At 43.0% G+C, this 288,358-nt stretch overlaps 4 protein-coding genes and 1 long non-coding RNA gene across 9 annotated transcripts; 2 read left to right on the top strand and 3 right to left on the bottom strand.

The window, feature by feature from the left end:
* Positions 1 to 22,472: 22,472 nt before the first annotated feature.
* fam110c (family with sequence similarity 110 member C) lies at positions 22,473 to 25,385 on the bottom strand. The gene is given in 3 exon segments (XM_055635236.1): positions 22,473 to 23,725; positions 23,837 to 24,230; positions 24,232 to 25,385. Coding segments are annotated over 3 exon segments (1,320 nt in total). The 5' UTR covers positions 24,523 to 25,385; the 3' UTR covers positions 22,473 to 23,090.
* A 26,597-nt stretch (positions 25,386 to 51,982) lies between these two features.
* On the top strand, positions 51,983 to 138,805 carry LOC129697044 (uncharacterized). The gene is made up of 2 exons (XR_008723440.1): positions 51,983 to 53,592; positions 136,364 to 138,805. It is a non-coding gene; the product is annotated as an uncharacterized LOC129697044 (long non-coding RNA).
* sh3yl1 (SH3 and SYLF domain containing 1) lies at positions 93,167 to 140,338 on the bottom strand. 2 transcript variants are annotated; one of them, XM_055635237.1, is made up of 10 exons: positions 140,185 to 140,338; positions 132,646 to 132,753; positions 131,636 to 131,749; positions 129,942 to 130,006; positions 123,772 to 123,884; positions 120,545 to 120,673; positions 116,895 to 117,057; positions 109,607 to 109,676; positions 105,824 to 105,877; positions 93,167 to 94,001 (listed from the first exon to the last, which is right to left on the bottom strand). In XM_055635237.1, coding segments are annotated over exons 1-10 (1,011 nt in total). In that variant the 5' UTR covers positions 140,186 to 140,338; the 3' UTR covers positions 93,167 to 93,807. The 2 variants fall into 2 exon arrangements, with proteins under 2 accessions (XP_055491212.1, XP_055491213.1); XM_055635238.1 differs by lacking the exon at positions 93,167 to 94,001 and adding an exon at positions 94,008 to 101,118.
* A 66-nt stretch (positions 140,339 to 140,404) lies between these two features.
* On the top strand, positions 140,405 to 169,104 carry acp1 (acid phosphatase 1). 4 transcript variants are annotated; one of them, XM_055635239.1, is made up of 6 exons: positions 140,405 to 140,553; positions 157,512 to 157,585; positions 158,680 to 158,817; positions 162,483 to 162,544; positions 168,506 to 168,611; positions 168,762 to 169,104. In XM_055635239.1, exons 1-6 carry the CDS (start codon positions 140,514 to 140,516, stop codon positions 168,837 to 168,839), a joined length of 498 nt encoding a protein of 165 aa, XP_055491214.1. In that variant the 5' UTR covers positions 140,405 to 140,513; the 3' UTR covers positions 168,840 to 169,104. The 4 variants fall into 4 exon arrangements, with proteins under 4 accessions (XP_055491214.1, XP_055491216.1, XP_055491215.1 ...); XM_055635241.1 differs by having other exon boundaries at positions 140,408 to 140,553; positions 158,704 to 158,817; XM_055635240.1 differs by lacking the exon at positions 158,680 to 158,817 and adding an exon at positions 158,877 to 158,990 and having other exon boundaries at positions 140,412 to 140,553.
* Positions 169,105 to 180,565: 11,461 nt separating this feature from the next.
* Positions 180,566 to 194,174, bottom strand: alkal2b (ALK and LTK ligand 2b). The gene is made up of 6 exons (XM_055635244.1): positions 193,312 to 194,174; positions 192,606 to 192,924; positions 190,929 to 190,985; positions 190,765 to 190,845; positions 189,447 to 189,523; positions 180,566 to 184,186 (listed from the first exon to the last, which is right to left on the bottom strand). The coding sequence occupies exons 2-5, from the start codon at positions 192,880 to 192,882 to the stop codon at positions 189,459 to 189,461; spliced, it is 480 nt and encodes a 159-aa protein (XP_055491219.1). The 5' UTR covers positions 192,883 to 192,924; positions 193,312 to 194,174; the 3' UTR covers positions 180,566 to 184,186; positions 189,447 to 189,458.
* Positions 194,175 to 288,358: the final 94,184 nt, after the last annotated feature.

The raw sequence follows: 288,358 nt of genomic DNA on the forward strand, positions 1-288,358 counted from the left end.
GCCCAGCCCAGCCCAGCCCAGCCCGGCACAGCCCAGCCCAGCCCAGCCCAGCCCGACCCGGCACAGCCCAAGCCCGACAAGCCCTGGCACAGCACAGCCTCCCCTTTACCTCCCCCCTCGCCCGTATCCCGGGGCGATGCCAGCAAACAGAACGCTCGCGCCTCAACCGTTCACCAACGGTCGGTGGGTTGATCGGCGCGCGCGCGCGCCCCAGCCCTTCAGTGGCGAGCAAAGATGCTATAGGATCTTTGGTGGCGAGAGCGCGGCCGCCATCGCGCCCGGCCCGGCCCGCCCCTCCCACTATAAACCAATGGAGAGTTAGCACCGCCTCCTTACACCAGTGCATCTCCGGGTGTATCTCTTGCTCCGTCCTAAGATCTTTGGTCCTAACCTCCTCTAGTATCTTTGGTCTTAACATCATAGAGTGATACAGTGTAGAAACAGGCCCTTCGGCCCAACTTCCCCAAACCGGGAAACATGTCCCAGCTACACACTAGTGTTTGGTCCACATCCCCCCAAACCTGGCCTCTCCATGTACCTTAGACACAAAAAGCTGGAGTAACTCAGCGAGACTGGAAGCATCTCTGGAGAGAAGGATTAAGAGGTTTCAGGTCGAGACCCTGGAGATAAGGGGAATGAGAGATATAGACGATGATGGAGAGAGATAACGAAAAATGAATGAAAGATATGCAAAAAAAGGTATGATAAAGGAAACAGGTCATTGTTAGCTGTTGGGTGAAAACAAGAATCTGGTGCGACAAGAGAGAGAAAGAGAGAGAGAGAGAGAATGCTACCTAAAGTTAGAAAAATCAATATTCATACCACTGTACCTGTCTGACTGTTTATATATCTCTACATCATAGTCCATTTCTCTTGTTTTCCTTTCTCGTGACTTTCAGTCTGAAGAAGAGTCTCGACCCAAAACATCACCCATTCCTTCTCTCCAGAGATGCTGATCGGGACTGAGAGCGTTGAGGGGGAGATGTCCGGGATAAAGAGGTGAGGGCAGATGCTGGCAACCAACGGGTAAAACCTGGCGAGGAGAGGCATGGTGGGCAGATGAAGCCTGTTGGTGGAAGGGGTGCAAATAGACAGAGGCTGGTGGGTGATTGCTGGAGACCAAAAATGTTGGCAGATGGATTCAGGCGGGTGTGATGAAAGGGATAGTAGAGACACAGGCTGGAGGATAAGTGTCAATGGCTGGAAGATAAGTGTCAATGACCCTGTGAAGATAGTATATAGTCCTTGCTGATGAAGTCTGTGACAGCAGTGACATATTCATCTATGCTAGCAACAGAGTTCTTGAATATGGACCAGTCCACAGACTCAAAAGCAGTCGCGAAGGATCTCATCCGTTTCCTCAATCCTGCATTGCATGACTTCAGTTTTTGCTTGTAAGCCGAGAGTAGAAGCACAACCAAATGATCAGGTTTTCCAAAGAGCGGTCAGCGAATGGAGCATTTTTGCTGATTGTGTAGCAGTGGTCAAGTGTGTTTGGAACTCTGGTTGGACAGGAGACATACATGGTACGGTATTTTTACAGCATCCTCTTGTCAGCCTGTTTGAAACCCCAGCTATTACGAACAAGGCCTCCGAGTACTTTATTTCACGGCTATTGATTACAGTGTGTAGTTCCTCAAGTGCAAACTTAGCATCATCCTGGGTTGGGATGTAGACTGCTGTCAGGATAGCCGAAATGAAGTATTCCAGTTCTGGAGAGCAGGAGCTCACCAGGATCGCACGTCTGAGCACCACACAGAGTAAATTGAAAAGCAGAACCCTTCACCCTTTACTTTGCCTGAGGACGTGCAGTTCTTGTCGTCCCAAAACAGGAAGGATGTGGAGGCTTTGGAAATTGTGCAGAGGATGTTTATCAGAATGTTAACTGGATTAGGGGGTGTTAGCTAGAAAGAGAGGTTGGACAGTTTTCTTTGGAGTGCCGGAGATTGAGGGGAGACCTGACCTGATATAAGGAGGTGTGGGGCAAATGTTTTATACAGGGTGGTGGGTGCCCAGAATGGCTGCCAGGCATGATGGTGGAGTCAGATACAATAGTGGCGTCTAAGAGGCTTTTAGATCGGGACAAGCCAATACAGAGAATGGAGGGACATGGATCTTGTGTAGGCAGATATGAGTTGGTCTTGGCATCATCTTTCAGCACAGACATTGTGGGCAAAGGCCCTATTTTTGTGCTGTACTGTTCAACGTACTATGTCCCATCTTCTATACTCAATGTTCTATGTTCTAATAATTTGATTAGTTTAAATGAAAAATGCCAGCGAGCCTAACATCTGTGGTGGGCATATTACTGGAGAGGATTTTGAGCGATAGGATAAATATGCTTTAGATGGATAGGAGCTGATTAGAGATAGTCAGCATGGTTTTGTACGAGGGAGATTGTGTCTTACAATCTGATTGAGTTTTTGAAGAAGTAATTAAAAAGAATAACAAAGGCAAAGCCATAGGTGTTGGCTGAATGGACTTCACAAGGCATTTGATAAGGTTCCGCATGGTGGGCTGCTCAGGAAGGTTAAACCACATTGGATTCAGGGAGAGCTAGTTGATTCGATAGATAATTTTCTTTGTGGAAGGAAGCAGAGGGTGATAATTGGAAGACTTGAGGCCTGCAATTAGTGATGTACCTCAAGGATCAGTGCTGAGCTCATTGCTGTTTTTGGTTTTTATCAATGCTTTGGATGTCAATATACAAGACATGATTAGTAAGTTTGCAGATGATGCTAAAGTTGGTAGTATAGTAGATAGCAAATATAGTTATCAAGCATTATGGCAGGACTGGATTTTCTTACCTTCATAAAATTTCTATCACAGATTGCACATCAACATTGCAATGCATGGTTGAATTTCTAGGTCAGTGTATTTTGTTTGTCTGACTCTGTTTCTAGTTCATGCATTTGCCAGGTTTTCTACTGTTTGGTAAATATGCTTCGATGTTACTGTAAATAGATGTTTAACCATTTAGCATCATTAACTTACAAGGCTGTTATTTTGATAGAATGCACTCTTTTACTGGACTTTTTATGATATGTTGTTCCACAGGTGTTCTTTAATTGTTCCTATCACAGATCTGTTAAAAATACGCATCTTTAACTCAAATGTCAAACAGGTGATGCTATATGGATCAGAGACATGGAAAACAATAAAACACACTACAAACAGGCTGCAAACATACATTAACACCTTCCTTAGGAGAATATTCTAAGATGGCACCTACATTTTGCCAGCGGCACAACAGGAAATCTTCAAATATAGTATTTCTGAGCTCACCTGTATTAAAGGATCTGCAGAAACCAGCAATGTAAGTCGCGAGCTGCTAACGCATTTAAATGCATTAGCGCTACTGAGATCTCCTGACTGTGAGGGCATTCCTGATGGGAGGAGAATCCCTGACCTCGCGGAGGCGCGCACCTCTGTACCTGTAAACACCTGGGAGGCCTTCATGGAGTCCGGAATCGAGGCTGTCAGGCAGGATCTCTCAGCACCAACGGAGCTGGAGATGCTTACTGTAAGGGAATCCCTAATCTCAAATAATGTACCTGTAAACATCGAGGAGGTCTTCATGGAGTACGGAAACGTCGGGTAGGACTACAAGTAAAACTGAAGAGCAGGGGACTTTGTGGTGCTCAGACGTGGCAGTCCTATCTGTCACCTGGCAGTGCCGCCCCATCTACCTACCGAGGGAATTCACCGGAGCTGGAGGGCTTACTGGGAGGGGGGGGCAGAGGAACAACTCCAGGACTGCTTGGAGTCTGTAGACTGGGCAATGTTCAGGGACTCGGCAAAGGACCTGAATGAATACGCCACAGTTGTTATGGATTTCATAAAGAAATGTGTGGAGGACTGCACACAAAACCTTCCGAGTGTTTCCTAACCAGAAGCCTAGGATGAACCATGAAATCCGCATTCTTCTGAAGACCAGATCCCGGGCATTCAGGTCTGGAGATAGAGAGGTCTACAAGAAGTCCAGACACGACCTTGGTAAGGCCATCAAAAAGGCCAAAAGGGACTTCTGCTCCAAGCTCGATGATGAGATGGATGTTCGGCAACTGTGGCGGGGCCTGAATGGCATCACCTCCTACAAGGTGAAATCAGGAGGTAGCTCAAATGTCAGCGAAGCATCACTCCCTGACGACCTCAATGCATTCTACGCACGCTTTGATAGGGAGAAGACAGATGTGCCTTCCAAAGTCCCTATTCGCTGTGATGGTATTTCAGTCACCGTCAAAAGATCCTACATCCTAAGAAAGCGCCTGGACCTGATAGTATACCCGGGCGTGTTCTAAAAACGTGTGCGGACCAACTGGCTGGCGTATTTACGGACATTTTCAACCTCTCACATCTGAGTTCTGAGGTTCCCACATGCTTTAAAAGGGCATCAATAATACCGGTGCCCAAGAAGAGCAAGGTGACGTGCCTCAATGACTATCGACCTGTGGCACTAATGCCTGTGGTGATGAAGTGCTTCGAGAGGTTGATTATGGCGCATATCAACTCCTACCTCGACAAGAATTTGACCCACTACAGTTCGCTTACTGCCACAACAGGTCAACGGTGGATGCGATCTCACTGGCTCTCCACTCCGCTCTGGACCACTTGGACAACAAAAACTCATATGTCAGGCTGTTATTCATAGACCACAGCTTGGCGTTTAATATCATCATCCCCTCCAAGCTGGATACCAAGCTCTCAGATCTGGGTCTCTGCGCATTCCTCTGCAATTGGATCCTCGACTTCCTCATCCACAGACCACAGTCTGTCCATATTGGTGGAAATGTGTCATCCTCATTAACAATCAGCATGGGAGCACCTCAAGGCTGCGTGCTCAGCCCCCTGCTATACTCACTCTATACTCATGGCTGTGTAGCTGGACATAGTGCGAACTCAATCATCAAGTTTGCCGACGACACCACTGTTGTAGGGACGAATCATTGATGGTGATGAGTCAGAGTATAGAAGTGAGATCGACCGGTTGACTAAATAGTGCCAGCAGAACAACCTGGCTCTCAACACCAGCAAAACAAAGGAACTGATTGTGGACTTTGGAAGATATAGGATAGGGACCCACAATCCCGTTTATATCAACGGTGGAAAGGGTCAAGAACTTCAAATTCCTGGGCGTGCATATTTCTGAAGATATTTCCTGGTCCCAGCACACTGATGCAATCAGAAAGAAAGTGCCTCTACTTCCTGAGAAGATTACGGAGAGTCGGTATGTCAAGGAGGAGTCTCTTGAACTTCTACAGGTGCACAGTAGAGAGCATACTGACTGGTTGCATCGTGGCTTGGTTCGGTAACTTGAACGTCCAGGAGCGGAGAAGATTGCAGAAATTTGTGACCCAGTCCATCATCGACTCTGACCTCCCCACCATCGAAGGGATCTATCGCAGGTGCTGCCTCAAAAAGGCTGCCAACATCATCAAAGACCCACACCATCCTGGCCACACACATATCTCTCCGTTGCCATTGGGAAGAAGGTACAGGAGCTTGAAATCTGAAACATCCAGTTTCAGGAACAGCTTCTTCCTCACAGCCATCAGGCTATTAAACTCGCCATCAAACAAACTCTGAATAATAACAACCTATTTCACTTTATCTATTTATTTATTGTGTATATATATATATGTTCTTTGGTATATAGACCCATTGAAATGTTATCTTCTGTTCTGTATTATGTTTACATAAATTTCACTGTCCTATCTGGGCCACATGACAATAAAACTCTCTTGACTTGACTCTAGACTTACTTAACATCTGGTGGAGAGACAAAGTAAAGCAATGTATAATGTGGATAAATGTGAGGTTATCCATTTTGGTGGCAAAAACAGGAAAGCAGACTATTATCTAAATGGTGGTCGACTAGGAAAAGGGGAGATGCAGCGAGACCTGGGTGTCATGGTACACCAGTCATTGAAAGTAGACATGCAGGTGCAGCAGGCAGTGAAGAAAGCGAATGGTATGTTAGCTTTCATAGCAAAAGGATTTGAGTATAGGAGCAGGGAGGTTCTACTGCAGTTGTACAGGGTCTTGGTGAGAGACCACACCTGGAGTATTGCGTACAGTTTTGGTCTCCAAATCTGAGGAAGGACATTATTGCCATAGAGGGAGTGCAGAGAAGGTTCACCAGACTGATTCCTGGGATGTCAGGACTGTCTTATGAAGAAAGACTGGATAGACTTGGTTTATACTCTCTAGAATTTAGGAGATTGAGAGGGGATCTTATAGAAACTTACAAAATTCTTAAGGGGTTGGACAGGCTAGATGCAGGAAGATTGCTCCCGATGTTGGGGAAGTCCAGGACAAGGGGTCACAGCTTAAGGATAAGGGGGAAATCCTTTAAAACCGAGATGAGAAGAACTTTTTTCACACAGAGAGTGGTGAATCTCTGGAACTCTCTGCCGCAGAGGGTAGTCGAGGCCAGTTCATTGGCTATATTTAAGAGGGAGTTAGATGTGGCCCTTGTGGCTAGGGGGATCAGAGGGTATGGAGAGAAGGCAGGTACGGGATACTGAGTTGGATGATCAGCCATGATCATATTGAATGGCGGTGCAGGCTCGAAGGGCCGAATGGCCTACTCCTGCACCTAATTTCTATGTTTCTATGTAATGTGGACCTGTGGAAAAGAACAAGCCAGGAGCCTATTGATTTACAAATTCGAAGGAGAAAGTGGATTGGACACACCCTCAAGAAACCTGCCAGAAACATCACTCGGCAAGCCCTGAAATGGAACCCCCAAGGAAAAAGGAAAAGAGGTTGCCCCAGGAACAGCTGGAGAAGAGTTTTCCAGACAGAAATGTCTGAGAGTGGGCTCACCTGGGGAGATCTCGAAAGAACTGCCAACAACGGAGTGAGGTGGAGGACATTTGTCAATGGCCTATGCTCACTAGAGAAGCAAAGGGCTTAAGAAGAAGAAGAAGATCACGGATCAGTGTTTTAAACTGAACCGTGAAGGAGTTGTAAATAATCTATTGTTCAATTTAATTGTAAGACACAATCTTTGTTGTACAATTTAATTATTTGTTTTGATGGTTATTATATATTATCCATATGTATGTTGTTGCAGGCATATTATGCTGCTGCAGGTAACAATGTTGTTCTATTGCTGGTGCATATGACAATTAAACACTCTTGATTCAAAGTGACACAGAATTCTTCATTTTCACTATCATAAGCCAATTCAAGCCAACTAGTCAGTTCCAGCTGTTATGATCAAATTAGTCTTCTCACATTCCCTTGTGATATGTTTGTGTTTCTTAGAGTAAACGAGGCCGAGATGATAAAAGTATTAAAATGATCAGTGTCATAGATAGGATAGGTAGTAGGAGATAGAGCAAAAATATCTAAAACTAAACAACATTTAAAACTGAAGGACTAAAAGCCATGATCACATTGAATGGCGGTGCTGGCTCGAAGGGCCGAATGGCCTACTCCTGCACCTATTGTCTATTGGTTTAGGATATGGGGAGAAAGGTATTTCAATATGATTAGGACACATGTTAAAGTAACGGTGTTCAAGGTCGGGTTTCAGAGAAAGCAACAATTCAATGAAGTGCCTGATGATAATATTTTGAACTTGCAATGTCAATATTGTCGGCACTGTCAGTCACCACAAGGGGGAGGCAAAACATACTTTTTTTTGTTTTATAACTTTTTAGAGTTTGTGGGTATATATTTACATGTTCTTTAATACCATAATGTGTTGAATATGTGATGCTCACAGGTAACGTCCATGGCACAAAATAGACCTGTTAGCAAGCCAAATTCATGCCAAGGAATTATGTGGAAATTTGTTTTTGTTTAATCTCTGATCAATCAATGTACGTTACAAATTCTACCTGCACCAGTTATTGCCAGTAAACTGTGGTTTCTGGCCTTCCTATTATCCTTCCTATTTATCTCATATTGTTGACTTATGTTCTACCCTGTGCCTGCTTTTGATCACATGTTGTGAACAAGAATGTTATCTGCTCGAGCTGGGGGTGGCACAGCTGGTAGAGCTGAGATCCAGGTTCGATCCCGACCTTGGGATCTGTGGAGTTTACTCATTTTCCCTGTCATTGCATGGGTTTCCTCTAGGTGCTCCAGTTTCCTTTCACATCCCGAAGATGTACGGGTTTCAAGTTCAAGTTCGTTTATTGTCATGTGTCCCTGATAGGACAATGAAATTTTTACTTTGCTTCAGCACAACAAAACATAGTAGGCAATGACTACAAAACAGATCAGTGTGTCCATATTACAGATTACAGATTAATTTGCCTCTGTTAATTGCCCCAAGTGTGTAAGGTGTGGATGAGAAAGGGGGATAACATAGGACCAGTGTGAATGGGTGATCGATGGTCGGCGTGGACTTGCTGGGTCAAAGGTCCTCTTTCCATGCTGTATCTTTAAAACGAAACTGCACTTAGAAACATAGAAACATAGAAATTAGGTGCAGGAGTAGGCCATTCGGCCCTTCGAGCCTGCACCGCCACTTAATATGATCATGGCTGATCATCCAACTCAGTATCCCGTACCTGCTTTCTCTCCATACCCTCTGATCCCCTTGGCCACAAGGGCCACATCTAACTCCCTCTTAAATATAGCCAATGAACTGGCCTCAACTACCCTCTGTGGCAGAGAGTTCCAGAGATTCACCACTCTCTGTGTGAAAAAAGTTCTCCTCATCTCGGTTTTAAAGGATTTCCCCCTTATCCTTAAGCTGTGACCCCTTGTCCTGGACTTCCCCAACATCGGGAACATGAATGTCAAGGCATAGTAGATTACTGGTAGTGTGAAAATAATGGCGAACTACTGATAAAAAGTATTAGTGTAGCTAGGTACTTTACAGTCAGAAAGCTCCTCTTTCTCTGCTGTATAACTCTGCGAATACAGGTTGCACAGGTGATACAGGTGATACAGGTTCTGTCACAAGTTGCTCTGAGTATGTTAGAATTCCGTCGGTCCTCCATAATGAATTTTCTTTGCCTGGGTTCTGAGGGCAACACATCGGACGGTGGGACCAGTAACTCGCCCTGAGACTCGTCAGCTGGAGACATCGTGCGCTACGAGTCGCTACGATTCGGCTGGTATGAGGCTAATGCTTCCAGCGCCTTCAAGGTCAGCTGCATGAAGCACCCCTGGAACACAAAGATGGCAGACGAGGAGAGGAGAGGAGAGGGATGTGTACGAAGGAACTGCAGATGCTGGTTTAAACCGAAGATAGACACAAAAAGCTGGAGTAACTCAGCGGGACAGACAGCATCTCTGTGAACGAATGGGTGGACGTTTCGGGTTGAGACTCTTCTTGAGTCTTCTTCAGAGGAGAGGGATGTCAGTTTGCAGGAACTGCTCCAGTACATCGGCCGACCGGGCTTTGGACTTTGAATAATAGTGCATGCACGTGTGATATATGCAAAAAGAATTTTGCTGTGCAGTTGTATATGTGACGAATAAAGCATCATTAAACCAATTCCTTTGGTGTGCGGTTCTATGTAACCACCATCTTCACGAAAACAAAATCCTCAGATCCCCTCTACCTCACTGCATGAATCTTCTGGTTTTAGGTCTCTCCATAATGGGGTAGGATTCTCCCTGTCCACATTACCAACAACCATCATAATTTTGCATAGTTCTTTCAACTCCTCTGCTCAGCTTTCTCTGCACTCAGTAAAACAAACTCATCCAGTCTTCATTACTTCGATTGATTCCATTCCAGGCAACACCAGGCAAAAATGCATTTGCACCCTCTCCAGTGGTAACCACCCTGCACACAATACTCCAGATGTGGCCTAACCGATATTTCATAAAGCCTTCCCAGTCCCTATACATTCTATATACTCTATCCCTGGATAATGAAGGCCAAATTCCATGTCTTCTTCACCACTTTATTTACCTGCCATCTTTAGGGATTTGAATACTTTTACACCAAAATTGGTTCCTCAGTACTCCCTACAGCCTTGCAGCCTCCCTTCCTCAGTACTCCCTTCAGCCTTGCAGCCTGCCTACAGTCAATCAATGTTATACAGTAACAGCAAATGACCTGATCATGAGCACATTGCAGTGTAGGAGCTTATGTATAAATGTTTCCTCGATCACCACAATGACCACACATCAGGAATAGTATATTTCTTGACAAGTACTGTCTAAATACAAGCCTTTTTTTCTTTTGAAAGTAAAAAAACTATTGACCTGGTTACTTTGATTTCAACATACAAATCTTAAATATGATTATCTTTTGAAGCTTTCATGATAACTGTTTCACATTCAATCTGCCTATAAGCCCATTATCAGAAATGGCAGGGTACTAATTGTGGCTAATTGCATTCTTCCACCTTCCATCATTATCAGGCTTATCATTTAGAACTGGTCAGCGAAATTTGAAAGATGTTTTAAAGCTCGGCTTACATCAACAGCATAAAAGAGATTACACTGTACACAGATGATAGTGATTTCATTGATAGCAGTACTTGGAACAGCAGCTGCCCTTCAGTCAATTAATTATGATATGTTTATAAGTAAATGTTAGATCATTAATCTGATCAACCAATTAAAACAAAAAAACAGCACTGCTCTTAATTGCTCTTTTTATTCTACATTTACCTCTTAATTGGAGGATGATTTAAACTCTGGAACAAATCAACCATATCCACCAAGAACTGTAACATAACACAGTAACATAATAACTGCTGTGGGTATAAAAATATTGTATGGAGGCCTATTTTGGACTTTCAAACAATTGTGCAGTTACATGGAAGTATTTCTCCTGACTTGTTTAGACGAATAAGCAGGCGTCTGCAGTTAAGATTGAGACCAGCCATTGTCCAGTTGTGAGAAAGATCCAGGATATGAATGGCGTTCTGCTAATCGTTTGCTTCATGAAGCTTCTTCTGAAAGTCCCATTGCCACTAGAGGAGCAATCTGATAGAATCACATTATTCCAGTTTGTTACTCCAGTAGTTATAATTCTAGCTCATTAATATATATATATATATGAAGATGTCATCTGCATACAAATTGGATGCAACATCCACTATTGGTATTTTTAGTTTCTTTCTACAGCACATTTGAAAGAGTAGATGTGCTAAATTTTTGGTCCCGAGTGGAAGTTCTTATATTTTACTGCATTGCTAGAATTAATTTTGTGCAGGTATTCTATTTATGAAATTATTCCTACAATAATCAAACAGCAGTGATGTCACTTAATCTTCTGCTAATTACTCGTGTTAATATAATCCATTTATTGAATTGCATCAAACGGTGACATTTTAAATGGTATCAGTTACCTTATTAAAGCATATGAGGGGGGGGGATGGGACTTTAAATACCTGCAAAATGAAGGACCTCTATCAACCTGGCCTCACAACTTAACTCTGTCTTGCAACCATGAAGTACACAGCGAAATACAGGAAAAATAAGATGTTTTCTCATATCTCTGGACCTATTTTTGAATGAGGGCAGGCATAACATTTATGAATTTAGTTTAGAGATACAGGATGGAACCAGGCTCTTCAGCCCACCGCATCCACACCGACCACCTGTACATTAATTCTATGTTATACCATTTTTGATTCTTACACATCGGGCAATTTACAGAACCTACAAACCCAATATCGTTGAGATGTGGGAGGAAACTGGAGCACCCCGAGGAAACTCACGTGGTTACAGGGAGAACGTACAAACTCTGTACAGACAGCAACCAGAATCGACCCCGGATGCACTGAGAATTTGCTAATGTTTCTAGAATACAACTGGATCAATGGAAAGATGCTATTTGCTTTTCTCTACAGTCACTATTTCACTATTGCACAAAAGTTCACGAGCATTGCCACTTTCATTTCACTGCACATCTCGTATGTGACAAATAAACTTGACTTGACGACTTGACTTGACTAATGCTCATTATTTATGTGTGATCTGCTATGAACCAATATATCTACATATTAAAAAATGCACAGAATTTTCCCAAGTTGCTATGGAAAATCAAGGTTAATTTTATGGATATATGCAGTCAGTCCTCTGCAGCACAAGCTAAATAAACATTACTGTATTTGTTTTGATATATATAACATCACACATATTGACCTTGATACATCTATCATGGAGAGGAACTGTACAGCAACAGATCCTTTGACCCACTTAGAATGTACTTGACCTTTCCTCTAAAACTAAAAGGGCAGGGATGAAGTTAAGTGGTTAGATTTTAATCTAACAGCATATATGAGTTTTATTAGTTTTGACGTTAGGCGCTGAACAGGGATATTATTGAAAGAACAACAGAGTGAAAAGAGCTGAATTACATGTTTTCCATTTGTCTTAATAGGTGCACTTCCTGGAGCTCTTAAGACAGTGGAATTGATTGTAGACTTTAGGAGAGCTCCCCCTTCCCCTCTCCCCACTCACCATCAACAACACCACAGTCACATCTGTGGAGTCATTTAAGTTCTTTGGAACCATCATCTCCAGGGACCTTAATTGGGAAGCCACCATCAACTCCACCGTCAAAAAGGCGTAACCGAGGATGTACTTTCCGTAGCAGCTGAGAAAACACAATCTGCCACAGGCAATTATCCAGTTTTATACTGCCATCATAGAGTCTGTCCTCACCTTCTCCACCATGGTCTTTTTGGCTCGGCCACCAAGCATGACATCCGGAGGCTGCAGTGCATCGTTTGATCAGCCGAGAAGGTTGTTGGCTGCAACCTTCCCCCCATCGACGAACTCTACACTGCAAGGGCCAGGAAGCGAGTGGGTAAGATCATTTCTGACCTCTCTCACCGTGGCCATAAACTCTTTGAAGCACTTCCCTCTGGAAGGCAGCTCCGCTCTGTCAAAGACGCAACAGCCAGACATAAAAACAGCTTTTTTTCCCCACGAGCAGTAGCTCTACTCAACAGCCAAAAGTCTGTACCCTCCTTTTGCTCTAGGGTTTTATTTCATTCTTCACATGTTTAAACTATAATGTTTTATTTTTAATTGCCTACTGTATATCGTGTTGTTACTTACAAGCAAAGCACCAAGGAAACTTCCTTGTGTGTATACATACTTGGCGAATAAAATTTATCAATTCAATTCTTCCACAATGTCTCTGCATCACCATGCTATGTTCACATGATGGTCAGCACAGCTTTCTCTAATGTCTGCACGTGTTAACCCTGAGGACAGTTCCTAATGTAGGCAGATCATGGAAAGATGTTATAGTAAGTGACTTCAATTTCCCTGATATTGAACTGTGCCAGAGGCTCAGATGGTGACAAAATGCTAATGAGCTGAAAGGCTTCTTGACCAACATATATCTACATGTAATGTCACTTTCAAGGAACTAAGTACATGCATTCCTAGATTAGTCTGCTCTACAACACTCTCCAGAATCCAGTATGCACTGTGAAGGTCCTGTCCTGGTTAGACCGCCCAAAATGCAAAACCTCACATTTATCTGCATTAAACTCCATTAATCATTCCTCAGCCCATTTTCCCAACTGATCAATATTCTGCTGTGAACTTTGATAACCATTTTCACTATCTACAATACCAGCCAATTCCAATTTACCAATACCAGCCATCTTCTAATTTACTAATCATGCCTGTACGTTCTCATCCAAAACGTGAATATAAACCACAGATGGCAATGGGCCCAGCACCAATCCTTAAGGCACACCACTAGTCACAGGCCTCCTGTTCGAAAAACCTTCCACCATCACCCTCTGCTTCCTTCCATGAAGCAGATCCAGTCTACTAGTTCTCCCTGGATCCCATGTGATCTAATATTCCAGATCAGCCTGCCATGTGGAACTGTGACAAATACCTTGCCTAAACCCATATAGACAATGTCTACAGCTCTGCCCCCATCAACCTTTTTCGTTACATCATCAAAAATGTAAATCAGATTTGTGAGACATGATCTCACATACAAAACCGTGCTATCCCTGATCAGCCCTAGTTTATCAATGCATTATATCTTATCCCTCAGAATATTCTCTAATAACTTTCTGACCACAGATGTTAGACTCACTGGCCAATGGTTCCCAGGCTTTTCCTTGCAGCCCTTCTTAAATAGGCACAACATTTGGCACCCTCCAGTCTTCTGACACCTCACCAGTCTCTCCACTCTTTGATTCCTGAGGGTTGATTCTCAGGTTAGTCTTCTCCCCTTAATGCACATAAAATCACTTTGGTTTATCCTTAATAATATATGCCAGAGCTATCCCCTGCCCCCTTTTTGCCCTCCTGATTTCCTTCTTTAATGTGCTCCTCAATTCCAGAAGCTCCTGCAGGGATACACTTGATTCCAGCTACTTATACCACTCCCATGGCTCCTTCTTATCCGTAACCAGAGCCTCAATTTCACTCATCATCCAAGCTTCCTTACGCCCACCTGCCTTGCCCTTTACTCTAACAGGAACATGCATGTCCCGAACTCTTGTCAGCATACTTTTAAAAACATCCTACTTTCTGGTAGTTCCTTTACCTGCAAAAAATCTGCTCCAATCAACTTGAGCAAATTCCTGTCTAACAAAATGGCATACTACAGAAGTACAAAGGCACTCACCAGCTCATATTTAGAGTATAAAGACCAAAATGACACTTTATATAAATTTTCATTTATTGATGAATATAATACTGTACAAGCATATCATTAAATTATTACCAAAAGCAGCTTTTCATGTCTGGTATATGTTGTTATAACCTTAAATACTGATTAAGTATCTCAATGTACAGTTGTTTAGTTTATATGTAGGAAGGAATTGCAGATGCTGGTTTAAACTGAAGATAGACACAAAAAGCTGAATTAACTCAGCGGAACAGGCAGCATCTCTGGAGAGAAGGAATGGGTGATACTTCGGGTCGAGACCCTTCTTCGAAACGTCACCCATTCCTTCTCTCCAGCTTTGCTGCCTATCCCACTGAGTTACTCCAGCTTTTTGTGTCCATCTGTAGTTTAGTTTATGTTTAGCTTTGAGATACAGTGGAAACGGGCTCACTGAGTCCTTGCTGAACAACGATCACCCATACACTAGTTCTATCCAACCTACAAAGGACAATTTACAGAAGCCAATTAGCCTACAAACCTGTAGAATGTAGGAAGAAACCGGAGCGCTTGGAGAAAATCCACGTGGTCACAGGGAGATTGTACAAATTTTGTACAGACAGCGCCCATAGTCAGGATCGAACCCGGGTCTTTGGCGCTGTAAGGCAGCAACTCTACTGGTGCTCCACTGTGCCATCCTAAGTAGGTTAGAAATTTCCTCTACATTCACTAATACTTATATTTTCATTTAAAAATATCCAGTCACCCAATATGTATAAATAATAGTTTGAATAAATCTGGTGACAAATTATTTAAATTCATCATTCCCAGCCAGAATTATTTGTTTCAAAAAAACATATTGAAGGTGAAATGGGGAAGAATGAAATAAATAGAAACTTTATGTTGAAAATGGATGAGCAGCTTTTCTGTGACCACCTTCTTGGAGAACCAACCAAATCAGCTTTCTACTGATGTGCCTGAAGCAGGAAATGTGAACATATGATCACAAGATCGGCAAGTTAATTTGTACCCTTCTATTTACATATTCCATGATTTAATGATTGCAAGCATACTCTGATGGAAACACCCCAATTTATTTTCTGGGCAAGGGAATTGCAATTGATAATAGATCCTCACTCAGGCTGAAAGCAATTCAAGATTAGCTGAGATGTGAATTAATTGACAATGTGTATTTAACAAAATGTATAGACTTGCAGTTCTCATAGTTCAAAATGTAATTTAAAATGGCTATGTTGAGGACAAATTAAAAAACTGCAAATGATGAATAAACTTGACATTAGTTGTCCCCACAAACATTCATTGATGCAATTAATTCTGATGTGAATTTATAATAGTATGCTTTGTAGGTGGTTCTTTTTTATTTTTAAAAGTGTAATCTATTAACATAAATAAATGGCTTTCGATCTGTTGGCCAAAATCCTTTCACAATGTCGCTATTTATAAACTATCAAAGAAAGATTACAATGCACAGCAAACAAGCTTCTGAAGAGTTTAATGAATCTCTAGAGCTGATAGAAATGTATCTAGCAAAAGTCTAGACAGGAATAACAACAGAAATAATGACAGTTTGCAGATATTTTCAGCAGAATTGTAAATCTTCCATAGGAGATGAAAAAAAAATCTCATATCTCGCGTTACCAAAGCAACTTCAGTGAGTGTTTATAAAACACAATGAGTATGCCCTCAATACACAGCCACAAGGTAACTCGACATACAGGCATCAATTAGCATGTAGAATGGAAGGTGACAACTCCAGCAGTCACGGTTGTGGATTGCATATCTTGTTTTTGTAAACTCTTAGCTATTTACAAATGATTTTAGTCATGTCAAAGATTTCCACGGCATGATTTGTCCTGACATTTTCTTCTCATTTAATTTTCCATTCCAAGACAGACCGGGTTGGATGGAGTGCCACAGAGAGAAGTCAGCCATTGCTCAGTCTCCTTTAGCCAAGTGAAAACTTCCCATGCACTGAGTCATACACAACAATGACACGTTGGGAATGATTCTGTGTCTGGTTGTACTAAGCAGCTAATAGTATAAGGCAATTTGACATATTGAATTCAATTCTAAAGATAATACCCTGGAAATAATATGCTGGAAATACTCAGTAGGTCAGGCCACATCTGTGGGAAGAGAAACAGATGTCACTCCAAAGATGTATAGGTTTGTAGCTAATTGGCATGGTAAATGTAATTTGTCCCTTGCATGTAGGATAGTGTAGGTGTGCGGGGGTCGCAGGTCAGCGCAGACTCAGTGGGCCAAAGAGCCTGTTTTCGCGTTGTATCTCTAAGGTAAACTAAACTCTAAAAAAAAGGACACAAAGGGTCTCTGAAGCATTGACTATGTTTCTCTTTCCACAGATTCTGACTCAGTGTTGATAGTATTTTCTGTTTTAGTTTACAATTTCCAGCGTATGCAGTTTTTATTTATTTTAATTTCCGATGAGAAACATTTATCAGACTTTGTACAATCAGAATATAAATAAAGGAGAACTTAATTTCTGCAGAGAATGGAAACCATTTTATATTGACTGTCATCGTCCATTAAAGGCATATTGTTCTCCTATCTGGCTAACTACATTTTTCACAATAAAGCCGTCAAATATTTGAGAATTAAAAACACTAAAGCTCCAAGATCCCTCTGCACATCAATGCAATAAAGGATCTTGCCATTAATGGTCTATTTTCACCCTACATTCAACCTACCAAAGTGCAGCACTTTGCACTTGCTTGGATTAAACTCCAGCTGCCATTGCTCCATCTATTTCTGCAGTTTATCTTCATCCCATTGTATCTTCTGACAACATTACTCATTATCTGTTACTCCTCCAATTTTGGTGTTGTCAGCAAACTTACTCATCAACATTTATGTCTAGGTCATTTATATATATACCACAAACAGCAGTGGTCCCAGCACATATACCTGCAGAAGTCTACTGGTCACAGACCTCTAGCCAGAATATCTACTTTCCACCACAACCCTCCGTCTTCTGTGAAAATTAAATTAACATTCACATCAAACGATGTAAGCAGTTCAATCTTGGGCTGCAAATTAACAATACGTGTCTTTAAAGGGTGCCAGTCTTGAATTTCCAGTCACTACTCGGGTTATTGCAGTATACCTGAATGATTAGATTCAAGTGCTTTGAATACAGCAGATTTGCCTGCCTCGGGAGTTTACTGTGGTTATCATTATGGCCATATACATCCCACCACAGGATAATGCTAACCTAGCGCTAGCACAGCTGCACCTGGCTATCAGTAAGCAGCAGGATGCTCACCCCAACGGTGCCTTCATTGTTGCAGGGGACTTTAATCAGGTTGACCTATGAGCCGCACTTCGTAAATTCCACCAGCATGTGCAGTGCCCTACCAGGGGCTCAAACACGCTGGATAAAGTGTACACCAACATCAAGGACGCCTACAGAGCTCTCCCCTGCCCACCCCTGGGACAATCCGATCACCTCTCACTGTTTCTACTGCCTGCATACAAACCCCTCATCCGCAAGACCAAACCTGCAATAAGGATGGTCAAAATATGGCCCGAGGACGCCACCCTACAACTCTAGGACGGCTTTGATCGCACCGACTGGGACCTGTTTGCACATCAGGTGACCAGTGGTGCAGAGGTAGACTTGGAAGAGTACACATCCACTGTGCTCTCCTACATCAACTGCTGTGTGGAGACTGTCACAGTGGACAAGCAAATAAAGATGTTCCCAAACCGGAAACCCAGGATGAACAAGGAGGTTCAGGATCTGCTAAGGGCACGCAACAATGCCTTTAAATCCAGGGACACTTCTGCCTACAGGGCGGCCAGGTCGAACCTGAACAAAGGCATAAAAAAGGCCAAAGACATCCACAGGCAAAGGGTGGAAAACCACTTCAATACCGCGGACACCAGAAGCATGTGGCAGGGTGTCAGGGACATCACTGACTACAAGAGCAGCCCCGCCTGCCCCCATGGTGATATCACACTGGCCAACGAACTAAACACCTTCTTTGCCCGCTTCGAAACTGGCAACACCACCAGGAGTGGAATAACCCCGGCCATGGCGGAGGGACAGGCCTTAACACTGAGCACTCAGGAGGTACAGTGCGCTCTGCATAGGATCAATCCACGCAAGACTGCAGGCCCGGATGTAGTCCAGGGAAGGGTACTAAAGGACTGTGCTGTACAGCTGGCGGAAGTATTCACGAGAATCTTCAATCTGTCTCTATCTCTGGCAATGGTCCCCAAATGCCTGAAAACAGCCACCATAGTCCCGGTGCCGAAAAAGTCTAAAGTCACCAATCTGAACGACTACCGCCCGGTTGCCCTAACTCCAATCCCAATGAAGTGCTTCGAAAGGCTGGTCCTCTCCCACATCAAATCCAGCATCCCTGCCTCACTGGACTCTCATCAATTTGCATACAGGGCAATTAGATCCAGAAGATGCCATCTCTCTGGCTCTTCACACTGGCCTGACTCACCTGGACAGACAGGGCACATACGTGAGGATGCTCTTCATTGACTATAGCTCTGCATTCAATACGGTCATCCCCACCAAGCTCACCACCAAACTCCACCAGCTAGGCCTCAGCTCGCCGATGTGCGATTGGATCCTGAACTTTCTGACGGAGCGACCGCAGGCAGTGAGACTGGGCCCACACCTGTCCTTCACTATCATCCTGAGCACCGGCACACCACAGGGCTGTGTACTAAACCCCATGCTCTACTCCCTCTTCACTCACGACTATGTTCCTGCATTCGACACCAACACCATCGTGAAGTTTGCAGATGACACAACAGTGATTGGGCTGATCACCAACGGTGATGAAACAAAATACAGAGCGGAGGTGCAGAACCTGGCGGACTGGTGCACACGTAACAACTTGTCACTAAACACCTCCAAGACCAAGGAGCTGATTATTGACTTCAGGAGGTCCCATAATGGAGAATAAGCCCCAATCTCCATTTACGGGGAAAGTGTGGAGAGAGTGTCCAGCTATAAGTTTCTGGGCACTCACATTTCAGAGGACCTCACATGGTCCACCAACACCACTGCGCTGGTCAAGAAGGCACAGCAACGACTGTTCTTCCTGAGGACATTAAAAAAGACTGGTCTGCCCCAACAGCTGCTGACAACCTTCTACCACTGCACCACAGAGAGCATATTAACATATGGCATCTCTGTGTGGTATCTCAGCTGCACGGAGGCGGAGAGGAGAGCTCTTCAGCGCGTCGTCCACAGAGCGCAGAGGATTATTGGGACACAGCTACCAGCCTTGGAGGGCATCTACCACACACGGTGCCTCAGGAAGGCCGTCAGCATCCATAAAGACTCCTCACACTAATGGACTGTTCGAACTACTTCCCTCCGGCAGACGTTACAAGGCCTTCTACGCCCGAACCTCCAGACTCAGAAACAGCTTTATTCCCAGAGCTATAGCGGCTCTGAACCGGCCCTGCTGAGTGCCCCCACACCCCCCCTGGACTGTCTCCCTCGGATGGTCACGTCACACAGCTTATTTATTTATTTTACTTTTCTTTTACATCGGTTGGAGCTGCATACTAAATTTTGTTGCACTGACGTGCAATGACAATAATAGATATTATTATTATTAATACTTGACTCTCCAGTAACACCTGTAATCAATATTTGGGGAGGTGTTGGTGTTGGTGAACATTGAAGTAAACTCACACGAATCACTAATTTCAACTGTTAATGCCATTTGTCTGACAGATCGTCTATAAAAGAGGTAATCCATCATGTGGACAATCAATCCCTTGTGACTATTAAGGGTCTTGCCATAAATTGTCAACTCTCTACTTGCATTCAACCTCCCAAACTGCAACACCTCACACTTGCTTGGATTAAACTCCAGCTGCCATGCCCTGTCCATTTCTGCAGTTTGTCTATAGCCCACTGTATCTTGCGAGTTGTGACAGCCTTGCTCATTGTTTGTAATTCCTCCAATTTTGGAGTCGTCAACTGTGATCAAAATTCTTCTGAGAGAGACCTTAGGTAGACATATAAACAATGTCTGGTCACCTCTTCTTCTCAGTTTAAGCAAAGCTTTCTCTCAATGGGAATGTGAATGGAGTTTGATCTTTTTGAGAAACTGGCAGGAACAAAATCTGAGATCAACCTTAAACTATCTAGACATTAAAAATTCAACATATCAATGGTGTACCAAAATGATGTCAACAACGCAGCCCTGCATTAGCAATGTAAAAAACTTACAAAGTAACCTGCTTGGGATTATCTACCATCAGACTATGTCACATGATAGTGAGGTGTGTGCCTATGATTCCAGTCAAACTGAATAGATCTCCCACCACTGGCCACATCTTCCCATCTCCACCCCTTTCTGCTTTCCGCAGAGACCGTTCCCTCCGCAACTCCCTGGTCAACTCGTCCCTTCCCACCCAAACCACCCCCTCCCCAGGTACTTTCCCCTGCAACTGCAGAAGATGCAACACCTGTCCCCCCTCAACTCCATCCAAGGACCCCGACAGTCTTTCCAGGTGAGGCAGAGGTTAACTCGCACTTCCTCCAACCTCATCTACTGTATCCGCTGCTCCAGGTGTCAACTCCTGTACATCGGTGAGACCAAGCGCAGGCTCGGCCATTGTTTCACTGAACACTTCCGCTCAATCTACCTTAACCGACCTGATCTCCCGGTTGCTCAGCACTTTAGCTCCCCCTGCATTCCCAATCGGACCTTTCTGTCCTGGGCCTCCTCCATTGTCAGAGTGAGGCCCAGCGCAAATTGGAGGAACAGCACCTCATATTTCACTTGGGTAGCTTACACCCCAGCGGAATAAACATTGACTTCGCTAACTTCAAATTGCCCTTGCTTTCCCTCTCTCTCCACCCCCTCCCACTTCCCAGTTCTCCCACCAGTCTTACTGTCTCCAACTACATTCTATCTCTGTTCTGCCCACTCCCCTGACATCAGTCTGAATAAGGGTCTCAACCTGAAACTTCACCCATTCCTTCTCTCCAGTTATGCTGCCTGTCCTGCTGAGACGCTCCAGCATTTTGTGTCTACCTTTGAATAATTAAGGTCGGCTTTGTCTTGGGAAGAAGTGTCAGTTGCAAACATTATGAATAAATTACTAAATTATTTCAATCCTCTCCAATGCTTAGTTCCAGAGGAATAATAAGTAACTAGAAAATATCTCCAGCCTGTTGAAGCGGCTGGAAAATAGGACATGGAGCTGGACTGAAGAAGGATCCCATCCTGAAATGTTGCCTATCCATGTCCTCCAGAGGTGCTGCTTGACCTGCTTAGTCACACCAGCACTTTTATGTTTTACTCCAGGTTCCAGCATCTGTAGATCCTTCTGACTCCACTTAAATTAGTAAACAATTTTCAGTCAGATAATGTGTATGACATAGAGACCATTCAGCCCATCAATCGAAACTGGGATGAGTACATTACTGTGATCTTGTAATTCCCAATTCCTTGCTCTTCCCCCACAGCCCCGAATATGTTTTTTAAATATATATTTGATGTGAAAACATTCCAGCTTTTGTGATCTGTGATTTGTATGTGAATACTTGGCCAATAAACTTACTTACTTACATGCTCCATGTCACTCAACATTTCAAAGAAATGAGCTGTACTATTGTAATATATTTCTACTATAGTTTTAAATATATATTTCAAATAACAAAGGATTAGTAGATTAAATCAATCCAAGCAGAAAACTTTTGTGGATGGCACCATCCATTAAAATGTAAACTCTTTTTAAAGATAAAATAGAATTAATCTCTGCAATATATTATATTGCAGAGATTAATATATAAGTATTATATATATATATAATGTAACTCCCTCCAGGTAACATCTTGAAAAGAATATTCCAAACTTTAACATTGTCTTGAAAGAAAGTGAAGTTGGAAACCATTTTGCTGTAACTGAACCAGTTCAAGCAGGTAATAGCCTGTGAATTTTATTCTTCCGGTCACAGTGCACATGACAATCAAACTTGACTCTTGAATTACACCGCAGTGGTATTTGCCAACAGGCGTGAGAGCTTTGCCAGTTTATTTTTCTTGGAGAAAGTGAAACTTGACAAGTGACAACGCCGACAAGTTAATTTAATATTCACACTCAACTCTCTGCTTAGTTTCTTGAGAAGACTGATTAACAAAATGAAATAACAACATAATGTCACCCGAATCTTTACTCCGTAAGACCCGAAATTCACCCCAGCAGAGTATATGTCAAAAAGTGTTTAGGGCATTTCTTTCAAATAATTTCCCAATTGCGTAGCGGAGACTACGCTTTAACAGTCTTTATCACTTGCAATGAGAGGGGTGGTTGGGGGCGTGAAACACTAACCACAATCACCGGTTTCCCCCCAAATCCGCGCCGTGGCCTCCACAGTTCTTGTTGCTTTCGCTACAGGACCCCAACAACAAGTTTTCTGGGCACCCTCTTCTCTACTTAGCACGAAGGCACCTTCCGATCTTACAATGCATAGATGGATCGAGGAGAAAGTCCTTATCCCGAATCAGCCGATTTTGTCGCCGAGTGAGTCCGATGCGCCCATTCTACACCAGGACAGAGGGAGCCTTGCCTTTGGGCTCCTTGGCCCTCTTGCAGCCGTACAGCCACTGGATGACCCTGGCGTTGCGCTCGATGACCGAGAGGGCAGAGGACGGGGGCTTGTTCTTGCCCCGGAGCGGCTCGTTGCCGCTATCGCTGCTGCTGTGCCGGGACTGCTCGCTCTCCGAGTCTGGGCAGCTCACGCTGCGGAACTTGAGGGCAAGGCTTTCGAAGGCGGCGACGGCGGCAAACTTCTCCCTGGCCAGGTTCTCGATCACCTCGGGCTCGAGTCCGCAGTGCTCGAAGAAACTGTCCAAGCCCGAGCAGGCTCGGGAGAAGCGGCAGCTGAGGTCGGAGTGCGAGCGCCGTAATCCGCCTTCACCAACCCGCCGCTTGAGCGGCTCCTTGGGGCGACCTGTTGCTGCTTCTCGGGGCGCTGCTGGCGTCGTTACCTGTGTACCCTGCGATGCTGTTGGCGTGGCTGCTGCTGCTGCTTCCTGGGGCGCTGCTGGGGTGGTTACCGATGCACCCTTGGGTGCTGCTGGTGTGGATACTTGTGCACCCCGGGGTGCTGCTGGCGAGGCTGCTGTTTGTCTCTGGAGTGCTGCTGGTGTGGATACGTGTGCACCCCGGGGTGCTGCTGGTGTGGATACGTGTGCACCCCGGGGTGCTGCTGGCGAGGCTGCTGGTGTGGATACGTGTGCACCCCGGGGTGCTGCTGGTGTGGATACGTGTGCACCCCGGGGTGCACCCCGGGGTGTTGCTGGTGTGGATACGTGTGCACCCCGGGGTGCTGCTGGCGAGGCTGCTGTTTGTCTCTGGAGTGCTGCTGGTGTGGATACTTGTGTACCGTGGGGTGCTGCAGCCTCTGTACCCTCTGCCAATTCTCCCTCTTCCGATGTTGCTGCTCCCGTTGCCGGCCCCTGCTGCTTGTCGCCCCGGCCGCTAGAGCCGGGCAGCAATCGCCGGACTAGGCTGCTATTGCCCTTGAAACTGCGGGCGCTGTTGGTGGCCGCCGCTCCCCGCACGAACTCGCACTTCTGCCGGTACATGACCAGCGAGTCGGGCCTGAGCAGCCTCTTGGAGCTGGTGCGACGCACAATGTCAGGTGGGAGCCCCAGCTGCCCGCTTTGCTGTGGGCTGCCCGGCGGCCAGGTAAGTCTTCGTGTTGCTGCTGGCCCCGCTGCCGCTGCTGCTGCCTTCCTCGGAGGCAGAGCTGCCCAAACCATTGGGCTCCACTTTGCACCCCGTCGCCGTCTGGCTCTTCACGTACTTGGACTTGTCGGCGGCCAGTCTCTCCACAGCGCTCTGCCGTCCCCGCCTGTCTCCCTCCATTTGACTGCGGAGGTAGCCAGGACCTTTGGTCAGGAGCCTGAGCGGCAGAGAGACACTCGCCTCGGGCGGCATGCTTGCAGTGGGCGCGATCTCACTCGGCATCTTACTCTAGAGGATCCAGCCAACACGTTTTCACATCCGCGAATAAAGCAAAGACAGGCAGGCACACTTTCTCCACAATGTTCGCCTCTCTTGCTCTTGCGGCCTTCTGTTTATTTTCTTTGGTTGTTTGCTTGTTGTTAACTTCCTAAGCCTCGAGTTCACAGTCCAGGGCAGTGACACACCGCAGGTGGTGCTGTCACTAGCTATCGACTCCTGCTAAAGCCGGCGCTCCCTTTCACAAGATACACCTTGCCGAGGGGCCGTCTCCCTTGCAAAGAAACACAGCAAATCAGGGCTCAGCTCCGGGGTTCAATGACATCATCTGGGAGCAAGCAAATTGTGTAATGCAACAGGGATGGGACGAGACTTGATGTTACCTAAACAAGGAGAGAATAATTAACATTTACGTGGATTATTTTCCATCTGCCTCTCCACTTCTCAGCAAGCAAATCGCACGCCGATAGCAAATACGCAAATACGTAAAGCTCGTTATTTTGTTTGTAAACTGACAAAGAAAGTTGACTTTAATTTAAAACTACGAGACATGTGTCGGTTCGGCTAATGTTTGTTAATAGAATCCTTCCAGGTTAGCACTTAAGTTAAAGTAGGGAATAAATTACTTCCCACTTTTGCCACCGTTATCATTTTGTTACTGCTTTTCATACCAAGTGAGAAATGCCAATTCTACATTTGATAAGGTTCTGATAAAGTTCAGAGAGGCTTCAGTGATCAATATTACTTTACTTGGATCAATACTCAAGTGATTTAGGATAACTTGCAAAGTTACTATAAAGTTGATTGCAAACATCAAATTAAATTTAAAATATGTGATCGAAGCCACAGCGCAAGACTTCATGATTCAAGCTGAGTGGCCATTCTGCACTCTTGTAAACTGATCTTGCTGAGTGTGACTTGAGGCAGCAACGCGATCTCTTGCTGGAAAATACATGTGTGAACAGGCATAGAAAGGGATGGCAATTTCCATTGTTAGTTATCTGTACTGAAGTATGGATTTCCCTAACATACACCGGGGAAAATCTCCAGCTAGGGGACTTATTGTAGGATTACCTGCGATTAGTCTACTTCCGTTTACGGTCTCATATGGAGAACTGTTTAAACAAGATAACGTATCAGTTGAACCACAGCCAATAATAATTCAATGTCTTTTATTTTAATGTGAGTTGCAGGATCTGGGGGGCAGCAGTATTAGATCCAGCAGCAGTATTAGATGCCCACCGTGATAATACCAAGGTGAAAAGCTTTTTTAGTTGTAGATGTTGATAGTCCAAAGTTCTCCAATGAGGTAGATGGTCGGTCTATCTCATTAATTCCCTGATACAGCGATGTCCCTAAATCCCAAGATGGATGTTTATGCACCACCCGGCGTGGCTTTAAATTATCGCCAGCCGGGGGCTGTGTCTTGGGTCTATTTGTTTGTAGTGTATTTTTTTGGCTGCAGAAACATCATTTCGTTTGTACCTCAAGGGGTCCAAATGACAAATAAATTGAAACTTGAATCTTGATATGAGACTGGCTATTGATTATGCTGGTGGCCTTGCCAAGACTGCCTGGTGTAGATGGAGTCAATGGAAAGATGGAGCTGTTCCCAAATCAAGCTGTGATGCTGCAGCCCGATAAAATATTTTCTACAGCATTGTAGAAGTTGGTGAGAGTTGTCCAGGACATGCTGAACCTCCTAAGCCTTTGAAGGAAGTAGAGGCGTTGGTGTGCTTTCTTAGCCGTTGCATTGATGTGGCTGGTCCAGGACAAATTGCTGGTGATATTTACTCCTAAGGACTTGAAACTTTCGACCATCTCTACTTCGGCGCCATCAATGTGTACCAGGGTGTGTGTACTTTTTCACTTCATGAAGTAAATCACGATCACCTTTGTCTTGCTGACATTGAGGATTTTTTTGCTGTTTTGGCACCAGGTTATGAGGTTCTTAATCTCCTTCATGTACTCCCTCTCATCATTTGAAACCTGACCCGCTATGGTGATGTGGTCTGTGAACTTGTAAATTGAGTTGGCTTGGTATTTGGCTGCACAGTCATGAGTGTATAAGGAGTATAGTACAGGGATGAGTACATATCCTTGTGGGGAACCAGTGTTGAAAATTATCATGGAGGATCATTTATCACCTATCCTCACTGATTGTGGTCTGTTGGTAAGGAAGTCGAGGATCCAGTTGCAGAAGGTGTGGTGACTCTAAGTTCCACAAGTTTGGAGATGAGCTTGGATGGGATAATGGTATTGATAGCAGAGGTGTAGTCTATGGTCTGACCTCTCAGAGTTGGGAGGTCAGACCACAATGAGTTCTGTGCCTGTTTTCATGGTCACTGTTGCAGAGGTAAGACCAGCCTTCCTGAGTGTGAACCTGCGGAAAGCAACAGGCCTGGATGGGGTCCATGGCCGCATCCTTTTAAGCCCCTGTCCCACTTAGGAAACCTGACCAGAAACCTCTGGTGACCTTGCGCCCCACCCAAGGTTTCCATGAGTCGCCAGAGGTTTTGGTCACTCGCCTGGAAAGCCTCGACTGAAGCGTGAGCTGCATCTACTGACCAAAGATCCTACAGGGTCTTTGCTACCGACCGCACACACACGCACACACACGCACACACATCGTGAAGGTGGGGGCCAGGGACAGGGGAGGAGCATTGTCTGCGCGATGAAGAGGAAGGTAAACGGCTGCCACAGAGCACGGTAAGTCCTTTAGAGAGTGCGGGAGGGAGGGAGGGAGAGAAGGGGAAAGAAGGGGAGAGAAGGACAGAGAAGGGGAGAGGGAAGGGGAGAGAAGGGGAGAGAAGGAGAGAGAAGGGGGAGAGAAGGGGGGGGAGAATGGGAGAGAAGAGGGGAGGGGGGGGGGGGAGAAGGAGTGGAGACATTTTTAAGAAGCGGGCATTTTACCTTCCGGTGGATCTTCTAGGTCCTGAAAAACAAAGATCCTATGTGCAGCCAAATAGCAATCCAGATATAGTAGGAAACACAGACAAAACTGCATGTGGAAATTAATAATTGATTACCAAATTGGCAGATCCTATAGGATCCTCCAATGAGCCAATCAAAATGGCCGGTCAGCGAAGGAGATGGCCTTCGACTGCCTGTAAGTAAATAGCAACCCCACTCCTCTGGCTTCGACCAAACGGCAACCTATTTTTAGTTGAGGACGGTTTTGATTTTGTTGAAATAATCGCAGGAACACAGAAGATGCCTCGACTACACGGAAACCACTTTCGACCATTAGGGAGAGTGACCAAAACCTCCGGGAACATCACGGAAACCTTGGGTGGGGCGCAAGGTCACCAGAGGTTTCCGTTCAGGTTTTCTAAGTGGGACAGGGGCATTAGGACCTGCACAGATTAGTGGGTGTTCCCGGACATCTTTAACCTCTCCTTACTCCCCACCTGCTTCATGAAGACCACTATCATCTCGGTGCCAAAGAAAAGTAAGATCTCATGCCTTAATGCCGACCATCCAGGGATCTTGATATCCACCATCATGAACTGCTTTGAATGCCTGGTTACGACACACATTATCTCAAGACTACCAAGCAGCCTTGATCCATTGCAGTTTACCTCTCACCACAACAGGTCTACCACTGATGCATCTCCCTGGCCCTACACTCATCCTTGGAACACCTGGATAAGAAGGTCACCTCCATCAGACCCCTATTTATCGGCTATAGCTCTGCTTTCAATACTATTAGCCCACCTAAGCTCAACTCCAAATTCGTGGAACTTGAATCCTCTGCAACTGGATCTTTGACCCACAGACCACAATCAGTGAGGATAAATGACAAATTATCCTCTACGATAATTCATAAAAACTGGTGCCCCACAAGGATGCATTCACAGCCCACTACTATACTCTGTTTACACTCACGACTGTGCAGCCAAGTAGCAATCCAGACACAGACAAAACTGCATGTGGAAATTAATAATTGATTACCAAATTGGCAGATTGTAGCCGTGCTGCAGCATACTGTCAGTGACTGAAATATATATCACAGAGTGACAATGGCTTTGGTGTCTGCCTTAAAAGTGGCCACAGATGCAAAGTACCCACATGCCCTTTTGAGACTGTAAAATGATAGTCGTCGATCTGTACAGCAGAGAAATGAGCCCTTGGTCTGACTCACTACCAAACATACAATCTAGCATTTGGAAACTGGTGAGATGGATGAGGATAGATTTGCCACCTGCTGTGAAGCTGCGTGCATCCGCAGCCAGGTGGGAATGGGGAATCTCCACACGCGTTTCTCCCCACCTTAGCTGCAACAATTGTGGGCTAGGCCAAACTGAGCAGGCTGGGATCAACAACCAGACTCACTCACTCACTCACTCACTGTCAGAGGTCGGATGCTGGCCCTTCTCTCCGGACCTGCTTTCTCTCCCAACACAACTGTTTCTTTTCTTTTCCGAGTTACGAGCAGTTCTGGTCGCCACCACGGCAGGAAGGATGAGCAGTATTAGAGAGAGCGCAGAAGAGATTCACCAGGATGTTGCAAGAAATGGAGTCGGTAGTTAAAAGGAGAGATTGAATAGGCTAGGATAGACACAAAATGCTGGAATAGCTCAGCGGAGCGGATCAAGCAGCATCGCTGGAGAAAAATAATGGATGACGTTTTTGGTTGAAACCCATCTTCAGACCTTCTTCAGGTCTGAAGAAGGTTTTTGACCCAAAACGTCATTTATTCCTTTTTTCCAGTGATGCTGCCTGACCCGCTGAGTTACTCCAGCATTTTATGTCGATCTTCGGTGTAAACCAGCATCTACTGTTCCTTCCTACACATCGAATAGGCTAGGTTTGTTCTCACTGGAGTCTAGGATGTACAGGGGTGACCTTATAGAAGTCTATACAATTATAAGGGGTCTCGATAGGATGGACAGCCACAGTATTTTTCTTTGCATAGTGAACCTTACTAGTTGTTGGATTTCAACCCATTTCTCAGAGCCGAGAACTAAAAACTGGTAATTAAAAACAGAAAAGGAAAGGTAATTTACCCCAAAAATTAACTCCTTCTCAGTACAGATACAGCTGCACCTGCTGAGTATTTTCAGCATTACCTCATTATATTTCAAATTTCAGTCTTTTGCAGTTATTTTGTTTTTAATAAAAAATGTGGCCTGCAATTTTTTTCTTCAGTGATTTTGAGTTATTATTTTATTAACCTATTCATATTTATTTGTTTTACAACCTGGGCCCATGCAGGTTATAAACCTTATGCCAACCTGCAGAACAATCATAGAAAATAGAAACATAGAAAATAGATGCAGGAGTAGGCCATTCGGCCCTTCGAGTCTGCACCACATTCTCCTGTAATCTATGCTCTCCCATTCCCATTTACGATTCCCTGATTCTCCTACCATACAGGTGCTCGAGGAGTAGCAGATAGTTGCTGATTTGCATACCAGTTGTTGCACAGATTCAGATTCAACTTTATTGTCATTGTGCAGTGTACAGTACAGAGACAACGAAATACAGTTAGCATTTCCCTAGAATAGCGACATAGAATTTGAGCAATAAATAAATCTATTTACGTGCATCCAGTTATAGTTTTTTTTTCCTGGTGGGAGGAGTGTCCGAGGGGGGGGGGTGATTGGCAGTCACCGAGGTACAGTGTTGAGTAGTGTAACAGCCGCAGGGAAGAAGCTGTTCCTGGACCTGCTGGTCCGGCAACGGAGAGACCTGTAGCGCCTCCCGGATGGTAGGAGGGTAAACAGTCTGTGGTTGGGGTGAGAACAGTCCTTGGCGATGCTGAGCGCCCTTCGCATACAACGCTTGCTTTGGACAGACTCAATGGAGGGGAGTGAGGAACCGGTGATGCGTTGGGGAATTTTCACCACCCTCTGCAGTGCTTTCCGGTCGGAGACAGAGCAGTTGCCATACCATACTGTGATACAGTTGGTAAGGATGCTGTCGATGGTGCAGCGGTAGAAGTTCACCAGAATCTGAGGAGACAGATGGACCTTCTTTAGTCTCCTCAGGAAGAAGAGACGCTGGTGAGCCTTCTTGACCAGAGTTGAGGTATTGTGGGTCCAAGAGAGGTCATCGGAGATGTTGACCCCCAGGAACCTGAAGCTAGAAACACGTTCCACCTCCGTCCCGTTAATGTGGATGGGGGGGTGCGTGCCACACTGGAATTACAGGAAATTGGTGCTTCGGGGGAAATTAAAACCACAGGGAAAAACACGCAAACCTCCACACTGGTTACGAAAAAGTGCTGGTTCTGTCCATAAATTCTAAACCAAACAAGCACAAATGTAATGGGAATCTGACAGGATCATCTTCAACTGAAAAAAAACTAAACTAGTAGAATTTAGCATGTGATTGCATGTCATGCTAAACCACCTTGATCTGATGATGACATATTGGTGATTAATTATCTGGTCAAGCTAAAATTGAAGTTCTTGAATTGTAGTTGAAGTTCTTGAATGTTATTTTGATGAAAGAATGAAAATCAATGACTGATATGTTAATAAAAATAAAACATCTTGCTTATGCCGATAAATGTGAAAGACATTTGAGTGCCTATTCAGAAATATTTCTTCCAGATATTTCAATACCATTTCAGTTGATCATTTTCATGTAAGGACTAATTTGTACAAAGATTAAACAGAACATATCACATTGAAACTGAAAATTGTTTATAATTTAAAAAGTGCTGTGCTGAAAGCATATAAATGGGTGGTTTTTGCTTTTGTCTTTTTATGCTATAATTGTTAACAATACACATTGAACCAAGGATAAAAACCTTAACTCCCAATAATGATAGCTTGGGAAAAGTTTTATGCTTTGAACACCATTAAATCTTTGTCAGTGAAGGTGGATTAGAGATAAGTACGTGATTATAGGATTATAATGTAGGAAATACTGGAATTATTATTTGATAGCATTTTCAAGGCTGGGACAGTTATTTTCAGTGTCGCGAGTGGCGTCAGGTTACATTAACGTTCAACAAAGCACATTAATGATGAACGGAGCTTTCTGCTACAAGCTTATAAACACAAATGCATGAACAAAGCTGCATTCTGACAGTGCCAATTAGAACAATTAGGATAACACCTTTGAATGCATTTAGGAATATGAAACACTGATATTAACATGGCCCTGGATAGCCCTGTCAGAGAATAGACTCATCGCATCATTTCAGGGTCACTGTTCATGTTCTAAATGAACACAAGTTTTTCTTTCATACTGCTTCTCCTAAAAAAATGGGAGCAAGGAACAGAATCTGTTTCATGAGGAATGTTAAAAATAAAAAAAGGGGCAAATAATAGACTCTCACCACGTCTGGACACAATTTGAGGAATTTGCTATTTGCTCTTACAATCGGAGACATGGAATAAATCTAAACCAGTTCCAATTTAGTGAATAAAAATAGTAAGATTAAACGAGAACTTACCAGTTTGAAGTTTGATCGTTATTTTATGAGGAGTAACGTTGAGGGAATACGTGAAGAACCCCGCCAGGACGCATGCGTGTCATTCTTCAAAGCAGCGGTGTGAAATCACAGATAACTGTAATGACTAAACATAGTAAGATTAGAGAAGAGATACCAGTTGAGTATATGATCAAGGGTGTGAGCGGAGGGCACGTATTCCCTCAACGTTACTCCTCATAAAATAACGATCAAACTTCAAACTGGTAAGTTCTTGTTTAATCTTACTATTTTACTTCGGAGTCACGTGAGTGACTACGTGAAGATTTTAAAACTCTGTGATTTCATGCCGTGGAAAACGAGTCCATGCATCACATCTGCCTTGATTATGGGGAGAATAGTGTTAACATCATTAGACATCAATACGATATTGAAAACAACGATAAATTTATTAACACCAAATCATAGCCCCTATTTGTGGGGTAAAATCATATTACAGAACTTAAAATTGTTTCTGCAAATGTTCCAGGTTCAATGACTGGTTTATTATAAAATTGTTGGAAAGTTCTCTCCGTTGACTATCCTGCTGTCTTGAGGATTTGGTCCATTGGAACATCCAACTTCATAGCTGCCGATGTAGCTGCAGCCCTGGTGGAGTAAGATTTTAAAATGTTAGTGTCTACTCCAGCCTTTATTAGGACCTGTCATAGCCATCTCGAGATGGTCTGGACTGTCACTTTTTTGTGTGGCTGTTTGTAGCTGATTAAAAGCGCCATTTCTTTGCCTCTGATGATCTTTGTATACTTCATATATAATAGTAAGTGTGTTACAATACAGAGACGACCATCTGTCCAGTAGGCCCTGAATTCTGTTTTTAGGCCTGCTGACCCCTGTCTGTTCTGTTTGACTATTTCATAGATGTGAAAAGTCAAATTCACAGATGAAATAGTCATGTTGTCCAGCCTTAGTTTCTGTAGCGACTGGATCCTTTGTGCCGTGACCAAGGCCATCAGCATGACTGTTTTCATTGTCAGTTTCTGTAGGGACAGAGCTGTAGGTGGAGACCAGTTTCTTAACATGGTCAGTACAATGCTCACATCCCATATTTGGGTGTACCTGGTTCTTGGGGGATTAGCATTAAAAATGCTGCTCTGTTCCTTGCCACAGGTATGTTGACAGAGCACTTCTGGCGCAGTTGATGGCACTATAACTGAGCCCCTCATCATAATGGAGGCTTGCCAGGAATTCCAGAACAGACGGGATGTTGATTGATCTGTGGATGAGGTTATTGTTGTGACAGTACTTTTCCCATTTCTTGATGTACACCAAGTACTGTTTTTTGGTGGACTGTCTGTGGGCCGATGCAATCATATCCACTGTTCGGTCCGTCAGTCCCAGGTGTAGTAGAGGTGCTTTCAAACTCTACAAATTAATAGGTTTGTATAATTATGACATGGGTGACTTTCCCTTGTTACGGGATGAACCAGTAAATTAGGTCTATGATGGATGGTGATGCATGGTTCTAATACCATGTCTAGTATCACCGGGAACCATGGTTGAGTAGGCCAATCGGGTACTATCAAAATACCAGACGCAGAGTCTTGCTGTATTTTCCTTAATACCCGACTGATGAGGCAGAAAGGAGGGAATGCATAAATAAACAATTTCCCCCAATGCAGCGAAAATGCATCCGTTGCCGCTGCCCCAGGGTCGTGTTCCCATGAAACATAATTCGATAACTGGTGATTGAGCCTGGATGCGAAAAGATCGATATCTGGTGTTCCATACCATGCTGTAATTTCAGCAAATACATTTTTATCCAACATCCACAATACCTTTTTCCACAACTGTGGTTGATCTTTTAAGTACTTCTTGGCAAACTGTAACCTGGTCAACCTTATTTTACGGCTAACCAGTGATTTGCATCTTGCAGTGTAGCCTCTGTATTTCTGTTCATGGAGTCTTCTGCAGACAAGGGTCATTGACAAATCGACACTTGACTCCTGAAGTGTTTTTTCTGATCTGGGGTGTTTGGGGATTTTTCTTAATCATATACTCCTCAAGCACCTCATTTACTCCATGCTGCCTATAATTATTGTAGATCTCCCTCTTTTTCCGAACCAAGTGTCCAATTTCCCTAGAAAACCATGGCTCTTTACAATTTTTCTGAACCATGTATTAATTTGCCCACCACTGACGTCAAACTAACAGGTCTATAATTGCTAGGTTTACTCTTAGACCCCTTTTTAAACAATGGAACAACATGCGCAGTACGCCAATCCTCCGGCACTATTCCCGTTTCTAATGACATTTGAAATATTTCTGCCATAGCCCCTGCTATTTCTACACTAACTTCCCTCAATGTCCTAGGGAATATCCTGTCCGGACCTGGAGACTTATCCACTTTTATATTTCTCAAAAGTGTCAGTACTTCCTCTTCTTTGATCCTCATAGTTTCCATAGCTACTCTACTTGTTTCCCTTACCTCACATAATTTAATATCCTTCTCCTTGGTGAATACCGAAGAAAAGAAACTGTTCAATATCTCCCCCATCTCTTTTGGCTCTGCAGATAGTTGTCCACTCTGACTCTCTAATGGACCAATTTTATCCCTCGTTATCCTTTTGCTATTAATATAGCGGTAGAAACCCTTCGGATTTACTTTTACCTTACTTGCCAAAGCAACCTCATATCTTCTTTTAGCTTTTCTAATTTATTTCTTAAGATTCTTTTTACATTCTTTATACTCCTCAAGCACCTCATTTACTTCATGCTGCCTATAATTATTGTAAATCTCTCTCTTTTTCTGAACGAAGTGTCCAATTTCCCTAGAAAACCATGGCTCTTTACAATTTTTCTGAACCATGTATTAATTTGCCCACCACTGACGTCAAACTAACAGGTCTATAATTGCTAGGTTTACTCTTAGACCCCTTTTTAAACAATGGAACAACATGCGCAGTACGCCAATCCTCCGGCACTATTCCCGTTTCTAATGACATTTGAAATATTTCTGCCATAGCCCCTGCTATTTCTACACTAACTTCCCTCAATGTCCTAGGGAATATCCTGTCCGGACCTGGAGACTTATCCACTTTTATATTTCTCAAAAGTGTCAGTACTTCCTCTTCTTTGATCCTCATAGTTTCCATAGCTACTCTACTTGTTTCCCTTACCTCACATAATTCAATATCCTTCTCCTTGGTGAATACCGAAGAAAAGAAACTGTTCAATATCTTCCCCATCTCTTTTGGCTCTGCAGATAGTTGTCCACTCTGACTCTCTAATGGACCAATTTTATCCCTCGTTATCCTTTTGCTATTAATATAGCGGTAGAAACCCTTCGGATTTACTTTTACCTTACTTGCCAAAGCAACCTCATATCTTCTTTTAGCTTTTCTAATTTATTTCTTAAGATTCTTTTTACATTCTTTATACTCCTCAAGCACCTCATTTACTCCATGCTGCCTATAATTATTGTAGATCTCCCTCTTTTTCCGAACCAAGTGTCCAATTTCCCTTGAAAACCATGGCTCTTTACAATTTTTACGATTTCCTTTCAACCGAACAGGGACATAAAGATTCTGTACCCTTAAAATTTCACCTTTAAATGTACTCCATTTCTCTTCCACATCTTTCCCATAAAACAAACTGTCCCAATTTACTCCTTTTAAATCCTTTCGCATCTCCTCAAAGTTAGCCTTTCTCCAATCAAAAATCTCAACCCTAGGTCCAGTTTTGTCCCTCTCCATAATTATATTGAAACTAATGGTATTGTGATCACTGGACCCGAACTGTTCCCCAACGCATACCTCTGCCACCTGACCCATCTCATTTCCTAACAGGAGGTCCAGTACCGCCCCATCTCTAGTAGGTACTTCTATGTATTGCTGCAAAAAACTATCCTGCACGCATTTTACAAACTCCAACCCATCCAGCCCATTTACAGAATGTGTTTCCCAGTCTATGTGTGGAAAATTGAAATCTCCCACAATCACTACCTTGTGCTTACTACTAATATCTGCAATCTCCTTACATATTTGCTCTTCCAATTCTCGCTCCCCATTTGGCGGTCTATAATACACCCCTATAAGTGTTGCTACCCCTTTCCCATTTCTCAGTTCCTAGCCTCCCTAGACGAGCCCTCTAATCTATCCTGCCAAAGCACTGCTGTAATATCTTCCCTGATAAGCAATGCAACACCTCCACCTCTTGCCCCTCCAATTCTATCACACCTGAAGCAACGAAATCCTGGAATATTTAGTTTCCAATCACAGCCCTCCTGCAACCATGTTTCACTGATCGCCACAACATCATACTTCCAGGTGTCAATCCAGGCTCTAAGTTCATCCACTTTTCTTACAATGCTCCTAGCATTAAAATATACACATTCCAGTTTATTCTGTATCCTGAGAAAGATCCAAAATCCTCAATTAGGTTTAATGTTTGATATGCTAATTTGGGGTTTTGTGATGTACAATAGTACATTGTCTGCATATAAAGATATTTTATTATTTGAATATTTTGTATTATATCCGTGGATGTTCGGATGTGTTCTGAATATTTCAGCTAAAGGTTCAATTACAAGAGCAAACAGCGGTGATAGTGAGCATCCTTGTCTATTGCCCCTTGATAATTGGAATTTCGTAGATAATATATTATTAGTTAATATTCTAGCCATAGGTTTATTATATAATAATTTTATCCATAAAATGAAATTCTCTCCCATTTGAAATTTTTGCAATACTTTAACCAGGTTGTCCCATTCCACTTGATCGAATGCTTTTTCTGCGTCCAATTAAATAATTGATAAGTCTTGTTCTTCAGTTTTATGTGAGTGCATTATATTGAGCAGACGTCTCAGATTATTAGATGATTGTCTCTTAAGTATGAACCCCGTTTGATCCGCATTTATTAATTTACTAACGTATTTACTTAGTCTTCTAGCTAGTGTTTTCGCTAGTATTTTTTGATCTGTATTTAACAATGCAATAGCTCTGTATGATCCGGGTTCTTCTATATCTTTATCTTTTTTAAGTATTAATGTAATTGTTGATTCTGCTAGTGTTTTAGGTAAGATTTGTTCCTTAAAAGCATATGTATACATTTTCTGTAAACGTGGTGTAATTATGTTGTAAAAACTTGCTGTTCCCGGCTTTTAAATTCTGCCGCTAAGGGGAACGTTGTTCCCCCTGCTGTGACTCGTTGCAATGCGTGTAGCGATATGACACGCATGCATCCTGGCGGGGTTCTTCACGTAGTCACTCACGATACTCCGAAGTAAAATGGCAGTCCCGAGCCATAAACTAAGTTTCGTATTCTGACAAATATTGTATTCCAAGCAATTATTGCCAATTGCTTCGTTATGCCACTGACATCAAGAATATCTGTGATGATAATTTCTAGATTCAGAACATAGAACATACAAGTGCCCTCCATAATGTTTGGAACAAAGACCTATCATTTATTTATTTGCTTCTGTACTCCATAATTTGAGATTTGTAATAGAAAAAATCACTTTGTCAGATTTTAATAAAGGTCATTTTTATACATTTTGGTTTCACCATGTAGAAATTACAGCAGTGTTTAAATATAGTCCCCCCTTTTCAGGGCATCATAATGTTTGGGACACAGCAATGTCATGTAAATGATAGTAGTTATGTTTAGTATTTTGTTGCATATCCTTTGCATGCAATGACTGCTTGAAGTCTGCGATTAATGGACATTACCAGTTGCTGGGTGTCTTCTCTGGTGATGCTCTGCCAGGCCTGTAGTGCAGCCATCTTTAGCTTATGCTTGTTTTGGGGGCTAGTCCCCTTCAGGTTTCTCTTCAGAATATAAAAGGCATGCTCAATTGGGTTCAGATCGGTTGAATGTCTTGGCCACTCAAGAATTGACCATTTTTTAGCTTTGCAAAACTCCTTTGTTGCTTTAGCAATATGTTTGGAATCATTGTCTTGCTGTAGAATGAACTGCATTTGTTTGAACTTGAGCGGATAGGATGTGTCTATACACTTCAGAATTCATTATGCTACTACCATCGGCAGTTGTATCATCAATGACGATAAGGGAGCCAGAACCTTCAGCAGCCATACATGCCCAGGCCATAGCATCCCCACACCGTGTTTCACATATGAGGTGCTATGCTTTGGATATTGAGCAGTTTCTTCTCTCCTCCATACTTTGCTCTTGCCATCACTCTGATATAAGTTAATCTTCATCTCATCTGTCCACAATACCTTTTTCCACAACTGTGGTTGATCTTTTAAGTACTTCTTGGCAAACTGTAACCTGGTCAACCTTATTTTACGGCTAACCAGTGATTTGCATCTTGCAGTGCAGCCTCTGTATTTCTGTTCATGGAGTCTTCTGCAGACAAGGGTCATTGACAAATCGACACTTGACTCCTGGAGTGTTTTTCTGATCTGGGGTGTTTGGGGATTTTTCTTAATCATAGAAAGAATTCTTCTGTCATCAGCTGTGGAGGTCTTCCTTGGCTTGCCAGTCCCTTTGTGATTAGTAAGCTCACCAGTGCTCTCTTTCTTCTAAATGATGTTCCAAACAGTTGATGTTGTTAAGCCTAAGGTCTGGCTGATGTCTCTAACAGTTTCATTCTTGTTTCTCTGTCTCATAATTGCTTCTTTGACTTTCATCGGCACAACTTTGGTCCTCATGTTGATGAACAGCAATAAAAGTTTCCAAAAGTGATGGAATGACTGGAGGAAAGACTAGGCACTGAGGGCTCTCTTATACCTGTATTAAGGAGGCATTCAAACACACCTGAGCATTTGCAAACACCTGTGAAACCATGTGTCCCAAACATTATGGTGCCCTGAAATGGGGTCTATGTATAAACACAGCTGTAATTTCTACACGGTGAAACCATAATAATGTATAAAAATACCTTTTAATAAAATCTGACAATGTGCACTTTAACAACACGTGATATTTTTTATTACAATTTCAAATTGTGGAGTACAGAGGCAAATAAATAAACGATAGGTCTTTGTCCCAAACATTGTGGATGGCAATGTACAGCGCTGGAACGGGCCCTTCAGCCCATGATGTTTGATATGGTGTCTAGCTGAACTGATCTTAATTTCCTGCACATGATCCATATTCCTCTATTCCCTGCACTTCTATGTGCCTATCTATAAGCCTCTTAAACACCAGTGTCGATCTGCCTCCACCACTACACCAGGCAATGTGTTCCAGGCCCCCACCACTCTCTGTGAAAACATTTGCCCCACACATCTCCATTAAACGTTCCCATTCTCATCTTATAGCTATGCGCTTGATGAAATTATTTCAAGGTCACTGTTCATATTCTGAATGAACACAAGTTTGATTTCATATTGCTTCTTCTAAAAATATTGCAGAAGTAGCAGCTATGTTTCACGAGGATTAAGTTGAAATATCCTTGAGTTGATCCTGATGAATTGCAGGAAACACATTAAATTGCACAATGAGAATTTGCTTCCATTGAAACCTGAATAGAGTCGTGGAGTCATATAACATGGAAACAGATCACTTAGCCCATACCGAGACCAAAAGAGTCCCATTTTCCTGCATTTGGTCCAAATGCCTCTAAACCTTTCCTTTTGGTGTACCTATCCAAATACCTTATAAATTGTGTTAGGATACCTCCTTTGGCAGCTCGTTCCATATACCCACCCCGCTCAGTGAAAAAAATGCCCCTCAGTTATTAAATCAAGCCCTTCTCACCTTAAATCTATGTGCTCTGGTTCTTGATTCCCCCAAATCAAAGACTCTGTCCATTCACCCTATTCCCCTCATAATTTTATACATCTCTAAAAGATCACCCCTCAACTAGAATTCCAGCCTGCCCACCCTTTCTCTATATCTCACAGTATTAAGTCCCTGTGGATCCAACGTATCCAAATCTTGTTGGTCAGCCTGCTATGAGAGACTTTCTCAAATGCCTTCCTAAAATCCACATAGGCAACATCCACTGCCGTACCATGTGAAGTTGAATGGAAAACCTGTACGCGCAATTTTGTTTTTTAGCAAATTTAATTATCCAGTAATATTCACAGAGCACTTCACTTGAAGTAAATATGCTATTTAGGTTTGAGTAGCCTCATTTTTATTTAACAGAAATACTGGACAGCGATATTCACAAACTGGAGACACAAGAGACTGCAGATGCTGGAATCTCGAATGACAAGAAATCTGCTGGAGGAACTCAATGGGTCAGCTGGCATATGTGGAGTGAAATGGACAGTTGTCATCTCGGGTCAGGACCGCTCCTCACCTGGATCCAATCATCCCTTCCAGGTCTTATCTCGCCCCTTCTCCTCACATTTTTATACCGGCTATCTCCTCTCAAATCTTTCAGTCCAGATTAAGGGACCCGACCCAAAGCATATATTGTCCATTTCCCTTCACAAATGCTGCCTGACCAACTGAGTTCCTCCAGCTTGCTTGATATTCACAAACTGGTTTCTTCTAGAGATCTGCTTATTAATCAAATTGGACAAGATGACAATATGGTTTCAATGAACATGAAAACTGGCTTTATTGATACCTGGCAGCTAATTCCTAGTGGCCATTCCATGCCAAGTCACTGTTAAATATCCATACATTGTTGGTTTTGTAGACAAGCTCAGTCTTATCTATTTATGAGTTTTTACTTGATTCTGCATTATATACTGTTTTTATCCTTTTTGGAACAAAAGTAAGAACGAATGTGATATGGACATCAGTCCTTTCAACTGAAATAAGCAATGTCCCACAAAGTTAATTAAACTGTACTGCTGAGCCACAGTGCCTTTGAACCAAAAGTGTCTGGCAGTAAGATTGTATTTCTGAGATCCATTAGAGAGAGCATTCTATATGCTGTGGGTGCCACTCCTTATGCCTGGCTGGTGCGTCAGCGACACACCTCATAACACACACCAGAAGAACTTGCCTGCAGGCACCCAACTGAAGTATTTGCAGTTGTTGTGTGATAAAAGTAGTATTAGTTCTTCAGTGTTTCATATGCTCTTGTCTAATAAGAGCAAACCACAGCTAAATTTGTCTGAATGCAGAAAATACTTTTAATTAACTCAAACTACTGAATAAGAATCAATTACTTGTGCAGATTGTGTCTCAAAAAAAAGATCTATTAATGATCTTCAGCTGTTGTGTAAAATTGCTTCTGTTATCTTCAATAATTAGATTATGCTGAATGAAATGGTGGATGGCGAGAGAGGGGCATTGATGTCTTCTTATGCGTGTACGGATATGGAGGAGGAGGGGCATGGTGCTCGTGTGTTTACAAAACATTAAGCTTGATCTGTTCATGTTTCCCAGGGTGGAAATGTCCAACACTAGAGGGCATATTAATAAGGTGAGAGGGGGAAAGTTTTATGGAGATATGCGGGGCAAGTTTTTACACACAGAATGGTGGGGGCCTGGATCAGATTGCCAGGTGTAGTGGTGGAGGCAGATACAATAGGCTTTTAGATAGGAACACGGAAGTGCAGAGAATAGAGGGATATGGATTGTGCAGGCAGATGAGAACGGTTTTATCTAGCATCAAGTTCAGCACAAACATTGTGGGTCTTAGCTCCTTTGCAGTGCTGTTCTATGTTCTATATTCCATGTCTCACAAATTTGATAGAATTTTTTGACAAAGAGGGCAGGATGGTGGACTTTGTCTACATGGACATTAGCAAAGCTTTTAACAAGGTCACACATTGTAGGTTGGTTCAGAAGGTTAGAACACGTGAGATCTAGTGTGAGCTAGCAATTGGATACAAGATTAGCTTGATGATAGGAGGCAGAGTGATATTGGAAAGTTGTTTTTAGATTTGAGGCCTCTGACCAGTGATGTGCTGTGGGAATTGGTGATGTTTGTTGTTTGTTGTTTGTCAGCCTGTTGTTTGTCATACATATTAATGATTTGGATGAGAATATAAATAGCATGGTTAGCAAGTTTGCAGACTACACTAAATTTGATAGCACAGTGGACAGTGAAGAAAGTTGCCTCAGGTTACATGCAGGCCATTTATCAACTGGGAAAGTGGGCGAATGAATGGAATTGAAGTCAGACAAGAGTAAAGTGATGCACATAATTCAGGACAGAACATAAACAGAGACTGTTGGGTCCCTGAGGAGCATTGTTGAACACAATAACCAAAGGATACAAGTACATGTGTAGGAAAGAACAGCAGATGCTGGTTTAAATCAAAGGTAGACTCAAAATGCCGGAGTAACAGCGGGACTGGCAGCATCTCTGGAGAGAAAGAATGGGTGACATTTCGGGTCGAGACCCTTCTTCAGTCTGAGTTCCCACTGAGTTAAGGGCCTGTCCCACTTGCCGATTTTCATTGACTGATGTATCAGGCCACCGAAAAAATTTGCGGCGTGACGTGGCGGTAACGCGGCGTGACGCGGCATGATGACGTATGACGAGCGGTGTTTTTTCAAGTTTTCATTTTTTTTGTCGCCGCTGGATTTTGAAATGTTCAAAATCTTTTGGCGACACTGATATAATCTGGCAGTCGCCGAAAAAATCGCCAAGTGGGACAGGCCCTTTACTCCAGCATTTTGTGTCTGCATAAAGTACATACTGTAGTTCCTTGAAAGTAGGAATACAGATAGACAGAGTTGTGAGAAAAGTATTAAGGCACACTTCATCGGCCATGGCATTTAGTCCAAGAGTTGGGACATCATATTACAGTTGCACAAAAGGCTCCTCAGGCTGGACTTGGTGTATTGTGTGCACGCTGATGAAAGAATGTGGTTAAACTGTAGAATGGGATTAAGCTGTAGAGCAGAAAAGATTCACGTTGATGTTGCCAGGGATTGAGTTATAGAGATTGTATAGGTTGGGACCTTTTACCGTGGTGTCGGAGACAGAGGGATAAACTTACAGAGTTTCAAACAAATATGGGGAACACAGATGGGGCGCATACTCACAATTTTTCCCAGGATAGGGGAGTTTAAAACTAAATGGCATAGGTTTAAGGTGCGAGGCGGAAAATATTTAAATGTTGCTCTTGTGAGTCTGCACTGACATTGTGGTTGACTCTTGACTACCCTCTTGTAAGCCAATCAGTTCATAACTCTCTCACGAGAAATCAGAAGGGAAATACGTAGTGGTCTAGCCAGTGATATACCCATGCTGTAAGTGAACAAAATACATTTCAGTTGTCCAAAAAACATTCGCTGCTTCTCCAAATTTTCCTTGCCGCCCATGGGTGGTTAAAATGAATTGTGCACCTGCTGTGCCTTGTCCTGAATGTCATCTTTGTTTTGTTGGTTGGTAAGCAGCCTTGAGACAGATTCTATTGCAAACTTCCTTTGCCATAAGTGATGCAGAGCACACCAGCCTCCTGCTTTGCACCAGCAGCCTCCAAGATTGAGCAATCAGGCATTCCTTTGCTGTCATAGCCACCCAAATACGTAAGGGCCCTGCCAAGATTGCTATTTTCAACCAGTTTGGACAATGTTTCCTGTGCCTCGGAGGAATGGAAAATAACCGACAAATCAGATTTAAAAACACAAACAATGTTAACCTACTTGAGTATGTATTGCAGCCATGTCTTGTTCAAGCTTGAAAGCAAGATGCATGTCAAAACATGAAAATACTGCTGGGTCTGTTCAGCAAAATGCACACACACACACATACGTTTTCCAAACATTAGAACGTTCTCTCTTTGAACTTTATTTAGACAGACTTGGCCCAGTACACCTTCTATCTCCCGATCCCACCCACAACTTTAGATGGACAAAGAGGGTACTGTTGTTTTGATTCCAGTATCTGTCACTTCACCCAGATGCATTCCTCTAAATGTATTCTGCTAAGGCAATGTGCAGCCAGGACATTGTACAACACTTGGAAGTGTCATACCTATCCCAGTTGTTCATCCATACTTCCCAAATTGATTCACTGGACCCAGATTACCCTTCTTGTTTTATTTCATCTTCTCATCTCAACTAATGTGGATATTTGTACATTTCAAAAGCAAGCTAGATTTTGAAAACCGAGTAAGGGTATCAACAGGTATTTGAAACAAAGAGTAAATAATACATGAGCAGAGAGGTGGAGATGAAGTATGGCATCCCCTTAAATGTACATAATTAGTTTAGTTTAGTTTAGAGACACAGCATGGAAACAGGCCCGAATCCTTTCACCTGGCTGGTATCAGACTAGAGTTCGGGTAGAATCTGAATTCACTCCTGCCATTCAACAGGATAGCCTGGAATTAGTTGTGGCTGGACACACATAATAAGAAAGCTCACTTCGTTTTTCATATGTGATATTAACAGATCAAAGAAATGGCAGGATGTTTGATGCAAAACAACCTAGGGGTGATAATCCATGCCTCCCCTGAATGGAGTAACACAGATGGATAGAATGGTAAAGGAAGGATGTGGAGGCCATGGAGAGTGTGTTGAAGTGATTCACTAGGATGTTGCCTGGATTGGAGAGTATTAGCTACAAAGAGAAGATTGAACAAATTAGCTTGTTTTCTCTGGTGTACAAGAGGCTGAAGGGTGACCTTATGGAAGTTAATACAATTATATGAGGCTTAGTTAGAATTGATAGTCAGTCTATTTTCCATGAATGCAAATGTCAAATACTAGAAGGTATAGAGTCATGCCTTCATTGAATCATAGTCATAGTTTCCATGCAGCTCAGTCCTAAACGTCCACGACGACCATTACTACCATATATGCTAGTTGCATTTGCCCACGTTTGGACCATATCTCTCTAAATCTTTTTAGTAGAATCTTTCTAGTGGAATGGAAGGGTAAGCCCATCACACAGGTGATAGCCCATCATCTCACACATGTTTGTAGCATAGAAATTAGGTGAGGACATGATGCACCGCCTAGTTCAACATCCAACTCAGTATCCCATATGCACCCCCTGTACATCTGATCCATATAGCCAATGAAGTGGCCTCTATTCCCTGTGCACTTCACCATGTGTCTATCTCATAAAACTTTATCCTTAAGCTATTGTCCTGGGACTTCCCCTACATCAACAATCTTCCTGCATCTGGAATTTTGTGTTCCAGATCCCCCACTAAATAGACTGTGTAAAAAATCCAGTCCTGCACATCCTCATCCCAGGAATCACCTTCCGTCTCTGCTCACCTTATAGCAATATGTCCTTCACCCAGACAAAACTGTCCACCCTGTGGAAAACAGTCCTGATCCTATCTATTACCTTATTTATGCTCATTATTGTCTCATAATTTGTTCTATACTGTGTAAAAGTCTCCACTCAATCTCTGACGTTCCAGAGAAAACAATCCAAGTCTATCCGCCCTCTCCCTCTAGCTAAAATCCTTTAATTTAGGCAGCATTTAGGTAAATCTCCTCTGCACCCTATCCAAACCCTCCACATTCTTCCTGTAAAGGGACGAACAGAACTACTGCAATACTCCAAATACAGCCTAACCTAATGTGCATCACCTCATACTTACACAGAACCCTTCATCTGGCATTTCTCCGCCCATTTCTGCAGCTGATCTATATCCTGCTGTATCTTCTGACAGCTTTCCTCACTATCTGCAACTCTTGGTGTCATCACCAACCTACTCACCAGCCCATCTACATTTATATCCAGATCATTTATATATATATCACAAACACAGCACAGATCCCTGCAGAACTCTATTGGTCTTATACCTGCAGCCAGAATATCACAACCCTCAGTCTTCTATGAATGTCAGTTCTGAATCCATACAAGCAAGTCGTTGTGAATCCCGCACACCTTAATCTTCAGCTTTACATGACAAACCTTATCAAATGTCTCTTAAATGTTGTTATAGTACCTGTCTCAACTACCTCCTCTGACACCCTTGTTCCATACACCCACAACACTCCCCTCAAGTTTCTTACATCCTTCCCACCTCAAGCCCATGTCCTCTGGTTCGTGATTTAGTCTGGGTAAAAAGACTGCATTCACGCTATCTATTCCCCTCATGATTTTATACACCTGTATAAGTTTCCCCCTCAGCCTCCTGTGCTTCCAGGAACAAAGTCATAGCCTGCCCAATCTCTCCTTTTAGCTCAGGCCCTCAAGTACTGACACCATCCGTTCTAAATATTTTCTGCAGTTTACAACGTAAGGTGAGATTTAAGGTGGGAGGGGGATATCTTAGAGGAAATGTTCTGGGCGGTATTTTTAGCACGGAATTGTATGTGCCCAGAACACTCTGCCAGGGGAGGCGTGGAAACAGATATGATAGCAATATTTAAGAGACATTTAGACAGACGTATGAACAATAGGCACACGAAAATGTCAATTCACCTAATCCCATCTGCCATGTCTAGTCAGAACACATTCTTTGTTGGTAGCAGTGACAGGTTTGTGACAGGGATATTTATTGTTTCCCATTTAACTGCTTGCAATGGTCACCTGGGAATACAAGATAGGTCCAGGAACATGGGCTTCAGTAATTCAGGTCAGGGAGGAGCTGTGGTGGGGTTAGTGTGAGGTTGTGGGTTTGGGGAAGTCCGATGTTCAGCTGTGTCAGGGGTATGAGGTCCTGCTTAACTTACTGACCATCAGTCAAATTAAGTTGTAGGAAGGAACTGCACCGAAGAGACACTAAATGCTGGAGTAACTCAGTGGGACAGGCTGCATCTCTGACAGAAGGAATGGGGGATGTTTTGGGGTGAGAACCAGGGGATTTGGCCTGAAACTTCACCCATTCCTTCTGTCCTGTTTAGTCAAATGAAGTTACCTGGACCCAAGCCTGGTGACTGAGGATGGTTGAGGTTTGGAGGAGGCAGTAAGATTGATGGTGCCTGGAAGAACATGAAGTTGGTTTCAGCTAGTACCTACCAAAAGAGGACATTTCCATGAGTGAAGGCTACTTTGAGCATGACTTTTTAAAATGTATTAATGGGATTTGTTAACTGGCAATGATGGAATTTATAGTCCATCTGTAACAGAAGAGACATCAACGAGTCAATTGTGTTCTGGAATCACAGCCTGGTCATACTGGACGAGGATAGTAGTTTTCCTCTGACCCCTAACTTAGCCACTATGCCAAAGCATCAGCCTACTTTGCAATTCCTCAGAACCAGGTGTTGGTTCTGCACTAGCCTGATGACACCATGTGGTGCCTGGGAGGAGCACGCCTGCTCCTCGGTTCATAAGCATTCACATAGAGGTTGTGCTGTCAATCATACCTGGCCACCTTTGTGCCATCTGCAGCCTCCTCCCTTAGTGCCACCAGCGGTGAGGTGCAACCCAGCACTCACCCTCCATGGAGTAAAAGCAAACAAAGGCAAAAATAAATGTGACAAGTAAATATACAATTTTTCCGTGACTGTCTCCTCCCAGACCTGAGTCACCATGGTAAACATTATAGGTGACTCACTGAATCTCAATTTGAAGGACTTTAACCCCTAGTCTTTTGCAAGTTCACAAGTTAAAGGAGCAGAATTAGGCCATTTGGCCCATCAAGTCCACTCCGCCATTCAATCATGGCTGATCTCTGCCTCCTAATCCCATGTTCCTGCCTGCTCCCCCTAACTTTTTCCTGCTGAGAGCAATGATGGGATTGAGATTCGGCCACTTGGGGCTGTGATGCATCGCTCCTCAGTATAAACAGTCATTGTGTTTTTCGATTGGACTATGACCCCGTGTTTTTAGCAGAGACAACATGTAGGAATTCACTGACAGTTGAACCAAAATATCTGCTTCTCCGAGTGAAAAATCCTCAGGTATATCTTTATTGAAATTGTCAGGTCCAAACACCCAACTAGCAGAAAGAAAATGAGAGCAAAGAAAATGGCTAAATATTTGTGTCCAAACATTTTTAGCAATGCCTTTCGCAAGCTTTAACGATGTTTACAAATACACAGGACAAGATGTTAAAAGTCCAAAGTGCCAAATATCAATTTACTCCCAATGGTGATGGGAGCCTTCTGCACTCACCTATGCTTATCCGATGCTGAGAAAGGCTAGGCAGACACGTTATTGGGCTTATCAAGTGGGCACCTACTTTCATCGACATTTCACTGATTGAACCCACCGATGTCACAAGACCTTAGTGCCCTAAAATTGGCAACACACGGCACAGCATCATATAGTCATATAGCACAGAAATAATCCCTTTGTCCCAATCCGTTCAATGTTATTATTGTACCTGCCGCAACTACTTCCTCTGGCAGCTCATTCCAAATACCCACCGCCCTCTGTCAACGGCTCTGCCCTCGTCAACCTTCTTGCATTACCACTTCAAAAAACTCAATTAGGTTCGTGAGATGCGACTTATACAGGTACTGTAACATCTTTCTTTACCATGTATCTTTACACAGGTAGTAAAGATTTAGAGGTGTATGGGATAAACGCAGGCAAATTGGACTAGCTTAGATGGGGCTACTTGGTCGACACAGAAGAGTTAGACCAAAGGGGCTGTTTCCATGCTATATTACTAGGACTCTGACCTCCCATGGATAAAATCATCCCTAATCAACCCATGTTTTTCCAAATGCTTGTGTATCTTATACCTCCAATACATAGAAACATAGAAATTAGGTGCAGGAGTAGGCCATTCGGCCCTTCGAGCCTGCACCGCCATTCAATATGATCATGGCTGATCATCCAACTCAGTATCCTGTACCTGCCTTCTCTCCATACCCCCTGATCCCCTTAGCCACAAGGGCCACATCTAACTCCCTCTTAAATATATCTATGTTTCTATGTTTCTATGTTTCTACCCCTTACCATACCTCTGTCTCACCTGGAAGGGCAGCTAGGGTTCCTGAATGAAAGTGCAAGAGAAAGGGGGGGACACATGTTATATGTCTTGTTGTGTACATGGGCAGGGGTTAGGTGGAAGGGATGAGTTAACCAAGGTGTTACAGAGAGAGTGATCTTTATGGAAGGCATAAAAGAATGGGGATGGAAAGATGTGACTCCACCCATTATTTATTCCACCCAACTGCCAACCAGCTCTCTGCACATCTGTATCCACATCACTTTGGCCCACCCCCATCTCTCTTTTCCAGTTTTCACTGTCCATCAGCCTGAAGAAGGGTCATGACCCAAATATCGTCTATACATTTCCGCCACAGACGCAGCCTTTCCTACAGAGCTCTTCTAGCACTTTGCTTTTTGGTTAATATTCCAGCTGCTATAGTTTTTGTGTTGTTATTCACCAGTTTTCTGATACACTATGTGTCCAGCAAAGATTTAAATATCTCCTTAATTTTTGGTCCAGTATTTTTTGCCTTTGCCTCCTTTGGCAGTTTGATGTGGATTCTGGATTTATCATAAAATTCTCAGGAAAATTCAGATTATGTTACATGCGCACACGCACAATGACACAGAGGCAGTTTAATCTATTGGATATTTGTAGATGGTGCTTTGGAAATTACAAGACGGTTCGCTTTTCTGTCTTTCAGCCATTAATTAAGGATGTTGCAATGCATTTTACAGCCAAGATAGGATTTTTGATTTCGAGTCAACATTGTAATATTAAAAAAAGCCCATCTAAATCAGATGTGCGCAAAAAATGACCAGAATGTATGGTTTCATGTTAATGGTTCAGGGATAAATATTGACTAGGGTTCAAGGTGTAACACACTCTTCGCTTTAAAATAATGTCAGAGGATATTCCATGCCCACTTTAGAAAGAAGCCAAGGTTTTATTTTAATGTCCAAACTGGGAAACAGCACTTCCAACTTTGCAATATTAGGTCAGAAATTTTGTCTGCGGTCTGGCCCATGGATCCTTCCGGGCAAAAAAAAGGTGCTCGGTACTGTATGATTTTCACCTGCAAAAGTAGGTGGGGCTTTGAATATTGTGTAACAATCTGCTGCCATATGACTTTAGTTTTTCCCCTTATTTAAAGATGTAAACTTTATGGAAGGATGCTGCAACAGCCAGGTGGCTGGAATGTGTGGTGACAGGTTTTATCGATCTAAAGGTATCCAACATGTAACACTGAGAGGAAGAATTGAAAGGGTCTTACAAAATCCAGGTTTTGTTCTGAAGGCACTGAACGTTGAATGCTGTTCCTCCTGTCTCCCAACACAACTCTGGCATACAGTTGACACGATCCAAGCCTGCACCAACATAAGTTCCTTCCGTTCCTTTGTAGTCTCGGCTGGCCAGCGGTCCTTTTCTAAGCACTGTGGAGGAAGGAACTGCAGATGTTGGTTTAAACTGAAGATAGACACAAAATGTTGGAGTAAATCAGCGGGAGATTCAGCATCTCTGGATAGAAGGAATGGGTGACGTTGAAGGGTCTCGACCCGAAACATCACCCATTCCTTCTATCCAGAGATGCTGCCTGCCCCACTGTGTGAGCACAGGTCAGCTTTCCATGTTCCTGCACCAGCCAGTTGCAGCAGGGAACCTGTTCAATGCCTTCTGGTCCCAGCAACACGAAGGTCACCCTCCACAGAAACTGGCCTGACTGGCAGTTCAGATCACTGTCATTGCTCTGATTCTGACCTTGTAACACATTTCTCCCCTTGTGTTCTTTGGGTTCTGCTCCTAGACCTGTACAGGTAGCTCTGCCGTCATGAGAGATTTATGTTTCGAAGAGATCTTATGAAATAAATAAAATGCATTATAAAAATAATTGTGTCAATAAAAGAAGTTTGGGGCAAGAGAATTTCAAACGTGCAACATCCCCACACAACGTTCAACAATAACATTTATTTATGTTACCTTTGGGCAGATATATAGATAGGAAAGGATTAGAGGTACATGGGCCATATGTGGGAAAATGAGATTGCCAGTCTGAAGAATGGGCCTGACCCGAAACATCACCTACTCCGTTTCTCCAGAGATGCTGCCTGAACAACTGTTACTCCAGCATTTTGTGTACAGAAGATGTGTCAGACAGACCCTTAGAAGTTAATAGATCATATAATCATTGAACCATAGAGCATGGAAACAGGCCCCACTTATCCATGCTGACGAAAATGCCCCCGTCTAATCAAGACCCATTTGAATGCATTTGACCCACATCCCTCTAAACCTTCCCTTTCATATACCCACCATCCATTATGTGAAAGAAATCACCACTCATGTTTCAATTAAATCTTCCCCCTGTATGACCTTTAGTTCTTGCTGTAAAAAGAGCCCATGCATTCACCTTATCTATTCACCTCATGACTTCATACACCTCTATAAGATTATCCCTCGGCCTCTCCGATCCTGAATTAATAGAATCCTAGCCTGCCCATCCTCTCCCTGTAGATCTGGTCCAGAGGTCCTGGGACAATTCTTGTAACTATTTCTGTACTCTTTCCAGCTTAATGGCATCCTTCCTATAGCAAGATGACCAAAACTGAACAGAATACTCAAAGTGCAGCCATATCAATATCTTGTACAACTGTAACATAACACCCAACCTTCATACTAATTTCCCTGACTGATGAAGGCCAGCATGCCATCTTCATTCCCCTAGCAAGCCTTCTTCATTATCCAAGCTACCTGCGATACCACTTTCAATAGACAATAGTGCAGGAGCAGGCCATTCGGCCCTTCGAGCCAGCACCGCCATTCAATGTAATCATGGCTGATCATCCCCAATCAGTACCCCATTCCTGCCTTCTCCCCATACCCCCTGACTCCACTATTTCTAAGAGCCCTATCTAGCTCTCTCTTGAAAGCATCCAGAGAACCTGCCTCCACCGCCCTCTGAGGCAGAGAATTCCACACTCACCACTCTCTGTGAGAAAAAGTATTTCCTCGCCTCCGTTCTAAATGGCTTACTCCTTATTCTTAAACTGTGGCCCCTGGTTCTGGATTCCCCCAACATTGGGAACATGTTTCCACACTAGTGTCCAAGCCCTTAACAATCTTATATGTTTCAATGAGAATCCCTCTCATCCTTCTAAACATCAGAGTGTACAAGCCCAGCTGCTCGTGTTTCTAGCTTCTCTCAACACATATGACAGTACCCCGCCATCAGCGTCCGGGGATTAACCTGTCTTAACCTTCTACACTGCACTCATCCTCAATAGCAACATGGTATGGCCTTCCTCAAATTAGGGGATTGCCAAAACTGCACACAATACTCCAGGTGTGGTCTCACATGGACTGTTTACCCTCTATACAACGCAGAAGGACCTCTTTGCTCCTATATTCGATTCCTCTTGTTATAAAGGCCAACATGCCATTCGCTTTCTTCACTGCCTGCTGAACCTGCATGCTTACTTTCATAGACTGATGTACAAGGACCCCCAGATCCCGTTGTACTTCTCCATTTCCCAGCTTGACACCATTTAGATAGTAATCTGCCTTCCTGTTTTTGTTACCAAAGTGGATAACCTCACATTTATCCACTTTAAACTTCATCTGCCATGCATCTGCCCACTCCCCCAACCTGTCCAAGTCGCCCTGCATTCTCTTAACAACCTCCTCACAGTTCACACTGCCACCCAGCTTTGCGTCATCTGCAAATTTGCTAATGTTACTTTGAATCCCTTCATCCAAATCATTGACCCAGCAGATCAAGATCCCGCTGTAATTCTTCAAAAACATCTTCACTATCTAGTTAGTGTCATCTGCTGACTTACTAATAATGCCTTCTACATTCTCATCCAAATCATTGATGTAGATGACACGCAGCAAGTAGCCCAGCACCAATTCCTGAGGCACAGCACTAGTCACAAGCCTCTAGTTCGATAAAACAACCTTCCACTACCTACCATTAAGCCAATTATGTGCATAGTTAACTAGCTATTCTAGATATCATGTGATCTAACCTTCCAGAGCAGCCCAAGATGTAGAACCTTTTCATGGGCCTTGATGAAGTCCATATAGAATACATCAACTTGCTAGATTGTTTCTGCAAAAGACTATGAAATTTTTGAGACGCTGGCAGAAAACACCGTTAACTATTCCTCATCAACCGTTGTATTTCCAAATGCATGTATAACTCTTCCCTCAGATTCCTCTCCAGTAACCTTCCTACCACATATATTAAGCTTATTAGTCAACAGTTCACAAATTTTTCTTTGCCGCCTTTCTTGAATAGAAACAGAATATTAGCTACCATCCAGTCTTTTGTCACCTCACCCATCTGATAATGATTCATATATGTCAAGCAGGACTCCTGCTCTTCCCACAGCAACCTTGAAGATATCTGATTGAGGCTTGGGAGATTTATTTACCTTCATTTGGTTCAGGATTGCCAACACCTCCGTAACTGTAATAAGAACTGTCCCCAAGACATCAACATTAACTTTCTCAAGATCCCTCTTCTTCATGGCTCTCTTCATAGTAAAAACAGAGGAGAACTATTCATTGAGGACCCTAACAACATCCAGCAGCGCCACACATGGATGACCCCCTTGGATTCTGTGTTGCCCTCTGTTCCAGTTATTATTTTCCCTTACTACGCTTGTAATGATATTGTGACGACGTACCATTTTGACCCTGTAGTGCATCGTACATTGCCAAGGAAACACAAATAAAGCAAAAATAAACAGACGGAACACATTCCAGGAACAGCTCTTAGAATGATCAGCATATTCCAGTCCACTAGTAAAAGTAACAAGGGCCTGAAAAAGGCTAAAGAGCTTGCAGTTTCTTAAAATATAACACATATTTTTTGTTTCTAGTTGTATTCTAGGGAAAGTGAAAAGAACATTTTGCAGAGTGCCTTCACCACAGTTCTCTCAAGCCAAAAATCTTCCATTCAGACACAGCGAACAAGCCTTTACTTTTTACGTCTACAGCAAGGTAAGGAGATCTCCAGTGCACCTGCAGCAACCACATAAATAAAGCCATTGTCTAGACATGAAGCAATGACACTGTCACCCAGAATGTGATTACAGGTATCAGTGAATTCCAGGCATGCAAGACATTTTAAGTCCTAATTTAGGAGAACTCTCATGACTGACAATAAAAGTTGTACTGATCATTCGTGAACAAATATATTCCACATAATGGAAGATAGAAATGTGTCAGTGTTGGAAATCACATTTTTTAATGTTAATATTCTTATCGACAGAGTGTACCTTGAAATTAGAGCTGGTTAATTCAGTAATGAGGTGACGAAGCTGAGTTTCACTCAAAACATGGTTAAAATTTGGAATGCCCTTCTTCAAAAAACTGTTGAGATTAGATTAGTGAGGAAAGATAAGATCTTTTCACGGTGAGTGAATTAAATAGAGGTAAGATATAGATCAATCATGAATTGTGGAAGTTGCTGAATGGGCTAATCCTATCCATTGGCTCCTATCAAATTCAAAGAGCCAATGATTTGTATAATAAAACCCAGGTGCCTTACAAGCTAAGCAAAATTACATCTAAAAACATTCATGTCTCTTCATTAATCTCACAAAGCATACAGATATAAATATATAAAATATTTAAAAAACATATATTGCATCTCATTTTCAGCATCGAGAGATTGTATCTTTGTTGAAAGAATTTTCCGTACCAGTAGTATTTATGACATCATCATGTTTCTGAGTTGCTGCCGTACAGCGCTGGATTCGCTCCTGACCATGGGTGCTGTCTGTACAGAGTTTGTACGTTCTCCCTGTGACTGCGTGGGTTTCCCCCTGGTGATCCAGTTTCATCCCACACTGCAAAGACGTGCAGGTTTATAGGTTAAAAAGTATAAATTGTCTCTAGTGGGCAGGAGGGATAGTGTTTGTGTACAGATCGCTGGTCAGAGCGGACTCGGTGGGCTGAAGGGCCTTTTTCCGCACTTTCTTAAAAGTCTAAAGTAAAGTCCAAAGTCTAAATCAATCATTTCCCAGTCAGACACATTCTCTATGGACTGTTTCTCATGGAACTTCATGCCTCATTATCACATGGTGCAATCTTACTATTGCCAGTAAAGGGCTTGTCCCACTTGGCCGTCATTAGCGCGCCATTTACGCAACCTGCTAGCATGTGGGTAGCGTGTGGGTAGCGCGTGGGTAGCGAGTGGGTAGCGCGGGACGGGCGCGTGGAGGAGTGTGGAGTGGCGTGGAGGAGTGTTGGCTTCGTCCTGCACAAAATCTTCACGTGCCACCGGCCTGCCGCGTAACTGACGGCCAAAGTGGGACAGGCCCAAGAACCTCTAATAGCAGCAGAAGCAGGCAAACAATCGCTGAGCTCGGCCTGGGCCTCACGGCCGTTGTGGATCCGGATCTGCCCCCACTCCTACTCCCAGAGCGGGGCCAAGACGATTGAAGATAGACACAAAATGCTGGAGTAACTCAGTGGGACCGGCAACAGAAGGAATGGATGATGTTTTGGGTCGACACTCTACTTCAGTCTGAAGAAGCGACCCGAAACATCACCCATTGCTTCTCTCCAGAGATGCTGCCGGTCCCGCTGAGTTACTCCTGCATTTTGTGTCCATCTTCAAATGACGTCACACGCTCCAGACGGCTGTGCGGGCGCATGATGACGCGCTCGACCGTTGCGCATAAGTAACTACCGGCCTGTCGTGTAAATGACGGCCAAGTGGGACAGACTCTTTGCTCTGCCACCACCCACAACTGCAAACATCAGTCTTGGACTTCTTTGGCCCCAGGATGCACCAGAACAATGACTGCTTTTCTGAAGTGTAGTTGTTGTAATACAGGAAAGAATAATATTATTTTTAAGTCTAGCAATGATTTATATTTATATAAAAACAGACACTCCCCAACTTATGCAAAAGCTGATTTACACGTTGTTCCGAGGTGCTACAATGTGAACCGCAACAACAGCTACATCAATGGACCATGCAGTGGGTGAAGAAGGACTCACTGGTACACCTTGCGAACCAGAAATGACTTTGGAAGACACGGCTGGAAGTGGCCGGGAGGTGGGCGAGCCAGTGGTGGGTCGACATGTCCATCCGCTATCATCGAAGTCCATTATAATTTGGTCCATTAAAATGAGAGTTGACAGTGCTGCAAATGTTGGAAATACTCAGGAGATCAGGGAGCATCTGAGGAAACTTTAACTCTGTCTTTCACACGTTCCCTGATGTGCTGAATGTTTCCAGCATTATCTGCTTTTCATTGTAAATGAGATTAAACAGCTTCCCTTTCACATTTTTGGGTTGGATAGGTTGTGTTCAGTAGAAAATCCTTTTTATAAACATCCTTCCTTAGTTAAGTAGCAACATTGACTTTCAATAGTAAGTCCAATTGTTAATTAATGAACAAAATAGCCTTTGTAAAATAAAGGGTTAAGGATGAACTGCCGTTTTCAAGAGGTTACTGTAGAAGCAGAGTAGTGAAAATTGTCCAGCAATTTAGGAAAATTCTCACCTCAGGGGAATACTAACACAAATTACATTTTCCAATGTTTTTATTAGACTTAAATGATTTCACCACTTCCTGTATCTGTCTTTGCTTCTTTATGTAATAAATGTTTCAACAATCATAAAATATTGAATAACCAACTTATTTAGTTTAATTTAGTTTAGTTTAGTTTAGTTTAGAGATACAGTGCAGAAACAGGCCCTTTGGCCCGCCGAGTCCGCATCGGCCAGCGATACCCGCACACTAACACTCGGGACTATTTACAATTTTACCAAGCCAATTTACCTGCAAATCTTTGGAGCGTGAGAGGAAACCAGAGCACCCGAAGAAAACGGAGAGAATGTACAAACTCCATACAGACAGCACCCACAGTCAGGATCAAACCCGGGTCCCTGGCGCTATAAGGCAGATTTACCGCAGCATCACCATGCCAACCAATAGATCTGTTCAGATCTATTTAATAAACTAATAGATCTCTAAAAAGCTGTTTTGTCTGTGAAGAATGATCTGAGGTTATGATAGACACTAATGATGTGAAAATGTTTTCCCTTTTCACAACCATACTGTCAAAATGTTGATTGCATTTGCCTAACTCCTTGCATATCTTATTTATGTCAGACTACTGAAACAAATTGCTGATCCCATCAGATTCTTATAACACTGCAATTGTGGGACAGGATCGGGACAAGTTTGGATCAACAATGTTTTATTGCTTCACATATGCAGCAACATGCCTTGTGGTAATCTGTCATGGGATTGAATTTAGCTTGCATGATGTTTGAAAAAAAATTGTGAACCAGGTAGATGCAAATTGACTAGCTGTGGCTGAAACCAATGCACTACTGAAGACTGATGTGCTGGACATTAGGTATAAATAATATCATGTTCGTGATAAGCTGCAGATATTAGTGCTAAATAGACCCAGTGCTCAGAAATGAATTGATTGAGTGCTTGTCAAACAATAACTACCTGGACAATGAGACAACATAAAGCATTGTAGTGTAAGAATGAACTGCAGACACTGGTTTACACTGAAGGTAGACACAACATTCTGGAGTAACTCAGCGGGTCAGGCACCATCTCTGGAGAAAAAGAATAGATGAAGTTTTGGGTCGAGACCCTTTAAGTTCAAGTTCAAGTTCACATTTATAGTCACAAATACCAATTAAGGTACTGTGATATTTGAGTTGCCATACAGCCATACAATAAAAAAGAACACAATGCATGATAAATTTAACATAAACATCCACCACATTGGAATCAACATTCCTCACTGTGATGGAAGGTAATGAAGTCCAGCCATCTTCCTCCTTTGTTCACCCATGGTGGTCGGAGCTTTTGAACCCTCAGCAATGCCTCTGCCGACGGCTCGATGTTAAAATCCTCTTGTCGGGATATTGGAATCTCCGGCGCTGGGACGGATTGGAACAGTCCACGGCATGGAGCTCCCGAGTTGGCCTCTTCTTACCGGAGACCATGGCTTCACGGTGTTAAAGTCCACAGGCCCCGCGATCGGAGCACTTCCACAGCGATCTTCGGCAAAGGATCGCCCGCTCCGCGATGGTAAGTCTGCACCGCGCTTGCAGCTTGAAGCTCCGGGCCGGTCTCCAGGAAAAGCCGCACCAATCCAGTTGTTAGGCCGCAGGGGGGTGGGAGAAAGATCACATCTCGGTCGAGGTAAGTAACTGAAAAAGGTTTTACCACTATTCCCTGCACCCCCACCCCCCATATAAAACATACCGAGAAACATTAAAACATACCTTTTAGACATACTAAAAATAACAAAAAAAAGTCGAAATGACACACAGGCTGTTGGCGTGACTGCCATCGTGGGGCCACCCGGTGATCAATCAGCATATCTTTCATTCATTTGTTCTGTATCTCTCTATAATATATCACCGTCTATATCTCTCGTTTCCCTGTCCCCTGTCTGCAGAAGGGTCTTGACCCGAAACGTCACCTATTTCTCTTCTCCAGAGATACTGCCTGACCGGCTGAGTTACACCAGCATTTTGTGTCTATAAAGCAATATCGCACTTGAACAGGCCATTCGACCCATGATGGCCATGCTGACCAGGATGGCAATTTAAACCACACATCTGTCTGCACATTGTCTAAATCCCTCCATTCAATGCGTTTTCATGCGTTTGCCTGACTGCCTCTAAACTTTGCTATCATATTTGCTTCCACCACTTCCCCTGGCAGGGCATTCCCGACATCAACAACTCTCTGTGTAAAAAACTTGCCTGCTAAATTTTCTTTCACCCTCTCGACTTAAAGCTATGCCCTCTGGTACTTGACGTTTCCAGCAAGAAGAGACTCTATCTACTTTGTCCAAGCCTCCCATCTTTTATAAATTTCTATCAGGTCACTTTTTGACTACAACAAAAGCAATGTAAAAAAAGAATGGCACAAAACCTGAGACGGACTATTTGATATACCTATGACATAGGCAAATGAATCCGAGCTCCAGATGGTTATGTGTCAGCCTCAAACAAAACCTCACTTGACCTGAACATATGACATTCCCATAACATAACCGGAACATTAATCTCATGTAACCTTAAGCAGAAGATATTTTCAGAAAATACCCTCACTGCCTCAGGCACCCACTTGCTGACCTCTTTTCCTTTTCCTTATCTGTTCTTTCCATCACAGTGTCTACCAGGCCAAATCCCGACTCAAAACTAATAATATTAGGAATATCAGAACAAAGCCTAAAACTTACAACGCCAAAGAAACTTCCTTGATTATAGTATAATAACTGGGAAAAAATTGATATTAAAATTTTGGAAAGATCCTATAACCCCCACAATTAAAATGTGGATTATGGAGATGTCGGAGACCTTACATTTGGAAAGAACTAGACTTGTCTTAATTGACAAACAAGAATTATTTGCTAGAATATGGTCTCCATTTATTGATTTTTTGAAAGGGTAACCTGGTCCGGCACGGTAGTCTGACTGAAGCTCGAACTCAGGATTAGATAAATAATTATGTTTTATAATCTACGGACATATCTCCAAAGTTGTATTATCGGTAAATTATTCTATTCTTTTTTATCATGTCTTTTTTTTTTCTTTTTCTCACTTCCTATCTATAAAAAAACCCAAATAGAAGCAGTTAATATACATTTGTTAAATGAGGACCACTATTACTTTGATAGTTGGAATCCCATCCATCAACAATATGTATTTGATATACAAAATGTGTTTTGATTATATGTACCTGTTTCTAATAAAAATATTATTTATAAAAAAGCAATGTCTACCAGGTCACTCTCCTGCATCTCCTAACTTCCAAGAGGTTAATGTTGCACAATGCTTTTTTTTTAACCAAAAATAATTTAATCGATTATGAAAAATCGATATTTACAGTACACAATAAAACAAAACAAAACCCACCACCATAATACATCAAACAAATATACTAAATGAACTATTTTATAACTATATTACAATCCCCATCGAGGATGACTTCCACTTCACACGGTGTCCAGCAGAACTGGAAATCCCCCAGGGCACCCGTGGACAATGCGTAGTTCCTTCTCAAGCACCACCCAGGTGCGGACGTAACCCCGGAAAGAGCACACCGCTTTGCAAGGAACTGTGTGACGGTGCATCACACTGTGGGAGGGGCAGTACAAGGGAGTGCTGCACTGTTTTTGTTTCATCTTTTCTTTCCGAAAAATAATTTTAATCAACTATTTATGATAAAATTTACAGTATGAAATAAATCAAAACAAAATCCATCACCATAATACAAGTCAAACAAATATACTAAATAAACTACTATACAACTCCATCACAATCCTTATTGAGGATGCATTCCACCCCCACGGTGCCGAGCGGTTCCGGAAATCCCCCAGGGTGCCCGTGGACAGCGTGTGGGAGTGCTGCACTGGAGGAGGCTAGTGCTGAAGAAGTGTTGCTATGTGGGAGGGGCAGTATCAAGGGAGAACAGCACTGTGGGAGGGGTAGTTCAGTTTAATGTAGACTCGTGGGTGAGTCCACAAGACCAGCGATCCCCGTACACTAGCACTATCCAACACACGAGGGACAATTTACAACTGAAGCCAATTAACCTACAAGCTTGTACGTCTTTGGAGTGTGGGAGGAAACCAGAGCACACAGAGAAAACTCACGCGATCAAAACCCACGCGAACGTACAAACTCAATAAAGACAGCACCCGCAGTCAGGATCAAACCCACGTGCCTGGCACTGTAAGGCAGCAAGTCTACCACTGTGCCACCATGCCGCCCCTTATGATTTTCTACCTGTAGTGCTATGGAAATGCTGAATTGCGGGATGGCAGTGCCAAGACAGCAGAGTGCTATGGAAAGAACTGTACTGACAGAGAGTCACGCCATGGGATGGGCAGTGTCAAGGGAGCTTGACACTGAGGGGAGGAGTGGTACAAAGAAAGCGCCGGGAGGAGTAACACTGAGAGAGAACCTATTGTGGGATAATAACTCATAAGCACCTGTCATTTTGGGAAAGGGAGGCACTGATTGCCCAAAGGGCTGTAGGTACACCCTTCAGACAGCGGATGGGAGAAACGAGATCCAGCCACACCGGATGGAGTGTTGCAGAGGTCTGTATTAAATACCCACCACCAAGGGTTTGAACACGCTAGAGGCAGGAAACATGTTCCCAATGTTGGGGGAGTCCAGAACCAGAGGCCACAGTTTAAGAATAAGGAGTAAGCCATTTAGAACGGAGACGAGGAAACACTTTTTCTCACAGAGAGTGGTGAGTCTGTAGAATTCTCTGCCAGAGGGCAGTGGAGGCAGGTTCTCTGGATGCTTTCAAGAGAGAGCGAGATAGGGCTCTTAAAAATAGTGGAGTCAAGGGATATGGGGAGAAGGCAGGAACGGGGTACTGATTGGGGATGATCAGCCAAGATCACATTGAATGGCGGTGCTGGCTCGAAGGGCCGAATGGCCTTCTCCTGCACCTATTGTCTATTGTCTATTGCCCTAGCGACCTTCCAGCAGTGAGTTTAGTATGCACCTGTATGGGGGCAGATTACAAGGCAGATCACAATGACCAGACTGTCCGAGTTTACTCTATCCCCTTCCTCTGACAGTTCAGTTCATTGACCCACCAGCCTCTTTGTGCATAACCTGCCCATCAAATCTCCTTTAAATCTTTTCCTTCTCATCATGGGCATTTGAAACATAGAAACATAGAAAATAGGTGCAGGAGTAGGCCGTTCGGCCCTTTGAGCCTGCACCGCCATTCAATATGATAATGGCTGATCATCCAACTCAGTATCCTGTACCTGCTTTCTCTCCATACCCCCTGATCCCTTTAGCCACAAGGGCCACATCTAACTCCCTCTTAAATATAGCCAATGAACTGGCATCAACTACATTCTGTGGCAGAGAATTCCAGAGATTCACCACTCTCTGTGTAAAAAATGTTTTTCTCATCTCAGTCCTAAAAGATTTCCCCTTTATCCTGAAACTGTGACCCCTTGTTCTGGACTTCCCAAACATCGGGAACAATCTTCCTGCATCTAGCCTGTCCAACCCCTTAAGAATTTTGTAAGTTTCTATAAGATCCCCCCTCAATCTTCTAAATTCTAGCGAGTACAATCAGAGTCTATCCAGTCTTTCTTCATATGAAAGTCCTGACATCCCAGGAATCAGTCTGGCGAACCTTCTCTGCACTCCCTCTAAGGGAAGAATGCCCTTCCTCAGATTAGGAGACCAAAACTGTACGCAATACTCCACGTGTGGTCTCACCAAGACACTGTACAACTGCAGTAGAACCTCCCTGCTCTTATACTCAAATCCGTTTGCTATGAATGCTAACATACCATTTGCTTTCTTCACTGCCTGCTACACCTGCATGCCTACTTTCAATGACTGGTGTACCATGACACCCAAGTCTCGTTGCATCTCCCCTTTTCCTAATTGGCCACCACTCAGATAATAGTATACTTTCCTGTTTTTGCCACCTCACATTGGCCACCATTCAGGTATCCTAAACCTAGCCTATTCGTGTAACTGTTCAAATATCTTTTAAATATTGTGATAGTGTATTGTGATAGGAGGAGGAATGTTGGAGATGGGAGACAGGTTCATCACTGGGAGGCAGAAGTCTGAAGGGGGATCTCGGCCCAAAACGTCACCTATCCCTGTTCTCCAGAGATGCTGCCTGACCTGATGAGATACTCCAGCACTTTACATCCTCACAATATAATGTTTAAGTGACATGTGCCTGAACAGGAAAGATTTAGAGGGATATGGGTCAAATGCAGGCTAATTGAACAAGCTGAGGGAGGTTGGCATGGAGTAGCGGGGCAGAATTGCCTTCTTTTGTGTTACGTAACTCTGTGATTTTATGATTTTAATGCTTGTTAATAATTAAATACGTCATTGGCCTAGGGTCAGATCGCTAGCTTAAGGCTGCATGCATCACCTGAGTGATAACTGGAAGGGCAGCGTTGCATGGATTTCCTGTGAGTGAGTTAATTATCCACAAAGGATCAGCCTCAGGAGCTATTGTGTGTTCTCTTCAGAGATCAGAATTTCCCTTGTAATATGTAATGAATACAACAGTGGACATGTCTGTTTAGTCATGGGGGTAGTCAGGCAGGATATCTCCCCCACACACTTTGATAACTGTCATCGCCAAGTTAGTTCCACATACTCCACAAAAACTAATCTTCAAATTGTTTTATTATTTTGTCTGTTATTGATTTAAGAGCCACAGGTATGTTACTTATGAAGTATGTAGAAACAAGGAATTGCAGATGTTGGTTTATACCAAAGATAGACATAAAGTGCTGGAGTAACTCAGTGGGTCAGACAGCATCGCTGGAGAAAAAGGATGGGTGACTTTTCGGGTCGGGACCCGTCTTCAGACTCAGGAGTCTTCTTCAGGAGTCTGAAAAGTCTGAAAAGTCACCCATCCTTTAGCTCCAGAAATGCTGCCTGACTTGCTGAGTTACTGCAGCACTTTGTGTCTATCTAATGCCCCTGTCCCACTTAGGAAACCTGAACGGAAACCTCTGGAGACTTTGCGCCCCACCCAAGGTTTCCGTGCGGTTCCCGGAGGTTTTTGTCAGTCTCCCTACCTGCATCCACTACCTGCAACCTCCGGCAACCACCTGCAACCTCCGGGAACCGCTCGGAAACCTTGGGTGGGGCGCAAAGTCTCCAGAGGTTTCCGTTCAGGTTTCCTAAGTGGGACAGGGGCATTACTTACCAGGAATATCGGTAAAATCCTCAAAAAAGGTACAATATTGACTTGTATCCAATGTTCTTCCCAAATACCCGTTGACCCCCACAGCATATTTATGATTCATTCTATACTGTCAGATGGCTGCTTTCAATAGACGTCATTCTCCCTTGGGGCTTCACTAGTTTTGAAACCATTGAGTATTTTACAGAATAATAAGGTTTGTTCATAATTCCTGATTACAGAGTTTAGTTTAGTTTGGAGAAACAGCATGGAAACAAGTCTTTCGGCCCATTGAGTCCACACCAACCATCAATTTCCCATTCACACTAGGTCTATGCCATCCAATATTCTCATCCACTACACATAAGGGGCAATTTTTTTACAGAGACCAATTACCCCACAAACCTGTACATCTTTAGGATGTGGGAGGAAACCGGAGCACCTGGAGGAAGTCCACGCAGTCACAGGGAGAACGTGCATGTACCACACGGAGAGGAATCATTGGGCTGATTAGCAAGTTTGCAGATCATCCTCAAGATCAGTGCTCCAAGAACACATTTGTGGTCAATCCTGCGCCTTTCATATTTCAACACTCAAATTAACAAAATTATTGATTACCTCACAATCTGTTGGTTAGAGCTTGAATCTTCCACTGCCAGTACAGTAATACTCAATGCACAATCCTTTTGCTATTTTGACTGCATCTACCATGCTATGCATACTTTGTGGTTAATAACCTGTTGTTACGATTCAATATATTTTAATTTTCTGTGTAAAGAATAAAGTCCATCTCAAACATTTGTTTACAACCTAAGCTGTATGATTATTTTACATGTGACTAAACAAAGTCCCACATGGAAGGTTGGTCCAAAAAAGTTAGAGCCCATTAGTGGAGGCAGGTTCGATTTTATCATTTAAAAATAAATTGGATAGGTGTATGGACGGGAAAGGAATGGAGGGTTATGGTCTGAGTGCAGGTAGATGGGACTAGGGGAAAATAAGTGTTCGGCACGGACTTGAAGGGCCAAGATGGCCTGTTTTCCGTGTTGTAATTGTTATATGGTTATATGTTATATGGTTATATGGATCGAAAGCAAATTGACAAACAGGATCTAAAATTGGCTTGGAACAATCAGAGATGGCAACGGTTTGCTTTGTGATTGGAAGTCTGCGAGCAATGTGTACCTCGATGTTTGGTTGTACACTCACCACAGGTCCCAATCTCTACTATTTTTTTAATATATTTACAACTTGGATTTTAATGTTGGAAGAATAATTACTAATTTTGCAGATAGTAGAAAAATTACAAGGTTGGGGAGAATAGTCTTTGGTACAGAAAACTACAGATAGCAAATTCGGCAGATGGAAAATAATCCCGATAAGTGATGTATTTAGGGAGATCAAATACATCTAGAATGTACACAATGAATGGTTGGTCCATAGAGACGCACCTAGACAAGATGGAAAAGAAAGTCAGGACATTGAGTACAGGCAAACACAAAGTGTTGGAAGAATTTAATGTAGACAAAAATGCTGGAGAAACTCAGCGGATGAGGCAGCATCTATGGAGCAAAGGAAATAGACGACGTTTCGGGTAGAGACCCATCTTCAGACTGATGTGGGGAAGGGGGGGAACGGGAAGAAGAGAAAAGGGTGGAGATGGTGGGCTGTGGGAGAGCTGGGAAGGGGAGGGGAAAGAGTGAGAAAGCAGGGACTACCTAAAATTGGACAAGTCAATGTTCATTCCACTAGAGTGTAAACTACCCAAGCAAAATATGAGGTGCTGCTCCTCCAATTTATGTAGGGCCTCACTCTGGCCTTGGAGGAGGCCCAGGACAGAAAGTTCGGATTTGGGATGGGAGGGGGAGTTGAAGTGCTGAGCAACCGTGAGATCAGGTTGGTTATTACGAACCGAGCGGAGGTGATGGGAGAAGCGATCGCCAAGCCTACGCTTGGTCTCACCGATGTAGAGCACCTAGAGCAGCGGATGCAATAGATGAGGTTTGGGGATTTGCAGGTGAACCTCTGCCGCACCTGGAAAGACTGCTTCGGTCCTTGGATGGAGTCATGGGGGGAGGTAAAGCGACAAGTGTAGCATTTCCTGTGGTTGCAAGGGAAAGTGCCAGGAGAGGGGGTGGTTTGGGTGGGAAGGGACAAATTGACCAGGGAGTTACAGAGGGAGCGGTCTCTGTGGAAAGCCGAAAGGGGAGGAGATGGGAAGATGTGGCCAGTGGTGGGATCCCATTGGAGGTGGCAAAATGTCGGAGGATTATCTGTTGTATGTGACGGCTGGTCGGGTGGAAGGTGAGGACAAGGGGGACTCTGCCCTTGTTACAAGTGGAGGGATGGGGAGTGAGAGCAGAGTTACGGGGTATAGAAGAGACCCTGGTGAGAGCCTCATCTATAGTAGAAGAGGGGAACCCCCGTTCCCTGAAGAATGAGGACATCTACGATGCCCTGGTTTGGAACACCTCATCCTGGGTGCAGATGCGGTGTAGACGGAGGAATTGGGAGTAGGGGATGGAGTCCTTACAGGAGCAGGGTGGGAAGAAGTGTAGTCCAGATAGCCATGGGAGTCAGAGGGTTTATAGTAGATGTCAGTCAGTAGTCTGTCACCTGCGATGGAGATAGTGAGGTCTAGAAATGGTAGGGTGATGTTGGAAATGGTCCAGGTGTATTTGAGTGCTGGATGGAAGTTAGTGGTGAAATGGATGAAGTCAGTGAGTTGTGTGTGGGTGCAGGAGGTAGCACCAAAGCAGTCGTCAATGTAGCGGAGGTAGAGTTCGGGGATAGGGCCACGGTACGCCACGAACAAAGATTTAATAAATCAGACAGCAACTGAAGGGGAGATGGACATTTTAGGCCGGTCTCTTCTTTCAGACTGATAGGAGAAGGGGGGGGTGGAAAGCTGGAAATAGAAGTGAGGACGATACAAAGCCTAACAAATGAAGGATGGATACAAGTGGGTGGAGTATGTGATAAATGGCTCGATGTAAAGAGGAGGCAAAAGGGCTTCAGATAAGGAGAGGACTGAAATATAAAGCCGGAGAAAAGGATATGGGTGGAAGGAGACAGGGGAGAGGAAAGAGGGGTGATAAGCTGGAAATGGGGGAATCAGGGATTGGGGATGAGCGTACAGAGGGAAAAGGATCACAGGTATCCACACTTCAAAAAATGTACAGGTATGTAGGTAAATGTAAAAATTGTCCCTAGTGTGTGTAGGAGAGTGTTAATATGCGGGGATCGCTGGGAGCTCCGGCTATAGGAAATAGGCCCCAAGAAGGGCCTATTTCTGTGCAATTTCTTTAAACGAAACTAAACTAAAGGTATCACCCGTCTGCCAATTTAGCCCCCACCGCCCCTCATCTGTATTTACCTATCACTTGTCAGGCTTTGCCCCACCCCCCTCTCTTTTCCAGCTTTCTCCTTCCTACTCCAATCAGTGAAGAAGGATCTGGACCCAAGGAGTCCTCTGTCCATCTCCTCCACGGAAGCTGCCTGATCTACCGAGTTCCTTTGTGCTTTGCTCTGGTTCCCAGCATCTGCAGCCTCCTGTGTCTCCGTTGAGTACAGGTTGGCTATCATGTTAAAATGATTAAAACAATCTTTGGTGAGCGTACACTTGGAGAATTGTGCAAATTTCTGATATCCAATGATGCCGTTAAGCTACGGAGATTGCAGAAAATATCACAAGGATGTAGCAGGAAATGGAGGGAATGAGTTATCGGGATAGAGGATGTAAGTATTTTCCCTGTAGTGAAATAAACTGAGGGGTGATCCTGTAGAGGTTTATAAAATCGTGGGGGGCATAGATATGGTAGATGATCACAGTATTTTTCTCATGGTAGGGGAGTCTAGAACTACAGGGCATAGATTTAAGGAGAAAGATTTAACGATTACCCAAAGGGCAACTTTTCCACGCAGACAGTGTGGTTATATGGAAAGAGTCCACAGAGAAAGCAATAGAAGCCAGTACATATACAATGTTTGAAATATATTTAGACAAGCACATGAATGGAAAAAGTATGGAGGAATATGTGCCAAATGAAGGCAAATATTTCTAGTTTATGCCTTGATTGGCATGGAATGAGTTAGGTCAAAAAGCCTGGGTCCAAGTAGATCATGATGGAGTGAGAACATCATGATGGTAAAGTGGACAATTAGGTATTTTAGAAAAATGAGTTCTCGTATATCTTGTTTGCATGGTGAAACTAAATGGAGAGGGTGTACAAAAAATCATGAGAATTATGTACTTAGCTTGGCCAATATAATCATTAATTCATATTCATATGAGAAAAATATAAAAATGTCATATTCACGATAAGTTTCCATTCAGAATAAAATAAATTGTACAGTATGAGGAAATGATCATTATTGTAGAAAACAAATATTTATAGTCACTGGAGGCAATAACAAATTAAAAGTTTTACAGCAACTCCTGTACACATAAGTTGATCTTCACCCTGAAGGGCCTGATCCACTTGGTGATTTTTTTCGGCGATTGCCGGCGTCATTGACTGACGTATCAGGGTTGCCGAAAGATTTTGAACATTTCAAAATCTAGCGGCGACAGAAAAATGTTGCGAAACTTGAGGAAACACCGTGTGTCAATACGTCATCAAGCCGCGTCACGCCGCAATGTTTTCGGTGACCTGATTCGTCAGGTAATGATGCTGGCAGTCCCGAAAAAGAGAACCGTTACAGAAAATGCATTTTACAACCAGAGAAAATGCTCAGCACTTTCAAGTTTTAACACCACGTTCAAGTTGGAAATTCCTTTTATACCCATCAACCAATGAATCATTCACAATTTAAAATTAAAATATTTTGGGATGGTTACTAGAAAGATAAAAACACCATAAATGGTTCAAATGGTACAGAGGAGATTCTGTATAAATTTTATTTTTAGCTTTAGAAATACAGCGTGGAAACAGGCCTTTCGGCCCACCGAGCATATATTTCTCCTTATACATGTTATTTGGTACATATACTAACTTGGAATGCACCTTATAAACTGGATGAATAGATATTCAGTTTCTACTCAAAACACTTACAAGCCTCTGGCAGAATCTCTGGAGAGAAGGAATGGGTGACGTTTCGGGTTGAGACGCTTCATCAGACCTGAAACGTCACCCATTCCTTCTCTCCAGAGTTGCTGCCTGTTCCGTTGAGTTACTACAGCATTTTGTGTCTACCTTTGATTTAAACCAGCATCTGCAGTTCTTTCCTACACACTTACAAGCCTCTTATGGTTGGCAAGTCGTACTGCTAAATAATTCCTCAGGCTATATTTTGAAGACAAGGCCTTTGGTAGTTAGCACCTGTTTTCTCTCCACCTGTTGTTTAGTGACCTTGTTCTTTCATTCTTATGGGAACATTAATTATTAATTTTCTTTGCACACCATGTACTGGACACGTTCCAGTCTTTTGGACAATTATTTTTTTGTGAGGATTTAATGCACAAAACACCTCTGTTTTATTTAAAAGGAAGGATTTAATCCATCTTGGAAGCGGCAAGAAAACTTCAAAATAAAGCACCAAATTGAAAAATGAGTTTGAGTTACAACATATAATACTATCTTGCCTTTAGGTATAATGTTTGGAACTGACAACGCAGAGCGAAAATCACCCTGGATCAGTACTTCGAATTATGATATAACACCCATTACAATACTTGGGTGCATGAACGGCCCAATGTTCAGTTCAAAGTGACTAGGTTTCTATGTTTCAGACAAGATAGAGAAGGGGAGGGGCGGGGGGAATAAGGTGGGGGAGACGCTTTACCAATCAGGGAGAATGTCACGATGGTACTTAGAGAGGACATACTGAAGGGTATGTCTATTGAGCTGTTATGGATGGAGCTAAAAAATAAGAAAGGAGCTATTACACTAATGGGATTATATTATAGGCCACCCAATGGCCAGTGGGAGATAGAGGATCAGGTATGTAGACAGATTATGGTAGGATGCAAGCACCACAGAGTTACTCAGAGCAAGTAGATGTTGGGGAATGGTACTTTCTGCCATTCTAGATGTTGGGGAATGGTACTTAATTGGGGCAAAGCAGATGACAATGTCATTAGGCAGGAGCTAAGGAGGGTAGATTGGGAGCAGTTGTTATTGAATGAATCGACAGATGACATGTGGGAGTAATTTAAAGGCCAGTTGATCAAGGTGAAGGATCAGAATATTTCAGTAAGGGGGAGGGAAAAAGACAGCAAGGTAGGTGAACTGTGGATGAACAGGGAAGTTGTAAACCTGGGTATGACATCCAAGGGACATCCACCGCACCGTCCATCACAGTGACAGACCAGTGTTCAATGGCATCGACTCCATAACTGTCTCCCTGCCTGCCATTCCTTTGAAACTTGCTGATCATAACCTCCACTTTGTCATCAACCCTTCTATTTGCTGACCTACTGCTCTGGTTCCCATCCATCTGCCATTCTAGTTTAAACCCTTCCGAGTAACCTGCAAGGATCATGGCGCCCCTCCAGTTCAGGTGCAACCTGTTCCTTGTGCACAGAGATCCCAATAGTCCAGGTTTTGGCCACCCTGCTCCTGGAAACATGCCCTTAAGCTGGAATGAATTAAGAAAACATTTACGAGGATGTTGCTGGGACGTGAAGATCTGAACTATCGGAATAGGTTCGACAGGCTAGGACTTTATTCTTTGATGCATAGGAGACTGAGGACGATAGTAGTGAGGTCTATAAAATCATAAGGGGCACAGATCAAGTTAATGCCCACTACTTTTTTTTCCAGAGTGGCACAGTGGTGCAGCTAGTAAAGCTGCTACCTCACAGTGACAGAGACTCGGGTTCAATCCTGATCTCAGTGCTGTCTGTAAGGAGTTTGCATATTCTCCCTGTGACCACATCTGTGCTCGTTTCCTCCCATATACCAAAGACATGTGGTTTTGTTGGTTAATCGACCACTGTACAATTGTCTCTAGTGGAATAACATAGAACTAGTCTGATCAGATGACCAATGGTCAGCATGGACCTGGTGGGCCGAAGGGCCTGTTTCCATTCTGTATCTCTAAACATAACGAAAGATTTAAGATGAGAGGGGAAAGAGTTAGTAGGAACCTGAGGGGCAATTTTTTCACAGAGGGTGGTGGGTATATACAATGTGCTGCCAGGAAGTAATTGAAGCAGGAACAATAACAATATTTAATATACATTTGGACAGATAAATGCATAAGAAATGTTTAGAAGAATATGGATCAAATGTGGACAAATAGAACAGGCATCTTGGTCAACATGGACGAGATTGGCCAAGGGGCTTGCTTCTGTGGTATCTTGTCTACAGTACCTGCCTACCCCTTCTGTGTCTCTTGCTGGTCATCCAACTACTGATCATTTACACAGAAGGTTCAATAACCTCCCATCTATGATGCTCTCAGCATCACCTCATATTGAATTTCACAACCATGTTCACTGATATTTTCTGTAATAGTCATCTATTTGTGAAACTGATTCAGTTTGTTTGTGTTTGAGACATCAAGTCTCCCCTGGCAAGTACGTCATTCTCTTCTGCATTGTGCAACTCTCACATTATTTTGTTCCCATTAACAATCGACCAAATGACTTTGTTTACAGCATATCCCCACGGTTAACCTAGTTCACCTTATCAGAGACATCACCCTCCCGACTCTCCCGACTCTCCCCGCAGTTTATTCAATTCAATTTGCTTCTTTTGTCTTCTTACCGGTTTTGACAAAGAGTTTTCAACCTGAAAGGTTGAGTCTGTTTCTCTTCCTACCCTGCTGAATATTTCCAGCATTTTCTGTTTTTATTCCATACTATACTTGCATTATTTTTCTTGAAGTCATTGTTGTCTACCATTCAAATTATTGTTTTTGTTCTTTGTAAATGTTACACAGTGGCTAATATGGCTTATCTGAGAAAATATTGCTTGAAGAACAATTTATATGATCCTAAACATATACCTCTTTAAATGTCCTGTCCCAACTGTAACTTGTTATTTTTCAATAGAAGACAGATCACTATCGAAGGGATCTACAAGAGTCGCTGCCTCAAAAAGGGGCCAGCATCATCAAACATCCACCACCCACCAACCTGGAATCACTTGCATTTCACTCCTGCCATCGGAAAGAAGGTATAGGAGCCTGAAAACTGTAATGACCAGGTTCAGGGGCAGCTTCTTCCCTACAACCAACACACAACAACCTCCAAGTAGAGTCTGAACTATATAGATTTGGGGGTATTATTTTTGACTTTGCATTATTATCTATATTACTAAAAGTCTGATCTTGACCACTTCCTGTTGTTCTGTATACCGATTGAAGAAAAAACGCTGCCACTTGCGGCTGTAATTTTTGGCCATTTTACTCAGAGTCCCCTTCCGCTGCGCAGGACAATAGGATTTTTCCCATTGATGAAAAGTAAAAGAGTTATTAGTATTTAAAAAATGTCGAGATTCTCTCTCCTGAAGGCCACGCCCCTTCCAGAGGGACTATAATACCCAGAAGTGTGGAGGTGCTTCAGTACTCTGCAAGATGGCGGAACGACAGGTCGCAATTCTCAGTCTGAGCTGTGAATAACACTGAACACATGTCTACTAAACTGTGAGTGGTTTTACTGACCTGTCAGGGCTCTTAATGTGGTTTGAAAATGCAAAAGTGTGTTTTGGTTTGAAAATGCTAAAGCAAGCTGTGTTGCCTTTGGTTTTGAAAGTGCTAAAGCTAGCTGCCTTGCCTTTGGTTTTGAAAGTGTTAGCGCGAGCTGCCTTGCCTAATTAGAGCTGCCTTGCCTTCTATATAATTAAAAGTCAAATCTTGATCACTTCCTGTTTGCGCTTTATATTGATTTTAGAAAAAAAACAGTGTCTTACTTAGACCCCCCCCCCCCCCCCCCCCCCCCCCCCCCCCCCCCCCCCCCCCCCCCCCCCCCCCCCCCCCCCCCCCCCCCCCCCCCCCCCCCCGCCGCGCTCACCAGGTTCTGAGGATTTTTTTCCATTGATTAAAAATAAAATGTGGAGGTGCCTCAGTTCTCTGCAAGTTGGGGGAGCGAGAGGTCGCAATTCTCACTCTGTGCTGTGAATAACACTGAACACATGTCTACTAAACTTAATGGTTTTACTGACCTGTCGGTGCCCTTAATGTGGTTTGAAAATGTAAAAGTGTGTTTTGGTTTCTTCTTTCTTGTGTCCGTCCATCTTTTATATCACGTCTTTCCGGTCAGTCAGTGACGGTTGACGGTCGGTGGTTGCCGAATTGGCTACTTCAGTCAGTCACTGTGGTACAGTTTCTGTCGTCTGCAATTCCCGGGATGCGCCACGTGGAGGCATCTGCTTGAATAACTGTTTTGGTTTGAAAGTGCTAAAGCGAGCTGCCTTGCCTAATTAGAGCGGCCTTTGGTTTTGAAAGTGCTAAAGCGAGCTGCCTTGCCTTTGGTTTTGAAAGTGCTAAAGCGAGCTGCCTTGCCTAATTAGAGTGGCCTTGCCTAATTAGAGCTGCCTTGCCTTCTATATAATAAAAATTCTAATCTTGACCACTTCCTGTTTGCGCTTTATATTGATTTTAGAAAAAACGCTACCACGTAAGGCTGTGATTTTTGGCCATCTTAGTCCCCTTCCGCTCATCAGGTGCCAAGGATTTTTCCCATTGCTGAAAAATAAAATAGTTATTAGTGTTTAAAAAATGTTGAGATTCTCTCTCCTGTCAATCACGCCCCTTCTCGTGGGGGGGGGAGGGACTATAAAACTCAGAAGGGTGGGCAAGGCTCAGTCTCTGCAAGATGGGGGAGGGAGAGGTCACGACTCGCTGTCTTTAGTGGCCTTGCACCCTGCTTGAAATGGTATAAAACTGCACTTGAATTTGGTGCCCTTGTACCCTGCTTGAAATGGAATTTCAAGGAATAGCCGTGAGTAAACTGCAAGCAAACCAGCCGTGAGTGAGTGAGCTGCTAGCACAACAGGCTTGAGTGACTGAGCCGCCAGCCCAATAATCCATTCGGCCCACAATGTCCATTCTAGCCCTCTGGAAAACAGTCCCTTCAGCGCACAACACCAATACTAGCGCTCCAGAAAACCCCCCACCCACCACTGGCCACCAATATTGGAATTGGTGGAGAGGTGGAATATTGCGTTGGGGAACCAGCTGTCCCATGTGATGCTGGGACCTCACGGGTCCCACTTAGTCTAGTTGTTCATATATATGTGTATGTGTGTGCATGTGTGTACTGAACATTAAAAAAAAATTGCGAGTATTACAGAGTATTATGTTTACATATCTGCTGTGCTGCTGCAAGTAAGAATGTAACTGTTCCGTTTCGGGACATTTGACAATAAAACACTCTTGACTCTTAACTAAAGAAGTTTATCTTCTATTCAATTGCCTTAAAATGAATGAGCACCTCAGCTTCAAAGGTAACATTATTGCATGATGCTGGATGCATTTAAATTCCAAAATGAGTGCAACAAAAACTGCCTCACAGACCACCTGTGTAGATAAGATTATTACCTCCAACAATGTGCAAATGGTTCAAGCCTGAACATGCACTGAAGGAAAGCTGTTTATAAAAATCTCCATGTGTTAGTGACATGGATAGTTATTACAGACAGCTTTCATTGCAAGTGACCAGGCTTGTTGACAGAAATCCAGGTGTCAGATGAGTAGCATGCAGTCCCTTTCATCGCCTCAGGCATGCAGGTTAATATGCAGTGTTCCATAGCAGTTGGATAGAACATTCTTTCACAGTTTAGTGTACTTCAAAGGAAGAATAAAGACACTACCTGAAATATCAAGAAAGCAAATAAAAACAGTGAAACATTCAAGGGAACAGAATGTGACGAGGCTGTCCAATCTCACTAAGGAGGGGGGGGGGGGGGGGAGTCCCGCTTTTGCATCCACTTCCTACACAATGTGGGAGGAAACCAGGGCACATGGAGGATCCCATGTGATCACTGGGAGAACGTGCAAATACCACACAGACAGCATCTGAGGTCAGGATTGAATCCCGGTCTCCGTGCTGTCTCTGTCTCAGCTCCACCAGCTATACCACTATGCCATCTTCAGGGTAGACAGTCAGTACCTTTTTCCCAAGGTACAAATGTCCAACATTAGATAGCATAGCTATAAGGTGATAGGGAGAAAGTTTAATGGAGATGTGCGGGATTTTTTTTACACAGTGAGTGATGGGGGCCTGGAACGCACTGTCTGGGGTGGTGGTGGAGGTAGATGCAGTGGTGGTGTTTGGGAGGCTTTTGGATAGGCACATCGAAGTGCAGGGAATAGAGGGATATGAATCATTCTTAGGCAGATGAGATCCGTTTAACTAGACATCAATTTTGGCACAAACATTGTGAGCCAAAGGGCCAGTTCCCGTGTCATTCTGTTCTATTTTGTATGTTCCAATATTATGTGATTACTAAGTTGTAATTCTTTTTAGATTTGAACTGTATAAGCCTTACAGACATTTATGTTCAGTTTCAAATTAGACTCTGACCACAGACTCTGCCCATTCTGGTATGTGCAAATCATTGGTTTTGCAACAGGTAATTTTGAATCTTGGTTGGAAATTGATCACTTTCTTGATTCTTTTCCAAAATCTGGATTGTTCATCGAAGACCGAGGGTTGTGGTGGAAGATAAATATTCTAGCTGGAGATTTGTGATCAGTGGAGTTCAGCAGGGACCTATGCTGAGACCTTTGCTGTTTGTGATATAGATTACTTAGACATTAAAATAGATGGGTTAGTGAGTAAGTTTGCTGATGACAACAAAATTGGAGGAGTTGCAGACAGAGGAATGCTGTCAGAAGATATAGCGGGATATAGATCAGCAGCAGAACTAGGTGGGGAAATGGCAGATGGACTTTAATCGAATCAAGTGTGAGGATATGCACTTTGGGAGGTTAAATATAGAGAATAGTGGGGGTCTGGAGCGCATTTTCAGGGAAGGAGGTGGAGGCAGATACGATAGTGGTATTTAATAGGCTTTTAGATAGGCACATGAAAGTGCAGGGAATAGAGGGATGAGATCAGTTTAACTAGGCATCATGTTCAGCACAAACATTATGTTTCTTGCACTGTATTGTTCTTTATCCAAAATATTTTAGAAATTTGTTTCTACACGAGCCATTTTTCTGAATTTCATATTAGTGATAAATGCCATTTCACCAAACCTACATCTCAGCCAACTTCACTGCAAGTACAATGTCAGATAACACCCAAATTGTGATTGCTTTGGATCCATCAAAAAACGCTTCCATAATAACAGAGTATTTTTTTAAATGACCCAAGAGCCTTCACTTAATCCACAGTTGTAAACAGCAACCTCTAGAGATCAGTAGTGGTTATTGCAGATCTCCCTGTACCAAAGGTTTACTAGAACCTGAGGGGTAACTTTTTTACACTAAGGGTGATGGGTATATGGATCAAGCGGCCAGAGGAGGCAATTGAGGTAGATACTATCATAATCTAATTAAGATATTCTGTATTGTAATGTTATTTAGCACAATGATTTATGAGAGAAAAATGTTTGACACAGTGACACAGCTGCCTCTCAATGATGCAGAATGGATTTAATCCTAACTTTGAGTGCTGCCTGTGTGAAGTTTGCATATTTCTCCTTGTGACCATATGGAATTTGTCCAGACACTATGGTTTCCTCCCCCATGCCAAAGATGTGGGTGAAAAGGTTAAATTACCATTGTAAATTGTCCTTAATTTGTTGGTGAGCAGCAGATTTTGGGTGTGGTTGATGGGAATGTGTGGAGAATAAATCTTGATGGTAAAGGCTGTTGTCAGGCAACTGATCCACAGCTCGAGAGCAGTTCTGAACTACTATCTACCTTATTGGAGACACTCAAACTGCCTTTAATCGAACGTTACTGACTTTATCGTGCACTAAACATTACACGTTATTCCCTTTATCATGTATCAGTACACTGTGGACAGCTTGATTGTAATCATGTTTTGTCTTTCCGCTGACTGGTTACTAAGCAACAAAAGCTTTTCTCTGTACCTCGGTACACGTGACAATAAACTAAACTCAAGAAACTCAAGGCATTGCGAATAATAGAACTACGGGAAGTGGCAAATGGTAGAGTAGGATTAATGACTTGAACAGACTGTCCCTCAGTTTCTTCTTCACTGCGAGACAGCTCCTGTAGGTTGAAGCAAGATTTTGGAATTACATTTGCACAAAATTTGAGAATCTTCTGTAAATTATTCTCGCTCTCCCAGGGTATCATCTACACTGCACCAACATAAACTTCCCTTGTGCAAGTATTCGTATATGCTTTTGGCAAACATCAGGGACAGTGAATATAAAATCCTGCTGGAGGTTTTGTCCTGTTATTTTTCAGAAATGAACTGGCACAGATGAACTATGTATGATGTATCAAGATGTTAGAATTTAAAACAACCATACCTATTCAAATATACAGCACGGACGCAGGCCCTTTGGCCCAACATACATGGCGATCTAAGCTAGAACCATTTGCCTATGATGGACTCATATCCCTCTAAACCATATCCGCCAAATCTGCTGATGTGCCTGTTCATGTATCTTTTAAATGTTGCAATTGTACCTGCCTCAACCACTTCCTCTGATAACTCATTCTATACAATCTGTGTGAAAAAGTTGCACCTTTGAACTCGTTTCTATCTCGCTTAAAACCTATGCCTACTAGTTTTATATTCCCCAACTCTGCAAAAAAGAGCTTGACCATCCACCTTTTAAGTGCCATTCATGAGTTTATAAATCACTGTAAAGCGACCCATAAGCCTCCTTTGTACCAGGGAAAACAGTCCAGTGTGTCCAGCCTTTCTGTTAAAGTCAAACCCTCCAGCCCTGACAATATCCTTGTGAAACGTTTGTGCACTGCCTCCAGCTTAATCAGACAGCACCTGAAGTCAGTATTGAATCCTGGTCTGGTGCTGTGAGGCAGCAGCTCTTCTGCTGTGCCATGTGCCATCCAGTGATGATAGTAAGCTTATTGAGAGTTGTTGGTGTCGCATTCTTCCAGGATCCCTTCACAATCTTGATGCTGGTGGAAAGTCTTTGGATGTCTCTCACCACAGGATACCCAGCCTCTGACTTCACCTTGTAGGCATGATATTTATGTTGTGGGTCCAGTTGATAGACACATTGGCTAGAATATGAATTGTGTGAAAACTAGATTAAAACAGGATCATGATCAGCTTGGTCAGTGGGTTGAGGAATGGTGAATGGAGTTTAATGCAGATATGTGTTGCCTTTTGAGAAATAAAACCAGGGCAGTGCATCATAGTGAATGGCAGAGCATTGGGGAGTATTGTAGACAGAGGATTTAGGAGTGCAGGTACATAGCTCCTTACAAGAGGACTCCTGCACTCACAGCCTACTCCCTTTCTTCGTTATCACCTATCTACTATCTTCCTTAACCTTGCGTGAGCAACTCGCTATAACTCCAATCTATGTATCTCTCATTCTCCCGGACGAACCTGAGGTCGTCCAGCCACAACTCCAGTTCCCTAGTGCAGTTTGTAAGGAGCTACACCAGAATACGCTTCCCACAGGTATAGTCATCAGGGATACCAGCAGTTTCCCTCACTTCCCACAGCCTGCAGGAGGAACATTGCATCATTCACCCTGCTATCTCTGCTACACTAACACCAACAGAGGAAAAAAAGCACAACAATCAAACACAAGAAACAGCTGTCGTACCATTACCTCCTGTCACCCTCTGTTCGCCTTTGCTCAGCCTTCTCGCCAAAGCCTCTTGAGCCAAAGCCTCAAACTTATCCTCCACGCAACACTGAAGCCTCTCCACAACCTCCTTCCCAACACAGCCATTCCTATTGGGCTACTCACTACACCTTGCCTTCTTTTTATTGGCAGTTCAATTAACCATTTACAGATATTTGACATACTATGTTGCAAATATTGACATTGAGTTTAAGACCTCCTCATTGTGGTCATATTTAAATGGATTCACTTCTATTATTGATGTTGAATGAGATCTGCCACTAGGTGGCATGATCCAAACACAATTAAAGTTCTTTGAAATCTATTTTTTAAAATAAAGCATAGAACAGTACAGCAGAGGAACAGGCTCTTCAGCACACAAAGATTGCACCGAACATGATGCCAACATGTAATGCTAACATGTCCATGCACACTCTTCTTCATTTGTACATTTGCACACCCGTCTGTACATTTTGTCTTTGAAGAGAGTGTTGAGTTAGATGGATCCTTTCATGAGCTCTACCAGGTGGTCCATAAGTTATTTGTTTTAGTCTGACAACCTGTTGCACATCTTCTTCTTCCTGCGTATGGCGTGCACAGCCTAAAATTGTAAGACAACTTGTTCTGTTCGATCATCTGTGCACGCCAGGTTGATCGCATTCGTCGAAACAGGGTGGACCACGTGAAGGTTGCAATCTCCCACCCCCCTGTTGCACATGATCAGGCAAGTATTCATCTGCCCATAGATCTAATTTAGCTGATGTTTCCCTTTGAGCAGCTCCTTTTCTCACCTAAGAGCTCATCCCGTGAGCTGCTTCTTGATCCCTTGGCCTCCAGTAAACTGATCCTTGCATTGGCTGCTGCCAGCTCCGTCTCTCGTTCCAGCTGTTCCATTTCTCTTTTGAATTGTTCCTTTAGTGCCTCAACTTCAAGCTCAAGCTTGAGCTTGGCATTAGTTGCTGCCAGCTTCGTCTCTTTTAATTTGCTCTTTTTGTGCTTCAAGCTTGTGCTTTTTGTTCAAGGTGGCAGCTCATTCCAAGAGAGCAGCCTTTTCTGCCTGAGCTTTTAAGTGAGCAGAGGCAGTTGAAGATGGACATGATGAAGAACTAGATTTGTGGCTTAATTTTGATACATTTGAAACATTGTCATCCAGACCAATTTCTTCTGATTATACAACACTCTGTTGTATAGCACCTTCAACTATGGAGTGTGTAGTTTGTGTCCAACATCAGATAACCCCACCTCTACATCTTGTAGAAAACCATTAAAAAATTTCCATTCTTTGATGAAACCACTGATTTAGCTTTTCAAGCTCCTTTTCAGGCAGTGATAACTTCACCAAAGACTCGTGGTTTTATATGACTTCATCACAGAGCTTGATTAATTGAACCAGGTTAGATTGTACTTCCTTTACATTTTCATCTGATTTCATGAGCTCTTTCAGCTTTTCAATTAACTTGTTAACTTGTTTCCATATCAAGTTTCTTGTTTTCTGACACTTTTCCCTGAACAATTCCAAGCCTTTGTCAATGTGTTTATGACTCTTCTTTCCTTTTCAGAATCCTGTCGAACATTGCCATCTTGTGACTGAGCTTTAGCTCTGACCACAGACATACTTGTACACTATCCCTTAAAGACGCCTTGACGTAAAAGCCAAGGTCACTTCTCAATTCTCCATCTTAGTAGCCGTTTTACTATACAGCTTACCATATTTAGCCTCTCCAATAAAGTTTAATGCTGTATATACTCACTCTCTCCCTACGCGTTGGCTTTCGAGATTTTCAATCTTCGTTAGTCAGATCAACACAGGTGGCGACCTTGTGCAGTTGGTCTGGTGTGGCGGCGTCAGGTTTGTGAAATAAAACAATCCATGTTCCCAGGCTTTCGCAAGCTCCAGTTTCACTCATGGAGCCAGTTCTCACTTAAATTGTAATGGCAATTTCTAACTTTTCTAGTGTCTTCTTTTCCGTTGCCATTACTACACAGGTAAGTAGGAGTGATCTTACACAGACCTAATAGAACAGATCTTCCAGTCGTTATTTCCAGTTTAATTGGTTCTTTATTGAAGTAGTTGTACAAACAAAGTACCAGGCTTTTCTTATTCTGCATACAAGTTGTAGCCAGGCTGTTCTCCCCGATCTGGTGAGAACTATGTACTCTCCCACCCCTGTGCCTGGTCTGAATCACTCCCTGTCCACTATGCCCATATATATACACCCCTCTGTGCATCTAATGACCGCCCCCCTGTGCCTGGAATATTACTGCAAGATATATCTAGACAAAATGATATAATATGCCAACAGTAGCTAGCCTAAACATAAATAGCTCCTACAGGTTGAAAGGCCTGTTTCCGTACTGTATAAGTCAATGACTCTAGAATGGAGAAGGTATATTAAGAGCATTGAATTGGTGTCAGGCTTTTGCATTATGAAAATCCAAAAGAAAAAAGAAAAAAACTTTGCTATTATACAGCATATGCTTTTATGAAGTTCAGGATAGTCACTTGAGGCTTCCTTTTGCCCCAAATGTTCAAAGGATATGAATTATGTAGTTTCACCTTAATTATTTACCTAAATCAAACTAGTCCATAATATGTAGTTTTTGTGCCAGCAATTCAGCTCTGTGGGCTTTTTTAAGTGAAGTTTAAAGTCTCAAGTGGAGTATTTGTCATAAACAACCTCACTGTATGAGTACGTCTTAATAAATATTTGGGTGTTTCAGGCGATTATGTAGCCAGAATGGAATTTACAATAAATCAAGCCACAACTATTATCCAATAACTGCTCAACATGGTTAACAATGTTGCAAAGATAAAATAAGGCATATTCATGCTTCAGCTTCAGTTTTAAAAAATGGCTAAAGGGCCTGTCCCACTGCGGCGACCTAATTCACGAGTTTAGAAGAGTTTGTCCTCGACTCATACTCGCAGCAAGGTCGACACGAGGTTCTAGGAGGTCTTTGTAACTCTCCTTCATGCTCAAGAGTAGTCCCCGCATATTCGGGGCCTCAGCTAGGTTGCGGCGTTTTTTTCAACATGCTGAAAAATGCCCGCGAGTAGAAAAAGGACGCCATGGAAAAAAAAATGATTTTTTTTTAACTCATAGGTTTAGTCGAGGTGGGTCAATGTAGGTCGTAGGTAATCGAAGGTAGTCAAAGGTAAAGCTTGTTGAGAAAAAAAAAGGTAAGTAAACCGACCGGTATTGTTAAATGCCGCTAAACTTTATTAAAAGTTGTCTGGCTTCTTAAAAGTGTTTCCACTCCTTCTCTCCCCCTCCTCCCCCCTTCTCTCCCTTTCTTTCCCCCTCTCTTCCCTTCTCTCCCCGCTCTCTAAAGGACTTATCGTGCATTGTGCCAGCCATCTATTACCTCCCTGTTCATCGCGGGTGTGAATTTCATACAGCGCTCCCCAGCTTTCCCTGGCACCCGCATTTGCGATGCGTGTGTGTGTGTGTGTGTGCAGACGGTCAATCCGGCTTGCGGTTTCATCGCTGACCTTGGTGCTCTGCCAGCAAGTGACAACATGACATACAGTGACAGTTAGGAATGATACATAAAACATTAAACATTAATAATATATGGAGAGATCAGATAGGTTGGGTTTGTTTTCCCGGGTTTGGAGGAAGCAGATGGTAGACCTATTTGGAGGATTTAAAATTATGAAAATGATAGATAGGGTAGATACTATTTTTTTCCATGGTGGTAGTGTCTTCGACAAAGGATTTAAGAGAGGCAAAAAGTTTATTGGAGACCTGAGTTTTTTACACATGGTATCTGAAATGCCATCCTGTCTGAGCAGTACTCTCAAGAAGCATCTTGACGCTTGAACTGCTAAACGCATAGAAGCTATCAACCTGATTCAAGTAAATGTGTGAATAGGTAAAATGAGTGTAGATAGATACAACAAACAGCATGGACATTGTGGGCTGAACGGCCTGTTTCCGTGCTGCATGTTGCTCCAACTCTATAACTCTTACATTCAGTTTTTGGACAGAGGAGATGGGAGAAGGGTCGCCTTACATCTAGCACCTCTTCCTTTCTAATGCTAACATGATCCAGAACTGCATCGCCCTTGCTCTGAACTCTTCCTCAAGATAGCCACATGCTCTAAAAATCGGTTTCCGAGTCCACACTTGGTCTCACCGGTGTGCATGAGGCCACCTTGGGAGCAGTACATGCAGTGATCCAACGTAATGTTTTATTAAAATTGGGATAGTCATTTGAGCCCCAGCAAATGCAAACAGCATGAATTATGTACAATTTTATTTTTGATCTTTACCAGATCCCAACCAGTCCATAGTCTGCAGTTTTGTTTCCAATAGATCAGCTCTGTGTACTTTTACGTGAGGATTAATGTCTCAAGTGAACCAATTGGTCATAAACAGATGAAGCCAACCTCACTGCTGGAGTACATTTTAATAAATATTTGGGTGTTTCAGATGATTATGGGGCAGGAATGGAACTTCCAATAAACTGTTATCAAATAACTGTTCAATCTGTTTTAAAATAAATAGAAGGATTAAATAAAGTATGTTATTGTTTCAGCTTTAGCTTCCATAAACTCCAGTTTAAAAAAAGGCAAAGACATTTAGTTTTGAAATATTGTTAGTAGAGCTATTTAGTGAAGAAATCAGTTATAGAATCATCCACCATGGAGAAAGGCCCTTTAGGCCTAACTCATCCATGTCGATCAAGATACTCCATCTCAATCATTTGGCCCATATCCCTCCAAACCTTTCCCTTCCTTGTACCTGTCCAAATATTTTTTAAATGTTGCATTGTACCTGTATAAATGACTTTTTGTGGTAGCTTCTTTCATATACCCAGAATACTTTGTGTGAATATATTGTCTCTCAGGTTCTTATCTACATCATCTCACCTTAATTCATCTAATTCTTGATTTCCCCTATTCTGGAAAAAGACTTCGTGCATTCACCCAATCTATTTCCCACATGATTTTATACATCTTTACATGGTTGTTACTTTACATGCCTCAATTTTATCCTCTGGCAGCTTGTCCATATACCAAAATACCCATCAACCATATACCTACCACACCTCTGTAAGATCACTCCTTAGCCTTCTGGGTTCCAGGGAATAATGTCCAAGCCTGCCCAACATCTCCCTAATGCTCAGGCCCTTGAATCCTGGCAAAATTCTCAGAAATCTTCCTTGTACTCTTTTCAACTTAATGCACCTTTCCTTTAGCAGGTGACCAAAACTGAAGCCATTACTCGAAGTGCGGTCTCAATTACAATTATAATGTTTAAAAAATATGTGGACAGGTATATGGATAGGAAAGGTTTAGAAGGATAATGGATAAATGTAGGCAAAAGCCACTATCTCGAGGACAAGATGGGTTATATAGTCATATAGTTATACAGCATGGAACCAGGGCTTTATCTAGTCCATCTTGTCCCATTTGTCCGCATTCGGCAGAGTCAGAGTTATACTGATGGAATAGTCTTTCCGTGCAGTGCTTTGGGATTATCAAAGTGTGAAAAGCTGTAAAAATGCAGTAGATATGGATCACATGCAAGCAGAGGACATTAGTTTAACTTGGCATCACGCTCAGTGCAAACATTACAGACCTAGGGGCCTGTTCTTGTGCTGTGCTGTTACATGTTCTATGTAAGTGTTTCATAAATTGAGTCCCAACAGTAAATCATCTCCTACAACAAAAGCAAAAATTTACTTATGATTTGATTAACTAGCTTCTGAGATTCTGACTGTTTCCCATAAAATCGACACTTTACATTGCAGTCTCATGGTTCTCTTTACATTCCTGCAAATTTATGGAACATAACTTTCCAGCCCAACTCCTTCTGTTAATCCAGTCAGTTTATTAAATATTTGAAACAAAAAGAAAAGCAAGTAAGTCTGTGGATGCTGAAAACCTGAAATAAAGAAACCGAAAATGTTGCAGACGCTGAGTCAGGAAACTTCTATGGAGAAGAAACAAATGTAACATTTCAGGCCGATGATACAGTATATATATATATATATATCACCACAGCAACATTTCAAGGTGATAGGCAGTAAAATCAAATTTCCAAGTAGACAGGAACGAGGATAGAATCCAACAAAATTATTATTTATAGGAAACAGGAACAGTGGATGCTGGTTTATTAAAAAAGGCACAAAGTTCTGGAGTAACTCAGCAGGTCAGGCAACATCTTTGAAACATATGGATAGGTGATGTTTCTGGTGTAGACTGGGTCTGCAGAAGTGTCCCGACCAGAAACGTCACCTACCGATGTTCTCCAGAGTTGCTGCCTGAGTTACTCCAGCATTTTGTGTTTTTTTTAATAGAAAAGTACAGCATATGAGCAGGCATCTTTGGTCCCCAATGTCAGTGCCAAGCACACCATCTGCCAGTAGATAATCAATACCCTGCCAACCCATGTGTCTATCTAAACGCCTCCTAAACCCAACTAGTATATCTGTCTCCAACACCACCCCTGGCAATGCATTCCAGGCACCCACAACTCTCAGCATAAAAAAATGTACTTGCACATCTCCTTTAGACTTTGCCTCTTTTATCTTAACACCATGTTCTCTCATCTTTGGCAATTCCACCTTGGGGAAAAAAAGTTCTAACAATCTACCCTATCTATGTTTCTCATAATTTTTCTACTATTCGGTCTCCCTTCAACCTCGAGCATTCCAGAACAAAAAACAAGTATGTCCAACCTCTCCTTAATATTCTTAAGCTAATATCCTTAATCCAGGCAGCATTCTGGTAAACATTTTCTGCACCCTCTCCAAAGCCTCCCCATCTTTCCTGTAATGGGGTGACCAGAACTGTACGCAATACTCCAAATGCTGCTTAAAAGTCCTATAAAGCAATATCATGATTTCCTGTCTCTTATACTCAATGCCCCAATGAATGCACAGTAGCGCAACGGTAGAGTTGCAGCCTTACAGTGCTAGAGACCTGGGTTTGATCCTGAGCACGGATGCTGTCTGTACACAGTTTGTATGTTCTCCCTATGACCACACGTGTTTTTCTCCAGATTCTCCGGTTTCCCCACATTCCAAATACACGCAGGTTTGTAGGAATATTGGCTTTTGTCAATTGTCCCTAGTGTGTAGGATAGAACTAGTGTATGGGTGATCATTGGTCAGCGCAGACTCATTAGGCTGAAGGGCCTTCTTCCACGCTGGAACTCTAAATGAAACAAAACAATGAAGTCAAGCTACCATATGCTTTCTATACTACTTCATCTACTTGAGCTGTGAATTTCAGGGATCTATGGACTTGAACCTCTAAGATCCCTCAGTATTTGAATACTGCTGAGTTGTGCCATTAACTGTATGCTTTCCCCTTCCTTTCGCTATTCCATTGTGCAACACCTCACCCTTGTTTGGATTGAACTTTACCTGCAATTTCTCAACCCATAACTGTAGCTAATCTATATCCTGCTACATACTTTGTCAGTCTTCCTCATTATACATAACTCCAGCAATATTTGTGTCATCTCCAAACATATGAGTTTAACTTAGAATCAGGAAGTCATGATGCAGCTTTATAGGACTTTGGTTAGACCTTATTTGGAGTAGTGCATGCAGTCCTGGTTGCCCCATTACAGGAAGGATGTGAAGGCTCTGGAAAGGTGCAGAGAAGTTTACCCGAATGATGCTTGGACTAGTAGGTATTAGCTACAGGGAGAGGTTGGACAGACTTGCATTGTTCTCTCTGGAACACCGGAGGTTGAGGGTAGACCCGAGAGAAGTATATAAAATGATGAGAGGCATAGAGTAGAGAATCAAAACATTTTTTTCTAGGAGAAAATAAATCAGAGGGCACAGCTGTAAAGTGAGAAGGACAAAGTTTAAAGGAATGTGCGGGGCAACTTTTTTTACACAAGGTGGTGAGTGCTTGGTTCATGCCGTCACGGCTGGTGGTTGAGGCAGATACTGTACTGGCATTTGAGAGACTTTTAGATAGGCGCATGGATAAGCAGGGTATGGAAAAATATGGGTTATGTGCAGGAAGATAAGGGATGGTCTTGGCATAATGTTCGGCACTGACATTGTGGACTGAAGGGCCGGTGCAACAGTAATAGACCGTGTCTACCAGTGGCCGGAACTGATTTAGTTGCAAAACAATGAAAACTCAACTACTGGTCCGACAAAAACTTTCAACTATTATATATGGAACACAATTGTGACACTAAATGCTTTCCGCTCACCTCTAAGCACAGTGGCAAAGAAAAAAATAACTCTTTCCATTGAGCGCAGAACAGTTCACTTCATTGCCACTCCCATTAGTCTGCGAACTATCACTGCAGCATTAAAGTATTTGCAGTACTATTTTTCTTTTGATTTATTTATTTATGGGATGGTAGTTTCACTGGGGAGATCAACATTTATTGCCAATCTCATATTGCCCGAAATGATTTGTCATCTAGAATTCTTGAATTGCTGCAATCTTCTGGTGAATGTGGTTCAATGATGTTATACACCATTGTCACTTGTAAATTAATATTCCAGTTTCTATACGCTTATTCCTTCATCAGGTTGGATCTGCCCCAGCACTGTTGGACTTTCCACACCTCTGGTTAGGAAAGTGAAACCTCACTATGCTTTGTCTCCACCTGCTTAAAAAATACATCAATGATACCAGTATCAAAGAAGAGAAAGATGACATGCTTCAATGAGGACGGACTAATGGCACGAATGTTCGTGGTGATGAAGTGCTAAGAGAGGTTGGATATGATGTACAGCATCTGCTGTTTTAGTAAGGATTTGAAACCCACTACGATTTGTCTACTGCCACATCCGATCAACATACAATTTTCCTGGCTCTCTACTCTGCACTGAATCACTTAGGACAATAAGAACACGAATTTCACTGTTCATCAACTGCAGCTCAGCCTTCAACACCGTCATTAAACTCAGAGAATTGAGTCTCTGCTCATCCCTACGTAATTAGATCCTTGACTTCATCATCAGTAGACCACAATCAGAATGAATTGGCAACAATACTTCCTTCTGAATAACTATCAACAAAGAAGCACCTCAAGGCTGTGTGCTCAGTACCTTGCTCTACGTTCTCTATACCCATGACATGTTTCGCCAGAATTACGTAGATCCAACTTTAACTTTAAATTTGACAACAATGCTACTGTTGTTGGCCGAATAATGGATAATAATGAGTCAGAGTTTAGGAGGGAGATTGAAAATTTGATTGAATGGTGCCAGAATAATAATCTTGATCTCAAAGAAAGACACGAAGTGCTCGGGTTACTCAGCATCACTGGTGAATATGGACAGGTGACGTTTCGGTTTGTGACGTTTCGGCTCGAGACGTTTCGGTTTGAGACCTTTCTTCAGACTGATTGTGGTCGTCAGGGGGAAAGAAAGCTGAAAAAGAGGACGGACAGGACAAAGGCTGGCAAGTAATAGGTGAATACAGGTGAGGGAGGTTTTTGATGGGCAGAAGGTTAGACAGAGATTAGAGATGAAAAGACACAAGATGTGACACAATAGAAATTAAGAATTATGAATAGTGAAGCTAGAGGAAAGACTGTAGGTGGAAGGGAAGGGGGAGGAGAGAATTAGCTGTGTTCCAGGTGTAGCACAGGGGAGACGGGGGTGGGGGGGGGGGGGGAAGGGGGGGGGGGATGGGAGGAGAAGGATTGATAGTTAGCTAACATTGGAGAATTCCATGTTCCTATCATTGGGTTGTAAGCTCAATGATAGGAAACAGAATTTGAGGTGCTGTTATTCCGTACCTAAAGCGGGTGCTTGAAGTGCAAGCACTAAACAGAACATGAGGTGCGGTTCCTCCCTGTGGCCTCAATCTAGCAACGGAGGAGGCCCAGGTCAGAAAGGTCAGTATGGGAATGAGATGTGGGGTTAAAATGGTTAGCAACCGGAGATCTGGTAGGCCTTGGCGGACCGAGCACAAGTGTTCAGCGAAACAGTCACCGAGTCCACACTTGGTCACGCCGACATACAGGCCATATCGGGGATACCAGATGTAGTAGATGAGGTTGGAGGTGGTGCACGTGAACTTCTGCCTCATCTGGAAGGACTGCTGTAGTTTCTGGATGGGGGTGAGGGAGGAGATATAGGAGGGAGGGAGAAGACACGTGCTACATCTCCTGCAGTTGCTGGGGAAAGTACCTCTGGAGGGGGTGAGACCAGGTTACAGCTCTAGGCCACCTTGACCATGAACCCACAGATGAACACCAGGCCATTATCTCCCAGCCTTTATCCAATTGCACCGCCTCCGGCAACCTCCCCTCCACAGCTTCCAACCTTATCATTCCCCAGACACACACAGACATACTTTCAAAAAAACAAACAGGACTGCCCCGATAGATCCATTCTTTCTGCCTGCTCCTCCCTGGGAAGACACATCATTTCTGCCTGCTTCTGCTCCACAGAGCTCATCTCCAAATACCTTGGTTCCATCCTATCGCAGCTTGTCCAGTCCTTTTCAACCTACATCCGACACACCTCGTAGGCCCTCAACTCTTCAATAATTTTCATTTTCTTAGCCCCCATTGTCTCATCTTTGCAATGGTTGTCCAGTTCCTGTACACATCCATCCCCCTCCAGGAAGGTCTCAAGGCCCTCCGGTTCTTCCTTGAACCAAGACCCAATCAATTTCCCTCTACTAAAACTCTCCTCTGCTTGACGGAATTTGTCATCACCCTCAACAAATTATTTTTGACTTCTCTCACTTTCTTCAAGTTAAAGGTGTACAGAGACAACGAAATGCATTCAAGTTAAAGGTGTAGCCATGGGCACTCGCATGGACCCCAGCTATGCCTGCCTTTTTGTCGGTTATGTCAAATCGTCCTTGTTCCAAACGTACACTGGCACCATCCCCCAACTCTTTCTCTGCTGCATACGTGCAGAACACGTTGATTTTATCAACTTTGCCTCTACTTTTCCTTCAAATTCACCTGGACCGTCCGACACCGCTCTCCCCTTTCTTGATCTGTCCATCTCTATCACATGGGACAGACTATTGGCTGATGTTTACTTCAAACCTACTGACTCCCACTGTTATTTGGATAATGCTTTCTCCCATCCTGCCTCATGCAAAGACGTTATCCCCTACTCTTAATTTCTCCATCTCCATTGCATCTACTCCCAAGATGCAGGCTGTATCCAAGATATCCTCTTTCTTTAGTAAACGTGTACTCCCCCCTGCTGTCATAGATGTGTCACTCATGTCGCGTAGTTCTGAAGGCGCTCCCACTCCCCTCTCGGTACAAGGATGGCGTTCTCCTGCTCCTCACCATTCACCCCAACAGCCTCTGCATCCAACAGATTATCCTCTGACATTTCCATCAGCTGCAACATTATCCCACCAGCAGTCACTCGTTAACTTGTTCCTTCCGTTCCAAACCACCCCATCCCCAGATATGTTTCCCCGCAACTGCAGGAGATGCAACACCGACTCCCACAGTTATCTGGACTAGGATAGGTACGTGCAACTGGAATGTTGTAGCCATTACAGAAACCTGGTTAAGAGAGGAACTGGACTGGCAGCACAATGGTCCAGGATGTAGATGCTATAGAAACATAGAAAATAGGTGTAGGAGTAGGCCTTTCGGCCCTTCAAGCCTGCACCACCATTCAATATGATCATGGCTGATCATCCAACTCAGTATCCTATACCTGCCTTCTCTCCATACCCCCTGATCCCTTTAGCCACAAGGGCCACATCTAACTCCCTCTTAAATATAGCCAATGAACTGGCCTCAACTATCTTCTGTGGCAGAGAATTCCAGAGATTCACCACTCTCTGTATGAAAAATGTTTTCCTCATCTCGGTCCTAAACGATTTCCCCCTTATCCTTAAACTGTGACCCCTTGTTTTGGACTTCCCCAATACCGGGAACAATCTTCCTGCATCTAGCCTGTCCAACCCCTTAATAATTTTGTAAGTTTCTGTAAGATCCCCCCTCAATCTTCTAAATTCTAGCGAATACAAGCGTATAGGAGAGATAAAGGAGGAGAGGATGTTAAATTATTAATTAAGGAATAGGTCACAGCAATTGTTTTCAGGAAGGTTTCCTCAGGCAATAGAGTAGAGTGCCCTACACGAGAGAGAGCGATGGTTGATCTGGTTTTAGAAAAATGTGAGGGGCAAGTGGCTGAAATGTTCGTGGATGAGCCTCTTGGAACCCGCTTCCACTGTTCTATTAGCTACAAGCTAGTTAGCGATAAATGGCACATTAGTCCAGAGAGTGGCACGGTGGTGCAGCTGCAGAGACCCGGTTTGATTCAAACTACGGGTGCTGACTGTACAGAGTTTGTGCATTCTCCCCGTGACAGTGTGGGTTTTCTCTGGGCAATCTGGTTTCCTCCCACATTCCAAAGACGTGCAAGTTTGTAGGTTAATTGGCTTCTGTGAATTGTCCCTATTATGTAGAATGCAAAACTGGGATAACACCAAACTAGTGTACAGGTGATCTATTGGTCAATGCAGCTTTGGTGGGCCTAAGGGCCTGTGTCGACGCTGCAACCCTACTAGGGTTGCTAACGGTCCTGCATTAGCTGGGACATCCCGTATATATTGGGTTAAATTGGTTTGTCCCATACGGGACCACCTTGTGCCGTATTTGACTGCTACTACTCGGGTCGAGGGGACTGTCGGGTCGGGTCGGAGCGCCGCATCTGGCCCTGCCTCACCTGTGCAGCACATGTAGTGCAGCACCAGCGCCTCGCCTCGTGGCACAATAAGTCGGCAGCCCGGCCAGCTGTCCGACTTTTGGACCTTCGCTTACCACTGACATCGCCACCTTCTCATGGCTGATCATCAGACTTTGCGTGCAGCAGAACTCAAAGCCCATCCAGTGCGCGCAAAGTCTGGCGCCTGGGCCAAAACTCCTCAGCTGGCCCGCCGGCTGGGCTTTACGTGCAGTACAGCACCTGGGTCAACTCATCATTCACCCAGCCACGGCTGAGTCAGTCAAGGAATTGCCCCGGACTTAGTGACTTGGTTGACGTCCTCTCACTTTCCATACATCAGTTGCAAGCCTGGTTCGTTGAAAAGATCAAAATTCGAAGTACGGTTTCTACTGAATGTGTATCGCTTTTGCACCATCGTAAAGTTGAAATATCGTAAGTCGAAGCATCGTAAGTCGAGGAGAATCTGTACTCTGTAATCACCAGAGGGCACGCTTACAGACAGATCCTAGATCTGATACAACAGTGTGCGTGTGTGTTGCATGTGATGTTGATGCCACGCACGAGTGATTAATCTGTCATCCAATCACAAGCCCCTTATGCACATCAGTTGTATGCTATATTTTGCCTATTCCTGCCAAAACAAAAAAGATTCAGTAACGTCTGGTGTTGTTCGGTCGGTTTGGCATGTGCAAATATGGATAAAGCTAAAGCTGCAAAAAAGACTGCAGCTATAACAAACAATAGGAAGCAAAAAAGACGTGGGTTAAGCCCACCAGTGGTGACTCGACGAGGGTCTTCTGTACTTTATGCCATCAGGAATTTGTCCCTTATTATGACCTTTTGTCCCTTATTTGGGAGTGGGAAAGTTGGCAACCCTAATCCCTACACTAAACTAAACTAAGCTAAAGACAGGGTGGGCCCGCGAGTTAGTTCTAACTGAGGCAAGGCCAACTTTGATAGTATTAGACAGGCTCGCTTAAGTTGATTGGAGCAGCTTGTTTGCAGGAAAAGGAAAGTCCGGAAAGTGGGATGCTTTTACAAGTGTGCTTACAATTCAGAGCATGCATGTTCCTGTTGGTCAAGTGGGTAAAGGAATGGTTAATGGAATTTAACACAGATAAATGTGAGGTGTTGCATTTTGGGAAGTCTAACCAGTAAATGGCAGGGAGTGTTGTAGAGCAGAGGGACAGGTACATAGTTCCTTGCAAGTGGCGTCACAGGTGGGTGATTTAGTTTACTGTAGTTTAGAGATACAGCATGGAAGCAGGCCCTTCGGCCCACCGAGTTCACACCGACCAACAATACCCGCACACTAACACTATCCTACACACACTTGGGACAATTTACAATTATACCAAGCCAATTAACCTACAAACCTTTACGTCTTTGGAGTGTGGGAGAAAACTAAAGATTGCGGAGAAAACCCATGCAGGTCACGGGGAGAACGCACAAACTCAGTACAGATAACACCCGTAGTTAGGATCGAGCTGGGCCCCTGGCGCTGTAAGGCAGCAGCTCTACTGCTATGCCATAATTTCTTGTGCTCCAGTTTCCTCCTACATTCTAAAGACATACAGGTTTGCAGGTTAATTGGCTTCGGTAAAAATAGTAAATTGTCCCTAGTGTATTGGATAGTGCTAGTGTATGGGGCGATCACTGGTCATTGTGGACTCGTTGAGACTGTTTCCGCGCTGTAGCTCTTAAGTCTAAAGGCAGATAAGGTCGTCAAGATAGGATTCGGTACATTGGCCTTCATCAGTCAGGGTATTCAGTATAGAAGTTGTGATGTTATGTTACAACTGTACAAGGTGCTGATGAGGCCACAGTTGGAGTACAGGCACTCACGTATAAGTTATGTAAATTTGAACATGTGAACAATTCACATTAAGTGGCCCCGTTTCCTGAATTACCTCAGTTAATGCAGCGGGAGGATAGTGAGGGCTTTCCATCTTTTTAACAAATATAAAAGTATCATCCGAGCTTGCTGTTCTTCCAGTTTCAGCCACAGTCAGTGCGACACGGGAAAGACAAGCGGAAACGAGGGAGATAGAGAGCAACTCATGGCCAAGTCGCTGACATCTTCCACAAGGTGCACCAGCGAGCCTTTCTTCACCAGCTGCCACACCATCTGGTTGATGGCTTGCATTGTAGCCCCTGGCCAACAGCACTTTGTTTAGGTCACCGCCATTGACAGGACATGCTCAGTCACCGTGGGGCTCCCCTCACCAGCTGCCGCTTCTTCCTGTCGGTCGTTCCTTTGTCCACTCTCCCCTCCGTCGCTGCCTCCTCATCCTCTTCCATTTGCTTTGTCCATTCTGCTTTCTTCCCCTTCCACTGCCATCTTCACCTCCTTCCACATTGTGGAAGATGTCATCAACTCTGGGGGGGGGAGGAAGAGGAGGTGGCGAAGGTGGAGGGGGAGCGTAACCTACTTGTGATGGTCGCATTTGTAAACGGAGGTAATTTGACAAATACTTTGGTTGACAAACTTCTTCTGCAAAGATCACACATACCAGCATTAATAATTTTAAGACCGCATTTTATTAGATTATAATACCCCATTTGTTATTATTTTTAATATATAGATTCTGCTTTATAGATTCTTTACAATCACCCACAACACTTCTGTATTTTAAATTAAGAGGCAGAATTTCAAATCACAGATATTACAGATTCATATTCTTCACAATTGATATGATTATTTTTACATCTAAATCTTTGATTGAAGATTCTTTATTTAATTGCTTTCGAATTACGATTGACAATGAACTCCAGAATATTTTTTTGGAATACCATTATTGAATATAAATATTTAAATACTCCATACAAGATCTGTCTTCTGATAAAATATAATTTTACTTTTAAAATGTCATGTACCTTTCTCCCGTGAATGCTATTTGACACCATATAGAGTGATCAGAAAATTAACAATCAATTTTAGGCATAAAAATACATAAGATTCTTAATGAATTAAGGTATCAATGGTTATAAATTTGTTCATAGCCTGTATTTAGTATAAATAACCTTCTTGATATCAGTACTTTGGATTTACAAACATGAAAATATGACTTGCAAAAATATGGTTATTATTATAAATTCTTCCAGAAACCAAAGTGCATTTAAAAAAAAAATGGTGATATCTACAAATATTCTTATGATGCAGATGTATAATTGGCTGGAAAAATGCCAACATTTTCTTGGATTTGTCCTTCCCACCAGTCAAAGTGAGAATTAGTTTGGGTTGTCACTGTAATTTTATCACCTGCATTGAAGCTGAGGTCACCTGGTGCTTGTCCCTCAAACGAATATATTGCCGTCACAGTTAAAGGTTTTTCCCATGGATCTTCTACGGGGCAGAACAAATGTAAATACACGCACTTGAGCTGAACAATCTTATAAAATCAACAGTAAATACATTGCCATGGTATGATTGAGCACAATAATTGATGCAGAGCAATTTTACAAACCACCTGATTTGCAAGGATGTAGTTAGCAGTGGGTGGAGTTGATACACCAACGATTGTGGGTTGAGAAAGAACTTGGCTGAATATTGTGAAGGAAGTAACTGCAGATGCTGGTTTACACTGAAGATAGACACAAAATCCTAAGTAACTCAGCGGAAACAGGCAGCATCTCTGGATAGAAGGAATGGGTGACGTTTCGGGTCGCGACCCTTCTTCAGAATCCTCAGAAGGGTCTTGACCCAAAATGTCACACATCCCTTCTATCCAGAGATGTTGCCTATCCCGTTGAGTTACTCCAGTATTTTGTGGCTGAAGATAGTCTCAGTTTATAAATTCACTCCCTTTTCCAGGAAAACCACTCTTTGTCAAATTTCAAAGGTAGACAAAAATGCTGGAGAAACTCAGCGGGTGAGGCAGCATCTATGGAGCGAAGGAATAGGTGACGTTTCGGGTCAAGACCCTTCTTCAGATTGATCAATTTGAAAAATGTCAGCTTTTTTCAATTTCTAACTTCACTTAAGAAGGCCGACATGCTCTCTTTCTAATTATGAGAAATATTCTATCTGATTACAAAGTCTGCTTAAGATACCACCTTTTTAGTGATAGAGTCATACAGCACGAAAATAGGCCCTTCAGCTCACCAAAGCTGGATGCTCACTGGCTGTATTTAGCCTATATCCCTATATTACATTAGCAGAACTGTATTCTAGTTAAGCAATCCCACTAGAATCTGTAGCCTGCTACAAATAGTCATGAATGATGATGAACAACTAAACACTTTAAAAAAAACAACCTCCCTTTCATAAATAATGGTCCAACCCAACATGAGTGGAAAAGACAAGCTGGAATTTCTGTAACAATGTTCAGGCAAAACTTGCCACGTGGTTGTTAATTTTGCCTCCTCCAGCTGACCCCTATTATCACACAACATAGAATACAGCACGAAAACAGGCCCTTTGGCCCAGGAAGTTTACACCATTACAACATCAGTTTCAGTTAGTTACAATTGCTGAAGAGCAACATGGCAGACCTAAAAATAAGACTGCTGCATCAGAGATACAGATAGTGAAGCCAGAAAAAGGAAGAGATGTCAGCTTCTATTTTAAGATAAATATGTCACGATGCTCGGATGTGGCGGTCTTGTCTCATTCCTGTTTTCCCAAACTGGAGCACCTGGCAGTTAAGTGCCAACCATTCGAACTTCTGGGGCAGCTCTCTGCTGTCATCCTGTCTGCAGTCTAAATCTCGCCTCAGCTGGCACTTGAAGAATTGATCAACAAGCAACAGATCATGTTTGAAACAGCATTTAATAATTTGCTTAGTAGTGCTCATTTTGCTAAACTTTATTTTACTTTATAAGTAAAGTAACCACCGCGCTACGCCGGCAGCCTCGCCGACAATTTGACTGTCCTTTTCGTCTTTTTTTGTTATTTTTAGTGTTTTAAAAGTTTGTTTTCATGTTCTCTGGTTTGTTTTATGTGGGGGGTGGGCGGGGGAAACTATTTTTCCATCTCTTACCTTGCCGGAGATGCGATTTTTTTCCGGGTCGTATCTCCGGTTGCTCTGCGGCCTAACCTCGTGGAGCTGGAGGCCTTGCTCGGGACTGACTTTGAGCCCCACTGCGGGGCGAGGACCTACCTTCGAAGCCGATTCCTTGCCTGGGATCGACGCCGGCCTGCTGACTTTAACATCAAGGACTCACAGTCTCGGGAGACACAGAGTTGTGAAGCTCCGGAAGCCGCACGATGTTGACTAGCCCCGACCCGAGGTAGATCGCCCGGCGCGGGGGAGCTGATGCAGGAGCTTGATCGCCCCGACGAGGAGGCCCGCCGCTGGCTACGGGAGTAAGATCGTCCTGTCAATGGAAGGTTAGAGGCCCCCGAACGCTGAAGGACAAAGAAGGGAAGAGATTGAACTTTTTTTCGCCTTCCATCACAGTGAGGAATGTGGAGGTCACTGTGGTGGATGTTTATGTTAAAATGTATTTTGTGTGTTCTGTTGCTTTTTATTATTATGACTATGGAAAATCAAATTCCTTGTATGTTGGAAAACATACTTGGCTAATAAAGTAAGTATTAGTATAAGTATGAGTATAACCTTGGGCACAAGTAACCAAAGTCCATTGTTAAGTTGGAGTGCACTTTTGGCATGAAGCTATTATTTGATTTACCGAAGTAAAACTGAACTTTAGAAAAATTAGTAATTGAGAACTGAGAGGAAAACATGAGTTACATGACCCATTGAGGAAACCATTAGTTTGTACATGGCAGGATGTGTCTTAGACAATAGACAATGGGTGCAGGAGTAGGCCATTCGGCCCTTCGAGCCAGCACCGCCATTCAATGTGATCATGGCTGATCATCCACAATCAGTACCCTGTTCCTGCCTTCACCCCGTATCCCCTGACTCCACTATTGTTAAGAGCCCTATCTAGCTCTCTCTGGAAAGCATCCATAGAACCTGCCTCCACCGCCCTCTGAGGCAGAGATTTCTACAGACTCACCACTCTCTGTGAGAAAAAGTGTTTCATCCGTTCGAAATGGCTTACTCCTTATCTCAAGAGAGTTAGATTTAGCTCTTAGGGCTAACAAAATCAAGGGATATGGGGAAAATGCAGAAACGGGGTACTGATTTTGGATGATCAGCCATGATTGAATGGCCTACTCCTGCACCTATTTTCTACGTTTCGAACTTGCTCAAGTTTTTTGCGGAGGTGACAAAGGTGATGGATGAGGGTAGGGTGGTGGATGTTTTTATTTTTGTTTATTTTATTAGAAGTTAATACAGTACAAAACAGTACAGTGGAACCTAATTTTAGGTGCCAACTATGTCATACCGTAATCCATTCTATGTACAACCTCTAGTTTTATGTTTTGAGAAGGAAGTAAGCAAGACAAGAAAAAGAAAACAATAGAAAGGGGAAAAAGAGGGAAAATAGATGGTAGAGAATAGAAAAACGTGAAGTGTGTACATAAAAAAAAGAAAAAGTGGAAAGTAGAAATAGGAGAGAAGGCCCCTTAAAAGAGAAATTTTCAAATCTTTATTCGGAAATGTAGATCTATCCACGGCATGAACTGAAATCAGCAATCTTTACTGTACCGCTGCATCACATGATTCCAAAAAGTCGATGAAAGGAGACCAACTCCTTAAGAATTGGTCATATTTATCTATGTCGGAGTCTCATTTCTTCAAGGCGTGCTATGTCCATCATATTCCTAATCCACATTTTAACAGTTGGTATGGTTGTATTTTTCCAAAATTTAAGTATCAATTTCTTTCCAATTATTAACCCATAATTAAAAAAAACATTTTGGTCTTTATTTAAATTGATATCTTCTACTATTATTCCAAATATAATCCATTCCGTTTTAGGTTCTATTGTGGACTTGAAAAGCTTTGTAAATATATCAAATATATCGCTCCAAAATTTATTTAACTTTGTACATCCTACAAATGAATGTGTTATATTAGCATTTTGAAACAAACATTTATCGCATCTGGGAGAGAGGGTGGTGGATGTTGGCTGCATGGATTTTAGTTAGGCACCTGATAAAGTCCCCCATGGTAGGCTGATCCAGAAGATTAAGATGCACGGGATTAATAGTGACTTGGTCAGATGGATTCGGAATAGGCTTCCTGATAGAAGACAGAGTGTTGTACTCGAAGACCAATATTCATGTTGGAGGTGTGCGACTAGTAGAGTTCTGCAGGGATCAGTGCTATTATCCCTGGTGTTTGTGACATTTATAAATGACTTGGATGTAATCGTAGACAGGCTGGTTAGTAGGTCTGTAGATGACACCAACATTGCTGGGGTTGAGTTTACCAATGCCCTAACTGCCATTTTCACTGCACTACCACCAGAGGAACTTGTGAACATTGACCTTATCCTATTTTATCCTCAGCCTCCACATCAGTGTCATCCAAGCCTAAACCTCTACATTTCCCCTCATTCTTGTAGTATGGGTCTTTGATGATATTAGCTGCTTTTCTGATGCAGTGCCTCTTGTATATCACTTCAATAGTGAGGTCCGTACCCATGATGGATCGGGCAATGATTACCACATTCTGCAGGCACAGAATACATCTGTTGAGGGAATGGACCGGTGGCGTTTGTTATGATGCTGAGCTAGAACATCAGCGATTATCTCATTGAATGGCGCAAGGGGTGTACACATGAAGAATAAAAAATGCTGGAGTGATTTGGTGACCGTTTTGTCAAACATTTTGTTGAACTAGAGTGAAATGGATGACCGATGGTCGGTGTGGACTCGGTGGATCGAAGGGCCGGTTTCCATGCTGTACCTCACATCTAAACGACACTGTACTTTTCAATGTTCTATATTCTATAAATAATAATCTCTTTGAATTCTCGCCTCATTCCTGTCTACTTGGAAATTTTATTTTTCTGCTCATTAGATTTTGCTGTGGTGATGTATCATTGACCTGAAATGTTAACTTTATTTCTTCTCCCTAGAACCTTCCTGATTTGCTCAGTATCTGCAACATTTTCTGTTTCTTTATTTCAGGTTTTCAGCATCCACAGTCTTACTTGCTTTTCAAAACTAAATTTTCTTTTTGTTTCCAAGTTTTAATAAACTGACTGGGTTAACTTTTAGTGTTGGGCTAGAAAGTTATGTTCCATAAATTCACAGGAATGCAAAGAGAACCAAAAGACCGCAATGAAAAGTGTTGATTTTATTGGAAACAGTCAGAATCTCAGAAGCTGGTAAATTAAAACGTAAGTAATTTTTTGATTGTGTGGCAGAAGATGATTTACTGTTGGGACTCAATATATGAAACACTTACATAGAACATATAACAGTACGGCACAGGAAGAGGCCCTTCAGTCTCTAATGTCTGCGCCAAACATGATGCCAAGTTAAACTAATCTCCTCTGCCTGCATGTGATCCATATTTACTGCCTTTTTATAGCTTTTCAAATTTTGATATTCAGTCAATAGTCTGTCCCCTGTGATGGAGACAGAAAGATCAAGGAAGGGCTGAGAGGTGTCAGAGATGGTCCAGGTGAAATTGAGGGCCGGATGGAACTTAGTGGTAAAGTTAATGAAATCAACAACTTCTGCACGGGTGCTTAATCGAGGTGAACCTAATCATTTATGGTATGAATCTTTTGAAGTGGTCTCGGGGGTCAGGGTTAACTTGCTTCCATTCTAGATTTGAGGAGCACAAAACATGAGCATGAATTATTTTAATATGGAGTGGCCATTCTACACCAACTTTTATATGGTCTTTTTCTAATGGTGAGGAGGTCCAAAACTCAAACTACAACTTAAAACACATACTTCGGTGGCGACACAATCTCTAAGCACACCACATGACTGCAGATTCTTGATCTGGCCCACATCCTTTCTCTTGGATCTGATCGTCACAATCCCCCATCTCCTCTTGCTATTTTTTTTTCCTTCCTCATACCCTTTACCCTAACTGCCTCCCTCATCTGCTCCACCTCCCTTCAATGATTCAACGATACTTTTTTTTGCATACAATACACATACACAAATAATCGCCACATTTCTGGCACCGACAAAGTTACAAAAGTACTCATTAGAGTCAAGTTGGTCCCTCTTCGTTCTCGGCATCGTTGTTTCCACCCCCCACAGGTTGCCTTTGTTCTCGGCAGCCCCTCTTGTTCCTCTACTCCTTAGCTCTCTCTCTTTTAGCCCCCTTCCTCTCAATAAATAAGATACAGCTCACACAGGATTTAGCTGAATGAAGGAATAGGCTCAGAGGAACTAAAGGGCTAACAGTGTTTCAATATGCCTGTCATTACCATAGTATTTGTTCACAAAGTGGAGAGGCCCAAACAAGGGACTGCTTTTTGAGATAACTACCACAGAATTTCCTACATTAAGAGTCTAGTATTAGAATTCTAGTAAGCTAATTGATTTCAAAGGGAAAATATGGTAGCGGATGGAAGTATATGCATATAGGGACATCACTGATTAGCTGGAAGCTACATTTCCAATGATAAGCTGTGTCCAGACACTGGCTCTACGTAAGGATGTGAGGGTAGGAGACCAATGAGTTTGGGCAACTTGCTGATACCAGCAAAGCTGGGACCATATCTTAAACAGATTAACAACCCTCAAGTCAGCTTTTCTCGTATCCATTCAAGTATATGCAATGCATAGACAGTGATATAGTGCCTGGTATCATTTGAGACAATTTCCCTGATGGGCTATTATCATGTAATATGCATTGCATGGGAAGATGCAGTAAAGATCGCAGAAGAGTATGAAGTGATGGTGAAATAGGGACCAAACAATCTTGTGGCCATGAGGGAGCCTGGTAGGGACAATAATTCTTACAGATTAAAGACAACAATACAGAGGTTGATATTCTGAGGTTGATTTTGCCATTGCCAAGAGAGAAGTACAACCTGAACAATGTATTCTTCCCAAACAGAGTTAAACTAAGTAATCAGCATTGAGAAAGTGGCGGTGAGTAATGAGTGGGAGTAGCTGTACAATACTTCACTGATAAATATATTGAAGCTCTTAAGAATTGGCATCTCAAAAAATATCAAAAGTTACAATCTCTTACAGCTTTACAACATTCGAAAAAATATTGTGGAAATCCGCCTGTTGGGCTAACTTAGTTGTCCTATACATGACTGCACCTTCTTTCCCCCACCCCACCTATACATGCACTAATGTCCCATTCTTCTCAATTCTTCTCTCTTAGGACAATCTCCTTGCCCCAAAAATCAACGTAATGAACCTCTACTGCACCATTTAGTAGTGTTGTACTAAGAACATGAAGTGGGGGTGAAGGAAAAGCTTATTTTTGGTAAATACAAGTTTACTGTTTCATTTTGAACACTTACAAAGAAGGTCTTCGCTAGCCATGCTCTCCAACTCTTTTCTTTCCGCCCACTATTAAAGAATGATTTTACAATCATCCTAATTGGAATACAATATTTAAGGTACTGGATTTCCACTGTATTTGACAATCTCACAATGTGGGATTATTTGGCTGCAAGTGACATACAGAAATGATAAACTAATTAACAGAACAAAACATACCGAAAACAATGACATCCATTGCTATAGCAAAATAATACAATGTTGGAAATCTAAACTAAACAGAAAATTAAGACCATCTGTGGTACAGACACTATATTAATGTTTCAGGGCAATGTTCTTTCATCAGACATTCACGTAATGTCAAAAACTAACCAAATTAACAATAAAACCAGCAAATACTGGAAATCTTCAGTAAGTCAGAACTTTGTAAAAGAGATTTAGTTTAGTTTAGAGATACAGCGTGAAAACAGGCCCTTCAGCCCATCAAGACTATGCTTGCCATCAATCCTACTATAGTCAGAGATAGACTCCTTTTTTTCAGATTTCCAGCGTCAAAACAGATCAGATATGGATGTTATGATCCTGTGAACTTCCTTAAAGTATTAATATAGTAATTTAGTTAAGCAGTTCCATTTCAACAATTCAATCTCATTCAAACTTTTGAATAAAGTATGATGAAAGTCAATTCATGGCAGATTTAAAGTTATTAATAATGGTTTAGAACTCACAGTGGGCTATCCACATTTACCATGACTGCAAAGTATGAATTTGTCTAATTTGGATCATAGGCAGAAATTTGCATTTGGGAGTTAGCTTAATATCATGCAGAGGACTTCTGGATCATAACAGAGAAGCCTCCAACCATAATAAAGCTGAAAAACTTTGGCAACTTTTGTTAATAAACGAAGAATAGGCTGATTATAATAGTATTAGACAAGAGTTGCTGAAACTAGATTGGGTAGCTATTTAAGTGTAAATCCTCATCTGCCATGTGGGGACATTTAAAAAAACAATCGACTACGAGTTCAGAACCCATATGTGCATGTGAGAAGATAAGGATGACAAAGTTCAGGCACCTTGCATGACAAGTTTAATCAAAAAGGACAAGGAAGCATATGCATGATTTAGGAAGCTGAAATCAGCTAGTCCTTGAGGAATATAAAGGAAACAGGAAAGAAATTAGAAGGGCTAAAAGGGGCCGTGAAATATCCTTGGCAAGTAGGATTAAAACAAGAGGGAAGGGAAACATAGAAACATAGAAAATAGGTGCAGGAGTAGGCCATTCGGCCCTTCGAGCCTGCACCGCCATTCAATATGATCATGGCTGATCATCCAACTCAGTATCCTGTACCTGCCTTCTCTCCATACCCCCTGATCCCTTTAGCCACAAGGGCCACATCTAACTCCCTCTTAAATATAGCAAGAGTAGGTCCACTCAAGAGCTAGGGTGTGAATGTGTGTGAGGAGCCATAGGTAGTGGGTAAGACCATTCATAAATACTTTGCAACAGTTAGAGTGGCCTGCAAGTATGATTGCAGCGCAAGAGACTTTGACTTCTACTTCCAACTCCCAAGCATCCAATTGGACAATATACAATCCTTAGAAATTGAGATTGAAGACTTAAGGGCAAGACTGCATTACCAAATTACATGAGGGAATACTGTGTGCTGATTCACAGAGATATAGCTCACCCTCAGCTCCCCAGTCCTGAAGGTTATGCAGTGGTTATTTTCCTAGATACCCTCCCCCCCCACAGTCATTTTTTCACCTCCCGCTAGCCACCTTCTCATCGCGTGCCCCGCACAACCATAACGGCTGCTGCCGCCCGGCTTACCTCCACTTAAGGTTGCCCAGCTGCTGACCTCACAATGTCTTTGCACCTGCCCCAACTGCCTCCTGCCCCCCCCCCCCCCCCCCCCCCCCCCCCCCCCCCCGGCCTGCCAGGTTCTTGATTCCATTGTTTTTCATTGAATTGAATTGAATTATTTCTCACTTAACATCACTAATTCTTAACATTAACTTTTAATTTCAAAAATAGTTTAAAAAAAAAAAATTTGCTGTCTTCATTGACAGCTTAGATTGGACCCGCTGTGTGTGTGGGGGTGGACGGGTTAGTGTGTGTGTGTGTGACGCGGCAGGCTTCTCCCCTAATTCCATAGGGCTGCCGACAGCTTTTGTGCATGAGACGCGGACACTTCATTTCCAGAACATTCTGAACGCGTGATGCACGGTTGCATTTAGCTCTGTCTCCCCCCCCCTCTCTCTCTCTCTCCCTCTCTCTCTCTCTCTCCCCATCTCTCTCTCTCTCCCCCCCCCCTCCCCCTCCCCTCCCCCCCCCCCCCCCCCCCTCACCCACCCTCCCTCTCCATCCCCCCCCCCACCCCTCTCCCTCTCTTTGTTGCCCTTGTCTCTGCCCCTTTCTCTCTGTCTCTCCCCATTCTCTCGCTGCCCTCACTCTCTACCCCCCCCCCCTCTCTAGAAGCGCCTGCGAGTTGGGGGCTATGCGCCAGTGGATAGGGCAGTAAAAGGAGCAAATTAATAATATTAGTATATCAAGGGGGGGTAGTTAGCATGTGTGCGGGGGGGGGGGTAGTAGTTAGTGTGTGTGGCACCGCATAGCGCCCCCCCCCCCCCGAGCCCCCCCCCTCCCCCGCAAACACACGTTGAGGGAGCAGACCTAATGGGTCTGCACTTGGTCTAGTCTATCTATTATAATATAAAACTCTGTGTCCAGCTGGCTGTGTGGCCGGGTGTGTTTCTGACTTGTGGCTGCCAGCCTTTGATTCGTTTTGATAACTATTGATATGGAAGAAAATGAGAGATCCCAGAGAAAACCACAAATGGAAAATGCAAACACCACAAAAACACCACTGGAGGTCAGGAAGAATCTGGGTTATTGGACCTTTGGGGCAACATCACTTTTAATTGCACCACTGTATTGTCCTTTTTGATTAGTATTTGGCAATGATAATATTGGCCAAATAAGTATGTCACAAAATGGAGGATCTCAGCATTTGCAAAGCCTGCTTGTCATCTGTCTGTAAAAAGCTGCAAAGCCATGAGGCACATGGCTCCAGAGTGTCTGGACCCTGGGATGAAGTCCAGATGTCCCCTCAATTGTTAATATGCATGAGGGTTTTGAAGAAAGAGCTGAGCTTGGTTGCAACGCATGATCAGGATTGGGTGTTGTATAAGTATTGTTAATTATGTTACAGAGTCTTTGCACTGTTATCTTGTCATTGGTCAAAGTATGGAGTCTTACTCAAATTGTTTATGTTACCTGGGGAAATGTTTCTTTACTTTGGTGAACTGTCTTCCAACTAGAACCTTCTGTGGAAACAATGTAATGGGGTATTTTGTGATTGGGTTAGGGAGCTGTCAATAAATGTATTATATGATCTTTATTTGTGATTGGCTTGTAGGGGTTGCCCCCCCCCCCCCCCCCGCCCCGCCCCATATTTCGCGCCACGGGTCCGATACAGTATAAAAGAGGGGACACCACATGGATCGAGGTCGATCTTCTGGAGGTGCCCTTGGGAGGTATCTATTTGCACAAGGCTGAAGGGCTTGGATGAGTAGAGACAAGGATCGGACCAGCAGTGTTGGTTAGGTATCGTATAGGAAGTTCGTTTGTGAATGAGAATAAAGAGTTTAGTCGATCCAGTGCTTGACTCTGTGTTTTACTGAACTAGATTAACGGGGTAAGCTTTAGGAGCATAATTACAGCAATGATATTAATTTGATGAGACAGGATCATATTGAACGACCACGATGCAATAAGAATGGCTTACTCCTTCTTCTTTGTCTTATTTTCTTAGCTAAATCTTTTAGATCCATCTACGAGATCAGATGGGATCCAGATTTAGTATCTCATCTGAAAAATGTATCTCATAGACACTTGTACGTACAAACAAGCTTTCATAACATTGCATTCAAAGATCTGATGCTACAGATGGTGGAACTAGTTTCTTATCTCTCTCTCCACTTTAAGTAATTGTTCTGTCTTATCGGTCTTACATCCTTTTGATGACATTTACAATATTGTGGAGGCGTGGTTACCATATTGAGTGATTTGTGTCTATTTTCCAACCTATCAACAAAATTGCCTTAAAGATGTCTGTAAAAATGGGACCCACTTATTATTCGGGGACTATCTACAATTAAATCCATTCTTGAGGCCATTGATCACTGTTTTTTATGATTCCAAGTACAGATCCACCACTGATTTCCTGGCATCCTTGGTTCCAGAGCCTTTCTGGATTATCCAGTTTTGCCGGTCCAACAGAGATTGTGACCTACGTGAGGAGTCCTATTGTACGTGGACGGTCAGCCTAGGCAGCCGAGATATTGGCCCGCAAAGTCGATTGCGGAAGTCAGCTATGGGAACAGATTCTGTGGATGACAGTAGCCAGAGAGCCCCGGCCGTAGGGGGCAGATTCAACCTGCCGATCGGCGCGGAAGTTCCAATGAGGTCGAGATCAACTGCCTCTCCGGCCTAGGTGCCACATTTTCGAGGACACTTCTGGGGGAAAGAGGGAGGGGAGGTGGGGAGGGGGATTTCAAGTGCACTCTCGCAAATTTGTCCGAATTAAAGGAGGTGCCTGATCCCTATTTGCCAGAAAATCGATGGTGAACCTGTACATTTATTCAAAACATCAAACATTCAACTGAAATAAGATTTAAAATTTTGGACAAATCAATTTTTAAGGAGAAAATGAAAATGTGAAAATGTTATTGATAGTGCATTGAGACTTTCCATGGTGCACCATAAATACAAGTTACTGTTATCTTACTTGTTTCAAACGACAACCTGATTTTGTTCTACTGTGCATTAATTGGTAATTAAAGCTGACTTTCTGTAACATTTAACTTACCAGACTGGGAGTTTGGTAGTTCTGGATAAAGCCTGGTGTTGGAAATCTGCTCCACTTTGAATCAAGAAAGAAAATATTGTCACTCTGAATCTATTTTGTCACAGATCAGCCAAGCATGACATTGCAATATCATAACACTGCATATTTTGTTAGCCTGGTATTAGTAGAGATTTAAACACTATATTTCTCCTTTCCACATTAATTCATTATTTTTATTATGTTTTGTTTCTTCCTTCTATGTAAGGCGTAAATAATGTTAGGTTAATTAAAATAGGCATGGAAAAAGATCACATTCATTGCAGGAATGAGAAATAAATAGTAAATGATTCCCAAATATATCAGTCACGCATAGAAACATTTCCTTCATAGTGATATTTTTGTCATGATAAATTTTATTCAAGTATAATTTTCACTTTGAACACTATGTGAAACACGCCAATAAGCGTGCACTAAAGATATGAACAAGACACAAAATAAATTTAACTTGTGGAGTCACCATAGCATGTGAATGAAATATTTAAATGCAATATATTTCTCGTGTAATTATTGCCAATTGAAATTTAAGTGGAGCCTAAAAGCATGTGTAAGCCCTGGCTGTATATGTGTGACCACTGGCAGTTCTCAAAGCCTTCTAATTTGCCATTCCATCTTCATTTCAACCATCATCATCGATGTGTTTTGATAATATCCACCTTTTTCTAGCTTGAGAACTATATTAGAGCAAGATCTCCTGTGCTACATAATTTGCCTCTAATCTCAGAAGCTCTTTTCTTCACTTGTGACAATGTTCCATTTGCCAAAAATAATCATTCTGTAGACTAGTTGAGAATGTGAATTTTCCAAGGATCTAAAAGCAGAAAACGAATCCACTGAGTTCAGGCCGGATTTAAACTCATTTCAGAAATTTAATTAACTCGTGCTCAAAACATTGCTCCAACTAATTCTAGTTATCACTGTAATTTGTGCATTGATTTTAGAACCACATAACCTTAAATGAGCAGAAGCGCTCCAGTATAAAATCACTTTAAAAGACAGAGCAAAAAAACAAAGTACTCTAGGAACTCAGTAGATGAGGCAGCATCATGGAGGGAAATAGACAGACAATATTTCAGGTCAGGAAGAAAGGACCAAAAAGGAAGAAAGATTCTAAGGGGAGTAGGAGGTAACCGTGGCTGACAAGAGAAGTTAGGGATAGAATAAAATTAAAAGAAAAGATGTATAACAGCAAAGGGTAGCCGGAAGCCAGAGGATTGGGAAACTTTCATAGAACAACAGAGGGAAACAAAACGGGCAATACGGGCTGAAAAGATGAAGTACGAAGGGAAGCTGGCCAGGAATATAAAGAAGGACAGTAAAAGCTTCTTTGGATATGTTAAGGGAAAAAGAGTAGCAAAGTCAAATGTGGGTTCCTTGAAGGCAGAAACGGGTGGAATTATTATGGGAAACAAGGAAATGGTAGAAGAGTTGAATAGGTACTGCGGATCTGTCTTCACTAAGGAAGACACAAACAATCTCCCAGGTGTACTGGAGGACAGAGGATCTAAGGGGGTAGAGGAACTGAAAGAAATTTTCATTAGGTGAGAAATAGTATTGGGTAGGCTAATGGGACTGAAGGATGATAAATCCCCTGGACCTGATGGTCTGCATCCCAGGGTCCTCAGGGAGGTGGTTCTAGAAATAGTGGACGCATTGGAGATCATTTTCCAATGTTCAATAGATTCAGGATCAGTTCCTGTGGATTGGAGGATAGCTAATGTTATCCCAATTTTCAAGAAAGGAGCGAGAGAAAAAACGGGGAATTACAGACCAGTTAGCCTGATTTCAGTGGTGGGAAAGATGCTGGAGTCAATTATTAAAGATGTAATAATGGGGCATTTAGATAGCAGTAAAAGGATTAGTCCAATTCAACATGGATTTATGAAAGGGAAATCATGCTTGACTAATCTTTTGGAATTTTTTGAGGATGTGACAAGTAAAATGGATGAAGGGGTGCCAGTGGATGTAGTGTATCTAGCCTTTCAGAAAGCCTTCCTGCATAACTGGTGACTAAAATTAGATCACATGGTATTGGGACTAGTGACTAACATTGGTTGGCAGACCGCCCCGCAAGGTTCAGTGTTGGGGCCGTAACTGTTTACCATATATATTAATGACTTGGAAGAGGGAATTAGGAGCAACACTAGCAAGTTTGCGGATGACACAAAGCTGGGTGGCAGAGTGAGCTGTGAAGAGGATGTTAGGAGGTTGCAGGGTGACCTGGACAGGTTGAGTGAGTGGGCAGATGCATGGCAGATGCCGTATACATAGATACATAGAAAATAGGTGCAGGAGTAGGCCATTCGGCCCTTCGAGCCTGCACCGCCATTCAATATGATCATGGCTGATCATATATATTATAGATAAATGTGAGGTTAACCACTTTGGTGTCAAAAACAAGGGGGCAGATTATTATCTCAATGGGGTTAGGTTAGGTAAGGGGGAGGTGCAGCGAGGTGCAGCGAGGTGCAGCGAGACCTGGGCGTCCTTGTACACCGGTCACTGAAAGTTGGCTTACAGGTACAGCAGGCAGTGAAGAAAGCTAATGGAATGTTGGCCTTCATAACAAGGGGATTTCAGTATAGGAGTAAAGAGGTTCTTCTGCAATTGTACAGGGCTCTGGTGAGACCACATCTGGAGTATTGTGTACAGTTTTGGTCTCCTAATTTGAGGAAAGACATCCTTGTGATTGAGGCAGTGCAGCATAGGTTCACGAGATTGATCCCTGGGATGGCAGGGCTGTCATATGAGGAAAGATTGAAAAGACTAGGCTTGTATTCACTGGAGTTTAGAAGGATGAGGAGACATTTTCTAGAATTATATAAAATTATAAATTGTAAAAGGACTGGACAAGCTAGATGTAGGAAAATGGTCCCAATGTTGGGCGAGTCCAGAACCAGGGGCCACAGTCTTAGAATAAAGGGGTGGTCATTTAAGACTGAGGCGAGAAAAACTTTTTCACCCATAGAGTTTGAATTTATGGAATTCCCTGCCACAGAGGTCAGTGGAGGCCAAGTCACTGGATGGATTTAAGAGAGTTGGATAGAGCTCTAGTGGAGTCAAGGGATATGGGGAGAAGGCAGGCACGGGTTATTGATAGGGGACGATCAGCCATGATCACAATGAATGGCGGTGCTGGAAGGGCCGAATGACCTTCGTACTTCATCTTTTCAGCCTGTATTGCCCGTTTTGTTTCCTTCTGTTGTCCTATGAAAGTTTCCCAATCCTCTGGCTTCCGGCTACTTTTTGCTGTTATACATCTTTTCTTTTAATTTTATTCTATCCCTAACTTCTCTTGTCAGCCACGGTTGCCTCCTACTCCCCTTAGAATCTTTCTTCCTTTTTGGTCCCTTCTTTCTGACCTGTGCTCGAAGGGCCGAATGGCCTCCTCCTGCACCTATTTTCTATGTTTCTAGGACCCTTCTTCAGACAGATGTCAAAGGGTCATTCTTTCATCTGAAGAAAGGTGTTCGTCCAGCACTTTGTCTTTTGCTCACTTTAAATGGGCCATGACTGCTGTGGAGGCAAATATAGTCATTCAGTGCTACCATTGCCCCACAATAGGGCCTCAAAGATAGAGAAATAAGCGTGTCGGGATTTCACGTGACAAAGGAATTTTCACACAATGAAAAACACGTGCCATTTTTGATTTCGAATTAAGACCGTAGTTCACAGCACAGGATTAGAATCACAAATAAGAAAGGCAAGTAGAAAAGTAGTGCATCATAATAATATTCATACAGATACCTCGCCCACTTTCAGTCGCAGATGCCCGCATACGCTGTGGTTTTGGTGAATTTCTTTTTGATTCTTTGATCTATATAATTAAGAGGAAAAGATATGATCATGCAGAATGAAGGAATACATCCATCCCTTTTTCTTTAAAACATTAGGTCCAGACATTCTGTGGTCAAGTAACAATTAATTATACATTGTCCTCATTATTCTCAATGGTTTTGCACAGATTTCCTGTGGATTATTTTAAAAAATGCAGATAATTCAATATAATTGGCAAATGGCCTCATACTCAAGTTAAGGATAATGACATACATCCCCTCCATGGCTATAACAAATTTTATGTAAGTTTCAGCTTATAAATTTCAGCTTTGATGTTTCAGCATTAGCTCAACAATAATCAACAATAACTCAACATTGTCATTGAACCAAAAGCTTTGCTTAAGCCTGTCATCACCATTCTTCTGCCAATTATCCCTGTTCTACAATTAATGAGCAAAATCAGAACATTTGAAGGGGTTACACAAAATGGGTCTGATATGCAATAGATGTGGTCGGAATGTTCAAAGAGATTGCACCAATACAAACTCAAGATTCTTTTATGTGTAGGAAAGAACTGCAGATGCTGGTCTGAAGAAGTGTCTCTCCCCAGGAAAAAGCTTCTATCTACCCTATCCATGCTTCTCATAATTTAATATGCTTCTATTAGGTGTTCCCACAATCTATTTCAGTGGTGGGAAATAGATTCCAGAGAAAACAATCCAAATTTGTCCAACCTCTCCTTAGAGTTTATACAATTTAATAGTAAGATTAAACGAGAACTTACCAGTTTGAAGTTTGATCTTAATTTTATGAGGAGTTACGATGAGCGATTACGTGAAGAAGGGCCGTCCGTCTGCGTGCGCGTCAATCTTCAAAGCAGAACTTCCATATGACGTTGATAGTATGAGGGTGGGAGCGACGGGCACGTAATCGCTCATCGTAACTCCTCATAAAATCAAGATCAAACTTCAAACTGGTAAGTTCTCGTTTAATCTTACTATTTTACTTCGGAGTCACGTGAGTGACTGCGTGAAGATTTCAAAGCTCTGTGATTTTACGCAGGTTACGAATCCAGGCGTCACACACTGAATGGATTGACCATGGATGTGTGTAATCATTAAAGCATTCAGACATTACATAGTTAAGTAAAGACATTGATGCTTTAAATGAAAGAAAGTGTTTTTAAAATAGTTACCCCTCCCAATCTTGGGGGGAAACTAGGGGACAGAACTTAAAAGGGTACGTGCAAACATCCCCAGTCCGGTTATGGGTTTGTTATAAAACCGGTGGACCGTTATTTCATTCGTCCATCCTGCAGCCACTAGGATGTCGTCAAGGGGCACGTCCATAGCTCTTACTGCCGACGTAGATGCAGCCCTGGTGGAGTGAGATTTAACCATATAAATGTTCACTCCTGCTACCGCCAGTACCTGCTTTGACCATCTGGAGATGGTTAGAGTTGACACCTTCTGGTGTGGTTTTTTATGGCTGATGAGGACCGATTGTTCTGAGCCTCTGAGGTTCTCCGTAACTCTCAGATGGTGGTGTTAGTATGTTACCACACGCACAACTGTTAGTCCTCTGGATATGCCAAGAACTGGATCTTCATCCCTGGCATTCCTGGCCTGCTCTGTTTTATCAGGTTCCTGATTACGAATGTTATGTTGTTCATATTGGTGGTCATGTAGTCCAACCGTAGCTTTTGCAGTGTCTGGACTCTTTGTCAGTATACCACCTTCAGGGTTAGTTATAGGCGGTCCCCATTGTCAAAGTAGGGTTAGTACCATGCTCACATCCCATGTGTCCGTGTACCTTGGCCTTGGAGGTATTAAATTGTAAATTCCCTTCATGAATTTTGTTGTAAAGGGGTGCGTTCCTATCGACCCGTGCCCTGCTTCCAGCATCAGATAGGAGGAGAGTGCGCCTCTGGCACTATAGATTGCACTATAACTTTGTTTATAGTTATAGTACAGAGTTGATAGGAACTCCAAGACATCCGTTATCCGAACTGTGTTGTATTTGTTCGGACAGTCCTATGCCTTGAAATGGCCTCCTCAGAATCTGCAGACCAACAAGTTAATACGTTCATGTAGTGGATGATTGCTCCCTGTAACTGGGTTCACTAAGAGGTCCCTGCTCTTGGGTACAGCCATAACTGGCTGGACTATAGTTCCCAAAAATGTTTGGGAACCAGGCTTGAGTAGGCCAATCTGGCACTACCAATATGCCTGTGGCTTAGTCTTGGTTCATTTTGGTCAAGCATCGGTTTGTGAGACAAGTTGGCGGAAAGCATACATAAACATTCCTCCCCAATTGAGGGAGAAAGCATCCACTGCCTTTGCTCCTGGATCCAGCTCGCAGGACACATATCTGGGTAACTGATGGTTAGTCTAGATGCAAACAGATCAATATCTGGTATGCCAAATTGTGTAGTTATTTTGTTAAATATAAATGAGGTTCGACCATCTGTCGTAAAATACAGATTTTACACTACCCTTGTGATTGATATATGCCACCGCAGTGGTGTTATCAGTCTGAATTTGAACAAGCACCGGTTGCATGTTGCTACAGAAAACCTTGAGTCCATATTGTGCCCCCAACAATTCTGGGTAATTGATTCCATGTGTTGGGGAATTACAGACTCCTGCTCATTCAATCTGCCCCACAGCTCTAGACTGTGTTTGTGGCTCCCCATCCTTAGCCGCTTGCATTGGTCTGAAGATGGCTTTCGAGCAAGATTTCCCTTGAGCTGTTTCACATTCGTTATCCACCATAGTTATTCAACAATGGCCTCTGCTGGCAATCCATAGTTTTGTCAATTTGGCCTGCATGGAATCTGAGTGTTTGTTCCTTTGCTCACTGTAAATTCTGGTAATGCAAAGGCCCGGGACGTACTACTGGAAATGCAGCTACTATTTGCCAATTACACTTGCTGTTTGCCTGATAGATGGCTAGTATTTGACTATCAGGTCATAGCAGGCTTAATTAAATATTGTTGTTTGCCCCTAGGCAAAGTCACCAACATATTTACTGTTTTTGATAGTAAATTCTAGGTAATCAATTACCCTTGTAGATGTCAATTTTGATTTAACTGGATGGATGTGGTAACCAAGTCTTTAAAACAGGGTTTGTTTTGGCTAATGCTTCTGCCAATTCTTGGTGACTCCAAAATGAAAATGTCCTCCAAATATGCCATTACTATGTGGTTCTGAGACCTTTGTAGACCCAGAATTGGTTTCCATAGTTTAGTCAATAGTCTAGGAGCTGATGTCAACCCATTTGGCAGAGCCATGCCATCCAGGTAAACTTCAAATATCTCCTGTTCTTAGTGAATAGACACCGAATAGTATGCATCTTTGAGGTCGAGGCATGCCATGTGACCATTTTATAGGAAGCTCCTATAAAACAGTTGTTAGACCGTAACAAAAAATTGCTGTTCTGAAAGTCTCTACTGCACATATAAGTTAAACCTGGATGAAGTGACATTCTCCATCTGTCACCTGTCCTGAAAGGCAATCCTGCCCATGACATTGGGCCTGCCTTGAAGACAATTCCGGTCCGAGTTCCAAGTCTGCTTGGAACCTATGTATGTTGTGCAGTAAAAACAATCACATGTTGTTATCTGTTTTTTAAAACGAGATCTGAAATTCATGTTATTGTCATTTTGAACAAAAACACAAGAGTAAAATGACCAACACGTAACTGGTCCACAATCCCTTGTTTCAGTAAACCCAGACCCACCTACCTCCATGGCTACCGGTGGGCTTGTGGTCAGCCCAAAGGCCCCTGATGCGGGTTCCTTTTCTCTCCTTGATTGGGAGTAGGACTGGTAGGGAGTGTGGATTCCATGTTTCTCCTGACCTCTGCTTGGGTCTTGGTCTGAAAATCGCATCATACTGAGCCTGCCTTGTAAGACAATTCTGGCCATAATTCTGAGTCTGCCTTGAAAGACGACTCTGATCATATTTACGTGCCCAGCTTTCAAGCTACCACCGGCTTCAGTGAATCGCTTACCCCCTATGGAGGTGTGGGGAGTGTTGTCGCCTACTGATGAAGTTTTGCTTGTCGTTGGTACCTTGATTGGTCCGACAGCTTTTGCTTCCTTCTTCTGGTCTTACCTGAAGAGAGGATTTGGCGGCTGGTTTCTCCAAAGTCACCCTGATAGCGCTGTTCCCTTGCGGGCATGCCAACTGCTGGCTCTTGAGGTCATATGCATGTGCTTCAGTATGTTCATACTTTAAATTCGAGATCAGTTACCTACTGATCACTCGCACTCCCCTCCACTGAGAGTGAGATTTGTAGGCAGCCCTGAAAACAGGTGCTGCCGCAGGCCCCTGACGATACCTGCGTTGACATGGCCTCTCCAGCTGACCTAAATGAGGTTCTTGCTTTGGGTCAGACTGAAACTGACCGTGGATGCTCCTCTCCTCAGAGCAGGAGACATTTATGCAGCCCTGAAACAGGTGCCGCTGCCTGCGGGTTCTCCACAATACCCGGGCTGTCAATTAGCTAGATCTCCATCCAGGGAAGCACCCAGTGGAACCTGGATGATTGCAGAAGTACTTCTTTTCTTTTGTTTGTATGGAAGCTTATTATTAATTTTATGTAAAGCACTTTGGTGTCATGTGAGTTGATTTAAACAGTGCTATATAAGTAAACTTACTTACTTACTTACTTACTTACTTCTGTTTGTCCCTGGGAAGGTTTCCCCCTCCTGTGCTTTTATACTCTGATTCAGAGTGGTTTCTTCCATATGTACTTCCCCCTCCAATGGGGAAAACATTGGGCTGCCCCATGTGTGAGGCTCCCGGCACGGCCTGCTGTAGAGGCCCGTGGTGATACAGCTCCCTCCTTTGGAGCAGATCATTGTTGGAGCAACTTCTCCATAAGTTGCTCCATGTGGGAGAGTTGTCCTCAGACGCTCTCCGTTGAGGGAGGGTATCCCTCTTCCCCGGACTCATCTGAGTCAACGGGTTTGTAAGACTTGCGGGTGGTTTTACGTCCCGCAGGACCACCACGGAACCCCTCCTCCTGCACAAAGTCTCCTGCCGATTCTGCTGCCGGTGCTAATGTCTGGAACAACACCGTCGCCCGCTACTGGGAATGCTGCGGTCTTCGGCAGCCAACTTCCCCGCGGACTGTCTCCTCGACATCTCTGCTCTGAAACTACAAAAAGCTTCAAGCCCGAAAGAACGCAGGTAAGTAATTCAACTTTCCTTACCTGCCCATCCCGACGGCTGGGAGGACGTAGTGCCTCTGCCAGTCCATCGTGCGCATTGCGTTCAGACGTAATGACGCACCCGCAGACGGACGGCCCTTCTTCACGTAGTCACTCACATGACTCCGAAGTACAATTCAGGCAGTATCCTTCATATAATGGAGCCACCAGAACTACACACAACACTCCCAAATGCAACATGAGTTCCTGATCCATATACTCTTGCTGTGACCATTGAAGGCAAGCATGTCATACATCTTCTTTACCACTCTAGTTGTGTTGCCACTTTCAGGGACCTATGGAATTGGACCCCCACATCCCTATCTACATCAATGTTATAAAAGGTACTGCCATTAATTGTATACTTTCGCCTTACATTGGAACTCACAAAGTGTAATGTCTCGCACTTGTTGAGATTAATTACCATCTGCCATTTCTCTGACCATTTCTATAACTGAAATAAATCCCACTGTATCCTTTCACAACACTCCTCATCAATGTTGGTGTATCTGCAAACTTACTAACTATGCAAAATACAAGTCAGCTGGTCAGGCAACGTCTGTTAAGGGAATGCACAAATGACATTTCAGGTAACAATCCTTTAGATCGGCAGTGCTTGAAAGGATGTTAGAGGCAGGTACTCTCACATCTGGAAGAGAACCCAAATCACTCATAGTAGATTACAGAAAAGTGCCAGTAAATGGGATTAGTAAAACACAAAAATGTAATGGTCAGCCTGTCCCTGTACTGTATTGACTGCGTTGGATGAAAGTACTATCTGCACGTTCAGAGGGCTTGAAACCTGCAACATTGAAATTTCTTGGAGCTTGGCCAACATTGAGTTCCCTATCAATGCGACTATTAAAAGGAGGGTTGGCTATTTATACAATTTGATTTCTGTGAAGGGCTACCAGAATTGACCTCCATGTTTCAATCCACAACAAAAGTAACATTTATTTGTGAAATCTAAATAAAGCACAGTATTCATTGTGGAACTAATTACAGATTTTTCTATTGTTAAACTGAACTATTAAAAGCATAGATAAAAGCAAATTTTAAAATTTCTCAGGCAGTTAGGCATCGGAGCCAATTTGGAAACAATTTAATTTATTATTTCTGAATTCTTGCGTGAATGGAAATTTCATTCTGGAATCTACATTGCACATCAGTAAATTTGTTTTCTGAGGTAGTGAAAAGCTTTTGATTGTGCGCTATCCAGGCAAAGAGAATACTATAGGTAATTACAGTCAAGCACAGTGTACAGATAAGGTCAAAGTGTACAACAATTAGTGCAAGATAAAGTCTGATTAAAGATAATTAAAAGTTCTCCAATAAAGGTGGGAGTTTGTAGGAAGGACCTGCAGATGATGGTTTAAACCGAAGATAGACACAAAAAGCTGGAGTAACTCAGCGGGTCAGATAGCATCTCTGGAGAAAAGGAATACTTGACGTTTTGAGTCGAGACCCTTCTTCAGACTGAGAGAAGGTAAAAAAGGGAAATGAAAGATAAAGACGGTGATATAGAGAAATATAGAACAAATGAATTAAAGATGTGCAAAAAACTAACAATTATAAAGGGAACAGGCCATTGTTAGCAGTGGCCGAGGTGAAAACGAGTTACAGATAATGAAACTCAAGACGGCTTACACACTAGCTGATGAGAGAACAAAAATCTAATTAGTTTGGGTAGGAATATCTGAACTATCATATCTTTGCTGCATTTAACTGCAGAGAAAAAATTGAAATAACGATGTAGAACATAGAACGGTAAAGCACAGGAACACGTACTTTGACCTGGGGTCCATGCCGAGCATTATTATCGGTCAAACTAATCTCCTCCACATGCATGTGATCCATATTCCTATATTCCTCGCATTTCTATGTGCCTGTCTAAAAAAGCCTCAAGTTTCAGAGAAAAAAAAATCATACACTTCGCTTTTGAAGCTTAGTAGATTTCTTACTTTGATTCTGGTAACTGAAAGATCAGTTTCAAATTGACTGAATATAACAAAAGAAATAGGCATATAAAACATCACAAACCTTTGTTTGCGTTCTTGCTATTCTTTTGGTGGTTCCACGAAGTTCTTCATTTTGGTACTGCTCAGTGAAATTGCCCAATATTTCATATAGCTCTTGGGTTTCAGTTGGAGGCTCGACATCTCCATATAGAATTGCAGATGCCCTGATGTCCTGGCAGTAAAATCTATTTAAACACATTTTTACAGAATTATTATTTTCAAAATTATGAACTCCAGTGCATTATATATTGTTTGATCTGAGTAAACATGAAACTATTTTATACTAACAAAGCAATCTAAATTTCAAACATCACATTATAGAGGAGGCCATATCAATAGCATTGAATGAAGTGGACATGGTTGGTAAGAGGTGCACATAAGTCTTGGTTTCATCTGGAAAGAGTGCTGGGGATCAAAGGTTTCAAAGGTCTTTTGTTGTCATATGTACCAATTAAGGTACAGTGATATGCAAATTACCATGCAGTCATATGAAAGAAAAAGCAACAAGACACACAACTACATAAAAGTTAATATAAAGATCCATCACAGCGGATCCCCCACATTCCTCACTGTGATGTAAGGCTAAAAAAGTAGAATCTTCTTCCTCTTTATTCACTCACAATCAGGGCAGTCAAACAATCCGTCGGGGCGATCAAAGCTCCCGCATCTGGGCGATTGAAGCTCCCGCGTCGGGGCGATCAAAACTCCTGCGTCAGGGCGGTCGAAGCTCCTGCGGCTTGGAGTTCCCGAAGAGAACTGACCAGAGACTGCTAGCTCCGTGATGTTAAGTCCGCAAGCTCCTATGGTTGGAGCGCCAAGATCAATCCCTGGCAAAGGGATTGCGGGCTCCATGATGTTAAAGTCCCGTAGGCTCCCTGCGATGGAGCTCTCAAAAGTCGATCTCCAGCAAAGGCCGCCAACTCCTCGATGTTAGGCTGCAGTGCGGATGAAGATACTATACAGAAAAAAATGTATCTCTGTCGAGGTAAGAGATTAGAAAAAGCTTCCCGGAACCGCCCCCGCCCCCACACTCCCCACATAAAACAAGCTAAACAACATTAAAAACATAAATTTAACACATACTATTAAAACACAAAGAAGGAAAGGACAGACAGACTGTTGGCGAGGCAGCCAATGCTGGCGCCACCCAGTGGATTTCTGAATAGAGGTGAGCGAGGAGGTGCAGGAAAGGGTGTTTAATCTCCTGCGGTTGGATGGAAAAATGCCTGGGGAGTGAGTGGGGTAGGTGGGGAGGGATGAGCAAACCATGAAGTAGGAGAGAGAGATATCTGCAGAAGGGAGAAAGGGTTGGGAGGGGAAGATGTGACTGGTGATGGGATTGTGTTGATGGAGGAAGAAATATCTGAGAATGGTGTGTTGGATGCAGAGGCTGGATGGGGTCAAAGGTAAGGTCCTGGGAAACTCTATCTCTGTTCTGTCTGGGAGGTGGGAAGCAGAACTGCAGTAAATGGAGGAGACATGGTTGGGAGCTCCATCAACAAATGCAGGGGGTGGGAATACCACGTTTCATGAAGGAAGAGGACATCTCGGATGTCCAAGAGTGGAAAGCCTCATCCTGAGAACAGATGTGCTGAGATGGAGAAACCACAAGGAATGGTGTCCTCGCAACAGCTCGGATGAGTGGAGGCATAGTCAAGAGATCTGTGGGAATCAGTGGGGTTGTAATAGATGTCTGTTGGTAATCTGTCTCCTGACATGGGGACAGAGAGAAAAATAAAGTGTATTGAGGTGTTAGAAAATGGTCCAAGTGAATTTGTACTACTGACTAAGAAGAGTTTGAATAGAAAACATGATGTAAGGAACATGGAACGTAAGTACTTATATATGACATTCAAATACATATGTCAAACACTGGCAGTGACTTACAATGATGGTGCCTATCTATACGTATCTAAAACTCTCATCTGGTTATCTTCTGGTTTTTGTTGTATTTAAATTTGTGCAAAAACAGTAAGTGATTGCGCTACGGATTTTTGCCACCTTACTCACCGTTGTCCTGTGCTGCAAATGCACCTAGTTTTGTTCCGATTGATGGTATATTTTAAACGTTGTTAAGGTTTTAACATCTCTCCTCTCCTGTCAGTCATGGCCAGGACGGCGCCGCCCTTTCCTGCACCATCGCCGCACTGATTGTCCAGGCCCCGCTGTCAGTCACCGGCCATGCCCGCCTCCCTGCCGGCGCACACCTTCCTGCCGGCACCCACCTTCCGGCGCGGCCTGCCTGCCGGCACGCCTGCCTACCCGCAGCCGTCGCGTCCTGAAGCCCGCAGCCGCCACGGCCCAAATCCCGCAGCCGCTGCTCCGGCACGCAAAGGAGGGAAAGGAGAGGCAACCTCGTGATCCTGGGTAGGTGAGGAGGGAGAGTGGGGGATTGAGGGAGAGGAGGGGGTAGGGTAGGGAGGGAGGGGGAAAGTGGGGAAAGTGGGGGGGGGGGGGGGGGAGGAGGGGGGGGGGAAATGGAGGGGGTAGGGCGTGGCAGATAGAGGGAGAGGAGGGCAGTGGGGAGGGGGGGAGGTGAGGAGGGATAGTGGGGGGAGATAGGGGGAGGAGGTGGGGAATAGAGGGATAAGGAGGGGGGGCAAGGAGGGGAGAGGAGTTATGGAGGGAGGTAGTGACTGAGGCTAGGGGAAAGGAAAGGGAGGGAGAGGTGAGGGAGGGCCACGCAAGGAGGGAAAGGAGCGGCCCCCTCGAGATCCTGGGGTGAGGAGGAAGAGTGGGGGGGTTGGTTTGAGGGAGAGGAGGGAAAGTGGGGGAGGTGAGGAGGGAGAGTGGGGGAGGAGGGGGAATAGGGGGGGGAGAGGAGGGGAGAGAGGGTGGGGAAGGTAGGGAGTGGGGAATAGATGGAGAGAAGGGCAGTGGGGGAGGTGAGGAGGGAAAGTGGGGGGGGGGGGGGATAGGGGGACGTGAAAAGTGGGGGATGGAGAGATAGGATAGTGGTATGGAAGGGAGAGGAGTTATTGAGGGAGGGAAGGAGTGACTGAGGGTAGGGGAAAGGAGAGAGCGAGACAGTTAAGGGAGGGATTAGAGGCGGAGAGTTGAAAGAAGAGGGAGGGTGACGAGGAGGTGGGTAGAGTGCTGGGGGATGAGGGGAAATGAGCCGCGCCTACGCAGTTGGGCACTACTGGTGAGTGGTGGAATATTGCGTTGGGGAAAGGATTGCATTGGGGGACCAGACCTCCCATGTGACAGGGACCCAACGGGTCCCACTTTGTCTAGTATTTAAAAAAATCAGTAATAGTGATGATTTTACCATCAAATTAAATTTTAATACCAGAACAGCAATTTGATTTGATGCTCAAAATGAAATATCTGTTTATAAATAGAAACAATATCAAATTACTATTCTGAACTGTGGATAGGCAGGGTCAGCTTAAAGTAACTATTTAAAAACAAAAATGTACAAACCAAATTACAAAAATAAATGAATTAAAACCTGTATAAAGTTGGACTAAGCAAAATTGTTTGACCATTTATATTGCCTCTCTTCTAATACCTCTTGGAACGAGCTAGTTTATCTTGAGACAAGTACCACGACCTGAACCTATACTCCATGGTCATGTGGAACAGCATTCCAACATAAATATGTCAATTAATGTTTGGACACGTTACATAAAGTATTTGGACAGAAAAACAAATCTTTCTGCAACTTACTTGCGATTGGTCTCTTTTCTTTCAATCAAGCAAGATCCCTCCAATGATATTCCAGCAAACAACCCACGTGCTTTGCAGTATGTGTACATCGCAGCTGAACTTCTTAGGGCAACATCTCCCTCTAAGTTTCTGTAAAACATTATCTGATGTTCATTAATACATTATATGAGAAAATTTAATAATATGCAGATCTTTACTTTATGTCTGGGTCCACGACAGGACTTCAGAGATATGCACACCCAGGAGCTTAAAGCTGTTGAGTCTCTCCACCACCCACCCATTGACGAAGACAAGTTTGTGGATCCTCGGTCTTCCTCTTGCAAAGTCAACAGTCAGTTCCTTGGTTTTACTGATGTTGAGAGCAAGGTTATTGTTCTGTCACCATTCGATCAGCTGACTGATCTCCATCCTATACTCTGACTCATTACCTGTAATTCAGCTCACAACGGTGGTGCCATCAGCAAATTTAAAGATGGAGTTGGATCTGTGTCCGGCTACACAATCATGAGTGAGCAGAGCAAGGGGGTGAGCACATACGCTTGATGTGCCCCTGTCTGGGTGATTATTGAAGTGTTGTAGCTAATTTCTATCAATTGTGTTGAAAGAAAGTTGAGGATCCAGTTGCACAGAAATACGTTGACACTCAGTTCTCTGAGTGTGCTAACATGTTTGATGGGAATAATGGTGTTGAACACCAATCTTAGTCTATGAACAACAGTCCGTGGTCCAGTACAGAGTGGAGAGCCAACGAGATCGCTTCCCCGTTGATCCATTGTGGCGAAAGGCAAATTGTAGTGGGTTCAGGTTCTTGCAGAGGCAGTAGTCGATATGCACCATAACCTCTCAAAGCATTTTATCATCAAAGACGTTATTGCCACCAGTCGGTTGTCATTGAAGCATGTTACCTTACTCCTCTTCGGCACCCGTATTATTGATCCACTTTTCAAACAGGGGAACCTCCAACTTCTGTCAAGAGAGGTTGAAGATGTCCACAAACACTCCAGTCACAGTTGGCTCGCGCAGATTTTGAGAACGCAACGTAGTACATCATCAAGTCCAGATGCTTTTTTAGGGCTCACCCTCTTGAAATAACTTCTGACGCCAGCCTCGGTGACTAAGATTGCAATACCATTCGGGGCTATGGGGGTCCGAGAAGGCATATCAGTGTTCTCCCTATCGAACCAATCAATCAATCAATCAATCAGATTTATTCATCACATACACAATAAAGTGCAGTGAAATTAACTTGCCAGCAGTGGTACAATAAAAAAAGAACAAATACACAATAAAATTTAACACAAACATCCACCACAGCATTCTTCACTGTGGAGGAAGGCACAAAGTAGTCAGGCCTCCTCCAGTGTTCCCCCGTGGTCGGGGCAATAAACCTCCGCAATCGCCGCAGTGGGCGGCCAGATGTACAGGCCCTCTCTTCTGGAAGGTAATTCCCGAATCGGTGCTTCCCTACCGGAGACTGCAGCTTCAAGATGATGTAGGCTGCAGGCCGACGGTCGGAGCTCTTCTCCAGGGATTCCCGGCGAGGGATCCCACTCCAATGGTAAATCCAGGCCAGGCCGATAGAAGCTCCGCAGAATGCGGCTTCAAGATGTTGAAGGCTGGCGATAGAAGCTCCACAGAATGCGGCTTCAAGATGTTGAAGGCTGGCGGGTCGGAGCTCTTCTCCTCCGGGGATCCCCAACGAGGGATCCAAGACTCCGGACGTCGCACCCGCGGCTAGAAGCTCTGCAGGCCGCAGTTTCGGACTGAACAGTCCACGGGCCAGCGATCGGAAAAACCTCACGCTGTGCCTGCTGCTGCAGCTCCGGGCCCTTCTCTTGGAAAGATCACACCAATCCTTGGTGTTAGGCTGTGAGGGAGGAGATATGGAAAAAGTTGCCTCTCCGTGGAGGAAGTGACCAAAAGCGGTTTCCCCCTTACCCTCCCTCACCACCCCCCACACAAGACACTAAAACAAACATTTGGACAAACTGAAAAAAACAAAAAAAATTGAAATCACAGCACGCTGCTGGCAGGGCAGCCGTCTCACAGTGCCCCCACCACACACACACCCTGCCCGCGGTGATTGCATAGAATGCATTGAGCTTACCCAGGAGTGATGTCTCGCTGTCGCTTGAGCTGCTACTTGGTTTCTCCTTGTAGGAAGTGATGGCGAGCAAGCCCTGCCATAGCTGCTCAATGCCCGTCTTGTCCTTCTGTTTAGAGGAAAAGTCCCATTTAGCCTTTTTGATGGCCTCATCAAGATTTTATGTGGACATATAACTCTGCATCGCCAGGCTTGAATGCCTGAGAAAAATGATCCTCAGATGATTGCGGACCAGCTGGTTTCTGGTTGGGGAACACTCGGATGGTTCATATGGGAACAAACTCCTCCACACATTTCCTTATGATGTTAAAAAACAACTATGGCATATTCGTGCAAGTCCGTTACCGAGTCATTGAATATCGCCCAGTCACCGACTCTAAGCAATCCCGGAGTCGTTCCTCAGTCTCTCCTGACTGACTCTGTGCAGTCCTCACTGCCGGGGCTGCACTCTTTAGTCCCTGGCAATTTGTAAGAAGGAGCACAGCCAGCTGGTCGCGTTTCCCAGTGTGGGTGAGAGATGGAGCCAAAGGCATCTTCGATGATGGAATAGCAATGGTCAAGGGTCCTTGATCTTCTGGTGCTGCAGGAGACTTGCTGGTGGTTGCTTGAGAGTGATTTCTTCAAGATGGCCTTGTGGAAGTCCCCGGCTATGACAGGAAAGATGGTGGGGTACATCTTATGGTGTTTGTTGACCACGGTATGCAGCCCCTCCACAGACACCTGCCTGGGGTGCGATGTAGACTGTGGTCATGATGATGGCGGTAAACCCTGGGGAGGTAGAAGGCACTGCACTTCACCGCTAAGTGATGCAGGTGCGGAGAGCAGGAGTTTTAAAAGACCGGCACGTCGGAGCACCACAAAGAGTTTATCATGAGGCAGACGCCACTGCCTCTCCCTTTCCCTGATGCCTCTGTTCAAACCAAATGATGAATGGAGATATCTTCAGGCTGGAGGGCTGAGTCTGTTGGCGAGCCCATTACGTAATGGCAGAGCCAGAGCGTAATAAATAAAATGAATACAGAATATTGATAACATCTTGTTTGAATAAGTAATTTAGTCAGTAAATTTTAGTACAAAATATTAAATATTTCTTCAAGAAACGAAAAAATATACATTAATTTACCTGCCAATAGGTCCAATTGCAACAGTAAAATTTCCACCCAGAGTAAGATTTCCCCCTTTTGTAAAAGCATTAACAGCACGCTGGTGATTCAGGATTATCACCAAATCTGATACCTACAATAGATGTTAAAAAGATTTTTTTTAAATGTAACAACACGTCAACAATAGGCGAAAAGGCTTTTGACATGTTAGCCTTCATCAGTCAGAATATTGAGTTTAGAAGTTGGGAGGTGATGGTGCAGTTCTGTAATACAATGGTGAGGCCACATTTAGAGTACTGTGTTCAGTTTTTGGCATCATGTTATAGGAAAGATGTTGTCATGCTGGAACTAAATGCAGAGATGATCTACGTGGATGTTAGAGGAATCATTAGAGGAATAGATTGGGTAAATGCACAGAATCATTTGCCCAGAGTGGGGAGAATCGAGAACCAGAGGACGTTACGTTTAAGGTGAGGGGGGAGAGATTTAATAGAAACCAGAGGGCTAACCTTTTTTTTATACAAAGGGTGGTGGATGTATGGAATGAGCTGCCGGAGGAGGTAGATGAGGCAGGTACTATTGCACCATTTAAGAAACATTTAGACAGGTACATGGATAGGATAGGTTTATGGGCCAAACGCATGCCGGTGGGACTAGAGTCAAACCCATGTCTCACGGTGCGAGTCCACCCACGAGTGGTCCCGAGTTAAAAACAAGTTAAACTCGTGGTAGAATTAACGTAGTGGGAACGACGAAACTCGTGGACATAACTTAGCGACTCGTAACGCTAACAGCAGGTACTCGGGAAACTTGTTAACTCGTGAAAATTTTTCAACATGTTGAAAGATTTCCACGAGTCAAATTAAATCTTGAAGGAAAAATTGGAAACTTTTAAACTTGTTGTAATACCGTAATAGCCCGTGAGTTTACGGTAGTGACTCATGAGTAACTCGTGGGTTTGGCCTGAGTGCCAGAAGTGAAATGTTGAAGATTAGTCAGATCTTAATGGAAAATTTTCAGTGAAGGAGCAAAAAGCACTCACCGGGGATCTGAGAAACAGTGGCAAAAAAAATGAGCCATGCAGTGTGGGGATGTAAATGCTTAATTTACATAGAAACATAAAAATATAGAAAATAGGTGCAGGAGGAGGCCATTTGGCCCTTCGAGTCAGCACCGCCATTCATTGTGATCATGGCTGATCATCCACAATCAGTAACCTGTGCCTGCCTTCTCCACATATCCCTTGATTCCGTGACAATAAACTAAACTAAACTATACATCTTGTATCTGTGCACTGTGGACGGCCTGATTCTAATCATGTATAGTCTTTCTACTGACTGGTAAAGCACAGAACAAACAAAAACTTCTCACTGTACCTCGGTTTGCGTGACAATAAAATAAACAAAATATTCATCACAGTGCTGATCTCAGGCAGCTGATGATGTGAAATCCAAAATACTGGCACTGTGGCCAGCGGTGGAGTTGCTGCCTTACAGCGCCGGAACTCCGGGTTCAATCTTGACTACCGGTGCTGTCTGTACTGGGTTTATACGTTCTCCCCATGACTGTGGTTTGTACATTTTCCCCGGGAGCTCCAGTTTCCTCCCACACTCCAAAGACGTACAGGTTTGTAGGTTAATTGGCTTGGTGCAATTGTAAATTATCACTAGCGTGTGTAGGATAGTGTTAGTGTGCGGGGATCGCTGGACGACATGGACTTGCTGGGCCGAAAGACCTGCTTCTGCCCTGTATCTCTATACTAAACTAAACTAAACTAAACTTCAAGAGAAAAACTTACTTTGCTTTTGTAATGGGCAGAGTATGTGATCGTGTTCACACTCTCTTGTGTCTCTGTTTTGCTTTGTTTCCTTGCCTGTGAACTGGCTAGAATTTGCAAAGGCGAGCAGTCAGGAAATACTGACTAAAAAAGGGGGGGGGGGGGGGGGGGGGGGGGAATTCAGCTACCAGTCTATGATGTATGAGGGCAAGTTTCTTTGCAGATGCAACCTTCTGCCCTGAGCTAAATGCTTCAGATACTCTTTTCAAAAATTCATGTTCATAGAAAGAAATGTGAGCAACTTTGTTTAGTTTAAGGAGTGTCAAAATGAACTGCAGATACCTATTTACACTGAAGATACACACAAAATGCTGGAGTAACTCAGCAGGTCAGGCAGCATCTCTGGGCAAAAGGAACAGGTGATGGTTTTGAGTCTGATGAAGGTGTCTCGACCCGAAACAACACCTATTGCTTTTCTCCAGAGATGCTGCCTGACCTGCTGAATTACTCCAGCACTTTGCGTCTATCGTTTGTTTAGTTTAGTTTAGTTTAATGGGACATGTTGGTTTACTGTGGGCAAGTTGGGCCGAAGGGCCTGTTTCCACGATGTGTGAATTGTTCACATTTTAATATCATGTTTTAAAATAGCACAACTATTCTGTAATTACTTTTGAGAACAGAAAACAATCTCAGTGACAGAAATTGATTACACTGATTTAGTATAATTTTTCCACTGAAGCAATGATAATTGATTTTCAGATCAGAATGCATCTTCTACCAGTCACTGAATATGTCCTCCAGAGATGATCCTGTCAGCTGCACTTGGGTTCGCCAACATAATCTGCACAACTGACATCATTATCAGCTGATAAAACACAAAATGCTGATCTTAGTCTGAAGAAGGGTCTCGACCCGAAATGCCGCCCATTCCATCTCTTCAGAGATGCTGCCTGTCCCGCTGAGTTACTCCAGCATTTTGTGTTCTATCTATGATTTAAACCAGCATCTGCAGTTCTTTCTTACATTCATTATCAGCTGAGTCAGATTGTGTCAGTTGTATTTCAGTAATGGAGCAGTAGCGGAGTTTTCAAAAGGCAGCAGTTGAATTGGTTGAGAGAGTCTATTTCAGTTTTGGAGCAGCAATGGAAGATTTCAAACGGCAGTGATTGGATTGGTTTACTTTAGTTTAGTTTAGAAATACAGCGTGGAAACAGGCCCTTCCTTTCACCAAGTCTGCGCTGACCAACAACCACTCGTAAACCAGTTCTGTGTTATTCTACTTTCTCATCCATTCGCTACATGCCAGGGACAATATATAGAAACCAATTAACCCACAAACCCGCACATCTTTGGAATGTGGGAGGAAACCAGAGCACACAGAGAAAACCCATTCGGTCACAGGGAGAATGTGCAAAGTCTGTGCAGACAGCACCCGCGGTCACAATCTAACACGGGTCTCGGGCCCAGGAAGGCAGCAACTCTACTGCTGTGTGTCACCCCCTATGTGAATGATTTTAAAGTTTAGATATTAATGTGGCACACACATATTATTGCGATCTTGTATTAACAGGTTGAAGGAAACTGTGATTGAGTCAGCTGCAGGAGATTGCTGTGAGAGGGTGTATGAGGCTTCAGCTCAAGAGGTTTCAGCAAGTAGGCAGAGAAAAGACAGGTGGGAAAGGCACAGTCTGCTGTTTCTTATTTTTAGATGGTTGTGCTTTTTTTCTCTCTTGGTTTTAGTGTAATAGTGATGACAGATAAAATGGTGCAACATTCCTCCTGCAGATCATGGGAATGCAGGGAAACTGTTGGTGTTCATGATGACTACATCTGTGAGAATTGTGTTCTGGTATTGCTCCTTACAGGCCATAAGAGGGAACTGGAGTTGCAGCTGGATGACCTCAGGATCATTTAGGAGAATGAAAGCTTCATCGATCTTGTGCTTCCAGAATGAAGGAAAACAGTTGTGGCTTCAGATAAAATAACTACATTCAAAAGTTATACTATAAAACTTCATGGAGATCAGTAGATGGACCCTCCAGTATGTCCTTTACTTTAGAAGCATGCTCAGAGTAAGTTTGGTGAAATTTGGGGTTCAAATCCAAGAAAGTTACTGCTGCAAGCTGAGTACTACAAGTACAATGTTCTACATCCAAATGAAAATGTAGAACTATTATTTAAAAGTGCTCACACATATACTGTGCAGTGTAATGTCATATGACTGTCTTAAAAGTTTAAATATTAATGTGGCACACAGCAATGGCACATAATATACAGACAATATAAAAGTCATAATATTGATGTAATACATAGGTTTCTTCTCATGTGAATGAAATGATGTCCAAAGTGTTGAAAACCCAATATGACAGAAGATAAGCAATTTGATTCAGATAATCATATATAATAAGAGATAGTGATTAATTTATTTGGTTCAGAGTTATAAAGCATGGAAACACACCCCTCAGCTCAAACTACCTATGTTGACCAAGAAACCCCATCTACACTATCTATACCTGCCAATATGTTGTATATTCTCATCCAAATTGTGGATATAGATGACATTGGCCCAGCACCAATCCCTGAGGCACATCATAGTCCTAAACCAAGATGAGTGGACTTATGGCCAGTGAAGAAGCTTGTTGGAATACATAAGGCTAATAAAATATGATTATGATTATGAAAGGATAGAGTAGATAAAGATTAGTTGGAGATATGGGCAGCAAGATGGCATATGGAAAAGTATATGTCTTTTAAATGTTGCTACAGAACCTGCCTCGACCATCTCCTCTAGCAGCTCATTTCATAACCTATTGCCAAATTCCCTTTATTCATTTTGCATGACCTCATCCCATTTTCTACCTAGTGTATGTAATTTGTGCCAACATGCACATCATGACTATCAGTCCCCCCCTTGACTGCTCACCCTAACCCATATTGACTTAATGTGAAACCCAGGCAACATGCAGTAAATCTCCCGTACTCCATGCAATTCCTGGATCTTTTAAATGTTGCTACAAACCAGCCTCGGAGGCAGCTCATTTAAACAAATTCCCTTTATTCATCCGAGAATCCCTCAATATGTAATTTGTGCCAACAGCAACCTCCTGTCTGACTGCCATTTCACCGCTCCAACTTAATGTAAGAATTGCCGCAGTCCTGTCGTAACTAATGTAAGTTCAGTTGTTATATTTTCAGTGCACCATGCTCATCCAATTAACTAATCACTGCAATTAGATCACAAGTCTGTTTCTATAATATAGCACTATCTAAACGCTGGGAATGCTTCATTATGGAAAGGAAAACCTTACTACAAACCAAGTCTTGAGAGCCTCTGGACTTTTGAAAAATAGCTACATCAGCTATTATAGCTAAATTATAGCTAAATTGCCATTTTGGAAAAGTGCCCATTGATTTAGGCACTGGGTGAAGCAATGTCAAGTGTTATATGCACAAGGACAAATTTTTCAACACATGGTGAAATATCAGCTCCACCAGAATCCAAGGTTTTCCAACATAATTGGATATTATTATTATCTTCATAATATTTAAATATCATATAACAGTAAAGCACAGGAGCAGCCCTTCGGCCCACCTGCTGACCATGATGCCAAATTAAACTAATCCCATCTGCGAAGATGAGCTATGGACTTGCACCCCAAGAACCCTCTGTACATCAAAGCTCCTAAGGGTCCTGCCATTTACTGTATACTTTCCTATTTCATTTGACCTCCCAAACTGAAAACACCTCACACTTGTCAATCTTTTCCATATGCCATCTTGCTGCCCATATCTCCAACTAATCTTTTTCCTATTCTATCCTTTCATAATCATAATCATATTTTATTAGCCAGATGTATTCCAACAAGCTTCTTCACTGGCCATAAGTCCACTCATTTTGGTTTAGGACCATGATGTGCTTCAGGGATTGGTGCTGGGCCCATTGCCGATGTCATCTATATCCCCAATTTGGATGAGAATATACAAGGTATGATTAATAAGTTTGCAGATGGTACTAAAATAGGTTGTACCGTAAAAAGGTTATCAAAACTTACAGATGAATCTAAATCAGCAAGGAAAATGTGCCAAGGAAAGGCTAATATAGTTTAATTCAGATATCTGTGACGTGGTACATTTTGGGAAGTCAAAACCAGGGCAGGTCCTTCACAGTGTGCATTAGGACCTTGCAGTGTGCTGTAGAGCAGAGAAATCTAGGAGTATATCAGACACAGTTCTCTGAAAATGATGTCAGAGGAAGACAGGGTAGTGAAGAAGGCTTTTATCACATTGGCTTTCATCAGTCAGGGAACTGAGTATAGAAGAGAGACACAAGAAACTGCAGGTGCCGTTTACAACAAATACTGCAATTTTGTCAATGTAATGTTTACACACATCAGTTTAGAAAACACTGCCTACCTCAATTCCAATTTCAAAACCACCACCAAGACCAGCAATTCCTATTGCCGAAGGAGCCGACCATCCTGCAGGGAAAAAATTAAATTCAGACAAACATTTTAAGTTAAATAAACCTAAATAATGACCAAGGTAAAACCAAAAATCCACTTCATGTTCTACTTTGTGGAAATAAAGAACTGCAGATGCTGGTTTATACCAAGCAGCATTTCTGAAGATAAAAAATGGGTGACGTTTTGGGTCGTTATTAGATCAGACTCAGGAAGGACGAAGTCATTTTAAGTTAAATGTTACATTTATGTTGGTGCTTTGCAATTGCACACATTTCTTTGAATTCAGAGGTGAAAACAAATGACATTGCTGTGCGCAAATTTAAAAAAATTGTCCTCAAAAAAGGCGATATAATTCAACTATTGGACAATTACGTACAAATAGGCACTGTCAACTCTGCATATTGATGCATAATAGCAGCAATGCTACAATATATACTGTTGATGTTACTGAAGTCAAAACATACCAATAGTGAAAGATGCGGGGAATTATATATTTGCACTCGCAGGTTCTATCAACCAACAAATAACAATATTTAAAGGGTATTTAAATAATATTGTTTGCTAGAGTATTTGGTTTCTTAACCACTTTGCATACAAGGGACTTTTGGATAACCATGTGGATACACATGGAATGGTAGGATAAGGGTTGATCTTGGCATCATATTCAGCAGACATGATGGGCCGAAGACCATATTCCTGTACTGTGATATCCTTATATAAATATATAGCTCTGGTTGTGTGTGTGTGTGTGTGTGCGTATTCATTTGTTTGTGTGTGATCACATCTACTCGAAGAAACGACGCGCTTTGGCACAACCGCCGCTCCTTTGGTCGACACTCACTTGCCCGCTCACTCCTCGGCTCGGCTCTCTACCATCCCTCTCTCTCTCTCTCTCTCTCTCTCTCTCCCCCTCAGCTCGGCCCTCCCCCCTCTCAGCTTGGCCCAGGCCCCCCCCCCCCCCCCCCTTCTCTCTCTCCCCCCGGCCCCGTCCCCGTCCTCGCCCCCCCCTCTCTCTCTCTCCCCCACGACCCGGACATACCACCCCCCCCCCACTCTCTCCCCCTCTGCTCGGCCCAAGCCTCCCACTCCCCCCCCCCTTCTCTCCCCCTCGGCTGGGCCCGGGCCTCTCCCCCCCCCCCCCCCCCCCCCCCCCCCCCGCTCTCTCTGTCTCCCCCCCTCTCCCCTCTCTCTTCCCTCCCCTCTCTCCCCCTCTCTCTCTCTCTCCCCCTCGGCTCGACCCGGGACTCCCCTTCTACCTAGACTTCCTTCTCTAGACGCGCCTGCGAGTTGGGGGCTATACGTTAGTGGATAGGGTGGGTATGGGATAAATATTAATATAATATCAAGGGGAGTGGTTAGTGTGTGTGTGTGGGGGGGTTATAGTTAGTGTGTGTGTGGGGGGTGGTTAGTGTGTGTGTGACGCCGCAGCCCACCCCCTCCCCCACAACCGCGCATTGAGGTTGGTCTAATGTTCTATAAAGATGAGCAAACAATTATCAAATACATACTGCAGCCTTACTTTATTTTCAGTTTACATCTATAATTTTGCTTTGTATTTAATTTTAAAATAAGTTAAAGTATCAGCAAAAGTGAACAAAAAAACATTTTTTTTCAATGTGTAAAATAATGATTGGGATAACTTACTTCCATCTGGTAGGCGGGCCAATACAATTCCACTACCTCCACGAGCCGTTACTAGAAATCCAGCTTTAATCACTGATAGGATTGCAAGTCCTTGTGCTTTAGCTATCACATGAGCTTTAAAATGAATAAAAATAACGCAAATTCATTAAACAATTTCATATTACCCCCCATAAAATAAAAATATGTTCCTTCCATGTCATCTGAAAACATAAACTGATCCTAAGGGCACTGTCACAGATAAAAATCCTTAAATCTTGCAGTGATTGTGCTATTTCATCAATAATTCATGAATAAAATTAAATATTTACTCTGGAAATAAAGTATTTCAGGTTGGTGAATATTGTAAGGCAAACCAAATATTATTTTTTGGAAATTTTTTGATAATTTTTATATAGCCTGAATATTACTTTCAAAATCACACATTTACAATAGCGTAGAAAGATCCATCTGGAAAACAACGGAATATCCAGTACAGCTCTGTATGTCATAGTTGGGTTATTGTGTTCAGTTTTGGTCACCCTGCTATAGGAAGGATGTCATTAAGCTGGAAATAGTGCAGAGAAGATCTATGAGGATGTCGCCGGGACTCGATAGCCTGAGATAGGGTGAAAGAATGTACAGAGTCATTTACTCAGGGTGGGGGAATCAAGAACCAGAGAACATAGGTTTAAGATGAGAAAGGCAAGAATCCGAGGGGCACCATTATCCACATTTTAGGAAGGTTTCATGATCATTAAAATCTCTAGCAGGTCCACATTCACCTAATTCCAAACTCTGGGTTTATCCTCAGCACTGTTCAACCCTTAGATTAGTTACAAAGCTTCTCTGCCTCAGCCATCAGAATTTTTTAATTTTTAAAAGTGAACAAATTACTTTGTTGCCAATTCCTGAATACTTATGCATATTCATATGAAAAGATAATCCAACCCTCAACATGCCAGGAAGACCCGACACACAATATGATTAAACAGAAACAAATGTACAAAAAAACACACAACTAATTTACTAACCTGGTATAATTACATCAGGTCCATTTCTTGAAGTTATTTCTGTAAACTCTCTTAAAATTTTTGCAGCTTTCTTGGCTTCTGACTTCAGGTTTGATGGAATGGGATTCACTGTAATAATGCATTTGATTTATATTTAAAATACTATTTGCAATACCAATATTCATTTTCTTGCAAACTATGCATCATAACTGCACTTTATTACTTTACTTTAAGATGGGATTTTTAACCATATAATTGTGGCAATGTGTTAAAAAAGCAAAGATTAACACTGGTACACAAAAATGCTGGAGAAACTCAGCAGGTGCAGCAGCATCTATGGAGCGAAGGAGATAGGCAACGTTTCGGGCCGAAACCCTACTTCAGACTGAAGAAGGCTCGAAACGTTGCCTATATCCTTCGCTCCATAGATGCTGCAGCACCAGCTGAGTTTCTCCAGCATTTTTGTGTACCTTCGATTTTCCAGCATCTGCAGTTCCTTCTTAAATATTAACACTGTATTATATTTATATTTCAAGTCATGGATGAAATATTGTGACATGATTAGAAATACTATTAACATCAAAAACATTTTACAAAAGCTTCTAGTACTTCTGCTTTTAAATGTTGTCCTTTTTATTAAAACCGAATTAAGAAAAGAATAGAATGCATTAAGTTCATCGTAAGGGTGGGGGGAGGGGGGGTGGTGGTGGTGGTGGTGGTGCATACTATTACCAGCAAGGGAGGCTGCCTGACATTGTTTGCACCCCTTGATGGTATTCAAGACTTCCCACAGTCGATGATTGTGCATGATTATACTGGGACTCATGTTTGCCCAAATGTCTCGCCATTTCTGATGGCTTTGAAAAATCGTTGCAAGATTTCTTGAAAGGCATGGGATCGTTTTGACTTGTACGCAGCAGCCTTGACCTTCACCTGGGAACATTATTGCACCCTGGTGTATATCTGAATCTTAATCTGACACAAGTTGATAAAACTTGACAGTAAAAATAAACACAATAGGCATGAAATACAAAATGAGTTGATATAATCTGGATACACCATCTGAAACACTTGTGGAAACAAATTCCAAACTATTCTTAAGGGGTTGGACAGGCTAGATGTAGGAAGATTGTTCCCGATGTTGGGGAAGTCCAGGACAAGGGGGTCACATTTTAAGGATAAAGGGGAAATCCTATAGAACCGAGATGAGAAAAACATTTTTCACACAGAGAGTGGTGAATCTCTGGAACTCCCTGCCACAGAAGGTAGTTGAGGCCAGTTCATTGGCTATATTTAAGAGGGAGTTAGATGTGGCCCTTGTGGCTAAAGGGATCAGGGGGTATGGAGAGAAGGCAGGTACAGGATACCGAGTTGGATGATCAGCCATGATCATATTGAATGGCAGTGCAGGCTCGAAGGGCCGAATGGCCTACCCCTACCCCTGCACCTATTTTCTATGTTTCTATGAACTGAAGGAAATCCACATTAGGTTTGAAGGGCTGAATGGCCTACTCCTGCACCTATTTTCTAGGTTTCTAATTTCCCAAATTAGGTAAATTGTTGGAAAAGACAAAATGCGCTGAACAGGATTTAAAGAACTGGAACAGTGGCAAAGAATTGAATTGCTTACAATTATTATATAATTCATCAATGACATATTTACATGCCAACTTTCCCTGTAATAGGTTGTTTTAATATAGATAAATAATAAAAGCCAAGGCTTTAATAAGGATAAATCTGGATTGGAGGAAAGTATTAAATTGGGGTAAAGCACATTACAACAGGATTAGACGCGTTAAGGAGCAGTGGTTCCACTTTGAAAGAAATTACCCAAAATTCGGTGAATATGTTTAGTTTGTAAATAATTTTTCAGACAGTCACATATTTGAAAATATTTAAAATAATGATTATTTCTCAAATTGTATTTTAATTGTAATTGTTGGAATGATAATAATTTTCCAGTTTCATACATGTCTCCGAGCGTTTTAATTCCTATTCTTTCCCATTGTGTAAATGATTTATCTATAGAAGGTTTAAACGACGGGTTATTAACTATTGGAGATAAAAGAGATAGATTTCTTAATTTTAGGGTATGTTTTATTTGTTTCCAAGTTCTAATTGTACTATGTATAATTGGATTTTTATTGTATTTTGTGTTATTCAGGTTCATTGGTGAGAGGAGGATCGCTCCAATATTGCAAGGGGAGCAGTCCTCTCTCTCCATTACAATCCAATCCACCTGCTGGACAGAATTGTCCAGCAGGTGAATCATGTTTTTGATATTTACTGCCCAATAATAGTACATAAAGTTAGGAAGTGCTAAATCACCCAATTCTTTAGGTTTGTTCAAGTGTGTTCTTTGTATTCTGTGGGATTTATAGTCCCATATAAAATTTGTAATGTCTGAGTCCAGTTTTTTGAAAACTTTTTTGGTAGGTATATTAGAATTGACTGGAATAGGTATAGAATTTGTGGTAGAAAAATCTTTTTTATAGCATTTATTCGCCCTATTAAAGACATCGGAAGCGTTTTCCAGAAGTTGATTAAAGCATTTAATTTCTTAAGTAAGGGACTACAATTTGCATTAAACATAGCTTGATATTTTCTAGTGATTTCAATTCCCAAATATTTATTATTTAAAAAAAAATTCTGTAGCTATTTTAAAAGGGAATTTTAAGAGCTGTGTTGAGTCTTTAGGTTTTATCGACATAATTTCACTTCTATTCCAGTTTATTCTGTATCCTGAGAAAGATCCAAAATCCTCAATTAGGTTTAATGTTTGGTATGCTAATTTGGGGTTTTGTGATGTACAATAGTACATTGTCTGCGTATAAAGATATTTTATTATTTGAATATTTTGTATTATAGGTGTTCTGATTATTTCAGCTAAAGGTTCAATTACAAGAGCAAACAGCGGTGATAGTGAGCATCCTTGTCTATTGCCCCTTGATAATTGGAATTTCGTAGATAATATATTATTAGTTAATATTCTAGCCATAGGTTTATTATATAATAATTTTATCCATAAAATGAAATTCTCTCCCATTTGAAATTTTTGCAATACTTTAACCAGGTAGTCCCATTCCACTTGATCGAATGCTTTTTCTGCGTCCAATTAAATAATTGATAAGTCTTGTTCTTCAGTTTTATGTGAGTGCATTATATTGAGCAGACGTCTCAGATTATTAGATGATTGTCTCTTAAGTATGAACCCCGTTTGATCCGCATTTATTAATTTACTAACGTATTTACTTAGTCTTCTAGCTAGTGTTTTCGCTAGTATTTTTTGAACTGTATTTAACAATGCAATAGCTCTGTATGATCCAGGTTCTTCTATATCTTTATCTTTTTTAAGTATTAATGTAATCGTTGATTCTGCTAGTGTTTTAGGTAAGATTTGTTCCTTAAAAGCATATGTATACATTTTCTGTAAACGTGGTGTAATTATGTTGTAAAAACGTTTATAAAATTCATTACTAAATCCGTCTGGACCTGGTGTTTTTCCATTCTTTAATGAGTTTAGTGTGTCTTCTATTTCCTTAATTGAGATTTGTGCTCCCAATTCCTCTTGTTCCTTCAACTCTAGTTTTGGAAGATTACAATTATCCAAGAACTCTGTAACTTTATTATTGGCTGTTAACGTTTTAAATGTATACAAATTCTGATAAAATTGAGCGAATCTTTTATTGATATCATTAGGTAATGTTAATAATTCCCCTCTATCTGATTTAATCTTTAGAATCGTGTGTTCTTTTTCCCGTTTTATCAATTGGCGTGCCAAAAGTGTGCCAAAGGGCTGACATGTTTATGCAAGGAGGGATACGGATACCAAGGTAAGGGAATCTTTGATAGTCAGAGAGGTTTTAATTGGGTCAAATACAAAAGGAAAGCATATGTGTGTTTTTGCAATACTGGGTACAAAAAGTGTGACATCACACATAAAACTGAAGTTCACAAATAAATAATTTCAACATGATTCAGATGAATCAAAATCCCTCACAGCAGCAGTATGACACGGAGAGATAGTTCATGAAGTTTGAGAAAATTTCATGAATGAACAAAATTCCTTGTCCAAAGTTCCTGCGTTCCAATGCGTTTTTTTACACTACGTTTGGTGTCCACCATAACCACTATTACATGAAATTTAGAAAGCCAATTGTTTCTAAAGCATGATAGCTGATTTCTTCACTTTTGCTGTTTTTCAACATACAAATTTACTTTTTTGCTATAAACATGGAGTATGTGACCAAATGAGCAATATTCCTGTTATCTAGTGAAACGTGCGTTACGCGCATTACAGTGTCCAAGTGTGGCCACCAAAATGAAAATAGCCCCCGTTTCTTCCTGGATTTCTTTTTATGTAATTTCTTTCTCATGTTTTGAATACACTTTATGGTGGTAATTGTCCATACATAATCAGAGACTGCAGGTACATAATTTGATGAAAATATATATATAGATACTGCAAAATGCTGGTGTTACGCGTGTGTTGGTGGACATCAAGTTATTTGGTCTTAATTTACCATTGTCATGTAACGGTGGTTACTCTAAAATAGGGTGGACACCAAGAGTAACCACCTTTGCATTCTTTGAAATATGGCCATTCAGAGCACTAAAAGCCAAATTCATCAAAGGTTTTGCTTATTACTGTGAAATGCATCTCTGCAAAGCAACAAACTTCAAAATGTTTTGAATTACAAGGGACGTCCGGAGGCAGTAAAAAATACCACGTAGCAAAGATGAGCGGGAAGCAAGAGGATTGGGTAATGTTTAAAGAACAACATAAGATAACCAAAAAGACAATACGGGAAGAAAAGATGAGGTACAAAGGTAAGCTAGCCAAGAATATAAAGCAGGATAGTAAAAGCTTATTTAGGTATGTGAAGAGGAACAAATTAGTTAAGACCAAAGTTGGACCCTTGAAGACCGAAAAAGGTGAATTTATTATAGTTAATTTATTATGCTATTATAGTACCTACCTAATGACATAGTTTGCAGACAACACCAAACTTTGTGGCGTTGTGGACAGAGGAAGGCTGTCAAAGGATACAATCATATATCTGTTACAGATATGAGCAGAGCTATGGCAGGTAAGTTTAATCTGAGCCAGTACAAGGTGTTGTACTTTGGGTGATCAAAAGGGAAAGTATAATGACAAGATGCCGAACAACATTGATGAACAGGGGGACCTTGGTGTTCATGTCCATTGCTTGAGTACAAGAATCAGGAAGTCATGTTGTAACTTTACAGTACTTTGGTTAGGCTGCATTTGGAGTAGTGCATACAATTGTGATCAACCCATTACAGAAAGGACTTGAAAGCCTTGGAGAGGGTTTACCAGAATACTGCCTGGATTAGAGGTTACTAACTATAGAGGTTGAACAAACTAGGATTGTTTTCTCTGGAACCTGATAGAAGTATATGAAATTATGAGGTACACAGACAGGGTAGATAGTCAGAACCTTTCCCCCAGGGTGGAAATGTTAAAGAGGGCAAAGTTTTAAGGTGTAAGGGGCAGAGATGTGCTGGGTATACACAGAGGGTGGTGGGTGGCTGGAGCACAATGCCAGGGATGGTGTTAGAAGCAGATGCAATTGTGCAATTGAAGAGGCTTTTGGATACGCAGGTTGATATGCAGGGAATGGAGGGGTATGGATATGTGCAGGCAGATGGGAGTAGTTTATCTTGGCATCATGTTTGGCACAGACATTGTGGGCCACAGGGCCTGTTCTTGTGCTATATTGTTCTATCTGCTCCCTGAAAGTGACAACACGTGTATATGGTGGTAAAGAGGTCTTATAGTATGCTTGCCTTTATCAGTAAGGGCACAGTGCAAGAGTCAGGCTGTTTGTATAGCAGCTTTGTTCAATGTGCAGAATAGGTTTGCTAGAATGCTGGTTGGATTAAAGGATATTAGCTGTAAGGAGAGATTGGACATATTTGGATTGTTTTCTCTGAAGCATCAAAGGTTGGGGGAAGTACGGGAATTATATAGAACCCTTCTCGAAAAGAGAAATTGTCAAAGACTAAAAGGCATAGCTTTAAGGTGAGAGAGGCAAAGGAAATGCAGAGAAAGTTTATCTAAACCAAGTGGCTTAGTTTAGTTTATTGTCACGTGTAGCAAGGTACAGTGAAATGCTTTTGTTGCGTGCTAACCAGTCAGCAGAAACACAAAACATGATTACAATTGAGTCATTTACAGTATATAGATATATGAAAAGGGAATAATGTTTAGTGCAAGGTAAAGACAGTGAAGTCCGATCGAGAATAGTCCAAGAATCCAAGGTGTTTTGAACACTCCTTGGAAAGTCAGAACTGAGGGGAGACCTGGTAGAAGTATATGAAATGATGAGGCATAGATAGGCTAGATGGTCAGAACCTTTTTTCCAGGAATGAAAATAAGTTCATGTGATAAGAAGCAATCAATCAATCAACCTTTATTGTCATCTTGCAAAGCAACAGTTGTACAGTGCAAAATGAGAAGACGTTTCCCAGGGAATACCGGAGCATCGCACATGAAACTTAAAACATTTCACACATAATAACAGTAAAAACAATCCAGTCCCTGATGAAACAGTATAAATAATTTAAAGCAGGTAAAACAGCAACATTAAAATACAATAAAAACAATCATTAAAATGTCCAGGGCAGCTGATTTGAGTGGCCAGTGCCAGAGTTATTAAAATGTCAGTGCAAAGCCGCAGAATCAGGTGACTGTGAGTACAGAGTGACTGTTTAGCAGCCTCACAGCCTGTGGCAGGAAGCTGTTTAGCTTTGATGCTACGGTATCTCTTGCTTGATGGCAGGAGATCCAGGTGTGTGTGGAGGGGGTTCAGTTTGTCCTTAACTATTCTCAGAGCTTTTTTCAGACAGCGGCTCTGGAACAGTTCTTGTACCGAGGGTAGGGAGATGCCAATGATTCTCTCTGCTCCCCTCACTACCCTCTGCAGAGCCTCCCTGTCTGAGCAGTTGCAGTACCACGTGTTTATGCAGTACGTGAGTACAGACTCCGCCATGCCCCTGTAAAAAGTCCTGAGGATGTTGGTGGGGAGCGAGGCCTGTTTTGAGTTTCCTCAGGAAATGCAGTCGCTGATGGGCCCGTTTGACAATCCCAGTGTTGTCAACAGACTTAGACCATCAAGTTTACCCCACCATTCAATCATGGCTGATCTATCTTTCCCTCTCAACCCCATTTTCCTGCCTTCTCCCCATTACCCCTGACATCTGTACTAATCACAAATACTCAAGGGCATAGATTTACGGGGTGCAGGTGGTGGTGGAGGAAGCAGATACAATAGTGATATTTGATTTTTTTAGATAAGGTATGAATATACAGTGAATGACGGAAGATGGTTCATGTACAGTCAGAATGGGTTTGTTCAACTTGGTATAGTGTTCAGCACATATATGGTGGAGCAAAGGGCCTGTCCCTGTACTGTCCTCTATTCTATAACATTATTCGGACGTTACATTGCACCAAACAACAACTATGGTGCAATTGGAAAACGCACAGAAAGTGTTTCTTCTAAAGCACACGCCCAAAGAAAATGAAGGACTTACTTTTTACAAGAAATACTCCAGTAAAATGGTTAAAGGTAAACTATCAGTGCGCCCCACGTCTACCTCGCTCCTTTCCTCTGTACACCTGCCTACCTGTCCACTTCCTAATGGACGTAACGTGGGCCTCATCGTAGCTCTCCGTGAAGCTGCCATAAAGTTGCCAGAGGCCGATGGGGCTAATTTCAGCTCGTGTTTGAAAATAAGTTATAAAATACGATGATATTGCAGCCAATGAGGTCTTACCCGGGGGGTGGGTTGGTTGCGAGGCTAACTGATCAGGCAGGAGGGAAGGCACCAGCGGCGGTAAAAAAAAAAAGGACCCGGTGAAGATGGCGGGTGGACAACAGTCGGTGCTTTTCGTGTGTTTGGGTAAGCATTCAATCCGCTGCAAATAATATTTACGGTGTGTGAATGTTTGCCTGCGAACCAGGCGGGCGATTACTGCCGGCGCCGAGCACCCGTGCAGCCCGGGGATGAGCGCGGTTCCCCGGGGTTCGAGCGGCGGCGGTTGGGGGTTCGAGCGGCGGCGGTTGGGGGTTCGAGCGGCGGCGGTTGGGGGTTCGAGCGGCGGCGGTTGGGGGTTCGAGCGGCGGCGGTTGGGGGTTCGAGCGGCGGCGGTTGGGGGTTCGAGCGGCGGCGGTTGGGGGTTCGAGCGGCGGCGGTTGGAGGTTCGAGCGGCGGCGGTTGGGGGTTCGAGCGGCGGCGGTTGGCCGCCAACTGCGCGTTCCGGGCTACTCGGGGCGCGCGGCCGCACCGGCGCCAGGCAGCCCTACAGCGTGGGAACAGGCTCCTCTAGTATCTGTGAACAGGCCCTTCGCGTCCCCCGCACACTAAGATCATAAGGTATAGGTGCAGAATTAGGCCATTCGGCCATCGTCTACTCCGCCATTCAATCATAGCTAGACGAAGGGTCTCGACCCGAAACGTCACCCATTCCTTCTCCACAGTGATTCTGCCTGTCCCCCCTGAGTTACTCCAGCATTTTGTGTCTACCTTCGATTTAAACCAGCATCTGCAGTTCTTTCTGACGCATTCAATCATGGCTGATCCATCTCTCCCTCCTAACCCCATTCTCCTGTTTCCCCCATAACCTCTGACACCCGTACTAATCAAAAATCTATCTATCTCTGCCTTAATTATATCCACTGACTTGGCCTCTATGGCCAAGAATTCCGCAGATTCACCACACTCTGACTAGCACCATCCTACACTATCATCGGTTTAAGCCAGCATCTGCAGTTCCTTCCTACACATATAACAACCATATAACAATTACAGCACGGAAACAGGCCATCTCGGCCCTACAAGTCCATGCCGAACAAATTTTTTTCCCCTTAGTCCCACCTGCCTGCACTCGTACCATAACCCTCCATTCCCTTCTCATCCATATGCCTATCCAATTTATTTTTAAATGATACCAATGAACCTGCCTCCACCACTTCCACTGGGAGCTCATTCCACACCGCCACCACTCTCTGCGTAAAGAAGTTCCCCCTCATATTACCCCTAAACTTCTGTCCCTTAATTCTGAAGTCACGTCCTCTTGTTTGAATCTTCCCTATTGTCCCTACACACTAGGGACAATTTTATCAAAGCCAATTAATCGACAACTCTTGTAGGAAGGAACTACAGATGCTGGTTTAAACTGAAGATAGACCCAAAATACTGGAGTAACTCAGCAGGTCAGACAGCATCTCTGGAGAAAAGGAACAGGTGTTGTTTCAGTTCTTCAGACTGAGAGGGGAAAGGGAAACGGATATAGATGGAAATGTAGAACCAATGAATGAAATATATGCAAAAAAGTAACGATAAAAGAGACGGGACATTGTTGGCTGTGGGCTAGGTGAAAATGAGTTATACAGACAATGAAACTCACCAGGATGATAGTGAAACTAGTACAACAACTAGGGTGGGGAGGGTCAGGGAGAGTGGGTGGGGATACAACAACCCTTCACTTTTTTGGAGTGTGGGAGGAAACCGGAGCACTAAGAGAAAACCCATGCAGTCACAGGAACAATGTACAAACACCGTACAGACAGCACCCATAGTCGGGATCGAACCTGGGTCTCTGACGCTGTAAGGTAGCAAATCTACCACTGTGCCGCCCATGTCGCTACAACAAGGAACTTCCTGGGTCAATGTCTATCACTTTATCAATGTCACAGAAAAACACATCTTATAGCTTCCGTTTGTATGGTTAGCACGCAACAAAACTGTACCTCGTGACAATAAGCTGAACTAAAATTGATTGGAGTTGGCTCTGTGCAGCTGAATTCCAGAAATTCCAAGTATAGGTTTATTAGGTTATTCACGTGTACCTAGGTACAATGTAAAGCTTTGTTTTGTATGCTATCCATTGAAATCAGATAATACTATACATAAATTCAATCATGTCAAACTCGAGTACAATAGGTAGAGCAAAGAGAAGGATATGCAGTGCAGAATTTAGTTCTCGGCATTGCAGCACACCAGTTCAAAAATCAAGAGTGTTTTATTGTCATAGGACCCGAATAATGAAATTCTTACTTTAGCACACAACAGATATGTGAACATAGTACTCTGTAAACATTACTTTTAAAAAAAAAAACAAGAGAAGTTCTATAAACGAACTATAATAGTGCAAAGACAAAAACAAAGTCCTTAAGCCTGTGTAGTTTGGAGCTTAATTGAAGAATGTAGTGTTTAGTGGCCTGATGGTCCTGAACCTGGATGTTAGTTATCAGGGTGTCAGGGACATCACTGACTACAAGAGCAGCCCCGCCTGCCCCCACAGTGATATCACACTGGCCAACGAGCTTAACACCTTCTTTGCTCGCTTTGAAACTGGCAACACAACCAGGAGTGGAATAACCCCGGCCATGGTGGAGGGACAGGTCTTAACATTGAGCACACAGAATGTACATTGCACTCTGCGTAAGGTCAATCCACGCAAGGCTGCAGGCCCGGACGGAGTCCAAGGGAGGGTACTTAGGGACTGTGCTGTACAGCTGGTGAGGTATTCACCAGGATCTTTAACCTATCTCTATCTCTGGCAACGGTCCCCAAGTGCCAGTGCCGAAAAATACAAAAATGACCAACCTGAACGACTACCGTCCGGTTGCCTTAACACCAATAACCATGAAGTGCTTTGAAAGGCTGGTCCTCTCGCACATCAACTCCAGCATCCCTGCCTCACTGGACTCGCATCAATTTGCATACAGGGCAAATAGATCCACAGAGGATGCCATCTCTCTGGCTCTTCATACTGTCCTGACTCACCTGGAAAGACAGGGCATGTACGTGAGGATGCTTTTCATAGACTACAGCTCTGCCTTCAACATGGTCATCCCCACCAAGCTCACCACCAAACTCCACCAGGTAGACCTCGGCTCGTCGATATGCGACTGGATCCTTAATTTCCTGATGGAGCGACCGCAGGCAGTGAGACTGGGCCCGCACCTGTCCTCCACTATCACACTGAGTACCAGCACACCACAGGGCTGTGTACTGAGCCCCATGCTCTACTCCCTCTTCACACACGACTGTGTTCCTGCATTCGACACCAACATTATTGTCAAGTTTGCAGACGACACAACGGAGGTGCAGAACCTGGCGGACTGGTGCTCAGATAACAACCTGTCCCTAAACACCTCTAAGACCAAGGAGCTGATTATCAACTTTAGAAGGACACATAATGGGGAATACGATCCAATCTTTATCAATGGGACAGTGGATACTGAGTTGGATGATCAGCCATGATCATATTGAATGGCGGTGCAAGCTCGAATGGCCTACTCCTGCACTTAATTTCTATGTTTCTATGTGTGGAGAGAGTGTCCAGCTTTAGGTTTCTGGGCACACACATTTCAGAGGATCTCACATGGTCCACCAACACCGCTGCGCTGGTCAAGAAGGCACAGCAATGACTGTTCTTCCTGAGAACACTGAAAAAGGCTGGTCTGCCCCAACAGTTGCTGACAATCGTCTACCGCTGCACCACAGAGAGCATCCTAACATATGGCGTCTCTGTGTGGTATCTCAGCAGCACAGAGGCAGAGAGGAGAGCTCTTCAGTGGGTCGTCCACAGAGCGCAGAAGATAATTGGGACACAGCTACCAGCCTTGGAGGGCATCTACAATACAAGAAGGAGATCAGCATTCACAAAGACTCCTCACGCCCTTCTACCATCCGGCAGACGTTACAAGGCCTTCTACGCCCGCACCGCCAGAGTTAGGAACAATTTCATCCCCAGCGCTATAGCTGCTCTGAACTAGCCCTGCTGAATGCCCCCCCCAATGAACTGTCTCCCTCGGATGGTCACGTTGCACATCGAGCCGGCACAGACCTATTTGCTCTTTATACTGTTTTAACTTTTTTTTTTAATCATGTTTCTCTGGGTGTCTAAATTTTTAGCTAATTAAGTTATTACATCGTATGGAAGCTGCATACCAAATCCCGTTGTACCTCTGTGCAATGACAATAAAAGTTATTATTATTATCAGGCTCCTAAACCATTTTACTGATGGCGGGAGTGAAATGACAGGGTGGTGCTATTGAGGGAGTGCAGCGTAGGTTTACAAGGTTAATTCCTGGGATGGCGGGACTGTCATATGCTGAGAGAATGGAGCGGCATACTCTGTACACTCTGGAGTTTAGAAGGATGAGAGGATATCTTATTGAAAAATATAAGATTGTTAAGGGTTTGGACATGCTAGAGGCAGGAAACATGTTCCCGATGTTGGGGGAGTCCAGAACCAGGGGCCACAGTTTAAAAATAAGGGGTAAGCCATTTAGAACGGAGACAAGGAAACACTTTTTCTCACAGAGAGTTGTGAGTCTGGAATTCTCTGCCTCAGAGGGCGGTGGAGGCCGGTTCTCTGGATACTTTCAAGAGAGAACTAGATAGGGCTCTTAAAGATAGCGCAGTCAGGGGATATGGGGAGAAGGCAGGGACGGGGTACTGATTGGGGATGATCAGCCATGATCACATTGAATGGCGGTGCTGGCTCGAAGGGTTGAATGGCCTACTCCAGCACCTATTGTCTATTGTCTCTGATGTTGGCTGCCATTTTGAGGATCTACTCCTGTAGATCCCTTCAATGGCGGGGAGGTCAGTACCCATGATGAACTGGGCATTGTTCAGCATTTTTGACAATAGACAACACCATTTCCTGCCTAATGTGGATTTCCTTCAGTTCACAGAAACATAGAAAATAGGTGCAGGGGTAGGGGTAGGCCATTCGGCCCTTCGAGCCTGCACCGCCATTCAATATCATGGCTGATCATCCAACTCGGTATCCTGTACCTGCCTTCTCTCCATACCCCCTGATCCCTTTAGCCACAAGGGCCACATCTAACCCTCTTAAATATAGCCAAAGAACTGGCCTCAACTACATTCTGTGGCAGAGAGTTCCAGAGATTCACCACTCTCTGTGTGAAAAATGTTTTTCTCATCTCGGTCCTGAAAGATTTCCCCTTTATCCTTAAACTGTGACCCCCTTGTCCTGGACTTCCCCAACATCGAGAACAATCTTCCTGCATCTAGCCTGTCCAACCCCTTAAGAATTGTGTACATTTCTATGAGATCCCCCCTCAATCTTCTGTCAGATTCCTCTGTCACCCCAGATCCTCTAGCCACTACTATATCAGGAAGATTGTTTGTGTCCTCCCTAGTGAAGACAGATCCAGAGTACCTGTTCAACTCATCTGCCATTTGCTTGTTCCCCATAATAAATTCACCTTTTTCGGTCTTCAAGGGTCCAAGTTTGGTCTTAACTAATTTTTTTCCTCTTCACATACCTAAAGAAGCTTTTACCATCCTGCTTTATATTCTTGGCTAGCTTACCTTCGTACCTCATCTTTTCTCCACGTATTGTCTTTTTGGTTATCTTCTGTTGTTCTTTAAACATTGCTTCCCGCTCATCTTTGCTATGTTGTACTTCTTCGCTTTTTTTTATTTTTTATACTGTTCCTGACATCCCTTGTCAGCCATGGTCGTCCCTTTCTCCCCTTGGAATCTTTCTTGCTCTACGAATGAATTGATCCTGCACCTTCTGTATTATTCCAGAAACACCTGCCATTTTTGTTCCACTGTCATCCCTGCTAGTGTTTCTTTCCAGTCAACTTTGGCCAGCTCCTCCCTCATGACCCCTCATTATTCAACTGCAACACTGACACCTCCTATCTACTCTTCTCCCTCTCCAATTGTAGATTAAACCTGACCGTGTTATGGTCACTGCCTCCTAATGGCTCATTAACCTCGAGGTCCTTTATCAAATCCGGTTCATTACATAACACTAAATCCAGAATTGCCTTCTCCCTGGTAGGCTCCAATACAAGCTGTTCAAAGAATCCATCACAAGGCACACTACAAAGTCCATTTCTTGGGGTCTACCTGCATGTTGAAATCTCCCATAACCACAGCATTACTTTTACTACATGCCAATTTTAACTCCTGATTCAACTTGCACCCTATGTCCAGGCTACTGTTTGGGGGCCTGTCTATTAGTCCCATTAGGGTCTTTTTACCCTTACAATTCCTTAGTTCTATCCATACTGACTCCACATCTCCCGTTTCAATGTCACCCCTTGCAAGGGACTGAATTTCATTCCTCACCAACAGGTCAACCCCACCCCCTCTGCCCATGTGTCTGTCTTTTCGATAGGAGGTATACCCTTGAATATTCAGTTCCAGGCCCTGATTTTCTTGCAGCCATGTCTCAGTAATTCCCACAACATCATACTTGCCAGTTTCTAACTGAGCCTCAAGCTCGTCCACTTTATTCCTTGTACTTCGTGCATTCATATACAGCACTATGACCTCCGTATTCACTTCCCTCCTCGCAATTGGCCCTGACCTTACTCTGTTGTCCATTCTCAAGCTTTCCTTCCTATTAATTTGAGAATCTTTTGTAATTTTTTCTGTAGCCACTTCCTCTTCAACTTCATCTTTATACTCCCCATTTGTCAATCCCTCCCACCCACTATTTAGTTTAAAGCCACATGTGTAGCCCTAGCAAACCTGCCTGCCAGAATGTCAGTCCCCCTCCAGTTAAGGTGTAACCTTTTGTACAGGTCACACCTACCCCAGAAGAGATCCCAGTGGTCTATACATCTAAAATAAATCCTTGCTCCCTGCATCAGCCCCTCAGCCACACATTCAGACCCCCTATCTCCCTGTTCCTGTCCTCACTAGCACGTGGTGTTCTTTCCCTCGCCCTCTTCAGCCCAGGAATTTAAAGCTTTTTGACTCTCCACCATCCTCCTGTCAATCAAGACACGTTTATGAATCGTTGTCCTTCCTCATTCAAAGTCTACAATCGGTCTTACCGACGTTCTGATCAAGGTTGTTGTTCCTGCATCATTTGGTCGGTGGATCGATCTCCCTCCTATACTCTGACCTACCGTCATCTGTAATTCGTCCAACAACGTTGATGTCGTATGCAAATTTGAAGATGGAGTTGGAACTGTGTCAGGCTACACAGTCATGAGTATAAAGTGAGTTGAGCAGTGGGCGGAGCACACAGCCTTGAGGTGCTCCCTCACTGATGGTTATTGAGAAAGTATTGCTACCAATTTGCCAGATTGTGGTATGTTGATGGAAAGTCAAGGATTCAGTGCAGTGTAGGCCCAGTTCCGTGATGTTGGTAACCAGTTAGGAGAGGCCAATTGTGTTGAACGCTGAGCTGTAGTTTTTGTTATCCAAGTTGGTGAATGTCCATAGTCTTTTACCCCGAGTAGGGAAATCAAAAACAAGCGGACATATGTTTAAGTTGAGAGGGGCAAGATTTAATACAAACCCTAGGGGCAACTTTTCACTTAGAGGGTGGTGGGTATAAGGAACAAGCTAAAGGTAGTTGATGTAGATCCTAAAACACAATTTAAAACATACTTGTCAGGTAGGAAAAGTTTAGAGGGGTATGGAGCAAACACAGACAAATGGGACTATCTTAGATGGAGCATCTTGGACAGCATAGAAGAGTTGGGCTGAAGGGCCTGCTTCTGTGTTGTATTACTCTATGACTAATATCTTTAATGAAAATGTAGATTGGTTGGTTGGTAAGTTTGCAGTTGACACAACAATCAGTGCAGTTGCTAGCTGTGAAGAAGGTTGTCAGAGCATGAAGCAGGATAAAGATCAATTACAGATATAGGCAGAGAAATTGTGAGGTGTCATATTTTGGGCAATCTGGGCATTTTGTGAGGTGTCACATTTTGGGAGACTAAATGTAATAGGTGAAGTACAGTTAATGACTGGAATCTTAACAGCATACATGTATAGAGGGATCTTGATGTCCCTGAAAGTTGCAACACAAGTAAATGGGGTGGAAAAGGCGTATGGTGTAATTGCATGACAAGAAGCATTTACGGCATTGTGTGGAATTCTAGTCACTCCAATATAGGAAGGATGTGGAGGCTTTGGAGAGGGTACAAAAGGTGTTCCGTAAAATGATTATCTGATCAGCATTTGGTTTCTCCAAAGTAGAGGATCAGCATGTGGGAATATGATATTGCTTTCACAGACATATTTGAAAGATAGACAGGACTGCAACTGCGATGGAATCTTCAAGCATAATGAGACTGACAGATGCAAAATAAATGGCCTTGGAACATTGATTAAGGAATGTAATACTCAGTAATGAAATATCTTCAAATAAAACTATTTGGTTGGGGCTTTAAAAAACAAAGTGGGCTAGGGGTGACAGTTGGAAACCACTTTTTTGGGGATGTACTTCCTAATAGTTAGCAGGAGATAGAGGGGCAGGTGTGGAGACAAACCGTAAGGAAACGTTAGAATACCAGAAGTGTTATAAGAGATTTTACCTTTCCCAATATTAACTGATCATTTTAATTCAAAGGGCTTTGAAGGGATGGAATTTCAAAAGTGCATCCATGATAGCTTTTTCAGCTAATATGTGGATAGTCCTAGACAAAGGGCAGTACCAGACGTAATATTGGGGCTGTAGCTGTGCAAATGGTTCAAGTGTCAATGGATAGCATTTCGGAGATTATTACCATAACACAATACGTGTCAAGGTAGTTATGAGAAAGGATGAGAATGATCCAATAATTATTATCCTGAATTGGAAAAGGCCAATTTCAATATCATAACATCTGTGGATGATGCCGTCAACCTGGGCCTACACTTCATCCTACAGCACCTAGACCGCCAGGGGACCTATGCAAGGATCCTGTTTGTTGAGCCCCTCTGTTAGTGGATCACGAGCTTCCTGACAGACGGGAAGCAGCATGTGAGGCTGGGAAAACACATCTCGGACCCGCAAACGCTCAGCATAGGAGCACTGCAAGGCTGCGTACTCTCTCCTCTACTCTCTCTACACCAACGACTGCACCTCCACAGACACCTCTATCAAGCTTCTCAAGTTTGCGGACGACACAACCCTGATTGACTGATCCAGGATGGGGGTGGAATCTGCTTACAGACAGGAAGTGTCACAGCTGGCGTCCTGGTGCCATCGCAACAACCTGGAGCTCAATGCTCTTAAGACGGTGGAATTGATTGTAGGCTTTAGGAGAGCTCCCCCTCACCCCACTCACCATCAACAACACTACAGTCACATCTGTGGAGTCTTTTGTGTTCCTGGGTACCATCATCTCCAAGGACCTTAAGTGGGGGATACGTTCGACTCCACAGTCAAAAAGTACAACAGAGGATGTACTTCCTACGGCAGCTGAGGTAGCACAATCTGCCACAGGCAATGATGGCCCAATTCTACACGGCCATCGGAGAGTCTGTTCTCACTTTCTCCATCCTGGTCAGGTTTGGCTCCACCACCAAGCACAACACCTGGAGGCTGCAGCGAATCGTCCGATCAGCAGACGAGGTTATTGGCTGCAACCTTCCCTCATTTGATGAACTGTACACTGCAAGGGCCAGGAAGTGAGCAGGCAAGATCATCTCTGACCCCTCTCACCCTGGCAACAAACTCTTTGAATCACTGCCCTCTGGAAAACGACTCCGGACTGTCAAAGCTGCCACAGCTAGACATAAAAAGTTTTTATCCACGTGTAGTTGCTCTACTCAACAGCCAAAAATCTGTAGCGTCCCTTTGATCTGGTATTTTGTTGATCAATGGTGTTTTATCATTAATGTTTTATTATTATTAATGTTTAGTGTTTTCTGAGTCATTTGTAACTGTCACTGTATGTCATGTTGTGGGCGGAGTACCAAGGCAAATTCCTTGTATGTGAATACTTGGCCAATAAACGTACAAACTTACTTATACGAACCTGGCACAAGCAGACAGAGTAGCTACTTGAAGACACAAGGACCTGCATATGCGTGTTTACAAAGAAAGACACAAAGTGCTGGAACAACTCTTGGCATTGCAGGTTGTTCTAATCAAATAAGTGGGGGTCATTCAGAAGTGAAATATTGAAAGCTCAGGGCCTATAAGGGTGACTGCATGTCCAAAGAACCCTCAATGTCAAAGTATATCAAAGGTTTCTTTATGTATAAAGGAACATACTGCAGGCATTGAAAATTTCCCCTCCTCTCTTCTAGATTTCCTCTCTTTCCCCCACCCCGCCCACTATCCATGTTCTCATGAGATGCTGCCTGACCCGTTGCGTTACTCCAGCATTTTTTCTTTTTTTGTAAACCAGCATCTGCAATTCCTTATTTCTACATGAATCAAAGACAGTCAGCTTGATCTCATTAGGGGGAGATACTCATAACAAATTTGCCTTTTCCAGTGATAATAAAAATGTGCTGATGAGGGCAATGCGATCGATGACATCTATATGTACTTTGTCTGAAGAAGGGTCTAGACCCAAATCATCATCCATGCCTTCTCTCCTGTCCCGCTGAGTTACTCCAGCATTTTGTGTCTATCTTTACTTCAGTAATATCTTTTATCAATCCCTGATGGGAGACTGATCGAAAAGGCTAGAGTGCATATGATCCAGTCCATGATGGAAAATGGGTCAAAAATTATCTTGGTAAAAGAGGCAGAAGATGAAAAGATGTTTTATGAGTTGAAACATGTACCCAGTGGTGCACCACAGTGCTGGTATCCTTACTATTAGTCTTATGCATTAATAATTTGTATATGAATGTAGAAGGTCTAATAGTAAGTTTGCAGGTGACACGAAAGTTAATGGTGTTGATGATCCTGGGAAGATAAAAATGACACCAAACTGGCGACTGTATAGTAACGGTAGACACAAAATTCTGGAGTAAATCAGCGGGACAGGCAGCATCTCTGGAGAGAAGAAATGGGTGATGTTTGAGGTGAAGACCCTTCTTCAGAAGTCTCGACCCGAAACGTCCTTCCCTCCAGAGATGATGCCTCTCCCGCTGAGTTACTCCAAACATTTTGTTTACCTTCGATTTAAACAAGCATCTGCAGTTCTTTCTTGCAGACTCTGTATACTGTCTGTGCTGTACTTTTGTACACTTGCACTGTGATGCTTATCTAAGATGTATCCAAGTGTTTATGTGTAGTCACACTTGTAAGGAATGTAAACAAAAATTAATTTCACTGTACCTCAGTGCATGTGACCGATAAAGTACCATACCTTTCACCTGAAGGTGTGTATGATAAAATATAAATATTTATTTAAAAAAAATACCCATCCTATTAATGCAGTACGAATACCGCCACAACAGGTCCATGGCTAATGCCATCTCCCTAGCCCTCCACTCATTCCTGGAACACCTGGATTAGAAGGACACCTATGTCAGACTACTAGTCATAGTCCTACAGCTCTGCTTTCAATACCATTATATACCATTATCCCAGCTTATCTCCAAATTCATGTAACTTGGAATCAGCACGTGCAACCCCCCCTCGGAGCGTACTGGATCCTTGATATCCTGACCAACAGACCACAATCAGTGCGGGTGGGTGACAAATGATCCTCTACAACAATCCTTAACACTAGTGCCCTGCAAGGATGTATTTACAGTCAAATATAGTAGCGCGCACACAGACCCGCACCTCATTCGCAGCCAGGATCCAACCCGGGTCCCCGGCGCCGCAAGCTCTGCCGAACTGCCACTGGACCGCCCCGATTTCCCGCCCCCCACCGAGTGTCCTATCCCCGCCCGGGTGGGCAGCCGGTGACACCGCCAGCCCAGGGCCCACACCCAGCACGTAGAAGCGCCAACCTGCGCATAATTCCGACTGGCAACCACGCATTTCGTCCGAGCACATTATCGCACGCGTCATGCAAGCTGTCTTAAATGACCACCTAAACTCATTTGGCAACCTAAAAAGCTACCTAGGTTGCCCAGCTGGAAACAGAAAAAAAGTTAAGTGAGAGCCCTGGCTTGGGAAGTTCGGCATATGCCTACATCCATCATCAATGTCAATCTCATTATCTTTATCTTTATCTGTATTTCGAACGATTTAAAAAAAAGAAGAAAAGAAAAGATGAAAATGAATAAATGAAAGGAAAATTATATATATATACACATATATATACATACATACATACATACATATACACATATACATAACATATGTACATACATGAATTAAAAAATCAAAAGCCAATTTCAACATAATACACATTAGACTCGTTCGAAAAGGGATAGGAAGAAGCCTATGCTTGTCAAGTCCTACCCCCATTCTTCACCATTAACAAATGCAAAAATAAACTAAACAGACAATTCAAATAAAACTACTCCAATCAAGCTAGTAAGAAAAAAAGAACAAAAAAAGAAAAGAACAAAAAGAACAAGCACCATTAACATCTGTGAGATTTACATTCTCCTTCCTCATTACTGTACTTTTCAAAGATATATCTTTTGTACATTTTTTTAAATTGCATTATATTCATACTTTGTTTAATCGTTTTGTCAAGACCATTCCACAAAACCACCCCACAAATGGAAATACACATACTTTTTAAATTGGTCCGAACATAATGCTGTTTCAAGTTTGGGTTCCCTCTAAAGTTATAACCCCCCCCTCTCTGTCTTTGAACAGTTTTTGTATGTTTACAGGTAGCAGTTTATTTTTTGCTTTATAAATTATTTGCTCTTAAATTCTACCAGATCCTTAATCTTTAAGGTGTGTAATTTTAAATACAGTATATTGGTGTATTCATGATATCCTACATTGTTTACTATACGAATAGCTCTTTTTTGTAGTGTGCTTAGTGATTGTAAGGTGTTGCCCCATACTTCCACACAGTAATTTACATACGGTAACACAAGTGAGCTGTACAGAATATACAGTGCTCTCTCATTCAAAACATGCCTTGCTTTCCCCATCACTCCAATACTCCGTGCTACTTTTGCTTTCATGTTTTATATGGGGTTTCCAGCAGATTTTGTGATCAAGAATCACACCCAGAAATTTTTTTTTTCATACACTCTTTCTATTTCAACATTATTTATCATTACTTTTACTTGTGTATTTATTTTGCGTTTTCCAAACAGCATAAGTTTGGTTTTGTTTAAATTTAATGATAATTTATTCAAATCGAACCATGTTTTTAGTTTACCAATTTCTGCTGTGACCACCTCCAAAAGCTGCTGCAAATTGTCCCCATCACAGAAAATATTAGTGTCATCTGCAAATAACACAAATTTCAAGAGGTTTGACACCCTACATATATCATTAATATACAAAATAAATAATTTGGGGCCCAAAACCGACCCCTGTGGGACTCCACAAGTTATTTCTAAGCATGTTGATTTGCAGTCCCCTATTTGCACAAACTGATGTCTTTTACTTTTGTAGCTTCTCATCCACTCTAGTACAACCCCTCTGATTCCATACTTTTCCAGTTTTTTGATTAACAAATGATGATCAATTGTATCGAATGCTTTTTTCAAATCTATAAATACACCCACTGCATATTTCTTATTATCTATAGAACTGGTAATGTCTTCAATTAACTCCATTAATGCCATGGATGGCGATCTGTTTGACCTGAATCCATATTGACTATCAACTAGCAATTCGTGCTTCTCGATAAAGTTATATAATCTACTTCCATACAGTTTTTCTAATATTTTTGAGAACTGAGAGAGTAACGACACCGGCCTGTAATTTGTAAATTGATTTCTGTCTCCAGCTTTGTATAGTGGGATGACTTTGGCAGTTTTCATTTTATATGGAAATACACCAGTTTTGAAAGATAAATTGCAAATATAAGTTAAGGGTTTTACAATTACACCAATGACTACCTTGATTAAAGCCATATCAATGTCATTCCAGTCTGTAGACCTTTTATTCTTACAATTACTAACAATGTCAATAATCTCCTTTTCATCAGCTGCTTTCAAAAACATTGAATTTGGGTTGCTGTCCAACAAATCCACAACCTTCCCCTCTCCTTCTTCTGACTGTGGATTATCGATTTCTGCCAGTTTTGGTCCCACACTTACAAAAAATTTGTTAAACCCATTAACCACATCATTCATATCGCTTACAGTTGTATCATTGTCTTTAAGATACTGAGGGTAGTTTATATTCATTGATCCATTCCTGATAATATTATTTAACACATTCCATATGCCCTTGATATTATTTTTATTATCATTTAATATTTTATTATAATAATCTTTCTTACATATCCTCATAATACTAGTCAATTTGTTTTTGTATCTTTTGTATTTACTTTCTGCTTCTATAGTTCTGAATTTTATGAATTCTTTATACAAGATTCTTTTTTTTGCTTGCATTTTGTAGTCCTTTTGTCATCCATGGCCTATCTATATATTTTTGCTTCTTGTTGTGTTGTTTCAAAGGACAGTGTTCATCATATAACGATTTAAATATTATCAGGAATGTTTCATACGCTTTGTTTGTATCAGTCTCTTTAAACACTTGTTTCCAATTTTGGGTCAGTAATACATTTCTAAATTTATTTATAGATTCTTCTGTTCTTACTCTCCTGTATCTAATCTTATTAATATCCTTACACTTAACATAATCACAAATAAACATTACAAAAACCGGCAGATGGTCACTGATGTCATTTAGTAGTAACCCACTCTTTATGCTGTTGTCCATACAGTTTGTAAATATGTTGTCTATTAGAGTTGCACAGTGAGATGTTATTCTACTTGGTTTGGTGATAAGTGGGGAAAAAAACTCACACTGAACAATACATCGATAAATTCATCAATCTGTGCTTGTTGGGATTTAAGAGATCTAAATTAAAATCCCCACAAATTAACACAACTCTGTGATCTTTCTTGGCAAACAATCTTTCCATACTATTCTTGAATATTTCAATATTGGAACCAGGTGCTCTGTATACACAACTTACAATTACATTTTTCTTTTTTTCCAGATAGATTTCTACAGTAATAATCTCCATCACATCATCAATATTAGTTGTCATATTTTCCACTATTTTATAATTTAATCTTTTATCTACATACAAAGCCACCCTCCTTTTTTATTTTTCCTATTTATGTAATTCAGTTCATATCCATTTAACTCAAAATCCACACCCTTTTCAGTACTACGCCAGGTCTCAGATATGGCTATCACATTGAATGGTTTGTTTAGATGACTTAAGTAATCTTTGATGTTGTGAAAATTTGCATATAAACTTCTGCTATTGAAATTAATTATTGACATTCCATGATCTGATTTTATGTTCATGTTGAATTGATCTTCAGAGTAATAACAGCAGTTATTGTTTATATTGTTAAGAAAATTATTTTCAGGGTCAATATCTTGTTCAAAATCATGCATATTATAATCAGTGAATTTAAATGATTTAAAGTTCCAACCATCACAGTCATCATTGTCCCTTTCATTTCCAGCTGTTGTCAAGTTTAAACAGTCAAGCTCTTCACAAGAGTCCATGGTCATAATAGTTCAAGTCAATCACACTGATAGACACAGTCACTGTTCTGGAGTCACTGGTACTTGTCCAGCTCCTCGATGTATCTTATGGTCAGCACTTTAGCCTCCTCTGGTGACCCGTTTAGCTTTATGAACACCTTGGAGTTTGTTGTCCAGGTTGACTGGATTTTTTTCAGCTTCCTTAGGATGCATGCGCTTCTGGCGATATCTGCATTTTTTTTTGTAAGGTGCTCATTCACATAAACATCAGATCCCTTGAGCTTTTTCCCTTGTCTGAGCAATGCATTTTTGTTTTTTCTGTTCGTAAAACAAATTATTATGGCTGGTTTGACACTGGTTTTTTCGAGGTAAAGGGTGACATGCTTCAAAGTCTGTTGGATATGGATATGCCTTTGCTATGAAAGAAAGCAATTACCTGTTGCTCCACGGAGTCCATGTCTGGAGCGGTGGGCTCCCCATCGGCCGTTGCTGTTACCGCCCTGGCGTAGGACCGGGGCCTGGTCTCCAGTCCGCTGACAATAATGTCATTCATGCGGGTGTACTGCTCCAGGTCTGTTACACGGCATTCTAGGCTGGCGATCCTCTTATCCTTCTCCTCATTTTGTTTTTCAGTTCTTTAATTTCACTCATCAAATTAATTATCATTTTCTGCTGCTTAGAGACAGTAGCAATCTCCTCAGACAGAAAATCAAGCGCCTTCTTTATATTTTCCAAATTTCCTCGTTCTTCTTTGGTGGCATTTTGACTGCTCAGCTCCATCTGTCCGCAGCGACTTCAAAGTGCGGCCATCTTTTCTCCAGGAACTCCTGTTTCTCCAGGAACTATAGATACGCCATAGAAAGCATTTTATCGGGTTGCATCACAGCATGGTTTACGAACAGCTCTACCCAAGACAACAAGAAATTGCAGAGAGTGTGGACGTAGCCCAGACCATCACACAAATTAACCTCCCTTCCTTGACTCCATCTACACTTTGTGCTGCCTCGGCAAGCCACTAGCATAAATCTGATCTCGGTCACTTCCTCTTCCCCATTAGGCAAGAGATACAGAAATTTAAAAACTCGCACCTCCAAATTTGGGGACGGTGCTTCCCGGATGTTATTAGGTAAATGAACTGTCCTGGCACCAGTTTGAGTTTCACGCATCAAAAAACTTTACACTGTACCTCAGTACACATGACAATAATAAATCTCCACAAAGGAATTAAGATGCTGATATGTCATTGTACTGCTGTTTGTTTTCAAACTGCTTAATGAAATTTGAGACAACTTGGTTTAAGTGGTTTCTTGTCTGTAAAAGAAATAAAGGTGTGAAAACTAATGTTTTACCATGTTACTTGCTATTGAGGTATTTTGTTGCTATAGCTTGTCTGCAACAGCCGATGGCTGGAAGAGTTTAATTTTAAATATGATCCTTTTCTATTTTGGTCTTGTCAACGACAGGAATTCAATGTTCTTAAAATAGAGCTATTTTAAAATAGCTATAGTTGCTAACAAAGTAAAATGAGCAAAGTTATTGATCAAAATTATTTTTTAAATTATTTTTAAGGCAATATTTGCCGATCTCCAATTGCTGAAGCCATCTTCAGGAAACTGGTAACAGACCGGGGTGTTATAGACAAAGTAAGTTATCCTGTTTTTTTTTTTTAATTTTCAAACTTATTCACAAACAAATAAACAAATCACACTGCAAAAGTAGGCTACCAAATTGCTATCACTGCCGCTAACAAACTGTATTCTCTGCTACTAACTGTGCTTTATATATTTTCTCCAATGTCGCCGTTTTATTGAATCTGCAATAATGGTTTTATCAGCTGAGAACGATACCCTGCAATATTTCTAACTCTGCTTAGGTGAATAGAATATTAAAGTTTGGACTATTATTCTAAAATAGGTCAATGTTATGAAAATTGCATTTAATAATAATTCATTCAGCAGTTATTGATTATTTTACAAGGAAATTTAGCAAAGTCAGCATATCCCAAATGGAGATTACTAACTCCTGAATCTGCCTATCCATTGAAACTTCCCTTACAACCTTGTATTTTATAGCCATTATATAATTCCATTATTTCTTGTTCCTTCTCTTGCGTGGCACCTTTAACGACCTCCTTAAGATTTATCCAGTCACTTGCTCCCCTTTATTCCTATTGAAAATGTTGATTTCAATTTCATACAAGTTGGCTAGTAACTACCACGTTGTCTCTTGATCCATGTATATTAATCACTTTTGTATTGCACATGCAAAGCTTTCCTTGCTTGTCATTTTCTGTTTTGTAAATGTAGTCCAAATATGTGTCAGTCTGGTGATTTGTGTTTCCAGAAAATTAATGTTTTTAAAACTCATGAATTTTTAAAAAACATTTGGCATACTTTTATGGCGATAAAATAATGTTGTGCTAAGACAATTACAAATCACTGTTCAATGTTTTCGAAAAGAATACACTTCTCGAACGAACACAATTAGTCAACAAGTCTCATTGTTACACTACAAAGAATTTTAAGTGCTAATATTCTGGCGTTGCTTTCTGCAAATAAACATTTGAATTAATGACAAAAATGCTGAAAATCTTCATGTAGATAGGGAGATAACATTTCAGATCATTCCAAGGTTATATTAGGGTTTGGCTGTAGTAAAGTGAAAGTTCCTACCAATTATTGATCTTAATAATGTGGCTTTAATATTTTTTTTTACTGACTGCATGGGGAAACAAACGGCATGGCACTTGTGTTTCTTCCAGTGGAATGTAGACAGTGCAGCAACTTCAAGATATGAAATAGGCAATCCCGCTGACCTTCGGGGCCAGAGGTGTCTGATGAAACATGGCATTACCACGAATCACATTGCCAGGCAGGTACTGTATCTCAGTTTTTTTGGTTTATTGAGGGCTATCAATTTTCTTTCTTATTGCAGTGGATGATAGACAGTGCTGGTGTAATTGACATCAATGTTGGGAAGTCCCCAGATTCAAGGGCTCTAAGCTGTTTAAGACAGCATGGCATTGAGACAACACATAAAGCAAGACAGGTAGATGTATTAGCCTTCTTTTAAACTTACACAATTTTTGTTTTCAAATTGCGATTCTAGATGGAATAATGTCAATTGTAATCATGGTTATTTATTACCACAATGCTTTTGGTAAATTTTAAATGTGCTGATGAAAACAAAATCACATGTCTAATACTGGTTAATTTGTGTTAATATATCAGATGAATGACAAGTAAATTCTGTAATTTACTCCTGAATATATTTGAATAGTTCTTCAAAGTGTATCTGCAACAGTCAAGAGATTGTTAGAGATTACCTAAAATTGCAGAATTACAAGGATCGTAAGCCACCTTGTGGAATATGAGGTGTTGTTCCTCCATTTTCCATGGAGGAACACGCTCTGGCAATGGAGGATCCCAATGACAAAGGTAAGTATGGGATGGGGAGTTAAAATGTGTAGCAAACGGGAGATCAGTCCTGGGGTGTGTAGTAGAGCAGAGGAATCTCTGTTACAGTTAGCTGCACGTATTTTGCACAGATCGATAGACTGATAAAGAAAGCTTTTGGTACATTGTCTTTTTCTATATGTGATATCCTGACTAAGGCCAAAGTGCTCTATTAACTCAGTGGGTCAGGCACTTGCCCTGTTGATCAAGATTATGCTGTGATTCTTTAACTATATTCACTGCAATACCATCTATTTTTGTACACATGGGGGACTTTATCAAATGCCTTCTAAAATGCATCCAGGCAACATCCACCACCCTACTTTCATTGAACAAGTTGAAGAAGCTGGAACAAGTACAGAGAAGATTTAAGAGGATATTTCCAGAACATGAGGCTCTGAGCTATAGGGAGAGATCAGGCAGGCAAGGACTTTATTTCTTGTAGCGCAGGAGGATGAAGAGTGATCTTATAGAGGTTTTTAAGATTATGAGGGGAAGAGATAGAGTAGATGTCCATAGTCTTTTACCTGGAGCAGGGGAATTAAGAACCAAAGGACATGTGTTTAAGTAGAGAGGGAAAAGATTTAATAGGAAACTGAGGGGCAACATTTTCTACACAGAGGGTAGTGGGTATATGGAATGAGCTGCCAGGAAGTAGTTGAGGCAGATACCATAACATTTAAGAGACATTTGGACATGTACATTGACAGACAAAGTTTAGAGGGATAAGGGCCAAACCTGGGCAGGTGGGACTAGTGTACATGCAGCATCTTGGTCAGCATGGGCAAGTTGGGACAATGGGCCAGTTTCCACGCTGTATGACTATGATCACGTCCTCACGTGGCTCACCAGAGTATAATTCCCTGGATTCTCTCCACAATCTCTCGTGTCTCTCAATAACCTGGGATAGATCCCATCCAATGCTTATCGAGCCCACAAACCGCCTCCTTCTTATTTTCAAATTGCCCATATGTATTCTCCACGCCAACCTCCCTGTCATCCATGTTGTTGTGCATAATATAAACAAATGTAGGTACAATAAACTGGGATTTTCTTTAAACCGACTCGCCAAAGCTATTTCTTGGGCCTTTTTGGCCTTTCCAATTGCCTGATTCATTTCTTACCTCCTTTATATCCCTCTAAGGCAAGGGAGGGGAAAGATTCAATAGGAACCTGAGGAGCAACATTTTCATAAAGTATGTTTAATGGAGTTTGTTGCCAGACGAATGTATGAGGCGATAGGCAATAGGTGCAGGAGTAGGCCATTCGGCCCTTCGAGCCAGCACCGCCATTCAATGTGACCATGGCTGATCATCCCCAATCAGTACCCCGTTCCTGGCTTCTCCCCATATCCCCTGACTGCGCTATCTTTAAGAGCCCTATCTAGCTCTCTCTTGAAAGTATCCAGAGAACTGGCCTCCACCACCCTCTGAGGCAGAGAATTCCACAGACTCACAACTCTATGAGAAAAAGTGTTTCCTCGTCTCCGTTCTAAATGGCTTACCCCTTTTTCTTAAACCGTGGCCCCTGGTTCTGGACTTCCCCAACATTGGGAACATGTTTCCTGCCTCTAGCGTGTCCAAACCCTTAACAATCTTATATGTTTCAATAAGATTCCCTCTCATCCTTCTAAACTCCAGAGTGTACAAGCCCAGCCGCTCCATTCTCTCAGCATATGACATATCTCAGCATAAACCTACGCTGCACTCCCTTAATAGCAAGAATGTCCTTCCTCAAATTAGGGGACCAAAACAGCACACAATACTCCAGGTGGGGTCTCACTAGGGTCCTGTACAATTGCAGAAGGACCTCTTTACTCCTATACTCGACTCCTCTTGTTATAAAGGCCAAACATGCCATTTGCTTTCTTCACTGCCTGCTGTACCTGCATGCTTACTTGTGATGTACAAGGACCCCAGATCCCATTGCACTTCCCCATTTCCCAACTTGACACCATTTAGATAATAAACTGCCTTCCTGTTTTTGCTACCAAAGTGGATAACCTCACATTTATCCACATTAAACTTCATCTGCCATGCATCTGCCCACTCCCCCAACCTGTCCAAGTCGCCCTTTATTCTCATAGCATCCTCCTCACAGTTCACACTGCCACCCAGCTTTGTGTCATCTGCAAATTTGCTTATGTTACTTTGAATCCCTTCATCCAAATCATTGATGTATATTGTAAATAGTTGCAGTCCCAGCACTGAGCCTTGCGGTACCCCACTAGTCACTACGATAATACTTACGACGTTTGGACAACTATGTGGATGGGAAAGGCTTGGAGGGATATGGGTCAAACACAAGTAAGTGGGGACCTGGACACAATTCCCACAGGTGTGGTCACCAGGGACACCAGCAGTTTTCCTAACTTCCCACATCCAGCAGGAGGAGCATTGTACCTACTTACCTGCCATCACCACTGCAACTGAACCAAGACCGAGAGAGCAGTAAAAAAAAAAAACACGATTTACACACAGGAGCAGACTGTTATTTATTCTCCTATCTGCCTTAGATAATCTCCTTGCCTCGGCCTCATTGTTGACTCTTGAGCCACAGATGACTTAACCTCAACACAGCACTTAAGACTCTTGAGCTAGAGACTCGCACTTCACGTCAACACAACACCTCTCGCAACACAGTTGCTCTGCCACATCTTGCCTTTTTATTAGCTACTGTTAGCCAATTTGGATGCTCCAATTAACAGGTTTGATAAGATAGAATCCCTATTTAATGTCTCATCAAAGAAAATGCATTTCCAGGAATGATGAACTCCTTCTACAATACATGGACTTTGAATCCATGACTTTTAGCTTGCGATGAGAGTGGTACTACTAAGCCAAGTCCTTCTGAAAGAATTAGTGCAAAAACATCATTGTTTGCTTTGACTATCCACTTTGAAAAATAGTTTAACTTTTTAGAAGACTGTGTGGTTTAAATAGTTACATTACTATTATTTTACCAAAGTTATATCAACAGAACAAAATCAATTCTGAATAATTGTAATTAAATGTTAATTATTCAATTACTATATGTAATAATCTGATTGTAAATGAATCGGATGTTCATATTTTTTTAATTCTAGGTAACCAAAAATGATTTTGTAACATATGATTTTATGCTTTGCATGGATGAAAACAATTTAAGGTGAGTCAAATAAAATATTCAACAATTCTTCTTGTTTTAAGTAAAAGCCTTTGTCAATGGTAACATTAAATTATTTCCTGGCTTAAAATGTGTTGGACTTTGTGTAAATCAATTATGTATTTTCTGCTAATCATAAAAGGCACAGAGACATTAAAGTTTCCTTGTAATACTACATATTGAGTGGCAAAGTGTGTGGCTATATAATTTCCCAACCTGCAACTCTCTTTGGAATTTTCCATCTTAAAATAATTCGAAAAGTTCATTAAAAAGGATGATGTATCAAGAGTGTTTTATTGTCATATGTCCTGAAAAAAGAACAGTGAAATTCTTACTTGCAGCAGCACAATATATATAAAAAATAAACAAACAATAGTAGTGCATAGATATACCCCTAGGTCTATCTATGTAGTTTGGAGCTTGTTCCGTGGTTGTAGTATTAAATAGTTTGATGGTTGTACGGAAGAAGTTGCTCCTGAACATGGCCGTTATAGTTTTCAGGCTCCCACACCTTCTTCCTGATGGCAGGAGTGAAATAGGAACGTGGATCTCTGATCATGCTGGCTACCTTTTTGAGGGAGCAACTCTTGTAGTTCCCTTCAATGTTAGGGAGGTCAGTACCCATGATGTACTGGGCAGTGTTCACCATTTATGCAATCTTCTTCGTTCATGGACGTTTGAGTTGCCGAACCAGGCCATGATGCAACTAGTCAATATGCTCTCTACTGCACTCCTATTGAAGTTCACGAGAATATTCATTGACATACCAAATCACCTCAATCTTCTCAGGAAGTAGAGGTGTTGATGGGCTTTCTTTGTGATTACATCAATGTGCTGGGCCCAGGACTGATCTTCAGAGATATGCATGTCGAGAAATTTGAAGCTTTTTGACTCTCCACCACTGTTTATGGATCCTCCTTCCTCTTATAAAGTCTACAATCAGTTCCTTGGTCTTACTGACGATGAGTGCAAGGTTGTTGTTCTGGCACCATTTGGTCAGTCGATCAATCTCCCTCCTATACTCTGTTTTGTCATCTGTAATTTGTCCAACAATGGTGGTGTCGTTCGGTGAACATGACGATGGAATTTGAACTGTGTCATGAAAATAGAGTGTGCAGAGCAAGGGGCTGAGCACACAGCTGTGAGGTGCTCCCGTGCTAATGATTATCAGAGGAAGTATTGCTGCCAATTTGTACAGATTATGGCCTGGTGATGGGAAGTCGAGGATCCAGTTCCAGAGGTATATGCAGAGAGCCAGTTCTGAGAGCTTGGTAACCAGCTTGGAGGGGAAATGGAGTTGAATGCTGAGCTGCAGTCTATGAACAACAGCCTGAATGATGTGGTTAAATCATTCTAACATAGATGTCAGTCTGAAGAAGGGTTTCAACCCGAAACGTTGCCTATTTCCTTCGCTCCATAGATGCTGCCTCACCCGCTGAGTTTCACCAGCATTTTTGTCTACCTTTGATTTTCCAGCATCTGCAGTTCCTTCTTAAACAATAGCCTGAATTATGTGTTTTTATTGTCCAACTGGTCATGTGCAGAGTGGAGAGCCAGTGAGATTGCGTCCTGCGTTGACCTGTTGTGGCAGTAGGCAAATTGTATGTGTCCAGGTTCTTCTACTGTGGGCAGCACTGTGGCGCAGCTGGTAGAGCTACGCCTCATTGCGCCAGAGACACAGCTTTGATCCTGACCTCAGATGCTGACTGTCGGGAAATTGCATGCTCTCCCTGTGAACAGATTGGTTTCCTCCTGGTACTTCCCACATCTGTAGGTTAATTTGGCCTCTATAAATTGCCCATAGTGTAGGGAGTGGATGAGAAAGTGGGATAACATAGAACTAATGTGAATAAGTTCTTGTCGGACAGAAGGGCCCGTTACCATGCTGTATCGCTAAACTAAACTAAACCTGATCTAAACTGCTTCCAACAAATTAGAATTCTGTTAGCTTATCTTACTGCATGTAACTGCTGCACACTGAATGTCAGTAAATCATGTAACCGCGATCCCTCTGCATTTTGAAGCTTTGAAATCTCTCACCCTTTTGGCAATTTTTAAAAATCAGATAATTATACATTTTCACACATTATACTCCATTTGTCAGATCTTTGCAGATCACATAACTTATCAAAATCCTTCAATAAAGGCTCCATATATTTTCACAGCTTACATCCAACTTCTCTTGTCATCAGCACATTTAGCAACCTTTTTCTTCAGTTCCTTCATCCAAGTAATTTGTATAAATTGATTCTTTTGGCACCTCACTGTCAACTGTGACAACTAGGAAAAAACATGTTTTTTGCTGTTGGCCAGTGAGTCCTCATTCCATGCCAGTGTATTATTTTACACACTAGAAGTTTTTCAACAAAAAAACAGATTGATTTAGCAGGCAGGGAGCATCTGTGGAGAAAAAGTGTGGTCAAAGTTTGTCAAGACCCTCTATAATGTAATAAAGTCAAAGAGTCATACAGCAAAGGTCTTCCAACTGATCTACAAATTCCATTTATCACCTTCTCTGTCTTGACGATTCTAGTGCTTTTCCAGATGCTGCTTAAATGTCACCAACATGTTCTTGGGATGTGAGTTCCCGATTGGAACCACCCTATGGATGAAAACATTCTTCTCTTCTAAACCTCTTCCTCCTCATCTTAAACCTATGCCCTCTGGTTTTAGTAACCTGTTATAGAGATATGGGTGAAAAATGTACTTGATAAAGTTATCTCATTTAAATTGACTATTAGTGTCACTACATTTAAACATTTTTCTTGACTATAAGAAGTATTTTTCTGTCTTAATTACTAGGCAACCATTTTCCCCACACCTAATATATAATTTTGTAAACCTCTCTCGGGTCCATTTCTCAGTCTACTGTGCTACAAGGAAAACAAACACAGCCTATCCTTTATCCACATTACTGAAACATTCCGTCCCAGGCAACATCCTGCTGAATCTCCTCTGCACCCTTATCAGTGTAATCATGTTCTTCCCATAGCATGGCAACCAAAACTACACTCAAATATTCCAGCTGTGATCTAATTAATGTTTTGTAAAATTGTACCAGTATCGCACTGCTCTTGCACTCCATGTCCCAACTAATGAAAGGAAAATGTCCTGTATTCCTAACTCATAGATACATAGAAACATAGAAAATAGGTGCAGGAGTAGGTCATTCGGCCCTTCGAGCCTGCACCGCCATTCAATAGGATCATGGCTGATCATCCAACTCAGTATCCTGTACCTGCCTTCTCTCCATACCCCCTGATACCTTTAGCCATAAGGGCCACATCTAACTCCTTCTTAAATATAGCCAATGAACTGTCCTCAACTACCTTCTGTGGCATAGAATTCCAGAGATTCACCACTCTCTGTGTGAAAAATGTTTTTCTCATCCCAGTCCTAAAGGATTTCCCCCTTATCCTTAAACTATGACCCCTTGTTCTGGACTTCCCCAACATCGGGAACAATCTAGCCTGTCCAACCCCTTAAGAATTTTGTAAGTTTCTATAAGATCCCCCCTCAATCTTTTAAATTCAAGCGAGTACAAACCGAGTCTATCCAGTCTTTCTTCACATGAAAGTCCTGACATCCCAGGAATCAGTCTGGTGAACCTTCTCTATACTCCCTCTATGGCAAGAATGTCTTTCCTCAGATTAGGAAACCAAAACTGTACGCAATACTCCAGGTTTGGTCTCACCAAGACCCTGTACAAACTGCAGTAGAACCTCCCTGCTACTATACTCAAATCCTTTTGCTATGAATGCTAACATACCATTCTTTCTTCACTGCCTGCTGCGCCTACTTTCAATGACTGGTGTACCATGACACCCAGGTCTCGTTGCATCTCCCCTTTTCCTAATCGGCCACCCAGGTCTCGTGCATCTCCCCTTTTCCATGTCCTATCTATGTGTGCTGCAACCTTTTACAATACTTTCCAACATCTTCCCTATGCCAAACTAATCGCCTGCAGTTCCCATTTCTTCTCCCCTCCCTTTTTGAAGAAAAGGATTGCATTTGCTGTTTTCCAACATAACAAAATTCCACTGTCCATCGAATTTTAGAAAATTAAAATCAACACCTCATCTAAATCTCAGTATGAAGAAGGGTGTTCACCCAAAACATGAACTGCCCATATGCCTCCACAGATGTTGCCCAATCCACGGAGCATTTCCAGAGGTTTGAGTACATCAACTCAATCATTAGCCATTTCTTAAGCCCACAGATGGTCTAACATACCAAGGGTACCTGTCAGCCTTTTGCTCCAGTAATTTGCTCAGAACTGCATCCCTGATGTTTTGAGGCTTATTTATTAATTTATACCTCAACAGCATGTGATTTTTGGTTTAATTTGCTTGGTAAACTGATAATGTATGTAATCTAGCAGAGTGAATTGTCTTCCCATTAATAGAAGAGCATAATATTCTTTCTATTGAAATCTAGCATTGAACTTGAAAATCGGTTCATAAGGTCATAGGAATAGGAGTAGAAATAGGCCATGCAGCCCATCAAGTCTTCTATGCCATTCAATCATGGCTGATCTATCTCTCCCTCCTAACTCCATTCTCCTGCCTTCTCCCTGTAACCTCTGACACCTGTACTAATCAATAATCTATGTACTGTACTGCTACCTAGTTTCCCAGAATATTATTGATTCCCACTGTTCAGAACACTTTTGCTGTATTGCAAGTATTGAGAATTTAGGTTTTCATGAGCTAAATTCCCAATTGTTGCAATACAGCAAATGTCTGGCCCATTATTAAAGAACTGGGATAGAAATGTGAACAGGTTGAACATATTTTATTGAACTGTGGATTTCTGTTATGTCTCACATTTTTTGCAACAATTTTCTGAGCATATTGTGGAACTATTTTAAGTAGAAAGAAGAAACCTTGCTCCATTGTAATTTAGTTCAAGAGGGATTTAGATGAGAGCAAATTAGACTTGACTAAGGCAGGTATTGAGATTCTGCCTGCCATTGAAATGGATTTTACATAAAGGAAAAACAATTGGCTCTTGTATTTTGTAAATGTTATTGACCCTTCAGCACAATCAAAAGCAGGATGAGATTGTCTTAAAGCAAGATCTCCTTTCCAAAGAAGATTGAAGGAAGACTGAGTGAACTGCTCTTAAAGCAACATATGACGAATATTGTATCAGCAGGCCAAGATTTTCAAAGCAATTTCTAACTATCTACGGGCAAAGTTCTAATGATGCACCTGTGCTTGACAAGTCTGTTTGTGGGGAAGAAAGTTACTGTGACCCTGAACTGAAACTGCAGATTATTCAGGGCAGTGATGACTGTGTTACACTGCATATTGTATTTGGGAGCTCATGGCTGTAGTTAGAATGTAATCGAGACTTCCTATTGGGGGAGGGGCAATTTGGCTGCATAGCAAATTTTAGACAGTACAGTAATTGAAAGAATAACTATCTTCAAAATAGTTCTGTTTCCTAATCAAACTATAGATTTGTTTAACATTTCTGATATCAATGTTTGCGAAAGAGTTCAATTTTAGTTGGTGGCAGTTGATTAATTTACTTATGACAGACTCAAAATGCTGGATTAACTCAGTGGATCCAGCAGGATTTCTGAAGAAAATATATATTAAATGTTTCAGGTTGGAAACCTTCTTCAGACTAATGTGGAGGGAGTTTGGAAAAAAAACTAAACGCAAATAGCAGGAAAAAAATCAGGAACGCCAACAGGTGACCTCAGTCGAGGAGGTTCCCCGATAAACCAATTGTTGGATAGACGGTGTGAGCCCAAGAGATACATAGTTGTGATTTGTGATGCTGCTCAAAGGACGTTCAGTGGAGAGAGGACGGAGGGGAAGGAAGGGGGAGGGGCAGGGGAAACTGGTGCAAGGTTAGCCAAATCTGCTTATTTGCTTATTGTTGAAATCATTATTAAATTTATTGATATGACATTTGCAGAAGAAACTTAGTTCATGTTTGATAAATTTACAGATCTTTAAAGACAATGGTTGAAAAAGTAAGCAATCCTAAGTCCAGCATACAACTACTTGGATCATTTGATCCAGAGAAGAAGCGTATTATACAAGATCCCTATTATGTAAGTAGTGAAAGCTTTAAAGTTATGTTGTGTGTACATTATTTTCAAATTTGGAAACATTTGCATTGTTCACTGTTTTAAGCGGAAGTGTGTTTATCCTCCTGTATGTTTTGGAGATATTAATTTACTCATTTTGTTTCTCATGTCCAGGAAGATGAAGCACATTTTGAAGAAGTGTACCAGCAGTGTTTAAGATGTTGCACAGGATTCCTAGAGGCTTCCACTTAACAATGCAAAACGAAGCATTGCTTTTATAAATTATCAAAACAAATCCATTGAATATGGTTTACCAACATCATTGGTCTCAAATTTATAGAATTAATTAAATATTTAAAATTATTTGCTATAATTGTTTCAATGTTCTTGTTTGCTCTATACCAAGTAGACAAAAATGATATTCATCGGCAAACTTTAAAACGGCAAAAATTACAAACATGATGGTTTTATTCTCATGAATTTTGATTGCAGGGCAATAAAATTTGATGCTACAGAATTGATGTTCTTACTGTGGACAGTTTAAATGTGTATGAGTGAAAAACGTACTTGAGAAAATTAAGTCATATTAAATTTATTCTGTGTGTTACTACATTCAAATATTCAGCTCCGCTATTGGAAATACATTTCTGCCTTCCCTACGAAGCAATTATCTTGAATACTAGCAATTTTCCCATACCCTAAACTGGCACTATTTACATTTAATATTTTTAAGAAGGAACTGCAGATGCTGGAAAATCGAAGGTACACAAAAAAAGGGGGGGGGGCAAGGAGAAGAAAGGAAAAAGGAGGAGGAGCCCGAAGGCTGGGGGATTGTTTGAAAGATAAAACACTACTTTGGCAATCACCTTTTGATAGATATAGGTTCATCAAAAATGATCAACAACTACAATGCGAAGGAGGGTTAAAAAAAATCAGCAATGGTTTGGATGTTTTTTGCAATCTGCACTAAAGTATGTTTTCAAATTACCTCTTCCTTTGATTCAAAATAATCCCCAATACTTAATTGTATTTCATTTCATCCATATAGTCTCTGCAAAAGTATTAAAAAAAATCTTGTACCAAAATGTCAAATGAACACTTCCATTTATAAAGGATTTTTGCCATTGTTCACAGTGAAACACTTTGAAATGAAGTACTAACAACATTTGCCATTGATCTGATGGCTGTTTGCAGTCATGAGAGTTTGGTGGTACAACCGTAAGGTAGAAAGACCTTGGATTTAACTACAAGATTTATCTATCAAGGAAGAGATTATATTTTCAGGTGCATGATTGAAAGTTTGTTGGGCTGTAGTTGATTTAAAAAAAAAAAAAAGGAAATAGCAGACCAGAGAAGAATTTGAAAAAGGAGCAGGAATATATATATTTTAAAGGGATGATTACCTTGTTGGGAGTGTTCTATAGAACCCCAAATAGTAAAAGGGACATCTAAAGTTAAAAATTGTTGGGAAATTGCAGATGGCGGCAAAACTAATAGCATGTTCCTGTTAGAGTGTAGGTGAAGTTAGGTGCCTCACCTGGACTCCCTCTCCCCTTGCTCTTTCACTTTCACTCACATGTTTTATGACCCAGACTGACAACCCTAGCCACTTGTGTTTTCTGAACACTTGCCTGCACTGCCATCTTGTGCCTTGAAGCTTCCTGCCAGGCCTCCGAGTTTTGTCCAACCTACATTTCAGGCACCTGTACTCAATCTGCCACTTCTCACAACAGTCCTGCTTCAGTACACTGCCTGCCATGCGCTAGTACCAGGAGGTCCTAGTTGTGACTCTCCCTCTGTTCTGGGCGTCACTTGCCCAGAACTACAATGGACCTCAACTTTACTTCATTCTCTGCTGGATCCAAGCCTTCAATAAACGCTGATTCACTTACATGGACTCCATCGAGCATCACAAGTTTGACCACCTCCAACCAGTCCCTCCGGCTCTCTTGACTGCTTGTAGGTTTCACCACTGGATTTTGCTGTGGACCTGACCACTACGAGGCAGAGACCCGCAGCGCCAATGCTCACCAATTCTTCCGTCTCTCCAAGGACCGGGACCACCAAAGCTGCCGCTGCCAACCCACACTACCACCTTGGCCAATTCCAGGCCAGCCATACTGATCTTCACCTCCAGGCCTAACCTATTGATGCTGACGCCCGCCCACACAGCTTTCTCGGCTGCCTCCAGGCCACGCCTTGTGCAACTGTAACATAACTTCCCAATCAAAACCCTCACTGATGAAGGCCAATGTGCCAAAAGCCTTATTGACCATTGTATTTACCTGTGATGTCACCTTCAAGGAAACATGTAGCTGGACTCCTAGATCAATCTGCTCTACAATGCTCCCCAGAGTCCTGCCATTTGACACATCTGTTAAACTCCACCAACTATTCCTCAGGGAGATGGAGTTTAATACCGATCAAGATACTGCTGCATTATTTGACGAATATCTTCACAATCCACAATACCACCAACTTTAGTGTCATCTGCAGACTTACTAATCAAGCCTTGTACGTTCTCATTCAAATCATTGATACAGATGACAAATAGTAATGGCCCCAGCAACAAACCCTGAGGAACACCGCTAGTCACAGGCTTCCAGTCCAAATATTAACCTTCCACCATCGCATTCTGCTTCCTTTCACAAAGCCAATTTTCTATTAATTCCGCTATCTCGGTGCAGCTTACCATGTGGAACCTAGTCAAATACATTGCTGAATTCCATATATACTATGTCTGCAGCACTGCCTTTATCGGCCTTTTAGATCACATATTAGAAAAAACTCAATCAGATTTGTGAGACGTGATCTTCCTTGTACAAAACTTCCTGACTATCCCTCATCTGTCTACATGCATGTTTTTCTTATCCCTCCAAATACTCTAGTAACTTTCCAATCGCACTTGCTAGATTCACTGGCCAGGTTTTTCTTTGCAGCCTGTCTTGAATAGAGACATAATATTTTCCACCCACCGGTCTTCTGTCACCTCACCCGTATATAATGACGACTTGTAAATCTCAGCCAGGGCACATGCAATTTATTTTCCCACATTATCCATGGATATATCTGTTCAGGTCCAGAAGATTTGTCTACCTTCATACCCATTAGGACTTCAACTCCTCCATGACCGTAAGACTGACTGCCATTAACACAAGAAAACGCTACCATTAACTGCCCCAAGTTCTCCTTTTTGTCCATGGTAAAAATAGAGAGGAAATACTCATTGAGGACCTTGCCCATCTTCTGTGGCTCCACACAGAGTTGGTCGCTTTGATTCTTGAGATGTCCTATTCTCTCTTGGAATTATCCTTCATATTATTTGCCAGAGATATCTCCTTCCTCTTTTTTCCTGATTTCCTTTTTTTTAGCATGCTCCTCAGTTCCCGAAACCGCCAAGGATACACTTGATCCCAGCTCTCTATACCTGCCCTATGCCTCCTTATTCTTGACCAGAGCCTCAATTTCCTCGTCATCCTGCTATGCCCTTCACTCTAATGCAGGCCTGAAGTCTTGGCAGTGCACATTTGAAAACATCCCACTTTCCAGACGTTCCTTTTCCTGCAAACAACCAGCACCAATCAACTTGAGGGAGTTCCTGTCTAATACATTCAAAATTGGCTTTGCTATAATTTAGAATTTTAACCAATGGGCGCACCCGGTCTTTATCCAGAACCATCTTAAACCTAATAGAACATTGCTCGCTGGTCCCAAAAGGCACATGCGCCAACATGCATCCACTTGCCCCTCCCAATTTCCTAAGATTAAATCAAGCGTTGCCCCCTCGTGTAGGGCCATCTACATGTTGCGTGAGGAAACTATGCTGAACACATTTGACAAATTCTGCCTTGTCTAAATCATTTGCACCATGACAGTCCCAGTCAATATTGGGAAAGTTAAAATCACCGACTATGACAACTTTATTAGTCCTGCAGCTTGCTGCAATCTCCTGGCACTAGCTGTTTTTCTGACTTCCCGCATCCTGCAGGAGGAGCATTGTACCAATTTACCTGCCATCACTACTGCAACTGAACCAAGAAAGAACAAAAAAAATAACAAGATGCACACACAAGAGCAGACTCCTATCGCCCTCTGTGATAGCCTCCTCGCCGAAGACTCACACTTGTCCTCAACACGGCATTGCATCTCAATACAGTGTCTCTCCCAACACGGCCGCTCCACTACACCTTGCATTTTTATGTTGGCTGCTCAATTGACCCGCTGCTCAAGTTAGCTGCCTTCAGCTGGCTCCACTAATCCTCTGCTAATCTTTTAAATTCTGCTCTTTTCCGAGACCAAAATGAAGAAGTCAACAGGAGTCTTCAATTGTTCACACTAGTTCTATGTTATCCATTTTCGCATCCACACCGTATGCACTGTTAATTTACAGAGGCCAATTAACCTGAAACCTAAGATAGGCACAATGTGCTGGAGTAACTCGATCTAATTGTGTCTATCGTTAGTATAAACCAGCATCTGCAGTTCTTTGTTATGCGAGGAAACCGGAGCACATGGTGAAAATCCATGTGATCACACGGAGAACGTGCAACTCTACACAGAACAAGATCAGATCTGGGTATGTGGTGCTGTGAGGCAGTAGCTTTACGAACTTGCCACCCTATTCTCAGCTGAATTTCAGCCCAGAAACTCAATTTATAAAACCACTTCCTTGTGGCACATGTGTAAATCTGTCGAATTTAATGACCTGGACACAAAATGCTGAAGTAACTCAGCGGGACAGGCAGCATATCTGGAGGAATTGGTGGCGTTTTGGGTCGAGACCCTTCTTCATGTTACGGTCCTGCAGATATAATGTAACATAATACCTGCGCCCATTCAAAGCTGCCTGTAGCTAGCTGTTCTTGCAGCAATCGCTTGTCCCACTGAAACCCTCAACCATATTCCTCTGAGTTCTGCAATTTAGCATTCCGGTGTTAATCCTGCCATAATTTAATTTCCATTGGTTTAATAGGCAGCATGTGTCATCTATTGCACAATCTTTCATTCACCCAGCACCTCTTATTAATAGCTTCTTGTGCATGAACTTTAAGGACATTGTTTAAAATTGCTCAAGGGCTTCCTCTACTTCTGCAGCCCCCCTCCTGTTTCCAAACAATCCCCCTCTCTGTTACTGCCAGAGCTTTAAGGTCGGGCAAATTGATTACTCTGTTAGACCTTCATCTGCTCCTTTTAAACGAAAAGATTGCTGAAAATATATGAGCAGATCTTTAAACATGCTGCAAGTCATTGCTCAAAATAACTTCTTAGCATTGCTCTCATACATTATTCTGCAGAATACCTTGGGATGTTCTATCTTTACAATACATTCACAGGGAGAGTAATTCATTCAATCACAAAAGTATATATTTTTATCTTCAAGTTATCTTTATGTGTACCTAGTTTAAGGCAACACATATGGTACCTTTCAGTGCGAGACTATTTGATGTTTTCAGCATACTAAAAGATGCCTGAAACTTTAAGCCTTTAATTTAGCTTTCAAACCTGGAGTTCATTCTTCGCAAACATGGCTGACCCAATTGAACCTATAATTTTGTGTGATTTTACTTTCCTTCCTTTTAACCCATCACATTTTTTTATCTTAACATTTACATGCTATGTTAAATGACTATTTGGTTAACCTTCCTTGTTGTAATAGAAATTTTAGACATGTCAGTCCCAAATCTGAATTCAAATATTTTTCCTAAATGTGTTTAAATTTCATCTGCTGCAGGAGATTGAAACAATTAAGCTTTATCTGCCACCACATACTTCCTTTATGGCAAGGAAATTCAATTAATCACCTTTGTTTTTAATACTTTATCTCTCTGAACCTTGACAAAAGATATTTGCCAGTCTAGGTAAATATTTGCTTTTTTTAATAGCAGCATTTCAGTCCTTCTCAATAGTCAGTAAGGTATTGAAGTGAATTGAATATATTTTATTAGCCAAGCAACATACAGCAAGGAATTTGCCTTGGTGCTTTGCTCACTTGTAACAACACGATATACAGTAGGCAATTAAAAATAAAACATAATTGAAATATGTGAAGAATGAAATAAAATACCAGGGCAAAAGGAGGCTACGGACTTTTTGGCTGTTGAGGAGAGCCAAACCAGACCACGATGGAGAAGGTGATGGCAGTATAAAACTGGACCATTATTGCCTGTGGCAGATTGGGTTTTCTCAGCTACCGCTGGAAGTACATCCTCTGTGGGGCCTTTTTGACTGGAGTCGATGATGGCCTCCCATTTAAGGTCCCTGGAGATGATGGTTCCAAGGAACTTAAATTACTCCACAGATGTGACTGTTGTTGATGGTGAGTAGGGGGAGGGGAGGGGGAGCTCTCCTAAAATCTACAACCAATTCCACCGTCTTAAGAGCATTGAGCTCCAAATTGTTGCAATGGCACCAGGACGCAGCTGTGACACTTCCGGTCTGTGGGCAGATAGCTTCCCATTCTGGATCAGCCCAATCAGGGTTGTGTCGTCCGCAAACTAGAGAAGCTTGACAGAGGAGTCTGTGGAGGTGCAATTGTTGGTGTAGAGAGAGTAAAGGTGAGGAGAGAGTACGCAGTCTGGCGGTGCTCCTATGCTGAGGGTCAGCGTGTCCAAGATGTGCTTTCCCAGCCTCACACGTTGCTTCCTGTCTGTCAGGAAGAGAGAGGGGGGGAGTGGGAGTGGGAGCGAGGGGGGGGAGGGGGGAGCAAGTCAAGTCAAGTCAAGTCAAGTTTATTTGTCACATACACATACGAGATGTGCAGTGAAATGAAAGTGGCAATGCTCGCGGACTTTTGTGCAAAAGACAAACAACAAAACAACCAAACAAATTATAAACACAATCATAACACACATATTCTTTTACATAATAAATAATGGAAGGAAAAGCGTTCAGTAGAGTTAGTCCCTGGTGAGATAGGCGTTTACAGTCCGAATTGCCTCTGGGAAGAAACTCCTTCTCAACCTCTCCGTTCTCACCGCATGGCAACGGAGGCGTTTGCCTGACCGTAGCAGCTGGAACAGTCCGTTGCAGGGGTGGAAGGGGTCTCCCATGATTTTATTTGCTCTGGAGTTGCACCTCCTGTTGTATAGTTCCTGCAGGGAGGCGAGTGAAGTTCCCATAGTGCGTTCGGCCGAACGCACTACTCTCTGCAGAGCCTTCTTGTCCTTGGCAGAGCAATTCCCAAACCAGATGGTAATGTTCCCGGACAAGATGCTTTCCACCGCCGCTGCGTAGAAGTACTGGAGGATCCTCGGAGACACTCTGAATTTCCTCAATTGCCTGAGGTGGTAAAGGCGCTGTCTTGCCTCACTCACGAGTGCTGAGGCGTGTGATGCCCATGTCATATCCTCGGAGATGTGGACTCCCAGATATTTAAAACAGTTCACCCTATCCACAGGATCCCCATTTATCCTCAATGGAGTGTACGTCCTCGGATGATGTGCCCTCCTAAAGTCCATGATCAGCTTCGTTTTTTTGATGTTCAAGAGGAGGCTGTTATCCTGGCACCAGAGTGCTAGATCAGCCACCTCCCGGTAGGCCTTCTCATCAAGAGAGAGAGAGAGGGAGGGAGAGAGAGGGGGGGAGGAGAGAGGGTGGAGGGGGAGGAGGGAGGGGGCGGAGGGGCAGTGGAGAGAGAGGGAGGTAGGGGGAGAGGGGGTAGAGAGGGGGAGAGAAATGGGGATGGAGGGGGGGGTGGAGTCGGAGTGGGGAGGGAAGAAGGAGGGAGGGAGGGGAGGGGTTGGGAGAGGGGAATAGTGGGGGGGAGGGGGGGAGAGGAGGAAGAGTGGGGAGAGGGGTACGGAGAGGGGGAGAGGGTAGGGGAGAGAGGCGAGGGGGAGAGAGACGTGGAGAGGGGAGGATGAGAGAGGTGAGGGGGGGAGAGGCGAGTGGGAGAGGGGATGGGGTGAAGGAGAGGGGGAGGGGGAGGGGGAGGAGAGCGGGGAGCGGGAGGGGCAGATGGAGAGGGAAGGATGATAGAGAGGGAGGGGGTAGGGGGGAAAGGGGGGGGGGGTTAGACGGGGATAGGACAACTTGCTCTATTTGATCGTATTTGATGTGTGCACGCCAGACCACGTGAAGGTTGCAATCTCACACAACTGTCCCATTGTGGTCATGTGTAAATGAGATCTATTGTGATTAGACATCTGTGAGAAGGCACTGTGACTCGTGCAGCAGTTTGATGTTTTTAAATGTTTTTATGTTTTTTACTAAAAAAGCAGGGAAATTACTAACCACATTTTCTAATTTTCAAAACAAAATGTGGAGGAGGAAAAACTCTACAGCAATATGTAAAATGTTCTCCGTTACGGCAAAGGGGGTGGAGGAGGGGTGATGGAGAAAGGGGGGGGGAGAGGGAGTGGAGGGGGAGGGGGGGGGGGGAGATAGGGGGGAGAGAGAGGAGGAGGGAGAGAGAGGGGGGAAGAAAAAAGAGAGAGAGGGGGGGAAGAGAGTAGAGGGGGAGAGTGGGAGAGAGGGGTGGGAGAGAGGAGGGGGGGAGAGAGGATGGGGAGAGAGGATGGGGGAGAGAGGGGGGAGAGGTGGTTGGAGGGAGGGGTGGAGGGGGGGGAGGGGAGGGGGGTTGGTGGGGGAGTGGAGGGAGGGGGAGGGGGGTTGAAGGAGGGGGAAGGAGGGTGGGAGGGGGGGTGGAGAGGGAGGGAGTGGGAGAGAGGTAGGGGGGTGTGGTGAAGAGGGGGGGGGGGGGGGGAGGGGAGAGGGGGTTGGGAGGGGAGGAGGGAGGGGGGGGTGAGGAGAGGGAAATTAAGTGGGAGGAAGGGGAGGGGAGGGGGGGGGGAGGAGGAGAGGGTGGGGGAGGGTTGAGAGAGGGTGTGGGGAGGGGAGGAGGAGAGAGGGGTGGGGGGAGAGAGAGAGAGGGGGGGAGGGGTTGAGAGAGGGTGGGGGAAGAGGGGGAGGGAGGGGGGGAGAGTGGGGGGAGGGGGTAGAGGGTAAGAGTGGAGGGGGGGGGAGGGAGGGAGGAGAGGGGGTGGGGGAGTGGGGAGAGGTGGGGGAGAGGAGGGATGGGGGAGGGGGAGAGAGGGGGGAAGAGTGGGGGGGGAAGGGGAGAGGGGTGGGGGGACAGGGGGAAGAGTGGAGGGGTAGGGACAGTCCATCTATTCGCTACTCCCTAACACTCCCACTCCTCTCCGTCTATTCCCACCAATAGATTATAGATAGATAGATAGATTGTTTAATGTTTCATGTGTCATTCTTATTTGTTACTGTATGTCATGTTGTTTCTTGCGAGCGGAGCACCAAGGCAAATTCCTTGTATGTGTACATACTTGGCCAATAAACTTATTCATTCATTCATTTCCATGCTATATGCCTCCTCTACCCATGACTCAATAAGCTGCTCTCAGATTCAGAGATTGTTATCAATAAGGAAAATTTGGAGAGGTTTAACAGTTTTGGACTATGTTTTCTGCAGATTACTTCTACAGATTAATTTAAGGAACAATGGTGCTGTGTTTCAATGTGCTCAGCATGGCAATACAATATTGGAAGCTCAGTTTTTAACTCCAGTTGGTCAAGCAGGAGATGCCTGTTGGTGACGGATTCATTATTAAAAACCTGTTTATAAACATGTGGAAAATAAGCTGATGACTATCCTTAACAGTGTCAAATGGTCACATTTGTGCTCCACGTGTATCACAAGCCTCCTACAGCCTTGGGGATCACTTTCCATGGCTGCCAGCAATATGTTTACTAATTTGGTTCCCGTTCAGTTTGAAATTGTTTATGCATCATTTGCTCCAAATATTATACCACAAATCATCTCCAGTCAATGTTGTGACAAACAGTCCAAGAATGCAAATAAAATCAGGTCATGCATTTCCTGGACATGCTTCATTGGTCAAATTTATATCCAACATGGATTGTTTTCCATGCATTTTCTTTGTACATCTATCTATAACAAGAAATCAACAAGAATAACAAGATAACAAGAATCCAGCTGGATCCCCCGGTTGCTAACTATTTCAACACACCTTCCATTCGATTACCAACCTTTATATCCTGGGCCTCCTTGCCAGACAGGCCAGAGGCAAACTGGAGGAACAGCACCTCATATTTTCCTTGACTAAATTATAAACCAATGGTATGAACATTGAATAAGGGTCATAGAACAATAGTCATTCAGCGTGAAAACAAGCCCTTTGGCCTAACTTGCCCATGCCAACCAACATGCCTTATCTACTCTAGTCCCATCTGCCTGCGTTTGGTCCATATCCCTCTAAATTTATGCAATCCATGTACCTGTCTAAATGTTTCTTAAATTTTGCAATAGTCCCTACCTCAACTACCTCCTCCAGCAGCTCATTCCATACACCCACCAACCTTTGTGTAAAAAAGTTACTGTTCATGTTCCTATTAAATCTTTCCACCCTCACCTTAAACCTATGTCCTCTGGTTTTCAATTCCCCTATTCTGGGCAAAATATTCTGTGCATTTACTCGATCTATTCCTGATGATTTTGTACACCTCTATAACATCACTCCTCATCTTCCTGCACTCCAAGGAATAATGCCCTAGCCTGCTCATTGCCACAGAGGGGTCTGGGGGCCAAGGCAGTGGATATTTTTAAGGCAGAGATAGACAAATTTTTGATTAGAACACGTGTCAAGGATTATGGGGAGAAGATAGGAAAATGGGATTAGGAGGCAGAGATCAGCCATGATTGAATGGCAGAGTGGACTCTTCTATAAGTTGTGAACTTGTGAACCCTTCTTTAGACTAAAAGACAGAGAATGCCTGAACTATAACTAGTGAACTTGTGCTCAACCTCTCCCTGTAGCTCAGGCACTGGAGTCCTGGTAACATCCTGGTAAATCTCTGCACCACTTCCACTTCCAGCTTGACAACATCTTTTCTATGACATGGTGACCAAAACTGAACACAAGACAGTAAAGGTGGCCTCATCAACATCTTATATAACTGTAACATTACCTCTCTACGTCTATACAGTAGTAAAATATCCCTCTCTAACCTCAGCAACCATGCTCTTCCCCTTGGTAAATCCTGATGTGAAATACAATGACTATGACTCTAAAAGGCTTTGACGGGGTGGAATTTGACAAATATATTCAGGAATGTTTCCTCAGGCAATATGTAGAAGGTCCTACAAGGGAGAGGGCAAAGCTGTTAGGTAACCTTATAAAAATTCATAACATGAAGGGCATAGATACGTAGATGGGCACAGACCTTTTTTTCAAGGAAAGAGTGCCTAAACCTTGAGGTCATAAGTTTAAGGAGAAAGGGGAAAATTTTAAAGTAACTTGAGGGGCAACTTCGGTATATGGAATGAGCTACCAGATACCATAGAACATAGAGGAATACAGCACAGGAACAGGCATTACCACCCACAATGTACACTCCTAACATGATGCAAGTTAAATTAATTTCCTCTGCCTGCACGTGATCCAAATCTCTCCACTTCTTCCATGTGCCTATCATAAAGCCTCTTAAATGACACTTTTGTATCTGCCCATCACCCCTGAAAGCTCGTTCCAGGCATCCACCATTCCCATTTTGGCAGAGGAGGCGGGTACAATTATAACATTTAAAAAGACATTTGAACCATATTTTCTACCCATATATGGGTAGAAAAGGTTCAAATGGGCAGGGGCCAAATGCAGGCTAACGGGATTAGCAAAGATTGGCATTTTGATCAGCATAAGCTGCATGGTAGTGTTTTATTTGTTTTATTATTAATGTTTAATATTTTATGTGTAATTCTTAATTGTTACATTATGTCATTGCTTGTGTGTGGAGCACCAAGGCAAATTCCTTGTATGTGTACATACTTGGCCAATAAACTTATTCATTCATCCATACATTCATTCATTCATTCATTCATTCATTTCCATGCTGTATGCCTCCTCAACCCATGACTGTCAATAAGCTGCTCTCAGATTCAGAGATTGTCATCAATAAGGAAAATTTGTAAAGGTTTAACAGCTTTGGACTAAGTTTTCTGCAGATTACTTCTCCAGATTAATTTAAGGAGGAATAGCGCTGTATTTCAATGTGCTCAGCATGGCAATACAATATTGGAAGCTCAGTTTTTTAACTCCAGTTGGTCAAGCTGGAGATGCCTGTTGGTGACTGATCCATTGTTAAAAACCTGTTTATAAACATGTGGAAAATAAGCTGATGACTATCCTTAACACTGTCAAATGGTCACATTTGTGCTCCACGCCTATCACAAGCCTTGGGGCTCATTTTCCATGGCTGCCAGCAATATGTTTACTAATTTAGTTCCCGTTCAGTTTGAAATTGTTTATGCATCATTTGCTCCAAATATTATACCACAAATCATCTCCAGTCAATGTTGTGGCAAACGGTCCAAGAATGCAAATAAAATCAAGTCAAGCATTTCCTGGACATGCTTCATTGGTCAAATTTATATCCAACATGAATTGTTTTCCATGCATTCTCTTTGTACATCTATCTATAACAAGAAATCAACAAGAATAACAAGATAACAAGAATCCTGCTGGATCTTCCAGTTGCTAACTATTTTAACACCCCTTCCATTCCCTTACCAACCTTTATATCCTGGGCCTCCGAGCCAGACAGGCCAGAGGCAAACTGGAGGAACAGCACCTCATACTTTACTTGACTAAATTACAAACTAACGGTATGAACATTGAATTAGGGTCATAGAATAATAGTCATTCAGCATGGAAACAAGCCCTTTGGCTCAACTTGCCCATGCCAACCAACATGCCCCATCTGCACTCGTCCCACCTGCCTGCGTTTGGCCCATATACCTCTAAACTTATGCTATCCATGTACCTGTCTAAATGTTTCTTAAATTTTGCAATCGGCCCTGCCTCAACTACCTCCTCCGGCAGCTCATTCCATACACCCACCAACCTTTGTTAAAAAGTTACTGTTCACGTTCCTATTAAATCTTTACACCCTCACCTTAAACCGATGTCCTCTGGTTTTCAATTCCCCTATAATGGGCAAAATATTCTGTGTGTTTACTCGATCTATTCCTAGTGATTTTGTACACCTCTATAACATCACTCTTCATCTTCCTGCACTCCAAGGAATAATGTCCTAGCCTGCTCATTGCCACAGAGGGCTGTGGGGGCCAAGTGGGTATTGTTAAGGCAGAGATAGACATTTTTTTGATTTGAACACGTGTCAAGGGTTATGGGGAGAATACAGGAAAATGGGATTGGGAGGCAGAGATCAGCCATGATTGAATGGCAGAGTGGACTCTTCTACAACTTGTGAACCCTTCTTTAGACTGAAAGACAGAGAATGCCTGAATTATAACTAGTGAACTTGTGCTCAACCTCTCCCTGTAGCTCAGGCAGTCGAGCCTGGTAATATCCTGGTAAATCTCTTCTGCACTCTTTCCAGCTTAACAACAACTTTTCTACGACATGGTGACCAAAACTGAACACAATACTGTAAATATGCCCTCACCAACGTCTTATATAACTGTAACATGACCTCCCTACATATATACAGTAGTAACATATCCCTCTCTAACCTCAGCATCATCCATGCTCTTCCCCATGGTAAATCCTGATGTGAAATACACATTGAGGAACTCACAAATTTTTTCTGGCCTTTCTTTGTTCCTTGAGTGGACTTACCCTTTCCATAATTACTCTCCTACTGTTAATATATGTATAAAATGCCTTGGGGCTCCACTAAATGCTGGAGATGCTGCCTGACCCGCTGAATTGCTCCAGCACTTTGAGTCTATCTTAGATGTAAATATGATTAAGTTTTAAGTTGTGAGAACACAGCTTGATCCAGCTTGTGAGGTAATGATATGTTGTGTGACACTGGTTAGCAGCATGGGAATATTGCTTCTTCCTTGCAACCAACTGGCAATATCACAGCAGGTGACTTGACGGCATCTGCCTGGTCTTTTGTCCACATTGCTTCTCTCCTAAGTGGTACGGTACACAAGGCTCGTCAGTTCCCTGTCAATAAACCTGGGGGATGCAACTTCCCTCATGCAATTTATTGAGGAAACAGCCATCTCCATCAGCTGGGAGAGTTCTATTGAGGTTGTGCATGTGTGCCTCCTAAGGCCTGGCCCTTGAGGTTGCAGCTGTATGGCTAAATGCCACCAGCTGTGAAGCGTTTGACTAAAGCCCTTCAGTAGCCAGCCATTTGTCAACATGGCATTACGAGGGAGTTTGACAACATTATTTGTGGAAAAATACTAGGGAATATCAAAATTTCTTTAGATCCTTTTGTGGAATAATATTTTAACAATGGAAAGAACAACAGACAAATTTTAAAACTACTGAGTCTAAAAATCCATGTTTTCTGCTCCTATCACTTATGACCGTATGAGTATTAATTCTATGGACATCCGTGATAGTCGATAGATAATATGATGGCAAATTGCAGTGTGCTCAGAACTCTTCATGGAATGGAAAGTTGACATTGGACAGAAACGTGAATGTGAAAGTGGCTGTTAAATACAAACGTATCAAATACTGTATTAGGAGACGATATAGCATAATTCCAAGTGTTATCCTTTCTCAGAGATCTGTTTGCTTCAGAGTTGAAAATATATTCAGCCTAACTTTAAACAATATGATAACAATATTTTTTTATATTGCCTCCTGATTAAATACTGTGCATTTCCATTTATTTGACTTAAAAGACAAAAGTTACATTGGTTTAAGTAAACCATGTCTGTCTGAAGTTTAGAAATGTAGATATCTTCTATAGTGAATCATGGCGTGAAACAATGTAGTAACAACCAGGGAATGTATACAAAAGGCACTCAGTCCTGTCTGTGCCAAATACCAAACACTTTATTTTATAACTGATATATATTCAAGTCTTTACAATATATACATATTGCACATGTTAGCTGGAATGTTTATAAATCTTAATGTACAGTGACTAATGACATTAGCTTGTATATTTTGGTACAAATGACACTCCACTATGTTAGACAAAAGATAATTGCTGACAAACCTCTTTAAGTTCAGCGAATGAAAACCATAACAAACATAGTACTAGCCTAACTATTGTTTTAAGGTGTTAAATTTTGAAAAGACAAGAAAATGTCATGCAAATCATAATTTAACTAGTCCACAGGGTGACCCTAAACATTCTCATTATCGACAGTTACTATGTTATAATGTGGCAAATGGTTTTAAATTGCAATAGCATTACATATGACAAAAAGAGATAGTCGGCACTCTGATGCAAGAAGAAAAATCCTGCAGTAAATTTAGGATAGAGTAGCTTCGTCTTGAACAGTATCTGAGCATCTCAATGTTTAATACAAAATAATGTTCCAAATATTTGTTGAACAAGAAAGCATATGTGCAATTTTGGCAGCAAAAAGAGTGAAATTATATTATTTTCTTAAACATTAAGCCTTTGTAACATGGGCAGTTATTTATATGAATGTACAGAATTACAGAAACAATGTTGACCAACATACAAAATGCACATTGAGGAGTTTATGGAAGTATCCATCTGTATGCAAAAATAAATCTTTGATCACAATGGAATATGTTATAAAGGTATTGAGATCTATTTGTTTCCCTGTTGTTTTCCAAGGCACTTTTCTTGGTTCTGGGGATATTTGAATTCATTGTTGTCACCTGTAAAACAAGATTGTTGCATTTTGTACTCTTAAGGGGTTTAAGTAAGTTACATGTTAGTTTTTAAATGAGCATGAAGCATTTGCAATGTTTAAGCAGGAAACATTAAAACCCTTGATCAGGCTTTAATTTATCTCTTAGCTCATGTAGGCAAGTCTTGATGGAATTTATATTGTGAAAATGGCATCTATAGTAATTCTGGTATCTTTCACCATTTAATCGATTATATGGTGAGTAATTCATTTTATTGTTCAGTAAAGCTTTATATCAGGACTCACTTTCATAGAATAGATTGATACAAGAGATTGACCAGCCATGTGGTCAGGCATCTACTGTTGCTGTAAACTCCACTTAGTGTTGAGCGTGGCTTGATTGATAGTTTTCCCCATGCGCAACAAATTGAGCAGCTACTATTTCACACAGTAAGTTCCAGCACAAAGTGCATTATCAAGATTTGATAAGCTATTCCAGTCTGTATATTGTAACTTAAAAAAAACATCTCACTTCTGCATCACAATTCTGTTTGCTATCACTAAACTGCCTTTTTCATTGAACTAATGTAATTATAGTCAAAACATTGATCAAATACATTGTAGCCTCCCAGTTGAAGGAGATAGCACAGTAAGGATTATGTGTAAAAAATTAGACAATTCTATACGTAATCTTGTGTGATGCTAACCACGAACATTATAATTGGAATAAAATGGGTATTTATATGTATTTTCTATCTTCTTATATAGCTTTGCCTTAAAACATGAATTCATCAATCATGGAATTTACTTCCATGCTATGTTGTACAAAGTGTTCGTCCTCAAGTCATAAGACACTGAAACAAATACATCAGCTTCAATGTTCATGGTGACCTTCAAGTATCCTTCTGTAACTAGTCCCATTTAACAGCACATGGTCTAGAGCCCTCTATGCTTTGGCAATTCATCGTGTGGAGGTATCTGCCTCCACCATCTTCTAAGGCAATAGATTCTAGTTTATAACCATCCTCTAGTGAAACAAATCTACTTCAGATTCCCTTTTATTCCACACCTTAACCATACGCCCTCTGGCTATAACTATCTTCTTTCACTAAGCACATTATCTATTCCCCTCACCATTTTTATTACCTCCTCAGCTCCAAGGAAGGCAGATCCAGCCTAACTAGGTTTTCCTAACACTATACGTCTATACAACATCCTGGCAAAGCTCACCCACTCCACTGTGTACCTTAAGAACAATTACCACGTGTATTTCTACAGGTATGGAGCAGTCAGAACTCCTAAATTCACGAGAACATTTTTTTTTTGCTTGTCTATAGTGAGTCTTACAAGAGATGGTGCCATCTTGGATTTGTCTGTAAAGACTTAAATTGGACAGATGTAAGTTTCAAACAAATACTCTGTGACTGTCTTCAGAATGAGAGAATTGATGTTGACATTGTAGTTGAGGACAATGAGGATATAAAAGATATGAAAATTGAGCAGTATTAACCAAATTAAATGTATTCCAGGCTGTTGAGGAAAAAAATGGGAGAATGTTGCAGCGGGTTTGTCTACCATTTTTCAATCCATCCTGGCTACCAGAGTGGTGCCAGAGGATTGGAGAATTTTTAGCATTATAGGCCAAATAGTTTAACTACCAGTGGCAGGTTATTAGAATCCATTCTCAGGGACACTGTGAATCATCATTTTAAAAGGCACATATTTATCAGGGAGAATAATCAGGGGTTATGGGGAGAAGGCAAGAGAATGGAGTTAAGAGGGAAAGATAGATCAGCCATGATTGTATGGCAGAGTAGACTTGATAGGTCAAGTTCCTATCATGAACTTATGAGGAATAAACATGGATTTATCATGGAAAGGCATTGTCTGACTCAAGATGATCTTTTGTTTTGAGGAGGCATCAGGAAGAGTCAAAGAAAAGATTGCATTTGATTTTAGCATGCCCTTTGACAGTCCCAGCTGGCCATCAAACCAAGGAAGTAAAATCCTATATGATTCTAGGAGAATGGCAAATTGGATCTAAGATTGGTTCAGTGACAAGAAGCAAATGCTAATAGTTGCTGGATGGCTGGATTTCTACACTGTGTTGTACCTGAAGTCACAAGGCACTGAAACAGATGCTTTAGCTCACTATGCTTATGGTGACCATCAAGTACCCATCTATAATAATCCCATTTAACAGCACTTGGTTCACGGTTTGGCAATTCATGGTGTGGAGGCTATTGTCAGGCTGTGTATAGTCCCCTGCAATTTGTAATATATTCTTAAATGTCATGAGCATGATTAAGTTTGTAAATAATGCAAAGTTTGCCATTTGGATAACAGGAAACATACTTTAGACTGCAGGAAGATATAAATAGTCTGGTAATGTGATCAGAAAGGCAGCAATTAGAGGGAAGTGCAAGGCTATGCATTTGGACAGAATCATAAAATCACCATTTTACAGAACCACATCTATGTTATCCATGCCGACGATGACGTATATCTACGCTAATCCCATTTGCCTGCTTTAGGCATATCCTTTTGAATCTAAATACCTGTCTAAGTAAATGCCTTTGAAACATTGTAAATATATCACCTCTGCCACCTCTGCTGGCAGCTCATTCCAATTAACCCTCTGTGTGAAAAACTCTTCATATCTTTAAATTTCACCCCTCTCAATATAAATCCATGCCCTCTGGTTGTAAACTCTCCTGCTCTGGGATAAAGACTAACCATTTATCCCACTAAAGCTCTCTTAATTTCACAGCTCACCTACCTGTAGTTTTCAAGCTTATTCCTACTGCCCCATTTCAACAAGAGGATAACATTAGCTATCTTCCAGTATTCCAGTACATCACTTGGGGCTAATAAGGCTGCAAAAATCTTTGTTGAAATCCTATCTTAAAAGGTGCAAAAATATTGCTTAGATGGGACACGTTGGTCAGCATCGACAAGTTGGGCCAAAGGGCAGTATGATTCTATGATAGTAAATGGCATGAAAGAACTAATGGACCTTGGAGTAGATGGCAACAGATCCGTAAATGTATCAATACAGATGAGGGTGGCACAGTAGTGCAAAGGATGGCACAGTGGCACAGGTGGGAGAGATGCTGCCTCACAACACCAGGCACCCGGGTTCAATCCTGACCTCGGGTGCTGTCTGTGTGGAGTTTGTACATTATCCCTACAAGTTCCTTCAGGTGCTCCAGTTTCCATCCACATCCCTATGGGTTTGTAGGTTAAATGGCCTGTGTGTTGGAAGTGGATGCAAAAGTGGGATAACATAGAACTAGTGTGTGAACTTTAGTCTTTAAACTTTAGGTGGTTAAACATGAATGAAGAATGGCCCTGACCCAAAACATAATCTGTCCATGTCCTTCCACAACTAGTGAAAAAGTACATGGAATACCTTTGTTTCTTAGCCCAGGCATGAAATGTAAAAGGACATACTGTATACAACACTCATTAGGCCACATCTTAAGTACTACAAAAGCCCAGGTCACAAATCGTAAGAAAGGCATGACTGCACTGGAAAGGGTGCAGGGAAGATTTACCTGGATTTTGCAACCTCTCGAAAATTATAGCTATGAAGAAAGATTGTGTAGGCTGGGGTTACATTCAATGAAAAGATGTCTAAGGGGATACAAAGTGAGGTGAGCAATAGAAAATTATGAGCATCCCAAATGGAGTAAAGAAAGCCAACCTGTTTTCCTGAGCAGCTGGGGATAATTTATGTAATATAAATAGTAGAAAGACTAAAGGGCAGATAAGGACTTATTTGAGTGGTCGCATCTGTCCTCGCAATCTGCAAGGATGGTAGAGGCAACAAACTTTGTCTAGTGCATTGTCATTGGGTAGACCTGCACATCTATAGAGCAGGGAAAAGGCTGGGTCAACTTTTCTACACGCACACAAATTGTGGGCAGTGTGTCCCTGTTTCATTTATTTATTTTATATCTGATTCCTTCTATGTTTTCTGATGATTATGTTATCTCCACCGCCTTACAGATTCTTGAAGGTGCCAAAATGGAAGTCACGGATAATAATGTCATTTTGCGTGAGTGTGAACGGCGCTCAGTTTTTTTTCCGCCAATATGTGCCTTTTTTCTAGCTCATAGGTTGGAGTACTCAATGGCATTGTGCCTCTCTCCAATCTGTGAGTAGAAAAGATGTTCAACATCCAGTCAATTGCCTTCTAAACATTCAAGGCTAGACTTTCCACTTTCAAAGTGCGTGGGTTGAACTATAGATTGTAAAGCTGTGAAAATTGATGAGCGCGTCAAACGCTGCAATTGCTATCAATCTTTAATTGAGTGGTAGCCATGGTAATTAGTGCTGCCTTGTAAAGAGCAGAAACTCATTATGTTGGCAAAGGCTGCACTTGGAGACACAAGGAAGTGCGGATGTAGGAACCTTGGATAAATCACAACGTGCAAGAGTAACTCAGTGCGTCTGGCAGCATCTGCGAGGGAATGGACAGGTGAGGTTTTGGGTCGGGACCCTTCCAAATAGATCGGGTAAAACTAGATGACATAGGTTTATGTGGGGGTGGGGGGGGGGGGGGGTAGGAGGAGGAGGAGGAGGAAGAGGAGGAAGAGAGAGGTTTAGTAAGAACCTGAGGGGTAACATTTTCACACAAAGGGTGGCGGGTGTATTGAACGAGCTGCCGGAGAGCTTGTTGAGGCAGGTACTATCGCAACATGTGAGAAACGTTTATACAGGTGCATGGATAGGATAGGTTTAGAGGGATATTGGCCAAACACAGGCAGATGGGACTAGTGTAGAAGGGACATGTTGGTCGGTGTGGACAAGTTGAGCCGAAAAGCCTGTTTCTATGCTGTATGACTCTTGACTGATTTTTTTTTGTGTGTTTCAGTAATTTTTCAGTACAATGTCGGTGCAGGTGTAATTTAAATAGTGACTTCAACCGAAGTACAGTGACATGCGTTCGGTTACTCACAAATGTTTGGAAATCCTTTTAAAAAAATGAAGGTTACATAATGAAAGTGCCTCTGTGGCGACTAGCCGTGAATGAATGAACCGGAATGACTCGACGAGAAAGCTGCACTGGTCTCACTGATGTCAGACGTCTGGAATGGTGCTAATCAAAGTACAACATTGACACTGAGTGATCGACCGTTAGCTGATGTAAGGATGTACTGACTGAACAAGTGGTCGTGTTTCTCCCCTCCTCCCAGCCACCCCCAAAGGTTAATCTCAGCCAGGCAACATGGTATATTCTCCCTTCCCCACCCTGCAGGATCTTCACGCGGATAAACACTGACCATTTGTCGAATTCAGCCTTTCACACACATCGGGTTAGCCGCCAATCTTGTGAGTAGTCTGGCACATCGTTTATAATCTGCGGTAAGAAAGTGTGGTCACCCATCAGCAAAGTAATAAACATATCCTCCCCTTTCCACAAAGGTCGCGCGTTCCATGCGAATCTCTTTTCGAAGTAACCCGATAAGTGCGGTTCGACCTTTATGAACTCTGATAAATCACCGAATCAGATTTGCTTCATTCTCATGAAACAAACATAAATGTCTAGTTTCCATCAAACCAAGTCCAGGCAGACGGGGAAACGAAGAACTGCGGATGATTAGTTTAATTCGGTGAGCCTGTACTTTTGGCCGTGCAGTTAACGTTGACATTACCTTCTCTCCTATGCTGCATCATTTACATTGAAATTATTTTAAGGCGGTAGAGCTCCGCGCAGCTGATAGAGCCGCCTCCTCACAACTCCAGCGACCTGGGTTTAATCGCGACCCCCGTGGTTGTCTGCGTCGAGTTTGTAGTTCTCTCTGTGACCGCATGGGTTTCCCCCGGGTGCTCTGGGTCCCTCCCACATCTCCGAGAAGTCGGGACTGGTAGGTTAATTGGCCTCTGTCAATTGAGCTCAGTGAGTGATAGTGGAGTATGACGGGACCAGTGGGTGCACCGTAGTACCAGAAACTAGTATACAACAAGTCTTACGGCTGATGTAACAATATCCTCACACTGGGAGAAATTTACAGAGGCCAATTAACCTACAAACCGGTACGTCTTCGGGATGTGGGAAGAAACCGGAGCACCCGGAAGAAAACCACGCGGTCACATGGAGAACGCGCAGACTCCACAGAGATAAACCAGGAAGGACCCTGGTTCTCTGGAGCTGTGAGGTAACAGCGCTACCGTTACGCTGCTGCGTGTCACCCTTATTCCAGGAACTGCCTAGAAAAGGATACCTAAGCTAATAAGCTACAATAACTCCCCAAAACCACATATTAACGTGGAACTTGGGATATGTGTTGGGATAACTCAACGGGTCACACTTTTCTTCTCGACAGTGGACAGAAAAGTTCTTGTAAACTTGATGTGGTTCAGAGTTAAAGATATGGCAGTGTGGGTCCCATCACCCCAATATGGGTACCTGGCGAAAGATGGTGAGCCCGAGGCATTGTTTCAGACTTCCACCATTCTCGGTGTTTAACGCATATCGAAGGAACGGTAGCGATACAATGTTGGATTTACAATCACAATGTTGGATTTAATCAGTCCAAAACAATCGTTCAAAATAAAACGTAGTCCCAAATAATCTGAAAAGAAAGGCGGGGCACTTACAGGCTGGTATGGTACAATCTCTGGTATTGTGGTACAACCGGTAGAAGTGTCTGTTGCATTTGGGGCTGAAGTAAAGAGGTCCTGAAACAACACCAATAATCGATTAAAACCAGCTGATAGTCAGCACGCTGAAGGCCAAGCAGCGAAAGTTAAAGGGTTCTTACCTGTTAAATGTTTTAGAAACTTGTCCTTCACCCTCCTTAGATCCCTGGGTACTATTTCTGTTGGAAAAAGATACAGTATTTATCATGTGCTCAATCTTAATGGCCGCATCGGCACGCAGTACCACGACAAATTTGTTTCGTATCATTCAGGGAGGGGTAGATATTTTATAGATGTTGCGTGGGTGTCATTGCAGGTGTGAACTGAAATTATATTTTCTAGTTTGTCCTGAAAAAGGATAGATTCACAATACATCGTCATTAACCATTGTCAATCCCAAGAATCGGATCTGTACCAATTACTCATCAGGCGGGGCAAACAGAGAGAAAGACGCCACCTTCCTCTGTTCTGACAATAGGACGGTGATCGTTTTGGATTCTGAATGCTTTAGTTTAAGGAGATTCAGGACAGTGCCTCACGTCAGGTGTGACTTCAGATATTGGAAGTCGAAGAGTTGCGCAGCACCAACCACATCCATATCAACCATCTACACCAATCCCATTTAGCGCACTGTTTGTATCCTTCTATGCCTTATCCATTTAGATGCTTGCCTAAAGGTTGGTTGTCTCGGATTCCGCCACCTCCCCTTGCAGGGAATTCGTGATATTAACCATCTCCGTGTGAAAAAAAATATTAACAATCTCCTTTAACACTCCTTCCTCTCATCTTAAACCAATGCCGCCTTGCTTTTACACCACATGTGGCTCATAATTGTATATATCTCTATCAGCTCATCCCTGGGTTTTCTTTGCTCCAGGGAAAACAAGTCTAGCCTATCCAATCTCTCCCCATAACTAAAGTTCCCCAAAGCAGGCAAGATCCGGATACAGCAGCACTTCCACCATAACTGCTTCAATATATTTTGGAAGAGTCACGTTCTGATTATGATTATGTGACATCTCTTGCTTCTTGGCCGATAAACAAATCTAAAAAGATTGCAATACAGTCGGGGAAAACAACAGCCTCCCATTCCCTGATAAACGGAAAGCAAAAGAATTGCAGATTCTGGAATCTTGAATTTAAAAAAAAAAAAAAATGCTGGAGGAACTCCATAACATCTGTAGAATGGGCTGATGATGTTCCGAGGACAGACTTCAGTCCGAAAAGCAACAGCTGTGGCGCTTCCCCGCTTCTAACAGACGACGGCGTGCTGATCTACTCGTCGTCAGAAAACCAGAATATTTGCGTCCTCATGTCACCCTGACTAAGACAGAATTCATTCATAAAATGTGGAGATAGACACAAAACGCTGGAGTAACTCAGCGGGTCAGACAGCATCTCTGGTGAAAAGGAATAGGTGACGTTTTGGGTCGCCTGAGTCTGAGTCTAAAGAAGGGACTGGTCCCGAAACGTCACCTATTCTTTTTCTCCAGAGATGCTGCCTGACCCGCTAAATTACTCCAGCACTTTGTGCCTATCTCTTCCAAACGGTCGGACCGTCAAGCAAACCTCGACCATTCGCATTCCCACGGGACCACAAGACTAATGAGCACCGAGATCAAAAATAACCCGCCCCTAGGATCTGTCAATTGAATACATTTGGGGAAAAATAAAATCTGTAATGTACATTAAATTTATTATCGCCCATCATGCACGGCTCTTAATAGGACGATTAAAAAAAACACACACACACACACATACTCAGGAAACAACTAAGCCAATAAACCTGAAACACCTACCAACTTTCTCCTTCTGAGCGACATCATAATCAGGGAATTCCTGAGGATCAAAGGTGTAGTCAACGTCTTGTGGAAAATACATAACATCATTAGATTCTTCCTCGTGGTGCTTTTGTAACTGGTTTATGATTTCCAATATCAAGTTAAAGAGAGTTTTTTCGTCCCGTAACTCCGCGAAATCTGTCTTCTCCGCGAAATCTGACTTATCTTGGCAATATCCAGCTCTGATTATCAAAAGCATAAATCCAAGGAATAGCGGCAGCCTCGGTCCGTTCATTTCTGTCGAAAGATTAAAGCCTCCCAACCTCGACTGGAAATACTGAAAGAGCAAATAAACCGACATGATGATCTTTAACAGCTTTCGTTAGATAACCGCAAGGTTATGCCATCCCACTCACAATGATGCATAATTTCTCGTTTGCAACAATCACTTTATTGGTTTTCCGGAAATGGAAATGAAAATTTCTAACGCTCAAGATACTGCGTAAAAAAACAATTCAAAAGCTTAGCCTATTGTGCTCTAGTGAGCATTTTATCATTGAGTGCCTCCACTAAACTTTTACAATGATACACTGGTGTCGCTTTTCCGAGGGATAGCTCGCACATTCAGACAAATAACATGAAGCGGTTTCTGTTTTTGCCTAATTGTAGTCAAGATATCTTTTACAATCAAGGTGTGTATTTCAGAAAAATAAAAAACTCATACCTTTTAGCACGGGCTGATGAAATGGATCCCGGTGCACCTCGCCGTGCAATCCGTGCGTTTTTTTCCCTCTCACCGTGCAGAATAGGTGGACTGTTGCTCAAAACATATGATATTCTTCTCGGTGTGCACTTAATTCCATAAACCACACAATTTCAGCTGTGCCTCCAATCGCAGGCCCTTATATAGTATATGATGCATGTGGTAGTTCAATATAATGCTATCGACTTGAAGTGGGTGGTAAACAATAAAACTTCACTTGGCAACCTTTGGTTCAGTAACTTTCGTTAGATCTTTCCCAGCCTTTTACTGACTATTTGTAGACGTAATCGGTCCCACCGGATTACCCCGGCGTATCTTTAATTGGAAACGTGTTAACGCTGTTTGAAGATTTCATCCTTCCCGATCAGACACTCCTAGAATTGCATTATTTTCGTCAGCCCGGATGATGATGCTACCGGCGCTAACTGACAAGGCTGCGTGGATACCAGGAACTTTTTTTTTTCCTCTCTCCCTCTTCTACACTTAAGCACGAAAGCCCGTAACTGGTGATATATCCCTGCCCCCTTGCAGTTTATTTGATGGTCCCTAGGAAGCGATTTCTGATAAACATATTTATCACTCTGGCTAATTTCCGACGTGGCAAATTATTGGAAGCACTATTATAAGGATAGTAGTGGTAAAGACGACCGGAAGACTTTATATTTGCATATGTTACGGTGCAATCCCTCCCCCTCCGCACAGCTTCTTAAAGGTACTATGGGTGATCTTTGACAAAGCAGCAACCTCTGAAGGGAAACGGGGCGCAGCGGTCGGATGGCGGGTGTGACTCCCTGAAATGTAATCCCCTTCCACCCATCTGTTTATTACAGACGTATTTGACACCCCTTTCGGGTTAAAACTAATATTAAAGTGAATCTAAATTTAAAACAAAACAGGAGCATTAATAGTGTGGATAACTTTATTCAAATCTGTAATTAAAAAAAAGTAAACCCTATTTAATATGCCCCCCCCCCCCCCCCCTTTTGTGCTTTGAATGAAGATGCATTATACGCCGAACAAGTGACAAGCCACAGATTGCAACTGCAAGTGTTCTGTGGCGGAAGGACTAACAACAGCGCCATTCAGCGACAGAGGAGTGACTCGTGGATTTGATGTGTCCGCGAACCTAGAGGACTGATTTGCAGTAGGATTTGTTCGGCTAATGCTGAAAGTACGCGAGCTTTCAGCGATAGAGATCAAAGACGTTTATCTTGTGCAATACAAGCAGCAGCTGCACAAAAATAACGGAATAACTGCAGCAGAAAGCCATCTTCGGAGGAATGTTTGTCTCAAAGCATCCGAATTCAAACGTCCAGCCCTTTGCTGCATGTTTACCAAATTCGATAGTTTGTTTTAAAAACGGGGTTTTGGAGTATGAGCTCGTACTACGTAAATGTTGGTGACTACCCTACTTCCTCCCACTAGATGCCACTCATTCGCTAAGTTATGAGTGCGTTATGAATCACACAAATTGTTTTTACTGTTTGGTCTTAATAAACGTGATTTAATTTTCTGTTTATTAATTTTGGTGTAAAATAAAACTGGAAGTGACAAACATGAACTTTGTATCAACATCAACTGTTTAATCCAAACTGAATGCTTTACTTCTCAAATACAGGGTTACAAATTCTGGCTAAAAAGAGCAAGATTTTGTATCTATTAAGTAGCTGGAGTTTACCGGTTAAACTGAAGGATGACACCGTCTGAAAGTGACAAACATGAACTTTGTATCAACATCAACTGTTTAATCCAAACTGAATGCTTTACTTCTCAAATACAGGGTTACAAATTCTGGCTAAAAAGAGCAAGATTTTGTATCTATTAAGTAGCTGGAGTTTACCGGTTAAACTGAAGGATGACACCGTCTGAAAGGCACAGAAAAATGAATTAAAAAGTTTATTCACCAAGTATTCACATACAAGGAATTTGCTTTGGTGCTCCACTAGCAAGTAACAACACGACATATAGTAACATTTAAGAATGACACATAAAACATAGAAACATAGAAAATAGGTGCAGGAGGAGGCCATTCAGCCCTTCCAGCCAGCACTGCCATTCATTGTGCTCATGGCTGATCGTCCCCAATCAATAACCCGTGCCTGCCTTATATAACCATATAACCATATAACAATGACAGCACAGAAACAGGCCATCTCGGCCCTAGAAGTCCGTGCTGAACAATTTTTTTTCCCCCTTAGTCCCACCTGCCTGCACTCATACCATAACCCTCCATTCCCTTCTCATCCATATGCCTATCCAATTTATTTTTAAATGATACCAATGAACCTGCCTCCACCACTTCCACTGGAAGCTCATTCCACACCGCTACCACACTCTGAGTAAAGAAGTTCCCCCTCATATTACCCCTAAACTTCTGTCCCTTAATTCTGAAGTCATGTCCTCTTGTTTGAATCTTCCCTATTCTCAAAGGGAAAAGCTTGTCCACATCAACTCTGCCTTCTCCCCATATCCCTTGATTCCACTGGCCCCTAGAGCTCTATCTAACTCTCTCTTAAATCCATCCAGTGACTTGGCCTCCACTGCCCTCTGTGGCAGGAAATTCCACAAATTCACAACTCTCTGGGTGAAAAAAGATTTTTCTCACCTCAGTCCTAAATGGCCTTCCCTTTATTCTAAGACTGTGGACCCTGGTTCTGGACTCTCCCAACATTGGGAACATTTTTCCTGCATCTAGCTTGTCCAGTCCTTATAAAATTTTATATGTTTCTATAAGATACCCCCTCATCCTTCTAAGCTCCAGTGAATACAAGCCTAGTCTTTTCAATTTTTCCTCATATGACAGTCCCGCCATCCCAGGGCTCAATCTCGTGAACCTACACTACATTGCCTCAATCACAAGGATGTCCTTCCTCAAATTAGGATACCGAAACCGTTCACAATACTCCAGATGTGGTCTTACCAGAGCCCTATACAACTGCAGAAGAACCTCTTTACTCCTATACTGAAATCTTCTTGTTATGAAGTTCAACATTCCAATAGCTTCCTTCACTGCCTGCTGTACCTGCACACCAACTTTCAGTGACTGGTGTACAAGGACACCCAGGTCTCGCTGCACCTCCCCCTTACCTAACCTAACCCCATTGAGATAATAATCGGCCCCCTTGTTTTTGCTGCCAAAGTGGATAACCTCACATTTATCTATATTATACTGCATCTGTCACGCATCTGCCCACTAACTCAACCTGTCCAGGTCACCCTGCAACCTCCTAACATCCTCTTCACAGTTCACACTGCCACCCAGCTTTGTGTCATTCGCAAACTTGCTAGTGTTGCTCCTAATTCCCTCTTCCAAATCATTAATATATATGGTAAACAGTTGCGGCCCCAACACCGAGCCTTCCGGCACTCCACTCGCCACTGCCTGCTATTCTGAAAAGGACCCATTCACTCCTACTCTTTGCTTCCTGTCTGCCAACAAATTTTCCATCCATGTCAACACTCTACCCCCAATACCATGTGCTCTAATTTTAGTCACCAGTCTCCCCTGCGGGACCTTATCAAAGGCGTTCTGAAAGTCTAAATACACTACATCCACTGGCTCCCCTTCGTCCATTTTACATGTCACATCCTCAAAAAATTCCAGAAGATTATTCAAGCATGATTTCCCTTTCATAAATCCATGTTGACTTGGACTAATCCTTTTACTGCTATCCAAATGCCTCATTATTACCTCTTTAATAATTGACACCAGCATCTTTCCCACCACCAAAATCAGGCTAACTGGTCTGTAATTCCCCGTTTTCTCTCTCGCTCCTTTCTTGAAAAGTGGGATAACATTAGCTATCCTCCAATCCACAGGAACTGATCCTGAATCTATTGAACATTGGAAAATGATCACCAATGCGTCCACTATTTCTAGAGCCACCTCCCTGAGGACCCTGGGATGCAGTCCATCAGGCCCCGAGGATTAATCATCCTTCAGTCCCATTAGCCTACCCTATACTGTATCTCGCCTAATGAACATTAATTAAACATTAAACATTAATAATAAAACATTATAGTTTAAACATGTGAATGAAATAAAATACCAGAGCAAAAGGAGGCTACAGATTTTGGTTATTGAGTAGAGCTACTATTTGTGGAAAAAAAACGTTTTTATGTCTGGCTGTAGCGGCTTTGACAGTCTGGAGTCGCCTTCCAGAGGGAGGTGCTTCAAAGAGTTTGTGGCCAGGGTGAGAAGGGTCAGAGATGATTTACCCACTCCCTTCCTAGCCCTTGCAGTGTACAGTCTGTCAATGGGGGGAAGGTTGCAGCTAATAACCTTCCCAGCTGATCGGATGATTCGCTGCAGACTCCGGATGTCGTGCTTGGTGGCTGAGCCAAACCAGATCATGATGGAGAAGGTGAAGACAGACTACCATGGAACTATTGAATTGGGCCATCAAAGCTAGATTTTTACAATTTACAAAATGATTTAAAGCACTAGCGCACAGTTCACGAACACTCGATCTCGATACCACTTCACGCTGTTATCACGCAGTGAAACTCTGCTACCAATATATTTCTCAATGTTTCTTGTTTAAAGCCTGCACAATCACCCAAATAAATAAATAAATAAGTAGTTTGGGTGAATGTGCAGGCTTTAAACAAGAAACATTGAGAAATATATTTTGGCAAATAATAAAATGTCCTAATTTTGTCCAACTAACAGCTGACAATTATCCCATTCCTTAGCTTGCATTTGAGTAAAATTTATTTCAAAACGCATTGATAGTTTACGATTATTTAAATGGTAAATGTAGCTTCAGAAGCGTTTTCATTTTGCATGTTAAAACCCACCTGAGAACCATGGGCGATTTTGCAATTTTACTGACGGAGTTTTCACTTTTAAAACTTTTCATATAACAAATGAATAAAGATAAAAAAGTCAATAATGCCTTACTTTTGATGAAATGCAGCGAGCAAACGCGATAATTCCCGATCTTTAAATCTCCATGACAAATGTCCGCTAAGCACTTCCGCTTGTTTTGCACCTTCAGCTCCATCTTGAATTTACTTTAGTTTCTATCTTTTTTCTGGACTGTAAATTTAGGTAGCTGTGCCTCACGGTCACCCCGACTGGCACAGTAAATTGCAGCTCAAATACTGGCCGTTTTCGATGTATTTAACGGGTGTGAAAGTGCATGTTTTCCCATTCACTAACGTACCGGAAGTACCAAGTGTACTCCAGTTTAAATTTTCGGTCACGTGGTTGTGGATCTACGCTCCAGTGACCTTTCGTGAAATCACCCTATTAGGGGAACTCTATCCCTCCTGTCTAAGTTCGACAGAATTAGAGGTACCCTTCGCTATTCAAGTTACTTTTCGTCAAGTAAATCAGGTTCCCATCACTCAGGTACTTTTCGCTATCAGGTACTAGTCAACAATCGACCAGAGGGTTACTATTCACTATTGATCAGCTGCTATTCGGAATCACTCACGAACTCCGAAGTTCTATCTACAGGAATTCAAATTCCACCTTACTGGCGGAACTTCAATATGAAATTCAGTATTTGAAAATTTGGCAATGAAAATATAGACTCAAACTCAAACTCCTAATTTTAGTGCGTATCTCTTCTACTACGTAGGCTCTCGAATCAAACTAAAATTGGCCCGTTGAATTCTTGAATGGACTGGAGTATTCTGGCCAATCTCTACTCTGTCCATCCAAGCCCAGTACCTTTTTGAGGTTCTTTGTCCATCACTTCAGGGAGAGACTCAGATACCTTTGCACGGACATTCCTCTCTGCTGGACACCGAGGATCCAGCGCCTAGTTGCTTCGCGCTGTGAGTTATCGATGCCGATTTTCATAGCCCACCTTTTCAATTCGCTCTCCCGGCAAAGATCCGATCGAAGGTGAGACCTGTATTTTAATACCCCACCAATTTGGATACCAAGTCTAACCCTGGGCCACCTCTCGCCCGATGAAGCGCGTTTGGCTCTTGTTAAAGCAACTGCAGTCTGCCAACTATGACCAAATGTTTGGGCCTCTAACCCAGGAAAGGGATTCTAAACAAACCCCAGCAGGGCCTCTAATCCCACCCTGGTTTTATGGGCCCCTAACCCAAAGGTGTGCTAACCACTCCCCCGTGCCTGCTAGACTATGTTCTAATGATCTCGATTAGACCCTTTCCCAAGCCGGTGAATGATCGATCCGCTCCAACTAACGAAGTGCTGAAAATCAACGCGAAAACTGCACCGTGGGCCCGATTTCTGCACTCGCGATCGAAACAGCTCTACACCCTTGATTGTAAACTTGTGTTTGGGGGACTTTTGAGATCCCGAACGAGCACCCAATGTAAATTGCTCGTTTCTAAGCTTCCCCCCGGTCTAGTTTCAGTAAAAACACTGAATCAAGCACTTGAAACAACTACATTTTATTTTAACAAAAGCGCATTACAGTTCAACTACTGTGCCTATCCCACCGCAGATTCGATCCTCGTGTCTGCCTGTTCAAGCCCTCTAGGCCTCGCTCAGACAGAGACACTCCTGAAGTTCATGCAGTCCCAAGCCCTCTCCCAGAAGATTGACGCTGAACCTCGTGGTAGCAGACTTTTATATGTCCCGGGACCTCGAGGGGCCGAACCACATGGGGGTGGTCTCTTAATAACCTAATAACAGATATTGATTAATCCCATACATAACAGACATTTCCCTAACCCAATAATACAACAGCTTAATACATTGTATTCAAACCGGACTTCGCATGGAAGCCAACTTAGAAACATTTACCCTGATTTGCCAGAAAACCCCTCGGCTCAATACCTCATCCAATCAACACTCATAACACAAAAGTAGAACCCTGCAACATTATTTACAACTATTTACAAGGTGTATGTCTGGATTGCAGCCATCCAATCCATTCTATGCATTTTGAACCTAACTGACAGGGTCTGCAGATGCTCTTATTCTTTTCTTGCAAATTGTATCTAGGTTCTAGACACACTGGCGCCACTCTGCAGCTTGTCCCAACTCTGCAGATAGCAATTCCAAATTGACCAAATCTCCCAGCAGCCCTGAAGATTTTATCCCATTTTGAAGTCATTGCCTCTCCAATTTAGCCAGGATTAACAGGTCCAAATTACTTAACTGCTTCTTTATGTTATGTACCAGAAAGAGGGTACATAGAAACATTTGAATCTCATCCATGAAGTAGATTGTTATTTAAACAACAATGTGCAAATGTATTTAAAATAGCTAAGAAAGCAATAATATCGTTTTAAATGAACATTGACACAAAGTGCTGGAGTAACTCAACGGGTCAGGCAGTATCTGTGGAGAAAAAAGATAGGTGACGTTTCGAGTAGGTACCCTCTTCAGACTCTTACACATATGATCTTAATGCTTTGGTTTGTGAAGTTTGCACTGAATGCACATTTGGTTTCCTGGGAAAGTGTCAATCACTCAAATGGTAGAGCCATTTGGCCTGCTCAGATGGCAGCATCATTGCTGTTAAACCAAATAATAATTATAATGTTATCCAGCTGTCTGCTATGCTTGACAAAGAGGAAGTGAAGTAGAATAAAAGGGAGGGCCTCCTGCACGATAAACAATGGAGATAGAAAAATAACAAGCGTCTCTAATATACATATGTTAAAAACTCAAAAGTTTTGCCTCAGACTTCACTTTCCCTGTCTATCTCAATCCCTTTATATTATATTTTCCTTTTATAAACTCCTAAGTTTATTCTAAGTTTAGAATTTCAATTGGACAGCTGACGCTGGTCTCTTAGAACATTAATAAGTATGATGAACAGAAGTAGCCCTAGCCTTCAATTACAAAGCAGTTGAACAAAATATATCAACATTTTCAATTATGTTACAACAATGTTATTATCTTATAATGAACAGAGCAACTTTCATTTATATAGCACCTTTGGTGTTGAAAAAGGTTGAAGAGACTTTACAGAAGCAGTGTCAAACAATGCAGTGAAGAATTTGGACCTGTGCTTGGCAAAGGAGGTAGGTTTTAGGAATCAAGTCAAGTCAAGATTGTCTAATTGTTATATTCACAGGGAAGGGAACAATTAAATTCTATTGCAGAACCTTTACAGATATATTCAATACTACAAATAAATATATAATGCATAATAAATTATCTGATACTAAGTAAACCAGACTATTATAGTGCAAGCCAAAATATGCAGTGCAATCATTACACAAGGATCATAGTAGTTTGGTGCTGAGTTAAGGAATGACAATAAGTTACAGAGAGTTTCCAGATGTTGTAACTGCAGGCACAACTGACGGAGATGACAGAGATGCTGCCTGACCCGCTGAGTTACTCCAGCATTTTATGTCTATCTTTGGTCTTTGTTTCTTAAAACTGATCATTCTGGCCTGAGCCTGTTCCATTGCCCGCATGAGACCACATGCAAAATTGAGGAATAGCACCCCTTATTCTGCTTAGGTACCTTACATCCCTTATGGTATAAGCATTAAATTCCCCAGTTTTAAGTAAAACCCTTTAGACAATAGACAACAGGTGCAGGAGTAGGCCATTCGGCCCTTTCGAGCCAGCACCGCCATTCAATGTGATCATGGCTGATCATCCTCAATCAGTACCCCGTTCCTGCTTTCTCCCCATATCCCCCGACTCCGCTATTTTTAAGAGCCCTTCTAGCTCTCTCTTGAAAGCATCCAGAGAACCTGCCTCCACTGCCCTCTAAGGCAGAGAATTCCACAGACTCACCACTCTCTGTGAGAAAAGGTGTCTCCGTTCTAAATGGCTTACTCCTTATACTTAAACTGTGGCCCCTGGTTCTGGACTCCCCCAACATCGGGAACATGTTTCCTGACTCTAGCGTGTCCAAACCCTTAATAATCTTATATGTTTCAATGAGATCGCCTCTCATCCTTCTAAACTCCAGAGTGTACAAGCCCAGCTGCTCCATTCACTCAGCATATGACAGTCCCGCCATCCCAGGACTTAACCTTGTAAACCTATGCTGCACTCCCTCATTAGCAAGAATGTCCTTCCTCAAATTAGGGGACCAAAACTGCACACAATACTCCAGGTGTGGTCTCACTAGGACTCTGTACAACTGCAGAAGGACCTCTTTGCTCCTATATTAGATTCCTCTTATTATAAAGGCCAACACGCCATTCACTTTCTTCGCTGCCTGCTGTACCTGCATGCTTACTTTCATAGACTGATGTACAAGGATCCCCTTCTGCCTTCCTGTTTTTGTTACCAAAATGGAGAACCTCACATTTATCCGCATTAAACTTAATCTGCCATGCATCTGCCCACTCCCCCAACCTGTCCAAGTTACCCTGCATTCTCATTGCATCCTCCTCGCAGTTCACACTGCCACCCAGCTCTGTGTCATCTGCAAATTTGCTAATGTTACTTTGAATCCCTTCATCCAAATCATTGATGTATATTTGGGTGTGAGACCAGGTGTGTGACCACACTTGGAGTATTGCATACAGTTTTGGTCTCTTAATCTGAGGAAAGACATTCTTGCCATAGAGGGAGTACAGAGAAGGTTCACCAGACTGATTCCTGGGATGTCAGGACTTTCATATGAAGAACGACTGGATACTCGGCTTGTACTCGCTAGGATTTAGAAGATTGAGGGGGGATCTTATAGAAACTTACAAAATTCTTAAGGGGTTAGACAGGCTAGATACAAGAAGATTGTTCCCGATGTCGGGGAAGTCCAGAACAAGGGGTCACAGTTTAAGGATAAGGGGGAAATCTTTTAGGACCGAGATGAGAAAAACATTTTTCACACAGAGAGCGGTGAATCTCGGGAATTCTCTGCCACAGAAGGTAGTTGAGGCCAGTTCATTGGCTATATTTAAGAGAGAGTTAGATTTGACCCTTGTGGCTAAAGGGATCAGAGGGTATGGAGAGAAGGCAGGTACAGGATACTGAGTGGATGATCAGCCATGATCATATTGAATGGCAGTGCAGGCTTGAAGGGCCGAATGGCCTACTCGTGCACCTATTTTCTATGTTTCTATATATTGTCAATAGCTGTGGTCCCAGCACCGAGCCTTGCAGTACCCCACTAGTCACTGTTTGCTATTCTGAAAGGGACCCGTTAATCCCTACTCTTTGTTTCCTGTCTGCCAACCACTTCTCTATCCATGTCAGCACTCTACCTCCAATACCATGTGCCCTAATTTTGCCCACTAATCTCCTATGTGGGACCTTATCAAATGCTTTCTGAAAGTTCAGGTACACTACATCCACTGGCTCTCACTTGTCCATTTTCCTAGTTACATCTTCAAAAAATTACAGAAGACTAGTCAAGCATGATTTCCCCTTCGTAAATCTATGCTGACTCGGACCAGTCCAGTTACTGCTATACAAATGTTCGGCTATGTCATCTTTTATAATTGACTCCAGCATCTTCCCCACCACCGATGTCAGGCTAACTGGTCAATAATTCCCTGTTTTCTCAATCGCGCCTTTCTTAAAAAGTGGGATACCATTGGTTACCCTCCAATCCACAGGAACTGATCCTGAGTCTATAGAACATTGGAAAATTATCACCAATGCATCCACGATTTCTAGAACTACTTCCTTGAGCACCCTGGGAGGCAGACCATCAGGCCCTGGGGAGTTATCAGCCTTCAGTCCCATCAGTCTATCCAACGCCATTTCCTGCCTAATGGGGATTACCTTCAGTTCCTCCATCACCCCAGATCCTCTGGCCACTAGTATATCAGGAAGGTTGTTTGTGACCTGCTTAGTGAAGACAGATCCAAAGTACCTGTTCAACTGATCTGCCATGTCCTTGTCCCCCATAATAAATTCACCTTTATCGGTCTTCAAGGGTCCAACTTTGGTCTAAACTAATTTTGTCCTCTTCACATACCGAAAGAAGCTTTTACTATCCTGCTTTATATTCTTGGCTAGCTTACCTTCGTACCTCATATTTTCTCCCCGTATTGGCTTTTTGGTTATCTTCTGTTGTTCTTTAAACATTACCAAATCCTCTTGCTTCCCACTCATCTTTGCTATGTTGTACTTCTTCGCTTTAATTTTTATACTGTCCCTGACGTCCCTTGTCAGCCATGGTCGTCCCTTTCTCCCCGTGGAACCTTTCTTCCTCCTAGGAATGAACTGATCTTGCACCTTCCGTATTATTCTTAGAAATACCTACCATTTTTGTTCCACTGTCATCCCTGCTAGTGTTTCTTTCCAGTGAACTTTGGCCAGCTCCTCCCTCATGGCCCTATAGTCCCCTTTATTCAACTGTAACACTGACACCTCCAATCTACCCTTCTCCCTCTCTAATTGTAGATTTTACTTCGGAGTCACGTGAGTGATTCCATGAAGAACCCAGCTCTACTGCGCATGCGGCATTACGCACAGCTGTGCAGAACGCGGCCAGCGGGAGTCGGGCGCTCCCGCATCCAAGGAACGTGAGGTAAGTACTTACCTTAATCGGGCCTTGTGGTTTTTGCTCCAGGGGGAGCAAAGTAGAGAGGCATGGTGAGCGGCCCCGTTTCGACTCCAGCGTGGAGCCGACAGTGGACGGGGAAAAAGCGCTACCCGGACCGCAAACGCTGCGGACCGCTGCAAGGAGCTGCGCTAATGCCGGTCCGCTGAACAGCTGTTTGGTAACAGCAGCAGACCGGCGGGAAGTTTTAAAAACCCGACCGGCAGCCCTGCAGACTCCTGACTAGGAGAATCACCGCCCGGGAACCGCCACAATGCCGCCTGGAAAACGGCAGGCAGCCTCTACATGCAGGTAAGAGAAAAATCTTCCCAATTTACAGGTTCTACAGGAGCCAACTTCCTCCAAAACTGGAACAGGTTGGAGAAGGCAAAAATAAGTATGTCTGTCTCCCCAAGCCAGAGGAGGTCATGGAGTTCACCTCCAGGAGAAAAGGGGCACTGGCTGAATGCCAAGGGAGCTGACTCCTACCCCAGTGCTATTGCACTAGCCATCTCCCTTGTCGAGGGATTGATGCAACAGCGGAGTTTGAGCTATGCCTCCTCCAATTTAGCACACCCTTTTGCTCCCTCTTTTGAGGCTAGCTAAGGAGGCCAGGGCTGGGCTGGCTTAAACGCTGGGCAGGCGGACGAGAACACAGCAGTATGACAGGGGAGCAGGATCAGGAAGAGCTACTGGGTGTCGTGGGCCACTACATGGCTCCTCCACGCGACCATCTTCCCAACAAAAGCCCTGCAGGAGCAGGCCTTTCCAGAGGCAAATCCGCAGGCAGCTGGGTCAGCAGACTCGCAGACAAGCAGCGAATTCTACAGAAGGGTCAAGATGTTACCGCCTTTGCTCGCCTTTTCCACGGATTATACTCTCCCAGGATGAGACTATCCCATTGCACTACCAGGGTGCTGACGCCTAAGATGTTCCCAAATTTGGGATACTCGACTGAACAATGGTGCATATAGACCTGCCCGCAACCCCAAATATATGGGGCTATGCAAACCGCTGCTGCGGGAAGAGAGGCAACTAAACCTGTGCGCCTCATGAAGGCAGGCCATGGAACGAGCAGGACATCGCATGCAACACCCAGCTGGCAGCACCCCTCGGCATCCACCAGCGATATCAAACAAGGACTGGTGAAAGCCTGGCGACCGCTTCACATTACCCCCAAAGTTCTTTTTAGACGGGGCCCAGAGCGGAGCCGTGGGAAGATGCGCCGCCCCACCGACAGCACCAGCATACCAGCAAACTACGCCTTCATGAAAAAACAACAAACATGGAGGTAGGTAGTCTGGTTCCTCCCAGTTTACACTAAACAAGGGTGTTCTACTAACTGCGTGGGGGGGCATTTACACTTGTGGATAAAGCATGGGATGCTGTCACAAATAACTAAAATATACTCAACAGTCTTAGAGGATAAAAACGAATTCAAATTGGGCATATTACCGCCAGTTCAGCAATGCGCCCAAAGGGCATTTTCTCCCTCTAAGAAAAGAGAAGTGAGAAGGTCAAGCTGAACTAGAAAGGCTCATTACTAAACGGATCATGGGAGTAAACATGAACCATTGGAATTTGTATCGAATATATTCACCAAAACTACAAAAGATGGTGAATGTAGCATCATCATTGATCTAATATCACTAAATAAATCTGTTGAGTATATACACTTTAAGATGGAGACGGGTTTTTGTCACTGCCAGACATCTGATCTCCCAAGGATACCTATGGGGAGCATTGATATGGAAGATGCTAACTATCTTATACCCATACACTAGGATCATTATAGATACCTAAAAAATTTTACCTGGATAATGGATATCCCAGTTAGGGCAACCATGGGAGCATATAGCATTCCCTATGGTCTAACCTCAGCCCTAAACTATTATAAATGGCCATGAAAATATTAAGAAAACAAGCATAATCATGGCATATATTGGATGATATCCTCATATTAGGGGAAACAAAGGAATTAGCTGTGGAGCAGTTCTAGCTACGAAACAGCTCCCTAAAGCTGAGGTTTATCCCACGCCCAGATAAACCAGAATTGAAGCGTTAACTACCAAGGATTATCTGGGCTTCAATAATAATTCCGTCCATATGACTGTTACTTTGCCAAGGTACTTGGGTCACTATAATCAAATCATGAATGTACCCACTGAAGCTATATCACAATTAAGGTGGTGGGCAGACATATATTTGGCATAGTTTTCAGCCCTATTATCATCACCAATCCCAACTTGGTTATTAAAAACCGATGCCAGTACTTTAGGCTGGGGAGCAACTAAACTCCATATCCAGCACAGGTAACAGATGGACCAATTCACAAACATCGTTACTACACATACCGGGCATCAACTACTTGGGATTGGTGATCGCCTATTGGGCTAAAAAGCATATGCATTTCAAATGCAGCACGTACATATGTGGTTACGGATTGATAATACTATGGTGGTGGCTTATATCAACCATATGGGGAGCATAATAATCATTATTGTGCAACAAATTGGTCAAACAAATCTGGCAATGGTGTGTCAAAAGACATTTTAACTATCAGCTGCCTATGTCCTAGGAAGCTAGAACACAGTGGGAGACACCATGTCACGGGGTAAAATTTATGATTACATTGAATAGATGTCAAACCCAAAATATCTGCTAAAATTATTAAGCAGTTTGAAAGCCAGATATCAATTTGGTTGCACAAGACGGAATCACCAGTAACCCATGTATGTGACTTAGGAACCAGATTAGAGGCAGCAGCGATAGATGCCTACACGCTGGAAGGGGGAATTTCTGCTTTGCCTTCCTCCCTTCTGCCTCATCAGACGGGCACTTCGCAATACAGATGGGATCTGTCTCCGAGATATTGAACGTGCCCGACCGGCCTACACAGCCATGGTTCCCAGTTCATCACGACACGGTGGGCGAGTCACCTATGGATTTCCCTAGTGGACCATGGTTGCTGACTCAACCCAGTATCAGGCACAAGCCACCCATGCCAGGGAAACATCAAACTCCTGGGTGCAGGTTTTGAATAGACCTTACCAGGGACTGGGATTATCCAAAGGAACCATTACCACCATGTCGGCATCCCTGCGAACAGTCACTAAAAGCTAACATGGGTAAAATACTGCCACGACGCAGGGACAACATACCGAACTATTCAACCACTGACGTATTGGAGTTCCTGGAACATCTACACCATGACTAAAAGGTGAGTTACAGTGCCGTAAATACAGCATGGAGCGCCTTATCTGCTTATCTAAAACAGCATGTCAGCAGAGCATGGGATCCCATCCACTGAAGGTAAACTTATGAAGGGCAACTATAATATAAGCCCCAAACACCCAGGTATATACCCATGTATGGGATATTGGTGTGATATTGACATATCTCAGAGAATGGCACCAGCCAGATCCCTCAGCTTGCTTAATCTATGTTTTAAAAAACGCTCATGCTTATGGCTCTCGTACACGCTCACAGAGTCCGGTCACTCCATAAACCAGACTGGATAACATGGTGATTACCCCAGACGCATCACGTTCATATTTAGGTCTGGTAAAATCTAACTCGCAGGTATATGGGACTAGGCGAGATTATGAGTTCGGCACGAACTAGTAGGGTCGAGATCGCCTGTGTTTTCCGTGCTGTAGTCGTTATATGGCTATATGGACCAGGAACGCCCAATTCACTGGTGGGATTCCGGGCCTACCCACCAGAGTCCAGGTTGAGTGTGGTGACCCATCTACTACTATATATAGACACAACCCACAATCTTAGAGGGAGAGGAAAGCCTATGGGTCAACCACAGTAACCCAAGACGGGGTACGAGCCAAACCACTCCAAGGTGGCTCAAACAGGTACTGAAAGCTGCCGGAATAGATAATAATACATTTAATCCCATTCCACTAGGGCAGCATTGGTATCAGCGGCTGAACGAATGGACATCCCGGTTGACCACATTTTCAATACAGCAGAATGGTCAAGGGAACGGCGTTCAGAACATTTTTTATTATAAACCGTTGATAAACCTGATTTAATTGCAGGAGAATATTACAAACTGCAATATTAATTTAAGCTCAGAGGAGCTCTTTTATGTTGTTATTGTTAACAAATACCTTTCTGTTTCTTTTGAAAGCAGATCCACTGGTTGATTACGATAACACTTCCTCCCTCATAAACTTCGGCAGTGAGTGAAATAAAAACTGTTACACGGTTTGAAATCACAGACCTTTGAAGTCTTCACGGAATCACTCACGTGACTCCGAAGTAAAATAGTTAGATTAAACGAGTACTTACCAGTATGAAGTTTGATCTGTATTTTATGAGGAGTTACGGTGAGGGATTAAGTGCCCGCCGCTCCCACCCTCATTATATAGATCAAACTAATAGACTGATGTCTCGTGATCTTTATTATCTTACTTCAAATATTGTGTCTATTCTGTGATTTCACACCGCTGCTTCGAAGTATGCCGCATGCGCAGTAGAGCTGGGTTCTTCACTTAACCCCTCACCGTAACTCCTCATAAAATACAGAAAGTACTCGTTTAATCTAACTATTAAACCTGACCATGTTATGGTCACTGTCTCCTAATGGATCATTAACCTCGAGGTCCTTTATCAAATCCGGTTCATTACAAAACACTAAATCCAGAATTGCCTTCTCCCTGGTAGGCTCCAATACAAGCTGTTCAAAGAATCCATCACAAAGGCACTCTACAAAGTCCCTTTATTGGGGTCCAGTACCAACCTGATTTTCCCAGTCTACCTGTATGTTCAAATCTTCCATAACAACTAAAGCATTACTTTTGCTACATGTCAATTGTAACTCCTGATTCAACTTGCACCCTATTTCCAGGCCACTGTTTGGGGGCCTGTAGATTTAGGGTATTTTAGTCCCATTAGGGTATTTTAACCCTTACAATTCCTTAGTTCTATCCACACTGACTCCACATCTCCTGTTTCAATGTCACCCCTTGCAAGGGACTGAATTTCATTCCTCATCAACAGGGCAACCCCACCCCCTCTGCCTACCTGTCTGTCTTTTTGATAGGAGGTATATCCTTGAATATTCAGTTCCCAGCCCTGGCCCTCTTGCAGCCATGTCTCAGTAATTCCCACAACATCATACTTGCCAGTTTCTAACTGAGCCTCAAGCTTGTCCACTTTATTCCTTATACTTCGCGCACTCATATACAGCACTTTCACCTCCGTATTCACTTCCCCCCTCACACCGCTCGCATTTTGCCCGGACCTTACTCTTTTGTCCATTTTCAAGCTTTCCTTCTCATTAATTTGATTAATGGGAAGGCAATTCATTAATGGGATTAATTGGAATTAATTCATTAATTAACTTTGTTCCTTCTGTCTCTTTCCTGCACCGTAAGCACTCCCTGCATTCCTGGTGTGTACCCATTTCCCCAACCATGTTGTGTAGGAAGGACTTGTGGATGATGGTTTAAACCAAAGATAGACACAAAAAGCTGGAATAACTCAACGGGACAGGCAGCATCTCTGGAGAGAAGGATTGGGTGATGTTTGGGGTCAAGACCCTTCTGAAGAGGGATCAAGACCAGAAACATCACCCATTCCTTCTCTCTTACCATCTGTTCCTGTTTCCCCAGCACCGCTTTACTATTCCACGTATATCCCTCCCTCTGACTTTATATTTCACTCCTCTTTTCTCCGTATCTGACATCCTTTTACTTCGTTTTCATCTCTAGCCTCTATCACTATCTCCACCCATCTGACAATGACCCCCCCCCCTCCCCCCCCCCCCCTCCTCATCTGATGCACCTATCACTTGCCAGGCTTTGTCTCATCCCCACCTGCAACTGCGGTCTGTGGACGGCAACACCGGGAGCCCGCGGGTCCCTGGTGGGAGACCGCTTTTCGGGGCTTCCGCAACAGCGACTTCTCCCGCCCGAGTTGCGGGGTTGAAGAGCACCTGGAGCGGGGCCTTACATCACCGCCCCGCACGGCTTGGAATGGCCGCGGGACTTTGCGAGCGCACGCCGGGGGCTCCAACAACAGGACCCGGTGCGCGACCTTGCATCACCCGGCGTGGCTTTAATGGCCGCGGGAAAATCACCATCCCCAGCCGGGGGCTTTGACTTTGACTTTGACATCGGGGGGGAGTGCAGTGGAGAGATAGGTTTTTTTGCCTTCCATCACAGCGCTGTGATGGATGTTTGTGTAAATTGTGTTGTGTCTCGGGTCTTTTTTATTTTGTAATGTATGGCTGCAGAAACGACATTTCGTTTGGACCTTAACGGGGTCCAAATGACAAATAAATAGTATTGTGTGTATTGTGTGTATACCTCTTTTCCAGTTTTCTCTTCCCTACTACAATCAGTCTGAAGCAAGGTGACAAACTGAAGCATCACCTATCTATTACCTTCACAGATTCTGCATGATGCGCTGAAATACTCCAGCATTTTGTGTTTTGCTGAAGGAAATATTAAATTTGGAGCCAAGAACAACATCAATTTTAAATATGAGTCCAATGGTAATCAAACATATACTTAATAATTAAGTAAGAATTAATTATTAATACCATTTCGAGTAAATTTATCTCTGACTGATATCACAGCAGACTTTCCCATCTCCCACGGTTTTCCAGCACCGCAGGCATACAGGAATTGTTTCTGCAGCAATAAGTTACTGGTTATCAGCCAAATTTCTATCATTTTAAATTACGCCATGCAGAAGGAAGAGCGAAGCACTGGAATAAGCTGAAATTTATTTCCATTGAGATCCTGCATTCAATACTACATAGAAAATATTGGGAACTATCAATTCTATCTAAAGATTGATATAGAAAGAATAAAAACCACAACAATTATTGGTTCAATCAGCAGAAGTCCAGAATTCAGAATCCACATGAAATGTAAACAGCTATTGTGTTCTGTAGTAAGCAGCACACTAAATTGTTAGGGGAATGCTCAATTGTAATCATGTATTGTCTTTCTGCTGACTGGATAGCACGCAACAAAAGCTTTTCACTGCATCTCAGTACAAGAGACAATAAAGTAAACTAAACTGGAATGCACAGAGTCCACTGACAAAACATACACCTTGCAGCCTGTCTAGACCAAATATTAGGTGAATAGAGAATTAGCAGAAAAGGGAGATGTTTAAGATGATACATTAGATTCCTGTTTTTATATAATAACTACATTCTTCGAATTATTATGATCCAGAATTTACAGTCAATGTTGAGTCATCTACTCTTGCTGCAGACGCACGTAGACTCACTGATCCAAGCAAGACTTCATAGTGAAACATTGTGTAGGAAGAAAGCCTTTCAATATATAATCCCTTTCCGAACATTGTTAAAAGCATCACCCGCTGTGTTCCGTCTTCCTGTGTATATTTGTTGTGTTGATGTGTTTAACCTTTTCACATAGAGGGTGGTGTGTGAAAGGAACGAGCTGCAGGAGGAGGTAGTTGAGACAGGTACCATTGCAATGTTTAAGAAACATTTTGACAGGTGCATGAATAGGACAGATTTAGAGTGATATGGACCAAATGCAGGCAGGTGAGACTAGTGTAGATGGGACATGTTGGTCGGTGTGGGCAAGTTGGGCTGAAGGGCCTGTTTCCACACTCTATGACTCTATGACTCTATGACTCTAATGTAGCTTGTAAAACTGCAGCAAGAAATAATTTAATTGATCTGATCCCAATACATATGACAATTAAAAGACTTGACTCTTGATCTGAGAATCTCGCTTCGGGACAGGGTCAAGCAATCATTCAGGGATTGGCATACCTCAAGCATTTTTATTTTTGTGCCGGCATCAGGAGATGTATGAGATGACCTGGTTTGAGGTGTCCAGAGCTAAACACATTTCTTCAAATGAGGCTGATGAGCATAAAACCTCAGCACTAGGTTACTGGGTTAGATTAATCTTTATGTATAATTGTGGGGGGATGTTTTTATGTTTTAATGTTAAACTTCTTCTTTAATGTTATGTTGTATTTTTATTAGTGTGCTGCAAGGACATCTGAATTTCCCCTGAAAATGGGATTAATAAAGTTTTTTTATTATTATTATTATTATTATTATTATTATTATTATTATTATTATTATTAATTTGGCATGGTATGTCCAACAGATCATTAACGACAAATCATCAATTAATGGTGCTTATCAAAAAATATGATTTGGAGCTATTAAATATGTATTAACATAATGCTATGCACAGGAGGTCTGGATTGACATTGGTCTAAGTGTTGTTACTATGATAATGTCCTTTAATTCCTGAGCGCTATCCTCCAATTTTACCAGCACTCCCAGTTTGATATGATGAATCTGATGCCTTATATCCTGTATCTCTGCACTGTGGATGGCTTGATTGTAATCATTTACAGTCTATCCGCTGACAGGATAGCATGCAACAAAAAAGCTGTTCATTATACCTCGATGCACGTGAATGAACTAACCTAAACTAAACTGAATATTCTTCCTGAATTATCTTAATATTAAGGCTTTGCGTAAAATGGTATAAGGTGACAGTTAAAGGTCAGAGTGAATATGAAGTTATGGCAAGAAAACCATGTCCCCACTCGCTGGTCAAAATCCTAAGGTACGGTTAAGATTTTAGCAAACTGCAAATTAGCGTGTCTTGTAAAAGGCTGCTCTCACAGTGTGCCAACTGCAAAATTGGTGCTTGTCATATGTGGCACAAATAGATGAGGCAGTAATTTAGCTTATTTGCTTAAGAAGCAACTGCAGATGCTGGAAAATCGAAGGTAGACAAAAATGCTGGAGAAACTCAGCGGGTGAGGCAGCATCTATGGAGCGAATGAAATAGGCGACGTTTCGGTTCGAGACCCTTCTTCAGACTGATGTGAGGGTGGGGGGACGGGAAGAAGAAAGGAAGCCGCGGAGACAGTGGGCTGAGGAAGAGCTGGGAAGGGGAGGTGAAAGCAGGGACTACCTGAAATTGGAGGTCAATGTTTATACCGCTGGGGTGTAAACTGCCCAAGTGAAATATGAGGTGCTGCTCCTTCAATTTACAGTGGGACTCACTCTGGCCATGGAGGAGACCCAGGACAGAAAGGTCGGATTCGGAATGGGAGGGGGAGTTGAAGTGCTGAGCCACCAGGTGATCAGGTTGGTTATTGCGAACCGATCGGAGATGTTGGGCGAAGCGATCGCCAAGCCTACGCTTGGTCTCACCGATGTACAGCAGCTGACACCATGAGCAGCGGATGCAATAGATGAGGTTGGAGGAGGTGCAAGTGATCCTCTGCCACACCTGGAAAGACTGCTTGGGTCCTTGAATGCAGTCAAGGGGGTAGGTAAAGCGACAAGTGTAGCATATCCTGCAATTGCAAGGGAAAGTGCCAGGGGAGGGGATGGTTTGGGATGGACGGGATGAATTGACCAGGGAGTTACGGAGGGAGCAGTCTCTGTGGAAAGCAGACAGGGGAGGAGATGGGAAGATGTGGCCGGTTGTGGGATCCCGTTGAAGGTGGCAAAAATGTTGGTGGATTATTTGTTGTATGTGACGGCTGGTAGGGTGGAAGGTGAGGATAAGGGGGACTCTGCCCGTGTGGGGGGGATAGGGAGTGAGAGCAGAGTTACGGGGTATAGAAGAGACCCTGGTGAGAGCCTCATCTATAGTAGAAGAGGGGTACCCTCGTTCCCTGAAGAATGAGGACATCTCTGATGCCCTGGTGTGGAACCCCTCATCCTGGGTGCAGATAAACAATAGACAATAGACATTAGGTGCAGGAGTAGGCCATTTTGCCTTTCGAGCAAGCACCGCCATTCAATGTGATCATGGCTGATCATCCCCAATCAGTATCCCGTGCCTGCCTTCTCCCCATATCCCCTGACTCAGCTATTTTTAAGAGCCCTATCTAACTCTCCCTTGAAAGCATCCGGAGAACCTGCCTCCACTGCCCTCTGAGGCAGAGAATTCCACAGACGTTGGAGGAAGTTGGAGGAAGTTCGGGGATAGAGCCAAACAAAGATTGTTCGACGTACAGATTCAGATTCAGATTCAATTTTAATTGTCATTGTCAGTGTACAGTACAGAGACGACAAAATGCATTTAGCACCTCCCTGGAAGAGCGACATAGCAAATGATTTGAATAAATAATAATAAGTGTCCGGGGGGGGGGGTGGTGATTGGCAGTCACCGAGGTACGTTGTTGAGTAGAGTGACAGCCGCCGGGAAGAAGCTGTTCCTCGACCTGCTGGTTCGACAACGGAGAGACCTGTAGCGCCTCCCGGATGGTAGGAGGGTAAACAGTCCATGGTTGGGGTGAGAGCAGTCCTTGGCGATGCTGAGCGCCCTCCGCAGACAACGCTTGCTTTGGACAGACTCAATGGAGGGGAGCGAGGAACCGGTGATGTGTTGGGCAATTTTCACCACCCTCTGCAATGCCTTCCGGTCGGAGACAGAGCAGTTGCCATACCATACTGTGATGCAGTTGGTAAGGATGCTCTCGATGGTGCAGCGGTAGAAGTTCACCGGGATCTGAGGAGACAGATGGACCTTCTTCAGTCTCCTCAGGAAGAAGAGACGCTGGTGAGCCTTCTTGATCAGAGTTGAGGTATTGTGGGTCCAAGAGAGGTCATCGGAGATGTTGACTCCCAGGAACCTGAAGCTAGAAACACGTTCCACCTCCGTCCCATTAATGTGGATGGGGGTGTGCTTGCCGCCTCTGGACTTCCTGAAGTCTACAATGAGCTCCTTGGTCTTCTTGGAGTTAAGGGCCAGGTTGTTGTCAGCGCACCATGCAGCTAAGTGCTGGACCTCCTCCCTGTAGGCCAACTCATCGTTGTTGCTGATGAGGCCAATCACCGTTGTATCATCTGCATACTTGATGATGGTATTTAGTACCTTGTGGCTAAGGGGATCAGGGGGTATGGAGAGTGCAGTCGGGATACTGAGTTGTATGATCAGCCATGATCATATTGAATGGCGGTGCAGGCTCGAAGAGCCGAATGGCCTACTCCTGCACCTAATTTCTATGTTTCTATGTTTCTATGATGGTGTTAGTACCATGTACAGGTGTGCAGTCATAGGTGAAGAGGGAGTAGAGGAGGGGGCACAGCACACAGCCCTGTGGAATGCTGGTGTTCAGGGTGAGGGTTGAAGAGGTGTGCTTGTCTAACCTAACAGACTGGGGTCTGTTGGTTAGAAAGTCCAGTATCCAGTTGCAGAGGGAGGGGTCGATGCCCAGGTTACCGAGTTTGGTGATCAGTTTTGATGGTATAATGGTGTTGAATGCTGAGCTGTAATCGATGAACAGCATTCTTACGTAAGTGTCTCTGTTGTCGAGGTGGGAGAGGGCGGAGTGAAGTGCCGTTGAGATGGCATCCTCCGTACTCCTGTTCTTGCGGTAGGCAAACTGATAGGGATCCAGTGTGGGGGGTAGGCAGCTTTTGAGGTGTGCCAGGACCAGCCTCTCGAAGCACTTGGTGATGATGGGGGTAAGTGCAACTGGGCGGAAGTCGCTGAGGCTTGCCGCAGTGGAGTGTTTTGGCGCTGGCACGATGGAGGTGGCAAAACACACCCGACAAAGAGGCAGACATAGCTAGGGCCCATGCGCGTGCCCATAGTTACGCCTTGTATTTGCAGGAAATGGGAGTCAAACGAAAAGTTGTTAAGGGTAAGGACCAGCTCCGCTGGGCGGAGGAGGGTATCAGTACACGGGGATTGGTTGGTTCGCCGGTCGAGGAAGAAAGGGAGAGGTTTAAGACCCGCCTGGCGGGGAATGAAGGTGTAGAGTGACTGGACATCCATAGTGAAGATAAGGGAATGGGGCCCTGGAAAACGGAAGTCATGGAGTCAACGAAGAGCATGTGAGTACTGGTGAGCTGCCTCTGGTCTTGAAGTGTCGGGTGCAACATGGAATCATTGGAAAACTATGGCATTTGAAGGAAAGTAAGTTTCTTGCGTCTGTGATATTTTTTGATTATATTCGTTAACTGTCTTCTCTTTTAAAGTTGTAAAGTTAACATAATAGCTAACATAATAGTTTATAAATGTCCAGGCACACACTATGAATTAACAGTAATAAATATCCAGGCACACCCTGTGAATTAGCAGTAATACAAAAATTCCTGGAATAATGCATCTAAGGGATTGAGGTATATTTGTGCCAACATTTTTAATGGAGTGAGTTTCTAATGTTGGGAGACATACAATAAGTCACAATCTTTTCCACAAATGATAAAAATACTTTAAAAACTACTTGAGAATGATTTCATTAATTGCATGAGAACAAATCTGGGTGAAAGAAAACTGCACCGTTGAGGCAATGGTCTAATGGTGATCATGAAAATCACCATAGAAAGACATCAGTTTGTAAAATTCTCTCATAAAAGGCTTCTCATAGGCAACAGTTCTGCAGGGCTGAAAGACAGCAGGAAATCACAGCAGGTTTCACTGGATTGTGGCAGAGGGGATGGGTGGAGGACATTATCACTTAAATCCGGCAAAGATTTGCTATAGTCATGCACCTCATTTTAACGGAAAATCCTTGATGATGTGCTAATGACCTTTATGTGCACAGATAAAGTAACTGGCATGGCTTTATTTGTGAAATGGCTTTATTATGTTTGACAGAAAATAAATGCCATTATTTAGTCGTGTTAATATTTTCTTTAAATATAACATGGCAATGAATCATCAACATTGAAAAATAGATTGAATAGATTGCTTAGTTGTCCTTACATGCCAGCAAATAATATTGATTTCTAGTTTATGTACAAGGCTAAAATGGTTCCATGGTGATGGGGATCATTGTTAATGGTCTTCCCATATCTATCTATCTATATTACTAAAAGTCTGTTCTTGACCGGTTTTGGCCATCTGTGCTGCGATTTCCGGGAGAATGCCGATACCTACGGCCGTCATTTTTTGCCCCTTTGCCCAGAGCCTCCCTCCGCCACATGTGTGCCGAGGATTTTTCCTGTTGATTAGAAATGACAGAGATATTAATGTTTTTACAAAATTCCCCATTCTCTCTGCTGCCCCCGTTGGCAGTAGGGGGGGAGGGACTATAAAACCAGGAAGTGGTGTGCCACACAGTCTCTTCAAGATGGAGGAAGGCAGAGGGTCACGTTTCTCTGAGCTGTGAATAACACTGAACACATGTCTAATCAAATGTAAGTGCCGTTAGTAGTTCTAAAATGCTTGCAGAATGTGTCTATTGGTTCTAAAGCTTGTAAAAAAAAGTGTCTATTGGTTCTAAAGCTTGCAAAACAATATCTATTGGTTCTAAAGCTTGCAAAAAAATGTCTATTGGTTCTAAAGCTTGCAAAAAAATGTCTCTTGAGTTCTAAAGCTTGCAAAAAATGTTTATTGGTTCTAAAGCTTGCAAAAAAATGTCTATTGGTTCTAAAGCTTGCAAAAAAAATGTCTATTGGTTCTAAAGCTTGCAAAAGGGTGTCTCTATTAGTTCCCCTGGTTGGCTTGGCTTGGGTGTGTCTTGAAATTGAAAGGCACTACTTACTGCAAATGGTGGCATGAAGTTGAAAGGCACTACTTACTACAAATGGTGGCTTGGGAGCTTTGGCTTGAAGTTGAAAGGCACTATTACTGCAAATGGTGGCTTGGTTGCTTTGGCTTGAAGTTGAAAGGCACTATTACTGCAAATGGTGGCTTGGTTGCTTTGGCTTGAAGTTGAAAGGCACTATTTACTGCTAATGGTAGTGTGAAGTTGAAAGGCACTACTTACTGCAAATGGTGGCATGAGGTTGACAGGCATTACATACTGCAAATGGTGGCTTGGGTGCAATGGCTTGAAGTTGAAAGGCACTATTTACTGCTAATGGTAGTATGAAGTTGAAAGGCACTACTTACTGCAAATGGTGGCTTGGTTGCTTTGACTTGAAGTTGAATGGCACCTCTTACTGCTAATGGTGGCTTGGCTTGAAGTTGCACTACTTACTGCAAATGGTGGCTTGAAGTTAAAAGGCATTACTTACTGCAAATGGTGGTTTGGTTGTGGCATGAAGTTGAAAGGCACTACTTACTGCAAATGGTGGCTTGGTTGCTTTGGCTTGAAGTTGAAAGGCACTACTTACTGCAAATGGTGGCTTGGGAGCTTTGGCTTGAAGTTGAAAGGCACCACTTACTGCAAATGGTGGCTTGGTTGCTTTGGCTTGAAGTTGAAAGGCACTATTACTGCAAATGGTGGCTTGGGTGTGGCTTGAAGTTGAAAGACACTACTTACTGCAAATGGTAGCTTGGGAGCTTTGAAGTTGAAAGGCACTACTTACTGCAAATGGTGGCATGAAGTTGAAAGGCACTACTTACTGCAAATGGTGGCTTGGGAGCTTTGACTTGAAGTTGAAAGGCACTACTTACTGCAAATGGAGGCTTGGGAGCTTTGGCTTGAAGTTGAAAGGCACTTACTGGAAATGGTGGCTTGGGAGCTTTGACTTGAAGTTGAAAGGCACTACCTACTGCAAATGATGGCTTGGCTGTGGCTTCAAGTTGAAAGGCACTACTTACAGCAGATGGTGGCTTGGGTGCAATGGCTTGAAGTTAAAATGCATTACTTACTGCAAATGGGGGCGTGGGTGCATTGGGTTGAAGTTAAAAGGCACTACTTACTGCAAATGGTGGCTTGGATGCAATGGCTTGAAGTTAAAAGGCACTACTTACTGCAAATGGTGGCATGAAGTTGAAAGGCACTACTTACGGCAAATGGTGGCTTGGGTGCTTTGGCTTGAAGTTAAAAGGCACTACTGTAAATGCACTTACTTCCTGTTTGCATTGTATATTGATTTTAGATAAAACGCTACCACTTACGGCTGTGATTTTTGGCCATCTTACTCAGTCCCCCTCCGCTGAGAAGATGCAGAGAATTCTTCCCATCAATGAAAAATAAAAGTGTTATTGGTTTTTTAAAAAATGTTGAGAATCTCTCTCCTGCCAATCACTCCATGAAAGCCACACCTTTTCCGGTGAGGGGGCAGGGGTTATAAAACCCGGAAATGTGGGTGTGGCTCAGTCTCTGCAAGATGGAGGAGGGAGAGGTCACGACTCGCTGTCTTTAGTGGCTTTGCACCCTACTTCAAATGGTATGAAACTGTACTTGAATTTGGTTGCCTTGCACCCTGCTAGAAGTGGTAAGAAACTGCACTTGAATTTGGTGGCCTTATACCCTGCTTGAAATAGAATTTCAAGGATTAGCCGTGAGTCAACTACTAGCCCACCAGCCGTGAGTGAGTGAGTTGCCAGCACAACAGGCTTGATTGACTGAGATGCCAGCCCAAGAATCCATTTCGTGAATAATTTGCATACTAGCCCTCTGGAAACCAATCCCTTCAGCCCACAACACCCATACTAGCGCTCCAGAAAGACCCCCCCCCAACTGGCCACCAATATTAGAATTGGTGGAGAGGTGGAATATTGCGTTGGATGACCAGCCATCCTGTGTGATGCCGGGACCCAACGGTTCCCACTTAGTCTAGTAATGATTAAATGCTAATGTACTTTATTTTTTCTTACCTCAAACTAGTGAACTGGTGTGTCTGAGGGTCTCCAATGAGGCAGATAGCAGTTCAGGACTGTTCTCGAGTTGCTGGTAGGAATGTACAGTTGCCTGATAACTGAACCATCCTACCAGCAACTTGAGAGCAGTCCTGAACTACTATTGACTTTGTTGGAGACCATCGGACTATCTTTGATCGGACTTTACTGGCTTCGCTGACTGGTTGGCACACACCAAAACTTTTCACTGTACCTCTACATGGGTCAATAGCATTGTTTTCTAAAATGACTCTGTTAAGTTAGTTTTCACAAATTCATGCTTTTAATATTTTGTTTAGATTTTAGATATCTATAAGGAGGAACTGTTTGGGTTAACAGTTGGCCACTTTTTACTTTTTGTCAAGGAATCTGCAGCAGGATTCAGCCTGATCTACGGGTTGAAGAGGCAATGGCTGAGTTCCCACACTGGAGTGGAGTGTGGGAGCTTCTCTGAGCCCCGGATTAAGCGGCCATGGTAAGTAATGTGGCAGAAATAATATTTGACCAAAAAGTGTTTAAAGTTAATTAATTAAAAATCGTCCAACACCAACTAAACTGAATATTCTTCCTGGATTATCTTAATATGAATAATAATAATAATCAGAATCATAATCATAATAATAATAACAATACATTTATTTGTTTAACACATTTAAAAACAACTCACGTTGACCAAAGTGCTTCACATCAGTGCAGGTACTAAATTTGATACATACAATGGTAAACAGACCTAACGATATATACATAAAATGTTTACAGCACCCCCTCAGCGGGGCTCATAAACGTTTGGGTGTAGAAATAGGTTTTGAGTCATGACTTAATGGAGTCGAAGGTGGGTGCAGTTTTGATGAGTAGCGGGATGCTATTCCATAGTTTAAGTGCTGCAACCGCAAAAGCGCGGTCTCCCCTGAGCTTAAACCTAGACCGCGGGATAGTCAGTTGCCCCAAGTCGGCCGACCTGAGGGACCTGGAGATAGAATAGTTGGTTTGAATATTTTTGATATGGGGGTGGGGGGGGGCTTTGTAAACGTATAAAAGGAGCTTGAAGTTAATTCTATACCGTACTGGGAGCCAGTGGAGAGAGGCCAGGATCGGGGTGATGTGGTCCCCTTTACGGTACCCATCAGAAGTCTTGCTGCGGTGTTTAGCAACCAATTGCAGATGGGACAAGGATGATTGGCTGATGCCAGTGTATAGGAAGTTATAGTAGTCAAGGTGGGAAAAGATGAATGCGTGGATGATTTTTTCAAGGTCGTCGAATTTGAGGAATGACTTGATTTTAGCTATTGTATGAAGCTGGAAGAAACAAGCTTTTACCACAGAGTTGACTTGCTTGTCAAACTTTAATGCAGAGTCAAATATCACGCCAAGGTTTTTGACGTGCGATTTAACTAAGGAGGTTAGGCTTCCTAGGCTGCCTGTAATCGTTTTGATGGGGTTGGAGGGGCCAAGTAGGATGACCTCAGACTTGCTTTCGTTAAGTTAGACAATAGGTGCAGGAGTAGGCCATTTGGCCCTTCGAGGCAGCACCGCCATTTAATGTGATCATGGCTGATCATCCCCAATCAGTACCCCGTTCCTGCCTTCTCAGCATATCCCCTGACTTCGCTATTTTTAAGAGCCCTATCTAGCTCTATCTTGAAAGCATCCAGAGAACCTGCCTCCACTGCCCTCTGAGGCAGAGAATTCCACAAAAGTTTGGAGGAAGTTGGAGGAAGTTCTGAGCCTTCCAGCATTTTAAATTATCGAGGCAGTGCATAACGCTGTTAAAATTAGACCAGTTGTTGGGAGAAAGAGCTGTGTATCATCTGCATAGCAGTGGAAAGCAATGCCATGCCTTTGAATGACTTGGCCAAGGTGTAGCATGTAGAGAGAGAAGAGAATGGGGCCAAGGATGGAGCCTTGTGAAACCCCACAGAAAAGTCTAGCTGGGGAAGAGAAAGAGTTGCCTGTTGGTGGAGAAACTCCTGTTTTTTACTAGAGAGGAAATTGCGGGAGCCCTGGTTGAAATTCATGAGTTGTTTTTAAATACAGGAGAGGTGCCAGAATGGTACCAGACGGTGGCAAATGTTGTGCCTCTTTTCAAGAAAATGCTGGGAACTATAGGCCAGGGAGCTTAACATCTATAGTTGGTAAGTTACTGGAGAGTATTCTGAGTGATCGGATATACAGGCATTTGGATGGGCAAGGGCTGATTAGGGACAGTCAGCATGGTTTTGTAGGTGGGAGGTTGTGTCTCACAAATCTGATTGATTTTTTTTAAGATGTGAGCAAAAAGGTTTATGAAGGCAGAGCTGTAGATGTTGTGTACATGGACTTTAGTAAGGCGTTCGACAAGGTGCCTCATGGTAGGCTGCTCTGGAAGGTTAGATCTCATGGGATCCAAGGAGAGATAGCTGAATGGAAAGCAAATTGGCTCGATGGAAGGATGCAGAAGGTGATAGTGGAAGGTTGCTTCTCAGACTGGAGGCCTGTGACTTGTGGTGTGCCTCAGGGTTCGGTTTGGTACTGTTTGTCATCTTCCATCAATGATTTGGATGCGAACATACAGGGCAAGATTATCAAGTTTGCAGATGATACAAAAGTTATTGGTTTTGCAGATAGTGAAGATGGTTGTGAACAATTGCAGCAAGATCTGGATCGATTGGCCAGGTGGGTGGAGGAATAGTTGATGGAATTTAATACAGAGAATTGTGAGGTGTTGCATTTTGGGATGTCAAAAAGGACATGACCTACACAATAAATGGTAGGCCTCTGGGTAGTGTTGTAGTGCAGAGGGATCTAGGAGTACAGGTGCATGATTCCTTGAAGGTCAAGTCATAGGTAGATAAGGTGGGAAAAAAGGCTTTTGGCACTTTGGCCTTCATCAATCAGAGTATTCAGTATAGAAGTTGGGAGGTCATGTTGCAGTTGTGTAAGACGTTGATGAGACCGCATTTAGAATATTGTGTTCAGTTCTGGGTACTATGTTATAGGAAAGGTATTGTCAAGCTTGAAAGGGTTCAGAAAAGATTTATGAGGATGTTGTCAGGACTAGAGTGTGTGAGCTACAGGTAGAGGTTGAGTAAGCTAAGTCTCTATTTCATGGAGCGTAGGAGGGGAAATTTTATAGAGGTATACAAAATCATGGGAGCAATAGATCGGGTAGTAGATACACAGAGTCTTTTACCCAGAGTAGGGGAATCGAGGACCAGAGGACATAGGTTCAAGGTGAAGGGGAAAAGATTTAATAGGAATCCGAGGGGTACCTTTTTCACACAGAGGGTGGTGGGTGTATGGAACAAGCTGCCAGAGGAGGTAGTTGAGGCTGGGACTATTCTATCATTTAAAAAACAGTTGGACAGGTACATGGATAGGACAGGTTTGGAAGGTTATGTACTAAGAGCAGACAACTGGGACTAGGGTAGCTGGGACATTGTGGACCGGTGTGGGGAAGTTGGCCACCTAGGCGAGTAGGGCCTGTTTCCACACTGTATCACTCATTGACTCTCTAGGACTCTAACTGTCTTCTCTTTTAAAGTTGTAAAATTAACATAATAGCTAACACAGTTTCTAAATTTCTAGGCACCCCCAATGAATTAGCAGTAATACAAGTATTACTGGAATAATGCATCTAAGGGATTGAGGTACATTTGTGCCAATATTTTTAATGTGGTGAGTTTCTAATGTTGGGAGACATAAAATAAGTCACAATCTTTTCCACAAAGGATAAAAAATACTTTAAAACCTACTTGAGAATGATTTCATGAATTTCGTGAGAACAAATCTGGGGGAAAGACAATTGCACCGTTGAGGCAACAGACTAATTGTGACCACGAGAATCACCATACAAGGATTCTATTACAAACCCACTGACTCCCATGGCAATCTTGACTACACTTCTTCCCACCCTGCTTCTTGTAAGGACGCTAACCTCTACTCCCAATCCCTCCGTCCATGCTGCATCTGCACCCCGGATGAGGTGTTCCAGACCTGGGCATCGGAGATGTTCTCATTCATTAGGGAACAGGGGTTCCCTTCTTCTATTATAGATGAGGCTATCACCAGGGTCTCCTCTATATCCCCAGATCCGCTCTTATATCCCCATCCACCACTCCTAACAAGGAAAGAGTCCCCCTTGTTAATATTGGCTAAATTAAAGGTATTACAAAATGGAGGATATTTGCATTTGCAGGGCCTGCTTGGCCCCTCTCTGTGAAAATTTGCAAGCCTGTTCCACAAAGTCTGGACCCTAGATGGATGGGATGAGGTCCAGATGTCCTTTCCTTTGTTTAAATTCATGAGGACTTTGCAGAGGAGCTCAGAGTTATTGCAAATGCATGGTCAGGATTGGTCTGATAGGGGTGAATTGTAAATACTGTTAATAATGTTGCAAAGTGTTGGAGCTGTTATGTTGTGATTGGTTAAAGTGTGAAGCCTTGTTCAGACTATTTACAATTACCTGGGGAAATGTATCTATACCTATGTAAACTGTGTTAACTGAGTTCCTGCTTGAACTTTCTGCAGAAAAATGTAATGGGGTATTTTGTGATTGGGTTAGGGAACTGTCAATAACTGTATAATATAATTGATATTTGTGATTGGTTTGTAGGAACTGCCACCCCCGTCTAGTTTCGAGCCACAGGATCCGATGTGTAAAAGTTATAATGGGTGACTTCAATCTATATATAGATTGGGTGAATCAAATTGGCAAGGGTGCTGAGGAAGAGGATTTCTTGGAATGTATGCGGGATAGTTTTCTAAACCAACATGTAGGGGAACCAACGAGAGAGCAGGCTATTCTAGATTGGGTATTGAGTAATGAGGAAGGGTTAGTTAGCAGTCTTGTTGTGCGTGGCCCCTTGGGCAAGAGTGGCCATAATATGATTGAGTTCTTCATTAGGATGGAGAGTGACATTGTTAATTCAGAAACAAGGGTCCTGAATTTAAAGAAAGGTAACTTTGAGGGTATGAGACGTGAATTGGCCAAGATAGACTGGCAATTGATTCTTAATGGGTTGACGGTGGATATGCAATGGAAGGCATTTAAAGACTGCATGGATGAACTACAACAATTGTTCATCCCAGTTTGGCAAAAAAATAAATCGGGGAAGGTAGTGCATCCGTGGATAACAAGGGAAATCAGGAATAGTATCAAAACAAAAGACGAAGCGTACAAATTAGCCTGAAAAAGCAGCCTACCAGAGGACTGGGAGAAATTCAGAGTCCAGCAGAGGAGGACAAAGGGCTTAATTAGGAAAGGGAAAATAGATTATGAAAGAAAACTGGCAGGGAACATAAAAACTGACTGCAAAAGCTTTTATAGATATGTGAAGAGAAAAAAGATTAGTTAAAACAAATGTAGGTCCCTTGCAGTCAGAAACAGGTGAATTGATCATGGGGAACAAGGACATGGCAGACCAATTGAATAACTACTTTGGTTCTGTCTTCACAAAGGAAGACATAAATAATCTGCCGGAAATAGCAAGGGACCGGGGGTCAAATGAGATGGACAAACTGAGTGAAATCCAGGTTAGCCGGGAAATGGTGTTAGGTAAATTGAATGGATTAAAGGCCGATAAATCCCCAGGGTCAGATAGGCTGCATCCCAGAGTACTTAAGGAAGTTTCCCCAGAAATAGTGGATGCATTAGTGATAATTTTTCCAAACTCTTTAGATTCTGGAGTAGTTCCTGAGGATTGGAGGGTAGCTAAAGTATCCCCACTTTTTAAAAAGGGAGGGAGAGAGAAAACGGGGAATTACAGACCAGTTAGTCTAACATGGGTAGTGGGGAAACTGCTAGAATCAGTTATTAAAGATGGGATAGCAGCACATTGGAAAGTGGTGAAATCATTGGACAAAGTCAGCATGGATTTATGAAAGGTAAATCATGTCTGACGAATCTTATAGAATTTTTCGAGGATGTAACTAGTAGAGTGGATAAGGGAGAAGGATGTGTTATATCTGGACTTTCAGAAGGCTTTCGACAAGGTCCCACATAAGAGATTAGTATACAAACCTAAAGCACACGGTATTGGGGGTTCAGTATTGATGTGGATAGTGAACTGGCTGGCAGACAGGAAGCAACGAGTAGGAGTAAACGGGTCCTTTTCACAATGGCAGGAAGTGACTAGTGGGGTACCGCAAGGCTCAGTGCTGGGACCCCAGCTATTTACGATATATATTAATGATTTGAACGAGGGAATTGAATGCAACATCTCCAAGTTTGCGGATGACACGAAGCTGGGGGGCAGTGTTAGCTGTGTGGAGGATGCTAGGAGCTAGGAGGCTGCAAGGTGACTTGGATAGGCTGGGTGAGTGGGCAAATGCATGGCAGATGCAGTATAATGTGGATAAATGTGAGGTTATCCACTTTGGTGGCAAAAACAGGAAAGTAGACTATTATCTAAATGGTGGCCGATTAGGAAAGGGAGATGCGACGAGACCTGGGTGCCATGGTACACCAGTCATTAAAAGTAGGCATGCAGGTGCAGCAAGCAGTGAAGAAGGCGAATGGTATGTTAGCATTCATAGCAAAAGGATTTGAGTATAGGAGCAGGGAGGTTCTACTGCAGTTGTACAGGGTCTTGATGAGACCACACCTGGAGTATTGCGTACAGTTTTGGTCTCCTAATCTGAGGAAGGACATTCTTGCCATAGAGGTAGTACAGAGAAGGTTCACCAGACTGATTCCTGGGATGTCAGGACTTTCATATGAAGAAAGACTGGATAGACTCGGTTTGTACTCGCTAGAATTTAGAAGATTGAGGGGGGATCTTATAGAAACTTACAAAATTCTTAAGGGGTTGGACAGGCTAGATGCAGGAAGATTGTTCCAGATGTTGGGGAAGTCCAGAACAAGGGGTCACAGTTTAAGGATAAGGGGGAAATCTTTTAGGACCGAGATGAGGAAAACATTTTTCATACAGAGAGTGGTGAATCTCTGGAATTCTCTGCCACAGAAGGTAGTTGAGGCCAGTTCATTGGCTATATTTAAGAGGGAGTTAGATGTGGCCCTTGTGGCTAAAGGGATCAGGGGGTATGGAGAGAAGGCAGGTACAGGATACTGAGTTGGATGATCAGCCATGATCATATTGAATGGCGGTGCAGGGTCGAAGGGCTGAATGGCCTACTCCTGCACCTAATTTCTATGTTTCTATGTTTCTAAAAGAGTGGACCCCACGAGGATCGGGGTCGATCATCTGGAGGGGCGCTTGGGACTGCGTGATCTTTTGGAGATGTCTGCTTGCACGAGGCTGAAGGGCTTGAACAAGCAGAGACAACGATTGGACCCGCGGTGGTTAGGAATGGTAGAGAGTTCATTTGTATTTCTGTTGAATAAAGATGAGTTGAACAAGTGCTTGAATCAGGGTTTTACTGAACTAGACTAAGGGGGGTAAGCTTTAGGAGCATAATTACATCCTCACCTTCCACCCCATCAGCCAGCGCATACAACATATAAATAATCCTCTGACATTTTCGTCACCTCCAGCGAGATCTACCACTGACCACATCTTCCCATCTCCTCCCCTTTTGCTTTCTTTAGAGACTGTTCCCTCCATAATTCCCTGGTCGATTTGTCCCTTCCCAGACCACCACCTCCCCCGGTACTTTCCCCTGCAATCACAGGAAATGCTACACTTGTCGCTTTATCTCCCCCCTCAACTCCATCCAAGGACCCAAACAGTCTTTCCAGGTGAGGCAAAGATTCACCTGCGCCTCCTCCAACCTCATATAACCATATAACAATTACAGCACGGAAACAGGCCATCTCGGCCCTACAAGTCCATGCCGAACAAATTTTTTTCCCCTTAGGCCCACCTGCCTGCACTCGTACCATAACCCTCCATTCCCTTCTCATCCATATGCCTATCCAATTTATTTTTAAATGATACCAATGAACCTGCCTCCACCACTTCCACTGGGAGCTCATTCCACACCGCCACCACTCTCTGCGTAAAGAAGTTCCCCCTCATATTACCCCTAAACTTCTGTCCCTTAATTCGGAAGTCATGTCCTCTAGTTTGAATCTTCCCTATTCTCAAAGGGAAAAGCTTGTCCACATCAACTCTGTCTATCCCTCTCATCATTTTAAAGACCTCTATCAGGTCCCCCCTTAACCTTCTGCGCTCCAGAGAATAAAGCCCTAACTTATTCAACCTATCTCTGTAACTTAGTTGTTGAAACCCAGGCAACATTCTAGTAAATCTCCTCTGTACTCTCTCTATTTTGTTGACATCCTTCCTATAATTTGGCGACCAAAATTGTACCCCATACTCCAGATTTGGTCTCACCAATGCCTTGTACAATTTTAACATTACATCCCAGCTTCTATACTCAATGCTCTGAATTATAAAGGCTAGCATACCAAAAGCTTTCTTTACCACCCTATCTATATGAGATTCCACCTTCAAGGAACTATGCACGGTTATACCCAGATCCCTCTGTTCAACTGTATTCTTCAATTCCCTACCATTTACCATGTACATCCTATTTTGATTTCTCCTGCCAAGGTGTAGCACCTCACATTTATCAGCATTAAACTCCATCTGCCATCTTTCAGCCCATTTTTCCAAATGGCCTAAATCACTCTGTAGACTTTGGAAATCCTCTTCATTATCCACAACATCCCCTATCTTGGTATCATCTGCATACTTACTAATCCAATTTACCACACCTTCATCCAGATCATTGATGTACATGACAAACAACAAAGGACCCAACACAGATCCCTGAGGCACCCCACTAGTCACCTGCCTCCAACCCGATAAACAGCCATCCACCATTACCCTCTGGCTTCTCCCATTCAGCCACTGTTGAATCCATCTTGCTATTCCTGCATTTATACCCAACAGTTGAACCTTCTTAAGCAACCTTCCATGAGGAACCTTGTCAAAGGCCTTACTAAAGTCCATATAGACAACATCCACTGCTTTACCCTCGTCAATTTCCCTAGTAACCTCTTCAAAAAATTCAAGAAGATTAGTCAAACATGACCTTCCAGGCACAAATCCATGTTGACTGTTCCTAATCAGACCCTGTTTATCTAGATGCTTATATATATTGTCTCTAAGTATCTTTTCCATTAATTTGCCCACCACTGAAGTCAAACTAACAGGTCTATAATTGCTAGGTTTACTCTTAGAACCCTTTTTAAACAATGGAACAACATGCGCAGTACGCCAATCCTCGGGGACTATTCCCGTTTCTAATGACATTTGAAATATTTCTGTCATAGCCCCGGCTATTTCTACACTAACTTCCCTCAATGTCCTAGGGAATATCCTGTCAGGACCTGGAGACTTATCCACTTTTATATTGTTCAAAAGTGTCAGTACTTCTTTTACTTTGAACCTCATAGTATCCATAGCTACTCTACTAGTTTCCCTTACCTCACATAATTCAATATCCTTCTCCTTGGTGAATACCGAAGAAAAAAAATTGTTCAATATCTCCCCCATCTCTTTTGGCTCTGCAGATAGCTGTCCACTCTGTCTCTCCAATGGACCAATTTTATCCCTCGTTATCCTTTTGCTATTAATATAGCTGTAGAAACCCTTTGGATTGACTTTCACCTTACTTGCCAAAGCAACCTCATATCTTCTTTTAGCTTTTCTAATTTCTTTCTTAAGATTCTTTTTACATTCCTTATACTCCTCAAGCACCTCATTTACTTCATGCTGCCTATAATTATTGTAGATCTCCCCCTTTTTCCGAACAAGATGTCCAATTTCCCTTGAAAACCAGGGCTCTTTCCAATTTTTACTGTTTCCTTTCAACCGAACAGGAACATAAAAATTCTGTACTCTTAAAATTTCCCCTTTAAATGTCCTCCATTTCTCTTCTACATCTTTCCCATAAAACAAAATGTCCCAGTTCACTCCTTTTAAATCATCTCGCATCTCATCAAAGTTAGCCTTTCTCCAATCAAAAATCTCAACCCTAGGTCCAGTTCTGACCCTCTCCATAATTATCTTGAAACTAATGGTATTGTGATCACTGGACCCGAAGTGCTCCCCAACGCATACCTCCGCCACCTGTCCCATCTCATTTCCTAACAGGAGGTCCAGCACTGCCCCTCCTCTAGTAGGTACCTCTATGTATTGCTGCAAAAAACTATCCTGCACACATTTTACAAACTCCAACCCATCCAGCCCATTTACAGAATGTGTTTCCTAGTCTATGTGTGGAAAGTTGAAATCTCCCACAATCACTACCTTGTGCTTACTACTAATATCTGCTATCTCCTTACATATTTGCTCTTCCAATTCTCGTTCCCCGTTTGGCGGTCTATAATACACCCCTATAAGAGTTGCTACACCTTTCCCACTTCTCAATTCCACCCAAATAGCCTCCCTAGATGAGCCCTCCAATCTATCCTGCCAAAGCACTGCTGTAATATCTTCCCTGACTAGCAATGCAACACCTCCACCTCTTGCCCCTCCAATTCTATCACACCTGAAGCAGCGAAATCCTGGAATATTTAGTTTCCAATCACAACCCTCCTGCAACCATGTTTCACTGATCGCCACAACATCATACTTCCAGGTGTCTATCCAGACTCTAAGCTCATCAACCTTTCCTACAATGCTCCTAGCATTAAAATATGCACATTTAAGAAAACCCCCGTCTCTTATTCTCTGTTTATTTCCTTTTTTTCTTTCTCCTCTTGTGTCCGAGTACTTCCCATTTCTGCTTCCTGCCTCCCATTCTGTTTACTACCTTTCGCTATTTGAGTCCCTCGCCCCAACCATTCTAGTTTAAAGTCTCCCCAGCTGCCTTTGCAAATTTCCCCACTAGGATATTGGTCCCCCTCGGGTTCAAGTGCAACCCATCCTTTCTGTACAGGTCCCACCTTCCCCAAAAGAAGTCCCAATGATCCAGGAACTTGAATCCCTGCCCTCTGCACCAGTCTTTCAGCCACGCATTTATCCTCCACCTCGCTCCATTCCTACTCTCACTGTCGCGTGGCACAGGCAGTAATCCTGAGATTGTTACCTTTTTGGTCCTTTTTCTTAACTCTCCTCCCAACTCCCTAAATCCTCCCTTCAGGACCTCTTCCCTTTTTTTTCCTATGTCATTGGTACCTATATGTACCACGACCTCAGGCTCCTCTCCCTCTGATTTAAGGATATCTTGGATGCGTTGAGACACGTCCGAGACCTTGGCACCAGGGAGGCAGACCACCATCCTGGTCTCCCGACTGCGTCCACAGAATCGCCTATCCGACCCCCTAACAATAGAGTCCCCAATTACTATGGCCCTCTTTTTTTCCCTAGCTTTTGGAGCAACAGGGCCGGTCTCTGTGCTGGAAGCCCGTCCGCTGTCACTACCCCCGGGTAGGCTGTCACCCCCATCCGTACTCAAACAGGAGTACTTATTTGCGAGGTGTACCGACATTGGAGTACTCACTCGTTCCTGCCTCTGCCCCTTGCCCTTCCTTAACGTGACCCACATGTCTCTCTCCCGTGGTTTTGGAGTGACCACCTCTCTATAACTCCCCTCTATGACCTCCTCACTCTCCCTGATCAGAGCGAGGTCATCGAGCTGCTGCTCCAGGATCCTAATACGGTCCCTTAGGAGCCCCATCTCGCTGCACCTGGTGCAGATGTGGATGTCTGGAGGGCCATCCGACACCATGACCTCCCACATCTGACATCCAGAACAGTATACTGCTCTGACTGTCATTCTCCCGCCTTACCCTGGATCTGATACCAGTATAACACAATAGAAACTGCTGGGAGAAATCAGCAGGTATCTGACTCACAACAGCTGCTCCCTCGTGACCTTTAAACTGCACCTTTATTATATAAACAAAAAGCACTGTACCTTTAGCCCACTGTACCCTTGGCTCACTGTACCTTTACTAAAGAACTGCACCTTTAACCCACTGTACCTTAACTAAAGCACTGCCCCTTTAACCCACTGTACCTTAACTAAAGCACTGCCCCTTTAACCAGAAAGCACAAATGCTAACCTGATGTTGCACCCAATCAGCTGCTTCCTCTAGTCTGCTTCCACCAATCAGCGGCTTCCACCAGAATCCTCACTATGGAGTGTGGAACGTTACGGATTTTGGTAAAAGCCCTGACCCTCCTCTACTGCTCTCCGACGGTCCTGGGCCTCTGTGAAAACGAGCCCCACGCCCGATTTATATACTCACCGCCCTGACCCTCCTCTACTGCTCTCCGACGGTCCTGGGCCTCTGTGAAAACAAGCCCCGCGCCCGATTTATATACTCACCGCCCTGACCCTCCTCCACTGCTCTCCGACGGTCCTGGGCCTCATCTACTGGATCCGCTGTCGTAGGTGTCACCTTCTCTACATCGGCGAGACCAAGTGAAGGCTCGGCGTCCTCTTCCCCCAACACCTCCGCTCAGTCCATACTAATCAACTTGATCTCCTGGATGACAGCACTTTAACTCCCCCTCCCATTCTGAATCTGACCTTTGTGTCCTGGGCCTCCTCCATTGCCAGAGTGAGGAACAACATCTTAAATTTTGCTTGGGTAGTTTACAGTCCAGCGGTACGAACATTGACTTCTCTAATTCCAGGTAGTCCTTGCTTTCTCCCTCCTTCCCCTATCCCTTCCCCGCTCTGACAGATAGCCTACTGTCTCCGCATCTTCCTTTCTTTTTCACACCCCCACCCACATCAGTCTGAAGAAGGGTCTCGACCCGAAATGTCGCCTACTGCTTTTCTCCATAGATGCTGCCTCACCCGCTGAGATTCTCTAGCATTTTTCATCTACTTTTGATTTTTCCAGCATCTATAGTTCCTTCTTAAACTTAAAGTACTGTGTTCAGTGCTCATCACACAGAGACATGAAGGATGACATTAAGTTGAAAAGGGTGCCGAAGAGATTCACCAGAATAATACCTCGAAGGCCTGCAGGTGTGAGCTGTAGGGAGAGATTGGAGAGGCTGGGATATTTTTCTTAGGGTCTTCAGGAGGCTGCGAGGTGACTTTATTGAGGCGTGGAAGATCGTGGGTGGCATGGATAAAGTGATGGTCACAGGTATTTTCCCAGTCCGGAAAGAGCAGCCAGCATAAGCTACGGAAGTGGATACAACATTTTAAAAGCATTTTGAGAGATAGATAGATTGATAGTAAGGATTTGGTGGGCTCTGGCCAAATGCAGGAAAATGGAACTAAGCCAAATGTCACCTTAGTCGGCATGGACAAGGCGGGCAAAAGGACATGTTCCGATGCTGTACACCTCTAGGACTCTATGACTGTACTCAAAACTCAGAGATGGAGTAAACTGTCCATTCGTTCAGGACATAAATCGCGTGGCAAAATGGACAGTAATCAAATTCAATCCAGGGAACTGTAAAGTGTTAAGACTTGACAGGAAGAATGAGATGAGCTAATATGAACTAATTTGATTGATTTTAATCAAATGTAATAGAAGATGAGTAGTGATTGCACATTTGAAAATCTTTGTATGTGATGGAAAAAGTTGAGAAGGCCATTGAAAATTATACACGTTTAAACAGAAATATGGCATACAAATGCACAACACATGCTAGATAATTGAAAAGGATTACTGTTATTAGTTTTAGAGATATAGCGTGGAAACAGGTACTTCGGTCCACCGAGTCCGCCCCGACCATCGATCCTCATACATTAGTTATGTCCTACATATTAGGGATATTTTACAGAAGCCAATTAACCCACAAACCTTCACATCATTGGAGTGCGGGAGGAAACTGGAGCACCCGGAGAAAACCCACATAGTCACAGGGAGAATGTACAAACTCCATACAGACAGCACCCGTAGTCAGGAGTCTCTGGTGTTGTAGGACTGCAACTCTACCACTGTGCCACTCTGCCGACTGGTAGAATAATTGGGTCTAATTCTATGTGCTGCAGTTTAGGAAATGTATTACGGTTCCTGTGATGATTTAATACAGATCTACAAATATGTAACGTGGGATGTAAGATTTTAGAAATTATCGGAGATTATTCTCTTTCGACCGGAAGGCAGTTAAAGGAAGATTTAAGAGGTACCATAAATCGAGACGCATGCTCATAGATTAAGTGAAGATAAACTATTTCTCCAGTGGCAGAAGGAACTGATGATCCAAAATAATTGGCAGAAGACCAGGTGCAGGAAACACTTTTATGTCCCGGAATGTCAGCATGAAATACTGTCGGAAGAATATTTCACAATAGTTTTCAAAAAGGAAGTGGAGAACATCTTGAAAGGGAGAGATTTTTAGGACTATGGTCAAAAGGACAGGAAGGTGGGATTAATTAAGTAGCTCCTTCAAACAAATGGCACGAGCATAAACAGCCAAGTGGCTTCTGTATTTGTCATTCTTTGATTCCATTTTGAAAAGTAAGCCCCTAATCTTTTATCCTTTATGTCCACGCAGCACTCTACAATTGTCCACCAACTTCCCTCGTGGACCCAGTTGTAGGACTCAATCTCTGATCATCTCTCCCATCCCTAGACACATTCCTGAAGGCTGACCTGACTTCAGGCCCATGATCACAACTGATGTTGAGTGTCACTTTTCCACATCTGCAATTATAGTGTCTGTATGTGGCACTGCATTTTCATCCAGGAGAAAGCACACACCTCCTCAGTAACTTCCAAAGCCTTGGGCTGAAATTATAGTTGATTCACCCCTGTAATGCCATTAAATAACGATTCATAATGTTATGCAAGGTATAATCTGATCTGATTTATAGGATGGCACATTGATGCAGCGGTCGGGTTGCTGCCTTACAGCGCAAGTGACCAGGGTGCGATACTGACTACAGGTACTGTCTGTACGGAGTTTGAATGTCCTCTCTGTGTCAGTGTGGGTTTTCTCCAGGTTTTCTGGTTTCCTCACATGTTTGACCTCCCAAAGTGCAACATCTCACTTTTGCTCAGATTAAAAGATCTGACATTTTTCCGCCCGTTGGTGTACGTGATATATATCCCGCTGTATTATTTGACAGCCTTCCGCACATTCAGCGAGCCCAGCAATCTTGCTGTCATCTATAAACTTACTAACACCCATTTGCATTTATGTTTACATCAGGTCATTTATATATATCACAAACAGCAAAGGTCCCAGCACAGATCCCTGCGGAACTCCACTGGTCACAGACCTCCAGCCTGAATATTGTCCTTCCACCGCAATCCTCTGTAAGCTATCACTAAACTAGTACTGAATCCGTAGGAGTAGGTCACTGTTAATCCCATACATTTTAATCTTCTTAATCAGTCTGCCATGGGGTACTTCATCAAATTCTTTACATGTAGACAACATCTGCTGTTCTACCCTTATCAATCTCCTTTGTCACCTTCTCAAAACACGCAATCAAGTTACTAAAACACTGACCTGCCACCTACAAAGCCACGCTGACTGTTCCTAATTTCCCCATTCTCTTCCAAAGTAAAGTAAATCCTATCCCAAAGAATTATCTCAAATACCTTGACTATCACTGACATGAGGATCACAGTCCTATAATTCCGTGGATATTCTCTACTTTCCTTCTTAATTAAAGGAACAATACCTACTCTCCAGTTATCCGGGACCTTGCCTGTGGCTAAAGAAGATGTAAAGATCTTTGTCAAGACCCGCATCTCTTCTTTTGCCTCTCTCAATATAGCTGGGATAGATCCCATCAGGTCCTGTGGATTTATTCGGGGAATGCTCTTCAAGAGCTCCAACATACTGACCTTGCATATTAGTATTCTCCACACTGTCCACCATATCCTTTCCCCTGCAGAAAATAGATGCAAGCTGCTTGTGTAGTACTGCCCATGCATCCACAGGCACTAAGCACAAATTCGTCCTTTATCCTTGAGCAGTCCTACCTTCTCCCTTTCATTTTTTAAATGTAGGTATACGAAGCTTTGGGATTTTCTTTAATGAAACTTGCCAAATCCATTTTGTGGCTCCTTTAGGCCCTTCTAATGACTTACTAGATTTCTAAGAGGCAAATATTCAGACCGTTGGCTTGTAAACTACGCAATTGGAAGGTGAGGTGCTGTTCCTCCAGTTTACGTGTGTTCTCACTCTGGCAATGGAGGAGACCCAGGACCATAAGATTATAAGACACGACAAAGGAGCAGAATTAGGCATTTGGCCCATCGTGCCTACTCTGTCATTCAATCATGGATGATCTATTTTTCCTTCTCAACCCCATTCTCCACTTCCTCGTGTTACCTTTGACAGTCTTGTTTGAGAGCCATAGAATCATGTAGTGAGGGAAGCAGGCCCTTCGACCCAACTTATGCTGAATGCCAAATGAGACGCCCCATTAATGCCGAATGAGACGGCCCTTTTAACTTTTCCCATTCATTAACATGTGCAAATGTCTTTCAAATGTTTTCATTGTACCTGTCTATACTACTTCACTGGCACTGTCTTCTTCAAAGGATGATGGAAAGAGATTCTTCCACTGCGTCATGAAAGATAACCGCTGATATGTCAGAAGAGACGCAAACAAGCTGGAGTAACTCAGCGGGACAGGCAGCATCCATGGTGAGAAGGAATGGGTGATGTTTCGGGTCGAGACTCTTCTTCAGTCAACATGTCAGTATGCAGAGTTGAGGTTACATTTCCATCTACCGTGATCTTACTAACTGAAAGATCATACTCGAGAAGTCTAGCGGTGTATTCTTGCCTTAAGTTTGTATGTTTAAACGCATGTTCTTGCTGGCTCACAGTTTGAGTTCTGTGAGTGATAAGTCATCAGTCTCACCTCGATCTCTTTAACATTTCCTTGGCAAGTTCCAGGCCACCTGTAGATGGCATCTGCTTTAAATATTTGGCACTATTTTGTCCAAGGGCAGAATGGTGTAATTAACTGTTACTGCAGAGAAGATTGTTTTTTCCTGCATAGTTGAAAAATGGTCTGTTTTTATTACAGGAAATGCATTTCTTTATTCAAAGGAATTATTACTTTTCTCTTTGTGACATGCTATTCTATGAAAATAGTGATATAATTAGCCTTTAGATACAAAATGATTAAGGGGCAGATAATTATAGAATGATTGTTCTGGCTTGCATTGTGTACGTTTCAATGCTTAGCCTGTCTAATGAATGATTACCCATTGATAGGTATTATTTTCATGGAAAAAGATCTACATGGCACTGGGCCCGGAGAATAATTTATGTTTATATTTTCAGTCAACATCAGTGACATATTTAGGACCATATGTTTATCTGGAAACTAATGACACCAACTAGTTTTCAGCCAGTTCATATAATTGAGAACTTTCTGGTGTTCATCATTTTTGCTGGAAGCTCCAGCCTACTTTGGCTAATGGTATAATAATCAAATAAATATGCTTTGGTAACACATGTAAATATGTTGATGATGGCATTGATAATAATGCAGTCACATGGGTTATGCTGACCACAGTGGAAGAAGACATCAGACACCTTGCTTAACCACTCAAGTCTATATTCTAGCTCATGCCTCTAGAAATAATGTTTACTATAAACCAGATTTCACAGTGGTAGAGTGCAGACAAGAAGGAAATCAATCCTGCTTGTATCCTGCCACTTACCGTATACTTTCCTCTTAAATTTGACCGACCAGTGAGAACAAATTTCACACTTGGTTCGCATTAAACTCTATTTGCCACTGCACTGCCCATACTGTAATTGCAACTGATTAATATTCCACTGCATCCAAACTCCACCAATTCTGGTGTAATTTGCAACCTTGCTAATCAGCATGATATCATTTTCATCCAAATTAGTTACATACATTTCAAACAGCAGAGGTCCCAGCCCTGAGCTCTCTGGAACACCACTGGTCAGAGAGCTCCAGCCAGAATAACTCCGCTACTGCCCTCTGTCCTCTCTGGCCAATTTGATTTTGAATCCAGTTTATCAAGTATCATTTGATCCCATATGACTTAGTCTTTTGGACTAGCCTATCATGAGGGACAATGACTCTCAATTACTCAAATGAGTCAGGTGTTCAAAAAGTAATTGGGGATATGGAAACAAATGTTTTTCCATGTAAGTGTTATGGGTGAAAAAGGGTGAATGGGTGAAAAAGGCAGTGTACAGAACAAAGATAGTTAGGAATGAACAAAGGCTGTTTCAAATGTGGAGTTAGGGAATTTATGAGACCACGCAGCAGTTTTTATTAGTCGGTCGACGGTGGAAAGAGTTAACAGGTACAAGTTCCTGGGGCTTAATATCTCAAATGTCTTGGCCTGGGCCCAGCACAAAGATGAAATCATGAAGAAGGCATGCCATGCCTCTCAAATATGCCTGACGCGAGTTCTTGAATGCCTGCTCAGATACTTGTTACAGATACCAGGAGAAATGATGTCCAATAATTGGAAAGGTCAATCATTTACCCCAACACTGGCACAAATTATTTCTAAGCAGCTGTAAAAGATTGGAAAACTGCGCAGCGCTAAATAAATTTGGGTGTGATTATGATTTTGAGCAAAGGCTTCTGTGAAATTCCATAGCCTTGGATTGGGCACATAACATTGCTACTGTCATTGAAATAGCAGCAGAAAATATAACGGAGTTCCAGTAAATGTATATTTACAATGTAAATTTGCATTCAAGATCCTACCAGAGGCATAGTCAAAGAGTCATATAATGTGGAAACCAGCACACAACACCCATACTAGTGCTCCAAACAGCCAACACCCCCCCACCCCCACCACCACTGCGCAAGAGACTCTGTGCATCTACCTCTGAACTAACTATTCTGAACTAACAGCTGTGTCTTCTTCCTCTGGCCTGAGTCACATCGGCATCTCAAATGATTTTGTAGTGAAAACCTCCCACCGTTGTCAGGGAAACCATTCCGTTGAATTCAATCATTTGTTTCATCTCATTCTTTTAACAGCAAGAGGATAAGTCAACTTGTGCCAGCCTGCAAAAGCAGATGAAGCACATCAAAGAATCATAGAGTATGGAACATGCCCTTCAGCCCAACTTTTCCATGCTGGTCATTATCTTAAATTTCATATCCACATTTTCTCCACATTTTAATATTCATAGTTCAGGTTTTCACAATTTGGTTCCTGCCAACAGTCCTTTAAACATTACCCATCTGATCTTAAAACTATGCTCTCCCTGGTGTTTGCTGTGAAGAGAAGTGTTGAGGAACATGATGAAGTTCTCTCCCAAAATTGACAGTTTTCCAACCTTAATGAATAAGGCTCACGGTCATATCAAAAAGACAGTTCTCTTATATTGATATAAATGTCTCTTCATGGAGGTTTTGAAGTTAACCGGTTTATCATAGTTTCAAATTGATTATTATATTTAATTGATAGTGTTCTAGACAAATGAAGTAAATGGTGAAAAGGATCCTGAACAACCACAGCAAATTTAGGAATGCAATCCTGTTTGATAAGAACTGCTTACTTTCCATTAGTTTAGTTTAGTTTAGTTTAGAGACACAGCATGGAATCAGACACTTCGGCCCACCGTGTCCACGCCAACCAGCGATCACTGCACGTCAACACAAATCTACACCCACTAGGGACAATCTTTACAGTTATCAAGCCAATTAACCTACAAACCTGTACGCCTTTGGAGGAAACCAAAAATCTCGGAGAAAACCCATATAGGTCAGGGGGAGAACGTATAAACTCCATACAGACAGCACCTGTTGTCGGGATCGAACTCGGGATCTGCGGTGCTGCATTCGCTCTAAGGCAGCAACTCTACAGCTGCACCACTGTGACTGCCCAAGTAATATTAAAGTATACTTCCATACTTTTTCTCCATGAAAGAAACCACTGACCATATAGCCAGAAGGTCTGGATGTAGACCAGACCATCTGAAAACTCATGCTCTGTTTTACTATCTTCAGTCAGTAGATTTCTTATAGTCTATGTGATTGGAACTGGTAATATCTGAAATATTATAGTCATGGTCATACAGCACAATAACAGGCTAACCTGTCCATGCTGACTGAACTGCCCCAGTTTCGCTAGTCCCATTTGCCCAGGTTTGGTCCATATCACTCTAAATCACTCCTATCTATGCACTAATCTTAATGTCATTTAAACATAGTAATTTTACCCACCTCAACTAATTGCTGTTGATAATTAGTTAGGTATAGTTAGTTACTAGACTAAGTGGGACCCGTTGGGACCCAGCATCACATGGGACGGCTGGTCCCCCAATTAAATATTCCACCTCTCCACCAATTGCAATATTGGTGGCCAGTGGGGCGGGGGCTTTCTGGAGCACTAGTATGGGTGTTGTGTGCTGGTTTCCAGAGAGCTAGTATGGACATTGTGGGCAGTGTAAATTCTTGGGCTGCAGGCTCAGTCACTCAAGCCTGTTGTGCTGGCAGCTCACACACTCACAGCTGGTGGGCTCGCAGTTGAGTCACAGCTATTCCTTGAAATTCCATTTCAAACAGGGTGCAAGGGCATCAAATTCAAGTGCAGTTTCATACCATTTCAAGCAGGGTGCAAGTCCATTAAAGACAGCAAGTCATGACCTCTCCCTCCCCCATCTTGCAGAGACTGAGCCCACAATTCCGGGTTTTATAGTCCCTTACCCCCTCCCTCCAGAAGGCACACGGTCTTCATGGCGTGATTGACAGGAGAGGGAATCTCACATTTTTTAAACACTAATAACTCTTTCATTTTGTATTTATGGGAAAAATCCTCAGCACCTGATGAGCGGAGGGAGACTCCGAGTAAGATGGCCAAAAATCACAGCCGTACGTGGTAGAATTTTGTCTAAAATCAATATAAAGCGCAACAGGAAGTGGTCAAGATTAGACTTTTAATTATGTACAAGGCAAGGCAGACCTAATTGGGCAAGGCAGTTCAAATTGGGCAAGGCAGTTCTAATTCGGCAAGGCAGTTCTAATTCGGCAAGGCAGTTCTAATTGGGCAAGGCAGTTCTAATTGGGCAAGGCATTGGGCAAGGCAGTTCTAATTGGGCAAGGCAGTTCTAATTGTGCAAGCCCGCTTGCTTTAGCATTTTCAAAACCAAAGGCAAGGCAGCCTGCTTTAGCACTTCAAAACCCAAGGCAAGGCACTTTCAAAACCCAAGGCAAGGCAGCTCGCTTTAGCACTTTCAAAACAAAAGGCAACACAGCTTGCATTAGCATTTTCAAACCAAAACACACTTTTTCAAAATACATTTTCAAACCACATTAAGGGAGCTGACAGGTCAGTAAAACCACTCACAGTTTAATAGACATGTGTTCAGTGTTATTCACAGCTCAGACCGAGAATTGCGACCTCTCGCTCCCCCATCTTGCAAAGAACTGAAGCACCTCCACACTTCCGGGTTTTATAGTCCTCCGGAAGGGGCATGGCCTTCAGGAGAGAGAATCTCAACATTTTTTAAATACTAAGAACTCTTTTATTTTTCATTGATGGGAAAAATCCTCTTGTCCTGCGCAGCAGAGTAAAATGGCCAAAAATCACAGCCGTAAGTGGCAGCGTTTTTTTCTAAAATGAATATACAGAACACCAGGAAGTGGTCAAGATCAGACTTTTAATAATATAGATTAGTTATAGTTAGATGATTGTGGAATAAATCTTAATACCCTTCCTTACTTAATTTTGATTGGAATTGAACAAGGTAACGAAAGGGTGTTTTGCATGTGATAATTGGCAGCTCTCACTTGACCAGGGGCAGAAGAGGTTGTGGGAATTGGCAAGGTAAGGTTAGACGTATTACCTCTTGACTGGGAATGTGTTGAAGGGTGGATGGTAAGTGTAAACATGAAATAGTAGAGGAGATAGTGAAGCTTGTTTACCCTTCTGTGAGGAGTTACAGTAGATCACCCGTGCCCCCAACCGCTTGTGGCATAGAAATGTTACTGTATATGGTGCGGGGGAGCTTATGTTTGGCTTGGTGGGGGGATGGTGGTGTGGCCGCCTGAAATGTGAGATAGAATAATGCCAAATTGCCCTTGTATTGTGTTTGACATATTAACCATCTGTTGTTGAATAAGATGAACATAAGTGAAAAGTATGTTATGACTCATGAAATAATTGGTACCCATGTAGTAGATAGTATATTTTCGTCAACCTGTATCTAACAAAAAACAAAAGTTGTTTACTGCACACTATAACTATCGGCTAATTCTGCTATGAAGTTAGAGAACTGCTGAGCATTTTTCTGCATCCTTCTCTCCATGATATCATGCAATAAAGTCTCTTGAAGCAAACCTGTGAAGTCTGTAACTTTTCGTTTTCCTTTAATTTCCCTCTAAATGAATTTGGATTTGGGTCTGGTTTACTTAGTTGAGCACTTATCTCAGAGTTATAGCACAAGTACATTTTTGGTTTAATTGTAATTTAAGTGTTTGTCTGGATACTTCTTAAATCTTCGAAGAGTACTTGCCTCCATCAATCTCTCAGTCAGTGCATTACAGATTCCAAACAGCCTCTGGGTTAAAAATAATCATTATCTGAACACCTATAAACTTGCATGAGGCTTTTGCTTTATAGATATTATAGAAACTCTATAAGTCTTGTTCTATCTTTCCAGCCAGTTTACTCCCACACTGTATAGTAAATTAAACATATCTTTATTGTTAATGTGGAAATAAATAAAAGGAAGATGAATATGAAAAGAGCCATTTGTTAATAAAATATTTAGTCTGTGGGAGGCACGGTGACACTGCAGTAGACTTGCTGCCTACAGCGTCAGAGACCAGGGTTTGATCCTGACCATGGGTGCTGTCTGTACGTAGTTTGTATGTTCTCGTAACCTGCGTTGGTTTTTTCCAGGAATCTCCGGTTTCCTTCCACACTCTAAAGACATAGAGGTTTGTAGGCTAATTGGCTTTGTATACATGTAAAATTGACCCTGGTGTATGTAGGATAATGTTAGTGGCAGAGATTGCTGATTGATGCAGACTCAGTAGGCTGAATGCTGAATGAAAAAGTAACTTTGGAAAAGTTATACTGGGAAATTATTGATAAACTGAGTCTCCATTACCTAAACACAATTCCAGCACCTATGAACAATGCTTAAAGGTGTTGTCAGTAAAAATAGTTTAACAGATTTATAATAAACATTCTGTACAGCTATTTTGGATTTAAGTGGAATATCAAGGCATGGTTCCAGTTTCTCTATTGCTTCTCCTATAAAAACGAAAATCTAGTGTAAGTTCTACCTGACAAATACATGGTTAAGGAAATTTTACTTGACAAATGTCATCAACTGGAATAACATGGGTAGACAAAAATGCTGGAGAAACTCAGAGGGTGAGGCAGCATCTATGGAGCGAAGGAAATAGGCAACGATTCGGGCCGAAACCCTTCTTCAGACTGATGTGAGGGTGGGGGAGCAGGAAGAAGAAAGGAAGAGGAGGAGCCAGAGTGCTAGAGGGAGAGCTGAGCTACGGAATGGGAGGGGGAGTTGAAGTGCTGAGCCACCGGGAGATCAGGTTGGTTATTGCGAACCGAGCGGAGGTGTTCGGCGAAACAATCGCCAAGCCTGCGCTTGGTCTCGCCGATGTAGGGAAGTTGACACCTGGAACAGCGGATGCAGTAGATGAGGTTGGAGGAGGTGCAGGTGAACCTCTGCCTCAGCTGGAAAGACTGCTTGGGTCCTTGGATGGAGTCGAGGGGGGAGGTAAAGCGACAAGTGTAGCATTTCCTGTGGTTGCAAGGGAAAGTACTCTGGGAGGGGGTGGTTTAGGTGGGAAGGGACAAATGGACCAGGGAGTTATGGAGGAGTGGTCTCTGTGGAAAGCAAAAAGGGGAGGAGATGGGAAGATGTGACAAGTGGTGGGGTCACGTTGGAGGTGGTGAAAATGACGGAGGATTATTTGTTGTACGTGACGGCTGGTAGGGTGGAAGGTGAGGACTAGGGGGACTCTGCCCTTGTTACGAGTGGGGGGGATGGGGAGAGAGAGCAGTGTCACGGGGTATCGAAGAAACCCTGGTGAGAGCCTCATCTATGGTAGAAGGGGGGAACCCTCATTCCCTGAAGAATGAGGACATCTCTGATGCCCTGGTGTGGAACACCTCGTCCTGGGAGCAGATACGGCGTAGATGGAGGAATTGGGAGTAGGGGATGGAGTCCTTACGGGAAGCAAAGATCTTGGTTGGCTGAGCAAGTTGGGTCAAAGGTTGTGTTTTCCTGCTGTATGACTGTGACTGATTTAGATTTGAATATAGAAGCCATAATCAGTAACTTCACAGATGATGCAAAGATTCGCAGATGGTTTGGAGAGTAGTCTTTGGCTACAGCGTGAAATCAATGTGTTGATTGATAAGTCACAGATGAAGTTCAATGTGGATAAATAGTCATAGAGTCATATAGCGCCGGAAACAGGCCCTTCAGTCCAATTTGCACACACCGACCAACATGCCCCACCTGCATTAATCCCACCTGCCCACATTTGGAACGTATCCTTCTAAACCTATTCTATCCATGTACCTTTCCAGATGTTTTTAGGATGTTGCTGGGGTTGTGGACCATGAGGAAGGTTATCAAAGTGTACTGTGGTCTATAGCACAGCTTCAGAAATGGGCGAGAAATGGCATATGGTTTAATATGTGCAAGTGTAAGGTGTTGCACTTTGGGAGGTCGATTGCACGAGGAAAGTATAAAATTAATGGCGTCCCTTAATGTGAAGGGACATTAAAATCATGGGATCGATGGTGACTTGGCTGTTTAGATTCAGAACTGGCTTACTCATAGAAAGCACAGTATTGTGATGTACAGGGTAATCGTTGGTCGGCGTGGATTTAGTGGGCCGAAGGGACTGTATCCACTCTGTATCTCTATAAAAAACATTGTTTTAAGATGTGAGGAGCAAAGTTGATAGAGCTATGTTATAAATGACTTAAACAGAGAGCAAACGGTGCCTGGAATGTGCTGCCAGCAATTGTTGTGGAAGCAGCTGCAACAGCAAAGGTTTTGGATAGACACATGGATATGCAGGGTAGGGTGGGATATAGATCACATGAATGCAGAAGCGATTAGTTTAATGGCATCATGTTCGGCATGGATATTGTGTGCCGAAGAGCCTGTTCCTGTGCTGAATGCTCTATGTTCCATGTTCATTCATGTCATGTTTATTGATTTTATTTATGTTCCCTGTCACATTGCACAAACCCTTTGTTTTCTTTCATAGTTTGCTGCACATGCAGGTTATAGTGATAAATAATTCCATAACAGGAGAGGAATTGTCACTTACGATTATTGATTACCGACATTTCCGAAGTTCAATCTCACAATCAGTGGGCTCCTTTCCAAAGTTGTTATTTTTCTCTTATGAACACATTAAATTGGAACTGGTTTTTAAGGAAACTTTTCTGAAGTATTCAAGTGAAACAATGGATAACATTATTGAATTTGATCCTGCTGTGAGTTAAACATAATGATACCAATTGCTGCTGACAGCAAGATTCATCAAATCAACACACAATAAGAATAAAAATTCTATGTGGAAATCTGAACATGTTATTCCAGTTGTTTAAGAAGGAACTGCAGATGCTGGAAAATCGAAGGTAGACAAAAATGCTGGAGAAACTCAGCGGGTGAGGCAGCATCTATTGAGCGAAGGAAATAGGCAAAGTTTTTGGGCCAAAACCCTTCTTCAGACTGATGTGAGGATTGGGGGGGGGGAGAAGAAAGGAAGAGGAGGAGCCAGAGGGCTAGAGGGAGAGCTGAGACGGGGAGGAGACAGTAAGGACTACCTGAAATTGTTCATACCGCTATATCCTCTTTGCTAGTCACACCCTGCTGTTACGACTCCCGAATGCAGGTACGTCAGAGCCGCGTAACATAAGTCAAAAACCAGGTTCAAGTTCAAAAATATTTTTAATTATTCAATGGAACACAAAACGCAAACCTGATTCAAACAACCCAGTCAGGGATAGGGATGGACTAACAAACAATTAACCGTGCTCCAGCCAGCTACGCAATGGGCCGTCAAACCGGAGACTCTAAAACCTGCCTAAAGAGATATAACCCTGAAACATAATACACGAAAACACTAAGGTCAGCCCTTATCCGTCCCAATTCAATATTTGTTAACCCTGAAACAGAAAGCAGGCTGCTCACAAGTCAGGGTCTACGAAGAAGAGAGAGAATCCTGGGAACTCTGGTATTTAAGCTTCAGATGAGTCACCCGTTACCTGGCGCAGCTTGGCCAATCGGGTACAGGAGCCTTTTAACCCCTTGATTCCAGACTCACAGCCACGAGGCCTGCACTCGGGAGAGAAACAGAGAAAGGTAAGTACATAGCATTCACCAGGGGGGGGGGAGCGCCTAACACCTGCCCATAACCTTTTAAATCTTTCCTATGTATTTACCTGTCGAAATGACTTTTTTATGTCATTGTAGACCCAGTCACATATGTTACAGGCAGCAGAGGACCCAGCACCAATCTTTGAGGACACTATGAGTAACATGCATTAAATTAAAAAAAAACCCTTCTACCATCCCTCTTTGTCTCCTATTGCCGAGCAAAGCTTGGATCCAGTTCATAATAAATTGATGAAAGTAATGCAGAAACACAGCAAGAAACCTCATATATTCAGTCAGTAGTTGATGTGTAGAGGGACATAAAGGAATCCGTAGCTCCCTGAATGTGGCAACACAAATGGATGGAAGGTTTAGGAAGGCATATGGTATTTTGCCTTCATTATTTAAAGCATTGAGTATTAAGGTAGGAACTCATGTTGCAGCTATATAAAACTTTGGTTGGTCCATATTTAGAGTATTGTGTGCAGTTATGGTTGCCCAATGACAGGAATGATGAGGTGGCTTTGGACAGGGCGCACAAGAGATTTACTAGAATGCTGCCTGGATTAGCGGGTATTAACTACAAGGAGAAGTTAGACAAACTTGAATTGCGTTCACTAGAGAATTGGAATTTGAGGGGAGACCTAATAAAAGTATATAACATTATGAGATGCATGGATATGGAAGACAGTCAGAACGTTTTTCCCCCAAGGAGGAAATGTTGAAGATTAGAGGGCACAGGTTTGTCAGAGATGGAACGTCTAAAGGAGATATGTGGGGCAACATTTTTACACAGAGTATTGATGATTGAAACACACTGCCAGGGGTTGTAGTGAAAGCAGATATGGAAGTGGTGTTTATGAGTCTTTTAGACAAATACATGGATATGCAAGGAATGGAGGGTTATGGATCACATGCAGGTAAAGGAGATTAGTTTGATGGCATAGACATTGTGGGGCAACGAGTCTGTTCTTCTGCTCCATTCTATGTTTCTGTCTCAAACACTGAATATGAAAAACATACAATGGAATCTTGCAATCCATATACAAATAAAATGCATTAACATTTAATAAAAGAGGTGGTGTGCGTGATAATATTTTGGGTATTGCTTCCATGGGATGTTGTCACTTAATGGATTTCATTTCACCTCTGAGATAGAAGGTCAGGTGTACATTACCCACTTCAGGGACTTGAACAAGCGAGTCAGGTTGAATCCCCCCGGTACCAGGGCTAAGAGCCTACTTCCTGACACCCTACATTACAAAAATGACAATATTTCACAAAGTACTTAATTACATGTAAAATTCATATAACATCCTGATCAAATGATGGATGCTATAATGATGTATTTTAAAAATCTAAATTTCCTTTGCTTCCTTTTATCACCTTTGCATCAGAACCATCAGTTTTGTCTTTGAACCAAGGTGAGTAACATCTACAAGAGGTTGCCAGAGCTGCCATTGACTCAAGTAAATTATTAAATGCTTCTCTAAATCAGGACAATCATTTGATTAGGAGGAGAGCAGGGCACAAAATATTGATGATTGAGTGGAAAAACAGCCCACTTCCTATACTTTTCCATAAAATTGCCCTGAATCTAATTTTTTGAAAGTGACACTTCAGAGCAAAAAGCAGTTGAAATGTGTAGGAAGGAACTGCAGGTGCTGGTTTAAACCGAAGATAGACAAGCAGCTGGAGTAACTCAAACAGCATCTCTGGAGAAAAGGAATATGTGACTTTGTGGGTCGAGACCTCCTTCAGACTGAGCAGCAGTCGACATCTAAATCCTGGAAACACCATTAAAATTCTTCAGACTTTTACCTAAATATGCAATGGAATTTTTTTTTTATGAGACTGCAGGCTGCAAAATAGGCCTAACAGGCCAATGTACAATTTTTGCATTTCTGTTATTCCTGGTTGGCTGGAAAAGACACCAGGTATGTTAATGTGTAAAATAAATCATTCAGTAAGATGTGAAATAATTTTGCATCTTAAAAAGCTATTGCTGAAATGGATCAAAATTGATTTGTAATGGTAAATGATTTATTTGCAAAAATAAGAGCTTTATTTTAGAGTAAGAACCATTCAACTAATGTTAGTAATTAACATCCGACATTCACAAAAGCTTTCAAGGATACCTAAATATATATTTGATGTTAGCAGTTTATTTTTAGATGACTGAAGTTTATCCAAAAATGAACTTGAATGTCACCATTTACTGAAAATATAGTGAAAATCCTCTTTGTCAAAAAACAACATAAGCCTAAATTTAGGTGGAATTTCAATGGAAGCATCAAGGTGAAAATACCACAGAGGAGCCATTAATGGATACACTTTATATACTTATTTATGCTTATTTATGTGTGTAAATATATATTCAATGGTATATGGACACACTGATCTGTTATGTATATTTATGCCTGCAATATTCTGTAGTGCTGAAGCAAAGCAAGAATTTCATTGTCCCAACTGGGACACATGACAATAAATCTCTTGAATCTTGAACTTAGAATTAGGCACTGAGCATCAGAAGGAATAATACCAGAAATGAACTCTGTTTCCAACATAGGAAGAATGTAGAGGCAATGAAGAGGATGCAGAGAAGATTTACAAGATGTCACCAGAAATGCAGCTCTAAAGGTCTTTGGTTAGGCTGCATTTAGGGTATTGCGTGCAGTTCCGATTGCCCCATTACAGGAAAGTTGTGGAGGCTTTGGAGAAGGCACAGAGGAGGTTTAGCAGAATATAGCCTGGGTTATAGGGTTTAAGATACAAGAAGAGGTTGGATAGACTTGGATTATTTTCTCCGGAATGTTGGAGGTTGAGGGGAGACTTGATAGAAGTATATAAAATTATGAGAGGCATAAATAGGGTAGATATTGAGAACCTATTTCCCAGGGTGGAAACATCTTACACGAGAGGGCATAGCTATAGTGAGAGGGATAAAGTTTAACTGAGATATGGGGGGAAAGCTTTTTACACAGAGAGTAGTGGGGGCCAGGAACGTGTTGCCTGGTGCTGGAGGCAGATACAATAGAGGCATTTAAGAGGCTTTTAGATAGATACATGGAAGTGCAGGGAACAGAGGGATAAGGATCTTGTACTGGTAGATGAGATCAGTTTGGCACAAACATTGTGGGTCAAAGGCCCATTTCCTATGCTGTACTGTTCTGTGTTCCATGTTCTAAGTATGAAATGTGAGTGTATACATGTCAGGAAAGGATGAATAGACAGGGTCTCTTCTCTTGACAAATGAAGACAGAGGGCTATGTGATAGAATAAGAATTATGCAACATTTCCTGGTGGAATATTGAGAAAATATTTCCATTTGTGGGGAGCCACAGAGTGAATATCAATGTAAGAAAGGCACATGCCAAGTTGTAGAATCATAGCGTTTACATAATAGACTTTTTCCTGTGGTAGAAAGTTCACATTGTCACCACACTTTGAGTATTGAAGCTTCTTCACAGTTCTCTATTGAATATCTTGGTGACTATCTTATATTGACAGTTTTTGTGCTGTTTAGCTTTTCATATATTCTCTTAAATGCAACCTGCAGAGCAAATAATCTCAGTTCCAGATCTAAAAAGAGCTGGAAATTCCACATACTGTAAATGGACACAAAATTACTTTGTGTCTATCCTTGGTATAGACCACCAACTGCAGTTCCTTATTTCTACTAACAAATGTTGCTTATTAAAGGTAATGACCAATCAACTGGAAGGAGTAGTGGTGAGACAGGGTACTAAGAGTTAATTTTAGATTCAATTCAATTCAATTCAACTTTAATGTCATCGCACAAATACAAGTATGAGTACAACGAAATGCAGTTTTGCGTCAGTCCGTAGTAGTTGTACATAAAGAAATAAAAAAATAGAAAGAGAGAAGATACAGAATAATCAAGAAATACAGAATAATTAAACAATGGGGACGGAGGGACCAGAGAAATCTATCGGCGGGACTCCGAGTTCAGCAATGTAATTGTGTTATTGTAGAAGCTGTTCCTCATCCTACTAGTACGTGACCTGAGGCTCCTGTACCACCTCCCTGATGGGAGGAGGGCAAACAGTCCATGGTTGGGGTGTGAGGGGTCTTTGATGATCTTCCCAGCCTGTCTCAGACACCATTCACATTCATGGATGCCACAATAACTTAAACTTAAGAAGTAGAATATCATTGTGAGATATCCCAACATTGTTTCTGCACACTCATTTGTAACACAGGTATTTGAACTAACTATGATTATTAGTAAAGGGCATGGTCTTGAGAAGGTTTGGGTTCTCTTCTACAATCCTGGCGAATAATCATGGTCAGGATTTCCTTGATATACAGTAATGCTGCTAAAGTGAATGGGTCCTCAAATAGAGGATCCATCAGAAATGCCAAAAGCATGATTCCAGTAATGTGGAAACAGTATGTTTCAGCATGACTTTGCAGATTAGCCATTTACTGGTTGCAACAAGAATAAATATGCACTGGAGAGAGAAGCCCAAATCTAGAAAGGAGCAGGACCAGCAGTTTAAAAGTTTGCAATCAGGATAGCTCCGAAAGGATGGCTATACGAGTCTGACATAATCGCTGGAAAACTGCTCACATCTTTGGGAGAGGGTGATAGGAAATGCAGAAAACTGGGGGAGAGAAATGTCATTGATTTGCCTCCAGTATAATTTACGTTTCTTAACAATAAATAGTCCCTTCAATTCAAACAAAGCAGCCATAAATAACTAAAATGTGTGGAAATATCCTAACTTTGGAGCTAAATTATGAGGTGTTTGGTAGTTGCTGTCAGTGGTAGACCAATTTGAACTTGACCTTCATGACAGGAGCAAACATTACTAAAATGCTCAGAGAAAACTAGTTAAAACGATTCAACTGGTTAATTGAAACAGGTGTGTGTATTTGAGACAAACTAAACCTAATCATGTACAAGAAGGATTTGCAGATTCTGGTTTATACCGAAGATAGACACAAAGTTTTGGAGCAACTCAGTAAAAGGAACAGGTGACATTTCAATGACGTTTCTTTGACAAAGGGTTCCAATCTGTAACATCACCTGTTCCTTTTCTCCAGAGATGCTAAATTGCTCCAGCATTTTATGTCTAAAACCAAAACATTGTCCTTTTTAGACCAATAACAGAAAGAATGAACAATCTGTATAATGCCTTTTACATCACCTTCAGGAGATTCTTAAGCATATTACAGTCAATTAAAGCAATCACTCTTTTGCAACCAGCATCTGCAATTCCTTCTTATATATGATGAGGTTTAGTTTGTCCCAAATACACACACATATTTATCTCCATATATATCTCTCATTTGCAGTAAAAACAGAGCAGCTGTTTTACCTTTGAAAACTGCAATGGTTTTCGTTGCAATGGTAGACAAAGATCGCCTTGCATGCATGAAAATTACAACTAACCATTTGGTTATCACCTTAAACGGCACGAATTTGCATTATTTGTGGGACAGGTATGAACTAATGTAACTGTAAATAGCTCTCTTTTCATTTCAATTCAAATACATTGTTCAAATAACATTTCATTACTGCCAAAAAAGCTCTGGTACATTAACTAAATTAACTAAAAAAAAGTCTGTTTCATTTCCCAACATTTCTATCGTAAGAGATATAAAAAAAATACTTCTGATTTGGTCTTTTAGTTTTTCTATGTCTTTAGTCTCTCTTAATCATCTTTTATCTCCATTTGCTATTTCTTTCTGTATCTGACGATATTGAATTCACCCATTCTGACTGAACCATTATTATCTTACATCTTACAAAGTTTATTTCAACATCCTTCAAACCGAGTATTTAAAGTGAAACACTTTTGTTTGCAGTCTGAAGAATGGTCCCGACCCAAAATGTCGCCCATCCTTTTTCTCCAGAGATGCTGCATGACCCAGTTACTCCAGCAGTTTGTGTCTTAATTTAATTAACAACTTCTCTTTTGAGAAGCAAGGAGAGGGAAGAATTTCATTTCATGTTTTTATTCACTCCTTACAATGCTATGTAGGACAATGATCACAACTTCTACTGTAGTGTGGTTGGCCGTTGGCTCCCTAGAAGCTCATCCACCCTTTGACAGGTCTTATTTTTGGTCCAGCTGGGGGTCCACAGCCCCCTCCTCACCTAGCGAACTAGGTGGGGGAGATTATCCGACCATGGAGCAGGTAGCACGGGATTACATGGCACCCGTGGCGAGGGCAACTCCCCCCCGACCTGACCTGATTGGTCCATCTTCGGTATATACCAGCATCTGTAGTTCCTTTCTGCATTATTGTTTGCTTGTTCATTCTGGTTGGAATTTTCCTTGGTGTGATAAGTACAAGTTTGCATTATCAGCAATTAGATGGGGAGAAAATGTGATAAATAACGAGACATATATATCTAAAAGCAGATGCCACAATATTCCCAGTTACACCATATCTGACCCAATATATTCCATTCCCAAACCTCACTGAACTCTGTTTTAAAACCTTCTCTTCAAAACCCACTACTGAACTGCTGATAAGCCATTCTAATTTCCCCCATCCAGCTCAATGTTTATTTTCAATGCATTACTGAAAGAAGCATGTTGATACTGTTTGATATTATATGTACTGCAAAAATGCTAGTTCATCCATTAAACCAGCTTTTTGTTAAACAAATGTCTGATTGTATTTTGATTTTGAATTTTGACATTATAAATCAGTACTTTCTATGATTTTTTATTGCTTGTCTGAAGGAGACAAGGAAGGATGTGCTCGTATTGAAGAGGGTGACTCACCAGGATATTGCCTGGGTTAGATTGTTTCAGTAATGAGGAAATACTATAGACTGGTGTTGTTTGCTTTGGAGTAGAGGAAGCTATGGGAGTCCTATAAGAATTCCACAAAACTATGGGAGGCATAAATATGATAAATAGTAAGAAACTTTCCTACAGTAGTAAGAACCTTTCGGATCGAGACCCTTCTTCGGACTGAGCCAGGGGAGAGGGAGATACAGAAGGGAGATACAGAGATAAGGAAGTGTAAGGTGTGAAAACGAGACAAAGAGGATGAAGTTCAAGGAAAATGTAGAATAGATCGTTGATTGCTAGGAGAAGGTAACAACAATGCAAATAGAGGTAAAATGTAAACAATGACAGTCAGACTCATCAGAGAACTGGAAAGGGGGAGGGATGGAGAGAGAAGGAAGGCAAGGGTTACTTGAAGTTAGAGAAGTCAATATTTATACTGCTGGAGTGTAAGCTACCCAAGCAAAGCATGAGGTGTTGTTCCTCCAATTTCCTCTGAGCCTTGCTCTGACAATGGAGGAGGCCCAGAACAGAAAGATCAGTGTGGGAATGGGAGAGTTAAAATTTTTTGCAACCGAGAGTTTGGGTAGGTTTAGGTGGACTGAGTGGAGGTGTTCAGCGAAACGATCGTCAAGCTTACGCTTGGTCTCACCGATATATACTACTCCACACCTGGAACAGCGGATACAGTAGATGAGGTTGGAGGAGGTACAAGTGTAACTCTGCCTCACCTGGAAAGACTGTCAGAGTTCTTGGTCGGAGTTGAGGGGGGTGGTGTATCTACAAACCTGTTGTGCTGCTGCAAGTAACATTATGTTTGTTCCACAGTTAAACTCTCTTGACTCTTGACGTGAAATCACAATTTCACACGCACACGCACACACACACGAGGCTTCTGAGGCTTCAGCCGTGGGCCCTGTGGACGGTAATTACGGGAACGATAACCCAGGCTTATGGCCAGCGCAGAGAAGCAGCGCTAAATCCAGCTCAACTCTGCCTGTCTCACCGGGTTGACCAACATCCCTGCCTGGAATGACACCAGTCCAGAGACAAGGAGCTAGCACTGCTTCTCTGCACTGGCTGTAAACCTGGGCCGTCGTTCCCGTAAGTCCAGGTAGGGCTGGTGGGTTCACTGGCAGAGTTCAAGTTCAAGTTCAAGTGAGTTTATTGTCATGTGTTCCTGTATAGGACAATTACATTTTTGCTTTGCTTCAGCACACAGAACATAGTAGGCATTTACTACAAAACAGATAAGTGTGTCCATATACCATAATATAAAGATATACACACATGAATAAATAAACTGATAAAGTGCAAATAACAGAAAATGGGTTATTAATAATCAGAGTTTTGTCCGAGCCAGGTTTAATAGCCTGATGGCTGTGGGGAAGTAACTATTCCTGAACCTGGTTGTTGCAGTCTTCAGGCTCCTGTACCTTCTACCTGAAGATAGCAGGGAGATGAGTGTGTGGCCAGGATGGTGTGGGTCTTTGATGATACTGCCAGCCTTTTTGAGGCAGCGACTGCGATAAATCCCCTCGATGGAAGGAAGGTCAGAGCCGATGATGGACTGGGCAGCGTTTACTACTTTTTGTAGTCTTTTCCTCTCCAGGACGCTCAAATTGCTGAACCAAGCCACGATGCAACCGGTCAGCATGCTCTCTATTGTGCACCTGTAGAAGTTAGAGAGAGAAGTTGAGCTAGACTTAGCGCTGCTTCTCCTCGCTAACTGTAAACCTGGGCCATTGTTCATATAAGTTCAAGCAGGGTTGTAGGTTAACCTGGCGAGACAGGCAGAGTTGAGATGGATTTAGTGCAGCTTCGCTGCGCTGGCTGTGGGCCTGGGGGCACTGCTCCCGTCTGACTACCGCCATGTCTGGCCACTCCCGGGCATGCTGGGGGGGGGGGGGGGGGGGGGGAACGGGGATGGTCCAGTGGCGGTTCGGCAGCGATTGCAGCGCTGGAGACCCGGGATCGATCCTGGCTGCAGATGAGGCAGACGTCTGTGTCCTGGGCATGTAATTCAAGCTCCGCTCTACGATCTTTGCTTCACCAGGACATCTCCCTCCTGCAATCACCGCAGTCAATCCTCAGTCCCACCCTCTTACTTCCACCTCTGACCGACACCTCCCTCCTCCAATCTTCGCGCTGAGTCATCATGGTCCCACCCCCCCCCCCCCCCCACCCCCCCCCCCCATTGCCTGCTGACTGATGTCTCTCTCGTCCAATCGATCATCAGTCCCACCCCCACTGTATCACAGAAAGTAAAGATTTCACCATGTTTTAAAATTCAGATTATGAAAAATGGTGGGGGATCGTCCCCCACCTCACAAAACAGGGGGGAGACGTGTCCCCCCCTGCCCCCCCCCCCCCGGATTTCCCCCCCTGGCACAAATCCAAATAGAAGCACCCATTAGTGATTTGCTGGGATTTGTTGAATCACGAACCTATGCCTTTTATACCCTAGCTGCGAGCCACCTATGCCTCGTTTACTGCACGTCGACAAATTTTCCTTTGGTAGATTTTTTCACAGTGATTTCATGGAGAGAACATGTCCTGAACATGTTGGTGAGTCTTACACAGTTCAGGGACTTCACAGCACATGGTGGGGTCAAAGCAAATCTCACGTGGAGAAATTGTGAAACAAAACTTTGCAATTAGGCTAAATCATGCCATAATTCATTCGGGCAGACTTAATCCCTTCAACTCATTGTTTACTCTGCCAATCAATCATGGCTGATCTATATTTTTCTTAATCCCATTCTTCTGCCTTCATCTCGTATCCTTTGGCACCCTTAGTGATCAAGAGCCTGTCAATCTATATAATTAAAACTCTCATCTTGATCACTTCCTGTTTGCGTTGTAGTTTCATTTTAGAAAAAATGTGACCACATATGGCTGTGATTATTTGGCTGTCTAACTGACAGTCATCCTCCGCTGAGCAGGCCCCGAGCATTTTTCCCATCAATGAAAAATAAAAGACTTATTAGTGTTTAAAAATTCTTGAGATTCTCTCTCCTGTGAATTGAGGCTGCCCTGTGCTTGAAAGTGCAATGGCAATGGAAATTAAGTGAAAATGCAATCAGCTGTTTGGCTTGGCCTACCCTGTGCTTGAAACTGGAATGGCAATGGAAGTGAAATTAAAATGCAATGAGCTATTCGGCCTGCCTTGTGCTTGAAACTGCAATGCAATTGGAAATGAAATGAAATGAGTTGTTTGGCCTACCTGAAACCACTAATTTCGGCCCACAAGGCCCCTATTAGCCGAGAAACCAGTCCCTTTTGCCCAAAATGCCCGTAATAGCCCAGGAGGAGCATTTAGGCCCGAAATGCACGTGCCAGGCCAGGAAAAGTCCAGAAAAAGTTACTTTCACTCAGATTTTTTTAAAGAGCCCCTTTGGCCCATCAGGCCTGTACTAGCCCAGTGGTCCCTTCAGCCCATCAGTAAGTATTCCCCATGCAAGTGTTAAAACTCACCCCAGTATATTTCTCCCTCCCTTCATTTGCTCCCTATGAGATCCAGGCCAGGATAGTCTTTTCTCCTTCATTGCTGTGATCCGCAGAAAAAGATGAAAAATGTCTAAAATTGATTCTCCACCCTCTCCCCGTTCTCTCTCACAGAGTCTTTCACCTATTTTGGGCAGAATATCTGGCAGTTTCTGAGCTGCCAGCCCACCAGGCCTGAGTGACTGAAATGCCAGCCCACCAGGCCTGAGTGACTGAGCTGCCAGCCCAAAAATCCATTTGGCCAAAATGTCCATACTAGCCCTCTGGAAACCAGTCGCTTCGGCCACCAACACCCATACTAGCGCTCCAGAGCCCCCCCCCCCCCCCCCCCCCCCCCCCCCCCCCCCCCCCCCACTGCCCAGCAATATTGGAATTGGTGGAGAGGTGGAATATTGCATCGGGGGAACCAACCCTCCCGTGTGAACATGGGACCCAACGGATCCCACTTAGTCTTGTCTCCGCTTTAAAAATACCCAATTCTCCCATGAGTGAAAGCATTCTCTTTACATCTGCTCTATCCAGACCTTTGACTCTCCAGTAAATTTCAATGCCCCCCCCCCCCCCCCCCCCATTCTTCTAAACTCTAGTGAGTACAGGCCCAGAACTGTCAAATGCTCATCATACATTAACCTCTTCATTCCCAGGATCATTCTTATAAATCTCCTCAGGATCCTCTCCACAACCAACATATTCCTCCCCAGATATGGGACCCAAAACTACTCACATTACTCCAAGTGCATTTTAACCAGTACCTTATAAAGCCTCAGCATTACGTCTCTGCTTTTATATTCCAGGCCTCTCAAAAGGAGTGCTAACATTTCATTTGCCTTCCTTATTACAGATTCAACCTGCAAATTAACCTTCTGAGAATCCTGCATCAGCACTCCCAAGTCCTGTTGTATCTCAGATTTCTGATTCTGATCAATAAAATAGTCTTTGCCTTTGTTCCTACAAGTCCTTCTGCAGAGTCCTTGCTTCCTCTATAATACCTTCCACCTATCTTCATATTATCCACAATCGTGGCCACAAAGCTATCAATCCCATCATCCAAATCATTAATATACAACATGAAGAATAGCGGACTCAACACCAACCCCCCTGTGGAACACTACTATTCACTGGCAGGTAACCAGAAAAAGCTCCCTTTATTCACACTTTGCTATCTGGCATTCAGCCAAACTACTATCCATACTAGTATCTTTTCTCTAATACCATGGGCTCTCATCTTGTTTAGCAGCCTCACGTGTAGCACCTTATCATAGGCCTACTGAAAATCCAAATAAACAACATCCACTGACTCTCCTTTGTCCATCGTGCTATTTACCTCATCAAAGAACTCCGGCAGATTTGTCAGGCAAGATCTCCCCTTCTCAAAACCATGCTGACTTTGGCCTATTTTATCATGTACTCGGAAACCTCATCCTTAATAATGGATTGTAAAATCTTTCCAAACACTGAAGTAAAGCTAACCGTCATATAGTTTCCCCTCTTTTGCCTCTCGTTTCCTTCTTGAACAAGTTCGCAATTTTCTAGTCCCCCGGGACCACTCCTGACATTAGCGATTCATGAAAGATTGCTACTAATGCCTCAACTGGATTGTTTTGGTGAAGCTATCTTGTGTCACCTTCTATATTCTTGTCAAAATTATTCTGTCAAGTGTCAACACTGTCCAAGACCCTGAATGGTTACAAGCAGTCAAAACCCATTAAAAATGTTTATGCTCTTTTCAACAACCTTCCGAAATGTAGTGAAATGTGGAACTCTATTCCACAAAGAGTGGCTTAGATAAACATTTTCCATGTCGGGGTTTCTGAAACAAGATGAAATTGATTTAACATGAGAGGAATACATTTTAAATAACAACTGTTGGGTAAGAATTTTTGCAGAGTAGTTCATATCTAGAACATACTTTAAAATTCTATTTACTGTGCTCAAATTTCTCTTTAACTTTACCCCTTCCTTTTCCACTGTAACCTTCTTTTATATTACAATATTTTGTAACAAATATTATATTAGGTTTCGGCCTAGAAACGTTTCGGGTTTCGGCCCGAAACGTTACCTATCTCCTTCGCTCCATAGATGCTGCTGCACCTGCTGAGTTTCTCCAGCATTTTTGTGTACCTTATATTATTTATTATCTCTACTTATTCTCTTAATGAGTTTACTCCCATTCAGTGCCAAAAAATGTTTTCCCATTAATCTGATGCTTCCAAAGACAATCTTTTACATTGGTGAATTATATTTTGGGCAGCAATAATTATTTCTGATGGCAGCATGGTGGCGTAGTGGGAGAATTGCAACCTTATGCCTATGCTCCGGATTTTTCCCACATTCCAAAGACGTGCTGGTTTCTAGTTTAAATGGCTTCTGTAAATTGTTCCTAATGTGTAGGATAGAACTAGTGTATGGTTGATTGTTGGTTGGCGCAGACTTGGTTGGCCGAAGGGCCCGTTTCCATGCTGTATCTCTAAATTAAACTAAACAACACAAAACTAAATTAAACTAAACTAAACCATCATTTACATTTTCTCTTACTTTATTCATGTTTCTTTAAGTTCTCTTTGGATATTTATTCTTAGATTGCTGGGCCTCATACACTTTTAACTTTATCCATTGGACACTTAGAGAATAAACAGGTAAAGCACAAGAATAAACAAATCATTCTGCCCACTGATCTGCTGAGCCTTCTAATAAAGGGTCTTTGACGTGAAACTTTAACTTCGTTTCTCGTTACACGTATGATGTCTCTGACCAGCATTTGTGTTTTAATTTCTTCTACTTCTACTTTACGATTATAACTTGTTGCATTATGGACTCTTTTTGATTTATTAAATCTTATTTGAACATATTCTGTTATGCTTCATTCAACTATATCCAAAAATTCTGTATTTTTTCTTAAATTTATTTTTTGATTAACATTTTCACTGTGGCGAAGCAGAATGAGTTTTGTCAATGGCATCTTCCATGGTGAATTTGATTATCCAGAACTAAACGCATCATCATACCTGCTGGCATCTGCATCAAATATCTATATTTCCTTGTCTTTGAGTCATGAATAAACTTCTGGCAGATTTTCCTGTGGGGCATTTTCTGCAAGGGAAAATGAAGGATTTTGTTTCATTTTGTAATTCTATCCAAAATTTTACCACCCATTCCAATTTAACAATTTGCTTTGAATGACATTTGTTCTGGTGTCAGCAGACTCAAACTGTGCCTTTAACATCTTTGGTTCTGCAAATAAATCCTTAAAAATAATCAGAAGCGTGAAGATGGGAACATGCTTTTTGGAATGTATAGAACTAAAAAAAGTCTGCAAATACTCTCAACATTGGTAATGGAATTCTTAAAATATATCAAATACATCTTAAACAAGATTAACATAAATCCTTTCATCACGGAATCATTATTTTGAGAAATTTATTAGTATTTGAGTAGTAACAAGAAAAGTGATATCCAAGGAATGATCCGTTAGTTCTGATTGTGCCATATTCTATGAAATGAGCTTTAAATGTAGAGAACAACATATATTTTTTTCCTTATGAGTATCACTTAAAATTAAGAAGCTTCATTTGATGTTCTTTCATGACTTAATGCCAGCCACTTCCCAACAACCTTAAAAATACATAAGATTCTTGTAACTAAATGTTCTTACTAAAAATATTCAATGGCTTGATCAATAGTCAATGTGGTTACATTTTAATGCATGGAAAAACATCAGTATGGAGTTTTTTTTTTAGATATGAGCTGCTCTGTGATGGAAGCACCAAGATAAAAAACTTTCTTCAAAAATTATCAACATTTATAGGTAATGTTGGCACCACTGACAAAATCAGCATTTATGGCCCAACCCTAATAGCCCCTGCGGTGAAGGTGATGAGTTGCCATCTTTAATATCCCCTATCAGCCAAAAGTGAAGGCCTGCTCCATCCAAGGGAACGAGGGTGGCACCAGCACGGCCCAAGGCTGAAAACCAACCATCGAGAAGAGCAGAGAACCCTGGACTCTGGGAGTCCAGTGAAGGTGCCCGTGTCTGGCCTCAAACACAATAGATGATGATTAGGACTCAGAACGATAGAACTTAAGTTCAATATTGCATGATTAATTGTGTGTGTGTGTGTGAGAGTGTGAATACAGCACAAGGATACAACATCTGTCCTTTCGTTTGGCTCAGATGTAAAAGCATGTGGGTAAAACATAGTTAAAGAGCACCAAAGCCCCATTGAAATCTGTTCGTATATCCAGAAGACCTGTAAAAAAACAACTTCTAACTGCCATGATGAAGATGAAACAATACCAGCAGAGTTAATGTATAAAGATTGTAATGGAGAAAGGTGTTATTTAGTGATAAAAGCTATTTCCTGGTTCAAGGCTAACATAGCAACATGTTTGGAGATCAGTTGTAGAGCCGGTGTTAAAATGTCACTTCGACCGGTTTATTAAATTCCTTAAAAGATGTTCTGGATTTGTTTCAGCTACTATGGTGTTGGTCCGCTGCACCCCATTGTCGAAGGATGAGATCACGGCCAGATATTGATTTAGTGCAAAGAATGGTGCTGGAGATGGCGAGGACTTTTCCGGATGGATCTGGGATATTCCAGCAAAACATTGCACTGTACTGCACATCAAAGATGGTGACCCAATTTTTCCCGCAGAAGGGAATACGTGTCTTGGACTGGCATGGTAACTCATCTGCCCTGAATCTGATTGAGAATTTATGGTCAATTATCAATGAGAGATTGAAAAGAAAGGACTGTCACAAGAGACCGAAGCTCATTGAGGCCATTATTAATAATAATAATAATAATAATAATATATTTTATTGTCATTGCACATAAGCGCAACAAGATTTGGTATGCAGCTTCCATCCGATGTCATAACATGAATAACGAATAAAATTTAGATTTAGATACCCCGAGAACATGGATTGTAAAAAGAACAGTAAAATAGTCAAAACAGTTCAAACAGACTATCAATCAACCTTTATTGTCATCTTGCAAGCAACAGTTGTACAGTGCAAAATGAAAAGACGTTTCCCAGTGAATAGCGGAGCATCGCACATGAAATTTAAAACATTTCACACATAATAACACTAAAAACAATCCAGTCCCTGATGGAACAGTATAAATAGTTAAAAGCAGGTAAAAACACAATGTTAAAATACAATAAACCAATCATAAAAAATGTCCGGGGCAGCTGATTTGAGTGGCCAGTGCCAGTTATTAAAGTGTCCGTGCCAGCCACAGAATCAAGTGACTGTGAGTACTGTGAGTACAGACTAAAGTGCAGATGTGTCTGTGCGACATGACCATCCGAGGGAGACAGTCCAGGGGGGATGGGGGGCACTCAGCAGGGCCGGTTCAGAGCCGCTATAGCTCTGGGAATGAAGCTGTTCCTGAGTCTGGAGGTTCAGGCGTAGAAGGCATCAGTGGTATTGATTTGAGAAAATCATCGGAAACTGTCAGAATCAGGTCGATTCCATGTCAACTGAAGTCTAAAACTTGATAATGAACCACGGTGGACATATAATGTAGTAAAGACATAATAGTGTGATGATAATGATTAAAAAGAAGCCCTGCGGCATATATATTGATTTGTTATATCTGAGTTTATGCTTGATTCAATTATTTTGCAAAAGGATTTACAATCAAAAGCAGGCAACAAATTATTTTTCATTTGAAATAAAATATTGAACATGTACAATTGAGCAATGAAATAATAATGTTCCCAAGTTACACATAAAAGATTGTGCCACTGCCTTGAAGAAAAGTGCTCAAAACCGCTATGAATAGTACTTATAGAGTTACTGCTACTGTATATAGTAGTTGAAACTTACCTTGAGAAGAATTTCAACATACTCAGTTGGAAATGGTGAAAAATCCACACCACCTTGGTCATGCTCTCATCTCACTGTTACCAATGGGAAGAAGGTACAGGAGCCTGAGAACCACTACCTGCAGGTTCTAGAACAGTTTCTTCCCAGCAACTCCCGGGCTCTTGAACCACAGCGCACAAACCCAACCACAACTCTGCCTCACCAACGATCTCTATGGACATTTTATTGGTTGAACTACATCCCTGGCTTGTATTATTACCATCTAGTTACCCAGCACAACATAATTTATTGTATCATTGATTATTGTATATCTATTTGCTGTGTTATTGTATTCGGATGCAAGGTTCAGCAGACTGCCAGGCGTCACACTGGACACAGCTTAGTGAGGACATCTAGACGGCTGCCAAAACAGGGGAACATCAGGGGAATGTACGATGGCATTAAGAAGACACGAGGACCAGTCCAGAGCAAGACAGCCCCCCTCAAATCCTCCACTGGGTTGTAATCACAGACGAATGCCAGCAGATGGAGAGATGGGTGGAACACTACTCTGACCTCTACTCGAGAGAGAACGCTGTGTCCCCCTCAGCCCTTGATGTCTTCAAGTGCCGTCTGACCATGGATGAGTTAGATGCAGAGCTGACAGTAGAAGAGCTCAGCAAGGCCGCTGACAGCCTGGCCTCAGGCAGCAATGAGATTCTCCCTGACCTGATCAAGCATTGCAAGACTACCTTACTGCTTCCTTTGTATGAAGTCCTCTGCCAGTGCTGGCAAGAAGGAGCTGTACCGCGGGACATGAGGGATGCCACGATCATTACCCTCTGCAAGAACAAGGGTGAGAGAAGCGACTGCAACAACTACAGAGGTATCTCCCTCCTCAACATCGTCGGCAAGGTCTTTGCTCGGGTCATCTTAATCCGCCTGCAGAAGCCGGCAGAACGCGTCTACCCAGAGTCACAGTGTGGTTTCCGAGCTGGAATGTCAACAGTGGACATGGTCTTCTCCCTTCGCCAACTCCAGGGGAAGTGCAGAGAACAGCGGATGCCCCTGTATGTTGCTTTCATTGACCCCACCAAGGCATTCGACCCCGTCAGCAGAGATGGCCTATTTAAGGCTCTGCCGAAGATCGGCTGCCCACAAAAACTGCAGAGCATGATAGAATCCTTCCACATCAACACGAAGGGGACAGTGCAGTTCAATGGCAGCTTCTCGCAACCCTTCGACATCTGTAGTGTCATCAAACAAGGCTGTGTCCTCGCTCCCACACTCTTTGGGATTTTCTTCGCTCTGCTCCTGAAACATTCCTTCGGCACTGCATGGTGGATCTACCTGCATACTAGATCAGATCGCAGGCTCTTCAACCTAACCTGCCTCAGAGCAAAGACAAAAGTACATGAAGCTCTCATCAGAGACATGGTGTATGCCGACAACGCTGCAGTTGTGTCCCACACCCAGCAAGAACTACAGTCACTGATGGACCGCTTCTATCGGGCATGCAAGGACTTTGGGCTGACCATCAGCCTGAAGAAGATGAACGTTTTGGGGCAGGATACAGAGGCGCCGCCTGTCATCATCATCGATGACTACAAACATGATGCCGTCCATCAGTTCATGTACCTCGGCTCCACCATCATCGACAACCTCTCCTTGGGCACAGAGATTGATAAGAGGATCGGGAAGGCAGCTACAACTCTCACTCACCTCACAACTCGAGTGTGGACCAACCCAAATCTGCCAGTGAAGACAAAGATAGCAGTCTACAATGCCTGTGTCAACAGCACGCTGCTGTACGGCAGTGAGACATGGACTACATACGCCAGGCAGGAGAGAAGACTCAACACCTTCCACCTGAGAAGCATCTGCCGTAACTGGGAATATCCTCAAGATCTCAGACAGTGTCCAACGCCGAGATCCTGTCTCGGGCTGGCCTTCCCAGTATGTACACTCTACTCGGGCAGCGCAGACTGCGGTGGCTGGGCCATGTCCTCCGCATGGAGGATGGCAGTATTCCAAAAGACATCCTCTATGGAGAACTGAATTCTGGGAGGAGAACCATCGGCCGCCCCCAGCTACGTAACGAGGATGTCTGCAAAGGAGATATGAAGGCGCTTGACCTCGATGTGAAGTCCTGGGAGAGCCTTACAGCTGACCGCACGAGGTGGAGAGGCACCCTGAACCAACATCTCAAAACGGAGGAAGAGCAGCTGTTGAACGCAGCGGCAGACAAGCGGGCACGGAGAAAGGAGCGCAGCAACTTCAACAAACCAGAGACCACACACAAATGTGACCTTCGCCACAGAGACTGTGACTCCCGCATTGGTCTCTTCAGCCACAAGCGACGCTGCTCTAGCCGAGGTTTGGAGCAAGCAGCCAACAACTAGGATGCATCACCCATGGTCAGTCATGACCGAGGGGAGCCTACGAGTATTGTATTAATGTGTCAGTAAAACTACAGCAAGTAAGAATCTCATTCTTCTGTTCCCAGTGCAAATGGCAATAAAATATACTCAAATCTTGATTCGTAATATATTATCCCATATCCTTTACACCTGCAGTGTGTGATATCAGGAACAAAATGCTTGTATTGATTTCATCAGCCCGCTGCGGAATAAATCTGCTATTTTTTTAAACAAAAACATTAATGTGTTTATCTAATATTGATTTAAACACAAAATTCTGCAAGTAATCAATTGGCCGGGCAGTATCTGGAAAGGAAATAAACAGGTGATGTTTTGGCTACCATGTGTCTCCATAATAGATGAAAATGCTGGAGGAACTCAGCGGGTGAGGCAGCATCTATGGAGAGAAGGAATAGGCGATGTTTCGGGTCCAGACCCTTCTTCAGACTGATGTCGGGAGGGGGGGGGAGGGGGGGGGGTGTGAAAAAGAAAGGAAGAGGCAGAGACAGCAGGCTTGTGGGAGAGCTGGGAAGGGAGAGGGGAAGGAAGGAGAAAGCAAGGATTATCTGAAACTGGAGAAGTCAATGTTCATACCACTGGGGTGTAAACTACCTAAGCAACATGTGAGGTGCTGGGCCTCACTCTGGCAATGGAGGAGGCCCAGGACAGAAAGGTCGGATTCGGAATGGGAGGGGGAGATGAAGCGCTGAGCCACCGGGAAATCAGGTTGGTTATTGCGAACCGAGCGGAGGTGTTGGGTGAAGCGATCACCGAGCCTGCGCTTGGTCTCGCCGATGTAGGTAAGTTGACACCTGGAACAGCGGATGCAGTAGATGAGGTTGGAGGAGGTGCAGGTGAACCTCTGCCTCACCTGGAAAGACTGCTTGGGTCCTTGGATGGTCGAGGGGGGAGGTAAAGCGACAAGTGTGGCAATTCCAGTGGTTGCAAGGGAAAGTACTCGGGGAGGGGGTGGTTTGGGTGGGTAGAGACGAATTGACCAGGGAGTTATGGAGGGAGTGGTCTCTGTGGAAAGTTGTTGAGGGTGAGGACCAACTCCGCTAGGCAGAGGAGAGTGTCAGTGGCTGGGTATAGGTTGCTCCTACCCCACCAGCCGGCAAATACAACAAATAATCCTCCGCCATTTCCGCCACCTTCAACGTGACCCCACCACTCGCCACATCTTCCCATCTCCCCCCATGTCTGCCTTCCGCAAAGACCGCTCCCTCCTCAACTCCCTTGTCAATTCTTCCCTTCCGTCCCGTACCTCCCCCTCCCCGGGTACTTTCCGTTGCAACCGCAAGAAATGCAACAACTGTCCCTTCACCTCCCCCCTCGACTCCATTCAAGGACCCAAGCAGTTGTTCCAGGTGTGACAAAGGTTCACCTGTATCTCCTCCAACCTCATCTACTGCATCCGCTGCTCTAGATGTCAGCTGATCTACATCGGTGAGACTAAGCGGAGGTTGGGCGATCGTTTCGCCGAACACCTCCGCTCAGTCCGCAATAACCTACCTGAACACCCAGTGGCTCAGCACTTCATCTCCCCCTCCCATTCCCAATCCGACCTCTCTGTCCTGAGTCTCCTCCATTGCCAGAGTGAGCAACACCGTAAATTGGAGGAACAGCACATCATATTCTGCCTGGGTTGCTTGCGTCCGGATGGCATGAACATTGAATTCTCCCAATTTTGCTAGCCCTTGCTGTCTCCTCCCTTTCCTTAACCCTCAAGCTGTCTCCTCCCATCCCCCCGCCCTCGGGCTCCTCCTCCTCCCTTTTTCCTTCCTTCTCCCCCCATCAGTCTGAAGAAGGGTTTCGGCCCGAAACGTCACCTATTTCCTTCGCTCCATAGATGCTGCTGCACCCGCTGAGTTTCTCCATTCACTGTATTATTGGGTTGGGGAAATGTCTATCATATACTGTGTTCATCGATATCTGTTATTGGACTGTATAGAGACCACCACTATGGACTGCGTGACCCTCTGGAGTGTCTCTGCTTGGACTGCGTGAGCGAGGCTAAAGAGGGCTTGATCAGGCAGATACGAGGATCGAACCCACTGTGGTTAGGTATAGTAATGGAACTGTAATTGTGTTTTGTCAAAATAAAGTTTTGATGCGCAAGTGCTTGACTCAGTGATTTTTGACTGAAACAAGACTGGGGGAAACTTACAACGATCTACTTACAGAACAGAGTTTTGCAAGCACGGGGGGTGTGGTGGGGTGTTTAGCACTCCTATGGGTTAGGGGCCCATAAAACAGGGTGAGGCATGGCCCAAAACTTGGTCATAGTAGGCAGACTGCAGCTGCTTTAACGAGAGCCTGACGCACTTCAAGGGCGAGGACAGGCCCGGTGGGGTATTCAAACACGGGTCTGGTCTACGTATTGATCTATCTTTGCCGGGAGCGCTGATTGGAAAGGTGCGTTCTGAAAATCGGCATCGACTGCCAGCGCGAAGAGGTTAGTCGCTGAATCCCCAGTGCCCAGCAGAGAGGGGTGTCTGAGTCCCTCCCTGGAGTGACAGACGAGGAACCTCGTAAAGGCACTGGGCTCCGTGACTAGTGTATAGATTGGCTGGGAGTACTCTAGTCCATTTGAGATTTCATTGGGCAACTTAGTTTGAATTCGAGATCCCGCGTATGCGGAGGGATTCACACCAAAACTAGTCTAGATTTGCAGAATCAAATTTCCAAATACAGAATTTCACATTGAAGTTCTGCCCATTTGGTAGAATTCGAATTCTGTGTATAGAACTTCGGAGTTTGTGCATGTTTGAGATTGACTCTGAATAGCGGCTGATCAACAGTGAATGGTAACCCTCTGGTCGATTGTTGATTAGAACCTGATAGCGAACAGTAACTAAGAGATGGGAACCTGGTTTACTTGGTGAAAAGTACCTGGATGCGAAAGGTACCCCTACTTCTGTAGAACTTAGAGAGGAGGGACAGAGGTCCCCCTATAGAAGTCCAGTCTTAGCAGGAGGAAAGTAACATTTAGGAGGAAAAGTTGTCCATTCAAGAAGTAGTACCCCTCAGCAAAGAGTAACCTAGGAAGGAGAAAATCTTCGGTATCAGCGGGAGAGGTTCACTGATTGATAACAGCGTGACGCGGCATTGAGATCGAGTGTAAACTGTGCGCTAGCATGTTAAATTATTATTGTAAATTGTAAAAATCCAGCATCGTCTTTTTTAGCATCTTTATCAGATCGAATTGTATAAATACTTGTGTATGCAAAAAGATTTAGAGTGTGTTAAGTTTGCGGACTGCTATTTGTATTGCTTGTGTGAGTGCTTAAGGATTTTTGGGTCGGTGGAGGAGTCATTCCGTTGACCCAGCCCATGACAAGGAGGGGTTGAGAATACTGCAATATAAATCTGAGACTGAATAGTTAACAAATGCTCTATTAGACAAGTACTTATGGTTTTACAGGAATGTGGTTAGGCATACTTATAATAAGTGGAATAATTTATTTTCTGCATTCAATGTTGCTTACGTGTTTGGAGCTCATTTGCATTTGTTTAGATTAAGGTCGGGATAGGAAATGGGCTGCGAGAACGTGTGTGATAGTGGTTGGTTGTTTCCTGGAGCATTTTGATTTGAATATTGTTTAAAAACGACTTTAGTAATTTCGGAATTAGAAAGGGAAATTGTTAAGAGGTGCGAGTAGCTTTAGGGTTGCTTCCATATCCAATAGAATGAGGAACCATGCAAATAAAGATAAGCCGCTGATTCGGAAAGTCCTTTACAAGAAATATGCATTGAATTTCCACAAAAAGCTGATCAATTACAAATTATTTCCAGATTATTAAATAGAGAATTAGGGAGCAAATTATGGCCCAGAGGGGGCATAGATACAGTAAAGGGATTGAAATACATTGAGCAGATTGTCTGGCAATGCAGTGATAGTGCCAAGGCTAAAGAATTGATTGAATTGTGGGGAACATATTATGAGGAACAGAAAGCGAGTAGAGCAGAGGAAAGAATGGCAAGTTGGAAGGAAGCAACTCTAAAGCTGGGGATAAAAAAATTAGAAGATACTGAAGCCTTTGAACCTCCAGGTAACCTAAGGGGAAAGCCTGAGAGTATTAAAGATAAAGGGAGAAGAAAATCTTTCACAGAAAAATTGTCATCGATAAGGTTTAAGTGTGAGGATCCGATGGTTGGCACGGGTTACGAGGGGGATGACGATGATTATTTAGAAGATTGGAAGAGTGTTAAAATTATTAATTCATGTCCACCACCTTCTACATCTTACGATCCCAATACATTAGATGCACATCGCGGAGCTCGTGACGGAATAGACAATCAAATTCCATGGCACAGACTACGTTAAACCTGACCTGGAGTTCATGGTACCAGAAGCCAGACTAGAAAAATAACTCAAAGGTACACAAAAATGCTGGAGAAACTCAGCGGGTGCAGCAGCATCTATGGAGGGAAGGAAATAGGCAATGTTTCGGGCCGAAACCCTTCTTCAGCAAAATAACTCAATTAGTTAATAAAAATGAAGAGCGTACCCCTAGACAAGTTGAAGAAGCAGTTAGCGAAGGAAGGAAATCATTAGGAAGTACCGTGAAGGGGAAGATACAATTGACAACAATTGAAGAAGCTGAGGTAGATCTTGAAGCTAAACAAACAACCCTTCTTTTGATGCAACCAATGCAGTGAGTGCAAATAATCCCCGTACAACTAGAGCCTATTCCCCATGGAAAGCGAATGAGATAATGGCTATTTTAAGTCCAATGCCCAATCGTAGAAAATCACTGGCTTCTTTTGTGGATCACTTAAGAACTACAATGCGTATTTATAACGCCGAATCCCGGGATTTATGGTCGGTGATCCAGCAATAATTACCCCAAGTGAGCCACCAGATTTCTAACAAATTTAGGGCATCAGTCGTATGAAGCTCTTGCAAATATAATAGCGGACAATGGTGCAAAGGAAGAAGCTGTTTTAACAGCCCTTGCATACACCCTTCAAACACCAATCGATTTGACCAGAATACTAGATGTAAGACCAAAAAGGGGAGAAGGAGCAGATTAATTTTTAGAGCGATTCTCTGAATTATATATGGACCAGTTGGGTGACTTAAATCACAGAAATGGAGTAAATTCCCCTCAATATTGTGCCTTCCTATTGAATTGCCTTCCCACCAACGTAGCAGAAGCCATTAAGTCTAATAACATGGACTGGACAGAACATAGTGCCTGTCAAATGGTTAGGGCTGTAAGATATCACTGGAGGGACATAAAGAAGCAGGATAGCCCATCTGCAGTAAAACAAAAAACTGAATATGTGATCAAAAAGGAAGTACCAAAATTCGACCCTGAACCATGGATCCCCAGACTACCTGCAAAGTATGGACTGGGAGAAATTAGAGTCCCGGAATATCTCGACCGATATTATAGAGAAGCATCTGCCCTAGAGCCAGTCCTCCAAAGACCAGGGTCGAGGACATGACGGCCATCAGGAATGGGCCAGTGTTATAGTTGTGGAAGGATAGGTCTCTGGAGTAGGGGGTGCCCAAATAAATAATGGAACGAAAGAGGGGGGTCACAGAAGAAATGTCCAAGATCAAAGAGAATGGAGGGATCAACGGGATCCAACAGAGCACAGAGGGAACTGGCAGGAAAATCAAGAGCCAAGGACACAAATCTCCCTTTCTCCGAATAACCCATTCCCACACCTATGATTAGCGAATCTAGTAGTGACTGGATGCAATTCTGATGAGGAACCTATGTTGTCTCTACAGGTTGAAGGTAAAATCTGCACCTTCCTAGTAGACACAGGCGCATCCATGTCATCTCTTCAACCAATTTATAATTTACCAGAATCAAGAGAAGTTCAGAACCTGTCTGAGTTTCAAGGACAGGTTTGCCAGTATCCCATCTCTGAGCCAGTCGAAGTAGTAGATGGAGGAAAGGCAGTCAAACATAGATTTGTGATAACCACCAGATTAGATTGCAACCTCATGGCGAGGTATTTACTCTGTGCTTTCCAACTAAAAATAGAATGTGGCAATAGATCAAGTGTTCAAGTGTCCGTGTGAGTTTATTGTTATGTGTCCCTGTATAGGACAATTAAATTCTTGCTTTGCTTAAGCACACAGAACATAGTAGGCATTTACTACAAAACAGATAAGTGTGTCCAAATACCATGATATAAATATATACACACATGAATAAATAAACTGATAAAGTGCAAATAACAGAAAGTGGTTATTAATAATCAGAGTTTTGTCCGAGCCAGGTTTAATAGCCTGATGGCTGTGGGGAAGTAGCTATTCCTGAACCTGGAATTGTTGTTGCAGTCTTCAGGCTCCTGTACCTTCTGCCTGAAGGTAGCAGGAAGATGAGTGTGTGGCCAGGATGGTGTGGGTCTGATGATACAGCCAGCCTTTTTGAGGCAGCGACTGCGATAAATCCCCTCGATGGAAGGAAGGTCAGAGCCGATGATGGACTGGGCAGTGTTTACTACTTTTTGTAGTCTTTTCCTCTCCAGGGCGCTCAAATTGCCGGACCAAGCCATGATGCAACCGGTCAGCATGCTCTCTACTGTGCACCTGTAGAAGTTAGAGAGAGTCTTCCTTGACAAACTGACTCTCCATAATCTTCGCAGGAAGTAGAGGCACTGATGTGCTTTCTTGATAATTGCAAAAGAGGCCTAATAGTGACCTCCTGGGCTGCTCTACGACAATGTTACTCCATAGTGACCCCTCAATGGTGGTCCTTAGATCTGGACAAAGAACCCCCACTTCACATTACACTGGCTTACGATAGGAGTGGAAAGGACAGTGAGCTGGAAACCTTCTTTAAATCATATGAAGGACAAAGAATATTGGTGACGTGCAAATCAATTTGTAACACCCCTATTCTTGCCGTACCAAAACCGGGAAAGGAGGTTCAATATAGACTCGTACAAGAATGAAAGGAAATCACCTCATGCCCTAGTGCCAAACCCTGCCCATATCCTAGCCCAAATACCGGCTGAAGCAAAAGTCTTTTCGATAGTCGAATTGCAACATGGATTATTTTCTCTTATTCTTCATGAGGGCAGCCAATATTTGTTTGCCTTCACATATAGCAGCCAACAATATACCTGGACCAGGTTGCCTCGAGGATTTGTCAACTCGCCTACTTTATTTTCCAGGTGTCTGCAGGATCAACTAAGTACTTTGAAGTTCAAACTGAATTCAACATTAGTGCAGCATGTTAATGGTATTAGTGGCCAGTAAAGATGAATCCAGTAATCGGAAAGACATTGCACAACTACCAAATCATCGAGCCAATCTAAGACATGTGGTCTCACCATCAAAAGTACTGTTAGCTCAGGAGAAAATAAAATTTCTAGGAATTATAATTTCGGCCACCGAAAGAAGCCTTGAGAAGAGCAGACTCAAACCTTTCTGCGAATTTCTAGTCCCCAAAGAAGCCAAACCAATGATACAATGGCTGGGCATGGTTCATTATTGCAGACCCTGGATTCCAAATATAGCTCTAGAAACCAAAGAGCTGTAATTGTAATTGTAATTCAAATTTATTGTCATTGTCTCAATTTGAGACAACGAAATGAATTTCCCTTACAGGCAGTATCATTAAAAAAAATCACAAAGAAATAATAAAAATAAATAATAAATAAATAATAAAACATATTAAAAATAAATTTGAAATTGAATTAAAATTTAAAAAAAAAGCACAAACACAGAAAGTCCACGACACAACATAACATATATGGCACCAAGGTGAGGAAGGCACCATAGTCCAGCCAGCCTCCCCTCCGTGTTCATCCGTGGTTGGGGCCTTCCGAGCACCCGCAGTCGCCGCCCCCGGGTGGCCCGATGTTCAGGCCCTCACGCCGGGCTGGTGGAACGCCGACGCTGAACCCCGACGGTGAGCATCTTCCTCCTCAGCGGCCCGGACCTCCTGATCAGCCGTCTCCCGCTGCCGGAGTCTGCAGCTCCTGAGTCCGCAGGCCGAGCCGGGCAGAGTCACAGGACCCCGCGTTGTTAGTCAGCGCCGCCCGCGTTGGGAGCTCCGCAAACCGCAGCTCCATGATGTTGGTGCAGCAGGTCCAGCACTCCGGGCTCCAGACGGCGACCCCCGGTAAGGCATCGCCAGCCCCGCGATGTTTCAGCGCTGTCCCGCCGCTGCTGGAGCTCCGGTCGATCCCGGCAGGAAAGGCCGCGCCAATCCAGGTAGGTAGGTCGCTGTGGGGGGAGGGGGGGGGCGAGGACGCGACTCGAATAATAGTCGCGTCCTCACCAGGAAGCGGCTGAAGTACGGTATCCCCCGCACCGTGACCTTAGATAACACAATATACCAGCAAGGAGGGCAAATTTAAATTAACAAAGGCAGCTCAGGAGGCATTTGAGAAATTAAAAAGATCATTGATGCAAGCCCCGGCATTAGGAAGGCCATTATATGATTGTCCTTTCCAACTGTATTGTACAATTCTATCTGACTGTGCAACTTCGGTACTAACACAAAAGCATGGGGATAGACATAGACCAGTTGCTTATTACTCCTCCAAATTAGATCTAGTAGCTAGGGGACATCGTCTTTGCACTCAAATCTTAACTGCAATCTACAATAGTTTACAATCAGCTGCTAATTTGACACTTCAGCAGGAAATTGTAGTGTACAGTTCACATTCGGTATTGGCATTGTTGGGGCAGCTTCAAACCCAGCACTTGACAATGGCCCGCCAAAATAAGTATGAGATCTATCTGTTGAACAATCGGAAATTACAGTCCAAACATTGTACATTGATTAACACAGCCTCTTTTCTTATTTCACCCGCAGAAGAGCAATCAGACACAGGACACGACTGTCTATTTGTTATAGAGGAAGAAACATCAGTGAGAGAGGACTTGAGGGATGTACCCATGAAAGATCCTGACATCACATTATATCGGCTTGTACTCGCTGGAATTTAGAAGATTGAGGGGGCATCTTATAAAAACTTGCAACATTCTCAAGGGGTTGGGCAGGCTAGATGCAGGAAGATTGTTCCCGATGTTGGGGAAGTCCAGAACAAGGGGTCACAGTTTAAGGATAAGGTCTGGGTGGCATTAAGTATTTTAGGACCGAGATGAGAAAAACATTTTTCACACAGAGAGTGGTGAATCTGTGGAATTCTCTGCCATGGAAGGTAGTTGAGGCCAGTTCATTGGCTATATTTAAGAGGGAGTTAGATGTGGCCCTTGTGGCTAAAGGGATCAGGGGGTATGGAGAGAAGACAGGTACAGGATACTGAATTGGATGATCAGCCATGATCATATTGAATGGCGGTGCAGGTTCAAAGAGCCGAATGGCCTACTCCTGCACCTATTTTCTATGTTTCTATGTGGACGGGAGTGCATCCATTGGACCGCGAGGTGAAAGGTTGTCTGGGTATGCAATTATTAATCAAAAGACAGAGATTGTAGAAGCAGCTGAATTATTCGCTTTAATTCTGGTTTGTATTATTGGGTAAAATCTAAAAGTGAATATTTACACTCATTCTCAATATGCATTCGGGGTGGTGCATGATTTTGGACAATTATGGAGAAATAGAGGATTTTAAACTTCTGCCGGAACCCAAATATCACGCAAACAATTGGTGACAAATTTATTGAAGGCCTTAATGCCACCCAGACAAATCTCTGTAATGAAATGTAGTGCTCATACTGAAGGACATACCTCAGTAGCTATTGGAAATCATAATGCCAATTTAGTAGCTAAGAAAGTATCATGGGAATGTAAGGTGATGGTACCTAAAATGATGAGGCAGACTAAAAGTGTAACTAATAAGTCCACCTTGGAGAAACTGATGCCAACCATCCAAGAAATCATTTGATTACAAGAGGCCTAGTGGGGGCTAGTGGATTCAAGGGATATGGGGAGAAGGCAGGCACGGGTTATTGATAGGGGACGATCAGCCATGATCACAATGAATGGCGGTACTGGCTCGAAGGGTCGAATGGTCACCTCCTGCACCCTATTTTCTATGTTTCTATGTTTAATACAGTCATGAGGAAACTAGATTGGGTCAAATTTGCAGATTTCTTCCCCTAAGGCTCTCATCTGTTGCTGGCCTCATCCCACTTCCAGTTTATATCCACCCCCCAACCTCTACTCTCATTCAGAAGAAGGGGTCCAACCAATGTTCACTCTAAGCTATGCGTGTGTGCACACATGTTTTGAAATCATGCACAAAGAAAATTTATGTGCGCTCAAAGGATTTTCAAATTCTGAATTTTTATTTTTTCAAAATCTGCGGCCTGAACCGGCACCGGGGTCAGCTGCAGCCCGCTCTGCATTGGGGAAACCTGGTCCACGAGTGCTGTATCTGATCCGCGGGCGCCGCATCCAGTCCCTGCGCTTCACCCAAGAGAGGGCCAGAGCCGCCCTCGTCAAAGATAGCGGCACTGCTGACAGGAACCTAGCAGTAAATGGACACGACTGGACCTTGGAGAGGAGGGAGAGAGAGATGGGGAGGAAGGTGATGGGGGATAGGGAGAGATGGGTGGAGAGTGAATGTGGAAAGGGAGGGATGGAGGGGGAGGAGAGAGAGGGGAGGAGGGAGCAGGAGAGGGGGAGAGGGAGAAAGAGAGAGGGGGAGAGGTGGGGTAAAGTGACTAGTGTAGCCTTTCGTGGGGATTTCTGTAGCTGAGTTTTTATTGAAAGAAATTTTGATTTTGGTTTAAAGTTGAATGGCTTAACAAAATAGTAAAAACTGCTACACCAAAAGTTCATGGGTTCATATATTTGCACAAGAATTCAGTGCGCACACACATTTGTAACAGCATAAAAAAATGCACAATACAAGATTTTTGCGCACAAGGATACTAAAGTTTATAGGGAACATTTGTTCCAACCCAAATCGTCATCTATTATTTTTCTCCAGAGATGCTGATTTACTCCAGATGCCAGTATAAACCAGTGTCTGCATTTCATTCCTACTTACTAATTAATCAGTTCAGTTCATATTTTACGGTAGTAAGCAGTCATTTAATATAGACGGGCATCTAATAATTCACAACGCAAACTCAACATATTCATGGCATCTCACTATTCGGGGGGCTGTCCCACTGCAGCAACCTATTTGGCAAGTTTAGAAGAGTTTAGGAGCGTTTGAAAAAGTGTCATGTAGAAGACCTCCTTCAACTACGTTGAAGACTAGCTTCAACTAGCTTCGGGAAAATTGGACACCGAATAGTGGACAGTGAAGATGACCTCCTACGATCTCCATCGACTTCCCTTCGACTATGTTGAAGACTATCTATGACTACTTTCGACTACCTTCGATTACCTTTGACTACCCTCAATTACCTACAAATAACATGCTGACCTACTATGACCTAATTCAACTAAACATACAAGTAAAAAAAAAAACAATTTTTTTCATGGTGACTTTTTTTATGTGCGGGCATTTTTCAGCATGTGGAAAAATGTGCCACGACCCAGCTGAGGCCTCGAGTACGCAGGGACTGCTCTCGAGCATGAAGGAGAGTTACAAAGACCTCCTAGGACCTTGTGTCGACCATGTTGCGAGTATAAGTCGAGGACAAACTCTTCTAAACTAATCAATTAGGCCCCTGCAGTGGGACAGCCCCTTTACTCAGACCAACCAAATATTTGTTATGGAAAAAATGTCACAACCTTTAAAGTCCCTGCCAAAGTCTCATGAACAATGCCTGACCATGGGTAATGCCATAGAAACTGGTAAATAGAGGGACAAATTGTATTACATTTAAAAATGCACATTTTCCTTCCAATGGTCTCAGTGTTATTAATGTAAATACTGCGTGATAACGCTGTCAATCACTTCAAACACTTTGGTGATGGTCAAGAGTAGACTAGTGGGGCTGTAATTAACTAGATTGGATTTGTCCTGCTTTTTGTGAATAGGACATATCTTGTTAAAATTCCATTTTATTGGGGAAATGCACAGTATTGTAACTATACTGGAACAGCTTGGCCTGAGGCCTGGGTATTTATAGAGCCCTGATCGTCAGGACGACAACCAGGATGGTCTACAGTTAGTCCATTCAGCCATTTCTTGATATCACATAGGCAGACCACAATGGCGTAGCGGTAGAGCTGCTGTTTACAGCGCCGGAGACCTGGGTTTGATCCTGACAATGGGTGCTGTCAGTATCGCGTTTGCACTTCTCCCTGTAACTGCATGGATTTTTTTCTCCGGGTGCTTCGGTTTCCACCTGCGGGATTGTAGGTTAATTGGCTTCCGTTAAAAAAAATCATCCATAATGTGTAGGATAGAACTAGTGCAGGCTCAGTGGGCTGAAGGGACTGTTTCCATGTTTTATCTCTAAACAAAACAAAACGAAACTAAACTAAACTAAACTAAACACACGGAGGTCCGTTTATTGGCTGAGGAATGAATTCTATGGTGGTAAATGAAGCTGAGATGGATCTTCTACCCAGGCTGAACCTCGTGTGAATGAATGCATCAGCCTTTGCTGAAACAGCTTTTTTGGATATACTGCAAGTCGTGCCCTACAACCGATGGACTGGCTTGAAGAAGATGGCTCAACAATCCCTCCACGTGGGCAATTTGGAATCAACAATCCATTCTCCCCTTGACAGTAACTCATACTGCCATTGCATGGTCATTAAGTACGCCTTTCTCAAGAAAATTGCCAATTCAAAAGCAGGACATTTGAAGACCTATTTATTTTCTGCTTTCAAGCTTCATCTGGAAGTGATATTCTACTTACCACTAATGAGATACATGTTAAATATCAGACCAATATGATCTAGTTATTACCAAATTACTTAATCCAACAGAAACATTTTTCAGATGGAGCTTTGTGGTTATTATGATTAATAATTGACTAAATGCAAGAGATATTAGCAGCTGCATGATCCAAAATTCCAGAGACTGTTAATTATACGAATAAAGTAAACTACACAGCTGGTATGACAATGTAACTGGGGTGCAATTTCGAGGTATGTTTCTTTACAATTCCTGCAGCTTTCATAGATATGGCATAATTCATTTTACTTCAGTAAAATAGTAAGATTAAACGAGAACTTACCAGTTTGAAGTTTGATCTTGATTTTATGAGGAGTTACGATGAGCGATTACGTGAAGAAGGGCCGTCCGTCTGCGTGCGCGTCAATCTTCAAAGCAGCGGTGTTAAATCACAGATAACAAAGAAGACCTGAGAATAGTAAGATTGTGAAAAAACTAGAACTTCCATATGACCTTGATAATATGAGGGTGGGAGCGGTGGGCACGTAATCGCTCATCGTAACTCCTCATAAAATCAAGATCAAACTTCAAACTGGTAAGTTCTTGTTTAATCTTACTATTTTACTTCGGAGTCACGTGAGTGACTACGTGAAGATTTCAAAGCTCTGTGATTTTACGCCGGATACGAATCCAGGCGTCACTCACTGAATGGATTGACCATGGATGAGAGTATTATTAAAGCATTCAGACATAACGTAGTTAGTAACGACACTGATGCTTTAAAATAAGGAAAAATAAATGTTTTATTTGCTTCCCCTCCAAACCTGTGAGAAAACTAGGTAACAGAACTTAAGATGGCACGAGCAAATACCCATGGTCCGATTACGGGTTTGTTATAAAACCGCTGGAACGTTCTTTTGTTCACCCATCCTGCAGCTTCTAGGATGTCATCAAGGGGCACGTCCATCGTTCTTGCTGCCGATGTAGATGCAGCCCTGGTGGAGTGAGATTTAAAGATATGAGTATTTATTCCCACTACCACCATCTGGAGATAGTTTATGTCGACACCTTTCGGTGTGGTTTCTTGTGGCTGATGAGGACCGATTGTTCTGAGCCTCTGAGGTTCTCCGTGACTCTCAGGTAGTGGTGTAAATGTGTTACCACACACAATCGTTGGTCCTCTGGATATGCCAGGAACAGGATCTTCATCCCTGGCATTCCTGGTCTGCTCTGTTTGATCAGGTCCTTAACAACGAATGTTATGTTATTCGTGTTGTTGGTCATGTAATCCAGTCGTAGTTTTTGTAGTGTCTGGACTCTTTGGGCTGTTATTAGCGCCAACAACATAACCACTTTCAATGTTAGTTTAGACAAAGATAAGGTCGTTGGCTGTCCCCACTGACGAAGTATGGTCAGTACCATGCTCACATCCCATGTGTCCGTGTACCTAGGCCTTGGGGGTATCGAATTGTAAATTCCCTTCATGAATTTTATTACGAAGGGGTGCGTTCCTATCGGCCTGTGCCCTGCCTCCAGCGTCAGATAGGAGGATAGTGCACATCTGGCACTGTTGATTGCGCTATAACTTAATTTATAGTCATAGTACAGGGCTGATAGGAACTCCAAGACATCCGCTATTCGAACTGTTTTGTATGCTATATCGTTTGCATAGCAGAAAGCTTCCCACTTCTTAATATACCAATTGTTTTTTGGTACTGTCCCTCCATGCCTTTGTGATGACATCCACAGTTCGTTCGGATAATCCAATGTCTTGAAATGGCCTCCTCAGAATCTGCAAACCAACAAATCAATCCGGTCAGAAAGTGGATGGTTGCTCCCTGAAACTGGGTTTACTAGGAGATCTCTCCTCTTAGGTACAACCATTAATGGCTGGACTATGATCCCCAGTATTTTCAGGAACCAGGCTTGTGTAGGCCAATCTGGCACTACTAAAATGCCTGTGGTTTTGTCTTGCTTGATTTTAGTCAAGCATCGGTTTATGAGGCAGGATGGTGGGAATGCATAAATATACATTCCTCCCCAGTTTAGGGAAAAGGCATCCACTGACTCTGCTCCTGGGTCTGGCTCCTAGGACACATATCTGGGTAATTGATGGTTTAATCTAGATGCAAACAGACCCAAATCTGGAGTGCCAAATCGTATTGTTATTTCATTGAATACCGTGCGATTCAACATCCATTCTATATTATCATTAAACATTCGTGACCTTGCATCTGCCACCGTGTTATATCTTCCTGGTAGATACACTGCCATGACCCAAATATCCCTCTCGATGCACCAGTGCCAAATGAGGTTAGATAATCTGTCACAGGATACAGATTTTACACCACCCATGTGATTGATATATGCTACCGCAGTAGTGTTATCAATCTGAATTTGAACATGCACATGTTGCATGTTGTTACAGAGAGACTTAAGTCCATATTGTGCCCCCAACAATTCTAGGTAATTGATTTCATATAGTTGGAGTATAGTTGACTCTTGCTCATTCCATCTGCCTCCACAGCTCCTGGCTGTGTTTGTGGCTCCCCATCCTAAACCGCTTGCGTCGGTTTGGAGAAACACTGATGGGCTCTCGAGTAAGATTTTTCTTGAGCTGAGTCTTATGTTTGCCATCCACCATTGTTGTTCAATAATGGCTTCAGCTGGTAACCACATAGATTTGCCAAACTGACCTGCGTGCAATTTCAATGGTCGTTCCTTTGCCCGCTGTAAATGCTGGTAATGCAAAGGTCCATAGCGTACTGCAGGAAAGGCAGCTACCAATTTGCGAATAGCACTTGCTGTTTGCCTGATAGTTGGTTTGTGTTTTTCTATCAGATCATTGCAGGCTTTCCTCAAATCTTTTTGTTTGCCTTTAGGCAAAGTCACCAACATGGTTACTGTATTGATAGTAAATCCTAGATAATCAATTACCTTGGTAGGAGTTAATTTTGATTTTACTGGATGGATTAGGAACCCAAGTTTTTCAAACAGGGTTTTGGTTGCCTTGAATGTTGCCTTGATTTTAATAAATCAAATCTCAAGAAGGTCATGCCGAACTTCTACCAACACATCACGTGTGCCACCAGGAGGGAGAGAACTTTGGACCGCTGCTACACACCGTTCAGGAAAGGCTACAAGGCCGTTTCACTCCCTCCCCTAGGAAAATCTGACCACGCTGCTATTTTCCTGTTGCCGGAGTATAAACAGAGGATAGTTCGGGAAGTGGTAGAGACGAGGGACGTAAAGCGGTGGTCCGACCAGTCAGAGGCCATGCTGCAAGATGCACTGAGTGATGTCGACTGGAATATGTTCGAAGCAAGTTCCAGTGACGTCAGTGAGTTCGCGGAAGCAGTCACGGACTTAATCGCAACAGTAACCGACAACATCGTCCCCACGGTAAGGGTAAGCACCTTCCCGAACCAAAAACCCTGGGTAGACAGGTCTGTTCGTGTGGCCCTGAATGCTCGCACCGCTGCCTACAACTCGGGCCTGGCATCAGGAAACATGGACTTCTACAAGGCAGAGTCCTACCGACTGCGAAGGGCGGTGAAGGACGCAAAGAGAAGGTACAGGGACAAGATGGAGTTACAGATGGAGCAGCAGGACACCAGAAGCCTGTGGCAGGGGTTAAGGATTGTAACCAAGAGTCAAGAGTCAAGAGTCAATTTAATTGTCATTTGGACCCCTGGAGGCCCAAACGAAATGCCGTTTCTGCAGCCATACATTACACACAAATAGACCCCAGACACAACATAATTACATTTTACATAAACATCCATCACATAGCTGTGATGGAAGGCCAAAAAAACTTATCTCTCCACTGCACTCTCCCCCCCCCGATGTCAGAGTCAAAGTCAAAGCCCCCGGCTGGCGATGGCGATTGTCCCGCGGCCATTGAAGCCACACCGGGTGGTGCGAGGTCGCACACCGGGTCTTGGTGTTGGAGCCCCCGATGTGCGCTCGCAAAGTCCCGCGGCCATTCCAGCCGCGCGGGGCAGTGGTGTTAGGCCCCGCTCCAGGAGCTCTTCAACCCCGCAACACGGGCGGGAGAATTTGCCGTTGCAGGAGCCCCGAAAAGCGGTCTCCCTCCAGGGATCCGCCGTCCGCAGACCCGCAGTAGCAGCCTCCGACTCAGCAGCAGCAGCGGCATCGGCAGCAGCAGCAGCGGCAGCAGCAGCGGCAGCAGCAGCGGCAGCGCTCCTCCACCGCTCCACCCGCTCTGGTCTCGGCCAGCTCCGCGACGGCAACGGTGAGTCGGCACCAGAGTCCCCGGCTTCTTCCTGTTGGAGGCCGCTCCTCGTTGCGGCCTCAACGACAACTGAGACCCGACGAGAAAAGGTCGGGTCTCCAGTGCAGGGAGAGATTCAAAAGTGTTCCCCCCCCCCCCCTCCCCACCGCACCCCCATCCCCCCCACACACACACCCCAACATAAAATAACAAAAACTACATAAAAACACAGACAAAAAATAATAAAACGCGGACAGGCTGCAGAGGCCGCTGCTGACCAGAGTCGCGCCGCCTACCGGAAACCAACTACCGGAGCACCCCTTCCTCATCCGCATGTGCCGGCACCTCCCTAGCTGACGACCTGAACTCCTTTTACGCTCGTTTCGAGAGGGGCAGCACTACTCCAGGTATGCCGACTATCGACAATACCGCCAGCGGGCTGGCTACCGAAGCTGAAGGGAGGAATGTGCACACATTCTCGCTGTCCAAGCATGACATGAGGAGGGCACTGACACGGGTGAACACGAGAAAAGCTGCAGGCCCCGATGGCATCTCGGGGCGAGTACTCAAGTCCTGTGCTACGCAGCTAGCTCCGGTGCTCTCTACATTATTCAACCTCTCCCTGGACAAGTCCGTGGTCCCTGCCTGCTTCAAAAAATCCATCATTGTACTGGTACCAAAAAATGCCTCCCCAGCCTGTCTGAATGACTACCGTCCGGTGGCCCTTAGCTCAGTAGTCATGAAATGCTTTGAGAGGCTGGTGAAGAATCACATCTGCGCCTTCCTCCCTCGGATTCAGATTCAGATTAAGATTCAATTTTAATTGTCATTGTCAGTGTACAGTACAGAGACAACAAAATGCATTTAGCATCTCCCTGGAAGAGCGACATAGCAAACGATTTGAATAAATAATAATAAGTGTCCGGGGGGGGGGGGTGGTGATTGGCAGTCACCGAGGTACGTTGTTGAGTAGAGTGACAGCCGCCGGAAACAAGCTGTTCCTCGACCTGCTGGTTCGGCAACGGAGAGACCTGTAACGCCTCCCGGATGGTAGGAGGGTAAACAGTCCATGGTTGGGGTGAGAGCAGTCCTTGGCGATGCTGAGCGCCCTCCGCAGACAGCGCTTGCTTTGGACAGACTCAATGGAGGGGAGCGAGGAACCGGTGATGCGTTGGGCAATTTTCACCACCCTCTGCAATGCCTTCCGGTCGGAGACAGAGCAGTTGCCATACCATACTGTGATGCAGTTGGTAAGGATGCTCTCGATGGTGCAGCGGTAGACATGGACTCGGAACATGGACCCGTTGCTGTTCGCATACCGTCCGAACAGGTCCACGGACGATGCGGTCTCCCAGATCTTGCACACCGCTCTCTCCCATCTGGACAGCCAGAAGGGGGGCTACGTGAGGATGCTGTTCATAGACTACAGTTCAGCCTTCAACACAATAGTCCCCACCAGACTGGCCGGGAAGCTAATGGAATTGGGGCTCAACACCTCCCTGTGTGCCTGGGTCCTGGACTTTCTCACCGCCAGGCCCCAGGTAGTCAAGATGGGAGGGAATACATCGGAGTCCCTCACCCTGAGCACAGGATCGCCCCAGGGTTGCGTCCTCAGCCCCCTATTGTACTCCCTGTACACACATGACTGTGTGGCTAGGTTCAGCTCCAATTCAATAATTAAGTTTGCTGATGACACTGTGGTGGTGGGCCTGATCTCAGACAACGATGAGAAGGCCTACCGGGAGGAGGTGGCTGATCTAGCACTCTGGTGCCAGGATAACAGCCTCCTCTTGAACATCAAAAAAACGAAGGAGCTGATCATGGACTTTAGGAGGGCACATCATCCGAGGACGTACACTCCATTGAGGATAAATGGGGATCCTGTGGATAGGGTGAACTGTTTTAAATATCTGGGAGTCCACATCTCTGAGGATATGACATGGGCATCACACGCCTCAGCACTCGTGAGTAAGGCAAGGCAGCGCCTTTACCACCTCAGGCAATTGAGGAAATTCAGAGTGTCTCCGAGGATCCTCCAGTGCTTCTACGCAGCGGCGGTGGAAAGCATCTTGTCCGGGAACATTACCATCTGGTTTGGGAATTGCTCTGCCAAGGACAAGAAGGCTCTGCAGAGAGTAGTGCGTTCGGCCGAACGCACTATGGGAACTTCACTCACCCCCCTGCAGGAACTATACAACAGGAGGTGCAACTCCAGAGCAAATAAAATCATGGGAGACCCCTTCCACCCCTGCAACGGACTGTTCCAGCTGCTACGGTCAGGCAAATGCCTCCGTTGCCATGCGGTGAGAACGGAGAGGTTGAGAAGGAGTTTCTTCCCAGAGGCAATTCGGACTGTAAACGCCTATCTCACCAGGGACTAACTCTACAGAACGTTTTTCCTTCCATTATTTATTATGTAAAAGAATATGTGTGTTATGATTGTGTTTATAATTTGTTTGGTTGTTTTGTTGTTTGTCTTTTGCACAAAAGTCCGCGAGCATTGCCACTTTCATTTCACTGCACATCTCGTATGTGTATGTGACAAATAAACTTGACTTGACTTGACTTGACTTGCTTCCGCCAATTCTTTGGTAACTCCAAAGATGAAAATGTCATCCAAATATGCCATGACTATTGGATTTTGAGATCTTTGCAGCCCCAGAATTGGTTTCAGTAATTTGGTAAACAGTCTAGGGGCTGATGTCAACCCATTTGGCAGAGCCTTGTATTGCCATAATGACCCATTGTATTGTATTGTATTGTATTCAATTTATTGTCATTGTATCCATGCATGTAAACTTCAAATATCTCCTATACTCTTTGTGAATAGACACCGAATAGTATGCATCTTTTAGGTCGATGCATGCCATATAGCCATTTTTGGAAACCAACTGAGTTGCTGTTCCAAAATTGTCCATTTTAAAGTGTTTGTATTACACATATGTATTGAGTTCCGTAAGATCCAAAATAATACGGATCCCTCCATCTTTTTTCTCTTTTGGAAAAATATTGGATATAAATTGGTGAGGTTCTCTGTATGACCTCTCAATAACATTATTGTCAGATAACGTTTCAATTTCTTTTTGTATATTCATTGTCTCTTTTTGGGAAAAGCCATATGTGCGAGTATTAGAATGTGTTGGTGGTGGTGATAAATTTAAATTGAACTCAATTTTGAATCCTTCTATACTGTGCAGTATGAATGGATCCTTAGTAACCCAACACCATTCTTTTAAGAAATATTTCAACCTTCCCCCCACCTGTAAGTGAGGTTCGTTTGGTATGTTCCCTGAGGAACTGGTTTGACTTACCTCTGTTGTTACTGGCGGCGTGGTGCTGGCTTTCGTCCGCGAGGTTTGGGGAGCAGAGCTGGTGGTTGCTCTCTCCTCATCCTCGCTGTCGGTCTGCTGGGGCCTGCCCCTAAAAAATACCTTGTCTTAGGGGTGAATCTTCCTCCGGTGCCTGGCTCTCTAGGTGTAAAACGCCGAGAGCTGTAGGGGTGGAATCTCGTGGATGGGCCCCTGGGTGTGGGCTGACCTCTTGCTATGAGGCGCACGGTCCCGTACCTGTCTAGACAGGTCTTCCACAAACAGGTAGTTTGCGGGCTGGGTGTCGCTAGCTTTGCAAAGAGCTGCAAACTTCGAATTTATTGCCGGTTTTATTGCCTCTTTCCAAATGTAGTTTATTTCGAAACAGGCATTACATAGCAATGCCATGGTATCCTGCTCCCGGTCAGTGAGGATGCCTCCTTCCACACCTCCCGCAAACAAAGTGATTCCAGACCCCAGCAGGTTTAACACTTTTTGGAACTTCAGTTCCTGGTTCCTGATTATGGGACCTATTTGCCCCCAAATTATGTGGTTCACCGCTTGTACCTTGAGGGAAGCACAGTTAGATGGTGGGGGGTACCTGTTTAGGGTTTCTTCCATGACAAGATCCTTGAGTTGATGAGACGCCAAGTAGTTGATGTTACTTGCTAGGTCTTCATCCAATGGTGCTCCCAGTGATGTGGAGATCGCACATTTAGTTGATTGTAGAGGTACTTCCTCCAATCTCCCCTGGGAATGTTCCCCCCTGTGCTTCCAAACTCTGAATCCGGGTAATCCCCGTATGTACTTCCCCCTTCCATGGGAAAGACATATTGCTGCCCAGAGTATGAGGCTGCTGGCACGGTCTGTAGAAGGGACTCGTGCTGATAATGCTCCTTTCTCCGGAGTTTATCATTGTGGAGCAGCTTCTCCACCAGCTGCTCCATCTGGGAGAGTCGTCCTCAGATGCTTCCCGATGAGGGAGGGTATCCCTCTTCCCCGGACTCATCCGAGTCTACGGGTCTGGCAGACTTATGGGTGGCTTTACGTCCCGCCGGGACCACCACGGTGCTTTTCTCCTGCACCAAGTCTGCTGCTGCCGGTTCTAACGCCGGCGGCAATGTCGGCGAGAATGAGCGTCGTCCGCTACCGGGAATGCTGCGGTCTTCGGCAGCCGGTTTCCCCGCGGACCTTCTCTTCGACATTTTTTGGGGCTCTGAAAGAAAAATACTTCTTTAGCCCGAACAGAAAGCGCAGGGTAAGTGGTTCAACATTTCTTACTTTTAAAATCCCAACGCCTGGGAGGACGCAGTGCCTCTCCCGTCCGTTGCGCGCATTGCTTTCAGACGTAATGACGCGCACGCAGACGGACGGCCCTTCTTCACATAGTCACTCACGTGACTCCGAAGTAAAATGCCAATTATGCTGTAAGTAAAGGGAAGCTGTATGAATCCGGTGGGCGGCGCGACTCTGGTCAGCAGCGGCCTCTGCAGTCTTTCTGCGTTTTATTATTTTCTGTCTGTGTTTTAATGTAGTTTTTGTTATTTTTTGTTGGGGTGTGTGTGTGGGGGGGTGGGGGTGGGGTGGGGCTGGGGGGGGAAACTTTTGAAATCTCTCCCTGCACTGGAGACCCGACTTTTTCTCGTCGGGTTTCCGTTGTCGTTGGGGCCGCAACGAGGAGCGGCCTCCAACAGGAAGAGACCGGGGGCTCTGGTGCTACAAACTCACCGTCGCCGTCGCGGGGCTGGCCGAGTCCGGAGCGGGTGGAGCGGTGGTGGAGCGCTGCTGCTGCTGCTGCTGCTGCTGCTGCTACCGGAGATTCGGAGGCTCCAACGGCAGGTCTGTGGACGGCGGCACCGGGAGCCCGCGGGTCCCTGGAGGGAGACCGCTTTTCAGGGCTCTCGCAACGGCGACTTCCCCCGCCCGAGTTGCGGGGTCGAAGAGCTCCTGTAGCGGGGCCTTACATCACCGCCCCGCGCGGCTGGAATGGCCGCGGGACTCTGCGAGCGCACGCCGGGGGCTCTAACACCAAGACCCGGTGTGCGACCTTGCATCACCCGGCGTGGCTTTAATGGCCGCGGGACAATCGCCATCGCCAGCCGGGGGCTTTGACTTTGACTCTGACATCGGGGGGGGGGGGGGGGGGGGCAGGGGGGGGATAAGTTTATTAGGCCTTCCATCACAGCGATGTGATGGATGTTTATGTAAATTATGTTGTGTCTTGGGTTTATGTGTTTGTAATGTATGGCTGCCGAAACGGCATTTCGTTTGGTCCTCAAGGGGTCCAAATGACAATTAAATGTATCTTGTATCTTGTATCTTGTATCTTGTATCCCTTTGCAAAAAAGGGTTCTATGGGAGAAGTTTCCATAGCTTTCCATAACACATTTCCAGGAACATTGAGCCATTTTCAGAAAATGGCAGCAGGAATGTTTCACAAAATAAATAATAGATAAGAATGGAAAAAAAAAAACTGGTTATAACCCAGTGACATTTCCCTGTGGGATAAATAAAACCCTGCAAGTCCATTTTGTGTAGCAAGATCCATTAGGCAGGAACTCAGTAAGCCTGACGTTGATGCTGAAAATCTAAAGGGAATTCATTAGTGTTACGGGTTTTCAGTTGCACACAAGAGAACACGTCAGTCGGCAAAGCTGCTGATTTCTCGGTTGTTTAAGTTTGTTTAATTCTTCCTCAATTTCTGGGCAGGATTATCAAATTTGTACAATATGTTTGCATAATACTATCCTGCCGTCTATTAGTGACTTGGATATTTCCTTCATTTCATTTTGAGACAACTTACCTCCAATTGAGATGCCACCCCAACTAGGTCAGCTATGAGCAAAACACAAGGTGTTAGTGGAACTGAATGGGTCAGGCAGCATGTGTGGATGGAATGGACAGGCGACATTTCAGGCCAGGATCCCTCTTCAAACTGGTTGCAGTTTGGAGAAGAAAGCTGGAAAAGAGAGGTCGGGGAAGGGGGTGTGGGAGCGGGGTAAGACAAAGCCTGGCAAGTAATGGGTGGATACAGGTGAGGGGGGTTAACTTGCAGAAGGGTGGAGAAACTGACAAAGGAGAAAACAGGTTGTCAGATGAAGGGAGACGAGGAATGAAATGTAAAGCCAGTAGGAGGGATGTTGGTGAATGGGATGGGAGGGTGGGAGACAGGGGGTGCGGGGAGGGA

The sequence above is a fragment of the Leucoraja erinacea genome, chromosome 5 (assembly GCF_028641065.1).
Source record: "Leucoraja erinacea ecotype New England chromosome 5, Leri_hhj_1, whole genome shotgun sequence".
In the NCBI taxonomy this organism is placed as follows: domain Eukaryota; kingdom Metazoa; phylum Chordata; class Chondrichthyes; order Rajiformes; family Rajidae; genus Leucoraja; species Leucoraja erinaceus.

Bases quoted from the DNA above. Each gene is read 5' to 3' on its own strand.
- alkal2b (XM_055635244.1), bottom strand. From the start codon at position 192,882: ATGAACGGACCGAGGCTGCCGCTATTCCTTGGATTTATGCTTTTGATA. The intron at 190,986-192,605 runs GTAGGTGTTTCA...TTTTTCCAACAG, and splicing joins CGCTCAGAAGGAGAAAGTTG to AAATAGTACCCAGGGATCTA. The intron at 190,846-190,928 runs GTAAGAACCCTT...GTGTTGTTTCAG, and splicing joins GTTTCTAAAACATTTAACAG to GACCTCTTTACTTCAGCCCC.
- acp1 (XM_055635239.1), top strand. From the start codon at position 140,514: ATGGCGGGTGGACAACAGTCGGTGCTTTTCGTGTGTTTGG. The intron at 140,554-157,511 runs GTAAGCATTCAA...ATTATTTTTAAG, and splicing joins GGTGCTTTTCGTGTGTTTGG to GCAATATTTGCCGATCTCCA. The intron at 162,545-168,505 runs GTGAGTCAAATA...ATAAATTTACAG, and splicing joins ATGGATGAAAACAATTTAAG to ATCTTTAAAGACAATGGTTG.
- sh3yl1 (XM_055635237.1), bottom strand. The intron at 131,750-132,645 runs GTTAGTAAATTA...TTCATTTTAAAG, and splicing joins ACCTGATGTAATTATACCAG to CTCATGTGATAGCTAAAGCA. The intron at 117,058-120,544 runs GTAAGTTGCAGA...GTGTTTAAATAG, and splicing joins AGAAAAGAGACCAATCGCAA to ATTTTACTGCCAGGACATCA.